At 44.8% G+C, this 213,885-nt stretch overlaps 2 protein-coding genes across 7 annotated transcripts; one reads left to right on the forward strand and one right to left on the reverse strand.

Moving 5' to 3' along the window:
• The first annotated feature begins 36,351 nt into the window (after positions 1 to 36,351).
• Positions 36,352 to 180,880, forward strand: PPP1R9A (protein phosphatase 1 regulatory subunit 9A). 5 transcript variants are annotated; one of them, XM_068157042.1, is made up of 20 exons: positions 36,352 to 36,425; positions 38,083 to 39,753; positions 119,265 to 119,397; positions 119,795 to 119,915; positions 124,916 to 125,020; positions 142,664 to 142,799; positions 147,467 to 147,622; positions 153,939 to 153,992; positions 156,349 to 156,578; positions 157,800 to 157,896; positions 158,032 to 158,203; positions 159,091 to 159,248; positions 159,815 to 160,115; positions 163,080 to 163,167; positions 163,277 to 163,354; positions 166,830 to 167,028; positions 169,744 to 169,863; positions 171,884 to 171,907; positions 173,066 to 173,248; positions 174,474 to 180,880. In XM_068157042.1, the coding sequence occupies exons 2-20, from the start codon at positions 38,287 to 38,289 to the stop codon at positions 174,684 to 174,686; spliced, it is 4,035 nt and encodes a 1,344-aa protein (XP_068013143.1). In that variant the 5' UTR covers positions 36,352 to 36,425; positions 38,083 to 38,286; the 3' UTR covers positions 174,687 to 180,880. The 5 variants fall into 5 exon arrangements, with proteins under 5 accessions (XP_068013143.1, XP_068013141.1, XP_068013144.1 ...); XM_068157040.1 differs by lacking the exon at positions 36,352 to 36,425 and adding an exon at positions 36,663 to 36,794; XM_068157043.1 differs by lacking the exons at positions 36,352 to 36,425; positions 171,884 to 171,907 and adding an exon at positions 36,663 to 36,794.
• Positions 180,684 to 203,499, reverse strand: LOC137450471 (serum paraoxonase/arylesterase 2). Of its 2 annotated transcripts, none has more exons than XM_068157048.1 (10): positions 203,323 to 203,499; positions 197,963 to 198,033; positions 191,658 to 191,713; positions 190,138 to 190,303; positions 188,832 to 188,958; positions 188,122 to 188,193; positions 187,505 to 187,586; positions 186,859 to 186,987; positions 185,346 to 185,514; positions 180,684 to 181,068 (listed from the first exon to the last, which is right to left on the reverse strand). In XM_068157048.1, the coding sequence occupies exons 1-9, from the start codon at positions 203,394 to 203,396 to the stop codon at positions 185,356 to 185,358; spliced, it is 936 nt and encodes a 311-aa protein (XP_068013149.1). In that variant the 5' UTR covers positions 203,397 to 203,499; the 3' UTR covers positions 180,684 to 181,068; positions 185,346 to 185,355. The 2 variants fall into 2 exon arrangements, with proteins under 2 accessions (XP_068013149.1, XP_068013147.1); XM_068157046.1 differs by having other exon boundaries at positions 188,122 to 188,322; positions 203,323 to 203,453.
• Between the last annotated feature and the right edge of the window lie 10,386 nt (positions 203,500 to 213,885).

Genomic DNA, 213,885 nt, shown 5'->3' on the forward strand with positions numbered 1-213,885 from the left:
AGACCAGGTTGGAAGAGACCTTCAAGATCATCGTGTCCAACCCATCAACCAATCCAACCCACCTAAACAACTAAACCATGGTACCAAGCACCCCATCAAGTCTCCTCCTGAACACCTCCAGTGATGGCAACTCCACCACCTCCCCAGGCAGCCCATTCCAGTGGGCAATCACTCTCTCTGTATAGAACTTCTTCCTAACCTCCAGCCTAAACCTCCCCTGGTGCAGCCTGAGACTGTGTCCTCTTGTTCTAGTTTTAAACACCTCGAAGGGTGATGGTCCCTGGGCAGCCTGTTCCAGTGTTTGAGAACCCTTTAAAGAAAATATTTTCCTAATGTCCAACCTAAACTCCCTTGGTGCAACCCTAGGCCATTTTCTATCACTTGCTACTAGGGATAAGAGACCATCTGCCACCTGGGTCCAACCTCCTTTCAGGGAATTGTAGAAAGCAAGAAGGTCTCCCTTCAGCTTCCTCTTCTCCAGACTAAACAACCCCAGTTTCCTCAGCTGCTCCTCACCAGCCCTGTTCTCCAGACCCTTCAGCAGTTTCCGTACCCCTTTCTGAACGTGCTCCAGCACCTCAATGACTGTCTTGTAGTGACGGCCACAAAACTGAACCCAGGACTCAAGGCATGGCCTCACCAGTGCCAAGTCCGGGGAGACAATCACTTTCCTGGTCCTGTTGGTCACACTATTGCTGATCCAGACCAGGATGCTGGTAGTCTTCTTGGCCACCTACACACACACTGGCCAATCTTCAGCCAGCTGTCAATCAACACCCCCAGGTCTTTCTCTGCTGAGCAGTTTCCAGCCACTCTGCCCCAAGCCAGGAGCCAGATCCTTCTGGAAATCGTCCCTATCATTGTAAGAGACTCCCATTTCAAACATACTTGCTGCTGGCTGCTCATTGATGGCTCATACTTCAAAGGGAAAAGATATTGACTGTGCTTTCTGTCACAACTTTTCCTGGTGTCAAGCTTTTAAGGATCATGTTAGGTCAAAGAATTAATATGTCTATCTCTGTTTGTAACTGTCATTCCAGAAAGACACAAAAGCCACCTAGACAGTGGCAGGTTTTTTTCTCTCCTTGCTGTGTATTGGGAAAGGCTACATCTTGTAGAATGACCCTGAGAAGAAATACTCTACTTCTGCTGCTTTATCACAAGGGGAAAACCAAGGCCAGAACATTGTCTCCCTGTACCAGTAGTAAGCTATTAATTATGAACTCACACTAGTAGGCTACTCACTCCAGTTCAGGTACCACTAAATCAACATTTCCCTTGTCTTTCTGTGATCTCTGCCATTGCTAAATCTCCACTTTTTAATTTGCCTTAATTGCTTGTAAATTCTCAGAGAAGTTAGTGTCTGAGGTAGTTAAAAATCTGAACTAATTCTTCTGTCTTGACTGTTCATCAACTTACCTACAAAAATTCCTTGTTTCACCTTTTTTTTTTTGTAATCCACATCAAGGCAAAGCTTCCTCACCTGAGAAGGGAAGAGTGGGTGTCTGTTCAAAAGCAATATGTGGGGGTTCAAAAGCACATGTGATATACAGTTATCAGAGTTAATGGCTGAAAAAGGAGAACTTCTAGGTTCTCCTAAGGTGGTTGCCTGAAGCCTCTGTACTTTGGAGATCCTGCTTGTGCAAACAAGAGAAATTTATACTTTGAATCCTCCCCCCTTTTGTCTTGTGTTTTTAGCAGTAGGCCCTGGAGTACAGCTGTATGATGATCAATCCCTGGATGCACAGAAGTATCTTCAAAGGAATTGCTAAAGAAAACAGGGGGTAGATAAGCACATTGGCAAGTCACAGAATCAGAATCACAGAATCAAGCAGTTTGGGAAAGACCTCAGAGATCCGACCTATTACCTAACACCTCCTGACAGCTAATCCACGGCTCCAAGTGCCACATCTAATCTTTTTTTTAACCCCTCCAAGGACAGTGACTCTACCACCTCCCTGGGCAGCACATTCCAATGGCCAATCACTCTTTCTGTGAAGAACTTTCTCCTCACCTCAAGCCTAAACCTCCCCTGGTGCAGTTTGCGACTGTGTTCTCTTGTTCTGGTGCTGGTTGCCTGGGATAACAGATCAGCCCCCACCTGGCTACAACCTCCTTTCAGGTAGTTGTAGAGAACAGTAAGATCTCCCCTGAGCCTCCTCTTCTCCAGGCTAAACAATCCCAGCTCCCTCAGCCTCTCCTCACAGGGCTTGTGCTCGAGACCTCTCCCCAGCCTTGTTGCCCTTCTCTGGACACGTTCAAGTATCTCAATGTCCTTCTTAAATTCCCATTGTCCTTTTTAATTACCCAGTGGTTTGGGTTGGAAGGGACCTTAAAGATCATCCAGTTCTAACTCCCTGCCATGGGCAGGGACACCTACTAGCCCAACATGCTCAAGGCCCCAGCCAACCTCCTTTTCAACACTGCCAGGCTTGGAGCCTCCACAGCTTCTCTGAGTAACCTGTTCCAGTGCCTCACCACACTCTTGGGGAAGAATTTCTTCCTAATGTCTCATCTCAGTCAAGCTTCTTCCAGTTTGAAGTCATTACCCCTCATCCTGTCTCTCCATGCCTTTGTCAAAAGTCCTTATCCAGCTCTCCTGAAGGTCCCTTTCAAATACTGAAAGGTCTTTCTCTTCTCCAGGCTGAACAGCCCCAACTCTCTCATCCTGTCTTAGTAGGATTGGTGCCCCAGCCCTCTGATGATGAGTGAGTAAATCCTCAGCTCTAGCAATAAGATGTTTAAATTTATTTTCCTGTGCATTAATGTCCATCTCTTCTCCCTTGACCAAATAATTGATTACAAAATTTACTGGGAAAGGCTGACATTATCCTAGAACCAGGATTTGTAACAAATGTGGCCTGTGAAGCGTGAACTAGACTGAATGCTCCACATTCTGTTTAGGTGTTTGATGTGTGTTGTCATACATGGATGAGACTGGGTGTGGCCAGGACCTTAAATACTTCATTCTGTTTGATCCAATGCATCCTTTGGAGAAATAGTTTCCATGTCATGATGAAACCTACAAATAAATTTGGGATAGAACCTGACTAGCAGGAACTGTTGCAGGTGCCAAGCTTTGGATGTCACTATCATGTTGACCAGTTTAATGAACACAGATCCAGCTCCACTGTGAAGAATGAAAGCCCAAGGAAGCAGAAACATGGGCTAGCATTGAAAAAGCTCCTGATATGGAGGTAGTCAACACCTAGAGCTTAAGGCAACAGTTTTGAAAACAGCCAGTTAACCATAGATCTGAGATGATGAATCAGGGAGGGTGTTAGATTTGTACCTGGAGTCAGGTCTTGTCAAGAGTGTGAGAGGTGCAGAAACACCTCAAAGAAGCCAAGCAAAAGCTCGTGGCAGATGGGAGTTTCATGAGCAGATTAAAAAAAACAGTTTGATGAAAAATGGAATGTCTTTAGCCTGAAAGCATATCTGAAAGTGTTGCTAGGAAGAAGGGCCAAGCTTTTCCCAGGACGAAGAACAAGTTTTCTTTCTGTTCCAGAACAAGGTTGCTTGGAGGCATAGTGAAGTGCTTGTCTATTTTCTCTTAAATAAAGATCATCTCTCTAGTGTGTTTGTGTGAGGTACAACCTGATATGGGGAGAGCCAGGTGGAAAGTGGCTGTTTAAGGGTAGCACTTAAGAAAGACTTAAAAAACTAAGAGCAAACCACAGAGCACAATAATCAGGCTTGCAGCAAGGAGAACATGGAGGCTGGGAGGGCAGAATGCAGTTGGAGTTTAGGATTGTTGAACATGGTTCTGTATAAACTAAGATCCTTAAGCTAACAGATGGAAAGTAGTTGTGAATAGTGTGGAGTTCAGATCAGGATCTTGGGCTAGCTTTGTGTCTCATATACATGAGGCTTTTTGAGATATATATTGACTGAGAGCAACAAACATGAATATTTTTTCCCTAGAGAGTAAGTACCAAGGGAGCCAGGTGTGTTTAGTTGTCAGGAGAAATGCTATGTCCAAGGAAGACTCTGCTTAGGGGTCTTCTGTTCATCTGCCACATCTTTGCAGGTGGAGTCTTTTGGCAAGCCATATTTTGTTTAGGAGAATCTACTCCTAAATGTGCTTTGTCACTGTGTTGTGATGTTGTCTGCCTGGCTAAGTAAATAACTAGCAGTTGCCAAGCCTCTCAGCTGATAAAATTGTCACAGATCATGAGGGGGAAAACGTAACATAAAGAGTTATTGAGATGCAGAGTTTCTTCTGGAGGGGTGGAGAACCAGCTGGCTAAAGGTAGGTGATCAGAGAAACTAGTCATGAATTTAGGAAGGAATAGCCTATGCTGAGTTTTGTCCTTTGCTGTGTTCATTGACTTCAGTAGGAATTGAGAATTTAGAATGCTAGGAAATTAGATAATTTCTAGTTTGGGAGCCCCAGGGTTACTGCACTGTTTTTCTCCTGGGCATTCATGTTTCAAGATTTTCACTTACCAGTCTTGGGCAGATTGTTTGCTTTCTCTGGGTGAGGTTCCACATCTGATGGTAGTAAATCAGGTGAATGCTAAAGGATCCATTCAAGGTAGATGAGAGAGACCATTATTGCAGTAGACTGCAAACAGTGCTTTTATCTCTTGAACGAAGGTGATCATGGCAACCACAAACTGGGAATGCTATTAAGTCTAGGCCTGGAATAATAGGGAGGTGGAGAAGGAAAGGATGATGTGGCAGTCCAAAGTCCTGTGGTCTTCACACTTAGAAGGGTTTTTGCAGGACTGAAAGTCTGGCAATAGTCAGATTCTTAATAGCCAGATTTTTAGATCTGCTCCTTTCCATACATGCTGCTGGCATGTTCTGCTTCAGATTTGCAGGACACAAAATGCATCTGCTCAGCTTTTTCTGCAATAGAAGTAGGAGTGTGTCTTCTGACTCTTCAAGATTTGCTCCTATAATTATCCCATGGAAATAAGCTGCAGCTTTCTGGCAGCCCAGTGGTGTTTTTTTTCCCTTTGATACACATGCAAAGATTTTGGATTCTGCAAAGCCATGTTCTCATCTCTCATTTTTCTGGGTATTTTTCTGCCAAAAGCTGAGCATTGTAAATTCTTACAACAACACCAGGTGAATAAATCTGACTATTAACCATCATTAGTACCTGGCAGTCCTAGTTTCACGAATGCAGTAATATAGCAGTTCCAAATCAGATCTCTAATGGATTCTGTAGGGGTTTATAAGACATGAATAGGAGTTCTTTCCAGCATTTTCGTATTGTTTTCCAGCAGACCCTAGCTGTCCTGTGATTTGAAGTCATTTACAAGAGACTGAACTTAAGCACAGCATTATTACAGACTTTTAACTCAATTTGTGGTCATGACCCGTCAATGTCAAAGTTTATGCGCTGTTGGCAAATCTGGATTTTAAATGGGGCTGAGTTTCATTGTTCTGAAGTGTTCTGCACAAGGAAAATCTTGATCTGTGCCATTTTCTCCTGCAAAACAAAAGCTTCTTCGTTTAATACTATGAGTTGGTTTTGCTGACATTCTGGATGGTTTGCATGTTTGAGCTGTAGAACAAGACTTCCATGTCCCCCAGCAACTTTGAATTATTTTGAAGCTTTGTTTTTAAATCTGTGTGTAGCACAGACATGCCCTCTTCTCCAATTTGATTTTTGTTTTTGAATCCCTCCATGGCTTCTTTTCAAATACTTAAAACTCAGCCTTAACCAATGTGTAACATTTCAGTACAGAGAGGTTCAAGATAATATTCCCATATTTAATGGCGGGGTCCTTGTCAATCTCCTCCTTCTTTTACTCTGCAAGGTAGTCTCTGTGCTACATTAAATGTACCTTGCTCTCTTCAACATGTCTGCAGAAATAGTTTTGCTTTTTCCTGCACAAAGTGGAGAACTATCTTTAGACCTCTCTGCTGCTTGCCTGTGTGCAATCTCTCATGCTCTTTCTTGCCACTAAGCTTTCATTTTAAAGGAAGATCTTTGGTTTGTCTGTGTTTCCCTGATTTGTGGTATGGCAGTGCTGAGCTCTGGGGGGAAACCAACACAGTGCTATACAACTGAACTCATTCCAGCTACATTCTGCCATGTGGTGAATTCTCACAGCATTTCTGAGTTTAAATCTTGCTTCTGTGCTGCTGCCTGAGTACCCAGCCTAGGGCAGGCAAGGCAACCAGTGTCTGCAGAATAAGCGGAGCAGGCAAGGCAACCAGGGTCTGCAGAATAAGCATCTCAGGGTAGAGTCTAGGCTGGACCATGCTGTCCACTTTCGGTATGCCCATGGACACAGGTCAGTGCTGCAGACATGCACATACCTGCTAGTATTTAACTCTTCACAGATACTTAGGTACTAAGGACATGATTTGGGCTCTCTCTCATCATGCATCACAGGTCAGCTCAGATGACTTCTCTCCTCTGCCTCTGGTTTGCAAAAATCCAAAAGCAGAGGAGAGAAGCAGGAGCTGCTTTTATTCCTCTGTAAAATGTTTCCCAGACCACAGTGACACCCCAGCCTGCCTTTCCTATCTGTGAGTGACTCTTCCCTCCAAGCTGCTTTTAAAAGCTTTGGGTTTTTTTCCCCCCTTGTTCTCCCTTCCTTCTTCTCTTAAGGGTAACCAAAGCATCTTGCCACATGAAGATTTCACAGCAAGATTGACATCTCTCAGGTTTGTGCTTGTGCTGTCATCTTGAGGAAAGACCTTTTGTCAGTACTGTGCTAGCTCTGACCTTTTAATGAATGCCTGCAGCAAATAGACAACTGCTGAAAGATTCTAGTAAGCAAAACAACAAGCTAACCTTGCATGGTTCTAGAAGCTTCAGGAGAATACAAGAAGGTAAATTTGTATTTTACTCAGTTTTATAAGGGGCTGACCACTTCAGATTGTCTATCTAAAGAACAAATCTGAATGTAGGAGCAGATGTTGGTCAGTTAGAGGGTAGAAAGGCTCTGCAGAGGGACCTCGACCGACTGGACAGATGGGCAGAATCCAATGGGATGGCATTCAACAAGTCCAAGTGCCGAGTGCTGCACTTTGGCCACGGCAATCCCATGCAGAGCTACAGGCTGGGGTCGGAGTGGCTGGAGAGCTCCCAAACAGAGAGGGACCTGGGGGTGCTGATCGACAGCCGCCTGACTATGAGCCAGCAGTGTGCCCAGGTGGCCAAGAGGGCCAATGGCATACTGGCCTGCATTAGGAATAGTGTGGCCAGCAGGAGCAGGGAGGTCATTGTGCCCCTGTACTCTGCTTTGGTTAGGCCACACCTTGAGTACTGTGTCCAGTTCTGGGCCCCTCAGTTTAAGAAGGACATCGAGACACTTGAACGTGTCCAGAGAAGGGCAACAAGGCTGGGGAGAGGCCTTGAGCACAAGCCCTATGAGGAGAGGCTGAGGGAGCTGGGATTGTTTAGCCTGGAGAAGAGGAGGCTCAGGGGTGACCTCATTGCCCTCTACAACTACCTGAAAGGTGGTTGTAGCCAGGAAGAGGTTGGTCTCTTCTCCCAGGCAACTAGCATCAGAACAAGAGGACACAGTCTCAAGCTTCACCAGGGGAGGTTTAGACTCGAGGTGAGGAGGAAGTTCTTCACCGAGCGAGTCATTCGTCATTGGAATGTGCTGCCCAGGGAGGTGGTGGAGTCACCGTCCCTGGAGGTGTTCAAGAGGGGATTGGACGTGGCACTTGGTGCCATGGTCTAGTCATGGGGTCTGTGTTGATAGGTTGGACTCGATGATCCTCGAGGTCATTTCCAACCTTAGTTATACTGTGATACTGTGATACTGTGTGATACTCTTTTCCTTGCCAAGGCAGCATTCTACTTTAAGCAGGTGCCATCCCCTGAGTTGTAGAATTATGGCCAGCAGCAAAGCTAACAATTTGTGTACTTCAGTATAACTAGCTTTTTTTTTGTGCTTTTTGAGGGGGAGAGAAGGGAGGATAGTTTGTATTTTTGGAAGGAAGGGAGAGGAAGGAGTCATTGTGCTTTTAGGAGGAATAAATATCCCATATTATATGAATTAAAGACGTGTAGGTTCTCGGCAAAGTGTCAGAACAAAGACAAAATCTCTGCACGAGAGAACTTGCTGTGTAGGAGGACCTTTCTGTAGCAGATCAGCTGCATTAAGCTAGAAATTACAGGATTTAATTCTCTGTGAAGTTCTAATGTGTGCCTGTCACCCAGGCTGTGCAGAAGTTCATGTTGGTTGATTCAGGAATACCCAAACTCAACTTTCCTTGGGCAAATAAAATATTCTTGGAGGGATGTATGTAGAATAATGACATGGATGGTAGTGATATGTCTTGATAAGGAAGTAGTGGGAGTTTGCTGCAGTGGGTAGGAAGTGACTTTGCATTGCCTGTGCCAAAATGGAGTTAGATTGGAGGTGCAAATGCATCTGAATGTAGTGTCAAAAGACAAATCAGGAATACTAGAAAGGATGGGATAAGCAAAACTGGAGATACTTGATTGCTAAGGTGGAGGAAGCTAGTGAGGTCAGTCTCTTCTCAGTAGCAAGTGACAGAATGAGAGGAAATGGCCTCAGGTTGTGCCAGAAGAAGTTTTGATTGGACATGAAATGGAACATCTTGACTGAAAGGGTTCTCAAAAGTCTGGAACAGGCTGCCCAGGGAGGTGGCTGAATCCCCATCCCTGGAGGTTCTTTCAGAGAGGCAGAGATGTGGTTAAAGCCCAGTCGTAGTAGAGTTAGAGAATGGTTGGACTGGATGATCTTAAAGGGCTTTTCCAACTGACATTATTCCATGGTTTGTAAGAGGGAATGCTTATGGGGAAAGGGATCTTAGCAACTGTGGCAGTATGAAGTGGGAGTTAGAGAAGGCAACAGAGGAGGTGGCAGTACCTGAGGAACTTCAGAAGAAAGATGATCAGAGCTCAAAGGTTTCAATCACAGGAAGTGAAAGGACTTGCTTGTTCTTCAAGGACATGTTGTAGAGGGAGAATCAACAGGCCTTGGCAAAATACTCCAAGTAGTGGGAGAGAAGAGAGAGTACAAAATGATAGACTTCTTGTTCTGACAAACAGGAGGATGTTGGGGCTGTAAAAGCACAGAAAAGTGCTTCTAAATGGGGACAACTGCTGTGAAATCATAAACACAGTCAGGTGGTAAGTATAGTAGAATAGAGCTGAATATTCCCATTGGAACTGCCAGACTGAAGATCCTGATATTTAAGTAGGTGTAACACAGCAAGTCATGGCTTTTAGTTGGCATTTCTGTGTCTTTTTCTTGTTTACACTTTAGAACTAGGTACAAAGAACCTTTAATGATCATGTAACAGAAGTGTTTGGCTTGCAGAGGGGTTTTGTGGAAGCACAAAGCTTAGGAAATTTGTCTAAGTGTGATAAGACAGAACCTAGAGTTCACACCATCAATTTAAAGCTCAGTACTAGTAACAGCTGACTTCAAGTATTGGTGGTGTGGCAGTCACTCTTGTCTTAAAGCTTTAAACCTTGGGATGGGAACAGTCACGGAATACAGTGGATTCTCTCTCTTAAAGGTCTCCCTGATTCATGGAAACAAAACCAAGGAAGGATCTTCAGTTTTACTCCAACTTCTTATTCTGAAGCAGCCATTTTTCATGAGACTATTCAGTCATTTTCCTAGAGCCCTTTCCTTTTTAATGACTCTAATTTGAACTCTGGCTTGAAACGTTTTAGCATAGCTTTGGCTTTATGAGATTGCATCAAGAACCTTGAATACTGTGTCCAGTTCTGATGTCCCCAGCATAAGAAGGACACAGAGCTGTTGGAGTGAGTTCAGAGGAAGGTCACAAAGATGATCCAAGGGCTAGAGCACCTCTGCTATGAAGATAGGCTCTCCCTCAGCTTAAAAACATTCCCCCTGGTCCTATTGCTGGACACCCTTATGAAAAATGCCTCTCCAGCCTTCCTGTAGGATCCCTTTCAGGTATTGGAAGGCAGTAGCCCCCACAAAGGAGATTTTTTTGCATCATTCCTGCTGACATTCAAATGCAACTTAAAATATTTCCAGCCTGTAACCAAGATTTTGCAGATGATTAAGTGAGCAAATGAGGCCTTCTTGGCAATCCTGACAGATGCTTCTTTTTTCTGAAAGAATAGTAAACACTTGTTCTCTCTGCCTGACTCAATTGCACAACAAAGAAACAAAAAGTTCTCCCTCTCAATCTCTTTTACTCAATATCAGCTGCAAGTCCTGTAGGACACTGCCCAGCCTTGGTCAGCTTGTTGGGGAAAACCCCTCCTTTTTCTCACTGTCACTGGGTAACAAGTTCTGGTGGAAAGCAGGATGTTAATGGCACAGCTGCATAAATTAATGATTAAGGCTGCTGGGGCTGAGTATTTTCTAATATTACAGCAGTCAGACAGTGTGACTTCTACAGGTTATTTCCTCACCCTAACATAAAAGTCAAAATACTCAAAGCCATTTACAGCAGCACTTAATTACCAGAACTGCTGGAGTTACTCTAGCAGTGCTTTTGGAGTCCTCACCAGGATGGGCACTGGTGAGGCTGCACCTTGAACGCTGGGTTCAGTTTTGTGGCACTCACTCCAAGAAAAACACTGAAGTGCTGGAGCATGTCTGGAGAGGGACAACAAAAAAACTGGTGAAGGGTCTGGAGAACAGGTCTGGTGAGGAGCAGCTCAGGGAACTGGGGTTGTTTAGTCTGGAGAAAAGGAGGCTGAGGGGAGACCTTCTGGGTCTCTAAAACTCCCTGAAAGGAGGTTGGAGTGAGGTGGGGGTTGGTCTCTTCTCCTTAGTATCAGTGATAGAAGGAGAGGAAATGGCCTGAAATTGTATCAGGGGAGGATTAGTTTGGATATTAGGAAAAATTTCTTTTCTGCAAGAGTGGCCAGGCCTTGAAACAGGCTGCCCAGGGAGGTGGCGGGGTCACTGTCACGGGAGGTGTTCAAGAAACGTGTGGACATGGCACCTGGGGGCATGGTTTAGTGGCCATGATGGTCTTTGGCTGATGGTTGGATTTGATGATCTTAGATGTATTTTCCAGCCAAAACAATCCTATGATTCTATGATGCTGTGATTTTCTTATTTCCACGTTAGGCACAAGCTGATATGGGATTCCTCACAGTGACCTGTAGAACCATGATTGAATTTGCCACAGTGATATAAGTACTGATGACAAGAAAAGCATGGGAATTTCTTCTGAAATCTGATGCTACTACTCATTAGAACACTCTGAGGTAAAGACTTTTTCTCAGTATATACAATTTATCTGATGCAAACTTTCATTCCCTAAGATGCTGCTGTTTCTTGACGTCATGAAGAGGCTCTGCGTGGGAGCTACACACTTCACATGCAGTTCCAAAAGGTGGCAACCTTAGGCTTCCAAACTGGGGACTCTGCTGAGCAGCTCTGAACAATTCACAGTAGTGAACGTTAGGAAATCCTGGGTTCTCCCAGACTGAGCTTATTTTTATCCATCCATTCTATGTTTCATATTTTTTTCTACACATAAACCAGAATTTATGTGACTCAGTGAAGAAATGGGCACTTTCCCAAATGTATTTCTGTGCCTGAAGGAAGCTGGGGATCAGAAACCTTAGATGTACTGTCTCCAGGCTTCAGTCTGTGACTTATCATAAAGAGTAAGGCTCTGGTATCAAGTCTGGGCTGAAATTATACTCCTGTGGCACAGTGATAAAGCAGAGACAGTTCAGCAGAAGTATGAGAAAGAAGCAGAGTTGATGAAGTGCAGTCTACTTGCTCTTGTCTTATTGAATTATTTAGGTTTTATATACACAGTCCGCTGGTCTTGTCCACAGCAGTGTACTTCAAATGGCCATTACTGCCACTTTGAACTGCTGTGCAGCCCTGCATGGGTCACTTGAGACATGATAGTGTACTCATCATCATACTATATTCATAGAATCATAGGTTGGATTGGGTTGGAATGGACCTCCAAAGGTCATCTAGTCCAACCCCCTGCAGTCAGCAGGGACATCCTTCACTAGAGCAGGCTGCTCAGAGCCTTGGCCAGTCTGACCTTGAATATCTCTAGGGATGGTGCCTCAGCCCTGGACAACCTGTTGCAGTGTTCCAGAACACTCATGGTGCAGAACTTGTTCCTAATATCCAATCTAAATCTGCTCTGCTCTCATTTCAAACCATTGCCCCTTGTCCTGTCCCTGCAGGCCTTTGCAAACAGTCCATCTGCAGCCGCCTTCTAGCCCCCTTCAAGTACAGGCAGGCTGCTATTAGGTGTCCCCAGAGCCTTCTCTTCTCCGAGCGGAACAACCCCAGCTCCTTCAGCCTGTCCTTGTAGCAGAGGTGCTCCAGCACCCTGAGCAGTTTTATGGCCCTGCTCTGGACCCTCTCCATCAGGTCCATCTCCTTCCTGTGTTGAGGGCTCAAGAGCTGGATGCATTACTCCAGAGCAAAGTGGCAGAATCTCCTCATTTCGTTCTCATCTCTTGAAAACTCCGGGGTTTTTTCCCTCCCCCCTGTGGTTTGTACTTATTTTTTATTTCATCTATGTCCAGTTCCTGTCTTTTTTGTGGGTTTGTTTTCATCATGAATTTTATATATGAGCAGGCAAGGACAGAAACTTTACACAGCATTTAATCAGAAGATGCAGTTATCTTAGAATGCTTTAGCAAATTGTGTAGATTTGGCCAAAATTGCAGTGGTAAAAATGATGCTAAAGACTGAATTCTGTGGTTTTATAACAAATGCTGCTTTTGTACTACATGATGGAAAATCAAGCATCTTGCTTATTTTCCAGAAGTCATGTTTGGAAACCATTAGCTTGGAAAATTCTGTCTGGGTTTGGCTTCAAGCCAGCTTTTGAAATCTCAGCTGTTGTCAAGCAGAACTGTCTTTCTCCGGGCTGCCCTAGCAGCAGGGTCAGAGTCTGAGCCCCACTCTGGTTTATGCCAAAGCTTTTCACTTCTGCAATTGTTCATCTGCTTCTTCCCCTCCCCAGTCCAGGGATAAAAAGTTAAGTGTTGTGGTTATGCCAGTTCCTTGTGATCCCTCCTTCCATAGCTGTGCTACAGCACTGCGGAGAGATGAGTACTGGCCAAGACTGTTATTGTCTTCCTCCATGAAGGCAGCAGAACTGGGAGAGAATGTTGAGGGTGGTTTTGCTGCTTTTGTGAAGATTTTGTGGTGACTTTAGTGTTGCCTCTAGGGATGTTTTCCTCCCACAGTGTTGGCTGGTCAGTCTTTTTTAACCAACTCAATATCCTAATGATTTGATAACACTTTATATTACTCTTCTCAGTTAGGTTTGTTCTCTTCATAAGTAAGATTTCAGATATGTATCTTATCTCTGTGAGGTCTATCCTGTGTCACAGCCCTAATTGCTGTAGTGTGTGACCATCCTAATCTTCAGTATGTTTATCTTGCCACCCCTGTGCAACAGCAAGCTTATTGTCTGTCTGCTCTTAAATGGAAATCAGTGGTCCACAGAGGCTGAAGGCTGGCTGAAACAGAGTGAAAAAAGGACAATAACTTCCTGTGCATCACTTCCAGGTGTTTGGCATCCCAGGCACCTCTGCTAAACAGCTGAGCTGATGGGTGCTGCATAGAGGAAAAAGTGACCTCAAAGTGTTGACATTCTCAGCAGGAAACTCTTCTGAGCCTACTAATGAGAATGGGGATGTCTCTGAAATCCTGCTTCCTTCTGCAGCTTTGGCATTCAGCTTTGTGTGGGCAACAGGCACCTCCTTGGCACACTGCCTCTCCTGACACTGCACACAAGGCTTGTTCTCTGAGGCCTGCTCTGTGCTTTCATTCTTCTATGGCCTTTATGTTAAAAAAAACAAACCAGCAAAACAAAGCCACCAAACCCAGTGGTTTCCCTCTTCCTTGCACCCCTCACACCTGAATCAGCTGCCTGAATCACCTGAATCAACTTTCCTGAGCTTGCTGATCCCTTGGTCATGAAGCTCCATCTCCCAGCCCTAGGAGAGTGCCCAGCCAAGCTCCATCTCCCAGTCCTGGGGGAAGTGCCCAACCAAATAGGCTGCCCAGGAGGCTGGAGCTGGGGTGGGAGCGGTGCTGCCAAGGCCATGTGAGTAGGCTGGGAGGAATGCAGGAGTCCTGGGGCTGGGAGGAGAATGACTCCCAGCCTGACTCTCCAGTCAGGGAGGGGTAATTCCTGGACTCCACTCCCAGCTTCCAGACTTGTTTCTGCATTTTAAACTGAACTCCAAAATGAGTTCCAAGGGGCACAATCTGTGTTTTTGTCATTGAGGTGACAGCCCTAACTACTCAGAGAGTAAACACACGCTCCTTGTCTTCTGCTCCCTTCCTCCTGCTCAGTCTACCTTCTGGCCTGGTATTTAAGTGTGTTTTTGAGGCAGGAGACAGGGAGAGGAGGCTAGAGAGAAAGCTCCTCTAGCTGAAAAGACCTTTAACTTAAGTGTCTCCTGTTTTTCACAGTGAGTGTTCTAAAAACCAGCAGGATGCTGTGTGGAAATGTATATTTTTAACAATTTGTTCTTCTCTGGATGTGTTGTAAGAGAAAATGTTCACTTCTTCACGCTGTGAAGTACTCTGGCCTCCTGCTGTGAGCTGGGTATGTTCTGAGCACAGGTATTGGGCTCCTCAGTGACACTTACATTTGGGAGCTTCAGTTAGAACAGGCAAGTGACAGCTGCCAGGATGCTTCATTTTCTGCTTGCACAGAAGCAGAATTTTTCAGATTTAAGTGGGAGCTGCACTTGCAGCTGCCTGGTTTGTGTTTTGGGAATTGCTGTACAGTAATGTGGATGTTCCAATTCTCTGCTGAATGTGTAGCCTTAACTGAGCAGGGCCCCAACTTAGTGCCCTTGCTCATTTTCTTGTCCTTTTGCCTATATGATTTCCAAGTCTGTAAAACAAAAGAGATTAAGTAATTACTAACCATAATTCCTGTAATACTTCACCTGAGAACAATGTCTCTGTAGTGTTTTGCCCACACTTAGATCCACTTCTGCCATTACAGAATCACAGAATGGTCTGGGTTAGAAGGGACCTCCAAAGCTCATCTAGTCCAACCTGCAGTGAGCAGCCGTGTCCTTTCCAAACCAAACCAGTCCATGATCCTATGATTTTTCTGTAGAGGATTCTGGATTAGTTCCAACTCTAATGTGTTACTTCTTGCTTCATTAAATTAATGTAGAGGTTCAGTGAAAGAGGCCTGTCAGTTTCAAGAGAGCAAACAGATGTAGCTCTGCTGGCAGAACTTTATGCATAAATTTAGATGCAAAATCTCCAAGCAAACATTCATCTGTTACTGGCCTAATGTCAGCCTAATGGCATACTCTTTATTTGATGCAGATTACATTGGGCACTTCTTCAGTCCAGTACCTTTTTGCCCTAAAAATCTTAGGAACTCAAAGTCAGTCTAGCAAAATACACATTTCTGCTTTTTTGTTTGGCAAAAAATAAAGCTTGCAGATGATTTGCCATCCAGCACCTGGCCAGTATTGGAAAATGACTTAATATTTTCCCCTGCAGAAACTTAATTCTCCCTATTATTATTGGCATTTCTGCTGCACACACAGCCCCTCTCAAACTTCACTGGGGATAGTTTCCATGGGAACCAGAGAATGAGAACTGATGAGTCTTGAAACAGTCAAACAATAATCTTGCTTTCTACCAGTGGGCAAAGATTTACTTCTCCAGTGTTTAATGGGAGGCACTAGAGATTATTATGTCTTGAAGGGGAGAGGGAGGAAAAAAAAGACACCTGGAAGGAGGCCAAGGTTGCTTTGTATACCTGTAGGGCTGGCACTAGCTGTGTTAAAAGAGAAACCCACTGTATCCTCCTGTGCTTTTAGACTTCCTGAGTGATAGAAAGGAAAGCTGTGTCAGATCCAAACAGTCATAGGCCAGGGAAGATGGGTAGGGAACAGTGGTGACTAGGAGGTGAGTTGATTGCATCTGTGGCAGGAGTACAGAGCCATCTCATGAGTGCAGTGTTCTGGAGGCTATTGAATGAGCTGGCAGCAAACAGCCCTGGGGACAGCTTTCCAGGTGCTAGCAGTCCACAGTTTTGCCAAGTGTGAAGTGCACCTTCACATGATGCATCTTACCTGACCTTTCCAGGGAGGCCTTAGAGCAGCCTTACAGTATTTGGAGGAGGCCTCTAGGGTAGGTGAAGAGGGACTTTTGATAAAGGTATGAGTGACAGGATGAGGGGCAATGTCTTCAAACTGGAAGAAGCTGGAGTGAGATGAGACATCAGGAAGCAATTCTTCCCCATGAGCATTGTGAGGTACTGGAGCAGGCTGCCCAGAGAAGTTGTGGACGCTCCAAGCCTGGCAGTGTTGAAAGGCGGGCTGGCTGGGGCCTTGAGCAAGTTGATCTAGTAGGAGATGTCTGTGCCCATAGCAGGGGGTTGGAACTAGATAATCTTGAAGGTCCCTTCCAACCCAAACCATTTTATGATTTCATGAATTACTGTATGTAAAAAATAGGATTCAAATTTTAAAATATTTGTTCTTAGCTTGTGGATGAAGTTAAAATACATTGAGATGCCTGCAGGAAAAAAAGAAATAACTGAGCCCACAAACCTGTAGAAAGGATTTTTCCACATGAGAGACCTATTTCAGACAGAAAACCCCAGTTGTATTGCTAACAGTATGAAGGAATACCTAAGGCAGGGGGAGGATGGGGTGCAGGTGAGGTGCAGTTAGGGAATACCTAGACTTGGCAAACTGCTAAGCACTGCCTTTGGGTCACTTTATCTGGGCCCTGCACAAAAAGACCCTGCAAGCAGAAGGTCTGCAGTTTAGAAGTGTAAAGTAGTGCCCATTTTATTCCTGAGTTCCAATCTTAGTTTTCCTAATTAATGTTTTAAAATCTCTTCATATTAAATGACTGCCCTGGACAGGTCTGGTGACCAAAGGAAAACAGGAGTGGAGAATGTTTCCCTGGGTTTTATTCACTTTGGTGAATACCTTTGGTACTAGCCCTGTGCAGTACACCCACCTTGACATCCGGGGGTGAAGGACATCACCATAAATCTTCATTCCTGTCACCAGTTTACCTAACTGAAGTTAATCTGAGAAGGATACTGCTCCTTCTCATTCCTACAGTCTGTAGGGCTGGAACATTTCTCCTGCAGGGACAGGATCTGGAGCTGTTCAGCCTGGAGAATCATAGAATCATAGAATCATAGAATCAGTAAGGTTGGAAAAGACCTCAAAGATCATCAGGTCCAACCTGTCACTCAAGACTTCATGCCTACTAAACCATGGCACCAAGTGCCACATCCAATCCCCTCCCGAACACCTCCAGGCATGGTGACTCCACCACCTCCCTGGGCAGCACATTCCTATTCAGAAGAAGACAAGAGAAGACAAGGCTGTGGGGAGATCTAAGAGCAGCCTTCCAGTACCTGAAGGGGGCCTACAGGAAAGCTGGCAAGGGACTTTATAGAGGCTTGTAACGATAGGATGAGGGACAATGGTTTGAAATTAGGGTGGGGTAGATTGAGATTGACAGTAGGAGGAAGTTCTTTCAATGAGGGTGGTGAGACACTGGAACAGGTTGCCCAGAGAAGTTGTGGACACCTCATTCCTGGAAGTGTTTAAGACCAGGCTGGATGAGGCCTTGAGCAACCTGGTCTACTGGGAGGTGTCCCTGCCTATGGCAGGGGGGTTGGAACTGGATAATCTTTAAGGTCCCTTCCAACTCAAACCATCCTATGATTCTGTAAACCAAGCTCATGGTAGATGTGGAATATAAGGAACCACCAGATGCTGGTAGGCTGCTTAACACTCTTCCTTGATGTTCTCTGAGCTAGATCCCTAACTGCTGACTGCAGATGTTAGGCAAGATGACAATTAGAGGGTAAACTGAAGACTGTTACTTCTGCTGAATCACAGATCTCAAGCACTTTTGGAGAAAAAGGCATCAGGGCTGCTGCTTACTGTGGTGGTCTGGGTGGTGCAGTGAGAGATAGTTCAATGATAATCACCTATGAACAGCAGAAATGGTGGTGGCTCCTGAACATCTGATAGGCGACAGTGGAACAAAGGACAGGGCTGATCCAACTGCCATTTCATCACAGCATGCCCGACTCAAACAGCATCGTTTCCTGGGAGATTGAACAATGCTGTGTGCTTATTAATCACCAAAGAATCTCTCTGCTGCTCTCACAAGTCCTCCAAAACCTGTCTAACTCAAGTGGGCGAGGAGCAGCCCACCCATGACAAACTGCTGCAGCTTGATCCTACATACTGTACCTTATCAAAAATGTTATGTCTGCTCTGAACAGAGTGTCCAAGTGTGATAAATGTGGGCAATGCTCCAAGAAAGTGGGCTTGTCCTCATGAGAAAATTGTACTTAAAATCAAACCTTAAGTTGGTGAATTCATTTTAATTAGACTAATCTGCAGAAGACCTGGGTGAGACACGCGTGTTTGGTAAATGTTGCTGTCACGCTGCCTGAGATGAATGTTTTGTGCTGCTGACTAAACTGGCCTGAAATCACCTCTGAATTTTGCAGTGACTTTCTCTTAGAAGTTATGGTCATGCTCTCTGGCCTTCTTTACACAGGACAGTCAGTTTCCACTGTTCCTTCTACAAATGTAGGTGTTTCCAGTGGTGCCCAGTGACAGGAGCAAACTTGAACATAGGAAGTTCCAACTAAACATGAGGAGGAACTTTACTTTGAGATTGGTAAAGTACTGGACCAGGCTGCCCAGACAGGTGGTAAAGTCTCCATCACTGGAGTCACTAAAAACCTGCCTGGATGTGATCCTGGGCAACGTGCTCTAGGTGAACTTCCTCTGGTAGGGGGGTTGAACTCAAGGATCTCCGGATGTCCCTTCCAACTCCTACCGTTCTGTGATTTTGTGAAACAGCAGGCATGTGTGCCCACCAAGGTTAGGGAAGGACTGAGGTGGTCTGGGCTGCTGAATGCCCATCCACACTCCTTTCAGGCTGTATGTGGTAGGTCCCACTGCTATGATTCATAGAATCATAGAATAATTCAGGTTGGAAAAGACCCTTGAGATCATCAGGTCCAACCATTAACCCTATTCTGCTAAGTTCACCACCTCCCTGGGCAGCCTGTTCCAATGCCTGACTACTCTTGCAGGCACAAAATGTTTCCTGATCTCCAATACAGCTCTTCTAATTGCTGAAAATCTTGGTAGAACAACACTCATAGGAATTAATTTTTTCAAGATCTACTATCCCAGTGCAAGGCAAAACTATCAGATACACATTTTCTTCTTCCCCACCCAAGGAAGGAATGTTTTCATAGAAGAATGGAATGGAATGGAATGGAATGGAATGGAATGGAATGGAATGGAATGGAATGGAATAGAATAGAATAGAATAGAATAGAATAGAATAGAATAGAATAGAATAGAATAGAATAGAATAGAATAGAATAGAATAGAATAGAATAGAATTAACCAGGTTGGAAAAGACCTTTGAGATTACCAAGTCCAACCTATCACCCAACACCATCTAATCAGCTGAACCGTGGCACCAAGTGCCTCATCCAGTCTCTTCTTAAACACCTCTAGTGATGGTGACTCCACCACCTCCCTGGGCAGCACATTTCAGTGGCCAATCACTCTTTCTGTGATGTAGTTTCTCCTCACCTCCAGCCTAAACCTCCCCTGGCTCAGCTTGCAACAGTGTCCTCTTGTTCTGGTGCTGGTTGCCTGAAATAACAGATGACGAACCCCCACCTGGCTACAACCTCCCTTCAGGTAGTTGTAGATAGCAACAAGGTGTCCCCTGAGCCTCCTCTTCTCCAGGCTAAACAATCCCAGCTCCTCAGCCTCTCCTCATAGGGCTTGTGCTCAAGACCTCTCCCCAGCCTTGTTGCCCTTCTCTGGACACGTTCAGGTATCTCAATGTCCTTCTTAAATTGAGGAGCAGTGAACTGGACACAGTACTCAAGGTGTGGCCTAACCAGTAATGAGTACAGGGGCTGAATGACTTCCCTGCTCCTGCTGGCCACACTATTCCTGATACAGTCCAGGATGTCATTGGCCGTCTTTGCCACCTGGGCACACTGCTGGCTCATGTTCAGCCTACTATCAGCCAGTACCCTCAGGTTCCTTTCTGCCTGGCCACTCTCCGGCCACTCTGACCCCAGCCTGTAGCACTGCATGAGGTTGTTGTGGCCAAAATCGAATCCTTTTGGTTGGAAAAGACTTTTAAGATACTGAGTCCAAACATTATTTTCTGTTTTCTCAGTAAGTAAACTATGAGCTAAGATTCTTTGAAGAAATACAAGCATCAACTAATTTAGAATCACTAAAAATCTGTTTACTGCCTGCTTACTCTCTGATATTATACTTGTTGCTCACCTTTGTTGTATTGTGTTTTCTTACTTGAGCATTATGAGATGAAACGCTTTAAGATGCTTTTGAAATGTAAACTAGGTTAGAAAAGAGACTGTGGAGAATGTTGTAAGAATCATGTAAAGGAAGCTTGTTGCTCTGACTGTCATGTCTAACATCAGGTTGCTGAGGCAAGGTTGTATCTGCAAGAATAACAGCAGTAGTAGGAAAGTCTGATTGCCAGTGAAGGGCGGAACCATGAAAGTAGAATTATTTTAATGACCCAGGCCAGTCTGTCAGCAGAGTCTTGGATACTTTTTAATGTAGCCTTGTGTAAGCCAATAATATTGTTTATTTAAGGGATGCAAATGGTTTGTATTCTCTCTTCTAATTGTATGTGCCAAGTGTTTTACCTCACAGACTGTTCAAGAATTTGGCAAGTAACTTAATGACACTAAGTAGTCCTTCACACAAGAAGTCTGTTTCTGTTCAGTCTATGAAATGTCAACCCAAAAGTGTCCAGCTCTGGAGCCCCCAACACAAGAAGGATATGGAACTGGTAGAGCAGATCCAGAGGAAGGCCACCAAGATAATCAGAGGGCTGGAGCACCTCTGCTGTGCAGACAGGCTGAGAGTTGGGATTGTTCAGCCTGGAGAAGAGAAGGCTCTGGGGATACCATGAAGCAGCCTTCCAGTATTTGAAAGGGGCCTCCAGGAGAGCTGGAGGACATTTGAGAGCAGTATGGAGTGACAGGATGAGGGGTAATGGCTTCAAACTGGAAGAAGCTTGATTGAGATGAGACATGAGGAAGCAATTCTTCCCCATGAGAGTGGTGAGGCCCTGGAACAAGTTGCCCAGAGAAGTTGTGTATGCTCCAAGCCTGGCAGTGTTGAAAGGCAGGTTGGCTGGGGCCTTGAGCAAGCTAGGCTAGTGGAAAGTATCCCTGCCCATGTCAAGGGGTTTGGAACTAGATGAGTTTTAAGGTTCCTTCCAACCCACCCCATTCTGTGATCCTGTGTAAAAGCAGCACCCAAGAAACAACTGCTGTTGGGTATGTTGGAAGCATAAGCTTCGCCAGGACTGAGCTATTCCTGATTTCCCTGAAATCAAAGCTGTCTCCTCTTCAGTTTCTGCAGCAGGGGAGTTAGACTCACAGGAACTGAGCAGATGCCCTAGTGCTGTGCTAGTTAAGCTATTGCAGAGTGACTCAAGCAAGTCTGAGTTAGGCTAAAGGAGGATCTAGTCTACTAAGTGGGGTTGCATTTTTGTCCCTGGTAACATGGCTGTGACACACAGCAGTCTGCCAAGGATTTGTACTGTACTGTTTTCAAGGGGCAAAATGTTCCCACAAGGCCTTCTGCACAAGCTGGAGGAGACTGAGTGAATCCACAACTGTGTTTTAGGAAGCTTGTACCACCCTGTGTCAGACTTCCTTGACTTTCCAAAAGAAAGGCCACAGGGAAAAACGCTTTGCTCATTTCCCCTCCTTGTCTGCTTTTCTCTCTGTGGCCCTGTGTACCTAACCCTTGTCTGTGTGCCTGGGTAGAGAGCAGAGGACAATACTGGGAGGTCTGGTCCCAGTTCTAGGGGCAAGCAAAGCTATAGGCTCTGTAGTCAAAGGGAATGGAGATGACCTCGTCCTTGTTTTCTCTGTGTAAACGTGACATCCCAATGTCATGTTGTCATGCCTTTCTCATGCTGTTCTCCACTCTGTAACCATGTAGAGGAAGACCACTGCCTGTGCAGCAGGATAAGGTTGTGCCACAGGGGGTGCTTAGTAGTTTGCTTTCCCCTGTGGGTTTACTGTGAGCTGTGATTAGCTCAACTAAGAAGTAGCAAGGAAAAAGGAGAATTCTTACACCCACCTACAGTGAAGAAGGTTATATGTCTATATTTTTTTTTCCTTTGAAATTTTTTTTAGCTATCTACATGAGCACAGCCCTCCAGCAGAACTCCTGATTTGAGTCTATATCCATTTTTCCATGCAGTGTTTGAAAAAGCTTTAAAAATTCATGTAGGATTCCGGTGTAGACTTCACTGAATTTGTACAGGCTTGGTTAAACAAAGAAATAAGCACATAAAAATTAGCACTGTGTAATTGCCTGCTGGTTTCCAGTGGTTAAATATACAAAATCAGCTTGCAAAGTGCACATAGAAGTAATTATGGCACAGTTCAGTAACTAAGAATTGTGGGGTAGTTTTTAGGTAACACTTAACTTCCATCCCCTTGTTATTATATCTACTTAATTTTGCACAGGTTTGAAAGAACAGAATCAATTCCACCTAAACAAGGTATGGAAAATAAATAAATAACAAATCAATTCCCTGCTCCAAAAGCAGCACTGAAGAAGCAAGTAGTGCATGAAATGTGAGCAGTGTTCTAATTAACCTGAATCTCTACTTTTGGAGTATTTTAGGGAGGTACAGTCTGCAGCAATGCTTTTAAAAGCAGCCTGTGTTTTGCAGTGAGTTTTGCTCTGCTCTCAGAAGGCAAAATGTTAAAGGAACATTCTCTTAATTGTGCCTGATATTAGCACAGTAATTAAAAAAATCAGTTTCTCCTCTGATCATCTCCTTTTCTTCTCCAGTTTTGAGCTTTCCATGAGGAACACAGAGTGTTCTGCATGTGTCTTCTTTAAAATCTCTTGTGTTACAGATGAATCAGCTGGGGAAGAATTCATGACTCATTCCTACACAAAAGTTTGGTGAGCTTCCCCACCTGTGTGCCCTGAGGATCATAGCCCTCCTGACTTATCTTTTTTCTCATTTTTTCAGTGTTAAGCTCTCCATTTTCTTGTTGATACTGCATCCACGAGGACCTTGTAACTGACTCATGAAGCATGGTTGAACTCAAGACTTGGAGCATTAGGTACCTAGCTCTGACTGCAAGGATGGCTGGTATGTATCAGATAGTCTGTGGTACACCTACCAGAGGTAGGTTTAATCTCAGAAACAGTGTGTAGCTCAGTATTTATATTAATTGCAGCTGGTTAGATGCTTGATTTCAAGTTGATGCTTTTCAAACTCACTGCAAATGAGAAGGCAAAAAGTTAAACATAGCTGCATGGTCAGTGATTCCCTGAATCAAATGGTTTACATTTACCACCAGGGTTTGATGGGGAGGGGAAGGAATGGAGATGGGAAGAAGGTTGAACTTCTCCAAGTCCAGTGTAGCAGAAGCCATTCCTTGCAATGAGATGCTTTAATTAAGCAAAAGTTTTAGTGAAAGGAGGCAGAAAAATAAAAAATGGAGGCCTCAGTCTTGAGATTCTGAATCCCTGAAGTTACTGCTAGCACTGGTTGCCAGACTGTGGACTACCGGGGCAGAAAGTGTCATGTGTAAGCATTGTGGGAAACAGCAGGAGCTTTATTTATGCCCCAAATAAGCAACTTTTCTAAAATACATCTGCAGGAACAGACCCATAGGAATCAAGGAAGGGAGGAGTGGGATGAGAAGTGGGAATTACTTGCCTTAAAGTCCCGAAGTGACTGGACCAGCTTGTCTTTTGCTCATCAGGATTTTTTCTCTTTTTGCTTCATAGTAAGATAAGGTGCAGGCTGTCCACTGAAGGATGCTTACATTAACTTAATTTACTCTTTTGTACTCCACTTTTATTCAGCATATGAAAAAAAATTGTGAAATGGTAGCATATACATTTGTATTGCCTTAAAATGTCTCCTTTTTGGTCTCTGCCCCCTGTCCCCCTCCACTACTCACCATTTTCCCCCACTCATTGTTCTATTGTTGGCTCTTTAGTGAGCCTGCTGTTCTAGCAGCTTTTAATGCAACCTTCAGAAAATCTAGTTAAAGAGAAAAATAAGAAGTGTTTGGGGCCTTTAAGTGCAATAGGAAATGCTCTGGGCAGCAGGCAGAAAGCTTGCCTAAAAAGAAATCATTTAGTCTTGTGCATTTATTAGCCATATTTCTGCCTTTACTGTATAGGTTCAGACTTCTAAACGTAACTTTCACATAATTCAGTGCTATTTGCAGTTGGGAGTTTTGCAGGCAATTCCATTTTGAGTGATCAGGATGCCTAGATCTAGTCAGGAAGACATTCCCCATTCTGTTTACCTGCCCACAATGTTACTGAAGCCTCCATAACTTTTGAACATCATGAATTCAAGGGAATTTTAGAGTAATTTGGTGACTTAATATTCATCCTGATAAACCCCTCAGAATTTAGTGCCTTGGTGCAATGGGCTGGTGAAGAACTGTTTAGAAAGGCTTGCAGCACTAGGATGAAGGTCAATGGTTTGAAACTGGAGCAGGGTAGATTTAGGTTGGGCATAAGGAGGAAGTTCTTTACAATAAGAGTGGTGAAATACTGGAACAGACTGCCCAGGGATGTGGTTGAGGCCCTGTCATGGAGACACTCAGGACCAGCTCTGAGGTAGTCCTGGGCAGCCTATTTTAGTTGGAAGTGTCCCTGCTGACTGCAGGGGGGGTTGGACAAGATGACCTTTGAGGGTCCCTTCCAGCTCAATGCAATCTGTGAATGTAAATTTACAGCAGTTAAGACAACAGAATTTAATTCAATGGGAAGTAATTATTTCCCTTGCCTTTTTTTTTTTTTTTTCCCCTGGTAAGCTCTCCTTTTACAATTACTACACTGGGACAACCTGGTGTGCCCTGTGTTCTGACACTCTGCTGATTTTTGATGCTGAGAAGTCAGGAGAAGATTCTCGTCAACAAATCACCCAACCATGATAATGCCACCATCTGCTGTCCGGGGAGGAGGGAGAGCAATGAAAACCAGAAAAAAAACCCAACCCCCCAAAAATCAACCTCCCTTCCTGGGTGCAGCCTCCCTCCAGCGATCCACAAATCTTATTCAGGCATCTGGCAGGGACTTGGCAGCCTTGCAGTTGTGGGAAGTGCAAAATGCTGGTAGTTAAACTTACGCCTAGCATTCTCTTCTTTTTCACAGAGATAGTAAAATAGTAACATGGTGCCTGTTTGCAGGCATGTGCCTATGTATAGCTTCAGATGGCCCCTCCAAAGCACTTCCAGAACACTTGGAACATCCTGCATGGGCGAACTGGAGCGCTGGGGAATTTAGGCTTGAGCTGAACTCCCACTCTCTCAGCTGTTTCTGAAGACTTGGTGCACTGTGTTCTTTTTCCTTCTCTCAATGGCACTGTGCATTACTAGTAGTAACACCACGAGTTACTACTACCTCATACTATATTAAATATCCATTTACTTTTGTCCTTGCAGTAAAGTAAGGAATTTCTTCACCTAATGAGATCAGTCTCTTCACTGCCTTTATGTGCTCTTGCAGGGCAGCTGTGCAAAGCTGACTGAGTTTGAGGCTCTGAAACACAGGAGACTAGGAAAATGCTCGTCTGCCCTGCCTTATCCCACCCCAGTTACTTGCCTGTTGGTTCTAGGGTTTTGTCCTTAGTCAGTCCTCTCTGCAGTCTGGGAGGAGCACTGCCATGAAAGCCAGTCATCCCCTTATTGCTCTCCCTGCGCTGCTTCCTTCCTTTTTCTTTTTAAAAACTTCTTTCTCTGCTCCAAGTAAGAGACAAGCTGGAGCTCTTGAAGTACAAAGCAAAACTCTACCTCCATCTAGCACTTTTTGTAACTGATTTGGTGGCATCTGTACCATACAAGCTATCCAAAGCAGAGCCAGTGTTTCATGCAAGGTAGGAAAGTAAGACACTGGAGAGAAGATTCATGTCCTAAATAGAGTTTCTGTCTAGAGCTATAAATATGTGTAGCTTTATTCTTTCTTTTGATTGGAGTCTACATCATATCAAGACACTAACCAGCTAGTACATGATGAATTCCAATATTTTACTGTCATGTGCCATTGCTTGCTAGCCTGGTTTTCCTCAGCATAGTCAAGGCATTGGTGGGGTTCTTGAAGCTGCCTGAACAGAGGCATGAACACATGAACCTTACCTTGTTTCAGTCATTTTATTCCCTCTCTGATAGTTCCATGACATCCAAAATGGACAAAGAAGGTCAAGTTCTTCTGCTCCTCATGCACTCCTTATAACTTCCCTCTTCTCAAATCTGACAGGTTGTTGGCAGTTTTGTACCCATCTGTATTTCCCTTCTGCCTCCACCTCCTCACCATCTATTCCTAAACACTGTTTTCTCTTTCACATGGCACAGCATGATACTAATGCAGACTGCTGGGTAGTGGGTCTGATCCAGCTTAGACCCCTGTAATCTTATTTTCCTTCCTTCACCCTTCAGTCCAGCCCTCTCTTCCCCACTTCTTTACAGCCATTCTTCTTAGATGACAAGATAGTGCTTGGAAGAGAGGTTGTTAATTTTTAATAGGTGTGTTACATAGGACAAAGCCAACACAATACAGAGGAAAAAATTTACAGTGACAACTGACTTTATGCAAAGCCCTTGGTAGAAGTTAAAATTCTGCATCCTGTTTCTTCTTGGTTCTGCATCACCTCCCATTCACTGTTTTTGGTATGTTTGCTTCTAGGAGGTATGAGGCAGCCTGCTTGCAGTACCTTCTTTTGCTGCCCAGACAGGAGCACATACACACGTTTAGTTCCAAGCCCTACTATCAGCTTATTCACTGAGCGATCAGTGCTAACTGTGCATGACCCCAAGCCTGAATGAATGGAAATGGTCACCCTTCACAGGGCACTTGAAGAATCAATGGCCCTCTCAGACCTGAGTACCATTCATCAGCTGCATCCTGGAGCTCTTCATTCTCTCTGTCATTTCACAGCGAAGTTACCAGTGGCTAGCTCAGACGAAACTTGCTTGGTGAAAATGGATGGGTGGCTTTTGTGTACAATGTAACTTTCCTTGGTAGCAGTTTACTTCAACTTACCCTGGAGAACCAAGGATCCACTGCCTGAAGCTGTTTTGCATGCCTGTTCTGAAACTTCCTGATTCAAGTTACAGCTTCTCCAGTTCTTCTAGAGATGGGTTGCTTTCCTTCTGGGAGCATACATTGACTTTGTTGTTGCCAGAAATGTTTATTGCAGCAGAGTGATCATAACTAGTGCAGCTTTCTAGAATCATAGTCACCATGGTTGGAAAGGACCTTTAAAAGCATCAAATCCAAACACTATCTAGCTCTACCAGGGCCACTACTACACCCTATTGTTGAGCACCATGTCTAGACTGCTTTTAAATACATCCAGGGATGGGGATTTAACCACTTTCATGGGGAGCATGTTGCAGTCTTGAGGACCCTTTTGGTGTAGATGTTTTTCCTAATATCTAACCTAAACCTTTCCTGGTGCACCTTGAGGCCATTTCCTCTTGTCCTATCAGTTGTTACTAGGGAGAAGAGACCAACCCCCAGCTATCTCCAGCCTCCTTTCAGGGAGTTGTGGAGAGCCAGAAGGTCTGCCCTTAGCCTCCTTTTCTTCAGGCTGATCATCCCCAGTTCCTCAGTTGCTCCTCACCAGCCCTCTTCTCCAGACCCTTCACCAGCTTCACTGCATTTTTCTGGACCTGCTCCAGCACCTGAGTGCCCAAATCTGAACTCAGTGCTTAAGATGAGGAAATACAACCCCTTTCTTGAAAGACAGGAAGTGGAGCTTCCAAATACTGGAGGTTTTCATTTTTAAACTACCTTATGTTCCTCTTTGCTTGCACCTACTCAGCACATCAACTGAACTTTTGTTAAAGAATAAAAGTCCTTCATCACTGGTCTTCCTTTGGGATTTAGCCACTGACTTAGTAGTGAAATCACAAGAGGTTCCCCTCATCCAATGATGCATCTTTTCATTTGTCCCTACAGAGGTAATGAAACACAACTCTTTAGAGCAATAAACTCAGTAGTTTGATCCACTCTAAACTGTGTCTCGGAAAGGCACTGAGACATCTGCCACAAGCAAGGTACTGCCCCTTTCTCCCAACAGGGAGAGCCAAAGAAATTCTCTTCACTCACCTCCACTGTCATATTCTCCTGGTTTTTGTATTCCTCACCTGAGAGTTCAATATCAGCCCCAGTATTTGGCATGCAGAGTTGCTATCTTTCTTTTCTGTTTTCTTGGCAGCTCCACGGTTGTGCTTGTGCAGAGCTGGCTAACTTAGAGCAGCTATTCCTGGGTATTTTTGTCCTGGGCAATGGCCTAGATCCTTCAAAAGCTTGGCTTTTCTGCCTCATGCAGTTGCTGGTTGTGTTTTATGCAAATATTAGTGTAATCCTATTCCTCTGCAATTCTATACTGATTAAATGGAAGAGTTCCAGCCCTTTCTTAAATAAGTCATGGTAAATTTCTGGACTTTGATTCCTTAATTCTTGATGTTTTGTGTTTCAACATGATGGCAGTGTTCTCTTTTTAATAGTGTGATAGAAGTGCTCACCCCCCTTGAAGTCTCTTGTGCCTTATGGTTGGCACAGCACTCTAATTTACAGACACCTCAAACTGGTAACTTGTATTTCTGCAGTAACTGTGGCACTGTGATGTGGTTCTGATGCTTTGCCAAAGATCACAGCTTTTCCAAAAACAAATTTTCCAAAATAATGCTGGGACACTGGAAGCCCAGGCTGCCACAATATGAGCCCAAACACAGGCACATGCAGCAGCTTCAGGGTGGAGCAATCCAGACAGCTATATTTCCCACTTGCCAATAGATTGCAGTCTGCAAGGCAGCAGTAGTGGGCTGTGTTTTGGGAACTCTATCCGGCCTCTGTTTCTCTGGGGGGTCATCTGTTGCTGTTTCCAGAATAGGAGTATAGGCTGCAAAGTGCCACTGAACTCAAATAGGCAGGCAGTTAGAAACATGGAATCATTTTGGTTGGGAAAGACCTTGAAGATCATCAGGTCCAACCATTCTCTAACTCTGCTGAGTCTGGTGCTAAACATGGCTCTCAGCAACCACATCTCTGCATCATTGGCAAAAGATAAAAGCCAAACTTGCTGTCTTCTCTTCTCCATGGCACCAAGCTTGATTTGTCAAGGTCATGATTACTAGACTCAGAAATCAGATTTGCGTGTGTGCTATGTACTGGCATTACCAAACATACTGGTAAGCTCTGAGCATTAAGTGTACCTCTTCTCCTTTTCCCAGTTTTCTTCTGGCTCACTAAGTGTTCTTTAAGAATAATCATGGCTATTTACTGCACAATAAATACTCTGAGATAATGCTTTTGCACAGAATGGCAAAAGCCATTATTTTCTGTATTCTACACTCTGTTAAGAAAGAAATACTTTCAGTGGAAAAAAATAGATATAAATTCTTTAATATATAATTAAAAAGGCTTTCCATTAATCATAGAACCATAGAATTGTTTTGATTGGGAAAGACCTTTAAGATCTTCCAGTCAAACCATTCCCTAACTCTACCAACCATGTCCCTCAGCACCACATCTCTGTGTTGAAATAACAATTATTCAATTATTATGAGGCTGCCAACTACCCCTTACTTCTGCTTTTCTGGTTTGGAATCACTGAATTAGTTCCAAGTCTGAATCTGTCCTGTTGATGTTGGAAAAGAGAGTTTTCTACACCATGTATCTACATGCTACTCATCTGATGAAGTATGTGACAGGTACCGTTCACCTTGGAGTATCTCACACATTTTATCAGCTAACAGATCACACAGATTCACAGGTTGTATTAGGTTGGAAGAAACCCTCAAAGGTCATCTTGTCCAACCCCATCTTGTTCAGCCTGGTTTCTAGAATGTTTCCTAGTAATTTCCCCACCTCAGCATCTTAGCATGAAATATGAGTGTGGCCAGGGTTTGCTTCTTAGTGAATCCCTAACAGACCAAGCCTTTAGTCTTTTCCTTTCTCAGGAGATGATATATTTTCTGCAACTAACTGACCTCATTCTAGCTAGGCTGGTAACTAATAGTTGTGTGTGGTGTGCTATAAATCCAGTGTTGTGTGCCCATGAGAGACAGCTGGCTGAAATACACAGCTTTTCTGACCATTCTTAGCATTTCTAGCTTTCAGCGTAGCTAAATGTGAGTAGCTGTATATAGTGAGTAATTCCTGTCCTTCCTTTCTGAAAAGTCTCCTTTATTCTAGCCATAACAGTGCATTTCTTGAATAATTTAAAAGCAGAATGTTTAAGAATGGATGTGATAGTCTCCTCACTGTTACAGAGAAGAGGCTATTGCCAGTCCGAACTGAGGCCTTCATAATGTTAATATTTGTCTTTCTGCTAAGCTGCACGAACATGCACTTTTGTTATCATTAGCAGAGAATTTCTGAGATCTTTCAGGACAAAGTTGTGGTTTGTTGTTTTTTGTTTTTTAAGGCTGTTCTTGAGCTTTCAAGTAATTTGACATGTTCTGTGTAAAAACATCACAGACTTCTGAAGTTGCCAAATTAGTGATATTAATGAGCTCCCACTTTTAACTGTTAACGGCTTCTGATATAAAAGAATTACACATACTGCAGCCACAGATTGCTGATGTTTGAAACCAAAGGTTATCAGCTGGTTGTGGTTAATGGAGTTTAATCTGGGTGGTGGCCAGTCACAAGTGGTGTTCCCCAGGACTCAGCACTGGGTCCAGTTCTTCTTAATGTCTTTATCAGGATCTGGACAAAGGGATCGAGGGCACGTTCAGTAAATTTGCAGGCAACACCAAGTTTGGTGGGAGTTTGTTCTCGTAAGGGCAGAAAGGCTCTACAGAGGAAGCTAAATAGGTTGGACTGATGGGATGAGGTTCAGCAAGGCCAAGTGCTGGGTCCTGCACGTGGGTCACAACAACCTCTTGCAACACTCTAGGCTTAGGGAAGAGTGGCTGGAAATCTGCCCAGAAGAGAAAGACCTCTGAGATGAGCCTGTAGTGTGCTCAGGTTGCCAAGAAGGCCACCAGGCCTGATCAGGAATAGTGTGGCCAGCAGGACCAGGGAAGGGATTATGCCCCTGGACTCAGCACTAGTGAGGCCTTACCTTGAGTCCTGGGCTCAGTTTTGGTGCACACAGAGGTGCTGGAGGGGGTGTAGAGAAGGGCAATGAAGCTGGTGAACGGTGTGGGGAACAGGTCTGGTGAGCAGCAGTTGAGGGAACTGTGGTTGTTTAATCTGGAGAAAAGGAGGCTGAGGGGACACCCCATCACTCTCCACAACTCTTTGGAAACAGATTCGTGTGTGTTGGTCTCTTCTCCCTAATAACAAGTGGTAGGATGAGAGGAAATAGCCTCAAGTTGCCCCAGGGGAGGTTTAGATTGGGTATTAGAAGAAACATCTTGACTGAGAGGATTCTCAAACCCTGGAACAGGCTGCCCAGAGAGGTAGCTGACGTGGTGCTAAGGGATGTGGTTTAGCAGCAGACTTGGTAGTGTTAGGTTAGTGGTTGGACTCAAAGATCTGAAAGATAATTTGCAGCATAAACAGTTCTATGATTCTGTGACTATTACAGTTGTTTGCTGTTTATTTAGTCTCCTGCTGTTTTGGTATAGGGGAAGCCCAACTGGAACACTCCTTGTCTGCCAAAATGTATGCATCTTGTTCAGACAAGATCTTTTTCTTTCAACTGGATTATATAATAAGAATTAATGATCTCACTTCTGTTTGCGTTGTGATAGGTGAGGAAGAAAAACTTTCTCCCCAGCAGCAGTTTGGCAGGACAGCAGGTGATAGCAAGTAGAGGCTTTCTTAGCCAAAGACAGAATAGGTAAATAGTTTCCATTTGTACGTGTACATAGAGATATTATCTTGCAAGACCTGAAAGACTCTGACAGGAGACATGATGGAATGGCATTTCTGCTTTTGCCTGAGCTGTGTGGAAAAACTTGCCCTGCTGCTCTGCTCTGCAAATAAATTGCTGTCTGAAACCTCAGAAGCACCAAAGTGACTCAGACCAACCCAGCACAGATCCATAGAATGGTTTAGGTTAGAAGGGATCTTAAAGATATCTAGTTCCAACCCCCCTGCAGTCATTGGGGGTACCTTCCACTAGCCCAGCTCGCTCAAGGGCTCATCCGCCTTGAACCCTCCAGGGAGCGGGCATCCACAGCCTCCCTGTGCAACCTGCTGCAGTCTCACCATCCTCACTGTAATGAATTTCTTTCTAATCTCCAGTCTCAATCTCCCCTTCTCAAGCTTCAATCCATCCCCCCTTGTCCTATCACTACAAGCCCTTGTAAAAAGTCCCTCCCCTGCTTTCTTGTAGCCCCCTTCAGGTACTGGAAGGCTGCTCTAAGGTCTCACCAAAGCCCTTCTCTTCTCCAGGCTGAACGATCCCACCAGTGAAATCCAAATAGTCATGTTTGTAAATAAATACAATTAATTAATTGATAGTAAGCAGAACATCAGCTATAGCCAGTGTTGGAGGAAGGTATCGAAACTGGTTTTAAAAGGCAGTGAGTGATGCTGTCAGGTTAAACAATTTGGGTCTCTCTCCCTGTCATATGTATGAATTCAGAGCATTTTGAATGGAGTTGCACCTCCAGTGCAAGTAAAATGACAGCCATACTCTATCATATGTAACTAGGAAGCTGAGAAGATGCAAATTTCCAATTGGTTGGGAAGCAGAGTAATTCCCTAACTTCAGTGAAGTTCCCTTGGTCTCTTATCTTCCCTAAAGTATGCTGTGCAGACTTTTAATGCTGCTGAGGAATTAACAGAAATGTCAATCACACTTTAGCAGAGCCTAAAAATACCTTCTAGTCAAAGGGATTGTCACAGAAATACTGAAAATATGAAAGGACATGCAATTCTCATCTTCATAGCTAGCTACATGGCCATGCTTAGCTATGAAGAGCCTGTCCTGAGAAGTGACACACCAACTGAAACAAAGCACAATTAATTAGCCCAGAGTCTATAATAATGTTCTTTAACATAAGCACTGGGGACATAAGGCTGGAGACTGAACTGGTTATGTAAGTGATTACTAAGTTTGAATATCTTGGATATTGGTGACCAGTGTTGAACCCCTCAATAAGGTCCAAGCATCTTTGGCTGAGCAGCCAAAATTGCCAGTAGTTTCATAGGATCATAGAATCATCATAGAATGGCTTAGGTTGGAAAGGACCTCAAAGATCATCTACTCCAACATCCCTGCCATGGGCAGGGACACTTCTCAACTAAACTTGGCTGCTCAAGGCCTCATCCAACTTGGCCTTGAACACCCCCAGGCAGGAGGCATCCACAGCCTCCCTGAGATCCTGTTCCAGAGTCTCACCACCCTTGCACTGAAGAACTTCTTCCTAAGATCCAGTCTAAACATACTCTCCCTCAGCTTCAAAGCATGCTCCCCTGTCTTATTGCTGGTTGTTGTGAACCTAAAGTGGTAGTGAAGGAGTGTGAAATTACTGAAAAGAATTTTGCATTAGGTTGTGTCAAAACTGAGTATTGTCTGCTTGAATGTCTGTGCTGTGTACTTAAAACACATTTAAGGAGAACACAGATGTAATATATCTCTCATTGTGGGGAACTTGCAATTTCTTTTGTGGTTCTATCAGCATCAGTGAGTCAGATCGTTTCCTTTCTTTCTACTAAAGTATAATATAGAGATCACTTGTTCTGCCACAAAGGAATCAGAGAATCCCTTGGATTGGAAAAGACCTTTAACATCATCCAGTCCAACCCTTCTCTAACTCTACCAAGTCTGGGGCTAAACCACGTCCCTCTGCCTCTTTGAAACATCTCCAGGGATGGGGATTCAACCACCTCCCTGGGCAGCCTGCACCAGGGTTTGAGAACCCTTTGACTGAAGAAGTTTCATCTAATCTCCAATCTGGTGCAACTGGAAGCTGTTTCCTCTTCTTTTATCACTTGTTACTAGGGAGAAAGAGACCGACATCCACTACACTCCCACCTCCTTTCAGGGAGCTGTAGAGAGCCATGTCTCCCCTCAGCCTCCTCTTCTCCACATTAGACAGCCCCAGTTTCTTCAGCCGCTCCTCACCACACCTGTTCTCCCAACCTTCACCAGCTTCTCTGGATCAGCTCCAGCACCTCAATATCTTTCTTGTAGTGAGGGCCCCAAAACTAAACCTAGGACTCAAGGTGTGTCCTCACCAGCACTGCTTCCAGGGGCACAACCACTTCCCTGGGCCTGCTGCTCACACTTTTCCTGATCCAGGCCAGGATGTTGGTGGCTGCCTTGGTCACGTGGGCACACACTGGCTCATCTTCAGGCAGCTGTTGATCAGCACCCCCAGGCCTTTGTCCATTTTCATACAAATGTTTCCATGAGTACCTTGTTTGAAATACGTATGATGGGTCAGAAATGGCCATTTTATTTGCAAAACTCCTGTTAAGTTAGCAAAAGGATTTGTTAATATTTATGGCTCTGGTTGTGTAGATAACATCGTGCATCCTTTCCTAATTGCCTTTACATAATGAGATGCAAATTAGTCTCTTAAAAATAGTTGTATTTGTTTCACAGATTGTTTCATGTTTGCTTGTGCCCTTTTCTTTTTTTTTGCATGTGAATTATAAAACTCTTCTAGACACATATCTGGTACATGTGAAGTTCTCCTACCACTCTGCATGCTTAGTCTGGGTTTACAAAGGAAATAATGAACATTTTCATTTCTGCGTTGTGCCTCTCCTCTTCCTCAATGACACTCAAAGTTCTGTTCGTCTACTTGTATCTTCAAAAGTCAAGCAGCTCTCTTAAATGTTCTTACAGCTTCAAGTCTACAAAATTACACCAATGGAAAGGTGCTACCAAGCAGGTGGGGCTCCAGACCTGGTGTGTTTAGAATGAAATAAACAATGTCCTGCTTAGCTGAAGTAGCTTTAATCCTTCTGCAGCGAATCACCTGTAGGACTTCTCACCGCGAGCAGCTGTGAAGCAGTTCCCACATTCCTCTTCTTTGGGAAATGGTCTTTCTCAGAAGGGGAGCTTTCTGCAGAAGCTCAGCTGCTGCCTGTATTCTTGCTCATTCCACCGCTCCCTGCTGTGCTGGTGTGCTTTGCCATGGCAATGCTCAGTGGCCTGCAGGCATCAGAGACCCTTTACCGCCTCCCGTGCCTCAAGTAGCCATAGATTGCATATGAGAAGAAACTTCTTCACTGGAAGGGTTCTAAAAGGCTGGCACAGGCTGCCAAGGGAGGTGGCTGAATCCCCAGTCCTGGAGGTGTTGAAAAGAGGACGAGATGTGGTGCCGAGGGACATAGTTTAGCACAAGACTTGGCAGAGTTAGAGAATGATTAGACTGGATGATGTTAAAGGTCTTTTCCAACCAAAACAATTCTGTGATTCTATCGCTGATGGTGGGAAAAGTACTGCTGAGGTGTCCTCATATCTGTTGCTAGCTTCTTGGGTATAGATCTATCAAGATGCTGGAGTTTTTGTCTGTTTGTCAAGATTTGTTGGTTGCCCATCGATGTGAGCGTGCTGGCTATTTAAACTTTTTTTTTGGCAAAGACCTAGAGCTGCACACCCTTGCTGTATATTAGATTAACTGGAGATTGACAGTTGTAAACACTCAGAAGGGCAGCTAGCACCCATGCTTCAGTCTCATTAACACTAATGAATTAAGCCTGTGAACCCGTGCACCTTATGTCTTCATTTCCACTCAGTGTTCTCTGGGTTCCCTAGGCTGAATAATTAGCTTTCAGAATTTACAACATACATCCCCAGGCCATTTTCTGGATATTTATGCAATTAGTTTAATGAACTTTGGTGAGGTACTGCTCTGTGATTAACAGTCATTACCTTCTTGGAATTGCCAGTTTGACAAATTACCTGGAGATTTCACCTTCTGCAGTTAAGTTTTTCTATTCACTGCGTAAAGCCCAAACATTTTTGTGGTGAACTGGCCCAGCCAAACAGCCAACGAAAGCATACTGGTGATCTAGTATCGTTCTCCGGAGCCGGTAGCGTTTGGAGCTGAGCGGTTTGCCCGTTACCCCCACGTTACTGCTGGGTCAAACGGTTCCATAGCAAGAGCAGGAAGGTGCTGGGGCTGCAGCTGCAGCGAGCTCTCGGTGTGCCCGGTGCTGGACGCGCCCCACAGGTTTCCTGCGGCGGGAGGGAGCTGGGAGAGGGGATTTCCCTGCCGCGGGACCCAGCACCCGGCCTCCTCCCAGCCGAGGGCGGGTGCCGTACCGGCCCGGTCCTCAGGGGTCAACTGGAAACCAGCGTTCCCAGGGGGAGGAAGGGCGGGCTCGGCTCTGGCACTCTGGAGGAGCAGCGCGGACTCGCCCGCCGCCCAGGCACGGAGGCGGCGTTGCCGCGGCCGGGCCCAACCTCCGCTGCTCAGCGGTAACCGCCCGGGGCTGGACTGCAGCGGGAGCTCGGCTCGCCGCCCCCCTCGCTCCCCCCTGCCGGAGCGAACCACTGCGGATCGCCGAGGAGGTGAGGCACCTGTCACCCGCCGGCAGCGGCGGCAGGCGGCCCCGCGGCGGGCTGTGGCGGCGGCGGCTCGGGGCGCGTCCGGCGGAGGGGGCGCGGCGGGCGCGCCGCGGCGGAGGGGCGGGCGGCTGCGGCGGGGCGCGGCGGTTCTCCTCCCCTGCGCTGTCGCCGCGGGTGTGTGCGCACGGAGCCGTGTCGGTGCCCCAGCCGCCGTCGCTGCCGTTGCCTGCAATGGCGTTGAGGCGCCGCGGCGGTTACTGCCTCCTGTCAGGCGGGCAGCGGCAGCGGCTGTTCTCCACAGAGGCGCCGGAGGAGGAGTGGGGGCAGCGCTGAGGCGGGAGGCTGGGGGAGCCCGCCGCGGTTCCTGGCTGGGTAAGGCGGCGTGCGCGCTTCGCGGGAGAGCCGCCGGGTTCGGCGGGGAAGCAGCCTTATCACCGGGCTTTTGTTTTACCGGGGCCCGGCCCCGCGGCAGGCAGCTGCCAGGGTTCTGCCCCGCCGCAAGGTGTTGCCGCCCGGAGCCTCAAGCCCGCTGGCGCGGCATGGCGCGGCCGCCCGAGGAGCCGCCGCCGCAGGGGCTCCGGCGCTGTCCTCTCGGGTGAAGTTTATTGCCTTCTGCCAACCCTGGAGGAATGGCGTGTCGCGGCGGGAGCCGCTGCCGTGTGGCCTTTTGAGATCGCCCGTGGCGATCGGCGTCCCCCGCTCGGGCAGGGCGGCGGGAGCGGGGCGCGGAGGGGCGCGGGGTTGGGTTCCCCGCCTGGGTTACGGACACCGCGTGTTGCAGCGCCCAAAAATGAGGCTTCCTCGCCACGGCGGGAGAGGAGGAACGGACGGGAAGGGAGAAGGATTTGGCTCTCGGGGAGCTGTGTGCTGCTATTCGCGGTACTGTGGGAGCCGGGGGCGGCCACCGAGGCTGGGGAGCTCCGGCACAGCGGCCGCAGCGAGGCCCCCGGGTCTGGCGGTGGGAACGGCTCCAGTTCTTTGCTTCTTCTGCAGCTGCTCCTTGGGCACCTCTAGGCTTTTTCAGGTGCTCAAACCGCTGCCCCCGGCAAGGGACAACTTTCTGTAACTGGATTTCACTTCCCCCCCCGCCCCATGTCAACCGAGGACTTTAAATTTGGGTGCAGGTTTTCCTATTCCCTTGAGCTACCGCTGCTTAATTTGCCTTTCTAAGAACATTCTGTGATGGTATTTCTAATGTTTGATGGTGTTTCTACTGTTACATTTCTCTGAGGGACCAAAGGTGGGCTTGCAGTACCTAAGGGAAGCAGAACCATCATGTTTGCATGAGTTGCTTTATCGTCAGCTGCAGCTCAGAGGTTTGATGTGGGGATTATTCTTCTTTATTGTGTTAAAAAAGTTAAGTTGTACCGGAATAATGTTATTTTCCTTGTCACGTGGCCTTTCCTTTGCATGCATTTTGTGGCATGGTTGCAGTAGTTTGTGAATAGTAAAATGGGATCATATGTAGCTATGGAACGATACAGAGATTGCAAATTCTGCAGTTTGAAAAAGTTTGTCATAGATTTCTACATGTCTGTGCAGTGGCAGATTGCATTATTTTTTTTTTACTCTGTGGTTAACGTTTCAAGTAAAGGGAAATTGTGGCTTAAAGAAGTGCAGGTACTTGGTGTGATTCAGAAAACCCTCCTTTCTGTTGCAGGTGAGATCAGCTGTTATTCTTCAGCACCCTCATTTGCACTGATTGGCCAGAATATTTGCCTCAGGATCTCCTGCTGAGTATGGCCCTGCTGAAAGGCAGTGTCCCCTGAGAAAACCGCTCCTCCAGCCCTGTCTGGGCTGTGGCAGGCTACAGAGAGTGGTGCTGCAGAAACTATGTAACTTGGTTTTGTGCTCTGGAGCAAACATGATGAAAACAGAGTCTTCAGGAGAAAGATCAACCCTCCGAAGTGCTTCTCCTCACAGGAACGCTTACAGAACTGAGTTCCAAGCGCTGAAAAGCACTTTTGATAAACCCAAATCAGAAGGAGACCAAAAAGTGAAAGAGGAAGGAGAGGGCTCGCAGAGCAGGGGAAGGAAATATGGCTCAAATGTCAATAGGATTAAGAACTTGTTTATGCAGATGGGCATGGAGCCCACTGAAGGTGCTGGAGTTACCCCGAAATCCAGGGGGAAGGGTGGCCCTCCCTCACCCAAGAGACGAGTTAGGCCCAAAGAATTTGTAGAAAAAGCAGATGGTTCCATCGTCAAGTTGGAGTCCTCTGTCTCGGAGAGAATCAGTAGGTTCGATACGCTCCACGATGGTCCTTCCTATTCCAAATTTACGGAAACCCGGAAGATGTTTGAGCGGAACGCTCATGAAATGGGACACTCCAATCGCTATTCCCCAAAGAAAGAGAAGGTGGTTTCCAATGAGCTTCCAGAAGGGTGGTGCAGCTCCAAGTCTCAGAGAGGCAGCATTGACTCACTGGACAGCCTCAGCCCCAGGACAGAGACTGTCTCGCCGACCGTCAGCCAGCTCAGCGCCGTGTTCGAGAATGCCGACGCGCACAATGCGGTTGCTGCAGACAAGTCGGAAAACAGTGAGGAGTACTCCGTAACTGGACACTACCCTCTGAACCTCTCCTCCACCGTCACAAACATCTCCTCCCCAGCTGCAAACCTTGAGGGCTTCAGCCCTGTGAAAGATGGCAGCACGTGGTCTCCCCCAGCCAAGCAGAGTGCAGGCATGGTGTCGCCTGAGAGCTGTCAGCAGAACAGCACGCTTTCGGCACCGAGGCAGAAGACGTCCACCGGCACTTTGGCAAGTTCAAAAACAGTTGAAGAAATAAAAAAGAGTGCAGAGGCCAGTGCTGATTCTCTTGAGAGCTCTGCAGCACATCACCAGGATTTGGTCAACGTGCTTGACAGTGAAAGATCTACGGACAGCTGTGTTAGGAGTAAGTCAAAAACTGAGACAGAAGTTTTGTTGCTGCAAAAGGAACAGTCAGAACACGCAGAGGGTGTCTTTGATAGCCCTGAAGCTGCAGAATTGCCAAGGAATGCATCTTCAGGTGGTGATTTTGCTACAAATGCTGTTTCAGATGCTACTGAGTCCCAGTATGATGAGGCAAGTGAAAAAGAAGTGCAAGAAGATGGAAATAACTTGCAGAGCTCTCATGTGTACATGCACTCTGACTACAGCGTCTATCGGGTACGCTCCAGATACAACTCTGACTGGGGAGAGACGGGGACAGAGCAGGATGATCAGGATGACAGTGATGACAATAACTGTTATGAACCTGATATGGAATATTCTGAAATTAATGGATTGCCAGATGAAGATGAAATCCCAGCCAACAGAAAAATCCAGTTTAGCCGTGCTCCAATTAAGGTAATTAAATTTTCTTCTGTTGCTCCTCTGCAGTTGGGGTTGTTTTGAAATGAGGCTTTATTTGAAATAGGTTTTGACTGATTGTGACTCTGGAAAGATTGCAGTGGGTCTTTCAGTATGTGGTTTTATGATGGTGAGCTAGAGAGTGTAACCCTAAATGAAATAAGGAAGCTGAGCTCTGATGAGCTTGTGTCATTTCCTAGACTCTTTGATGGCTAAAGCAGCAGAAATCGAGGTTGGCAGTTAGGTTGGTGAGGTTTGAGAGTTTTGATACATGTGTTTTTTGACTTCTGTGGCTGAGCTGCAATCAGGTGGTAAAATGTAGAAGTGGTTATTTGGTGGCTTTTGGGCTGGTTGGTGTTTTTATTTGAGTTTGTTTGGTTTTTTTCAGCTCTCCTTAGATGGTGTTTAAAGTCCCTGTATTTAAGCACTGTGTCATGAAACACAATGTGACTGTCTCATAGTAGAGGCCTGGTAATAATTCTGTGTCTGAATAGAGTTCAGTGTGCATTGGGAGTAACTCTGAAGGAACAGACTTGGGTGTATTGATTGATCAGAAGCTCACAATGAGCGCAGAAGGCAGCTGTGTGCTGGACTGCAGCATGAGTGTGGTCAGCAGGGCAAGAGAGAGGATTCTGCCCCTTGACTCTGCTTTGCTGTGACGCCACCTCCAATACTTTATCCAGTTCTGGTGTCCCCAGCATAAGGACACAGAACTGTTGGAGTGAGTCCAGAGGTGGACTCACAAAGGTGATCCGAGGGCTGGAGCACCTCTGCTGTGAACACAGGCTGAGGGAGCTGGGGTTGTTCAGCCTGGCGAAGGGGGCGCCCTTAGAGCTGCCTTCCAATACCCAAAGGGATTCTACAGGAAGGCTGGAGAGGGACTTTTCGTGAGGATGTCTAAAGACAGGGCAAGGGATAATGGTTTGAAGCTGAGGGGAGAATAGGTTTAGATTGGAGCTGAGGGAGAAGTTCTTCAGTATGAGGGTGGTGAGACTCTGGAATAGGTTGCCCAGGGACAGGGAAGTTGTGGCTGCCTCCTCCCTGGGGGTATTCAAGGCCAAGTCTAGTTGAGAGGCAGGGAGGTTGGAGCAGATGCTGTCTAAGAGCCCTTCCAATCTAAGCCATTCTATGAATTAGCATCTTCTTTTCTAGTAGCTTTGTCTCTTAGAAACTTCAGAACATTATTACGTCTATATTCAGCATATCTCCACAGAGAGGCAGAAGCCAGTTAATTAAAATACCTAATGAAGGATGGGTTTCTTGCAGAGCTTTTTGGTTTGCTTTTAAGTACCTTGAAATGAGAGCCGAGAATGTTGTTTTGGGTACTTCCACTTCAGAGAGGACCAACTCACTCTGTTTTGTACCAACTTGTCACTGCTGAGCCTCAGAATTAAGTCTGTATTTTACTCCAAGTTGGTAGTGCCCCTGGGCTCAAATAGACAATTCAAACACCTAGGTTTTTCCAGAAATGCCTCTTGAAACAGCTGTATCTGGTGGAATACTCAAAATTTAAACATTTTCCAGCTTAAGAGTCTGTAATTGAAATTGCCTGGATTCTTATTGTGTGAGGTTAGCAAGGAAAATTGCTAAATCAATGAACAGAAGTTTCACTGTCAAGCTTGAAGTGATGTGATGAACAAAATGGGTCTTCACACCACCTGTAGTTTTAATTGAGGCTAAGATGGATATTTGCACCAGGACATTTTCATCTGAATGAAGCAACAAGGCTTTCACATCTGTTTATTGAAGGGTGGAGGGAGAGGAAATGACCTTGTTTTCTTCATGCTTTGAGAAGAGCATTTTTAACACCGAAACAAACCCTTCCAAGCCAAGATAATGAGGGGTTTTGTTATTGTTATTGTGCTTTTTTTGTTAGCATTTTATTCAGGCTTGCGTCATGGACCAAAAATTCAGTGTTTGTGCTCCCTCTAGTTTATTCCCAGAATTTAACCAGTTGGGTTTCCTTATCTTTTTAAAAATGATTTGTATTTTTTTAATGAAGCAGAAAAAGGTTTTATGACAAAGGATTATGGAAATTGTTGTGTGTTTGTGTCCACCTTCTTCCTCACGTGGAAGGGCGATGGGTACAAGTTACTCCTGGGGAAATTCTTATTGGACTCCGGAAGAAATTTTTTCATACTGAGAACAGTGAGAAATTGGAATCATCTCCCAAGGGAAGCAGTGGATTCCCCTACATTTGTCAGATTTGAGATTCAGCTTGACAGGGTGCTGGGCCAGCTCACTTCAACTCCACTATCGCCAAGAGAGATTGGACCAGAGCATCCATGGGGTCCTTTCCAACCAGGCATTCTGTGACTATGATTCCTCAGGCTGCACTAAAAGAAAAGATGATCTCTCTTCTGAAAGATCCCCCAGTTATGCACAGAGGTTTGTTTTATCATATAAGAATCCAGAAAGGGTCTTCACTGATTTTATTCTTGAGAAGCTTGGATTTTTCTACTGTTTCTGTTTTGAAAGAGCTAAGTAGTGACATCCTTACTTGACTATATTGCTGTCATCTGTCTGAATTGTGCTGTCATGCCAAGAGCTGTTAGATTATTCTCTCAGTTATTTAGTCATGGAATTTTATCTTTTCTTCTCCAGTTTTTCATACTCTGTTCATTCCAGATTACATACTAGCAAGTAATAACAACAGTCCACCAGGAGAATGCTCTGAAAGTCATTTGTGTACATAATAAAAAGAGTACATTTGTCACGGTTTTAAGCATAAAGTACTCTGAATGAGCTTATCCAAATTGAAAGAATCACTGCTTTAATTATTTTATCATCTTTATTGTGGCATGGGAAGAAAACCGAATCAAAGCTGCCTTGAGAGAGAGCAGGGTGGGAGATCCCCTGCTCTTTGTCCTGGGTGCCTTCAGCCTATTACTCATGTGGGGAAACAGAAGTGAGAGCGTGTGGAAGGCTGGCAGGGGAGGAGAGTGGGCAGTGGAAGTTGTGGCTGATGAAAAGCTGCTTCTCAAGACTTCCTCCCTTCTCTCTGCCACCTTCCATATCTCACTTGGCAGCATCAAGCAGCGTAACCCCAGGCAGGCTGCCAGTAGCATCAGGTCACAGTGGGACCTTGAAGGCCCACGTTCAGATCCCAGCCCCCCCAGGCTCATTTCTCTGGGCTCCTGTGCTGTCTTTCTCACAGTGCTGCTGGTTTGGCTCTGGCAAGCAATTCCTGCCTGGCAGAGAGGTGTCGAGGGCAAAGGGACTTTTGGAGTTCATGAGGTTCTTGCTCATGGTCAGGAGATGTTGAGAGGTGATTCTGCCACTCTGCTCTGGTGAGACCTCATACAGAGTATTGTGTCCAGCTCTGGGGCCCTCAGACAAGAAGGACTTGGACCTGATGGAGCAGGTCTGGAGGAGGGTTGTGAAAATGATCAGGGGGTTGGAGCACCTCTGCTATGGGGACAGACTGGGAGAGTTGGGGTTGTTCAGCCTGGACAAGAGAAGGCTCTGGGGAGACCTTATACCTGCATTTCAATATCAGAAGGGGATCTACAGGAAGGCTGGGGAGGGACTCTTTAGAAGGGCTTGTAGTGATAGGATGAGGGGCAATGGTTTGAAATTGGAGCAGGGGAGATTCAAGTTGGACATAAAGAGGAAGTTCTTTACAAAGAGAGTGGTGAAATACTGGTTGCTGAGAGATGTGGTTGAGGCCACATCCCTTGAGACATTCAAGGTCAACACTGATGGGACGCTGAGCAGCCTGATTTAGTTGGAGATGTCCCTGCTGACTGCGGGGGGGCTGGACAAGATGACCTTCTGGGTGTCCTTTCCAACCCAGCTCATTCTGTGATTCTATGACCTGCATTCTGTCCCCTCACACAGCGCTAGTGGACAAACCTACCTGATTACTCCTGTAGCCATCTGTTAGGTGATAATGAAGCTTACTAACTGAACAGACAGCAACCAGCTAAGAATGTTTCTGTTCTAGGCAATTTTCTGGGCATAAATGGTTTCATTAATAGTTTCATGAGCATCACCTCATGCATTGCATAACTGAGAAAGCAAAAAGACAAAGCGGTACAGGAGCATCTTCTGAACTGTGCAAAACTGCTTTCTCTCGATTAAAATGGGGCAATTTGTACTTAACTACTTTGCTAGATAATAGTGTGAAAAGTCCAACCCAAACTCTTGATGTTCAGCATTGATTTCACAGCATTGCACCTCTGCTCTTCTACAGGTAAGCTCTGAAATAACAAAATTGCCATTTGAATGTGGAATCTGTGAAATGAGCATGTGGTTATTGCCATAAATTGTTACTTGGAAGGCTTCCAACAGGTTTAGACCAACCTCTTAAAACGGTTTTTTTTCCAAGGGATTTTTTAGGCAGAAGTGTGAGAAGTGAGTGATCAGGAGTGCTGAATCTGAAGAGCAAAGAGCTTTCAGTTATGACCACGGAGAATCTTTTCTGTCTCTTCAGGGGACATGCTGTGGTCCATGAAAAGTAATGAAGTATGAGCAGAAGGATGAATAAATAAACTATTACTAATCAAATTGATGAAGATTGAATTCTGCTCATCTTCCAAGCAAGGAAGAGGCCTAGTTACTGAGAAACTCAAAGACTCACATCAAGAGGTGAAGGAATCATAGAATCACTTCGATTGGATGAGATCTAATAGATAATCTGCTCTAACCTTTGTGCCATGGGCAGGGATGCTTCACAAGTAGACTTGGCTGGTCAAGGCCTCATCCCGCCTGGACTTGAACACCCCCACAGAGGAGACATCCACAACCTCCTGGGCAACCTATTCCAGAGCCTCACTACTCTTGTACTGCTTCCTAAGATCCAGTCTAACTCTACTCTCCTTCAGCTTCAAATCATTCCCCTTTGTCCTGTCACTAGACACCCTCATGAAACATCCCCCTCCAGCCTTCCTGTAGGATCCCTTCAGGTATTGGAAGGCAGCTCTAGGGTCCCCCCTGAGTCTCCAGGCTGAATAACCCCAGCTCCCTCAGCCTGTCTCATAGCAGAGGTGCTCCAGCCCTTGGATCATCTTTGTGGCCTCCTTTGGACCCACTCCAACAGCTCTGTGTCCTTCGTATGCTGGGGACACCAGAACTGGAAGCAGTGTTTGAAGCGGGGTCTCAGCAGAGCAGAGTCAAGGGGCAGAATTCCCTCTCTTGCCCTGCTGACCACACTCCCCTTGAGGAAATTCCTTTACAGTTTGTAATTCCAGTATCACATCTCCCATACTCCATGGGCCATTTACTGTGCTGTGGAATTATGGGGTATGTTTGCTATCTCATCTCTGTTGAAAGTTCCATTTGAGGAGCATGTGGCTGCCCAGGGCCCTTTGCAGGCATGGAGGGTTTCTAGGTATTTAGAGTGTGGCGTTGTTAAGGTGAGCAGTTGTCTGAGTCTGTGGGAATTCAGGTCAGCTTGGTGTTGTTCAGTGCTAAAAGGCCCAAGAATTTGTGCTGTTAGTAAAGGTAGACATGAGTGTGTTGATGGGCATGCTGATCTTTAGTTGATATTCGTGTTTATATCATGTTACAATGGCCTTTGTCAGGTCTGGCCAGCTCTTGTGTTATTGTCTTTCTGCTCAGGGATAGAACTGAAACTCTCTAAGGTGAGTGCAAGAAATGTTCAAGAAACGTGTGGACATGGCACAGTGGGATGTGGTTTAATGGTCATAGTGGTCTTAGGTTGATGATTGGACTCAGTGATCTTACAGGGTTTTCCAACCAAAACAATTTTATGATTCTGTGAAACAGTTTAGGTAAATATGATGAGGGAAAACTCCACCCTTTTTTTGCCCAAGGATACTTTTCTGCACAAAACCAAACCAAACCCCAGATACTCTGTGATTTATTGGCCTTTTGTTGAATTTTGCAGGGTCTCCTGAGGGTTGCACTACATGCTGCTTCCCAAAAATTGTGGTACAAAATTCATTAACTCATGGCTACCCACACTCTAGCAAATGGAAATATATTAATTGTCCAAATCACAGTTATTTTGGAACCATGCTTCCTCCGTTCTGGATAGATTGAGGACAGAAGAGTAACATTCATCTCTTCTCCTCTCTCCAAGTCTATGACGTCTGGTATCTTGATGGCTGATGGCTGCATCTTCAGTCAGTGCCATATCTCTGGCACCAGATACACATTGGAACATTTAAAGTTGTTAGCAGCAATTGGTGTCTCCTGCTGGGCCTCCTTTTGCAACCTTCTGCTTCACTGACTTGGCCCTACCTAGCAAAGGAGCTGGAGTGAACTGGGGAGTGTAATCAAACCGTATGGCGGACAGCAGGCAGCTCGTGGTACACTGAGAGGGTGTCTTGGTCTGGAGAGGGAAGGAGACTCAGTTCTTTCGACTATTCCTGTGTTATGAAATCAGCGGCACAAACGAGGCCAAAATACCAACAGCGAGGCTGTTTGTTAGCAGAATAAAGTGGACGGAACAGAAGAAGGGAGAGGGGGAGGGAGAAGAGGAAAGGGATTATATTACCACGCCCCCTACTTCCCAAGGCTATTTGGGTCTGTGGAGGAAGGGTGCTGCTGCTTTGGCTTGGAGGAGGTGTCATCCTTGTTGGCTGTGTTGTCCTCTGCTGGAGGAGAGGAGGGAGAGATCCCAAAGTCCAAGTCCTTCTCTGAGCAGCCTCTTCAGTTCCATGAGTTGCAGCAGGTGGAACTTAAGACATGGAGAGAGGTTCCTCCTAGTCTGCTGCTTGCCTTTTCTCCTGTGTCTGTCCTTTTCTCTCCTTGTATTTTCTTCTCCATTTTTCTTCTCTTGAGCAGGTATTACTCAGGTGTTTTATACATTTTTATTGGTCAAAATTATTTTTTTAGGTATGTGTCTAGGTGGTGAATCCTTTGTCCTCTTCACCATCCTCCCTTTCCAGGGTAACTGATGGGTTGAGATGATCTTGTCTCTGCACATTCCAGAGGGTCCTTATCCAGTGGCTCACCATCCCCTCCCTTGGCAGCTATTGTCTGGGTGAGGAGCAAAGGTGATTTTATCTTTGTTGATTCACATCAAGAGAGACAAGATTTAGTCTCTTACAGAGAGTTTAGCCCAAGCTGCTGCATTTTTCAAGGTTCCATGAGGCTTCCATGGGGTGCAGAGATGGTGAAGGCACCTCTATGCAGACCCCTCTGAGTTTTGGGGTGACATGATATAGCTAGTGGCTCTTCTGTGCTGCTGCTAGTTACGCTCACTAGTGATGGAGCCTCACATTCTTCCTTTCTTTTGCCATGCAGCTTGACTGAATCTTAGAGCCTGCAGCACTTCAATTCTCCAGATCATGTTTTCTTCAAGTGGTCTTCAGGAATTGGGATTTGTGCTGTCCTGGTTTGAGGCCAGGCAGGTCCTCTCTGGCCCCTAAGAGGGCAAAAGAATGACACTCACGCAAATGGATTGTGAAGTGATGGGAAATTTAAATGGAAAAGCAATTAGTGTTTTACAGAAACTACGAGCGCAGCGACAAAAGAATCCCAAAGCATAGAGAGTCCCTTGCAGCACACCAAAAGGTCTCCAACCTTTCCCATCTCTTCACCTTAGGGTACACCCAAACCCCCCAGGGCTCTTTCTTCCCTCCCCCACTGCTAGGCTAGTCTCAGGCTGGCCAGGTCTAAGACTGCCCCCCTCTTCCGCCCCCCCAGCTTTAGGCCTAGAGATACTCCCCCAGCATTACCTGATAGGGAGCATCTCCCACAGGGCAGAGAGGGAAGAAAGAGGAAGAGAATGACTTTGCAGATGGATTTATAGGGTGCAGGATATTATGGGTATGAAATAGGCTGTTTCCTTTGACGACATGCTGGGTTGGACACTTGGACACCGGAAGTGTATGTGGCAGGAGCAGGAGGCACCCAGCCTGAGCTACCACATGTGCTTCTCTCTCACTCTTTTTTTTTTTTCCCAAGTGACCCTTTGAAGAGGTTTTACAAGTAGTGTGGTGACCAGTGAAGTCTGGAATCTAAATGTCACCCGTATTTACCTGTTGTTTTGAAATTTGGTAGGACCCCTGTGGTGAGTTTTCTTGCTAAAAGACAGTTGAAGGAACAAGTCTTTCTTTGCGATGTTGCTTAATTCTCTTGGTAAAGTGTATTCAGGAACATAAATAGTGAGGAAAAAAGAATGTGAAAGAATCACGGAATTGTAAGGGTTGGAAAGGACCTCAAAGATCATCCAGTTCCAACCCTGCTGCCATGGGCAGGGACATCTCACACTACATCAGGTTGCTCAGAGCCCCATTCAGCCTGATCTTAAAAACCTCCAGGGATGGGGCCTCCACCACCTCCCTGGGCAACCTGTTCTAGTGCCTCACCACCCTCTTGGTGAAGAACTTTTTCCTAACATCCAATCTGTTGCTCCGTTCCCCCTAGTCATGTCACTACCTGACATCCTAAAAAGTCTCTCACCAGCTTTTCTGTGGGCCCCTATAAGATACTGGAAGGCCACAAAAAGGTCTCCTTGGAGCCTTCTCTTCTCCAGGCTGAATAACCCCAACTCTCTGTCTGTCTTCGTAGGAGAGGTGCTCCAGCCCTGTGATTATCCTCACAGCCCTCCTTTGGACACATTCCAGCACATCCTTATCTTTCCTGTAATAGGGCCTCCAGACCTGGACACAGTAATTTGCCACTGTGATTACTTTGGAAACTTCTGCCCTCTCAAACATAATTTTTTTAATCTGGTAAACGTCAAAATAAAGTACGCTGGAAACAATTGCAAGTTCCAGTGTTTGCCTGATTCAGTGCTTAGTTTGGTGTTTACCTGTTGTTAAAATGTTAGTGAACTGTTTTGGGTCATGTAAGTAATAATTGAAGGTTAAGCACTGTTGTGGCCACCTGTCTGGCACTGTGTGGTGGGATGAGAAGGAGAAAATACAGCCAAAGACTTGGGGGTCGAGACAAAAGCCAGGGAGGGTTCACTCAGCAGCTGTGGTCGTGGGCTGAAGAAACATTTGACTTGGGTAAAGAAAGTCAATTTAAACAACAAAGCCACCACCAGTTCAGTAGTTGAGTCACAGCAGGACAATGATAGATGCAGCTGTATCTTAACACTCTCCTTCCATCATTCTTCTCCTCCTGGAACCAGCTATGCTACCTTCTCCTCAGTGGTGCAAGGGGGTCATGGAATGGGAGTTGTGGTCAGTTCTGGTTCATTCTTTGTTTCTGTTGCTTCTCCCTCCTTGCACTTCCCTGCTGCAGTGTGGCTTTCTTTTCTTGCAAGATAGTTCTCCATGAAGTCCTATCAGTGTGAGTACCTTAAATGGGCTGCAGCCTGGTTGGAAAAGACCTGAGTCCAGTCATAACCTTGCATCTCCCTGTTAGACCATGTCCCTAAGCTTCTCAAAGGAGGTCCTCCAAGTGATGGACTACTCTAGTGTGACCTTCCCTCAGAGTCACAAGCTTGTATGGAGCAATCCTCTGCTCCATCATGGGGTCCTCCATGGGCTGTAGGTGGAACTCTTCTCCACTGTTGATTTCTAAGGGCTGCAAGGGCTCACCACAGACCAGAAGAGGATGGCTCTCTTGCATGCCTCCCTCCCTCCTTTCTTCCTGACTTTGGTGTCTTCATGGTTGTCTCTCTCCTGTTCAACTCCTCTCCCAAACCAAAGAAATTGCCCAACAGTTTTTCCCTCTCTTAAATATGTTACCACAGAGCTGTTGCTTCATAGCCTTGGTCAAAGGCAGGTCCAACTTGGAGCTGGAGGAGCTTCCTGAAGCTTCTTACAGGGGCTTCTCCACTAGCCCACTTCCCAAAGCCCTGGCATGCTCAAACCTAACACACCTCCCTCAAGCACTGTGCTGTCCCTGACTCTAAACTCACCACTGCTTCTATTTGTGTTTTACTGAAGTGAACATGGAGTTGGATTCAGGTGATCTCCAGATCTCCCTCCCAACCCCACTAAGCCTGTGATTCTATAAATGAAATCGCCCCAGTGGCTGTTAGGACACTTACTGAAGGCAGATCTGGAAGACAGGACTTGCAGGAAGATCCTGAGGGTGTATTACATTTGAAATTATTCCAGAATGTGAGGAATTTATCCACTTTTGGGTGGGTTAATTAAGGACCTTTACAGATAAAGGTCATAGAATTGTTTTGGTTGGAAAAGACCTCTGAAATTATTGAGTCCAGCCATCAACCTAAGAGGACATGGCCATTAAACCATGTCCTGAAGTGCTGTGTCCACACGTTTCTTGAACACTCCTGGGGATGGTGATTCCCCCATCTCTCTGGGTAACCTGTTCCAATGCCTGCCCAGGCTTCCAAAGTGTGACCAGGCAAAGCTTCCTTCTAAAATGACTGAAAGAATAGTTTTCTTCCCTTAAATTTGGGTCTCTACTCTGGCTCCTGTGTCCATGATTTGTTTTACAACATGGAGTAGGTGGCAGTTGTGGCTAAAGCATGAAACTATTATTAAGTAGGCTTAGACTCCATCTCCTTTAATGTTGAATAAATCCCTAAACCTTTATGCTGGTGTTTGACTTCTGTAAAATGGGCAGCAAGCTAGTTAATTAATTTCATTAATCTCAATATATGAAGTACTTTGACATACTGAGCCTCTGCATGGGTAGCTTGAAATATGGATTATTTTGCTACATAAAATCATCACCTACCTTTTTCAGGTATTGGGCAATATGGGAATTCTACAGACTTGAGGAGTAATAAAATATCTGCAAGGCTTGTGGTACTAACTTTATTTGTTCAAGTTAATGATGTAAAACTAGGGTCTTTGTTCTGGTGGTGGAGTCTGTGGGGCATTTTGGGAGCCTGGGCTTTTATTTGTTACATTTTTTTATGATGTTGGTCTCTTCTCCCTAGAAACAAGTGTTAGGAGGAGAGGAAATGGTCTCAAGTTGCACCAGGGGAGGTTAAGGTTGGCTATGTGAAGAAGCTTCTCGACTGAAAGGGCTCTCAAAGCCTGGCACAGGCTGCCCAGGGAGGTGGTTGACTCCCCATCCTGGAGGTGTTTCAAAGAGGCTGAGATGTGGTGCTGAAGGCTATAGCTTAACCCCAGCCTTGGCAGAGTTAGAGAATGATCAGACTGGATGATCTTAAAGGTTTTTTTCTAACAAAATGATTTTCTGGTTCTGCTCTGTGTTTCTGTGTTGAACCTGGGATCAGGATTAAGAGAGAAACAAATATGAAAAGTGGAAATTCTGATAGTGAAATAAAGATGAATCCTGGAAGTTCCCAGTGCTCAGGTTTCTAGGGTACTGGGTGAAAGAAGCTGTATTTGAGAAAGGCTTCTAGCAAACATCTCAAAGCAAACAGAACACTCTCAAAATACAATTGGTATGTAACTGCTGAAGAGCAAATAGCAGTCACTGTTGTTTCAGAAAATAAGAGGTGCTTCTGGCAGCTGGAAAATTATTAATATCTATTTTCAATAGCAGAACAATAGAAAAGAAACCTTTCACAAATAATCAGAGGCAGGGAGGCAAAGGGAAAAGTGGAATCCATGTGGATGGATGGATGAGACATAGCATATGTCAGATGGAATTAGTGTCTGCCTTTGATAGGACAGAAAACCTTGTTAAAAATTTCAGGAGCTTTGTCTCAGCAAGCTGGAGCACACTAATGTCATTGGTTGCTGCTGGGACATGGGGAAGCCTTCTCACTGCATAGGGTTGCAGTAAAATCTGTGTGACTGGGAGGACTGAAGTAGTGGGGATGGATTTATGAGCCAAGAAGTTTCACTCTAAGCCAGTGACTCACTTCTATGGGATGACAGAGGAGACAGCCACTCTGCCTTGTTCTTGCAGCATGGCAGCAGCAACCTGCAGTGCAGTGCAGCTGTGAGGAAGGAAAATGGCATTCTAGATGCATAAAGCTAAATATTTTGTTAGTAGCATTTTATAACTCACTGTGGAGGCTTCATCTAGAAGGTGCCTGGTGGCTTCTCCTTGAGGAGAGTCAGTTTGCAGGAGGAGCTGCTGTGACTTGGTGCTCTTACCTGTCTTTTGCTTGGTTAATTCTAGCATAAAAAAAAGAAGGGGCGGGGGGCTTAACACATTTATTTTGCTCACTGAGGGATGACAGTGCCTGAAAAAGAGCATAATTGCTCTCTTGGTATATTCATAAAGAAAAAGCACCTGAAGGCTAAGGGGCAGTGTTCCACTTTTAAGGTGGAATTGAGCATTTTCCACCTTAAAGAACTGTAGTAGCAGACACTCTCTCCCTATGCTCCTAACAGAGTGCTGTGTTATCTGACAGTCTCTGCTCAGCCTGTGAAGGAGTTTCCTTCAGTACTGTTGAACTTTCTGGCCACAATTAATCTATTAAAAAGAAACATGAGAGGGTACAAAGCTATAGATGTGCCTCTGTAGTCTCCTTTTTAATCCAGGAAGGATTCTAGTGAGAGCAGAATCTAATGGTACTTGCAAGAGTTGATTCAAGAGACCTGTTGGATCACTCAGATGTTTCCATATGCTAAAGTCAGTGGAAGGGGTAGAGGCAGCATTTCTGAGACCCATTTGCATTTTGTTATTGCACATCCAGCTGCACTTCTCAGTCTCTGCACATCTGTAACTTTTTAGGTCCCTCTTTGCAGTTTCCATCTGCCTTAGTATTCAGTGCATAACCTCGAGGGCATAAGATGCTGGTTCATACTACAAGAATATATTTTATTAGTCAGAATCTGCTGCATGTAGTCCTAGGGCCTTCTATTTTCTGAACTGCCTGTATTTCAAATTTACTGTTCACATGATTTGTTTAAAACCAATAAGCTCCGGAGGCTTTAAAAAGTCATGCTATCAAACTCCTGTCTAATTCCTCTGATTATGGCTTTTATGATGAAAAAGCATCCCAAGGTTTCAGCCAGCTTGCAGTCATGGTTTTATCTTTGTAAGCTTGCAGTCATTTTTAAGATGGACTCTGACATCCTTAAGTACTGACATGTTTAGATTCTGAAGATACGTGAATTCCATCGTATTCCATCCAAGAGGGCCAATGGCATCCTGGCCTGCATCAGGAACAGTGTGGCCAGCAGGAGCAGGGAGGTCATTCTGCCCCTGTACACTGCACTGGTTAGGCCACACCTCGAGTACTGTGTCCCGTTCTGGGCCCCTCAGTTTAGGAAGGATGTTGACTTGCTGGAACAAGTCCAGAGAAGGGCAACAAAGTTGGTGAGGGGTTTGGAACACAAGCCCTATGAGGAAAGACTGAGGGAGCTGGGGTTGCTTAGCCTGGAGAAGAGGAGACTCAGGGGTGACCTTATTGCTCTCTACAACTGCCTGAAGGGAAGTTGTAGACAGGCAGATGTTGGTCTCTTCTCCCAGGCAGCCAGTACCAGAACAAGAGGACACAGTCTTAGGCTGCGCCAGGGGAGGTTTAGGTTGGATGTTAGGAAGAAGTTCTTCACAGAAAGAGTGATTGCCCATTGGAATGGGCTGGCTAGGGAGGTGGTGGAGTCGCCGTCATTGGAGGTGTTCAGGAGGAGACTTGATGGGGTGCTTGGTGCCATGAGTTAGTTGTTTAGGTGGGTTGGATTGGTTGATGGGTTGGACATGATGATCTTGAAGGTCTCTTCCAACCTGGTTTGGTTTATTCTAAATATTTAAATGTTTACCTGTTAGCTCATCCTCCTTAGGAGCCCAGACATACCTGGTCATTGATGCTAACTGGGGTGATTGCCTCATAGCTGGTTTTGTGCATGGACTGCTTGAACAGAATCCTCACAAGAAATTTTTTCTTCTGTTTTTTTTTTTTTCCACAAGGAAAAATCAGAGAGAACTCAGGAATCTAGAGATAAAAGCAAAGTGCACTAATGTAAATGAGAGTGTTCCAGTGCGGTGTTTGGGAGCATGAGACTACAAAAGTTGTATAGTTCTTTTTTCCTTTAATGGTTGGACTTGATGATCTTTGAAGGTCTTTTCCAACCCAAACAATCCTGGTTTTTAACCCTTTTATTAGTCTAGTACGTTGCCTAAAAACTCCCAGCTTGATGTTTTGCCCATTTCTTTCATGTTGTTATTTAAGGTGGAGGGAAATAGCATTAAACAGAAGACTTTTTTTTTTTCCTTTCTGTCTGTAGGGCCAGTAAAGCAATTTCCAGCCTTAACAGCTATAAATCCAAATTAACTGCTGAGACTTACTGTGGTTTACTTACAAGTGCATGACCAGTCATTACCAGTAAGTCTTGGCTGTTAAAAAGGGGAAGGTATGCTTGACCAACCCATAACCTTCTCTAATGAAATGAGTGGCTTGGTTAATGAAGGGAGAGGAATGGATCTTGTCTACGTTCACTTTAGTAAGGCTTTGGACATAACATCCTCATAGAGAAGCCGATGAAGTAGAGGCTGGATGAGCAGTGAAGGGGTCTGAGAACTGGTTGAACAGAGATATCAGACAGGAATCTCATGAAGTCCAAACTGCTGTACTTGGGGAGTAGAAGACCTGTTTGTCTATGCTTGAGGCCTGCCTGTTTGTATAGAATGAACAACAAGAAGGTTGGAAAAGACCTCAAAGATCATCAAGTCCAACCCGTCACCCAAGACCTCCTGACTACTAAACCATGGCTTCAAGTGCCATGTCCAGTCACTTTCTGAATGGTTCCAGGGACAGTGACTCCACCACCTCCCTGGGCAGCCCATTCCAATGGCTAACAACTCTTTCTGTGAAGAACTTTATCATCTCCTTGAGCCTAAACCTCCCCTGGCACAGTTTGATACTGTGTCCTCTTGTGCTGGTTGCCTGGGATAAGAGACCAACCCCCACCTGGCTACAACCTCCCTTCAGGTAGCTGTAGACAGCAATAAGGTCTCCCCTGAGCCTCCTCTTCTCCAGGCTAAGCAACCCCAGCTCTCTCAGCCTTGCCTCATAGGGCTTGTGCTCGAGGTCTCTCACCAGCTTCTTTGCCCTTCTCTCAAGTGTCTCAATATCCTTCTTAAATTGAGGGGCCCAGAACTGGACACAGTACTCAAGGTGTGGCCTAACCAGTGATGAGTACAAGGGCAGAATGACTTCCCTGCTTCTGCTAGCCACACTATTCCTGATGCAGGCCAGGATGCCATTGGCCTTCTTGGCCAGCTGGGCACACTGCTGGCTCATGTTCAGCTGGCTGTCAACCAGTACCCCCAGGTCCCTTGCTGTTTGGCTCCTCCGACCCCAGCCTGTAGCACTGCATGGGGTTGTTGTGACCAAAGTGCAGCACCTGGCACTTGGACTTGTTAAATGCTATCATGTTGGACTCTGTCCATCTGTCCAGCCTGTCAAGGTCCCTCTGGAGAGCCCTTCTACCCTCTAAGAGATCAACACCTGCCCCCAGCTTGGTGTCGTCTGCAAATTTACTGATGATGGACTCAACCCCCTCATCCAGATCATCAGTAAAGATATTGAACAGGATGGGGCCCAGCACTGATCCATGGGGCACACCACTAGTGACTGGCTGCCAGCTGGATGTGGCACCATTCACCACCACTCTCTGGGCTCAGCCCTCCAGCCAGTTCCTAACCCAGCACAGAGTGCTGCTGTCCAAGCCATAAGCTGACAGCTTGGCCAGGAGTTTGCTGTGGGGGATGGTGTCAAAGGTCTTGCTGAAGTCCAGGTAGACTACATCCACAGCCTTCCCCACATCCACCAGGCAGTCACCTGATCATAGAAGAAGATCAGGTTGGTGAGGTAGGACCTGTCCTTCCTGAATCCATACTGGCTTGACCTGATCCCTTCAGGTGTGCTGTGATTGCCCCCAAGATGATCTGCTCCATAATCTTTCCTGGCACTGAGGTCAGGCTGACAGGCCTGAAGTTTGCAGGTTCCTCCATCTGGCCCTTCTTGTGGATGGGCATTGCATTGGCCAGTTTCCAGTCACCTGGGACCTCTCCAGTGAGCCAGGACTGGTGAAAAATGACAGAGAGCATCTTGGCCAGCTCCTCTGCCAGCTCTCTCAGCAGCCTAGGATGGATCCCATCCGGTCCCATGGACTTGTGAGTATCCAAGTGGCTCAGCAAGTCCCTGACTAATTCCTCATGGATTTCAGGGGTACTACACTGCTCCCTGACCCCATCTACCAGTTCAGGAGGCCAGTTGTCCTGAGTCCTTCTGCCTTAACTGTTGAAAATAGAGACAGAAGAGGACCTAGGGGTCTTGGTGATCACGAGGAGCTGGTAATGTGCCCTTGCAGCAAGGAAGGCTAATGGTACCCTGGGCTGTCTTAAGAGGAGTGTTGCCAGACTAGTTGAGAGAGTTGATCTTTCCCCTCTGCCTGACATTGGTGAGGCCACACTTGGAATTCTAGGTGGTGAGGTTTGGAACAGATTGTCCAGAGAAGTTGTGGAGACTCCAAGCCTCAAAGGCAGGTTGGCTGGGGCCTTGAGTAAGCTGGTCTAGTAGGAGGAGTCTCTGCTCATAACAGACAGGTTGTAGCTAGATGATCTTTAAAGTCCCTACCACCTCCAACCGTTCCATTGGTCTATAATTCTTTGTATTAAGTAGCTGATTGTGAAATGTGTGGCTTTGTATCCACAGCAGCTCTCAAAGTGCTGTTCATTTTCTGGTTGTTCTTACTCTCTCTACAGATCTTCTCTGATCTCACTCTTTGTCTTTGATAGCTTGCTTCTTCATTGCCTAAGACAACAAAACCTACATGTGCCATATGTTCCATGGCAGTTTTCCTTAGAACTGTCTGACACCTGAGAGGAGACAAAGCATCTTCTCTGGGACGTGTTGCGTGGAGTATCTCCTTCATTTGGCCAGCTTAGAAGCACATCTGCTGCCAGGGGAGGTTTAGGTTGGATGTTAGGAAAATGTCTTTGCTGCAATAGTGGTCAGGCATTGGAACAGGTTGCTCAGGGAGATTGTGGAGTCACCATCTCTGGAGGTGTTCCAGAAATGTGTGGACATGGTGCTTTAGAACATGGTTTAACGGCCATGATGGTGTTAGGTTGATGGTTGACTTGATGGTCTTAGAGGTATTTTCCAACCTTATGAATTCTGTCATTTTATTACCTACAAATGATTGTAGTGGTAATTCATCATAAAGCTTTGAAAGAGAAATTTGTTTCTCTAAAAAGTTCTGTAATTTATTCTTTCCTAATAAAGAGAATGCTTCCAAGGGTGTGGGGCATGCTTTAGCTGCAAGAAGTTTTGCAGCGCAAGGTAAACCTGGCAGGAGGCTGTGGCAGAAACGTCTGTTAAGGCTAAACACAGCATGACTTGTCTCTGGGATAAGGTATTTTTTGTTCTTTTCTGAACAAGAGTGGTACTATAACCATGAAATACTAGATCAAAGTCTTTGTCTTTTATGAGCGCTGCAATTCTAAGATACAGCATCACTTGGTGACTTGCTGAATAATAGCTGTCTTTTAGTGCCTGGCTTGGATTACTTGGAAAATGAAAGTCAAAATTTTATCTTTTGTCTCATGATGTGAAAAAAACCTCTAGGAATAGAAGGGGAAAAAACCAGGACTGTCCCTCATCCCCCTTTCAGACCTCAGATTTGATTAAGTTTCTGAAGTGAAGAAATGCCATTGTAGAATAAATCAAATCTAAAATGCTTTAAATCAGTTGCCTCTGCTAATATCCATGCCTGTGTGTTTGGTGTAGACAAATGCACCATGCAGTGCTGCCCTCAGAAATAAGATTTTCTGGGGGACTCCCAGCTCCACAGCCACTGTCACAACTCTGATCAGTAAATCAAGTTAGTTGTACTGATAGCAGATTTCTAGAAGTTGCAGCACCAGCTCTGATTCAGTTCACTGAGCCTGCATGCAAGAATTCCTGACAGGACATGATAGGAGTATCAAACCAAACTACACAGGACAGGATTAGCAGACAGCTGTGCTGGAAACCATCCTTACAGCATCACTGAGATAAATGTCATCTTCTGGACCATTTGGTCAGGCACATTGGGAATAGAAAATGAGGTGTCAGCATGCACAGGGCAACTGGACAGGCATAATGATGGCCATGACCTGAGGAAGTGCACATGTACTGATTTTTCTGCGCCTGCACTGCATTTGGCAATGCTGAACAGAGTAGGGGTCAGGAGAGCTGCAAAACTGACAGGCAGTGCTTCCTTTTGTCATGGCAGCAAGTAATGGTAGGAAGGCTACACAGAACATGGACAGGCTGGATCAATGGCCCAAGGCCAGTGGGATGAGATTCAACTAGGCCAAGTGCTGGGTCCTGCGTTTGGTTCACAACAACCCCACGAAGGTTCCAGGCTTGGGACAGAGTGGTTGGAAACTGCCTGGTGGAAAGATGCCAGGGGGTGGTGGTTGAGCCAGCAGTGTGCCCAGGTGTCCAAGGAGGTAAACAGCATCCTTACCTGGGTCAGAAATAGTGTGGCCAGCAGGACCAGGGAAGGGATTGTCCCCCTGGACTTGGCACTGGTGAAGTGTGGTGGGCTGAAATTTCCCCCCAGCATTAACTTGGGGTCAGAGACCAGGGAAGCTGCTCCACTGCCCTGCCTCGTCCCCTGTCCCAGGAGAGAAAAGGAGCAGAGAAAGCAGGGGTTAGACTTAACTAAAACAATGCAGCCAAGGTCAGCTGAAAAGCAGGTTAATCTCTCCTGAGCAGAGGAAGCAGAGAAGAGATCAGAAAAGAGAAAGGATTGTTGTGGTACAGCCCGTCTTAGACTAGATATTTCTCCAATGAATTTGTTTAGAATAATCCTTAGTTTTTGTTTATTACACCCAACAGTAATTTATTTGTTTCTACATTTCTGCTCAAAATCTGTAACTACATTTTAAAGGTATAGCCTAAAACCACCATATGAAGCCACAACTTGAGTGCTGGGTTCAGTTGTGGGGCCCTCACTACAAGAACAACATTGGGATGCTGGAGCAGGTCCAGAGAAAGGCAACAAAGCTGGGGAATGGTCTGGAGAACAGGTCTGGCGAGGAGCAGCTGAGGGAACTGGGGTTGTTTATTCTAGAGAAAAGGAGAGGAGACTGAGGGGCAACCTTCTGGCTCTCTACAACTCCTTGAAAGGAGGTTGGATTGAGGTAGGAGTTGGTCTCTTCTCCCTAGTGATGAGTGACAGGACAGGAGGAAATGGCCTCGAGTTGCACCATGGGAGGTTTAAGTTGGATGTTAAACTTCTGGACTGAAAAGATTCTCAAAGCCTGGCACAGGCTGTCCAGGGAGGTGGTTGAATCCACATCCTTGTAGGTGTTTCCAGGAGGCAGAGATGTGGTGCTGAGGGACATGTTTTATTTAGCATAAGACTTGGCAGAGTTAGAGTATGATTTGCCTTGATGATCTTAAAGGTCTTTTCCAATGAAAACAATTCTGATTGAAAAGAAGTAAATATGAATGGGAAAGTTTAGAACATACAAAACTGGAGCATGGTGTAGTACAGCTAAAGAAGGTGACAGTGTTTAAAAGCTTGTAAAACTGAGATGACTTAGGGAAGTTTTTTCTTAGATGGAGACATAATAATGGCCCTTGGAGAGCTGAGAGGGAGTCTCTGCAGGACCTGCTGATGCACTTAGCCACCTCTGCTAAAAGCCTAGCAGGGAGATTGCAGCACATTATTTAGCTAAAATCACAACAACCTCCATGTCATGGAACAGAGGGGTTTCAGCTGAAGGTTTTTCTGGTGTTCTCACAGCCCTGATGAAGTTTAATATGGACTTGGCAATATTTTACCTGTTTTACAGCCTCACCTCACTGATGTGTACCTGTGTGACCTGCCCTAAGTGATCCTGCTTTGGCAGGGGGATTGGACTCAGTGATTGCCAGAAATTCTATTATCTGCTCAATCACAGATTTTTAGTTAGTACAAAAATGTTGTGAGCTAACTTTCACCAACTGATAACACCATAAATATTGGCTTACAGCCCACACTTTGTGATCATAGAATCACAGAATGTTAGAGGTTGGAAGGGACCTCCAGAGATCATCCAGTCCAACCCCCATGCCAGAACAGGGTCACCTAGGGCAGGCCACACAGGAAAACATCCAGGTGGGTTTTGAATGTCTCCAGGGAAGACGACTCCACAACTTCTCCAGGCAGCCTGCTCCAGTGCTCCATCACCCTCACCATAAAGAAGTGTCTCCTCATGTTGAGGTGGAACCTCCAGTGTTCCAGCTTGTACCTGTTCCTTGTCCTATCACTGGGTACCACTGAAAAGACCCTGGCACCTGTATCTTGACTTCCACCCCTCAGATATTTATGGATGTTGATGAGATCTCTCAGCCTTCTTTCTTCCAGATTAAACAGCCTCAGGTCTGGCAGTCTGTTTTCACAGCAGAGATGTTCAAGTCCCCCAGTCAATCCTTGTAGCTTTGTTGAACTTTATCCAGTAGATCCCTTTCTCTCTTGAACTGAGGAACCCAAAACTGGATGCAGCATTCCAGGTGTGGTCTCAACAGGGCAGAGAGAGAGGACCTGCTGATAATAAATAATATTTGTTTCTCCAACCAGAGAAACATTTCTTGATGCTTTCCCATCCTGTTACAGCATCTGTTGAAACCTGACTCGTATTTGTTAGGTTGTCTCTGCCATTAGGCTGTTTGAAAGTGGTGGTCCAGCAGTGACAAAGTCTAACACTTCACTAACCTAAAACAATTTGAATATGAAGCATTCCTCAAGAGGGGTGTGGAAAGGCAGATAAACCATTCATGAGTAAAGAAGGTAGAATCATTTTAGAGCCAGGATAACCAGGCTTTCTTATTCATGTTGGGAAGCTGCCCTGGTTTTGCTACACAGTCAGGGCTTTATTGAGGTGTTCTCTTGATGGCTAGAATGTCACTTTGCATAATGGTTATAAATAAGTCCAGCAGATAACATAGTAGGAAGAGAAGCAGGCAGAGGAAGATGAAATAATGCTTGGTTATGCAACTGGAGTTAGTGGAAGAGAGAGGAGTCAAATGAGACCTTCAAATTGGGATGGTAAATAAAGCTTGTAAAATTTAGAGAACTGCTTTTGGGGAATCTTAGGTCCTTGATGAATTGATGTCATAACAGTACAGTTCAGAAGAAAAATGTTATTTGCTGTTTATGATGTGTACTCACTGAACTACAAGTGAAATTAACATGGGGACATGGCACTTTAGGACATGGTTTAGTGGCCACGGTGGTCTTAGATTGATGGTTGGACTTGATGATCTTGGAGGTCAAGATCTTTCTCAACCAAAACAATTCTGTAATGCTATGAAATCTGGAGAAAGAGCCAGGAGCTGCAGCTTCCAGTGTTGGAGCACTTGGCTTCCGCCTTCTCTACTGCTCTACCCTTCATCATTTTGGTTAAAGACAACCTCTCAGTGGTCTTCAGCATCTCCAGAACACACCTGCTGCATTGTCATAGATCTTTGCTAGCTGTGAAAGTAGGTTGCAGAAATTAAAAAGAATTATCACTCACATGTAACTCAGCCTGACACAAGTGAATTTTTCATAGAATCATAGAACATTAAGGATTGGAAGGAACCTCCAGAGATCATGAGTCCAACCCCTGTGCCAAAGCAAGGTCACCTAAGGTAGACCACACAGGAATGCATGCAGGATGGTTTTGTCTCCAGAGAGGGAGACTCTGAAAACTCTCTGGGCTGCCTGCTCCAGGTCTCCAGCACTCTCATAGTAAAGAAATTTTTCCTTATGTTGACATAGAACTTCCAGCTTGTAGCCATTGTTCCATGTCCTATCACTGGGCACCACCAAAAAGAACCTGGTACCTTCATCCTGACACCCACCCCTCAGAAATGTATAGACATTGATAAGATCCCCTCTCAGGCTTCTGTTCTCTAGACTGCACAGCCTCAGGTCTCTTGTTTTTCTGCATAGGAGAGATGTTCAAGTCTCCCAGTAATCCTTCTAGCCTTTGTTGGACTCTTTCCAAAAAGCCTTCCAAAAAACCTCCAAACTAAAGAAATGCAAAAAATATTCAGCAAAACCAAAACTGAAATTAATGTAGAGGAGGAAGTAAAAGATAGAGGCTTCAGCCTGTGATTTGAGTTGCTAGTGTTGACTTTCTTTTCTGCAGCAGACAATTGGGACTTGGTACTTGTTTGAAAATATTACCTGTCATGGATGTAATTATCTGCTGGGTCTATAGAAGTTGGAAGCTAATGAGCTCCCAGATTCTGTTCTCCTTTCCTTTGTATATCACTACCAAGCTATGCTCTGGGCACAAAAGAGATTTAAGAGTGGAGGGGCTGAGGTGTATGTATTGGTGCAGGCAGCAATATAAATCTGATCCACCTCAACGAAAATGAAACAAGATGACTGGGTACCAAAAGCAGTCCAGTTGTGGCTGTTTGGTGTGCAATAAAAAGCCTAATTTGCTTTGTAATGTAGCCATGTGATTTGTTTTAGTTTGTGTTACAGAAAAGAAGCCAAGCAAATTCTTCTTCCTGAGCCTGCCTGTTCAAATGCTAATTGCTGATGGATGGTTAGAGAATTTGCTAATAATTATATGCTCCTCACAACAAGAAATGGGGAAGTCAGTGATGCTTTGACAGAATGCTGTTTCTGCTAATACAAGGATGTAGTTTAGGAAGCTTCCAGTTTGAAGACAAAATTAATTTTGTGGTTGAACTGAGTGTGTAGGGTCCTGTGTGTACCTAAAGGAATGCTCTTCTCCATGTACCGGTTTTATGGTAAGCTTTTCTTCAGAATCTTAGACTGGTTTGTGTTGGAGGGGACCTTGAAGATCATCTAGTTCCAAGGCCCCTGCCATGGGCAGGGACACCTTTCCACTACACTGGGTTGTTCAAGGCCTCTTCCAGCCTAGCCTTGAACGCTTCCAGGAAGGGGGTGTCCACAACCTCCCAGGGCAGCAATTGAAGTAATTCAATTGAAGAGGTTTTTCTCTTGCCATTGGAGGGGCTCGCTGGTTCACCTTTATGTCATTCTGTAAAGGCAGCTGTATGTTGGTTTATGTCTTCTACAGCTGGGGGCATTTTTTCCTTTTTCCTGTGGTGGTTTCAAGCGTGGTTATGCAGCGAGTACAGTGACTATTCCTGTGCTGACCTATGACTGAAGGTGCTGGGAGCTTGATGCAGAGATCTTAAGCTAACAGAATTATTCCATCCCATTGAGAAGCTCTCTGGATTCCCAATCTTTTAAGTATCTTACAGGATGATAAGACCTAGCAGTTGGTTTTTTTGGTGTGTGCTACTGTATGCCACAGACTTTGATTTAGGTATTTCTTGTTTCTATTTTGCTAAGTTGTGGGCAGATGTAGGACAGCAGAATCCTGCTATTAGCGAGACACAAATTAGTGCCTCCCTCAGTGAATGAATTCTCTGTAGCCAAGCTAAGAATTTGAGGTTTGGTGTGATTTTTATTTTTCTTCCTCTCTGTGGGTATCTTAAGAGAATTCATTCCTTGTTGTCTTCTTTAAGTGGTTTGTAAGAGTCATTGTGTAATGTGGAGGGGTTTGTGTTTGAATCCACACAGGGTATTTTTCCATTATGTGGGGTTATCTTGCTGCTCTATCAAACCTTTTTTTTTTTTTTTTCTGCTGCAAATGAAGAAATGAGCCCACAAGAAACACATAACTGCAAATGAGAATTTAATGTGATATAAGGCTGTTTGCACTGAGGGCAAAGCTGTGCAGAGCCTTTTCAGTTTATATTCTTACAGAAGCCCCCCTGTTTTTTGCAGTTGGTGATGGGGTTTCTAGTTGAGGAGCAGCTTACAGGATTGACCTCTAAGAAGTATTTCAATTATGAGCTGGTCTTTACTCTTCCAAGTCTTTTCTAATGCTTTCAGAAAAGAAAAGGGGGAAAAAGGAAAAGGAAAAAAAAAAAGGAAAAAAAAAAAAGGTTGAGCACTGAAAAAGGAAACTAAGATAGTATCCCACAGTATAGAGTAACTGAAGGGACTCCATTGCAGATAATATGCAGTGGTGATGTATTAAAAATAGGGTTAGGTGGAAGGGATCTCAGAGATCATCTACTTCAACCTACTTGCCATGGGCTGGGATGCCTCTCAGCTATACTTGGATGCTCGAGACTTCATCCAACCTGGCCTTGAATACCTCCAGAAAGGAGGCATCCACAACCTCCCTGGGCAGCCTATTTCAGAGTCTTGTCCTGTCTCCAGACACCCTCATGAAAAGTCCCTCTCCAGCCTTCCTGTAGGTTCCCTTCAGGTATTGGAAGGCAGCTCTAAAATGAGCTACCCAGTTTAGACCCTGACACAAAGACAAATTCTGCCCCTCATGTGTCCCCTCTGTTGTGGCCTTGGGCCCTGGTTGCATGTCAGAGCTTCTGTCCCACATGGGAAACAGCCAAGCATCCCATTTTCCAGAAAACCCCTTTTCTACCTCCACAGAAGAAAATGGTCCTTTCCTCCCTGTGATAACCAGTGGCTGCAGCCTGGGAGGAACTTTCCTGGTTTGCATACTGTGTGTGTATTCACATGCCTTCAGTGAAAAACCTTGTTAGCAAGCCCATGTTGCTTGTGTTTTGCTTTGAATGCAAATTACAGTGTGGCCTGATGTTGCACATTGATAGATGTTGTGCAGTTAGTGCGAGAGGAAGAAGCAAGCCACACCTTGAAGGCACTATCTAAAGACAGCTGTTTTTATTTCTGGGTTATGTTTTCATTTGCTCTGAAGGACACCATTCTCTGTGGCTGAAACAGACTCATAGAGTGTTTTGGGTTGGAAGGAACCTTAAAGCTCATCTAGTTCCAGCCCCCCTGCTAGCTCATCTTCCTCAAGGCTTTGAACAGCCTGGCTTTAGATGCTTCCAGGGATGAGGCATCCACAACCTCCCTGGGCAGTCTGTTCCAGTGTCTCACCACCCTCACTGGAATGTCTCTTTCATCTCCAGTCTAAATCTGCCCTTCTCAAACTTCAGTCCATTCTCCCTCATCCTATCGCCACTAGCCCTTGTAAAAAGTCCCTACCCATCTTTCTCATAGGCCCCCTTCAGGTACTGGAAGGCCACTGTTAGGTCTCTGCAGAGTCTTTTCTTTTCCAGGCCGAACAACCGCAACTCTCTCATCCTGTCCACACATGGGAGGTTCTCCAGCCCTCTGATCATCTTCGTGGCTTGCACTGGACCTGCTCCAGCAGTTCTGTGTCCTTCTGTTGGGGGCACCAGAACTGTATACAGCACAGCAGAGGAGAGAGGGAGAATCACCTCACTTGTCCTGCTGAAACATTTGTACTCTCTAGTTTGTGCAGTCAGTCTAAATTTAAAAGTTTGCTGATTCATGGCATCCAGATACAAAATTGCAAATGTCAAGCACTGTATTTAATGATACTCAAGTCTGCATATGTGAATTAAGCATAAATAAGCACAATATTTTGTGCTGTTACCTAGCTGCTTCTAGAGATGGCATTGCCTGAAGCTCTAAAACCTGTGGAAAAAAAAACTCATCAGGCTTCAGAAGTTCAGTTTTACAGAATTATAGAAGTATTGAGGTTGAAAATACTTCTGAGATCAAGCCTAACTGTCAGCACAGCACCACTATGTCCACTAAACCATGTCCCAAAGTGCCATATCTATACATATTCTTTGGACACTGCCAGGGATGGTGACCATCAATATTGTTTAGCTCACCTATTTTCAGCAGCATTTGTGGTGGGACTTAAGAGAGCATTTGTGAAGGCCTAAAACTCACACTTTATCCATCTCTGGTTTTGTAACCTCTTCAAGTTTCCTGCTTATTCTGTGTTCCATGTCTCTGATTTGCTGAACCTGAGAGCAGTGGAGCAGCAACTCGGGGGCAGTTTGAGTTGCATCTGCACTGGAGGACTCAGTCTTCTGCTTGTGCTTGTGTTGAGTGCGAAGCAGCTGCTTCCCTGGCCTGGAGGCAGGCTTTTGGGCACCATTCAGGACTTTGCAGTTTAAACATTCAAAATACTGTTCTAAATAATCCTATTCTACTTTGTGCAAAATCAGTCAATCTGAGGCTTATCTGAATAGCTGCAGTTCAGCAACTTCTCTTTCAGCGTGGCACCTTCTAAATTTTCTGACTTTCTTATCACCCTGATGACTTCCCCATGGTTAGGCCAGTTACCTTGGAAACCAGTTTACCCACACATCTCCTGTCTGAACTGATGGAATAATACATACTGCTTGCAAAGCAGTGGGAAAGCCTTTTCCTGCCCTTAATTGAAGGATGTTAATCTTTGTTCCAACAGTATCAAAATTTCAAAGGGCTTTTTTAGGCTCAAGTAAAATGTTGTGCTCCTTTTTCACGTCAGTCCTTGAGAACCCAGCAAAGAGGATTTACCTTATTGCATGTTTTTAAGAGAGATGTGAATGTCTGTGGTGACCAGCTGCTTGCAAACAATTCAAAACACAGAGGCACAAAGTTGTTTCTGATGGCTGAGGCTGCGTGATCCAGCTGTTGAGTCAGTGCTCTGCAGGGTGGGGCTTCAGAAGTGTCTCCCTGTACAGTGATAGTGTAGCTTCTGCACAGTCACAGAGAGGTTTACTTCTGCCCCAGCACTGGTGAGGAGCACTGACTCCTCCGCTTCATTAGTTATTCCCTTCAGTTCAAGCCTCCTTGGAACAGACTCTCCTGAAAGTGGCATTTTTCTTGTCTTCAATGAGACAGGGAAAAAAAAAAGAAAAGGAATAAAAAGGTTCTACTTTTTTTTTTGCCTTTTAGCTTTTCCTTTAATTTTCAATTTGTACTCACTGATCTTGTGTTTGTCTTCACAATATCACAGTTTCATTTTTTAGCTTACAAATGAACACTACAAGTTGCATTCAGTTTTGTGGGCACCACACAGAAACACTGGTTTTTAATCTTCTGGAAGTTTTTTCTTACATTTATTAAACTATTTATGGAACTATTAAACCATGATTTCTTAAACTATTTTTTTCCAGGTTTTATATTGAGCATTGAAGTTTATAGAATGTTTTGGGTTGGAAGGGAGCTTAAAGGTCACCCAGTTCCAACCACTCTGCCATGAGCAGGGACACCTTCCACTAGCCCAGCTTGCTCATTCAACTGAGCCTTGGGCACCTCCAGGGAGGGGGCAGCCGTGATCTCCCCTGGGCAACCTGCTCCAGTGTCTCACCACCCTCACTGTAAAGGATTTCTTCCTAATACTCTGTCTAAATCTGTCCTCTTGCAGTTTAAGTTGAATACTGTTAAGGGGGACTTAAGTTCACCTTAAGTTGGATAATGTTATTCAGAAAAGCAGACTGGTTTTGCTTTTTGTTTTTATTTGTTTGTGTTTGGTTTTTAATGTACACTTAATTATTATTTCTGTGAACTCATCCTGAAAATGGTTTTACTGGGAAGAGAAACCTCTCTCTCCCACCAGACTTCACTGTGGAATCAGGCTTTCTAAGCACAGCTATCAATGCTTTTGTCTTCCAGTCTATTTGAGATGATGCTTTTTGACAGTTCATCTGGCAAAATCCTACACTGTGTGCCATGAATTAATTTTTTTTTTAAGTATTTAATCAGTTCTAAGCATATGCTGGATTGTGGTGAAAATACTTTATTTGCAGTGCTACAGTAAATAGTTGAGCTAATCTTTCCTCCTTCATGGTTTTTTTTTTACTGTCTGGTCATCTGCTTCTTCCTCTTTTTGACACATTCAGGTCATTGAAACATTTCCTGAGGGTGATTAAGTCTTTCAGATATTGTTAGATGTGTTTAGTGTGGAATTCAGGTAACAAAAGTTTCACCCTGACATTTTTACCTAGAGTTTCTATAGTTTGTAATAGGATTTATTTTTTTTTTCCCAAAAGCTTTATCAAGTTTACAAACTGCTTAATTGAGAGGGAAAAAAAAAACCCACACATTAGAGAGCAGGATTTATATACTCAGCTGGAAAAAAATGCAGTTTTTCTTGTTTGATTATTCTACTCATGGTTAATTCTGATAATTAGAGACCAAAGATTTGGGGGATAGGATTTAAGAAGGAATTTTGTTAGACTTCATAGAAAATCTCTAGAAAAATGAAGGTGTTGATGGGAAGTGTGTGTAGAATCTCCTGATGAATCACTTCTGTCACTCTTCGTGTGAATTGCATGACTTGTCCTTTGTTACTTGAACTGCAAACATGCAGTAGATTGCAATGATAGATTCTTAGTTGGTGCAGAGTTACATTAAAGAAGATGTAGCCACATTAATTTTTATCTTCTGATGATGGATATGATATTTTTTACAGGGTTTCAAAGCATTTAAAATAAACAAGGAGGTCAGCAGCAGTAGCTGGCATAGATTCACCAAGGGGAAGACGATCATGCTTGACCAACCTGATAGCACCTGTGATGCAGTGGCTGGCCTGGTAGATGAGGAGAGAGCAATGGAGCTTGTCTGCCTTCATTTCATTAAGGCTTTCAACACAGTCTCTCATGACATCTTCACAGAGAAGCTGATGAAGTGTGGGCTGGATGAGCAGACAGTGAGGTGGGTTGGATGAGCAGACAGTGAGGTGAGCTGAAAACTGACTGACTGAGCTTAGAGGCACAAAGTCTGGCTGGAGGAGAGTAACTTGCAGTGTAAACCTACTGGCTCTAGTCTTCTTCAACATCTTCATTAATTGTAAGGATGATGGGGCAGAGTGTACCCTCAGCAAGGTTGCTGATGGCTCAAATGTGGGAGGAATGATTTGTATGCCAGAGGATTGTGCTGCCATCCAGAGGGACCTTGACAGGAGAAACAGGTGGACAGGAGCCTCATGATGCTCAACAAAGAGAGCTACAAACTGCTGCAGCCAGGGAGGAACAGCCTCATGCGCCAGGGCTGCCTGGCTGGAAAGCAGGTTTGCAGAAGACCTCGGAGTCCTGGAGAACACCAAGTCAGCAATGTGCCATTTGCCTGTAAATAAGGAGAAACCATTTGACTTGAGGGTCACTGAGCACTGGTACAGATTGCCCAGAGAGATTGTGAAGTCGCTGTCTTTGGAGATACGCAGAAACTATCTGGACATGATCCTGGGCAGAGGCTCTAGGTGGCCTAGCTTGAGCAAGGAGGGTTGGACCAGATGGGCTCCAAAGGTTCCTACCAACATCAACTGTTCTGTGAATGTGTGAAACTTTTTTGGAGCATTGCTTCAGTCTAAACAGGTAATAGCAAGGTTTTTTTGCTGCCGCTGCTGTAGAAGTAATAGGTAGCAAAGTGAGCACACAGGTCACATCAGTGAGCGAGTTAAAAGCAGAACAGTCAGGCTAATGAGGAATTACTGGACAGACATTCTCAAGAGCTGAAGAATGTTTTGATGATAATGCTGACCAAAAAAAAGCAGTTATGGAGATAATTGACTGTGCAGAATTTGGAGATGTAAACTATATAGACAAAAGAAGAACCAATTGACCTTGAAGACTGGTGTAACAGAGGTGAGATTGCAGTCAGAAGGACAATGAAATCCTGCCCTTTTGGGGTCTATAGTTTAACACCTCCTGGAAATTCAGAAGAAAGGAGGAGGAAGTAGCTGGATTTGATGTTGATCACAAGACTAGTACGGTTGGTCTGTTGAGGCTGCGTAGCCATATGCCATGTGAGTGTGTGTTTGGAGAAATACCAGTTGGGTATTTCTGATGCAAGTAGTGGACCACTGGGAAATCCCACCCTGAGCAACTATTTGCAGTTCCAGTGTCAAGTTAAGAAACTTGGCTTTGCACTGGTATGAATGGGTGGACAGAGATGGCAATAGTGGGATCCAAGAGAGCCATAAGTAGATTTAGCATGGAAAGCAGAGGTCAGTATTAATACCAGACCAGCATGCCTTGAATTTTCATAGAATGCCTTAGGTTGGAAATGACCTCAGGGATCAGCTACTCTAACCTCCCTGCCATGTGCAGGGACACCTCTCAACTAGACTCGACTGCTCAAGGGCTCATCAAAAACCCGCAGGGAGGAGGCATCCACAGCCTCCCTGGGCAACCTATTCCAAAGTCCCACCACCTTTGTACTGAAGAATTTCTTGCTAAAGTCTAGTCTAAACCTACTCTCCCTCAGCTTCAAACTATTCCCCCTTGTCCTGTCTCTAGACACACTTATGGAAAGTCCCTCTCCAGCCTTCCTGTAGGATCCCTTCAGGTGTTGGAAGGCAGCTCTGGGGTCCCTCGATTCTTTGCCAGGCTGAACAGCCCCAGCTCTCTCAGCCTGTCCTCATAGCAGAGGGGTTCCAGCCCTTAGATCATCTTTGTGGTCTCCTCTGGACTTGCTCCAACAGCTGTGTCCTTCTTATGCTGGGGACAGCATGTTGAAGTAGAAGGCACAGAAATACTATTAAATTCATGAAGGAGATTATGAAGTACCCTACAGGAGCAGGGTTTGGTTTACATAATTAGAAGAGACCTCTTGGTTTCTTTTCATTTTACAATGTCCTAAATCACAGATTCACAGAATGCATTGGGTTGGAAGGGACCCTCAAAGGTCATCTTGTCCAATCCCCCTGCAGTGATCAGAGACATCTGTAACTAGATCAGGTTGCTCAGGGCCCCATCAAGTTTGACCTTGAATATCTCAAGGGATGGGGCCTTGACCACATCTCTGGCCACCTCTTGCAGTGTTTGACCTCTCTCATTGTGAAGAACTGATTGTGAAGCCTTAGCTTCTCACCATGTGCTGGAGCAAGCCAGTGACAGAAGAGATGGATGCTTGCAGCAGCATGCTTTGCCACTTCATTTTGGCAGGTTTAGCACACAAGAGCTATGGCTTTCTCTAACGCGTTAGAACTGACAAACTTGTCAGCTGGAAAATGCCACCGATAGCAAGTCTGCTTCTCTTTGTGTAGTGAAGCACATTCCCTATGAAAAAGCCCCAGCAGAGCTATCCTGCTTTCTGTCAGACTAATTAATTAAATTAAACAGAGAAACCTGGAACCTGAGCTTCTTGGTGGTGCTTCTTTGCTTGTAGTTTTTGTTGTAAGTTCTGAAGGCCTCTCTGTGCAGTGTACATCAGCATATTATGTGTCAGTGTTCGGTGCCTAAAATGCACTTTTCATTTAAGGAGATCTTCTTCAAATAATTTTCCTGATGCCTGGTTTTTCTCTGTTTAGCATACCTGTGGATGGATAGACTTGTGTCCCACACCATCTAGATTTCCTTCCTGTTCTAAGTGCTAGATTTATAAGGTTAAAGAGTTTTAATAATGTAGAGTTGAACATGGGAAGTTCCATCTAAACATGAAGAGGAACTTTTTTATTGTGAGGGTGGCAGAGCACTGGCACAGGCTGCCCAGAGAGGTGGTAGAGTCTCCATCTCTGGAGACACTGAAAACTGACCTGAATATGTTCCTGTGTGATCTACATTAGGTGATCCTGCTCTGGCAGGGAGATTGGACTGGATATCTCTGGAGGTCCCTTCCAAGCCCTGGCATTCTGTGATTCTCTGATTAGTCTGGGTTGGATTCTTTCTTAATTTTGGTGGGTACTTTCTATCACACTGACAACATGAAAGGATCAGTAGAGCTGATGGAAATGACCATGCTCTGTAAATCATAAAATGATAGAATGATTTAGGTTAGAAGGGAACTTTAAAGGTCATCTAGTCCAACCCCCTTGCAGTGAACAGGGACATCTTCAACTAGATCAGAGCCTTATCCAGCCTGATCTGACCGTAACTGCCTTGACTGTTTTCAGGGATGTGACTTCTAGCACCTCTCTGGGCAACCTCTTCCAGTGTTTCACTGTTCTCATCATAAAGAATTTCTTCCTTGTATTCAGTCTAAATTTCCCATGTTAAAATTTACATCCACTCCCCTCCCTTGTCCTATCACAACAGGTCCTGCTTAAAAGGCTTCCCTTCTTTCTGACAGGCTCCCTTTAAGTATTGGCAGGCTGCTATTAGATCTCCTTGGAGCCTTCTCCAGGCCTAACAACCCCAACTTTCTCAGCCTATCCTCATAGGAGAAATACTCCAGCCCTCAAATTGAGTGTATCATGTTCTTGCTGATGTTACTATAGTTGCAGCAATTCAAATATGAACTTTTCATTGCTCCAGGTATATTTCGTTTTGTCAATCTGTGGAGACAAAAATAGTCATCAGCAGTGGACCCAGCACTTGAATTCAGAGAACTAGCCTGAGGAGAGAGGGCTCAGTTTGTCTGGTTAACACTGCACGTCTGAACTGAATATAACCTGTGCTCTATAATTTTAGTTCATTCTTCGTTGAGGCATTTCACAATAACTTCTCCTAATAAATTATCTCATTAAATGTGGTAAATACGACCTGTGCCACTTGGCTGCGTGCACCAGCGCTTGTGTGCGGTAACTAGTTAGATGCACAAGCCATGGAATATAGAAGAAATAAATAATTACACTCTCTCCCAATTCCATAACCCGAACAAGCTGACAGTTTCTGTAGCAGCAGTGAAGTTTGCATCACCAGAAGACTCCACATTTGCTCTCCAGTAGATTCTAATGGATTCCAGTATTGTAATTGAATATTTTGAAGCTGGGGATCCACAAACGTGGAAACGCCTGCGTATTATTGTACCTCTCTGCAGCTGTTTGAAAGGCAGCCTCAGCTTTTCACTGCAGGAGATCTCTAGCCTCAACATTGGAATCCTTGACGTTTTGCTCGTTTAAGCTTTTGTTTATGTCATTTTCCTGATGGATTAAGCAAGCAGCTGCTCTTTGATCACAGCATCTGTGCCCCTGATTTTGACGTGAAGTTTCCAAATACACAGCTCATGAAAGGTCTGAGCAAATGGATCTCTTTTGTTTGTCATGTTTGAAAGGAAGCACTTTGAAGACTATTAAGGGTATTACTGTGCTACTGTCAGTGCTGGTGGAATTTAGGATGTTTCATTGTTTTCCTCCATCCATACATTCTTGGGTTCTTGGGAAATGACAAGAAGTATGACAACTTGAGAGGAATCATTATTTAGTTGTGCCTTAATGAAAGGGCTTCGGAGTAATCTTGCTAGCTGAAATGCCAGTATAGATTGGTCTGATAGCTGGCTGAGAGTGACAGAAAATACAGGTTCGTTGAGGTGATGCCATTGTTTTGGTACTGACAGAAGGAATAAGAGGCAAACCAGCAGCCATCAAGTCCAGAGGGTGGTGAAAATGAAGACTTTGTAGGCCAACCTTTAGGACCATGTGTGCCATTACTACTTCCTTATTGTTCTAGAATTAATGTTCTACATGGGTACAGTTTGTGGTTTGGCACATCAAATTGTACCCCAAAAAAGCCAGAAACAAGCAAATTTAGTTGCTGTTGCTTCAGTTGCACGGAACGTGTTTCACTAGCTTTTAGAAGAAATATTCTAGTTCTACCTACATTTTGGCACAGAACCGTAGAATTGTGTCAGTTGGAAAAGACCTTTAGGATCACCAAGCCACGCCATAATCTAACTCTACCAAGTCTGGTGCTAAACATCTAGTGGTTTAGATTTGCAGACTCCTGGGTTTGGATTTATTTGCTGTTATCCCTGAACGATTCTGAACATGGTCAGTGTTGGAGCCTTCACTTCTTTTCCCAAACTCTGTACCTCTAAGTACTTGCACCACACAGGTAAAGAAAGATTCCTGGTCCATCCACCAGTGACTGAATTCTGCTTGTCTGAAACAGCATCAAGATGGTGCTGTCAGTGATATCTTCATCCTTTTTTCCTCCAGGTTTGAAGAAAGCAACAATCAGAGATTTTCATTCCCTTTGCATACTTACAAACCATGTTTTTAGCAGGTTTTAGGCAGCCATCTGATAGCTACAGAGTGTAGAACTGGGGAAGACCCAGGGTACTTGGGTACTGAGCTGCCCCTGTGGGGAGAAAAGGGCAAGTAGAAGCAATTCTGGGTTTTGCTCTATACCTGTGGAACTTTCTGCTTGTATTCAGAGTTCATCTTGGTGGTCACTCCTCATAGATGTATGGAATGGCTTGGGTTGGAAAGGACCTTAAAGATCATTAGTTCCACCCCCCCTGCCATGGGCAAGGACATCTCCCAATAGACCAGGTTGCTCAAGGCCTCATCTAGCCTGGCCTTGAACACCTCCAGGGAGGGAGCATCCACAGCCTCCCTGGGCAAACTGTTCCAGTGTCTCACCCCCCTCATTGCAAAGAATTTCTTTCTAGTCTCCAGTCTAAATCTTCGCACCTCCAGCTTCAGTCCATTCCCTTTCATTCAATCACTGCAGGCCTTTGGAAATAGTTCCTCTCCTTGTACTCCAGGTACTGGCAGGCAGCTATAAGCCTTTTCTTCTCCAGGGTGAACCCCAATTCCCCTTTAGACTCTTTCCTAACTGTCCAGCACGTGCTGCTCCGCTGGCTTCATAATCACTGCATAGCACTCATTAAGCAGCTATTTTCAGGGGCAGGTAAAACACTCCTTTACACCTTTCTTTCCTTACATGCATCAGAGGTGACCCTGGAAGCATGGGGAGGAGATGGAGCAGGGAGCAGCGCTAACCATCCACAAAACAGGGCATTTACTCTCACAATGAGGATTCACATTCACCCTCTCCATCTCTAACCCCCGTGCCAGTTTGAGTCAAATCAAGCCTGCGTTTATTGACTCGCCGGAGTTTACTGATGGAAAACATCACTCTTGGCAAATTACAAGCTGTCGCAGAGTATCAGACGAAATAACTGACGCTTCAGTGCAGTAATAGAAATGACCTAAATACCCACTTCTCGGGGAGGCTTTTGCTGTGCTCAAATAGATCCTTTGCAGAGCACAGATCGCACACAGGGTGTAGAAATAGCCAGCGGCCTGTGAAGGAGCCCCTTGAATGGGAAATGGTCTCAAATAAACGTAAAGCTGTTGTAATTACTGGCTTGGTGATGGTTAGTAACATGTTGTCTGTGTGACCCCTTTGGAAGAATTCTATCTTTCATCTTTTCAACGTGCTGGCACATCCCCAAGGCTATGAAAAATCAAGAGTCTGGGGATACAGGAATTAAATGCCTTTCCAAATGCTGCTTTTCCCCTTGCCTTTTTCTTCTGAGTTAATTTATCTTTCTTTGTAAATTCCAATACCTTATTTTGTTTTTTAATATGGTTTCTAAAATTGGATAGCACCTCCTTATTGTAAGTGATTCAGTTTTAACAGGTTTCCTTTGCAAAAGCACTGCCGTGGCTTGCTGAGATGTTAAGCACCCACCTCACTTGCTAATTTCCATGGGAGCTGGAAATGTTCAGCTTTCATGGAAACAGCACTCAAGATGTCTCAAGCAGAGGACTTAAAAGCTGTTGCTCCAAAAATGGCAGGCAGCTTTTGAGAATAAAGTCCTATATTTGAAGTGGGCTGTGGTTGTTTTTTTTTCCTGCATTCATTTTCTCCATTTTAGTTTGATTCTGAATCAGCTTCACTGAGAGATTTGGGGTTGGGATGGAGGATGGGTTTCAAGCACAGATGCACCAAGAGAGATGTGGAGGATGGGTGGAAGATGAGAGCCCAGAGCTACTACCAGGGGCCATAACTGTTTGTTTCATTATCTCCCACTGTGAGTGTGCCCTCACAGTACTCTATGGCTGTGGCTGCTCAGTCTGATTCAACTCAGAGGGGTTTTTAACCCTGATCTTACATCCAGCAGAGATGGGTATAAAGAACCTCTGTTCAAGATCCCATATTTAGATTGGATATTAGAAAGAAATTCTTTACAGCGAGGGTGGTAAGGTGCTGGAAGAAGTTGCCCAGGGAGATTGTGGTGTTCAGGGCCAGGTTGGATGAGGCCTTGAGCAACCTTGTCTGTCAGAAGGTGTCTCTGTCCATGGCAGGGACTGTTGCAACTAGGCAATGTTTAAGGTGCTTTCCAACCCAAACTGTTCTATGATTTTATTATTTCAGTATGGTGATGGATGGAGATGAGAGGGCTTCAAATTCTAGGCAGGTAGGTAGGGAAGAAACTGTGTGTCCAGGTTGTTCTGATTTAATTTCTAACTTATTCAATAATTAATTGTACAGAAGAGCTACCGAGAAAGAGCAAACGTCTGCAAATGTGATTACTTCAGTGCTTAAATAATACATTTTGATGTCATTTGAATTAAAACACATTTTTAGTACTGAAAAGAGAAGAATCAGAGAGTACTGAATGTAGAACAGAGAAGCATGAGGTTAGGAAGAGCAAGTTGATGCCAGGGCCCTTGGGACAGTGTCCTACCCTTTCTTCTTGCTTCAAGGTGCATTGGAGAGGGGTGAATAGGATTAGAGCAGCGTCACCCTTAGAGCATTTCAGAGTCATAAACTGTAGTGCTCAACTTCTGTCAGTTTTGAAATAATGGGACAAGAATTTTTGCCACAAAGATTCCCTCCCCCCTCCCTGTCTTACTTCAAAATTCAGGTTTGTTCCTTCAAATTTTTTGTTCCTGGGATTAAGGCATAGCTTTTAACTGCTGTCTGTAACCCCGCTGGATGCTTATTTAGCCATGCATCTTACAGAAATTCCTCTAACTTATTACTTGTGTGCCACTCTGATGGAATTTTTAATTCATGTTTCCTCCTGCTCTGCTCAGCCAACCATAAGACCAGGGAGAAGTGTTCTGTCTTGAGGGCAGGAATAAAATTTATGGAAATAAAATTGATATCTGAGGTCTGTTCTTGAAGGTCATCTCCATTTCCATCTGCCCTGTGTTTTCAGCAGTGATGAGGATGTATGTGCATAAAAAGAAGGGTGAAGCTCCCTGAGTACATCCTTTCTTTTTTAGCAGAATGTGTCTGACCATTTTAAAGGCTTGCTGAGCTGCATTACTGCAACTACAGGTCACAACTAACAATTATGCAAGTTAATTACTCTTTCCTCAATTGTGAAAGGCTTATATAAGGGTTTCTTTTTTAAAACATATGTAATTGCCTTGAAGAAAAAAAACCCTCCTATTATTTGCAGGAGAACACATTGTATAATAGAAGTCAAAGCAAGAATCTACCCTGGAGCTTGCTCTCGGAGAGGTTGGCTTAGCCTAGATCCTCTAAAAATAAAGTTCCTGTCTACCTTGAAGCCAGCTGCATGACTGGGAGTTTGTGCAGTTTGAACCATGTGCATTTGCTCTCTTGTGAGACCCCACCTGGAGTACTATGTCCAGTTCTGGTGCCCCCCAGCATTAGAGGGACATTGAACTGCTGCACCAGGTCCAGAGGAGACCACAAAGGTGATCAGAGGGCTGGAGAACCTTCTCTGTGGGGACAGGATGAGAGAGATGGGGTCATTCAGCCTGGAGAAGGCTCCAGGGTGACCTAATAGAGGCCTTCCAATACCTGACGGGGACTACAAGAAAGCTGGGGAGAGACTTTTTATAGGGACTTGTAATGGTAAGATAAGAGGGAATGAATTGAAGCTTGAGGAGGGCAGATTCAGATTAGAGATTAGGGAGAATGGATATTAGGAAGAAATTCTTTACAGTAAGGGTGGTGAGACATTGGGACAGGTTGCCCAGGGAGGTTATGGACGCCTCTTCCCTGGGGCCTTGAGCAAGCTCATCTTGTGGAAGGTGTCGTTGCCCATGGCAGCGGGGTTAGAATTGGATGATTTTTAAGGTCCCTTTCAATCTAAACCATTCTGTGAATCTATGAATTTCAAGGGTCTATGACATTTGACATTAAAATCAATATAGGCTTTTCAGCTATCACAGTATCACCAAGGTTGGAAGAGACCTCAAAGATCATCGAGTTCAACCTGTCACCACAGACCTCATGACTAGACCATGGCACCAAGTGCCACGTCCAATCTCCTCTTGAACACCTTCAGGGATGGTGACTCCACCACCTCCCTGGGCAGCCCATTCCAATGACTAATGACTCTCTCCATGAAGAACTTTCTCCTCACATTGAGCCTAAACTTCCCCTGGCACAGCTTGAGACTGTGTCCCCTTGTTCTAGTGCTGGTTGCTAGAGAGACAAGACTAACCCCTTCGTGGCTACAACCACCCTTCAGGTAGTTGTAGAGAGCAATGAGGTCTCCCCTGAGCCTCCTCTTCTCCAGGCTAAACAATCCCAGCTCCCTCAGCCTCTCCTCATAGGGCTTGTGCTCAAGGCCTCTCCCCAGCCTTGCTGCCCTTCTCTGGACACGTTCAAGTGTCTTGATGTCCTTCCTAAACTGAGGGGCCCAGAACTGGACACAGTACTCAAGGTGTGGCCTAACCAGTGCAGAGTACAGGGGCACAATGACTTCCCTGCTCCTGCTGGCCACACTATTCCTGATGCAGGCCAGGATGCCATTTGCCTTCTTGGCCACCTGGGCACACTGCTGGCTCATGTTTAGGCAGCTGTCAACCAGCACCCCCAGGTCCCTTTCTGTTTGGCAGCTCTCCAGCCACTCTGACCCCAGCCTGTAGCTCTGCATGGGGTTGCCGTGGCCAAAGTGCAGCACTCGGCACTTAGACTTGTTAAATGCCACCATATTGGACTCTGCCCATCTGTCCAGTCTGTCAAGGTCCCTCTGCAGAGCCCTTCTTCCCTCTAACAGATCAACATCTGCTCCCAACTTGGTGTCATCTGCAAATCTGCTGATGACTGTCTCAATCCCCTCATCCAGGGGATTGATCCATCAAAGAAGGGCAATGAGGCTGGTGAGAGACCTCAAGCAAAAGCTTCCATGAGGCTTTGGGTGATCTTCACCCAAAGATAGTATTGCATTTGGAGAGCATTTGGGAATATTCAGGTTCCAGAGCAGCTGGGAAAACTCCAAACATGGGCTGCTGTGAAACATCTGCTTTGATAGAGCAGGAACAGTTTAAAACGCATTTGTTTCCAGGTTCAGTTTTGGCAACATGCAGCAGTTAAAAATAAAAAAGGAGGCACTAAATTGAGCACAAAAAGCAGTAATTCCATTCCCTCCAGAACCAAGCTGGTATCTAACACAGCTCCTTTTGACTTTTACTATCTGTGGGTTTTCATGTAGGCGGAAAACTTGCCACAAAATGATAATGGGATAGTACTCGACATTTCTCCAAAACGTGGTGCTGTGGTGGTTTTTTTTCCCCCACCAGATTTGCAGCCTACACAGTGAAGTTATGTACTTGTATCAGGAGAAAAATGTAATTTAGGAAAGGAGGAATTCAGTGAATATAAAGTCTCAAATGGCAGAAGGGAATACAGCTTTGGTATTAGGCTTTTAGAGAAGGAAAAAAATGTTCATCATGGCTTATTCATGCTGTTGGGGCTTGAATATTTACAAATTGGTATCAACCAGAATGTGCTGTGTGGATGGACCTGATGGTGCAGGTTCAGAGGAGGCCACAAAATTGCTCAGGGTGATGGAGCAGCTCTGCTACAAGGACAGGCTGAGGGAGCTGGGGTTGTTCAGCCTGGAGAAGAGAAGGCTTCAGGGAGACCTAACAGCAGCCTGGCAGTACCTGAAGGGGTATACAAGAAGGCTGCAGAGGGACTGTTTGCAAAGGCCTGCAGGGACAATGGTTTGAAACAAGAGAAGAGCAGATTGTGATTGGATGTTAGGCACAAGCTCTGAACCATGAGGGTTCTGTAACACTGTGACAGGTTGGCCAGGGTAGTAGCTGAGGCTGCATGCCTGGAGATATTCAAGGACAAGGCTCTGAGCAAGCTGCTCTTGTGGAGGATGTCTCTGCTGATTGTAGTGAGTGATGACTTTTGGAGGACCCTTCCAATCCAAACCATTCTATGATTCTGTGATGCATTTATTAGTATAAAGGAGCAAGTACTAAACTCCTAGGATGAAACAGTGTGGCATTATAAACTTTTCTGATCTACATAGACAAGATGCCTTTTTATGACCACTGATGATAAATAGGATCTGAAATAGGCAGCAGGGCAAAATTGGCATAACACCACCAGCAGGAGTGAAAGTGGTTTAACTCCCCTCCCTTTAACTGCAATGACTGCAGTGCTAGAGATATTTTTAACATCTAAACCAAAAAAAGAATATAATTTTTAAAATCCATGCAGGTTTCAATGTAAGGTCTTAAAATGGAAGCAGATTTTGGAGGGAGTGTTTTGGTTTTCTTTAATTCTAACCAAATTGCATTATTTCATAAAGCATCACGTTAAGACTTCTTATTTTGGAGTATTCAGGTGGTTTTATTCTGGTTTTGCTTGTGCTTTAGCTCAGATTCTTCACTGTGTATTGTCAAAATGCAATTCGTTTGTTAAACTTCATACTGGCTGTTGTGTTGATGGCCTTAAGCTTGTGCATGATAAATGCATTTATTGTGGACATTTTCTTAGGTATTATATATGAGGAATCTCTGATGATGGTTACTGAACCTGCATGCTTCTATAGCCTCCTTTACTGGTACTCCAGGCCTAGTTCCTGGTCTTAATAGGCCAGCATGCTTGCAGGCTGTGTCCATAGAAGAGTAAGCAATTCTTGCATTAAGAATACAGGTAAATATCCTGGCTCCAAAACATTGTTGTAGGTTGTTGTGGTTTCAGGGAATTGAAGAAACAAATGTTCTGTTGCAGGGACTTTGAGGAGTGGAGTGTGTGACTGCAGCTTGCTGCTGTTTCAGCCTTGTCTCAAGGGTAAAATGGAGCAAAAGTTCATTAAATTAATGATTGCTATAAAAATGTGAAGTTTAATTCATGTCTTGCTGGAGGAAATGCAGTAAGAAGGAAATATATAGCCTGAGGTGGTGTGAGCCTGTGATGATTATTTAGTATCCCATATACCATGTGAAATGCCTGCTCTCATAGCTACTAAGCACTTTTTTTCCAGTTGCAGGAGAGATACCATGGATTTATGGTAGCAGAATATTGTTAGTAATATATTCTAGTCAAGCTGAAGGAATTAAACTCCTGTATATAGCCAGGAAGAGCAGAATAGGAGCAAAGTTTTACAATATACTTTGAGTTTTTCTTGAGACCTTAATTTAAACTGCTTCTTTAAGAACCCTCTTAATAGGCCTGTTTGGATGTCTTGAGGTTTATTTTGCAATTCAGAGCCAGTCTTATGCCTTTAGCTTATTTGACAGTAAACTTTCTCTTTTATGGAGGATATTTTGATCTTTCTGGACATCTTGCTAGTATTATCTTGGACAACTGAATGCTTTTTGCTTCAGATTTGGACTGCCATGTGTGCCTAAGAGCTTTTCCAATTCTTTGTTTTGTTCAGAGCTGTGTTGTTATCAGCATCTTGATAAAAGCTGCATGCAAGAGCTGTAAGGCTGTGTTTTCTGTCTCAACCCCCCTCCAGACTTGAGATCCAGTAAAAGTTTTGAGATAGGTTGGTGACAACCCTTGATGTTAACAGTGCAGCTGTCATCTGCTAGGAATGATAGGAGACAAGCTCCTTGCACTTGCTCTTTTATCTCCCAGAGGTGTTAAAGCAAAGCAGGCCTCCAAGAGACAACTTCCTGGAAAATATGGAAAGAGTAACTAAGAAAAGGAGAAGCGGATTCAGTAAGTCCAGCTCAGGAGTTATTACCCCTTTCTGACAGCTTGGTGGGAGGAAGGAGCTGCTCATGCTAAAACCGGATCAGCTTCCCAGCCTGCAGTAGATTATAGAATCATAGAATGGTTTGGGTTGGAAGGGCCTCCACAGGTCATCTAGTCCATAGTCCAACCGCCCTGCAGTGAGCTGGGACATCCCCCACTAGAACAGGTTGTCCGTAGCCTTGTCCAGCCTGATCTTGATTATCCAGGGATGAGGCCTCAACTGCCTCCTTGGGCAGCCTGTTGCAGTGTCCCACCACCATCATGGTGCAGAACTTGTTCCTGACATCCAATCTAAATCTGCTCTGCTGTCATTTCAAACCATTGTCCAAAACTCATCTCAAAGAGCAGAGTGCAGCTAGTCATCATTTTTAAGATTTTACAGCTGGTTTTGTGTGTGGTAGTTCTGATAAATTAAATGAGATCTGCAGTCTTCTTTAACCATTTGATAACAACATCCTTTTCTTTCAGAATATTTCCTCTTCCAGTAACTGAAAAAGTAGATCTGACTACTGATTTTTGTCCAAAGAGGCTCTTTTATTTATTTGGCCCCTCACTACAAGAAAGACCTTGAGATGCTGGAGCGGGTCCACAGAAGGGCAACAAAGCTGGTGAAGGGTCTGGAGAGTGGGGCTGGTGAGGAGCAGCTCAGGGAACTGGGGTTGTTTAGTCTGGAGAAAATGAGGTTGAAGGAAGGTTGAAGTGAGGTGGGTTGGTCTCTTCTCCCTAGTATCAAGTGATAGAAGGAGAAGAAATGGCCTGAAACTATGCCAGGGGAGGTTTAGATTGGAGATGAGGAAAAATTTCTGTTCTGAAGGAGTGGTCAGGCATTGGGACAGGATACCCAGGGAGGTGGTGGAGTCACCATCTCTGAAGGTGTTCAAGAAATGTGTGGACATAGGACTTTGGGACACGGTTCAGTATCCATAGTGGTGTTAGTTTGACGGTTGGACTCAATGATCTTAGAGGTCTGTCCCAACCAAAACAGTTCTGTGGTAGTTCAGTGCTTGACAGCTTTGGCTTTTTGTCTGAGTTCTTAAAAATGTCTATCAAAAGAAGAAACAATTCTGAACTTTTCAATTCTCCAGAAGCATGCCCTGCCTATTTTAGAATACTAGAATGACTCTTGGTATGAATCAGATGTATTTTCCTGGCTTTTGCTATTTGGTTCTTAATAGATTCTGGTAGACACTCTAATGATGCACTGTTATCTTGATCTTGATATCTTAATTGCTTTAAAAGGAAAAAGACTTTAAATGCTGTGGATGGTGCATTGGGAAACAGAAGAAACTCTTTCCCTGACATTTTTCCAAATAAGGACTGACACAGCACCAGGTTTACCATAACCCCTACTGAAAAGTGTCTGACACTCTGCTAAACCTTCTGCTTGTCCAGCTCCTTCTGGATGACATCTTGGTCCTTTAGCATATTGACAGCACCACTCAGCTTGGTGTCTGCTGTGAGAGGACTGTATGCAGCTTGTACTTGAAAACAAGGGGGAAAAGTGGTAGCATGACTTTCAGAGTCTCTAGTGTGATAAACACTCTAAAAATGTCCTGAGGTTAGTTAAGAACTGCTGTCATATGTTGGTGACTGTGTAAAACTAGCACATGAAGGCTACAGAGTGGTTGGAAATCATTGGACATCCAGAATATGGTCAAACCTCTCGTGAACAGAAACTTTGCTGAAAGGCTCAGATGCTGTGAGAACTCAACCTTGATATTTATGCTGTAGGTCCTGTCAAATGTTTCAATTTTAAGCTCTGTCCAGCAGCTATTAATCCAGCTGTGAGAATTTGCTTCAAACTGCAGTTTTTAATACAGTATGTCAAGGTGGAAAATCAACAGAAGTTGGTTCATCAGGTTTTGAGTTCCAGGAGTCCTAAAAAAGCTGCTGAGATGAGGAATTTTGTAAAGACCTGGTTGAAACTGAGTAGAATCAGACATTAAATGGATTTCAATTCAGACCTGTTCCAAATGGACAGAGGAAGATTGTTTTAACTGAAATTTAGGTAATACATTTCTTAAGATTTCAGCAAAATCTTTGGAGCAGATGCCACAGTAAAAAAATGTCTGTTCTAAGGTCAAAGTATGAGGTGATCCACTGGTTCCTTAGCATGTTCAGGGAGGGAAAAGTAGTAGGAAAGAGTAATTACCTTGAAATTAATGTACAGAATACAAAATTAACCGGGTTGGAAAAGACCTTTGATATCCTTGAGTCCAACCTACCACCCAACACCATCTAATCAGCTAAACTATGGCACTAAGTTCCTCATCCAGTCTCTTTTTAAACACCTCCAGTGATGGTGACTCCACCACCTCCCTGGGCAGCCCATTCCAATGGCCAATCACTCTTTCTATGTAGACTTTCTTCCTAACATCCAGCCTAAGCCTCCCCAGGCACAGCTTGAGACTGTGTCCTCTTGTTCTGGTGCTGGTTGCCTGGGAGAAGAGACCAACCCCCACCTGGCTACAACCTCCCTTCAGGTAGTTGTAGACAGCAAGAAGGTCTCCCCTGAGCCTCCTCTTCTCCAGGCTAAACAACCCCAGCTCCCTCAGCCTCTCCTTGTAGGGCTTGTGCTTGAGGCCTCTCCCCAGCCTTGTTGCCCTTCTCTGGACACGTTCAAGCATCTCAATACCCTTCTGAAACTGAGGGGCCAGAACTGGACACAATACTCAAGGTGTGGCCTAACCAGTGATGAGTACAAGGGCACAATGACTTCCCTGCTCCTGCTGGCCACACTATTTCTGATGCAGGCCAGGATGCCATTGGCCTACTTGACCACCTGGGCACACTGCTGGCTCATGCTGAGCCAGCTGTCAACCAGTACCCCAATAGTAGGATGCAGGTAAACTCTTCAAGTGTGCTTTGGTGATGGTTGGGAAGAGTTTCAGTGGCTTGCTATGGACTAGGCTGAATATGAACTGGTTTTTTTTCTTGTGATTACTTCATTATTAAGACTTCAAAGCAGCCTTTTAACTGCTGACAGATCAGTTATCATACAGACCTGTGAGTCTCAGAGGAGCATGTGTTAATCAGAATGTTTTGGGGTTTTCTTTCCTCCTAAACAAAAAGAGAAGAATATGTTTTTTGGTCTAGTAGGAAGTGTCCCTGTCCATGGCAGCTGGAAGAGAGGAGATTTAGACTGGACATTAGGAAGAAATTCTTTACAGTGAGTGAGGTGAGACACTGGAACAGGTTGCCCAGAGAGGTTGTGGATGCCCCTTCCCTGGAGGTATTCGAGGCCAGGTTGGATGAAGAAGCAAGCTGGGCTAGTGGAAGGTGTCTTTGTCCATGGCAGGGGGGTTGGAACTCAATGATCTTTAATGTCCCTCCTAGCCCAAACCACTCTATGATTCTATGATACTCTGTCTGTTACTCTCATTCTGAGCAGATGTCTCCTTTCTGTAGCTGTGGTTGTGAGCAGCAATGCATGCTTAATCCTGCCTTGAATTATTGAGTGAAGAATTGGATTTCCTTTTCTGGAGGAGGAAATAGGAGCATGTTCAACATGGTGTCTGTGTCTACTTAGAAATCCCTCATCTTGGTTGCAGCTTCTGCCTGCAATATAGCCACCTGCAGCCCCAAACAGCCCCTTTCCCACTGGTAGACCCAAAGAATCACAAAATGCATCAGGTTGGAAGGGATCCTCGAAGGTCATCTTCTCCAAACCCCCTGGAGTGAGCAGGGACATCTTTAACTAGATCAGGTTGGCCAGAGCCACATCAAATTTGACTTTGAATGCCTCCAGGGATGGGGTCTCCACCACTGCTCCAGGTAACCTGTTCTGGTGTTTTGCCACTCTCATAGTAAAGAACTTCCTCCTAATGTCCAACCTAAATCTACCCTGCTCTAGTTTAAAACCATTGTTCCTTGTCCTAGTGTTACATGGCCTTGTAAATGGTCCCTCCCCACCTTGTAGTTCACCTTCAGATACTGACATGCTGCAACATGGTCTCCTCAAAGTCATCTTTCCTTGGTGTTGCATCAGGCTGACTTTCACCTGTATGTTTTAGGGTACCTGGTGGAGAGCAAACTTAATTTAACATCCTCCCTGTGTTAATTTGTAGACACTTCTCATGCTGCAAGAAAAGCAAGCACTTGCTCAGCCAGCCCCTGCTTCTGGGCAGTGGGAGAGATGATGAGACTGTTAAGTCCTTTGTTTGAAGGATTATATGGTGGCTGATAAAATTTATGCTTTTCAGTATTTCCCTTTTTAGGTTTTATTTGTTCAAGAAGATTTAAATCCTGCTCCAAGAGTAGGCTTGAAGTGTGGGTGGCTGCCTGCTTGCCTTCAGGAATCAGAGTGGGCTCGTCTGCTGCTGCATGACAGCCACCTCTGGGACGTGGGTTTCCATTTCTGGTCCTAATGAGGTTTGCTTGCTCAACTGTGGGGTGCAGATGCTGCTGCTATTGTTCAGATAGGAAAGCTAACTTCCTAGCCTGAAATTAGGTGGTGTGAACATTCTTCCCCTGTAATGTCACATAAGGAGAACAGGAAAATGTATTGCAAAGGAGGTATAAGGACTGCGGGGAGTGGGGGGGAGACTGGTGGAGGATTGCAGAGTCAGTACTGTAATGCAGAGGAAAGCAAATGAGGGAAGACAGTAGCAGAAGGGAAGCAAAGCAGTTTTCACAAAGGTCTCTCTCTCTGATACCACCACACTAACATCCAAAACCATCTCAGCAATCTTCGGTGCAACTTTGTCAAGAAGAATCAGTTATAGCAGTGGTACCCAGCAGGGCTTCTGGAAAGATCAGCAGGGTTGAATACTCAGTTGATTTGAACCCTCGTGGTTAAACAGCTGAGGGAATGAATCCCTTCCAAAGAGATTGCTATTTTGACTGAAGGTGAGGGGAATTATTAGGAAGAAATTCTTTGTGGTGAGGGTGGTGAGCCACTGCAACAGGTTGCCCAAGGACTTTGTGGATGCCCCCTCACTGGAGGTGTTCAAGGCCAGGCTGGATGAGACTTTGAGCAAGATGGTTCAGTGGAAGATGTCCCCTGCCATGGCAGGTTAGAACTGAATGATCCTCAAGGTCCTTTCCAGCCTAAACAATTCTTTGATTCTATGAATCTCCATGTTGCCATTTTCACTGTTTTTCAGAAATCAGGCACTCTGCTGACTGGTGAAGGCAGCCCCTGCCACAGCATGGTCTCCAAGGCTTAGTCTGGTCTAAGTAAAGCCTTCTGCCTAGCTCTCCAAGTGTGCTGGAGCCCACCCCACTACAGTCTCTGAAGCAGATAATGCAACTAATAGAGTGTTGTGTAAGACTTGGCTAAGTGTTCCAGAAATAGCAATTCTTTTAATGCAGATAGGTCTTCCCAATGGGAGCCTGGAGGCACTGCTTGGCTTGTTCTTGCAGACACCGTGCAGCTGGTGTGGTAAGAAGGAGCTTCTCCTTTCTCTCTTTTCACTCTGGCAAGTCATTTCAGTCCACCTTTTCTGGGCTTTAGCTGCTTTCTGTTACCTCCCAGCAGGGACCTGAATCCCAGGACTAATCTGGATAAAAACAGCTTGGCAAAAAAAAAAAAAAAGGAGGAGTGAGTTATTAGAGCTACTTTTAGAGATCAGTTTACCTGGCATGAAGAGGAAAATTCCTGATCTCTGAGGGTTTTGGGTGGTTCTTAAGATCTGGAGCGCGAGTGCAGAAATCAGGTGGTGGTTCTCCTCTATCTGCCGGAAACACGCAGGGATGGGATGCTGCCAATATTAAAATCCCAGTCCCTTTTCAGGAAATCTGACTCTGTATCTTTCGAGGCCACCAAATGCTATTTAAAGCACAAGCAGACAGGAAAGGGGAAAAAAAAAAAAAGTAAATAAAAAATACTACAGAAATGAAGGAAAATATCCTGAGTTAAAAGCAGAATTTGCAAACTTCTGGATTCTTCCCATGGAAGTAAAACAAGGATTTTTGAAAGCTGTGCTAGAATGCATTCTCTGAAGACATTTCTGTGGATTTCTTTCTGTAGATGATTTCTTCCCAGTAAGATTCTTCTGAGGGTTTATATTTTTGTGTATTTTCTGCAGCTTGCAATCTTCTGCAGCTTGCATATTTTTGTATATGTTGGTATTTTGGTTAGTGCCCTAAATGTAGAAGATATGTCAGTGGAACCAAGGATGTTAGGATAATTCCTCTGGACAATTTAGAATCATAGAACCAAAAAGGTTGGAAAAGACCTCAGAGATCATAAATTCCAACCTGTCACCCAGCACCTCATGACTAACTAAACCATGGCTTCAAGTGGCATGCCCAATCCTTTTTTGAACACCTCCAGGGACAGTGACTCCACCACCACCCAGTGCAGCACTCCAATTGTGTGAATCATCCCACCATGTTTCTGTAATGGCAACTACATCATAGTTTTCCTGCTGAACCAAGACTTCCAGTTCCTCTTGTTTGTTACCCATACTGTGTGTGTTGGTGTACATGCACTTCAGCTGGGCTGCTGATTTTGTTTTATGTCCCACTCTCTCCTCTCCAGAGAGACTGGTTTTATCACCCACCCCCTTCAGACCTAGTTTAAAGCCCTCCCAATGAGCCCTGCCAACTCTTGTGCTAGAATCCTCTTGCCTTTTCCAGATAGATAGATTCACCCCATCTATGTCCAGCAGGTCAGGTGCAGTAAAGTTGCCCCTTGATCAAAGAACCCAAAATTCTGCTGCTGACGCCATCCCTTGAGCCATTGTGGTGGGTTAATGCCCATCCTGAAAACAGGGTGGAGGGCTTGTGAGTGCTTTGCCCTCCCTGCAGGGTGTTTTTCCCCTGGGAAACTGAGTCTGTTCCGCTCTCCCCTCCCTGCCCAGCTAGGGTATAAAAGGGTGGTCATTGCAGTCATTAGTGCTCCGTTTTGGCTCCTGCCTCTCCTGGACAAGAGCTACTGCAGCTGCTTTTCCGCTCTTCTGCCACATGGTCGGGCCTGATCCTTCTCCCTGCTGCCTCCGTGCCTCTTCAGAGAGAGAGACTGGTTTCATGTTCTTTTCTATTTCTTCCCCCCTCCCATCCATCCTTGTTCCTTGCCCCAGTGAACCTTACCTGTTATTGTTTTATATATATATATATTGTTTAAAGAAAACTCTTTACCTCTCTACTTCCAGGCCGACTCCAAATTATTGCTTGGTGGATTTGCTCCTTCCCTTTCCATTTTTTTTCCTCTCTGTTGGAGGGAGGAGGGGGGAGCAGGGGAGAGATTCTCAGCCTTGCCCCCATCTGAGCTCTTAACTCCCAGTTAAGGCTCAAACCACTACAGCCATTTGTTTCTGTCTAACCAAATTTTCAGTCTCTGAAGATGGATGTTTTCTTCACAGCCTTTCCATAAGAGCTATGAATTTAACAAAGCTATCAGGGAGGAGGGGCGCTGAATATACCTATTTATCTGGTTTCTACATGCAGAGTCCTGTTTTGTTTTGCTTTTCTGCAAGAACTCCCACTTTTCGTAAGCATTGAAGCAGAAGCCAAAGATGGATAAGAAAAATAGTGATGCTTTTTTTTCTTTTGCTAGAATTTTGATTTCCTTCAGTAAATTGTCACAATAAGTTTTCCAGTTGCTTTTGCAATGAAATTTGACTGATCAGTAAGACACTTACACTTCAGAACATGAAATTTCAGTGCACTCTATGCCAATTAGCTTGTAAAAAAGCCCTTTCAAGACCAGCAGCAGAGGTCATGGCACATTGGTTTTCTGTCCGTGTTAAGGAGTAACAATGAAATATGTGTGAAATTAATTTAATCTGTTCAAATTGGGGAAAAAACCCAATCCAGTCTGCTTGAGGAAATACAGAGCTCACATGCATAGCCAAAGCCAGCTGCATAAGATCTTGAAGGGCCGTTGTATGGGGAATGAACTCCCCAAAACAGTTAAATCTATTTAGTGCTGGAAATTGATTTTCTAAATTGGCTTTCAAGTGTGGCCCTGTTATTTCATTGACATAATGAGAGGTATGAGATTTGCCTGCACTGAAGTACACGCAGCTCAGAATTGTAATTAATTTAGGGATGGACTTAAGCAGTACCCAAAACTGGTATGTTAATTAAAACACTGGAAAAAATACAGAGCATTTTGGTGACTGGTGTTTGTAGTTTTGGCTTCTGAGTAACTACAGCACTAATGTGATTGCTGTAATCTAGTGACAGCTGTCACAAAGAATTAATTATTATTTGTCTTTATTCAGTATTTACAGGCTGTAAGTTGCTTGTTAGTGTAATTACTCCTATTTATAGGTTCCAAAGGTTTGGTGTTGTGTTTTGTTTTGGCAATAATATCTCAGTCTTTCACTTTTTTCCATCTAAGTTTATACCAGATGGCTTGGTTGTGTTATTGTCTCCTTAAATACGAGTAGGGTTCCTTGTGAAACGTTTTGAGGTGTCTTTGCTGCTTTGCTTCCTTCTGTTGTGCATTATACTTCCTTGTTCTTTTTTTATCTGCCTTAGAAGACCAGTTACATCCCTCAGACTCCTCTGGCATGTATTGCTGTCTTTTTTTTTTTTTTTTAATATCTAACAATAGAAGGAAAGAAAATGTGGGGCGTGTAGCCTCAGTTCAAGAGGGACAGGGAACTGCTTGAAAGATTCCAGCACAGGGCCACAAAGATGCTGAAGGCAGTGGAACATCATCTCCTTGCTGAGGAAAGGCTGAGGGAACTGGGGCTCTTCAGCTTGGGGGAGCCTCATTCATGTTGATAAAGGTGTGTAGGTCAGTGTCAGGAGGATGGAGCCAGGCTCTGCTCAGGGATGCCAAATGACAGGACAAGGGGCAATGGGTACAAGCTGGAGCAGAGGGAAAAATTTCACTGTGAGGATGCCAGAGCCCTGAAGCAGGCTGCCCAGAGAGGTTGTAAATTTGTGATTTGGGTAGGTCTGGTCAGTATTAGAGAAACAATGGGAGGCTGAGGTCCATTCCCTGGGCATCCAGGTATTTCTCAGCCTCATCCCTGCATGGGAGCTGCTCTCCCTGGTCACCTTCCATTGCCCCATCTGTCACAACTAGAAGTTGACTTTTGAGCACCTGAACAGAATAAACCAGGTTGGAAGAGACCTTCAAGATCATCGCGTCCAACCTATCATCCAACACCACCTAATCAACTAACCCATGGAACCAAGCACCCTGTCAGGTCTCCTCCTGAACACCTCCAATGATGGTGACTCCACCACCTCCCCAGGCAGCCCATTCCAATGGGCAATCACTCTCTCCGTGTAAAACTTCCTCCTGACCTCCAGCCTGAACTTCCCCTGGTGCAGCCTGAGACTGTGTCCTCTTGTTCTGGTGCTGGCTGCCTGGGAGAAGAGACCAATCTCTGCCTGTCTACAACCCCCCTTCAGGTAGGTGTAGAGAGCAATAAGGTCACCCCTGAGTCTCCTCCTCTCCAGGCTAAGCAACCCCAGCTCCCTCAGCCTCTCCTCACAGGGCTGTGTTCCAAGACCCTCACCAACTTCGTTGCCCTTCTCTGGACTTGTTCCAGCAAGTCAACATCCTTCCTAAACTGAAGGGCCCAGAACTGGACACAGGACTCGAGGTGTGGCCTAACCAGTGCGGTGTACAGGGGCAGAATGACCTCCCTGTTCCTGCTGGCCACACTGTTCTTAATGCAGGCCAGGATGCCATTGGCCCTCCTGGCCACCTGGGCACACTGCAGGCTCATGTTCAGCCTACCGTCGACCAGCACCCCCAGGTCCCTCTCTGCCTGGCCGCTCTTCAGCCACTCTGACCCCAGCCTGTAGCACTGCATGGGGTTGTTGTGGCTGATGTGCAGAACCTGGCACTTGGATGTGTTAAATCTCATGCCGTTGGACTCTGCCTATCTGTCCAGCCTGTCAAGGTCTCTGTGCAGAGCCTCTCTACCCTCCAGCAGATCAACTCCTGCCCCCAGCTTGGTGTCATCAGCAAATTTACTGATGATGGACTCAATGCCCTCATCCAGATCATCAATAAAGATGTTAAAGAGGATGGGGCCCAGCACTGATCCCTGGGGGACTCCACTACTGACTGGCCGCCAGCTGGATGTGGCACCATTCACCACCACTCTCTGGGCTCGGCCGTCCAGCCAGTTCCTAACCCAGCACAGAGTGCTGCTGTCCAAGCCATGGGCTGACAGCTTGGCCAGGAGTTTGCTATGGGGGACGGTGTCAAAGGCCTTGCTGAAGTCCAGGTAGACTACATCCACAAGCCTCCCCACATCCACCAGGCAGTCACCTGGGCATAGAAGGTTGGTCAGGCAGGACCTGCCCTTCCTAAATCCATGCTGGCTGAGCCTGATCCCTTGGCCATCCTCTAAGTGCTGTGTGATTGCAGAGACAGAGGCAGGCACTGCAACTGTGAGCCTGCTGCCACTTGCTGCATCCCTTACTTTTGCTATGACAAAGTGTTTGGTGTGTTGCTTCAGGGTGGAGGAAAGCATTAAAAGAGAAAAGGTGTTAAGGGACTGGACTGTGGGAAGGGGGTGAAGAGAGGAGGGAGAGTAAAGCAAAAAAACCCAGGGAATGGGATCTGAAAGGGTTGTTATTCTGCATAAACTAGATTATTCTGCATAAAGAGAGTCATCTTATGCTGTAGTGAGAGATTTGCAGGATCTTCCCAGCCTGTGGTGTCATTTCCAGTTTGCAGGAGGCCACTTTGTTGTTCAGATAGCGAGTGAATTCTTGGTGAAGCACAGTTAATACATACGCCAAGAAAAGACGAGGTTTAGTGGCTCGATACATGAGAGAGGATTCCTTTAGCTGCGTAAACTATCTGGCATCACATCTCTGAGATGCAGTATCTTTTACTAGGTTTGAAGAGGAGTCGATGAACTTCCTTTATTTCTCCATGCTGAAGGGAGAGAAACATTCTGAAGCCAGGATCTAATTTAGAGTAAACAGATTAAAATCAAAAAGCAGAAATGAAGCAACCTTTCTGTTCCTGGGAGGTCTCCCATTGACTTGGAACGGAAGCTGTATTCATATTGGAGGAGAAAATGTCCTTTAGAGTGTTTTGTCTGTCTCAGGCTTCCCAAATTCTCTTTCATGAGGAGTTTTCTCTGTCCCTCCTCCTTCCACATCCCAGGAGTGCCAGCACTCCACTCCCTCGGCAGTTGGTAGGGGTAGGCTTCCTCCTACGTGGAAGGACTGGAAATGCCTGTGGGGAGTTTTCAGCCCAGTGCTGCTGGTGTTTCATGTACGCATTGTATAAAGAAAATCAGTGCCCTTATTTTTATTGCATGCTGCTCTAATTATGCTGGAAGTCACAACTGGCCATTGTCTTCCATTTGCTAGTGATGTGATTTAAAATACCTTGACCACTGTTTACATCCGGGCTTTGAGTGTTAATTGTGATGTGCAGAGATCATTATTGTCCCCTGAGAAGAGGAAATGAGCCGATGCAGGCTCTTCTTTTCATTCCAGATGTTCAAACCATCACAGAAGAGCTTGTGCTCAGCCTGACACCACAGTGTAGCACCTCTGACTGCTCTCCCTCTTCTCTGCCAGGAGGGATCTTTCTAACTGGACAAAACATCTTTGCAGTCCATATTAAATTATTTTTTCAGTTTTTGTTGCAAATAGCAACAATTTTTGGTCATGGCACAAACTGTACCTAGCAAGCTTATTACAGAAATGATGAAGAAATGCAAACCTCTGATAGGAGTCTACAGTGTTAGGCTTGCAGTTTTGCTTTCGCATTACTATACATGTTCCACAAATTGCATCAAGTTGGAAAGGTCATCTTGTCCAACCCCTCTGCAGTCAGCAGGGACACCTCCAACTAGATCAGGCTGCCCAGGCCCACATCAAGTCTGATCTTGAACGTCTCCAGGGATGGAGCCTCAACCACATCCCTGGGCAACCTGTTGTAGGAGTTTACCACTCTTGTTGTAAAGAACTTCATCCTTATATCCAACCTAAATCTATCCTGTTCCAGTTTCAATCCATTCCCTCTTGTCCTATCACTACAAGCCCTTCTAAACAGTCCCTCTCCAGCATTCTTGTAGTTCCCCTTTGGATACTGGAAGGCTGCTCTGAAGCCCACCTGGAGCCTTCTGCAGGCTGAACAGCACCAACTATCTCAGCCTGTCCCTTAGGAGAGGTTCTGCAGCCCTCTGATCATCTTCGTGGCCTCCTCTGGACCCTCTCTATATCAGGTCCATGCTCTTCTTGTGTTGGGGGCCCCATAGCTGGATACAGTATCCTGGGTGAGGGTATCAGTAGGATACTGTTATCAGTAGGATAGCTGCTTTTATTTTGCCATATGCAGTTCAGTTGCAGCCCAGCAAGATGTTGTATTTCTGGCCAGACTTCATTACAACTGTGTTCATTTTAGATGAATCTGTCATTTAGAAGGTACCTCCTGTTGTAAGAATTGAGCCAAGTCTTTAGCATGGTTGTGCTGATGTCAGTCAGGAATATTCTGCCAGGCTGATGTACGTGGTCTCTCTTTTGTTGTCTTGAATGAGGACTGTGGGAGAGATGAATTGAATAAAGGCCCAGATGGTATTCCACTGAAATTGGAAGCCACCAGTTTATAGTACTGGTTGTGCGTTTTTGGTGTTATTACCTTTTGATTACTTTTTAAGACTGGAAACTGTATTGTTTCATTTAAAAGAGTCATAGGCCTTTCCTAAATGTTATTTCTAGAAGGAAAATTAGAATATCAATACTACTGATACAGGAAGGGGGAAAAATTAATCCTGCATCTTGAGGTGTTAAAGCATCCCTAGGAAAACACAGCCTTAGGATGCCATTTCTCAAGCTTTTCTAATGCTACTGATCATTTATATGGGTTTGAATGTAGACTAAATAAATGCTAAAGAAATGTAACATCTTAAGAGCATTAAGGAAGCTCCAAAAAGTGTCTCTTTTTTTGTCTTTTTTTTTTCTTTAAGTATACAGAGAACAATTCAAATGTCCAGGTGCGTAGGCACTTTGCTTTCAATTAGGGATATTTATCTGCAGCCTCTGCATGACTCTTTATCATAAGAGATAAAATTCTATAGTGGAATAAATGCAAATGTATTATATTTGTTTCCTCTGGTAGGGTTTAAATGTGATCTTAAGTGTTTTATTTGCAAAACTTCATAAATGACATTTATAAACATAAAGCCAGCAAAGCATTTCTGTGTTGTTTTTAGTAACAACTAGTGGTAGGCATTTGGAGTGGCAGACACCTCCCATGGCAGGAGTTTGAAACTAGATGATCTTCAAGGTCTCTTCCAACCCAAACCATTCTATGATTCTGTGATGAGTAAGTACATCAACATGGTTTTAAGCACACTCTTGCTTACTTTCTTGCAGGTTCATAGAATCACAGAATGCCTTAGGTTGGAAGGCACCTCAGAGATGATCTACTGCAACCTCCCTGCTTAAGGCCTCATCCAACCTGGCTTTGAACACCTCCAGGCAGGGGGCATCCACAGCCTCTTTGGATAAGTTATTCCAGAGTCACACCTGCAGTTAGGTTACCTGTAGTTAGGTTGTATTCATGTAATACCATAAGATATTTACACACTTGTCTGTGGCAGAGATTTCTGTAATTTTTTTTTTTTTTATGGTAGCTAAGAATTTTTCTCAGCGCAGACTTGAAAACAGAATTATCAGATTTTGAAGTGGGGCAACTGGAGAAGCAATAATGCTGCCTGGGGAGGTGGTTGGGGCCCCATCCTTGGAAATATTCAAGGTGAGTCTCGACAGGGCTCTGGGCAGCCTGATCTAGTTGAGGATGCCCCTGCTTACTGCAGAGGGGGTTGGGCTGGATGACTTTTGGAGGTCCCTTCCAACCCAGACCATTCTGTGATTCTATAATTCTGTGATCATCATCTGATTCCTCTTGTATTATTACTGGGAATTTATTTGTATGCTTTTTCTGGTTTAATAATGAAGAGAATTGTGTTTGCTTGCTATTTTTTTAAATGTTTTTTTTTTTTTTTTCTGTTTAAATAATGAAGACAGCAATGTTTGCTCAGTAATTTGTTTTCAGTTAGGGTTCCTAGTAACATTATTCATCTAAGCTTGCATTTCTTCTCACAGGCAAGTTTCTGAAGCCCTTCTCTGCTGTCTTCCAGGCAGCACTGAGCTGGTACTCAGCACAGACGTGTGTGAAGAATAGAGAGGGTTCAAAGACCAGCTATTAATCTGCCTAATGAATAAAATCCTTTGTAAGCACCATAACATTTTGAAAGGGAGCGAGTTCCTGCATACTCAACAGATCTGATTACCATGTGACAGCTACAGTAGACTATTGTAGAAGCTGAAAAGGCCTTCAGAGACATTGAAGCATTTAATAATGGACTGGAAGTCGGCTTTAGTGTATTGGTAAGATTCAATTCAAGGTCAGGTTTTAATGGCACCTCTTCCATCTGCATATGTCCAGCTCTTGTCGTGTCTTATGGTGCTAGCTTTAATGAGTATTGATTGCATTTGATTTGACTTTTTGTCCCAGCCATCCCTTTTTGTTAGAACAAGTCTTAAGTATCATAGAATCATAGAGTGGTTTGGGTTGGAAGGGACCTTAAAGATCATCCAGTTCCAACCCCCCTGTCATGGCTGGGGACATCTTCCACTAGACCATGTGGCTCAGGGCCTCATCTTGACCCCCTCCAGGGAGAGGGCATCCACAGCCTCCCTGGGAAGCCTGTTCCACTTCTGCTCTTTGTTTTCTTTAAGTAGCCTCTGATGCCTGTGGGAACATTAGGATTGTATCTGCTTATGGAAGTGAGCAGGGTTGGCCTATAGCTATGAGCCCTGGCAGGCAGTCATCTGTAGTGTGAAATTGCTAGGGTTAGTTCTGGACTACTGTAGATACAGCCTGAGATTTCAGCCCTTGTGTGAGTACCAGCTCTAGAATGAAAGTGTCAATGAACACTGGCATGTCACTGAGTTGTTTTGGTTTTGGTTGGAAAAGGCGTTTAAGGTCATTGAGTCCAACCATTCTCTAACTGTACCAAGGCTGGTGCTAAACCATGCCCCTCAGCACCACATCTCTGCTTCTTTGAAACACCTCCAGGGACCCAACCACCCCTCTGAGGAGCCTGTTATAGGGTTTTAAAACCCTTTCAGTGAAGAATTTCTTCTAATCTCCAATTTAAACCTCTCCTGGTACAACTTGAGTCCATTTCCTCTCATCCTAAATTGTGATGACATTTGACAAGGCACAGTGTTTCCATGATCATGATAATGGAAAATGCAGAGTAGGAGGCTGCAGAAGGGTAAGAAAAAATGCTGCTATAACCCACAACCTCACATATCCCTGCTCTTCCAAACAGCCAGGGGTAAGGGAATAACCCACACTGGGTATTAAGAGTCATGAATTCTCATCTGCTGTGCTCCCTCCATGTAAAGACAAAAGACAAACTTTGTTCCATTTGTTGGCAAAACTTGATCTACAGCTTGGGTAACTTCTGGCTTTAAGTTGTCAGCACGAACTTGTGCTAATTAGTCATGAGCAGTGTAACACTGCCGTGTGTCTCGGGAAGGAAGGCAAAGCAGACAATGTCTTTAGTAGCTTAACTATCACTGAGCTTTCAATCTTCATATTTTTGCAATCTAGTCATCAGTTAATGGTTAGAGGAGCACCTCCCAAAGAGATTATCCACTTCTTTCTGTTTTTATCTGGATTACAGATCATTAGCAATCTTCAGATTCCTGTGTGTAAGGAAGTGCAATGAGAACTGCCTCCAGACAGGATATTTAATACTGCGCCTGTGGGAAGAGCTAAGTTGCTAAGCCACTTAGGTGCTCAACAGGTCAGGGGAGACTAGGTTAAGCCTTTCCTGATATATCATAGGCTTTCACTCAGCACATGGGCTTCACTTCAGCATAAGGACAGGCTGCTGTTTAGTGGGAGTCTGATTAGATCACAGGAATTTACAGGATGCAAACACCTTTTTTCCCCCCAGTGCTAATCTAGTCAGTTTTCTGATTTGGACAGTTGGATGTTCATTGCCTGAATCATGGACTGGCTTGAGTTGGAAGGGTGCTTAAAGGTAATCAGTTCCAAGCCCCTGCCATGGTCAGGGACATCTTCCACTAACCCATCTTGCTCAAAGTCCTACCCATTGATCAATTGTCTGAGGGCTTTGCTGTCCCTCATTTAAATTTCCCATGGCTGATGTAATCCTTTTGAGCAGGCAGGCGAGAAGACAAAAGTCTCTCCCACGCTTTTTCATAGCCCCCTTCAGGTACTGGGAGGCTGCTCTAATCTTTCCCTGGAGCTTTTTCTTCTCCAGGTTGAACAGCACCAGGATATCCTTTTATCCAGCACCAGGCTCAGAGCAGGTAGAGGCAGAACAGTTAGGTCAGGGCTCTGCCCCTTCCAATTGGGCATCTCCCTAAATCCAGGAGGACTCTACAGTCTTTCTGGACACCCTGTTCCCACATTTGAGCATCCTCATGGGCAGAAATCTTTCCTTATGTCTTAAGAGGAAAATTCCCACATGCAGGCTTGTGCCTATGGCCTCTCATCCTTCTGTTTGGGAGATCCAATCCCTCTTTAATCCCTCCCGTAAAGCAGCTGAAGATGGTGGTGAGGGCTGCCCTTGCCTGCTGTCGACCATCACATAGTTCAGCTGTAATCCTACATGTGGGAGGGATGGGATGCTGGGTGACACTAGCCAAGGCTCTTTCAGCATGGCTGGGAGTGCACCTTGCTGGATGGGGAAGATCAATGCCTTTTTATCTTGGAGTCTCCATGGACATTGATGGAACAGGGTGTCTAAAGAGGATGTGGAGCCTCTGTCTCTGGAGGCATTCCAAACCCACCTAGGTGTGTTCCTGTAGCATTTGCTCTGGGTGACCCTGATCTAGCAGGGGATTGGACTAGATGCCAGTCACGGAATCAGAATGACTTAGGTTCATAGATCCCTTCCAACCCCTGTTAGTCTGTGATTCTGGGAAACTCTTCAAATGATCCCTTTCTTAGTTAAAGACCCCAAACTGCAATAACTCAGGAAATCCACTGAGGAGTAGAATGTTTCAATGTTTTGTCCAAATTTTCCTTCACTTTGGAAATTAGTTGTTTTCTATGTGGCAGATTTCAAGCAGTGAATTATTTGAGTGGTAAATACCAATGTGCAAATGTTTCACATATACACACAATACACAAATATGTAAAATGTAAAAGCAGAAAAAGTAAACATTGTTATAAAATACTGAACTCTTCTGGAGATGAGTATTTACCTTGGTTCAGCATGCACATCATTTGTTGAGGAGGAAGGTGATACGTTGACCCGTCTGGTGGACATGGGGAGGCCTGTGGATGTGGTCTACCTGGACTTCAGCAAGGCCTTTGACACCGTCCCCCACAGCAAACTGCTGGCTAAGCTGTCAGCTCGTGGCTTGGACCACAACACTCTGTGCTGGGTTAGGAACTGGCTGGAGGGCCGAGCCCAGAGAGTGGTGGTGAATGGTGCCACATCCTCTTTAACATCTTCATTGATGATCTGGATGAGGGGGTTGCGTCAGTCATCAGCAAGTTTGCAGATGACACAAAGTTAGGGGCAGATGTTAGTCAGTTAGAGGGTGGAAAGGGCTCTGCAGAGGGACCTCGACCCATGGGACAGATGGGCAGAGTCCAATGGGATGGCATTCAACAAGTCCAAGTGCCGAGTGCTGCACTTTGGCTACAGCAACTCCATGCAGAGCTACAGGCTGGGGTCAGAGTGGCTGGAGAGCTCCCAAACAGAGAGGGACCTGGGGGTGCTGATTGACAGCCGCCTGAATATGAGCCAGCAGTGTGCCCAGGTGGCCAAGAGGGCCAATGGCATCCTGGCCTGCATCAGAAATAGTGTGGCCAGCAGGAACAGGGAAGTCACTCTGTCCCTGTACTCTGCATTGGTTAGGCCACACCTTGAGTACTGTGTCCAGTTCTGGGCCCCTCAGTTTAAGAAGGACATTGAGACACTTGAATGTGTCCAGAGAAAGGTAGCAAGGCTGGGGAGAGGCCTTGAGCACAAGCCCTATGAGGAGAGGCTGAGGGAGCTGGGATTGTCTAGCGTGGAGAAGAGGAGGCTCAGGGGTGACCTCATTGCCCTCTACAACTACCTCAAAGGTGGTTGTAGCCAGGAAGGGGTTGGTCTCTTCTCCCAGGCAACCAGCACCAAAACAAGGGGACACAGTCTCAAGCTGCGCCAGGGGAGGTTTAGACTTGAGGTGAGGAGAAAGTTCTTCATTGAGAGAGTCATTTGTCATTGGAATGTGCTGCCCAGGGAGGTGGTGGAGTCACCATCCCTGCAGGTGTTCAAGAGGAGATTGGACGTGGCACTTGGTGCCATGGTCTAGTCATGAGGTCTGTGGTTACAGGTTGGACTCGATGATCTTTGAGGTCTCTTCCAACCTTAGTGATACTGTGATTTTTAAATTTCAGCATCTTCCACCTCAGAAATGTACTCCATGATGAGTTGTAGTGTAAGTGAACTACCTGCTGAACATCAAATCACAGCCAAAAGTTGTGTAGTGCCATGAAACAGTGACACAGTTGGCCACAGGATCCTCCTTGGTGACTGAGGGGGGCAGGCATTTTTAACATAGCAAATAAATCAATCAGTGCATTAGGAAATAATGGGATTAGCTGATGTCTGATGCTTTAGGAAAGGACACAGACAGTGTAACTTTAACTTAATTCTACAGCCCTCTTCAATAAAAATGCGCCAGGGGAGGTTTACCCAGTGTTTTACTTCAGAGAGGCATGTTGGGGGATGGATACTAGAGCTCTAAATTATGTTTTCAGATGAAGGCTAAATAAATCTCTGCACAACAGGAAATGTTGGAGTTAGTTTTTCTCTAATGTAGAAAGGTGTAATTATGTCTTGAAAAAAAAAATTCCCCTGATAAAGTGGAGTGGTGTGATAGCTGCAGTGCTGAGTCCAGTTCTGGTGCCCACAGCATAAGAAGGACCTGCTGAAGTGGGTCCAGAGGAGGGCCAGAAGATGATCAGAGGGCTGGAGCATCGACCCTATGGGGACAGGTTGAGAGAGTTGGGGTTGTTCAGTCTGGAGAAGAGACCTTAGAACCGCCTTCCAGTACCTGAAGGGGGACTACAGGAAGGCTGGGGTGAGACTTTTTGCAAGGGCTTGTAGTGACAGGGTGAGAGGGAATGGATTGAAGCTTGAGGAGGGGAGATTGAGACGGAAGATTAGGAAGAAATTCTTTACAGTGAGGGTGGTGAGACACCGGAACAGATTTCCCAGGGAGGTCATGGATATCCCCTCCCTTGGATGTGTTCAAGGCCAGATGGGATGAGGCTTTGAGCAACCTGCTCTAGTGGAAGGTACCTGTGCTCACGGCAGGGGGGTTGGAAGTAGGTGACATTTAAGATTCCTTCCAACCCAAAGCATTCTAAGGATGCTTGTGGTGCTGAGGGACTTGGTTTAGTCCCAGCCTTGGTAGAGTTAGAGAATGCTTGGACTAGATGATGTTAAAAGTCTTTTCCAACCAAGATGATTCTGTGATTCCATGATTTTCGTTGTTCTTGAGAGTCAGAGTTGTTCATATTTTTAGTCATTTGGTTTCAAAGTCTATATTACAGCTTTAGCCACAGAGGTTTTTTTACAGCTGTGTGCAATATTGCCACACACCAGAGTAAATAGAAGCAAAACAAGAAAGTGGAGGAATATGTGATTAAAATATAAATCTGATTCCCAGGGTGCTGTATGCAGATATTTAATTAAGAGATTGTATAACTGAAGAACAGAAACAGTATCTGTTCCAAAGTGCATGAAACCAGTATTAACTTGTACTTCGTACATGTTTAAGAGAGAAGGGTTTTAAAAAGAAAGAAAAGGCATGGAGGTGTTTTTGTGTTGACTCTAGGTGAGGAGATGGCCATGGCGTTACAGGTCAGTGGTTGGACTCTATGTTCTTGGAGATATTTTCCAATCAGAACAATTCTGTGATTCTATTTTCCCAGCTCCTTCTGTCTATCAGGTTTTTTTTTATCTTCCCTGAGCATCAGTTACCTCTTACCTTTTCTTTCCCTTTCATAGATTACCAGTTGGGAAGTTTATAAGCAACCAAAGCCTGATAATACTCCATGGAAACCATTCCCTAAAAGGATTCATAGCTTTGGTTTAGCTTGGAAGGACATTAAAGATAATCCAGTTCCAACCTCCTGCCATGGGCAGGGACACCTCCCACCAGCCCACTTGCTCAAGGCCTCATCCAACCCAGCCTTGAACACCTCCAGGGAGGGGACATCCCTGACCTCCATGGACAACCTGTTCCAGTGTCTCACCACCCTCACTGTAAAGAATTTCTTCCTAGTCTCCAGTCTAAATTTGCCCTCCTGCAGCTTCAGTCCATTCCCTCCACCCTATCACTACAAGCCCTTGTAAAACATGACGTGTAAAGATGTCCAGCACTGCCTTACCTGGAGAACTTTGGGGTAACTTTGATATGTTAAAAGTTGATGAGGCTTTGGAAAAGCCTCAGAGTTTTCCAGTTCAGCATATACCCATGATTCCTGAGCAGGAACAATTTTTTATGTCAGGATAATAGGCACTCTCAGCCCCTGGGTACTGGCCTGATATTGATTGTGTGGAAATGAATTGGGGATGTCTCTGTGACTGGTTTGGAAAGCAGATCTGAGTGCCTTTCAACTTGGCATGATGTTAATGGGGACTGAGCTTGTTTCAGTGTGCTTGCATTAGCAGAAGGGTACAAGAGTAGTTTAGATAAGGAAAAAAGGGATGGTCTGAATCAGTCCTTACACTCTCATTACTATATTGGGACCAATTTCTTTATTTTACTGAGTTATTTAGAGACCTAAGGACTGTAAATAGCAACAATTCAGCAATACTCAGTCAAACACCTGATTCTCATTTAAGTTTCATATGGGCCTGGGATTGTCCTGATGGAAAATCCATATGGAGTGAAGAGGAATTTTTTTTTAATCAGTTGTGTGGTAGTGTCACATTTCTCCAGTCTGTTGCATCTTTTCCATTCACTTTGTTTCACAGAATCATGGAATGGTTTGGGTTAGAACCTCCAAAGGTCATCTAGTCCAACCCCCCTGCAAACGAGATAAATTGAGAGGAAATGGTCTTATGTTACCTCAGGGGAAGTTTAGACTGGATATGAGGAAACATTTCTTTACTGAAAGAGTGGTGAGGCATTAGAGCATGCTGCTCAGGGAGATGGTGGGGTCACCATCCCTGAAGGTGTTCAAGAAGTGTGTAGATGTGGTGCTTCAGGATGTAGTTCACTGGTTATGGCAGTTGGGTTACGGTTGGATTTGATGGTTTTAAGGGTCTTGCCCAGCCTTAGTGATTCTGTGATTTGATGATTTTTGTGTGAGTTTGTGTATAATTCAAGCAGTTTACACCCAAACATAGTAGATCATTGTCTCGAACCCAAGTATTTCAGTGTCTTCTGCTAGCCTACAAACTCCCTTCTTTCCATAACCTCTTTTTCTCCAATTGTCTTTCTGTTGAGTGAACTCTTTAGACAGTCATAGTTCACGCCTGCAGCAGGGCTGTCTGGCACTTCTGATTTTGTTTTGATCAAAGGTGAACTTACATCAACTATATTCTTTAAACTGTGCTGCATCCTTTCGAGGAGTTCTGATATCCTTTTACCTATTTCTGTCCTTTCAGCACCCTGGTCTAGTAGGAGGTGTCCTTGCTGCTGGCAGGGTCATTGGAACTAGATGGTGGATTTTGAGTATTGGCTGGTGTAATTAGTTTAATATTAAAAAAAAAATAATGTTTATAGATATTGCCTTCCTAAAACTCCCTACTCTCATTTGAGCTGTACTGTTTAGACCTAGAATGCAAAGCCCCATTGATAACTTTGCATTTTTGCACCAAGATATTTCTCTCTCTTTCACTCATTTTGATCTTAAATAATGCTCAACATTTCCATTTGCCAGACTAAAGTTAACTATACTTAGATACATTTCTCCTACTCTATTTCAGTTAGAAATACTTCTAAATCTCACCAAAAAGCCCCACTGGTGTTCCTTTGAAGTTGTGGTTTTGGCTTTTGTGCTGCAAATTGAGCTGCTTTATCACCTCTGGCCAAAAATGACTTCTACAGCTGCTGTCTTTACTTTCCTCTGGTACTGAGCAGTCATGCAAACTGTGCCCTCTGCAAACTCTCTGCCTTCAGTCTGGCTCATAGCTGATAACCCAAATACTTGCTGGACATAGGGGACACCTGAGAGCAGCCCTCCAGTAGCTGAAGGAGGCCTACGAGAAAGCTGGGGAGGGACTTTTTACGAGGGCTTGTTGTGATAGGGTGAGAGGGAATGGATTGAATTTTGAGGAGGAGAGATTTAGGTTTGAGATTTTGAAGAAATTCTTTTCAGTGAGGGTGATGAGACACTGGAACAGGTTGCCCAGGGAGGTTGTGGATTCCTCCTGCCCGGAGGTATTCAAGGCCATCCTGTCCCCATCTGCCACTGAATCCAGCCTGAACTTTGGGGGAGTTGGGTATTGATTTTCTATGTATTTCATGATTTTATTTTAATATTATTATCTTATACTGCTTTGTTAAAGCTGTTTAGGTGGTGTTTTTCTTCAGCCTGTAAGTCCTTCTCTTTTATTCCCTTTTCCTCTCCCTTCCAGGGGAGTTGGAAGTAGCTTCCATGAGGGAAGATTAACCTGGGTTCAATTATCTTGCAAGTGCACTGAAGGATTTTCATGAAGGGGATTGTACTGTTCTGGCAGTATCTTGCTGACTAATTTCTGCTTCCCTACCAAAGTCCCTAGTTTATCAAGCAGTTTTTGAAAGGCCAAGTGACAGCCTTTAAGTTGTTCTTACTATGCACTGAAATTAATTTTATCCTGATCAGCCTGGAGAAAAGAAGGCTCCAGAGGAACCTAAGAGCAGCCTTCCAGTGCTTGAAGTGGGCTACAAGAAGGCTGCAGAGAGACTGTTTGCAAAGGCCTGCAGTGACAGGATGAGGGACAATGGTTGAAATAAGAGCAGAGCAGATTTAGATTGGATGTTAGGAACAACTTCTGCACCATGAGGGTGATGGAACAGTGCAACAGGTTGCCCAAGGAGGTACTTGAAGCCCCATCCCTGGAGATATTCAAGGTCAGGCTTGATGGAGCTCTGAGCAAGCTGGAGGATGCCCCTGCTGACTGCAGCGGAGCTGGACTAGATGAACTTTGCAGATCCCTTCCAACTCAAGCCTTTCTATGAAATAAGACAATTAGATTTTGGTAGAAAAAAGGGAAAAAATCTGAGTATGAAGAACAAATCTTGTATCCAGAAGGCTTTTTATAGAAAAATGATGGAGTCCATTTTGTGCATCTGGTTTTCAAGCACCTATTCTGGAAAAAGCTCAGCAAAATCTGCTGGGCTAATGAAATACAAGTTCTTTCCTAAACAGAGGCATGATTGCTTTTCCACAAATCTGCCTCTTATTAGCTGCAAGTCATAACATTATGATACAACAGTTATAGCTTGCATTTTTCATTGTGCCTTTGTTACTGAGTTACATTATGACATTTGTCAGAAATAAATACAATTAAACTTGGGGCATGGAAGACAGTATATATTCACTATTTGGAATGTTGAATGGAAAGCAGATTATGGCAGTTGCCCCTTTGGCAAGACAGACAGGCTTTTAACATAAAGGCAAGTAAAGTAAGATTAGTTTAATACTGCTTTTATGAGGCCTTTTAAACTTGAGTTGAAGCAGCATCTCATAGCTTTCAGGATAAGTAGGCAAAACCAGGCATGGTATATTCAAGTTACCTTTAATGTGAAGTGCTGTCAGACAGTTTTTAGCTAACTGTCATCATAGTATCATAGTATCAGTCAGGGTTGGAAGGGACTACAAGGATCATCTAGTTCCAACCCCCCTACCATGGGCAGGGACACCCCACACTAGATCAGGCTGGACAGAGCCTCATCCAGCCTGGGCTTAAACACCTCCAGGGACGGGGCCTCGACCACCTCCCTGGACAACCCATTCCAGGGTCTCACCACTCTCATGGTGAAGAACTTCCTCCTCACATCCAGCCTGAATCTCCCCGCCTCCAGCTTCATTCCATTCCCCCTAGTCCTGTCACTACCTGATATCCTGAGGAGTCCTTCCCCAGCCTTCCTGTAGGCCCCCTTCAGATACTGGAAGGCCACAATTAGGTCACCTCGGAGCCTTCTCTTCTGCAGACTGAACAGCCCCAACTCCTTCAGTCTGTCCTCATAGGAGAGGTGCTCCAGCCCCCTGATCATCCTCGTGGCCCTTCTCTGGACACGTTCCAGCACCTCCACATCCCTCTTGGAATAGGGGCTCCAGAACTGGACACAGTACTCCAGGTGGGGTCTCACCAGAGCTGAGTAGAGGGGGAGAATCACCTCCCTTGACCTGCTGGCCACACTTCCCTTGATGCAGCCCAGGATCTGATTGGCTTTGCGGGCTGCAAGTGCACACTGAGAGCTCATGTTGAGCTTCTTGTCCACCAGCACCCCCAAGTCTCTCTCCTCAGGGCTGCTTTCCAGCCAGTCACTGCCCAGCCTGGATTTGTGCCTGGGATTGCCTTGACCCAGATACAGGACCCTGCACTTGGTCTTGTTGAACCTCCTGAGGTTGGCTTGTGCCCACCTCTCCAGCCTGTCAAGGTCCCTCTGGATGGCCTTCCTTCCCTCCAGCGTGTCTGCTGCACCACACAGCTTGGTGTCATCAGCAAACTTGCTGAGGGTGCACTCAATGCCACTGTCCATGGCACCCACAAAGATGTTGAACAAGACAGGTCCCAGGACTGATCCCTGAGGGACTCTGCTTGTCAGTGGCCTCCACTGGGACATGGACCCATTGACAGTCACCCTTTGGGTGCGGCCATCAAGCCAGTTCCTTATCCATCTAGTGGTCCACCCATCAAACCCATGTGTCACCAGTTTGGAGACCAGGATGTGGTGCGGGACAGTGTTGAAGGCTATCACATGATTATCAGTTCTGCCCATCATTTTCTGTGTCAGCTATCCTCTTGATGTTGTCTGTGGTATCGAAGGCATTTTGTGTGGTACCAAAAGCATGCAGCCATTTGGGTTTAAATGTCATATTCATAGATGCATAGAATGGTTTGAGTTAGAAGGGACCTTAAAGATCATCTCCCCACATCATGGGCAGGGACACCTTCCACGAGAACAGTTTGCTCAACGCCTCATCCAGCCTGGCCTTGAATACCTCCAGGGAAGGGGAATCCATGACCTCCATGGACAACCTCTTTCACTGTCTCACCACCCTCATTGTGAAGAATTTCTTCCTAATCTCCAGTCTAAATCTGCCCTCTTCCAGCTTCAATCCATTTCCTCTCATCCTATCAAATCCATGTAAAATGTCCTTCCCAGCCTTCTTGAAGGCCACTTTCAGGTACTGGAAGGTTGCTCTAAGGTCTCCCCAGAGCCTTCTCTTCTCCAGGCTAAACAGCCCCAATGTGGTTTAGCACCAGACTGGGTAGAGTTACAGAGCAGTTGGACTCAATGAGCTTAAAGGTCTTTTCAACACAAACAATTCTATGATTCTACGAATTGAAAGCTAAAACTTGAACTAACTTACAGACAGAACAGTGGTTGTGGTTGTTCAGTTCACCAGATCAATAGAAAAGGTTTTTTAGAGTTGTCATTTCATGCTATTTCATTTGCAAGCAGAAGGTGCTCTTTTGATAGTTACTGTTTTATTTAGAATTGCAGAGTGTTTAATGAATGACAGTATGGTTAAAGTTTTACCAGACTGACTGTTTTATATCCAACCATGTATTTATTTTCCCAAACTACCTGGATCTCAGGCTGCTCCAGGGGAGGTTTAGGCTGGAGGTTAGGAGGAAGTTTTACACAGAGAGAGTGATTGCCCATTGGAATGTGCTGCCGAGGGAGGTGGTGGAGTCACCATCACTGGAGGTGTTCAGGAGGAGACCTGACAGGGTGCTTGGTTACATGGTTTAGTTGGTTGGGTTGTGTTGGATGATAGGTTGATCATGATGATCTTGAAGGTCTCTTCCAACCTGGTCTGATCGGGTCTATCCTATCCTATCCTATCCTATCCTATCCTATCCTATCCTATCCTATCCTATCCTATCCTATCCTATCCTATCCTATCCTATCCTATCCTATCCTATCCTATCCTATCCTATCCTATCCTATAGGATAGTGTTATAGTGTTTTTATCAATTGTTGGGTTTTATTTCAAGGTAAAAAGCAGGCAGGAGTCACACATGCTTTGTACCAGTTGTATGTCATGCAGTTTCCCAGTAAGGTTATCATTATCCCTCTCCCTGGAGGTCTTCAAGGCCAGGTTGGATAAGGCCTTCAGCAACCTGTGCTAGTAGAAGGTGTCCTACCCATGGCAGGGGGTTTGGAACTAGATGATCTGTAAGGTCCCTTCCAACCCATATTATTCTATGATTATCACCTGTGGTTTCCTTGAGCTAGTGCTAACTTTTGTTACTAAAACTAAAGAAGGACTGGCAAAAATTGCTTCAAATTTGTCTCTGTTTGTCCTTATGTTTGATCTCTGGAGAACTGAACTATATTAACACCCCAAAAAAGAAGGCTTTCAGCATTGATGGGTATCCTTGAAGCCATAACTGTAAAATGGTATTTTAGAAAGCATGCTTCTAACAAACTTGAACATGCAGTGAGTTGGAAAGGACCCTCAAAGGTCATCTAGTTCAACCACCCTGCAGCATGGACATCTCCAACTATGTCTGGTTGCTCAGAGCTCCATCAAGTTTCATCCTAAATGCCTCCAGGAACAGGGCCTCCATGTCCCTGGGCAATCTATTCCAGAATTCCACCACTTAAGGATCTTCTACCTTATGTCCAACCTAAATCTCCCCTGCTCCAGTTTCAAACTATTGCCCTTCATCTTACTGCTACAGGCCCTTCTAAACAGTCCCTCCCCAGCCTCCCTGTATGGTCCCCTTCAGGTACTGCAAGGCTGCTCTAAGGTCTCCCTGGAGCCTTCTCTTCCCAGGTTGAAGAACCCCAACTCTCCCAGCCTGTCATCTCTTTTAATTAGAGATTCTTAAACACAGCTGAGGTTAGATGTGTAAATGTATTTTAGGAAAGTTTCCTAAGATCAGTTTGCTGTCTTACTCTGCTTGTTCTTTCACAGCTCTCCCTTTCAGCAACAGTCACAGCCTTGCCAATTTCTTCAGACACTGAACACTGACTGACTTAAAAATATTTGAATGTCAGGCATTTTTAGAAATATTTGGGAATATTCTCTTGATTCATTATATTAGACCGAGGTAAGCATTAAAATCATGGTAAGATGATTGAAGGGCTTTACTCTGTTAGGTTCCCAGCCTGTCATACACACGGATTATGCCCCGTGTAATTTGTTAGCTGGAATATCTCCAGCTTCCACTAAATGGTGCCTGTTTTCCTTTGAAAAGAGATGTGCAGCTGTTTGTAACCAGAATACAGTCACTGCCGCTGACAGCCATACCAGCTGTGTGCTGCACACTTCAGCTCGAGGAGCAAGTGAACAGCGCTCTCCTTCCTAGATGCCCCTGCTCTGGTTACACAACACACAGAGGAGGAGTTCGGTAGTTTTTACAGGCCTTCATCTCAGCACATGGCAGTCAGCACTTTCTTCTACTCCACTTGAGCAAATCTGCACAGAAAGCTAAGCCTCATCTTCTAAAAGTTTCCCTCACAAAGGTGGTCTTGAGCTTCAGTAATCTCCGAAGCAGGTCAAGATGTTGTATCTGGAAGTCAGAAAGATCAGAGGACTGAAGTCAGCAAAAGGTCCAGGAGTTTGTTAACTATGTGTCTGATTCCGTGGCCACCTCTGCTTCTGGTGTGTGGTGAGGACAACAGCAGATTCACACTGAACCCCATATCTGTCTTCGTGTCCACAATGGATGTGTTTGGATATGGTGTCCCACTTGCCACTCTATTCATATGTAGCCTTTCATGCTGGAACTGATAAAGACATGCAGCTCATTGCTCTCTACAACTCCCCGAAAGAAGGTTGGAGTGAGGTGGGGGCTGTTCTCTTCTACCCTAGTATCAGGTAATAGAATTAGAGAAGATGGCCTGAAATTGCACCAGGAGAGAATTAGGTTGGAGATTAGGGAAAATTTATTTGTTACAAGAATGGTCAGAGATTGGAACAGGCTGCCCAGGGAGGTGGAGGAGTAATCATCCCTGAAGGTGTTCAAGAAACGTGGGGACATGGCACTTTGGGACATGGCTTAATGACCATGGTGGTGTCAGGTTGATGCTTGGGCTTGATGGCCTTAGAGGTGTTTTCCAGCTGAAACAATTCTATGATTCAATGCACTGGGAGATGCTTGGTCAAACCCAGGAGAGTAGGGCATGGTGTTCCTGTGGGGGAAAAAATATCCACCAAAACTCTTTTAGGGAAAGAAAGAATAGCATATGCACAAAGGCATCTTCCCCAGTTCCCACAGCAGCCAGGTTGAAACCGTTTTCTTTCTAGGAGGGCGAGCGAACAAAAAGGCTGCATCTTCCCACTCTTCGTTGATTTCTCGCTTGCAGCTTCTCTAAGTAGCATTCCTGCATCTTGATTGACTCACTCAGGACTCTCCTATCAGGTATCAGTGCAGAAGTTTCACATTCACTCTTCAGCATAAGGAGATGGTATTGATGGGGCCAACAAATGTCTTTTGCTTTGCTTTTTTGAAGTGCAGCAGTAACAGCCCTGCAAGCAGCGCTGTTCAGCATTACCTCAGTGTCTTTGGTACCTTATGCCACAGACATGAGAAGTCTGGTGATGGAATAGGGAAGTCATACAAAAAACTGGGATGCCCACAGTCTGGGCTCCATGGAGCTCCATGAACACCACCTCAGAATGGAAAACACTGGGTGCTATGCTTTGCATTTGGTCCTCCAGAATTTCCAGTCCATCACAGAGTGGTGTACAGGAAACATCTATAAAATCTGAATGTGTGCAGTAAATGTGGACACAAAAAGTGGAAATGTGTAAGCAAAACTCCTTGTAGTTTGTGTGGTTTATAGTTTGTTTACAATTTGAAGGGTAGAGAGAAAAAGAATCATAATACAGACCTGTGCAGTAAATTTGGGCACACAAAAGTGGACAATACTCCTATTTTCTGTGCTTCTTAGTCTGTCTGCAGCTTGAAGGGTAGAGTGAAAAACAGTCATGGTACAGACTCCCACCTCTTGCTCTTGGGGGTTAATAAAGTCAATTTTGCTGTTGATTTCAAGTGAGTAATGTCAGGCTTTGTGCCTGATGTCATAGCAAATGTTGAAGTTGAAAAAAGTCCAAAAGCCAGTGTTGAATTGAGTCACTTGAAATGTATTTATCTTGAATCCCCACTTTGTGGCATTATTACTGTAGTCTCATCTCAAGCTAGCATTACTCATTAATGCCAGCTTATCACCCTGATCCTTCTTTCCCTTTGTTCATTCGGATATTCTGCCTGCACACAGCTGTAACCTTCTGTTTCTTGCTCCCTTAATACCATAGATTAAATTGCATTTAAAGCTGCTACATTTGAACCAGTTACGCAGTCAGATTTGCCCTCACTACAAGAAAGGCACTGAGGTGCTGGAGCAGGTCCAGAGAAGGGAAACAAAGCTGGTGAAGGCTCTGGAGAAAAGGGCTGGTGAGGAGCAGCTGAGGGAACTGGGGTTGTTCAGTCTGGAGAAGAGGAGGCTGAGAGGAGACCTCATTGCTCTCTACAACTCCCTGAAAGGAGACTGGAGTAAGGCAGGGGGTCTGTCTCTTTTTCCTAGTGATAGAATAATGCTTGATGAGGGCAGATTTAGAAGGGAGATTAGGAAGAAATTCTTTACAGTGTGGTTGGTGAGACACTGGAACAGGTTGCCCTGGGAGGTTGTGGATGCTCCCTCCCTGGAGGTGTTCAAGGCCAGGCTGGATGAGGCCTTGAACAACCTGGTCTAGTAGAAGGTGTTCCTGCCAATGGCAGGGGTGGGAACTAGATAATCTTGAAGGTCCCTTCCAACCCAAACCATTCTATGCATCTTTGAGGAAATGGCCTCAAATTGCACCCGTGAGGTTTAGATTGGGTATGAGAAGAAAATGCTTGACTGAAATGGTTCCCAAACCATGGAACAGGCTTCCCAGGGAGGGGCTTGAATCCCCATCCCTGGAGGTGTTCCAAAGAGCAGAGATGTGGTGCTGAAGGACATGGTTTAGCCCCAGCCTTGGTAGAGTTACAGAATGGTTGGACTGGTTGATCTTGAACGTTGTTTCCAACAAAGACAATCCTATGATTTTGTGAGCAGGGGACCCCTCTTCCTGGCTTGCGCTGAACTCTCTCTTAGCCCACATACCGTATTAGGAGGCATTAGGGAGCCGAAATTCCTCTGGAAACACAGAGTGTGTGATTCCTGAAGCACTGCTGTGATTAACTGTAATGCAATCCACTGGCTATGAATGCTTAATGGATCAACATTCTTCTGCTTATTCCAGGCACTTTGACATCTTACTAGGACGCAATTCATTGTGCTCCAGAGTGCGAATGTGAAACCATCATTAGGAGAAAGGCAGCCAGCCCAAATGAGTTCTGCCTGCAGGTGCAATTAAAGGATTGGGAGTTCTACAATATGAAGTAATTGAGTAGTGATCTGGCACTGGGAATGCTGCATTGCACTTTCTGTTTGGAAAAAGATGTTTACAAAACACAGCAGCCCTTTTGGTGTATTACAGAAGCTTTCCCCTTAATCCTCTTAGCCCCTGCTTGTTTGTCCATTTCTGTATACAAGCAGTGGCATTAATGGTTGGGCTTTGGTGGGAACGGGTGCAAGGCTCTGACTGAATTAATGCAACACCCCATTAATTGATCTCTTTGATATCAGCTGTGTGGTAATGTTCATGTGAGTGTAGCAATAGGGCTACCAGGGGCTTTGGATCCCCTAGAATCACAAGCATTTTAGTAGAGGTAGAAAAATACCTGCTTGAATTAGAAATTAAATAAACCCGCTTTGTGCCACCTTAAACTGGGGGATTGTGTTTCCCCTGTAGAGAAGGCTGGTTGAAGGGTTTGCTAATACCTAGTGTCATACTTCATCTACGCTTCAACACCTAAGCTGTGTGCTTAAGCAGCGAGTAGTCTGTGTGCTGACACTCTGCAAAGGAAGAGTTTAACACATGTATGAGTTTTTCTGAGCAGAATATAATGGGATTTCCCACGGTCATCTTAAAACATGGGACTGTCTTTATTTAGTAACCCAGTCTCAGTTAAAGAATTCATGAAGAATTTCATGTTAAACATTTAAACCCAAGCATTTCTTGATTTTTATATGAACATACTTATGAGAGGAGATGATGAGATGGCTTTAGAGATTCAGAAAGGCTCCCACTGAAGTCATGGCATGTAAGTTGCATTTGCTTGCTGTGCCATGGTCTGAGGCAAAACCATAAAGTCTGCTGGTTTCTGGTGCTGCAGATCCTTCTCCCTGGCTCAATCATTCTTTGCTGCATCTGCAGCAGCATCAGTAAGGTTGCCAGTTGGTACCGAATGCAGCAAGTGCTAGGAATGAGACATAGTGTGAGAGTGTCATAACAAACCTTTGGGGCAGTTGCATCTTAGCACCTCAAAAAAGGAGAACAGGATTTTGTATTGATGATGTGATGCTGAGAAAATTGGACACCAAATCAGACTGTCTGCACCTAACCCTTCCACCTCTGATGTCTTCTTTGGAGGATAGATGGTGATGTGTACTATTTAGAATGCAATAGGTCTGTAATAGCTCTATTTATGTATACAAAAACATACTACTTTTTGTTCAGTTTATAGCATAGGTCACAATCAAAGGAGAGTTGGATGAATTATTGCTGCATAATGATTTTTTTTTAAATGTCTTTCTAGAATAGCGTTGTTAAAGTTGGGAAAGACCTCTAAGGTCATCAAGTCCAGCTGTCAACCCAATGCCCTCTAAATCTTGTCCTCGACTGCCATGTCCACAGGTTTCTTGAACACCTCCAGGGATGGTGACTCCACCACCTCCCTGGGCAGCCTTTTCCAATGACTGAAGAAATAAATTTTTCATATTATTCAACCTAAACCTCCCCCTGGGGCAACTTGAAGCCTTTTCCTCTTGTCCCATCTTGTAACTGTACAGAGCATACAAAGAACCTGTGTTCACCCTTTCTATTTATCAGCAAATCTTCTAAATTAATGCCCATGATCAATTTCTGTGCCCTTTTCCCCCCTCTAAATTATTTTCCTAACAGTTCTGACATCTGTAAATGAACAGAAGGAATTGCTTCTGAAACTTTGGGTTCATAGATTCATTTTTAGTGAATGTGCAGAGGCTTGTAGTGGTAGAACAAGGGGCGATGGCTTGAAACTGGAGCAGGGCGGATTTAGGTTGGACATAAGGAGAAGGTTCTGCACAGTGAGAGTGCTGAAATACTGGAAATGTGGTTGAGGCCCCATCTCTGGAGACATACAAGATCAGACTTGATGTGACCCTGGGCAGCCTGATCTAGTTGGAGGTGTCTCTGCTGACTGCAGAGGAGGTTGGACAAGATTGCCTTTGAGGGTCCCTTCCTCTCCAATTGAATCTTGAATCTCTCCAGAGGCTTAACTGGTAATAAGAATGTTTGAAGAATAGTCAGTGTTTTGATCCAGGTGTTTGCTTCTGAGAAGCTTCTTGGCATTTTTAGGTTTGTGCCAGTAGATTTAGCTTGGGTGTCAGGAACAAGTTCTTTACCCTGGGGGTGCTGGAACACTGTAACAGGTTGCCCCGGGAGGTAGTTGAGGCCAAATCTTGGAGATACTCAAGTTGAGCCTCGACGGGGCTCTGGGCAACCTGCTCTGTTTGAGGATGCCCCTGCTTACTACAGAGGGGGTTGGGCTAGATGACCTTTGGAGATCACTTCGAACTCAAACCATTCTGTGATTCTATGATTTTCAATCTGTGTTTAGACATCTGTAGGCTGAGGAAGAGTGAGACAGCTGGGAGAAGAAACACTGACATGTTGATTAATGGTGACATTGCTACTGTATGGCAGTCTGTACTAATTGGTACCAGAAGCAGCATTTACTCTTGGCCAGCTCATGTGTCACAATCTTGAAGGCAGGAGAAAAATAGCACCCTCAGTTAGGATGTAAATTGGCAGTGATGCGAGGTTCTGGGAGAAGCACTGCAGCAGATCTGGGAAGAAATGGCTAGGCACTGGAGCTGCAATTCTGCTTCATGCTCTCCATTTCTGTTCAAACTTATTTAGACACCAGAGGTCCAGACTTGAGGCTGTGCTGTGTTATAATTGATTTGTCAAACTCAGCTCACTACAGATGTTCTGCTTTGCATGCTTATTTGCCTCTTCAAAGATACAATGAGTTCTTGAGCATGCCAGTTTGTTACCTTGGCAATAGAGGGGCTTGCCAAAAGAGTGGTAAAATATATTTGCTGTCACATTGGAAACAAATTTTCTCCTTAAATGTTCTTGTTGCTATTTTAATAATGTTTTGTTGTACAACATGGCTATCAACATGCTTTTGGTGCACCTGCTGCTTTGTTCTGCTGGATGGAGACACTCTCAAGGTGTAGATAGATGCTTTTGTGAAGTTCTAGTCACAGTCACAGAATGTCAGAGGTTGGAAGGGACCTCTGGAGATCATCTAGTCCAACCTCTCTGCTAGCGTCACCTCACAGCAGGTTGCCCAGCATTGCAGCATCCAGGTGGGTTTGGAATCTGTCTAGAGACAGAGACCTGTCTGGGCAGACTGCTCCAGGGCTTCCAGTCAGCCAAAGCCATTGAGGTTTAAGGGTCAGTACTGCACCGCTCTGTGCAGCGACACGTTCAATTGCTGCACCTAGACTGCTAACCTGTCTGGGATCTGGGAAAGAAGCCTGGCAGGAGAGAATTTTGAGGAAGCCTGAGGAATCCCATTTATGGGAATGTAGGACACTGGAGCTTGGTTCTTGGCTCTTTTCCCTGCAGATATCAAGCTACTGTCGAAATATACAAGGGGATTTTCCCCAAGTTTTTAGCCTCTGTTTCTAAATTGTGGATTTTTTACCAAAAATAGGCAATAGATGATTTAAACCCATTAAAAAGTATCTTTCTGTGTGTGTCAGTAAGTTCTAGTTAAATGGCAAAGGAATGAATTACATATGAAATGTACCTGTGAACTACTACATACAACTGAAAAATTCTCCCTTGGATTTGTATATGACCAATAAGAGTCAGGGGAGTCACCTCCCTGGTCCTTTATTCATCCATTACACCATTGCTTCCAACCTGCTCCGTTACAAAAATCAGCTCACTGCACAAGAAGATTTAGACCCAGGTCTGCAAAACTCATCAGATAGAATTCAATGAAAATCATTTGCCATGTGCCATTAATGCAAGAGAAAAAGAGGACAGTATTGGGAATTTCCCTTTTGCAATGATGGTCATGGGGGCAGAGTGGCTGGAGAGCAGCCAGGCAGAAAGGGACCTGGGGGTGCTGGTTGATCGTAGGCTGCATATGAGACAGCAGTGTGCCCAGGTGGCCAAGAAGGCCAATGGCTTCCTGGCCTGTATCAGGAACAGTGTGGCCAGCAGGAACAGGGAGGTCACTCTGCCCCTGTACTCAGCACTGGTTAGGCCACACCTCGAGTACTGTGACAAGTTCTGGGCCCCTCAGTTTAGGAAAGATGTTGAGATGCTGGAACATGTCCAGAGAAAGGCAACAGAGCTGGGGAGGGGTTTGGAGCGCAAGCCCTATGAGGAGAGGCTGAGGGAGTTGGGGTTGCTTAGCCTGGAGAAGAGGAGGCTCAGAGGAGACCTTATTGCTGTCTACAATTACCTGAAGGGAGGTTGTAGCCACGTGGGGGTTGGTCTCTTCTCCCTGGCAGCCAGCACTAGAACAAGAGGACACAGTCTCAAGCTGTGCCAGGGGAGGTTTAGGCTGGATGTTAGGAAGAAAGTCTACACAGAGAGAGTGATTGCCCATTGGAATGGGCTGCCTAGGGAGGTGGTGGAGTCACCATCCCTGGGTGTGTTTAGGAAGAGACTTGATGGGGTGCTTGGTGCCATGGTTTAGTTGATTAGATAGTGTTGGATGATAGATTGGACTCGATGATCTCAAAGGTCTCTTCCAACCTGGTTAGTTCTGTTCTGTTCTGTTAGAATTTGTTGGGAATTCCATGTGAGCTGTGTTTTGTTACCAGTCTGGCCAGGGTGACCCTTTCAGGATAATCAAGTCGAATGACTGAGATTCCCTTCCAGCACAACATAAGTCTGATAAATAAAGGGTTGCATGCTCAAAGCATGGGAAATGAGTTGAATAAACAAAAGGCACAGCAATATTCTTCAGCTTTTTTTTGTGTTGAAGTAGTTGATGGGGTGCTTGGTGCCATGGTTTAGTTGATTAGATAGTGTTGGATGATAGATTGGACTCGATGATCTCAAAGGTCTCTTCCAACCTGGTTAGTTCTGTTCTGTTCTGTTAGAATTTGTTGGGAATTCCATGTGAGCTGTGTTTTGTTACCAGTCTGGCCAGGGTGACCCTTTCAGGATAATCAAGTCGAATGACTGAGATTCCCTTCCAGCACAACATAAGTCTGATAAATAAAGGGTTGCATGCTCAAAGCATGGGAAATGAGTTGAATAAACAAAAGGCACAGCAATATTCTTCAGCTTTTTTTTGTGTTGAAGTAGTTTGGTATTTGACAATGAGTGAATTGCTTGGGATTGTAGGGTTGCCTTGGGAAAATAGCCAGAGCTTTTCCAGGATTGCTTCAGGGTCATGTTTGCCTTCAACAGCCTAGAGGCCATAATTTGTTGCCTGTATGGAAAAGATAGACATTATTTCTGTCATCTGTGCTTCTCAGGGCACAATATTCCTGAAGTTTCATATGAATAGGATTACTGCTCCAAGGGGCAAGCTTGCTCTGCAGAGACTCACACCCATGGGAGACTGCTCAGTCTTCACTTTGTGCTTCTTCCTGGTGCACTAGGTCAAGATTGTGAAGAAGGACACAAGATGCAAGACAGTTGGATTGTTCAGTCTGGAGAAAAAAGGGCTCCAGGCAGACCTTAGAGTAGCCTTCCAGTGCCTGAAGTGGGCTGCAGGAAAGCTGGTAAAGAACTTTTTACAAGGGCTTGTAGTGACAGGATGAGGGGGAATGGATTGAAGTTTGAGCAGGGCAGATTTAGACTGGAGATTAGGAAGAAATTCTTTCAAGTGAGGGTGATGAGACACTGGAACAGGTTGCCCAGGGAGGTTGTGGTTTCTTCATATCTGGAAGTGTTCAAGGCTAGAGTGGATGAAGCCAATATGGGCTTGTGGAAGGTGTCCCTGCCCATGGCTGGGGGGTTGGAACTAGATAATCTTCAAAACCCTTTCCAACCCAAACCATTCTATGAATCTATGAATCGATGCTGTGTAATAAAATGTCCTCAGTGTTTATGAGACCAGCATTGCATTTTTATAGCTTCTGAAGTGTATAAATGTTAATTTGCTTCCAAAGGAGCGTATCTTGTTCTCAGATCCCTTAAAAAGTATGAAGAGGTGGTGGACAGGGTTACAGTGCCACTTATTTCCAATGGGTTTTGGACACTAAATGGATGCAGCATGGGAAAGTTCACATCCTGCCACTACAGAGTTTATTTTGGTCAGAGTTACAGCCTACAAGAAATTCCCTCTCAGCAGGAGTTTGCTGTTACTTGGTGTATCTCATTCTTGAGCTGCAGGACACCCTCTCTCTCCCCTTGGTTTTGAGCTGTTGTTGGCAGTGGTGGTGAGGCAGGCTGCATCTCAAATGGTTTGCTTTTCTTAAATGCTTTATTGAAATGAGGTCCCAACGCCTGCGGAGATCTCGTATTCCAAAGTCTCTGGAAGAGGAGTGCTGCTTGGCAATGTCAACAGGAATCTCTAGAGTTGCTATTTTCTGTTACCAGCAAGTTGAACAGTTTGGTTGTGCGTGGCAGCAGTTGCTCCTTGCTCTCTGTATGTATGTCAGAAGAGGTCTCCCTGGGATGGAGAAGTCCAGAACACAGATACTTTTGGTATTTCAGAATCTAAACTCATCTGCACCGTTCCTTTAGCTGGAATTATGGTCTGCTTATGGTCTGCTTGAAACAGAGAAACCTGAGGGAAACCTCCAGGCTTGGGTTTGGTGTTAGACAATCAAATTCTTTCAACATTGCAACTGTCTTAATTCCCATCTGTGTCTCACCCCTGCTATTGCTTCTTGGGAAGATTTGTCTCCCTGGTGCTTCCCTACTGAAGCATGATGCCCACACAGGCTTTAGGGGAGCATGAAGCCAGGAAAGCTGGAGGAAGCCTGTGGTGGCTCCTCCTCGCTGACTCACTCCCTTTGACTCTGATGGAGACCACATCACAGAGAAAAGACTCTTTAAAATAGGTGTCACCTATTTCAGGCATTTTCAGAGCTTCCTCTCCTCCCTGAAGGTAGGCTGTAGAGAGACTTTCAAGCAGGAGACCTTTAAGGCCATGAAGTCCAGTCATTCTCCTGATCTACCAAGTGTGGTGCTAAACCAGTGTATTTTCTTTTGGAACTGGCAAATGTGGATGGTTAAATGAATCAGGTTGGCAAACTCTGTCCTCTAAAATAAGAAAGCATGCTTCTCCTAAAGGAAAATTCCTGAATGTTTAAATAGCCTCTGATTGAAGGCCATGTTCATGTTGGAAGTGTGATAGAAAGTAGCATAAATAATCAGATTAATGCAGTAGATGATAAACTGCAGCTTTAGAGTTGAGATGAACTGGTAAACCTGGGTAGTGTCAAATATACTCATGGCTATGTATACTGCCTTTTCAAACAGTCACCCTGCAGCCTTCTTGTGGCCCCTTCAGGTACTGGCAGGCTGCTATTTGGTCTCCCTGGAGCCTTCTCTTCTCCAGGCTGAACAACCCCAGCTGCCTCAGCCTGTTCTTGTAGCAGAGGTGCTCCAGCCTCCTGATCATTTTTGTGGCCCTCCTCTGGACCTGCTCCATCAGGTCCATGTCCTTCCTGTGTTGAGGGCTCCAGAGCTGGATGCAGTACTCCAGGTGAGGTCTCAGCAGAGCAGAGGGATAGAATCCCCTCTCTTCATCTCTGGCGACTTGGCTTTTGATGAAGCCCAGGCTGCCATTTTCCTTCTGGACTGGAAGTGCCCATTGCTGGCTCATGTCCAGCTCCAGCACCTTAAGTCCTTTTCTGCAGGGCTACTCTCAATCTCATCATCCCCCAGCCTATATTGATATCCAGGATTGCCCTGACCTGGGTGCAGGACCTTAAACTTTGCCTTACTGAACATCATGAGATTCTCCTCAGCCACTAATAAGTGCATTATTAATGAGTTAAGTTCTTTAAATACACATATAGGCCAACTTAGTCATTCAAGCTCCTCTTCTGCCTTTATAATGACAAACAACAAAAATCAATCATTTCTACTCAGTTGACTTTTGCAACTTGACTGAAAAGCACAAATTAAACACCCTATGATTTTCCTAAGTAGAAAGTCTCTTTTGGAGCGGGTAGTTGAGTGATTTTTGGTCTGTTTTCACAGGTTTTCAATACATATTCCAATGAAGACTATGACAGGAGAAACGATGAAGTTGACCCAGTGGCTGCATCAGCTGAGTATGAGCTTGAGAAGCGTGTGGAAAAACTGGAGCTGTTCCCAGTTGAACTAGAAAAAGGTATGGGGTCTGCACAGCTCTCTCCTTCCCTAAGAAAATGGTTTGGTGGCACTCCATTAAGATGTGGTTTTACACAGTGTTTGATGCAATGTGTTCATAGAATGATAGAACTGTTTCAGTTGGAAAAGACCTTTAAAGATAATCAAGTTCAACCATTGTAGAATAGAATAGACCAAGTTAAAACCCCTGATTGTAGTTCTAACCTCCTCATAAGGGTGCAGGTTTTATTTTTGGTGTGCAATTAAAATGGTAGTACAATAGATTGTTTTTTTAAAGGAAGCAAATCAATTGTACTGGCATAGAAAATCAAGAGGCACTAAAGCATAGATGTTTACTTAGCAGGTGACTGTACAAATCAAATGTAAGAAGTTTCTGCTTTCACTTGTCTTTTTCACAGATGAAGATGGACTTGGCATAAGCATTATTGGAATGGGAGTTGGAGCAGATGCAGGCCTGGAAAAACTGGGAATTTTTGTCAAAACAGTAACTGAAGGTGGGGCAGCAGAGAGAGATGGCAGGTAAACTAGACTCAGTATTTGCAGTTTTGCCCAGCAGTAGTTACTATGAAGGAAAATTTTCATCAGAAGGTGTTGTTTGCTTAATCACAGAATTACAGAAAACATCTGGTTGGAAGAGACCTCACAGATCATCCAGTCCAACCCTCCTAATGTGTGTCATGATAGCTCAAAGCTCTGCAATTCAGGAATTTGACTGATAAATTCCACATACCTGATGTGGTCAGGTATGACACCAGTTTGGTGCACAGAGTTTAACCTCTTCAGGGGGAGCAGATTTGCCAAAGGTGTGTGCTGGTTACTACTGAAAATCCAGATGCTTCAGTGTGAGTGAAGCTGGAGATTCCAAACAGAGTATCACTTTTAACAGTAGTTCAGCTTTTAGAGGTTCTTATGGCTTCAAACCAGCTTTAGTACTTCTGAAAAAGAGTTTTGCTCAACATTATATTGGGAAAATGGTGAGTGTATCCTCATGCTTAAACTCTTAGTAAATACACCTCCTTTGAAGTTTCCTGTTACAGGTTTCTGTTTCTTTCTGTGCTCAGCCTTCTGTTCCAGAGTTCGGTTTTCATCGCTACCACACTGAAAGCACATCAATCAGTTGGAATAGGAAAAGGCACTGTAAATCTTGCCCACTAAAGAAATGAATTGCTGTTTGTAGTCTTACAGGATGTTCACATCAAATCTGGTTCTTTCTCGAATTGCTTGCTTGGTATGTGCAGATTAAAGAATTCCTTTTCAACATACAATAAATATTTCCCATTGTATGGGACGGACTGATGTGTACCACACAGTGCCTGCCACGATCAGGCTGATGCTTCTCATTGAGAGTTAGAAAAACTTTATTATGAAACTCTTTCATAATGGAAAGTAATCTTAAACATCTTCCAACCTATATAATTTGCTGGTTTGTCCTAGTTCATACTCTCTGTGGATTTGGATGCAAATAAAATATTCCTCATCTGACACATTAACAATTAAGTCTACCTATATGCATCCTTTCCTTCTATCGCCCTTTAGCAGTTTGTTACAAGAGTTATAAATAGTGCCAAACACAGACACAGGGAGATAGAGTAGTTATCAACTCTAAAAAGTTGTTACTCTCTTCTGAAAACTGTATTGCAGTAACCTGTTCCTTATTGAAGAACACCTGGAAGTTTTCAGGCAGGCTAAATAAAAGGTTGTTCTGCTGCAGAAGACCACACAAATGAAATTAGAAGGCTCTGCATGGCAGGGGGCTGCAAAGTTTAATGACATTGTCTGAAACTACTGAAGGAAACTGTCTTGCAGAGTGGGCTCACAGGTAGCTTTACAGCTCTTTGGCAATGAGATACCAGATTAAAAGCCAAGTACTGATTTCTCACAGGCTTAAAAATGCTGAAGGAAAGTAAAGAAGCTGACACCTCAAGATGTCATGATTTTATCCATTGGTTTAAATTCAAGTGCAGGTTTTTCTGAAAGGTATGCTTGAGCTCAGCCAGAAGGCATTAAGCTCATGACTCAGGCCTTGGGCAACCAAGTCTAGCTGAGAGCTGTCCCTGCCCATGGCAGGGAGGTTGTAGATGGTCTCTTCCAGCCTAAGCCATTCCATGATTCTGAGACTAGCATTCTGTGTGAAATTGTCTGGTTGATAATCAGACACTCAGCATTGCTCTGTGATGATCTGTATTTCCTGTTTCTATCAATATTCACATCTTCAGGCTACAGATATTAATGTTCAACCATAAATCTCTTCCTTTATTTCCCTGTCTGGCATCTGAAAGGAGCTTGTCAGCTGAACAAAATTGCATCTTTCTTTGACCATTCAAATATTTGTGTTGGTTTTCAACTGCCTGTTCAGCCAGCTGAGAAATAGCCCTCTGATTTTCTCTTTGAGAACCTGATTGATCATTCACTTGGGAAAGGGATATGTCATCCTCTCAGTTAGGAGCAGTCAGTTCTGCAATAAAGTGCATCAACTGTAAAGGGTCCTATTAGCTTTGAAAAGCCTAGTTAATCATTAACATTGATAGCAAAACAGTCTCCTCACAGAAAATAAAGCTAGATTTCAGCAGTTGCATCAGATACTCTGAGTAATCTCACAGCAATCTTCAACCAGGCTTTTCTGAAACTACAATTTAAACCATGGCAGTATCTGTAGGATAACTCCCATCTTTCATTGAATGACTCATGTAACGGTGATAGAAAGTACTTGCCTCCCATGGGAACCCAAAATCTGTACAGAGGGGTTTCTCAGTGACTGAGCACCTCTGCTGTGGTGGGTTGAAAATTCCCCCAACATTAGATTGCCAGATCAGCCGAGCTGGAAGCAAATGAAGCTGTATTTACAAGCAAAACTGCAGTCTACAATGCAATGAATATGTACAAGATATACAGTATTTACAATATTTGCAGGTATTTACAATTTACAAACAGCACAAGAACCTCCCGTGGCCAAAACCCGGGGGAGCTTCTATAGCTTCCCACTTCTTGCCCTGCTCCTTACACCCCTGGACACAAAGGGACAAGAGAAAAGAACAGAGAGTTATTTTATTAGAATACACAGCCAAAACAAAGAACACATCCAAGGTCAAACAGAAGCAAGTTAGTCTCTCCCAGAGTGAGGAAGTCAAAAAAAGAAAGTTTACATTTCTAAGTTTTATGTCTGTTATCTGTCCAATGGGTTTGTTGAGAAGTTATCATTATTTTCCTTTTTACACCCAGTATTAATTTATTTACATTCTACCACTTTCTGTTCAAGATCTGTGGAAAACTTTAAAGGTACAGCCTAAAACTACCATACCTGGCTTACTCACAGAATGGTTTGAGTTGTAAAGGACCTTAGAGATCATCTAATCCAACCTCCCCACCGTGGGCAGGGACACCTCTCAACTTGGCTTGGCTGCTCAAGGCTTCATCCAGCCTGGCCTTCAACACCCCAGGCAGGCGGCAGCCACAACCTCCCTGGACAACCTGTTCCAGAGTCTCATCACCCTCGTACTGGAGAACTTCTTCCTAAGATTGGGTCTAAACCTACTCTCCCTCAGCTTAAAACCATTCCTCTCTTATCCTGTTACTAGACAACCTTATGATAAGTCCTTCTCCAGCCTTGCTGTAGGATCCCTTCAGGTATTGGTAGGCAGCTCTGGAGTCTTCTCCAGGCTAAACAACCCTAGCTCCCTTAGCCTATCCTCACAGCAGAGGTGTTCAGCCCTTGGATCATCTTTGTGGCCTCCTCTGGACTCATTCCAACAGCTCTGTGTCCTTCTTATTCTGGGGATACCAGAACTGGAAGCAGTGCTTGAGGTGTGGTCTCAGCAGAGCAGAGTCAAGGGGCAGTATCCCCTCTCTTGTCCTGCTGGCCACACTCCTCTGAATGCAGCCCAGTGCACAGCTGCCATCTGGGCTGCATGAGGGCGCTGCCAACTTGTGGTGAGCTGAGTGGATATGGAAACCAAAAATTTCTCCTGGGTGAATCTGTAGCTGCTGCTCTCAAGTTCTTGTGGTGATGAGTCATTCACAATTGAAACTATTTTGATAAGATAGAGAACAACAGTTTTGAAACATTGCACATCTCTTAACTTGAAAAATACTCTAAACATTGTCTCTGCACACATTCAGTTTATCAGTTCACAGCAGTAATGGCACAAGCGAGTTGCTCAACTTCAGTTGGTTCGCTTCCGTAGTTGCTACTGCATGGAAGTGCTGCTTCACACAGGCAAAGATTTGGGTCGTGAGCGTTAGAAAAGAGCTGTCAGAAGAATTGCCAGTTTTATTAATGATAAAAGGAGTTAAAACAGCTCTAATGCAGGCTTTGCCAACCTGAGCCTAATTTTTCATTCATGTTTGAAATTATGTTTGAGAGCCAGAGGAAGCTTAGAGCTCCTGATGGAGGGAAAGCTGCCCAGAGAGCATGGCTGTGAGAGTATTTTGGTCTAGATGGTGTCTGTGGTGGCTTGTTTTAAAGGTTAGGGGCAGGGTACAGGTACAGAGCTGCAGTGGGAGTGGGGCTGGAGAGGGGATGCTCAAGAAAGAGGAAAACAGCTAGGAGAGTATGTGAGAGTGGTATGGTCTGGGCAGTATAGAAGGTATGCAGCAACAGAGAGGAGACTTCTTTTTTAATTCTATGTAATTCTCTAACTTGAATGGCAATAATTGCAGATTGTTTGGGGTGGGTGTGTTTATGTATGATGAAAATATATGGACATAGAGAATTTTAGTTTTTGAAGTGATAGGACTTGCTGTGTTTCTAGAGGGCATTTTGGTATAACAGTCAGTCCTCCTTCCAAGCATTTGTCATCCAGATGAGTCCATTCTCTTCTCCAGGGATTTTGTAGCAGTGCTTGCTTCAGATAAAAGCAGCATTTTCTTTATTTTGCCTACCTTTTCCTGCATCAAACAGCTTATTAGCTGTAAATATGTGTTTGCTTTCAAAGAGACTCGTCATTAAAGCAGTGCAAACTCTTACTGTGAGCAGTAAGATCACACAGTGGGAACTGATCCTTTTGGAGCAAGTTTGATGAAATACTTTAAGAGAGTATGTCAGAACGAAGTCTGATGCACAAGCTCTTTTCTCCCCAGATGAGCAGGTTGTTTGAGTTAAATAGCACATTTTTATTCCATTAGCTTGAAATACCAGAGCTGTGTCTTATGCTGTTTTTCAAGATTGGCTTAGGAAAGAATGACACAAGAGCTGTTTGAGTATCTCTTTTAATTTAAGTCATATGACAGATTCAAGAGTTTGTGTTGCTGCATTTATAGGCAGGGAAAGCAACTGGCTGATCGATGCTATTAATTGTAATGGGAAGCTGAACGGATGAATGAATTTAATGTAATGAAGCTGGATTGATGAGCTGTCTGCATGCAAGGAATGGTGCATTTTTCATGTTTGCCTCAGTCATTTTATGCCTGAGTGTTTGTTTAAAGTCTTTGCTGAAAATCAAATGGAAAAGATCTCTCTGTGCTGGAAATTGACCAAGAATTCACACAATTATTTCTCTCTGTGTTTTTTTTCCCCCCCAAAGGATCCAAGTGAATGACCAAATTGTGGAAGTTGATGGCATCAGCCTGGTTGGTGTTACCCAAAATTTTGCTGCAACTGTTCTTAGAAACACAAAAGGCAAAGTCAGGTGAGTATTAAAGTGGTTGAATATTTCTTTCTCAGGTGTGTCAGTGAGCTCAGGTGGAATCAGAGAGGTTTGGCCTCTGTGTCCTCTCTGCTTTTATCCCAAGACAGGGATGAGCTGTAGTATTTGAGATTTCTATTTTGGCTTAGATTTTTAAAAGAAGACCACTCACTGTAGAGGCCTGTAGTGATAGCACAAGGGGCAAGATTTAGTTTGGATGTTACTAACAAGTCCTTTACCATGAGGGTGGTGGAACACTGCAACAGATTGCCTGAGCATGTAGTTGAGGCCCTATCAATGGAGATATTCAAGGTGAGGTTTGATAAGTCTCTGAGCAAGCTGTTCTAGTGGAGGATGTCCCTGCTGAGTGCAGGGGTGTTGACTAGATGACCTTTGGAGCTCCCAACTCAAACCTTTCTATGATTTTTATGAATCAAGCTGAAATTGCTCACAGAAGACAGCTTTTCACTGATTTAGACCTCCATGGACCTCAAATTGTTTGTATTAGTTGGAATGATGAAGGTCATGGGTGTTGGTCAGTTGGAAACTATGCTGCCACTGATCTTTCTGCTTCTGTATTGGGGAGACTGGCTACATTACTGACCCAGGGCTGGAGGAGTAAGGTAGTGAGCACTCTGGTGTTCTCAGATACCACCTTAGCACAGAGAAGAGAGTACTTGATGCAGTAGTGTTAACAGCTACTGAATTGGGAGAGTAATATCCCAGCATGAATTCATTGAGCAGCCTGAGTCCCCCCACCTTCTCTGAGTTTTTCTGTGTCCCTATGCTGTGGTTCACTAAAAGGCCATCCCTGTAAAAAACCATAAAATAATTTATAGGCTAGAGAATGTAACATAGACTGCAAGTGAAATTCTGAACTAATGTCAGAGCAATGCTGGAAACTTTATAAATTAATAAGAACAGTGTTTCCCTAGAAATTAACTGGTTTACCATTTAGAAACCTCTGCACTCACATAGTTTGTTGGTTTTTTTTTCTGTTTAATAGCTTATCAAACAGAATATAGTGTACAGTTTATTAATTTTGTTGAAGATTTAATCCCCAAATATCTTTGACATATTGCAAAGCAACAGCCATTCTGTAGTCAACCCTTTCGTTCTCTTTCAAGCCCCCCTCTTAGGGAATACAGCTGAATTCTTTAATTCATGAGTTGAGGGCTGACTTCTTTTGAACCATGACTAAACTAGCGGTGGTAATAATACACAGCCCCCCTCAGATGATGGTGCTAGATGCTGCTGTGCACAGTTCCACTCTAATTACATAGCTGTTCCCACACGACATTAAGGAATAATGTCGGGATGTGTATTCTGCAAAGACTCTTGGGGGTGGTTGATCAAGGTTTTGTTTGAAAGAGGTTATTTAGGAGAAAAGTTATTAGAAGTGGTGGTGTAATTACAGGTGGCTGTATTTTGGTGTAACATTTACAGTTTTAGTTACATCAGTGCTATTTCTGCCAAGGCTCACACATGCTGCGAGGGTTCCTGCTGAGTTCACTATAAAAATGAGAGGAGACTTCATTAGGATTTCTGGAGAATTGGGACCTTCAGTGATAAAATCTTTATGACAAAGAAAAATGTCTTCCTATGTTTCAGGACACCCAAAGAAAAAAAAGAAGCGCATTTTCTGTTTGATGTTTTAGACCACCAAAAAGGAAGCCCAAACCACTCACATAAAACACGTGCATTGCATACATTTGTAACTGGCTCAGTTCATGTAATTACCATTGCCTACATTAGAGAATGCAGTGCTTGCTTCCGTGCTAAAAATCATGGCTTTGGAGGAAGGAAGAATCACAGTATGGTAGGAGTGACCTCTGGAGATCGAGTCCAATCCCACTGCCAAGGCAGGTTCACCCTAGAGAAGGTCACCCAGGAACACATCCAGGTAGGTTTTGAATGTCTCCAGAGATGGAGACTCCACCACATCTCTGGGCAGCCTGCTCCAGTGCTCCACCACCCTCAAAGTAAAGTTCCTCCTCGTGTTTAGATGGAACTTCCTATGTTCAAGTTTGTGCCTGTTACCCCTTGTTCTGTCACTGAGTAGCACTGAGAAAAGCCTGATCCCATCTTCCTGACCCCTACCCCCTAAGTATTGATCAGCATTGATGAAATCCCCCCTCAGTCTGGTCTTTTCTAGGCTAAGAAGCCTAAATTCCCTCAGTCTTTCCTCACAAGAGAGATGTTCCAGTCCCCTAAGATCTTTGTAGCAAGAAACATAAATCAGTTTTCATGTGGAATGCTCACAGAATCTTCTCTCAGGGAGCAAATTACAGCCAGACTGGTTTCAATCTAAACCCTTTTGTCACAAAATAGTGGAATGTACAAAGTGTTTCTTCATTGTTGTCGAGGTCACATTGTCAAGTGTACCCTGTGCACTGGGATCATTGGCTTCTGACAGGTCTCATTTATCAAGGAGACATGTGTGAGCTTCTGCATTTTTCTTTGTAAGTAAGCTTAAAATACTGATCTTTCATGGAGAAATGTCCCAGTGCATTAGTGTCACAACTCGACTGAAAAACCCTCGTAAAATAATGTTAAATGAAAAATGCAAATTAGGATAGGAATTACAATGTAAAGAAATGTTAAATTGTTATTAAATAAAGCAGATCTGTAAGAATTTGTAGACACACTGTGTGGGCAGCAGCATCTTTAGACTAATGGTAATGTCTACTTGGAGGAAAAGAAGGGGTAGAACTTGGTGCAACTTCCCCTGCATTACTTTGGTTTAAAACTTCATGGAAAAGAAATCCCTCAGACTACTCTTCTGCTTTACACAGGCCAGCTGAGAAATGCATGATTTTTATCCTGATCTGTGCCAGCCTGGGAGAGGGACTTGATGAGATGGCTAAGAATTGCATGCCCCAAGCTCCTGCCTGGCTTCTGCTGAGATCCTGTACTGTCGAGTTGTCTGAGGCTCTGCTGGCACTGATGAACTGTATGGGTGTTAGCTAATCAAAATCAGAAATGCTCCCAGAAAGCTGGTTTTTAGAGCTAAAAGATTTCAGGATGCTTGGTGGTTTGACTTCAGAGTAGGTTTAAACATTTACTTGTAAAGGAAGTGAGAGCTGATGACTTGAAAGATGAGAGCACGCAGTGTGGTTTTGTCTTTCTGGCTGTTTTTCTTCTGCTGTGTGACAAGAGAGTCCTGCTTGCTGCTTGTCTTTTGGAGAGATCAAGTGTTTTCTGACAAATCCTTTTTCCCTCTTCAGACCTGTGTTATACCTGGCATGGAGAAATCCCTTGTCTCCACCCTCTTTGGGAGACAGTGCTCACCTCTGCACTTGAACTGCTCCAGAGCCATAGGGATAGCATAAGAGGATCTTCTAGCACAAAATCCCTCACTTGCCCTCAGCCATCAGCTCCTGCCTGTTGGCAAAGCAGGGAGTGGAGCTCCTGACCTTTGAGTGCACTGTTCCCTTGGTAGCTGCCATTAATGAGCTGTGGGAGGCAAGAGCAGTGGAAAAGGTTCTTGATAAATACCTTCTGCCTTTCCTGTGATGGGTGTTCCAGCTGAACTCCGAGTGTGTAGGCAATGCACAATCTCACACCTCATCTAATTCAAGACAAGGCAACTTCACAAGTCCTCCTTTCACAGGAGAAATTCCTGAAGGTGTTCAGACATGGCACTTCAGGACATGGTTTAGTGGGTGTGGTGGTGTTGGGTTGATGGTTGAATTTTATGGTCTTAGAGGTCTCTTCCAACCTTAATGATTCTTAGATGCCTGTGTCATGGTTTTACCCCACCTGGCAGCTCAGCCACACACAGCCCCTCACTTACTCCTCTCAGTGGGATAGGGGAGAGAATTGGAAGAGTAAAAATGAGAAAACCCATGGGTTTGATATAAAGACAGTTTAATAAGTGAAGCAGAAGCTGTGCACAAACAGAGCAAACCAAGGAATTCATTCACCACTACCCATGGGCAGGCAGGTGTTCAGCCACCTCCAGGAAAGCCGGGCTCCGTTCTGTGTTACAGGTTGCATTGGGTTGGAGGGGACATTTAAAGAACATCTAGTCCAACTCCCCTACATCTCCTTATTCCCTCCTCCTCCTTACATGGTAAGCATGGTCCATGACCTCCTTGTGCAACCTGTTCCAGCATCTTACCACCCTCACTGTAAAGAATTTCTTCCTAATCTCCAATTTAAATCTCCCCTCTTCTCTCTCAAAGCCATTGCATTCAACAAGTCCAAGTGCCGAGTGCTGCACTTTGGCTACGGCAATCCCATGCAGAGCTATAGGCTGGGGTCGGAGTGGCTGGAGAGCTCCCAAACAGAGAGGGACCTGGGGGTGCTGATCGACAGCCACCTGAATATGAGCCAGCAGTGTGCCCAGGTGGCCAGGAGGGCCAATAGCATCCTGGCCTGCATTAGGAATAGTGTGGCCAGCAGGAGCAGGGAGGTCATAGTGCCCCTGTACTCTGCTCTGGTTAGGCCGCACCTTGAGTGCTGTGTCCAGTTCTGGGCCCCTCAGTTTAAGAAGGACATCGAAACACTTGAACGTGTCCAGAGAAGGGCAACAAGGCTGGGGAGAGGCCTTGAACACAAGCCCTATGAGGAGAGGCTGAGGGAGCTGGGATTGTTTAGCCTGGAGAAGAGGAGGCTCAGGGGTGACCTCATTGCCCTCTACAACTACCTCAAAGGTGGTTGTAGCCAGGAAGGGGTTGGCCTCTTCTCCCAGGCAACCAGCACCAGAACAAGAGGACACAGTCTCAAGCTGCGCCAGGGGAGGTTTAGACTCGAGGTGAGGAGGAAGTTCTTCACCGAGCGAGTAATTCATCATTGGAACGGGTTGCCCAGGGAGGTGGTGGAGTCATCGACCCTGGAGGTGTTCAAGGGGAGATTGGGCGTGGCACTTGGTGCCATGGTCTAGTCATGGGGTCTGTGTTGATAGGTTGGACTCTATGATCCTCGAGGTCCTTTCCAACCTAAGTGATACTGTGATACTGTGATACTGTGATTGCCCCTCATCCTGTCACTACAAGCCCTTGTAAAAAGTCCTTCCCCAGCTTTCTTGTAGGTTCCCTTCAGCTACTGGAAGGCCTCTGTAAGTTCTTCCTGGAGCTGTCTCTTCTCCAGGCTTTGATCAGTTGGGGCCAGCTATCCCAGCTGTGTCTCCTCCCAACTTCTTGTGCATCCCCTCACTACACCCCTCTGGCCTGAGGAGCAGAAGAGGCCTTGACTGTGTCCAAGCACTGCTCAGCAGTAACTAAACCATCCCTGTGCTATCAGTGTTGTGTCTTGTCCCAGATCCAAACCCCAGCTCCATAGCATCTACTAGGAGGAAAATGAACTCTGTCCCAGCCCAAAGCAGTCCAGCATGTCTGCCATTTCATAGTTCAGTGAACGTTCTAGGACTGCCTCTGTGTGATGGCAGCATAAACCACGGGCAACTTTATTCTGCCTGGTGTCCTGTGTGGAGGTTTGGGTGGGTTTCACTGGCATTGCTTCACATTTATAACCCCCAGCATTACAGAGACAATCTTTTTGTCCTTAATCTAGCCAAAGTGCACCCTGGCTTTTGTAGCAGGGTTTATTGTGTGAGATCAGTTGCAAAGAAAGGACGTTCATGAACAGAATGACATTAAAGCTGCTGCTGAATTCTTTGCAATAAATGCAGTCAATACCTCTTCAGGCAGCTTGCTTAATACCAATACTTAGTGATTTATTTTCCTCCATTGAGCCTCCTGAACACTTTGAATGATCCTGACAGTGGAAGTCATTGACCTAGAATAGATTTTTGCAGTGTTTCAGCCAGAAAAATGTATCCAGACTGTCTGTAGCTGACACAATAAAGAATCAACAGAAATGAAGACATGGGTTTTACCTTTTGAACTGTTCTAGGTGAGGGTGGGAGGTGGGAAAGAAGAGCAAATAGAAACATCTGTGATTATTTTATCTGTTGTTTGAAGTGCTGGACTAGTCAGAAACTTGTCAGGCCATAATGGAAGGTCATTGACCCAACCCAATGCTAGTAAATTCAATTACTCTTTTTGATCATGTTTATAGAAGATAATCAGCACCCATCAGATGTACTCTGGTAGCCTAGGAGAGAAAGGAAGGAGAGGGAATTCTTTCATAATCCCAGCTGGCAATCAGTTTCTGTTTTTAGGGATGAGAATTAGTGTCCTTGTGACTGTAATCTGGCAAAAACAACTAGGAGTGCTATTTCACTTGATGTAATTATCAAGTCTTTATAATTTTGCTCACTGTCTCATGAGTGGATTTCTGAATTTGGTTATTTACAGGAGGGATTTTCCACTGAATTGTGTGCTGGGTTTCAATATTGTGGAGTGCTGCCCCTGCTCTGAGATTAATGGATCAGTCAGAGGGCAGCGCCAGACTAATATCACTAATTGTTCTGTGCGTCTTCTGACCCCATTTAGGATGTAATCCCTCAGCTTCAAGTTTGTGAGCCTACAATCATAAAAGATAAGGAAGCAGCTTGGCAGTGGGAATCCCATCCTGTCATGGAGCTTCTCCATTGTTGCTTTGCTTCCATTCTCCCTGTGTGGTGTGCTGCTGAATAGCAGATCTGAAGTTCATTGAAGATGCTTGTATGATGTTGAGCCTCTGTGACTCCACTCTTTCCCCCTGTTTTTCACCATAATAAAATGGTGCCAGGGAATCCTAATGTCCTTTCCAGAGAAGGCTCACTTGGAGAGCTGTACACCTCCAGGGAGCTTGATTTTTTCCTGAGCACACTCACAAGAGAGAAAATACAGTTCTTTTCCAGAGAAAACTTTGTCCTTTTAGCATACTTACTTAGTCTCTGTCCCTCAAAGGACAAATACAGAAGCTTTCAGTCAGGACTGCATTTCTCTGCCTCACAAATGTTCTTGTCCACACTGCTCTGAAAAAGGCAGGGTCTCAGGAAAGGAGGACATGGTCCTGGGAAGTCTTGCTGCATTGCTAAGTCAAAGGAGCCTTGCATGAGTGCCATCAGAAAATACCAGTTCTTCAAATGCTGCTTGCATCCTTTTGTCGGTCTTGCTTTCGTCTGCAAGGTTTCTTTTAAGGGAGTTAGCCAAACTCAGTGTTTCAGTAAAGAGGCCAATTTCAAATTCAGTGTCCTCCTTCCATATCCTGTCTCCTGAATGTGACTAAGCATTTTCTCAGCTTTCCAAACCGTTGCTAGGCACTGAGCGGATGCTCTCTCAGTGGTTTCTGAAGGAGTTCTTGAGTTTTCAGGGAACCACACAGAACCTGTGCAAAACTCATTTGGTTTCTCCTGATTTGCACCACCTTGAACATCATTCTTTGCATCCATTTTAACCTACCAATGAGTTGGCCATTTTTTTGTTTAATTAAAGTCTGCTGAAGTGCATCAAAGTCTTCCCATCCTAGTAAAGGATCTAAATAATTGGTTAGCAAATTTTGTCACGTTTAATTAATCTTCTAGATCAAAAGTAGATTCTAACAATAGCGGTGTAACCATCAATCCCTGGGGATTTCCACTGTTAACTATTCTCTGTTCTAATGAAGAATCATTTATTACTGTTTTTTGGGTTTTCTTAACTCTGGGACAATTTTAATTCAAAGGAGGGTTTTGTCTCAGCTCCCACTCCCAGTTCAGAGCCTAATTTCTTCATCTCATACTCTAGTGAGAATGCAACTTCAGAAAAAAGTGAAGTTTTAACTTTTCTTTTAGCTAGCTCTTGTACAAGGAGCAGCTAAAGGGAGAAAAGTGAAAATACTGCCTTTTTAATTAGCACCAACTTGATGAGTCATTTTATTTCTTCTTCAGCTAATTCCTCACTCCACCTTGAGCTGATTTTTTTAATGGAAAGTAGCAGTCTCAGAAAATATTATTTGCTTGCCTGCTATTAGTCTTGTTTGACATCGTAACATCTGGAAAGATAGGTCATACGGTTGTGTCTTTGCAAGTGCTGAGGCAGTGTGTAGCGGGCAGATGAAGTCAACCATTCCCGGCGGGGATGCTGCTTGCTCACAGACTTGCTTTGTTTTTGTGACTGCTTCCTCTAAATAATTGCCTTCTCTTCTTCTAGTGCACAGATTTTCTCCTGCTCCTTCTACTTACCCTACCTGGGATCTTTTCCTGGGAAACAGCTGTGTCATTCAAACATTCTAGGCATTCTCCATACAGATACACCTTGTGGAAGAGGCAGGAAAGGTTGCTTCGCAGTCTTGGGTAATGGGACAGGACCCAAATTACACATGGATGATACCATGCGCTATGTGTGAGTCAGAAAGCTGAACTGTGCTGTCTTTTTTCTGGATGGTTTTGTTCCTCCCTTCCTTCTGTGTTTCTTTTTACTTGAATCCAAGTGCTGGAAAAAAAGAAAAGGAAAGAAAAGCCTCCTGCTCTGTGATTGTTGAGCGCTGAGCTGGGACTTCATGAAGGGCTACCTAGGAAGCCATGTGTGCTTGGTGCACTTTCTCCTTTGATAAACATGAGTCATGGACCTGGCACAAACTAAATTCATGATGTCTTGTGCCAAAATAGTGTAGAGTTCTCCTGTTTATTCCACTAAAGATGCCATTTCCTTTCTGGTCTCTGCAAACAACTCCTACAAGCACTGGTGATTGTTCTAGAAGACTACCAGGAGTAGCATGCTGAACAGTGTGGCAGATTACTCACCAGTGCTGTGACCCTTTAGCACCAGTGAGGTAAGACTGCATTCATCACTGCTTTGCTGGTTTATATTCCTTGGCTGTGCCTGTTGTAGGACATGAACTGTGCCTTGGACTGGTCTTCAGCACAGAGGCCAGCTGGCAGTAGCATTGTCGGTGTTCCTGCTGTTAAACTTCCTTTACCTTTCAGAGCAGGGTGGCCAGATTCAAATGATGTGCTAGAAACATCTAAGCTAACTCCTAGCCTTTGCTAAATCACTGACTGTGAGTATTATTTGGTAGCATATTAGTTAACTTGGGGGTTCCAGAAACTGCCTCAGTGATTTCATAGTGTAGATGATCAATTATTAGTGCTTGGGAGCATTCCCTGGCACTGTTTAATTTACTGGCATAAACATAGACTCCCAGTTCTGAGATATTTCTAATTTGAATTTTATGGCAAGTTCTGTCTAGAAATATTTGCAGATTTGGATAGGAAATGGTATGTTTGAGTGTGAAATCTGTAGAGAAATCTTCATTTAAAAGATTTTGGGCATTTTTCTAGATATTCAATCTAGAGCATTGTTTTTAAAATTAATTGTAACGTGAATTAATAAGACACAGCAGGGCTGGATTTCATTAGGAATTGCTTTCCTTTTCCTGGAAAAAGGAGCAACTTGACACATCCTTGCAACTCCCTGTGGTAGTCCTGGAAGTGCCACAGGTCCCCAAGGTGGGAATAGAATAGAATAAACCAGGTTGGAAGAGACCTTCGAGATCATCATGTCCAACCTATCACCCAACACCACCTAATCAACTAAACCATGGCACCAAGCACCCCATCAACTTGACAGGTTGTGAATCACTACATCCTCAGGTTGGTTGGATCTAAACAGAAACTCCTACCCTTTCAACACAATATGTTTATTTAGCAATTTACTTATCTTTTTTTTATTGTTTCAAAGTCCAAGATACTGTGTCGTGGAAGATCTCACTCAGCACCCTGATTAATGTGTCCTACCATTCATTCTTGCTGGATAACTTACCAAGCCATGGGGATAGTGCTGTGGGAGCATTTAGCTACCCCTGGACTGTGCTCTGAGGGTGGTCCATCTTGGCTAGACTTAGGGTCTGGAACCACCTAATCATCCACATGAAGGACATAGTCTGAACTCAGTGCCTTACTGGTAACCCATATGTATTTTCTTTCTGGATTTCCTTCCCATGGATGCCAGCAAGAGTGGGAGTGAGGGAAAGCCCTTGTGGCCAAGAATGCCAGTTGTATCCTATTCTGTATTAGAAGGGATGTGACCAACAGGTAGATGAAGGTTCTCCTTCCCTTCTACTCTGCCCTTATGAGGCTACATCTGAGGAGGTTCCACAGGAACAGGAGGAAAAACTTTTTCACTGTGAAGGTGCAGAAGCCCTGGAGCAGACTGCCTGGAGAGGTTGTTGAGTCTCCTTCTCTGGAGTCATTCAAAAGCTGCCTGGATGCTTTCCTGTGTGACCTGCCTTAGGTGGTCCTGTTCTGGCAGGGGGGTTGGACTGGATGATCTTTTGAAGTACTTTCCAACCATTTTGTGATTCTGTGATCTCACCTTAAAATGCAGTTAGGTTTTGGAAGCATTCCCAGCTAGCACTTGTGTGCTTTTGAACAGAGCTGACTCAGGAGCTTCACTTGCATTCAGGTATGTTAAAGCACAGGTTTACAAATGCATTTCTTAGAGCTGACTATTCCCTTAAAAGCTGTGTGGTGCTGTAGGGAATGCTGATTAAGTGATCATCGTGTACTCATGGAAACCTTTATTGCAAGCACTGCATGGGTACTGTCAGGGAGAGATGAAAGAGATCCTCTACCTGTGCTCTCAGTAGAGCAGAGCAACCTAAGGACCAGAAGAACATGGAGAGGTGCCAAAATGTTGAATCCCTTGGCTAATTTTAAAGTACTCTTGAGTAAAGCTAATGTGTCAGTGAGGCCCTAGAGTCAAATTGATTTCTGTGGGATTAATTAATCTAAGTGCATTAACATTGATGTGTGGGTTTTTCTACATGACTTCCAAATCATCTGACTCAATATCCATTTAGTGATGATGGAAGTGTAGCTTCTCAGGGACTTGTATCCAAGATGCTGTGGAGGGACTGCAGAGGCTTTTCTGCTGCTTAATTTTTTCCTTGAATGCAAATGAGGAAGACCTTGAGTAAGTCTCTGAGAGTAGACGTGAGCAGGTTAAAGCTTATGGGTAAGAGTTAGAGACCAAGTCATCAAAGGGAATGCTGCTGGTGTCTACTTGTGACAGTTTCAGGCTGACAGACAGGACCTCGACTGGAGGCTGGAGAAGTGAGCTGGCAGAAACATTATGAAGCTCTGCAAGGGCAAATGCATGTTCTGCCTCTGGAGCAGCATAGCCCTGTGTGACACTGAGAGCTGTAGAGAAGCTGTGCAGGAAACACCATGGGAAGAGCTGGAAAGAACTTCTTCAACCTGAAGGAAAGAAGGATGCAATGGCAGAAATCCTCAGGATGTCCCAGCTACCTTCCAGGAGGTGGAAAGGGTGAACCCAGTTATTTTGTATGCTCTGTACAGTTACAAGACAAAAAGGCCTCAGGTTGCACCAGTGGGGGTTTAAATTGGATATTATGAAACATTTCTTTCCTGAAAGAGTGGTCAGGCATTGGGACAGGCTGCCCAGGGAGGTGGTGGAGTCACCATCTCTGGAGATGTTCCAAAATCACATAGACATGGTGCTTCAGGACATAGTTTAGTGGGCATGGTGGTGTTGGGTTGATGGTTACACTCGATGATATTAGAGGTCTTTTCCAACCTTAGTGATTCTGTTTGTATTAAAAAAAAAGATAATAGGGCATGACCAGAAACTGCAGTGAGGGAAATTCTGACTATACATTTTCACCAGAAAAAAACCATACTGTGAAGTTTCTCAACCATTGGAACAGGTCGCATCCCGTCATTAGAGAGATGACAATTTGAATCAAAGCCATAACAGAGCTGGCCCTGCTTTGGGCTGGGGGGGACTTGAGGTGGACCAAAGCTTCCAGCCTAAGTTATCAAATAATTAAAAGAATCTTTATGATTCTGAAGAAGTGTAATGGAAGCTGATATGCTGTGAATTCCTTACAGCCAGTCAGCATTTGAGGTTTCCATCCATCAGGAGAGCTTGATCTTGTTCATGGAAACCCAACATGATCCAACTTGCAGTGCTGTAACTAAATAAAACCTCCTTCTTACAGGGTTCACACCACTTTAGCACTCTGTGTTAATTATATGACTATTATCCTAATGGAAGCAGCCAGAGGAGGTAATTGAAGACATCTTGAAATAAATCAGATAAATGGTAACAGAAGCAGCTTTATGCCTGGAAACTCAAAGGAAAACCACTTTTTAAATCCATCTGTAAAACTCCCCCAAATACAACACCTCTGCTGTGAGGACAGGCTGAGGGAGCTGGTGGCGTTCAGCCTAGAGAAGAGAAGATGCTGGGGGAGGACCTTAGAACTGCTTTCCAATAACCGAAGGGAACCTCCCCAGGCTTGGCTGCTAAAGGCCTCATCCAGCCTGGCCTTGAACACCTCCAGGAAGGGGGCATCCACAACCTCACTGGGCAGCCTATTCCACCCTCATACTGAAGAACTTCTTCCTAAGAGCCAGTCTAATCCATCTCTCCCTCAGCTCCAAACCATCCTCACTTGTCCTGTCGCTACACACCCTTATGAAAAGTCCCTATGCACCCTTCCTGTGGGATCCCTTCAGGTACTGTAAGTCAGCTGTAAGGTCCCCCTGAAGTATTCTCTTCTCCAGGCTGAACAACCCCATCTCTCTCAGCCTGTCCTTATAGCAGAGGTGCTGCAGCCCATGGATTGTCTTTGTGACCTCCTCTGGACTCGCTCCAACAGCTCTGTGTCCTCACATCCTGGGGACACCAGAACTGGATGCAGTATTAGAGATGGGGTCTTAGCAGAGCAGAGTCAAGGGGCAGAATCCCCTCTCTTGCCCTGCTGGCCACACTCCTCTTGCTGCAGCCCAGCGCACAGCTGCATGAGGACACTGCTGGCTCATGGGAAGCTTCTCAGCAGCCAACACCCTCAAGTCTCTTTCTTCAAGGGTACTCTCAACCCACTCTGCGCTTGTGCCTGGGGTTGGCCCTACCCAGATGGAGGACCTTGCACTTTGACTTGTTGAAGGTCATGCAGTTGGCACTGATGCACTTCTCAAGCCTGTGAAGGTCCTTCTGGCTGACGTCCCTGCCCTCAAGTGAGCCCAGCACACCACACAGCTTGGTGTCATCAACAAACTTGCCGAGGGTGCACTTGATGCCACTGTCCATGTTTCTGACAAAGATGTTCAACAGCACTGGACCCAGTGCCATACCCTGAGGAACACCACTTGCCACTGGTCTCCACCTGGACATGGAGCCATTAATCACAGCTCTTTGAGTGCAGTCGTCTAGCCAGTTCCATACCCAGCCAGTGTCCATCCATCAAGTCCATGTCTCTCCGCTTTAGTCATCAAATGTGAATTAGATTCCTAGCTCCATCCCTGTTTATTTTTTAACAACAACCAAGGTGAATATTTCACAGCTGCTATTTCAGCCTGTCTAACTGAATATCAAGGTCAGTTCATGCTCTGCTTCTGTATGTTGTTCTCTCTCTTTCCTTTGTGTGGACATCAGAAATAATCAGCGCTGGCCAGAGAATTAGCACAGTGGTGGCTTGTAGTACAGCATCACAGACTCACTGGGGTTTGTTTTGCAGCTGCTGGCTTTTTGTGATGAGGTTTAAAGGCTTTTAAACCCTCGTTTGTCTCATATCCAGAAACATAACCAGCTTCTTAAATATATCATTGATGATAGAATTGACGATTCTTCGTAATAATCCTTTTGGCCCTTGAGACTAATTAATGAAGTCTGAAATTAATGTGCTTAATTTTCTTGAGCCAGAGTGATGAGAAATCTGTAATTACCCACTTGGTTGAAGTGTGCATGTTATGGCTCAGTGACTCATTTTCTGGTCAGTGAATCACAACCTTATGTCTCTTTTTCATATTTAAACACTTCAGATCATGATAGTTCTTGCATTCTAGGTGGAAAGATCTAACTCATGCTTAACATTTTAATAACTGCCTTTGCTTTGTGGCTTTCAGACAGAAATACTTGTTAATCTGTCTTTAAATTATCTATTTATAATTTACTAGACCAGGTTGGATGGGTCTTTGAGCAATGTGGGCTAGTGGAAAGTGTCTCTCCGCATGGCAGGGGGTTGAAACTAGATTATCTAAGCACATGGAAGAAATGGTTATCAGGAGTAGTCAGCATGGATTCACCAAGGGGAAATCATGCTTGACTAATCTATCCCTCTATGATGGGGTGACTAGTTGGTGAGATGAAGCAAGATTCATAGAACGGTGAGGGTTGGAAGGGACCTTAAAGATCATCTACTCCAACCTCCCCACATCATGGGCAGGGGCACCTTCCACTAGACCAGGTTGCTCAAGGCTCCAACAAACCTGACCTTGGAACACCTCCAAGGAGAGGGCATCCACAGCCTCCCTGGATAACCTCTTCCAGTGTCTCACCACCCTCACTGTAGCTGGAAGAAGGAAGATTTAGACTGGATATTAGGAAAAAGTTCTTCCCAGTGAGGATGGTGAGTAACTGGAACAGGTTTCCCAAGGAGGTTGTGGATGTCCTCTCCCTGCAGGTGTTGAAGGTCAGGTTAGCTGGGGCCTTGGGTAACCTGGTCTACTGGAAGGTGTCTCTGCCCATGGCAGAAGGGCTGGAACTAGATGATCTTTAAGGTTCCTTCCAACCCAAACCATTCTGTGATTTTTAGTTCTATGATCTTAGGGCTCATTTTAGTTAGAAGTAAACATATGCAGAGTAGTGTTGTGAAGATCCTGGAATATAAGGTGCCAAAATGTTTGCTTTAGTTTGTAACAACTGTCACTGTAGGCCACATTGTATTTCATTTTACAGATGTGCAATTCTTTGTCTGGAAGTGACATCAGTCATAGCTGGAATGTTTCTAAAGATTTATTTTCACACAGTGGAGATGTCTCACTTTAAAGCATAGGAAAATAAAACATTCTTTGCCTCTCTCTGGAAAGCATTTGCTTTAAACTTTGTCATTGCTTTGAGGCTTTCATTTGTGTATCATCTAACAGCTGTAGGTATCATTAAGGGACTTCATTCTGATGTATGATTTAAGCCTTGAAAATCACTTCATTATAAACTGTGAGTGGCTTTGGCATAAGGAGAAAAATTCATCTGATAAGGTTTTACTTTCTTAGCTAAACTTGGAAATGGCCCTGCCTCAACTTGTTTATCTGTATGAAAACCTTCATGCATTAGAGTCAAAGGTGTCAAGATCACTCCTAAGTAATCAGGAGTCACCAGGATTTACAAATTGTAACTCCTAGGTTTTCAGTGTACAAGAATGATTGTTTCAACTATTCCTGTTTCCCATGGGAGATGAATTACCAGCCAGAGGGCAGGAGGGAATAATGAGATTGGACATCAGGCAGAAGTGCTTTACTATGAGGGTGGTGCAACACTGCAGCAGGTTGCCGGGGAGGTGGTGGAGGCCTCATCCCTGGAGACATTCAAGGCCAGGCTTGATGGGGCTCTGAGCAACCTGATCTAGTTGGGGATGTCCCTGCTGACTGCAGGGGGGTTGGACTAAATGACCTTTAAAGGTCTCTTCCAACCCAGTTTGTTTTATGATTCTATGATATTTGCATCCCTTTGTGTGATTCCATAGTTTACTACACTGATTATCTCCCTCACATTTACAAACATGATGCTCTCCTTACTACCTATACATATTACACTGATGGATAATGTTGCTTAAAATGTTTGTTTGAAATAGAAGTTACTTTTCTATATTTTCTTTTAATTTGTTTTTACATTAGAGGAGACAAATGTGAAACAAATTTGGGTTGAATCCTTTTTTACTTTGTGTAGTAATATCAGAAGTTCATTGTCCCCCCCAGCTGAGACTGCAAACATGGCTGGGTTAATCTTTGCAATACTTGGCTCTGAAATTAAAATTCAGAGGAAACAGGATCCGAGTATGAGTCAGTCTTCAGAACAGATGAACTTCTGGGGCCATGAGGAAACATTCTTTTGCTTTCAGCCCAAGGTCTTTATCATGACTGAGGACCAATGTCACATTTTGTAATAGCAGGATCTGAGTGCCAGACTGTCATCTGTTTTGATCAGGATTAAAATGCTTGATGGTATTTCCTTGGCTTTGTTCTACTTTCTTCTGTGTTTTCTATCAATGCTTTTAAACTAAGATCCTTCCTTGCACATTATTTTCAGAGCATCTCGTGTCGTCATTTCAGATGGACTTGCTCATTTTCACCTTTCTTATCCTTTTGGAAGTGGTTACTGATATGGGTGTTTTGATACTGTTGAAATAAACTCCACCTTGTATTATTTTCTGTATTGCCTGACTTCATAGAGCCTGACAAACTGTTTGGCATAGGAAATGGACTCAGGGTCATCCACTCAGGGAAAGCTGGAATCCACATAGATGCCAAATCCCCAGGGACTTTAACAGTGATAGGCAGCACCAATGAAAATAATTTTCTTCCTTAGGATATAATGCACAATTCTACCTCTCATTCCAATAGTAAATTCATCATTTTCACTTAAACATGAGGAAAAATTTGCTTACTTTGGGAGTGGCAGAGCCCTGGAGCAGGTTGCCTAGAGAGGTTATGAAATCTCCTTCTCTGGAGACATTCCAAACTACCTGAATGTGATTCTGCTCTGGGTGACTGTGGGTTGGACTGGATGATCTCCAGAGGGGCCTTCCAACCCCCACCAAGCTGGGATTCTGAGACTCTGTGAACCAGGTGTTGTGGAAACAAATGATATGATACTATGATTTACTTTATGCAGTATCTCTGTCACCTGATCATGCTTTTCAGCTCTGCACAATACTTGTTTCACCTGTAATTACCTAATTGTCTTTCTGACCTGCTAGGAAAACATTCCTTCAGCTTGATGTCTTCAAATTGTGTTTTTCTCAGTAGTTTGCAGTGTGCTGATACTGGTTAATGGGTGCTTGTTGTAAGTACTATACATAGCAAAATATTTAATTTCTGTCATGCTACTGTGCTGAAGAAATTATTATCACCCAAGCCAATTTTGAACTGCTGAAAGCAAGACTGGGAGGCAGTCTTGTAAGTCTCTATCAAGAAAGGGGCACTTCCCTTGTCTTTTGTTAAGCCAGAGAAATGTGCTCCCAGTGTTCAGCAGTAGCTGATGCTGGAGGAAAATGCTCCTTAGCATCACATGAAATCAAAGAAGGATTTAAAGGTATCTTAAAATGAGGGGAAATGGTGTCTGTTAGACTGAAAAACCTGTAAGTGGATTCTCTATTCTAGAGAGGAGGAAGGCTGGTTTAAGGATAGCAGAGCACTGGACCAGACTGCCCAGGGAGGTTGTGGAGTCTCCTTCTCTGAAGGCATTCAAACCCCTCCTGGATGTGTTCCTGTGTGATTTATTCTGGGTGACCCTGCTCTAGAAGTGGGGTTGTACTCTATGATCTTCAGAAGCCCTTTCCAACCCCTACCAGTCTCTGATTCTGTGATCTTCTAGGTCAGGATGGAGAAGGAAGTTGCTCTGTGGCATATTGCTTTCATTACAAGCTGCCAGAAGTGTGTCTGTGCTTTTACTGTGCATCAGATCTTCCGTAGGCTTCTGTATCTTGCTCTTAAAGGGAATAGAAGTGATTACTAATCTTTTTAAGAAGTGGCCTGCTCTGTGTCTGTAAAGTTCAAACTCAGAGAAGCTTTTGTATTGAAATCTGGAGTGAAGGCTTCAGTCATCACTTCTCCTTACCCCACGCCCCTGTAAGTACTGTTGTGGTCCAAACCCTCCTAGGACTGCACAGATGCCATCCAGAGAGCACACCTGAAACAATCCCAACCTGGTGTCTTCGAAGACAAAGGCTACCCATCTCTACAAGGCACGTCTTAACATCTAGATCGTTAGTAAAACAAGAGGAGTAACCTTTGTTTTCCCTGCTGTTTAGGTTTGTCATTGGCCGAGAAAAACCAGGCCAGGTGAGTGAGGTGGCGCAGCTGATCAGCCAGACTCTGGAGCAGGAACGCCGCCAGAGAGAGCTGCTGGAGCAGCACTACGCACAGTATGATGCAGATGATGACGAGGTAAGGCTGTCCAGTGTCTCATTATTTGGTGTTTTTCAGTGTTCTGTTTTCTATTCCTAATTCCTTTCTTTTAATTCTCACTCAGAGGTCACCTTCTTGGAATCTCCCCAGCAGTAACTTGTACCCATCACCCCTTGTCTTTTTTGCCCCTTGGAGGGACTGATGTTTTTCTTCATTCAGATGATTCAGAAATTTTCTGGAAATTGCAGGACAGACCCCCTCCTTCCACACACTGTTTGCTTTTTGTGTGAACAGGTATTCCCCAGGATAAAGAGTGAATATGCCTTGTCTGTGTCACGTATTGATGTTTTCCAGTAGCACCCAATGTCCCAGTACAAAGGATTTGCAACCACCAACTCTATACAGTAATTTTTCCGTGAATTCTTTCCATTTGCTTAAAACTCCCAATATGCCTAAATACCAAGATGGAGGTGAAGCTGCTCTGGCAGGGGCTTGGACTAGATGATCTGCAGAGGTCCATTCCACCCCCTGCCATTCAATTCTGTGATATTTAGGAAGATTAATGATTTTTTTCAGATACCGCTGTCTGTGCTACTCCCTAAATTAGCTGCTGGGTGAAAGGCAGTTGTAGCAAACCAATTCCACATAGCCCAGGCATGCTGCCTTCAGTCACATTATCTAGGATAACACTATTTGAAATACCAGACTCCTGGGATTAGTCCTGAGCCAAGCTTTACATTTTATTAGTGGAAAGAGGTGACAGAGAAAGGGAGACAGAGAATTCCTGCTGTGTGTTTATTTCACTTTAGTTTTCCTTTAGGTACTGAGACGAGGCTTCTAAAAAGTGACACAGAGAAAAAACAACTCTGAGATAAAATTGGGATACAATTGGATTTTGAAACCTGCTTTAAACTAGCAATAGGTCAGAACAGTCAGAAGTGTCCCAAAAGACTGAGGAAAAAGTCCTGTCTAGCTCCACTTGCTTTGATGTCCACTGATACTAAAAATAAAAGTACTTTAATATGTTTCAGAATAAGTCCTATCATATGTGCATATTTAACTCATATAAATAAATAAAGTCTTACCTGCTGACCTATAAATCATAGACTCATAGAATGGTTTAGATTAGAAGGGACCTTCAAGAGCATCTAGTTCCAACCCCCTGCCATGGGCAAGGGCATCTCCTACCAGCTTGCTCAAGGCCTCAGCCACCCTTCATTTGAGCACTACCAGACTTGGAGCTTCCACATCTTCCCTGGGCAACCTGTTCCAGTGTCTCGCCACCCTCATGGGGAATGGTTGCTTCCTGATGTCTAATCTCAGTCCAGCTTCTAGTTCAACCCTCACCCCATAGCAGGGATGTTGGAATTATGTGGTCTTTAAGGTCCCTTACAACTCAAACCATTCTGTGATTCTATGATTGCAAATAAAAGTTATACTCACCTGTTTTGGGGGTGCGTGTGTGCGTGTTTGTGTGCAAGCATGAGGTGCTAAACCTTATTCTTAGACTAGATGACTGGGTTGTGGTTAATGAAGCATGTCCCTTTTCTTAAATGAACAGACTTACCAGCAGTAGATTTTATTGGGAACCTGCAACAGTTCTGAGTTTAGTTTTTTTGGTCACTCGATTATGCCATCCCTGTAAACTCGCATAACTTGCACCACTCCCAGACAGCTGACATGATGGAAGCTGTGATCTGATGCACATTAGATGTGGTTCAAAGATATTTTTGGTCACCACAAACACTTCTGCTCTACTTGCTGTCAAATATGAGCTTTGCTACTTTGAGCTCACCTTGCTCTCTGAGGACAAATGTGGCTGGGTTTACATTGCTGTGTGCCAGACCCCAGTGCTAGCCCTGCATTTTTTGACCTTGGTAAGTAGGGCATCTTTTGGGTAAGAAAATCTCATTTCATACTGTCTGAATGAATATCCACAAATAGACACACCACCCCCACCCCAAAAAAAGTCCTACCTTTTCGAGTCCATTTCCTCAAAAGTGATATTTCTGGCTTCATGAGGTTGAGGAATATTTGGATTGCCAGCCTAAGGAGTTTGGTGCTGAGGTAAATTATGCAGGAGTTGCTCAGTCTCAGAGCTGTCAAACTGCCCTGTTCATTTTCATGCAGTGCTTAAAATCTGGTAGCAGATCTTGAGCTGCAGTGTTGTATAAACATACAAGAAAATTCACTTTATTCAGCCCTGCATTGAGACCACCAAATTCTGAGCCTCAGAGAGCTTCCCACAAAGACAGCAATATCATGACAGGTTTCTGGATGTGTGTTTGAGTCCAGGAGTCACTGCAGATGGCTGTGTGTGGTAAAGCTGGTCAAACTCCAGGAAGAGAGTATGTGCCAGGCAAGTGCAGGTCCTGCTGGTTTATCTTGCTGTATTTCCTCAGTTTAGGACAGTCTTCATCATAGCTCAAGCAGCACCTTGCTTTTGCAGAAGGATCCAGGTTCTTTCACAGAGCAGCATTACTGAGGCAGTTTTGCCTTCTGCCAGCCAGTGTGCACTGGACTTGGGTCATGCCAAATTAAAGAGACACTTGGTGGCCTGCTCTGACTTCTCATTCCATTCCCTTGTGGGAATGTTCCATGACACTTATTTGGTGGGGAAGATAATTTACTACATGAGTAATCATGAAGGAAACCTCATTTACTGTACAAATGCTGTGCACTATCCTTGCTGCTCCTTCTTTCTGCTTGGGAGCAACAAACCTATTTCAAGACTCGAGAAGACAGTTAACCTGAGTAACATATTTTCCCTTTTGAAGTGGGAAATTGCAGTTGATGTTTATGAAGATCATTCTATGCTATTGGCTGTGATAGCAGAATGGGATGGCTGATTTCCAAAGCTGCTGCTGTGGAAGGGATAAGCTCAAACCCTAGGTGCTCCTGAAATGTGAAATAGGTCTTTTAAATGCATGAGTCTCGCTCACCAGTCCAGACTGAAGAATCCAAAGTTTTCCTTCAGGAGCATGGAAGTTTTTAGTGGTTACTGAGAATAAAAACATCTTTTTATTTTTATCAGCTAGGAAAAAATATACTGCAAGGAACCTCAGGCAGCTACTTCAAGTGTTACCTTACAAGGCAGTGTTATTTCCAAGCAAAATAACATTTGTCTGTACCTTGTAAAACATTGAATTCCTCAATCTAGCTTTGTGGCACTGGGTCTGAGCAACCTTCTCTTGGTTTCATGTGAAACAAAAGTCAGCAGAGACAATTTTTTTTCAGGTCAAATATGTTTCATGTAGCTTATGACATAGATCTCCTTAGAGCAGCACTCCTTGGTTCTTTTGAAGCTGTAATTTGTGTTTCATGCAGTGACAAGATCAGACCCCTTTCTTTGGAAGACAAAAGCAAAAGTCCTGTTTATTTCTGTATTCTGTAATGTGTTTGTGTCATCCTGCTGGCTTGGTTACTTGAGCAAACTGCACTGCTTGTCTTTGATGACTGCTTTCTGCAGTAATTGCAGCAGAAATGACTGCCCATCGACACTCACTATCTACAATTTCAAGCAACATTTTCCTTTGTGTTCATTGTAAGCTGCCTGATGTCTCTCTTCAAATATTCCAACTCCTGAGGCCAGTAGAATATTGCCTGTGTTTGAATATTTGCCTAATCTAACTCATATATGTGGGTGTTGGTCTCTTCTCCCTAGTGCCAGGATGAGAGGAAATGGCCTCAAGTTGCACCAGAGGAGATTTAGGTTGAATATGAGAAGAAACTTCTTGACTAGAAGAGTTCTTAAACACTGGAACAAGCTTCCCAGGGAGTTTGAATCCCCATCCGTGGAGGTCTTGAAAAGATGTAGATATGTGGTGCTGAGGGACATGGTTTAGCCCCAGACTTGGTGGAGTTATGGAATGGTTGGATTGAAGGATCTTAAGGTCTTTTCCAACCAAAACCATTTTATGATTAAATTCTATTATTTAATCCTTCGTATCTTTGGCGTTGGTCTCTTCTCCCTACTATAAAGTGACAGGAGGAGAGGAAGTGGCCTCAAATTGTACCAGGGAAGGGTTAGGTTGGATTCACAGCTTCACAGATTGCATTGGATTTTCAGTCTGAAAGGTCATCTTGTCCAACCCCTGTGCAGTGAGCAGGGACACCTTCAACTAGATCACGCTGCCCAGGTTTGCGTGTAAACCATTGTCTAGGCAGCTTGGGGTGGAACATTGCAGTCATTTTCTTTTCAGTACTGTAGTTCTGTTTAATCTTGAAATGCTGATTTACCTTAGGAATTTTTAAATTCTATTTTGTCAGATAGTTGCTCACATCCCACAAGTTACCAGCCCAAGAAACCACCTGCATTTTCTGTTTATAGCTTGAAGCATCTCCTTACTGAAGGTGCAAGTCACTGTTCTACCATGAAGTTGTTGATAAAGAGCAAAACCAATGGATTTTCAAATGCAATGTGGACTATCACTGGAGAATTACTTCCTTAAGTAAAATGTGTTACAAAAGACTAAAAGCACTAAATTCTTTGTGCTTAAGACAATATTTTCTCTGTTCTCTTAATGTTCTGAAATACTGCTGTGGAGTTGTAGGTTGTCTGGTAGAATTTATAAGTATTGAAGTTAAAGAGAAACTTCTCTGTCTGCAGGATTTTATGTTTGCAGAGTAGCTTCATTGCTCTTTTGAACAGTTTCTACCTAACAATAAGAGGATAACTGAAATGTTTTAAATGCTGTAAAATTAAGACAGGGGAATATGCTACAGATGAAGAAGATGAAGACATGGGACCTGTCCTTCCAGGAGGTGACATGGCTATTGAAGTGTTTGATCTCCCTGAAAACGATGACATGTTCTCCCCCAGTGATGTGGACACCAACAAGCTTGCTCACAAATTCAAAGAGGTAAGTGACAGATTAGAAAATAGTCCTGAAGTATCTCACCAGAGTTAGATTGTAAAGCTGATTTCTAGCTGTTTGTATACTCAGTACTTTTGAATTACTGAGAAAGTTCTGCTGAAAAGAAGTGGGGCTATTCTTCAGAGCTCTTTTAGCATCAGCTTTCAGGTGGAAGTTTTCAGCACTGAAGCTATTCTGCCTCAGCACTTAGTTTGTATTTTTAACCAGGAAGACAAAGTGCCCTTTTTTGTTGTTGTTTGGTTTTGTTTGATTGGTGGTTGGGTTTTGGGGTTTTTTTTTGTATCCTAAGATTTCAATCAAAACTGTTGAGGAAAACCCAACAGCAAATGCAGCAACTCCTCAGTGTACAGCAGTGTCATGTCTTTGGCTATGTGTTTAGAAAGACTAGGAAAGCTCTGCTGAGGAAGCAGGCATATTTCAAATGAGTGTTTTACCAAGCTCTGTGGGTACAGTGTTTGTATAGCATCCACCAGTACCAACTGGGGCTTGTGTCAATGGTGTTCATTGCAGTCATTAACTTCATATAACTTAACATACCAAAGTACTGAGAAACCTTTCTGCTGTATTTTAGGCTGTGCTTTTGATGCAGTTTAGTTCTAAGCTTTCCTGAAGGTTGCTGCAATTAAAAACATGGAACAGTTTGATAAATCTTAAGTCCACAGTAATGGGCTGAGTGATTCCAATAAAGAACAATTTTCTTTTTAAATACAGGGAGATAGGAGAGGTGAAGTAGCCTGAACCTCATAGGAGATAGGAGATTTGATAGAAGATAGGAGATTTGAGCAGCAGGATCTGGGTCCAGAAAGGAGTTTTTAAATACAGAGGCTCTGCTTTTATTACCCTTCTTTCCTTCTCCTCTTCCCTCCACTCAAACCAGATATGTTGTCTCTAATAAACACGTTGTTACTACTCTCTAGTGAGAGAGTAATGTATGGAAAGTAATCAATGAGCAACCAGTCCTTCTCTTTTCAGCCTTTGCATGGTTCCTGTTATTCATCATCATCTTCTGAAAGATTTTTACTGTATTTAAATGATTTTCTCACTCCATATTTCAAATTCAGGCTATCTTTTCATCATACATTGTGATGGTTTTTCAAAGCAATGGGAAGGTGCTGCCAGTCTGATTGTGCCAGCATACCAAGGCCATGCAAAGCAGTGATGCAGTGATGAGCAAGACACTGACCTGTGGATGAATTAACTGCCAAACTCTGCTTGAGTACATTGGGTTATTGCCATACTTAAGCTTGTCCAAACTGATTTGAAGCTATTGTTGTAATGCCCTCAAAACACTGGTGTAGAGGAGATGAGCTGAAGATCTCCTCTTGGGGATCCTTCACTTTAAGTGCAGATGAGTGCCTGAGAAGAAACATTCAGTGCTCCTGCACAAGAGTGGACTCTTTTTCTCCAGCCCACGCAGTACCACTGTTACAAGCACTCTACTTTTGTTTCCTTGGTTGTATTTAACAGCACACAGCTGCATTTTGTTGGCTGCCAGAGTGAGTACATGTATTTTTCTTGGTATTTGCCCTGAATTCCTTCAACACTGGAGGACTTGTTCACAATCACGCTGCACAAGCCCACACAGTGTTTTTCTGGCATTGTATTTAAAGAATAACTGTACTTTCTTGTTCTTACTCCAGAGATTATTGAAAGTATTAAACAAGTGGGTTGGACATAATCTTTAAGCATAATAGTTTGACCTAATTAGTTGAATTCACTCTTTGCCATGAAAAAATGTGCTCATGTACTTTAGAGAGCAGCCTTAGCTGAAGTGCCTTGCTTTTGGAATGAAAGTCAGGAGAGAGATGGGCAATGCTGGGGGAATCACTATCTTTCTGCAAATTTTCTTTCCCTGTCTCTAAAACAGGAAAAATGGGACTGAGTTTCCTGAACTGCTTTGAGAGAAAGAGCTAGAAGCTTTGTTTTAGCTGTGGTGATTGAAGAGGGACAAAATCTGTAGGGAGAAGGGACATCTTATGTAGGACTTAGGCATTATATTTAATGCCTTAATGAAATATGTGCAAAAATAGATTAGTGGTAGTAGTGTAGTACTTCAAAATGCCTATAAGCCTGCAAAATCTTCAGTTGCTTTCCCTCTCTCCTGTTGTGCTCACAGATCACTCCTGACCCTCATCTTGAAGATCTGATCAGTGATTACAAGTAGCTGAAGGGTGGATGTCAAGAAAAAGGGACCAGGCTATTTTCAGTGGTGTCCTGTGACAGGATGAGGGGAAATGGGGACAAACTGGAACCTAGGAGGTTCTAGCTCAAAATGAAGAGACACTTCTTTGGTGGTGGGAGGGTGCTGGAGCCCTAGACCAAGCTGCCCAAAGGGGTTGTGGAATCTCCTTCTGTGGAGAATTTAAAGACCCATCTGGATGTGTTCCTGTGACCTGCCCTAGATGACCCTGCTTTGGCAGGGCAGTGGGACTGGGTATCTCCAGAGGTCCCTTCCAACCCCTACCATTCCATGATTTCAGAATATAAATCATTACATAAACATGCAAAATATATATAATGACTGTACATTTTTCTATGGAGGTTATTAGATTCCACTGGGTACTTCCTTTCCTAGTGTGCTCTGGCTATTTTACCATTTGCTGGCTTTTCATCCCATTCTACCTTCTGCAGATGAATTCAGTGAATTCATTGAGAGATGAATTCAATCCATTTTCTATCTATATCTTTTGATAAAAAGTTTCATTGTTCTGGAGAAAATTAATCAGCTTTTCAAGACCTCATTGAAAAGGAAAAGTGCCAAAAATTGCTCAAAATGCTTTTGTTCAAATGAAGCCTTCACAGTTATATGTTGGCTTAGAAAACATAAAAATGCAAAATAGTATCTGCCAAGAATTTCTGGCATTGTATGGGACGTGGATTTTTTTTTCTCCCCTATTAGTAAATTGACTTAAAGGTTGTTAATTATGGAGTCCAAATTTGCTTGCCAAACGAGTGACCTTGCCTGTTGTTCAGTCTAACTGGTAAATGTGTTAGTATTTCTCATCTGTTCTGCAAGCAGAATTAGTTCTTTGTAAAAGAGAGGGGGGAAAAATGAAAAGAAATGAGATGTCCAGCTACATACCTTCAATAAAAAAGTCTCTTTTTATTTCTGCCTCAGTGAGATCTGCTGTACCATATAATGATTCAATGATCTGACTGGGTGCTCAGTACTCATTTTTAACTTAATAAAAGAGAGTATGAAAATAACTGTTCAAACCATCTGTACCTCAGCTGATTGTCATTTATCCAAAAAGTGGAGTCTGCCTGTGTGTAATAATGAGCTGATTAAGTACTGCTTGTGGGTTTTAGAAGAGCTAGGAAAGGTCTGTAAGGAGATAGCCTAAGACTTTGAGTCTTGGCTTTTTGATTTCATTATGATCTCTGCAAAGGAGCCAAGTTTAGCTCATCCATTCTTCCCCTGATTCTCATCTCACTCCAAAACAATGAGGTAGCAGAACTAAGCAAAGACCTGGGCACTTTCTAAGGACCACAGCATGCTGAGATGGTTCTTCTGAAATTTTTCACTACTAACAGAAATGGAATGATCTGAAAGTTGCAGATCAGAGGCTGGATTGAGTGAGCTCAGAAGTTGTAAGTAACCTCTTGCAAATGCTAGTTAAAGTATCTCCATAGTTTGCTCTACTATACATAGTTACAAAAAGATATATATCCTACTGGCCTTCCTGGTGGAATTCCTAGGTGGAATAGCACCACTGGCCACTTCTTCCTGTTAGCACCACCTCCAGGGCTGCTGAGATCCCTGCTCCCAGCTGCACTGGTGTCTCTCCAGCCTGGCCCAGTAGCCCTGCTCTCATGTGGCTCTTCTTCAGGAAGCCCATGTGGTCCATGGGTTAGCTGTATGTTCAGGGTAGGTGCAGTCTGACCCCATGTATGGTCCACCTGCTGGCGTGGTTGGTGAGCCTCCATGTTTTCGCCAGCTGGTACAGTCAGTGACTGCTTTCATTTGAAGGGAAATCTTAGAGCTGCTGTCACTGAGCACTGGAAGGTTCTTCACACTTGTCAGTGCAAAGTCAAACAGTGAGTGTGAGTGTAAGATGATCCTGGAGATGGTGACCAAGAAAGGCGTGAGAGAAGGAAGATCTTAGCGTTCCTCAGGTGGAACTGGCTGCATCGCTGTCTCCTTTATTCCTTCCTTCCTTCCTTCCTTCCATTATTTCTCTACCAGAAAGGACTGCAGTTATTCACTAGATCAGTTAAAGCTGATTTGCAAACCAAGCTGCATCTGAGAGCATGCCTTTATTTCCTGTGCTGCCACAAAAAGTGCATTCAGGAGGCCCCACAAAAAGGGGATTTCAAAAGAAGCTTTTCTCAAAACTGCTTGTGCCAAGCCACTCTCTGATGGTTCCTGGTGTTTTGAAAATTGCTCCTCTCTCCTCTTCTCCAGAACTTCTTTTTTGAGTTGTTTGTACATTTTTTTGCTAACAGCCTAGTCTTCAAGAATGTTGCCATTGCTTCACCAGAGGTGATAATTTCTGGTTGAGTGCAGCTCCCTCATGTACTCCATTAGCTCAACACAAACTGTTCCCAAAGGCTGTTGTTAGTCTTGTGAGGGAAAATAACCCCCCTGTAAAACATGTTTGTAGGTAACTATTCCTGGTCTTCATGAAAAATAGATGAAGGCTTTGTCCTGCTCCACTCCTCCAGCCCAAGCTGTAACTCAGGCTATGCCCTTGCCCTCAGCTACTACCCAGCACACTCAGGTCACTGATTCAGATTGAACAGTGCTTTAAGTGTAAGGTTGTGGGGCCTGTTAGAAGGTTGTCCATGCTTGCCTGCTTTACATAACGAAGCAGGATGGACTGGTGATGCAAACCACTATTGAATTTGTGTGCATGACCATTTCCATTTGGATCAGCTGTTGAAGCTGTGGTTTGATTGGTCCTTCAGAGTTTTGTGTCCAGTTCTGGACTCCCCAGTTCAGGAGAACCAGGGAACTACTGGGGAGAGTTCAACGGAGGACCATAAAGATGATGAGGGGACTGGAGCATCTCTCTTGCTAGGAGAAGCTGAGAGACCTGGAGCCTGGAAGAGAGCAGCCTCAGAGGGAATCTTCTCAATGCTGATCAATATTTAAAGGGTGGAGGCAAGAGGATGGGGCTGGGCTCTTTTCACCGGTGCCCAGTGATAGGACTAGGGGCAATGGGCACAAACTAGAGCCACTTGGACTTACCAAAAAATCCTTTAATGTGAGGGTGCTGGAGCCCTGGAGCAGGCTGCCTGGAGAGGTAGTGGAGTCTCATCTGGAGATTTTCAAAACCCACCTGGAATGTTTCTGCTCTAATTGAATCTGCTGTAGCCAGGGAGTTGAACTCTGATCTCCTGAGGTCCTTTCCAGCCCCCACCACTCTGTGATTTTGTGTTCTTGGAGCCTGCAAATTTACAGTGAAACTAAAGATGTTTCAGGACATTGCCTAACACGCTCCAAGAGCTAATGAGTATTCACTCCACTAATGACTATTCACTCCACAGGATCAGACTAATGTAGGTTAGTCCAAAAGAAATCCCTCCGGGAAGTGTGCAGGTGGATGCCAGGTCCTCACTCCAACCTTTTTTTCCTGCACAAACCTAATGTTAGTGTGAGATGCTGCTTGGTAATGTGACTCCAGCCTTCAAAACACTTCCTGGGCTGTTCATCTCTTTGCAATCATTTGGTCTGCTCCAGTGCCAGCTCTGTTGTTCAATTTCCCTGTGGAACTGCCCTCAATTGAGCTCAGCCAGCTTGAGCAGAATCACTCCAGCTAATGGTGGAGAAGGGTAGCATCAGTTTACCTTTTTTTTTTTGGGGGGGGGGGTTGAAATAAATGTGTGGAATCTTCCCTCAAGGTTTTCCTGACTTCTCAAGTTGTTAAATCGCTTATTTCCATATTTGCTTTTTGTAACACGCTTGCTTTAATCAGTGCAGTGGGACTTCCTGGCAGCACTGGGACATATCTCACGTTCAGATCAGAGCAGAGCCCAGCAGGATAACATCTTTTTCTTCTTATTTTTTTTTCTTTCTTTTTTTTTTTTTTTTTCTAAAGCATAAGACATTTGGTTTTGCTAAACAGATTGGATGTTCTGATTTGAAATTATGAGTGGTTAGACAGCATCCTATCTTTAATTAGGTTGCACAGACTGAGTCATTTTGCAAGCTAGACATTTTAATTTACAATCTACTGCACTGCAGCACTCTTCAAGGCCTTCTGCTGTGTAATAAGGTATTCAACTTGCAGCACAGGCTTTAAAAATGCTGGAGTTCTCTCTGTGACTTCACTTGTTTATTTTATATTTTCAATTTTAGTTGCAAATCAAACATGCAGTTACAGAAGCTGAAATTCAGAAGCTGAAGACAAAGGTAAGAATCAATATATGGTTAATACACGCTGGTTTTGTTCCTCTCCTGCAAAAATCAGAGCTGAAGACTTGTATCTGTGTGGGTGGAGAAGTCAACATCCTTATTAAAGGGTGATTGAGAAGCACAGTGGCTCAGCTAAATCTTGCCTTGGTGTATGTGCTCTATTCAGAGTTTCAAGTAAAATCTTAAGTGCTGCTATTAAGAGCAACTGCCAACTTGTGTAGTTTCAGTTGAACGTACATTTTAGGGGGTATCATAATGACTGAATGGCAGATTTCTAGTTTTACAATTCTAATGCAGTTTCTCAGGTTTGAAAATTCTACTTGGCTTGAGTATTTAAGTCTTAAGTTAGTAGGATTTCAGTTTACCAGGGATGGTAAAATAGCCTATTTAACACTAATTTCCTTTTATTGACATCATTTAGAAAACCCTGATTTATTGAAAGGTGTTGAAGATAAATTACTTTCTATATACAGAAGAAAATGTTCTGTTTCATATTGTTGCAGTTGTCTTAAAATTATATTCTAGAAAGGAAAAAGCTTACCAGCTTTAACAGAAAACATTCTCTCACAATCAGTTGCTAGTTAGGCTGAATTGGCAATAAAAAGGAATTGTGTTTTTTATACTGAGGTAAACTTTCTGGGAAGTCAACTGCTGCTCCAGTTGTTAAGTAATATCAGGTTTTATAATGACATCCTTCTCTCTGAGTACATGACAAAGGAAATCAGAAGAGAAGGAGAAAATTGTACCTCAGCCATGTTTGCACTCACCATGTGTTTTGTATAATGTTTATCAAATGTTGTTGTTAAAAACAAATGCAAAGCGCAAGTCTTCGATGCAAGGGCAATTTCAGTGGTACTGTTGCAGCTCAGAACATCAGAAATCTTTTCTTGCTCTGCTTTCCAGTTGCGTGCTAGCAATGAGAGGCGAAGGGTCACTCCCTTGGGATTGTGCCGAGCCCCACTGCCTTGATGGCAGCAGTGTGTGGGTGTGAGCAAATGCATTTGTAAGATGAGGGCTCACGTGCCTCGTCCTGATGGATTTTTTACCTAGTGTTTTCATCAGAGCTGAAGAAAATGTGCCTGGTTTAGGTGTATTACTAATAAATGTGCAAACAAGTCCTTGTCTTTGTGTGTGTATCAGCTAGCAGAACTGCCTAGGGCAAATTAAACAATCTTGATAAGTAAACAGGGATGTTAAGGCATTGTTTCTATTTGTTTTAATTCTTACTATGAATTCTGGGACCTAAAATAAACAAGCTGCTGAACAACCCTACCCTTATCCTCCACCAAACATTGAAGCCTGCAGCTAGCTCTGATTGGGAAGCAAGAAGCCTAACCCAAAAAAACCCAAATACAGCAAAGGAGCTAATTCTTACTACAAGCTCAGCAGTAAAATCCATGCTGCTTTGAGGAAGCCTGGATTGGAAGCCCTGGATTCCTTTAAGGAAGCCTTGGATTCCAAGCCCTGACTGAAAAAAGTCGTTGGGCTTCACTGGTGCCAAATAGTGGAACTCGCAGTGGAACCACGCTGGTTTTAGAGTTGAGCAATGCTGCTATATTGGACAGATTTCTTCTTTTTGGATCTTCAACAGCAAGGGCATATTTTCTTTTTCATGTTAACTCCTTACAAGCAAGTTTAAAGAAATCAAGAGTAATATATTTCTACCAGGTTCCCTCTGGCCTTGTCATAGCTCCGGCATAGTTTCAGTGTTGGATGCAAAAGTTTGTGCTTGCTTAAATGGGAAAAAAGAAAATCAGGTTGCAACCCAATGATAAGTTTGGAATTTTGCTCCAACCTCTTTTCTTTGGCTTTGTAGGTTAAGGAAGATTATGGCATAAAACAAAACATGGGGAGAATTCATTAGAGTTTCTAATTTGGGTTAAAAAAAAGTAGGTAGTTACATTAGATGCAGTTGTTGGGTTTTTTCGTAGCGTGTTCCAAGTTGCTCTTAAATCAAATATAGAACCTGGAAATCACATTGCTCCTAAAATAAGAAATTGCATCATTTTATGAACTTTCATAAATGCTTCACAATACCTGAGCAACATGCACAGAGCAAAAGCCATCCCCAGTGCTGACAGATTAACCCTGCAGTTTGCCTTGAGTACTCCACTATTGACATTTTCTTTAAACCAGGAACACAAAGTAAAGGCTCTGCTTTGTTTGATGAGGAAGAATCAGCCTGTATCAACCTGTTTTCATAGTCCTGGAATGCTCTTTTCACTGCTCACATATTACTACTCTAGTTATTAATTCACTGATTTTCACTGCTCACCTTGTTTGAATTAATCCTAAACTATTAGGAAGCACTTAGCAGCTTCTTTACTGAGTTCATCTCTGCTCTTTTGTTCAGCTGCAGGCTGCTGAGAATGAGAAGGTGAGGTGGGAATTAGAGAAGACCCAACTCCAGCAGAACATTGAGGAGAATAAGGAGAGGATGATGAAATTAGAGAGTTACTGGATTGAGGCACAAACCCTGTGTCACACGGTGAATGAGCACCTCAAGGAGACGCAAAGCCAGTATCAGGCTCTGGAGAAGAAATACAACAAGGCAAAGAAATTAATCAAGGATTTTCAGCAAAAGTAAGCAGCTACACAGGATCAGAAAATGACTTAGTGGCCAGATAGGAAACATGTCTGTCATGTGTTTTGAAATAGGAAACCCATTATTAAACACCAGTAGGGTGAACACTGCTTTTCTCTCTCTGTTTTCTTTTTTCCCCTGAAAAACACAGGCTCTTTATTATGGAAAGATGTTAGTAGTGTTTGAGTATTAGTGTATCACAGAATCACACAATGGTAGGGCTTGGAAGGGACCTCAAAATACCATCCAATCCAACACCCCTGCCAGAGCAGGATCACCGAGGACAGGTCACACAGGAAGGCATCCAGGCAGGTTTTGAATGTCTCCAGAGAAGGAAACTCCACAACCTCTCTGGGCAGCCTGCTCCAGGGCTCTGGCACCCTCAGAATGAAAAAGATTTTCCTTCTGTTCACGTGAAACCTCCTCTGCTCCAGCTTGCACCCATAGCCCCTTGTCCTGTCATTGGACATCCCTGAGCAGAGCCTGGCTCTGTCCTCCTGACACTGCTCTGCACATCTTTATCAACATGAATGAGGGCACCCCTCATGCTCCTCTGTTCCAAACTAAAGAGCCTCATCTCCCTCAGCCTGTCTTCTTGCCATTTTTACATCTTCACTTAGCACATTCACTTAGACTAAGCTTAGGGCTTTGACCTAATTGCAGTTTCATGCTTATTAGGCTGGCAATAAATTGTTAAGGACAGATTTTTCTGATGCATAGATTAAGATACATGAGGAACAACTGAAGAAGCTGGGGCTCTCTAGTTTGAAAAAGAGGAGGCTGAGGAGAGACCTCATTGCTGTTTACAATTACCTGAAAGGACATTGTAGAAAGGCTGGTGCTGGTCTCTTCTCCCAGGTAATTAGTGATAGAACAAGAGGGAATGACCTCAAGCTGTGACTGGGTAGGTTTAGACTGGACATTAGGAAAAAAAATTCAGGGAAAGAATGGTCAGGCATTGGAATGGGCTGCACAGGGAGGTGGTTGAGTCACCAACCTGAGATGTGTTTAAAGGTTGTTTGGAGGTGGTGCTTGGGGATATGGTTTAGGGGTGAACCTTGTAGAGAAGGGTTATCAATTGGACTTGGAGACCCTGTGAGGGTCTTTTCCAACCTGAATGTTTCAGTGATTCTGCGCTATATCAGAAGGTTTGATTTTCTGTTTGACCATCACTGCTTCGATGACAGCAAATACATCTTTGTTTTGTATTTTTCCCTAAGAGAGCTTGACTTCATCAAGCGCCAGGAAGCTGAACGAAAGAAACTAGAAGACTTGGAGAAAGCGCACCTTGTGGAGGTTCAAGGCTTACAGGCTCGTGTGAGTAGGATTTGCTTCCACACTGAGATAATTCTGTCTGATATTCTGGAAAAAATCTAGCTAACATACCTTAAAAAAAGTCTCTAATAGCTCTGTGCATGTGTTATGGGTGACACCGTGTTGTGTTTCTTTCAGATACAAGACTTGGAAGCAGAAGTTTTCAGGCTAATGAAGCAAAATGGGAGCCAGGTTAACAATAACAACAACATTTTTGAAAGGCAGACATCTTTTGGAGAAGTTTCTAGAGGAGATCCAGTGGAAAATCTAGATACTAAGCAAGTGTCCTGCCTGGATGGCTTAAGCCAAGGTTTGTTTCAACCAAATGTAGATGTAGGCTATAGCTAAATGGAAACACCTCATGAATATCTTGAACTTTCCATTTAGATACAGCTTTATCCAGCATGACTGTAGGTAAGGGTAGCAGCAAACAATCATTGAAGCTTTAAGACCAGTTCAAAAGTAAGTATCAAGGCCTCATATTTGTTCTGAAACTGGTTTATTTTCAGGGAATACTCTCTAATTTAATTGTATTGATTTGTGTTTATGTAAAAGATGTATGTTGATGTAAATAACATGGTTATTTTTTAGGATATGAGCTAAATAATAATACAGGGATGTTGTAACTTTTCCAAAGTTCAGTATCTAGTGCCAAGGTAGAGTCCCAGGAAAGCCAGAGAGGGACTTTTCGTAAGGGTGTCTAGCTACAGGACTAGGGGGAAGGGTTTTAAGCTGAGAGAGAATAGGTTTAGACTGGATCTTAGGCAGAAGTTCTTTAGTAGGAGGGTGGTAAGACTGAAACAGGTTGCCCAGAGTGGTTGGGGATACCCCCTCCTTGGAGGTGTTCAAGGCCATTTTGGATGAGGCCTTGAGCAGCCAAGTCTAGTTGAGAGGTGTCCCTGCCCATGGCAGGAGGGTTGGAGTTAGATGATCTCTCAGGTCCCTTCCAACCTAAGCCATTCTGTGATTCTATGAAATAGAAGTGAGTGAGTGTCATGGGTTATTACAGGTTATTAAACTTACTAATGGTTTATGCAAATATCTTTGTTCTTTTGCATGTCTACTTTTAGCAGCTCTGAAGATAGAGGAACAAGCAAAACATGCAAAGTGCAGCTACTTGCCATTGCAGGTCCTGTCTTAGGGAAAAGCAATGAAAGATTCTTCTTCTAAATAGCTTAAAATCCTGTGTCCATACAGATTTCAATGAAGCAGTGCCAGAAACAGAGAGGCTGGACTCCAAAGCTCTGAAGAATCGAGCTCAGCTTTCAGTGAAGAACAAGCGGCAGAGGCCTTCCAGAACAAGGCTGTATGATAGCATCAGTTCAACAGATGGAGAGGACAGCCTGGAACGAAAGGTGAGAAGGACTTTTCCCTCTCTTCCAGGCTTCCCATGGAGTGCTAGATTCTCCCTCTAAGTCATTTGCTCCTCTGTCTTTGTCCTGTCAGTGTAGCACAGGCAGTATTTATTCCTCTGTGGCCATTATGCTGTGAATGTCCTTGAGTGATGTGCGAGTCTGGTCTCCTTTGAGCCAGCAGACCCAGGCTTTTGGTTTTGTTGTGTTGTTTTTTTACCAGGTAACCTGGGCTTTCTGATCTAGGTGTGCTTTATAATGCAGAGTGGAGCCTTTCATTTGTGCAGGAGTCTAAAAGGAACTTGGATTGTGCATTTCTCTCTCTGTTAATTTGTTAATGAAAATGATGTGATAATCAGTTATTGTTTTGTCCTGTTCTGACTAAGGTCTGAACCCAAATACTGATAAACACCACAGCCTGTGGTGTCAGAAGGTAATGGCATGAGCTGCTAAAGCATTTCATACAAATAGAAGGCCTAATGAATAAAAGAATTGCATGTTCAGAGTACAACTTGCTCTGGTTGGTTACTAAATGGTATAACCTGCTTTATAATCTCTTGTGTCAACAGCCGTCAAACAATTACAGTAGTCCCATGCACATTTCAAAACCACCACTGCCCTTATGCATGAGACCATCCTCACCAGCATCAGATTCTGGTGCTTCCTCCCTCTCCCCCGTGGCTAGCAGTGCAGCAATCTCACTTGACAACTTAACTGAAAACCAGGAAGAAGGACAACAGCACAAAGGAGATGTCCTTTCCCTGCCCGCTCAGGGAGACACTCCACTTTCCTCTCCTTCCAAATCTGGGCACAGCTCCGAGGCATCTCCTTTGCATCACCCAGCTGGCAGGAATATTTTACAGGATAAAGGTATTAACTTATTTTTTGAACTAAATTGATGCATCATTTTGCTCCCTTATATCTACTTTATGACCTTTACTGTGTAGCAGGACCTTGCCGCCTAGGAAACCAGCACCTCATAGCTTCTTTTGTCTACCTGGCAGTCAAAAAATTCCTTGTGTGATGATATAAAAGAAGGACAAAGCTTAAAATGAGATCAGGAATTGCTTCCCCCCCCCCCCCCCCCCCATCCCCTTTTTATTTCTTAGAATTTACAGGAAAAGGTGAAGATTTGGTGGGTTCTTAGAACTCACCAAAAAGGGAGAAGCTGCTTTTAAGAGAATCTTTATTTTGTTTTAAAAAGCCCAAATGGGGCATTTCTGTATTAGAAACATGCTTAACACAGTGCCCTTACTTGAATTGTGTGATTTTGGCACTGCTAGATGCTTTTTTTGGAGGGTGAGGAGAGGAGTGTAAAGCAAGAAGAGCAGATTGTCGCTTTTAATTGCTGAGAGACTGCGTAGTCTAGATGAAACAAGAGGTTAGTGTCTGGGGACTCTACATTTGCCACAAAAACAAAAGAATCAAGTGATTTGTTGGAGACTTTGCCACATTGTTATGTCTTTAATTCTAATTCTTTAACTTCTGTTTAGTTAATTCAGATTCTTTACATTCTCTAGTTAATTCAGATTGTTTAAACTCTATTTAGTTAATTATGGTTCTTTAAATTCTGTTTAGTTAATTGTGATTCCTTAAATTCTGTGTAGTTAATTCAGATTCCTTAAATTCTGTTTAGGTAATTTACATTCTTCAAATCCTATTTAGTTAATTCAGATTCTTTAAGTTGTGCCTAGCTCAGGTCCATCTGAGTAGTTTGTTACATGAATTAAGAGTACAGTAATGGCACAGAACACCAAGTCCTTAGTTTTAGGTCCTTGTGAAGTCAGAATTTGCCTTTTACACAACTCCAGCATTCTTTTCCAGTCACTATTTTATGTTAAGATGTGCTTCAGTAAACTAAAATATATCATAACAGTTATTTGTAAGTGAGAACTGCAGGAATGGGTCTGGGGAGGTTCCTAACAAACTTTGGCTGTTTTAAATTGACTGCCAAGGACAATTTGTTGAGGATTTTTGTTTGTGTGGTTGAAAAAACTTGAAATTGATTTGGGGGGGGGGTTGTTCTTCATTTTCATGCAGGGCTTTCACACAACTTCCTAGAAAGCAGTTTCAGGAAGTTGTGTTGAATTTAGGAGAATTAATATATACTGGGGTTTTGATAGGGGTTCTGAAACGGCTGCTCTGTGTTGTTTTTAATTGTGTGGTTAATGAAGGTTTGAGTTCTGCCAGTAAAAATAAGGGTGTGAACATGGGAATGCTAGTGGTGCCTGTTTGTGGCCTTCACTTTTGTGAAGAACTCCCCAGGAAGCCCACCACTCGCCCCTAAGCCACACTTGCCTGTGACTAGCTGGTGTGAAAATAAACATTATGACTTTCATTCTTTAAAATGAGAAAATTGAGAATGGTTAAATGAGAAATATGTATTAAAGGTGAAAGAGGAAACAGGAGAGGAGTCTGCACAGTGAGGGTTGATGTGCATTGCCTGAAGTTCTCCTCAGCCTCCCTAGGGAACAGATTTCTTCTCAGGAGACTTCACCTTGCTTTTGTCACTCTTCCTAGCACTTGGGTTTTGTTTGCTTTTTTTGACACCAGGTTACTGGTCAGCTGTTCCTGAATGTTGTTTTTCTTTAAATCAGGACTTGTGTTGGTAGAAGTTGTGTGGCTTTAAGAGTGTGGGTGTTGCAGGAGCCTTCTTTTCCTGCTTTTCCCGGATTTATGAACCAGTTGAGCACTGAATTTTTTTTAGCTGAATGAAAACTTGCTCAATTACCCACAGAGCAGCGTACAAAGTGCCGTGCACAGGATTGACTGTCCTGGGATAGCTCTGGGGGATTTTGAGTTAATTCTGAGGGCTTCGTATGCCAGAAACTCACAAACCCAGCAGTGCTTTCAGTTAGAAGTCACTGTACATCTCAGGTCATGTTGCAAAAGCCATCAAACCACAAGTGACATGAATGACTGACCTTTATTTGCTGCCTCTACAGTATCTGGGGACACTTGCTACATTTAAGAATCACAGAAGCTGTGTCTGAATTTTTCAGCTGCTGTGTGCTTCCTCATCTTCCATCTGGACTTCACAGCATTTTGCAGACTCAGATTCATTGTTTTCACTTTATAGGTAGTGCAGGCTGTTTCCTCTTGAGGTTCTAACAGTGTTTGTGGAAGAGATCATAAACTGATTGGCATCTGAGGGCAAATTTATGAACTAAGCTACTTTAATTATTGCCTTTCTTTTTTTAAAATTCAGAATGAGTGGATTTCAAGTTAAATGTTTATGGTAACAAAGATGTTGAAGCTGAACAGATAGCTGTGACCTAGCATGTCTGTCATAAAAGGTAGTCTTGGGTCCAAAGATTAAGCAAGCACTTCAGGAGTAATTTAGAAGTGAAGCACATATACCAAATGAATTCCCTAACAGCAAACTGAAGTGGCTACTGCTGAATTTAAAACTGAATTCCCTGGAATGTTTACCTGGACATCTTTTGTGCCCTAGAACATTAAAACTCAGCCAAGGCGAACTTTCTGTTTCCTTCAGTTACACTTTCCTCAGGTGCATTTTCAGCAACCTTACCTAGTTGAGGATCCCCCTGCTTTCTGTAGAGGGGGTTGAACCAGATGACCTTTTGGAGGTCCTTTCCAATCCTGACCATTCTCCAATTCTATGATTGTGAAAGTAGTTCTTGATTTTTATTCCTCTTCACACCATCATCTTAAAAATGAGCAGAATTCAGGTGTGCTCACACAGGTGTACATGCATGCATGTCTGATCAGCAGAAGATACACAAACTATTCTGGCAAGTGGAATAGCAATCAGTACTAATTAAAATAATAATAATAATGATGTACATTCTTCCATGTACAAATATGTCCTAGATGGTGCCACATGTGCTCAGGCAGCAAGAACAACTGGCCCTGCTACAGGGCATACAGAAAAGCTAAAGCGAAAGCTTGCAGATCTTGGGTAAGCATTTTCTTCTTTCAAATATTTTTTTTTGATCTTTTTTGTCATTAAAAAGGGCTAAAAGTAACATTTCAAATATGTTTCCTGATGTTTTCTAATATTCTTATAGGGCTCCCTTGAGAAGGAGTTCAAACAAGGGCAAGAAGCGGAAAGAGAAAGAAGCTGTTAGGGTGACCTGTGGCAGTAGGTATGGGAAAAAAAATGGAGGGTGCAAGAAATGATTTGTCCAAAACAGTGGGAAAACCTGATCCTCCTAGCAGATGGGAGCACTATCAGAGCCACTGACTTCACTTAAAGAAGTGTTAAGCTTTGGGATAACCTTCTGAGCTTACAAACTGCGGGTTTGGGACACATTTGAGAACAGCAAGTTTGGTTGCCAAGTTTGTCCCTGGAAGTCTTCAAGAAAATGTGTGGACATGATGGCTCTTTGGGACATGGTTTAATGGCCATGGTGGTCTTAGGTTAGTGGTTGGACTCAATGATCTTAGAGGTCTTTTCCAGCCAGAACAATTCTGTGTTTCTGTGATAATGAAGGACTAACATGTAACCTACAAATACTTGGAGGCTTATAATACCATGACATCATTACTGCTCTTGTATCCACTAATGGAATTTGCAGAAGTAGGTTATCAGAGCCAGCCTAAAAGATGCACACACAGCCAGTTAATAATCCCCATGAACCAGAAATCCTGACACAATTTTTAAAAAGCCCCTAGAGCAAGGCTGGGCAGCAGCTGTTCACTGCAGCTTCACAGCAGACACATCAGGAAAGCTTTCAGGAGGGTTTGTTTCTGAAGATGAGCATCATGAGCTGAAAACAGACAGGAAAAATGCTGACTGCATTTGTCAAAGACAGATAGGGAAAATGCTGACTGCATTTGTCACAGTACCATCTCTCAGGGAAGGAATTATGAGACCCTTGTGTGATCTGAGGAAACTACATCACCAGCATCTGGACTCTGAATAGATAAATGAATGTTCAGAATGGCAGGAAGCAATCTTCTCTGCAAAAGCCAATGTAGAGTTTTCCTGAAGGGCTCTCCTCACATACTGAAGAGTCTGACAGGATCACAGCTACAGGCAGTGATACCTGGATCCAGATAGGAAAAGACAACTTCATGTCAGGAGCACTAAGCAAACTTAATATCGTTCAGAAGGCTAAAGAGGACATAGCAACTCAGAAACTCTCTGGACATAAAACAAAGCAAAAGAAAACCCCAAAGATAAAAGAGCTGTAGGAAGAAAGCAAAATTTGAGTGCTACTCAGTCACAGTGGTGGACATCTATGGGGTTTGCTGACAATCTAATATAGACAAGTCTGTTTTGTAGCTCCATAAAATCAGCAAAAGAAACATTAGATTTCTGACTTACTCCCTCAGGCAGACTGTACTGAAGTGTAAAGCTCTGTCTCAGCATCCCTGTGTACATTTGTACCCCACAAATGTCTGGTAGGACACAAATGCCTCTTCAGTGAGCTTAGGCATCACCTCTCTGCTGGTGACAGAAACTAACTGCTCCAGCTGGTTCCTGCTTGCAGTGTGACCTGCAGTTAGTGAAGGCTCTGGGGAGACCTAATAGCAGCCTTCCAGTACCTGAATGGAGCTACAAGAAGGCTGCAGAGGGACTGTTTGCAAAGACCTGCAGTGACAGGACGAGGTGCAATGGTTTGAAGTGAGAGCAGAGCAGAGTTGTATTGGATGTGAGGAACAAGTTCTGTACGAGGGTGCTGAAACACTGCAACAGGCTGCCCAGGGACCTCTAGAGGTCATCTAGTCCAACCCTCCTGCAGTCAGCAGGGACATCCCCAATTACATCAGGTTGCTCAGAGCCCCATCAAGCCTGACCTTGAATGTCTCCAGGGATGGGGCCTCCACCACCTCCCTAAACAGCCTGTTGCAGTGTTCCACCACCCACAATAGCAAAGAACTTCTACCTAATGTCCAAAGAACTTCTTCCTTGTGTCCAAGGACAGATGTAGTATTAACCCTGCTGGTGTAGAATTAATCATACTGTCAGATGGATGTTGCCATTGCCAGAAAAATAGCTCTGAGGACATGTAAATAAAATCCTGAATTATTTCCTAAGTCTACCATAAATGTTAGCTATATAAAAAGTCCCAGTTTAAGAAGCATATATCCCACTGCCTGGAGCTAAGTGGTTCAGGCAGCAGCATTTTGTTTTTCTTCCTGATTTCAAACAAGATTAGAGCATGAGGGAGGAGTAAGGACTGGGTCAGATATCTCTATCTACCTTTCTTGATGTAGCTAAAGGGGGGGAGAATTATTCTTCTGCTTCCATGGATGGGGGTCCTTTGACAACCTCAATTGTGTCCACACAGAGAAGAGGCTTATAAAGCTCTAGTTATTATCTTAGTCATTATTTAGAAGCTGTCCAGAAGGAAGAAGTGGAGGGAAGATTTACATATGTGCAGTTTACTGGTGGCTGCTAAGAGCAGTAGAAGTTTAATGCTCTGAAACAGTAATATATATATATAGGTATAAATAATATCAGAGATGCAGCACTGATCTGAGGCAGATACCTTTTATAGTTGGTTTTGATTTACATCCTGTGCCATTGAGAGGAGATATTAATGAATAATTTAGGCCTTTCTAACTGCTGCCTTTGCCTTGATAACATTATTCAGTGCTGTTTCTGTTACTACAAAGAGAGAAGCTGATAGTATCTCATAGGTGTTTATTTCATTTAAATATATTAACATTTTTAATATCTAATACCTTAAAATCAGCATAATGAGACCTCTATCAGTGTTTAGCTATTGTACCAAAGAAAGATCTCCATAGATGGATACAGATGCACCTGATTCATTCTGCATGTCATGGTTGGACTCCATGATCTTAAGAGATCTTCTCCAACCAGAATAATTCTATGATCCTATAAAACCCTAAGCCAGACCTTCTCTGGGAACCAAAGTCCACTTGGGCCAGCGCTGAGCCTGATCTGTTTAGTTATGCTGAGAAATGCACCAGCACAGTGTACAGCTTCTTGCCTGGAGCTGGTTCACATCTGAACATCAGAAGTACAGGCTTCTGCCTCCATTTGCTGGGGTGTGTTGTCTAAGAGAGCCTGAGTTAGAAAAAGGATAAAAAGAACCCACTTTTTCCTTCTTTTGCCGAGAGAGATTTCAAGCATGACCCTACCAGCTGCATGCCACTCAGTTATTTAGGCACAGTTACAGGGAATGTCACTCTGCTTAGGATGAACTGGAGAAGAGAAGGGTCTGGAGTGACCTTAGAGCAGCCTTCTAGTACCTTAAGGGGCCCTACAGGAGAGCTTTGGAGGGACTTTTTACTACATCCTGTAGTGATAAGATGAGGGGGAAATGGAGTGAAGCTTGAGAAAAACAGGTTCATACTGGAGATTCAGAAGAAATCCTTTCCAGTGGGAAAAAACTGGAACAGGTTGCCCAGGGAGGTTGTGGGTGCCCCCTTCCTGGAGATGCTCAAGGCCAGGTTGGAAGAGGCCTTGATCAAGCTGGGCTAGTGGGAGGTGTCCCTGCCAGTGGCTGGGAGGCTGTAACTGGATGTTCTTTAAGGTCCCTTCCAACCCAGACCATTCTATGAATCTATGAACTGCCTCTGTAGCATTTTGTTTTCTCCCGTCTTGCAACCTAACAGATGTTCCTGCTCCTTTCTATTATACAGGATGGCCAAGGATGTGCTGCAGAAGCCAGCCAGCCCTAAACCTTTATCAGAGAGATCCTCCTCTCTCCCACACTGTGTACCATTCACATGGTATGGAGAGAGTGGCAAGGGATCCAATTCTTCTAGCAACCTGCCGTCGCCCACCAGCTCAACTGAACCTTCCTCTGAAAATATAAGTCCAGCTAAAAAAGGGTCAAAGGTAGAACATCAAAGCTACCTTCTTCCCACCCTGCTGAGTGGCATAATTGGCTTCCTGTTTCTGGAAAGAAAGAACAGGCCAATCTATGACTACTACAATAAACAGTGCATGGTGTTCATTGTATGGGAGCAGCTCATCCAAACAGAACATCTCTGTCCTTGTACCATTTGCATTCTACCCTTTTGACTCTGTCTCAGTGGCCATGAATTCAGTGACCTAACCCTGGTGTGCTGCACTATAACAGAAAGCAAACTGGTGCCAGTGGAAATGAGCATTTGGATCCACTGAGCAAATGCTGGGTTTGTGTGTTCAGTGCTGGGTATTTTCTGCATTCTTCAGGACTGATGAGGGGAGAACCTGCCTGCATTCAGCAGAGGTGTTTTCAAGTGAGGAAATGCTGTATGCTGTCAGCCATCTGCCTTCTTCCCCCTCCCAGTAATGAAATCTGTTTGTCATGCATGCTGGATGTTGGATTTAATTCTTTATTTGAAGTGGAAATCTGAACTGTTGCAATTTAATAGCTCTGTGTGATTCCTTTCTATGTGCATGAATGTTGCAGCATGATGACTCCTCCAATAACCCTTAGTTACAGCAAAGTGCTTTGTTTTCACTTCTGGGAAGTATTTCTCTGCCTCATTCTACTTCTGACTTGCAGCAGCTGACTTTTTGTTTTGGTCTGGTAAAAAGAAGCAGGTGTGGTTCCCAACTTCATGTACAGGAGTATGAATGAGAAAGCTGATTTCTCTGTCCTCTACAAACACCTGTGTGTAATAGCAGTGGCCATGGGCTTTTCTTACTCTCTTGGTGCCAAGAGCTTGTGATACTCTACTGCTGAGCACCAACCTCATAGCTGTGTTCGGCCTGGTAGGGAGAGCAAGACAAGGTTGACAAGGCCAGAGCAGATTGAACAAGAAGACCATAGATGAAATCTCTGAAGATTAAAGGAAAGCTAATTGGTTACCTCATTTCTTTAGAGGTGAGACACTGGAACAGGCTGCCCCAGGGGTGTCATGGATGCCCCCTCCCTGGAGGTGTTCAGGGCTAGGTTGGGTGAGGCCCTGAGCAGCCTGCTGTAGTGGAAGGTGTCTCTGCCTATGGCAGAGGGGCTGGAACTATGTAATCTTTAAGGTCCCTTCCAACCCAAACCATTCTATGAACCTATGATTCTTCTAAAAAGGGAAGGTAAGGATGAGACTTGCAAATCCGGTTTGCAGCGCCAAACAAAGATGGTGTAAAAGTGATGTCCGAATGGCAGGGAAAGGGACACCTCCTTGTGCAGAGAGTGTGAGTATGAGGCTTGGGGGAGGAGGTTTATCCTGCTCTTGCAATTATTAGCCAGCATTGGCTGCCTTGTGTTTATCCCTAAATTCATCATAAAGCTGAAGCTTGGCACAAAATAGAGGTAAAAGAAAAATCAGAGTGCTTTAAAAAAGCAAAAAGGTGTTCTTCACACAACAGGAGGTAGAGCTGTTGAACTCCTGCTCTAACAACACTGTGGGGGCTACAAGCTTGCATATTAAGGAAGCTGCTCAGATTTGCTTCTCCTCTCTAAAGAGCTGCGAGAGGCAGAACAGGAATTCTGAACGTAGGTGTGAGAAAGTGGTCACAAAGCCATTTTGATGTTCCCTGTAAAGTTTACAGGCTCTTAAATTAACAATTCCTGTACTGCTCTTCAGATTTTCAAGGCATGGTTACCACTTTTGGTTGCAGCAAATCTTGGAGGATGAACACTCTATATATTTTTTGAAGGCTTCTTGTTTTCAGGAGAGAGAGGTCAGATATCTTTGGGGAGGATAAAAGGATAACCTTCCTAATGTTGTTTTTAGTTATGATGTTTGGTTCTATTTTTAACTGAATGTCAAAAGTGAATTTCATTTGGTCTTCATTTAGATGTTAGGCTAGAGATGAAAGGGCTCTACATCATCAGCTGTATATTCAAGGTAAATCGAATATCCTGGTCTCCTTGATTGTTTATAGATCCTGGGGTTTTATGGCTCTCACTCTAATGTGAAATATTAGTGGGGTTTTTTGCTGTTTTCTGATGGTAATTTTGCTGTATTCCTGGAGAAAAAAAATCTGTGCATGCTTCTGCTGCCCTGTGCTGTTTGGTGTGATGTCTGCCATGGCATCGTTACCAGAAACCAGGGGTTGCTCTGTTGTTAGCTCAGTAAATAATGTTCACTATCCAAAGATCTTTTACCTGCAGTTTCTTTTAAAGGTATGGGCAAAGAGGGAGGATCTTTCTCCTAGCAGATGATTTGGGACTCAGAAATGGATTCACAGAACCTTCTCCTTGCTCTTTCAATAGCAGTTTTCACTTCTCTCTGCTAATTAATCTTCTGTCCTGTTCTCTGTGCTACTGCCTGTGCTACGCTTGTCCTAAATACTTGGAGGACAGTAAAATGCTAGTGATTAACCCATGGAAGCAGTAATTTAGCTCCAGGATGACAGCCAGCATCTTAAGAGGGAGTCTGGAAATTGCTTCCAGACCCTACTGAGGCATTAAACTGGCAAAGGCGTCTCTTGAAGTACGCAGTGGTAAAAATACTGCATCCTAGGAATATTAATACCAAAACCCAGGCTCCTTCCATGTGTGTTGTGTCTGCTGGAAATCACTCCTGAACTGTGCCAGCCTGGAGGACAGAAAGCAAATGTCCCTTGTAGAAGTATATATGAGTTTGTTTATTCATCCAGACTCATTTGTTTTCTCCACAGAATTTCACGTTCAACGATGATTTCAGTCCCAGCAGCACGAGCTCGGCTGATCTGAGTGGCTTAGGAGCAGAACCTAAACCCCCAGGTTTCTCACACTCCTTGGCACTGTCTTCAGATGAGGTATGCTGGTGGAATTGGTTTAAGATGGGAGACAGTTTTTTTTTTTTCCTTTGATAAATACTCAAATAATGATGGGACATTTTTTTAGGGAGTAAAATGGGAAAAGAAAATTAATCTTGGTTTCCAGAGGATGATTTTCTTGTTCATTTAATAATGAGTCGAAGGAAGGCTTCTGTGGCATTATCATGGGAAAACAGTGAAATTGGTCTCCTAAGAGATGCTGTCTCCTCATACACTCTCCCCACATTGTAAATATGTACCTGTGGACCCATAGGTGTAGATATACCTACACTGAACTGGACAGAATTGAGACAGTTAAGAGAAAACAAAGATACAGGGTGATCAGGTCCATCTAGTTGAGCTGCAATGCACCTTCCCCGGGACTGATTTCCCCCTGATAAAACAATGCCAAGCTGCAGTAATTGTGTGTTACTGTACCTGAGTGTATGTACCCTGATTAGAATGTCTATGTGTCAATCCACTCTGCATGCTTTCTGCTTGCTTTGCACAGTGGATTTGAATTCAGTTACTTCAAACCAGAGGTTTTCCAAACAGTGACAATGTGAAAAAGCATTCCAGACTTTGGGAATTGGTGACAGCCTGTGCCTGTGTTCATCACAGGCAATCCAGAAGAATTTCACAGGTCCCCTATGAAGACAGGCTGAGAGAGTTGGGATTCTTCAGCTGGCAGAAGTGATGGCTACAGGGAGACTTAGAGCAGCCTATCAGGATTTGAAAGGGACCTCCAAGAGAGCTAGAGGGGGACTTTTTACAGAGGAATGGAGTGAACAGCACAAAGGGTAATGCCTTCAGACTGGAAGAAGGTGGATTGAGGTTAGACATGAGGAAGCAATTCTTCCTCATGAGGGTGGTGAGGCACTGGAACAGGTTGCCTAGAGAAGTTGTGGAGGCTGCAGCCCTGGCAGCATTCAAGGGCAGGTTGGCTGGGGTCTTGATCCAGCTGGTTTAGTAGGAGGCGTCCCTGCCAATGGCAGAGGGTTGGAACTGGATGATCTTTGAGATCCCTTCCAACCAAAACCATTCCATGATTTTCTATGTGACATCTGAGCCAGGCTTTTTTTCTAGAGAGGAGCAACTTGAAGTATCTATGTCCTCTTTGTTTTTAATGAGAGTTAGGTTTGGTCTCTTTCCTGCCTGCATACTTTGCATGGATTTAAAGAATGAGAGCTGTTCTATGCAACACCACTGACCAAAGTGCAAGGCTCTAAATCTAACCATTCCATGGAGGTTACTGACTGCAGGTGATAAAGGACAAACATTACAACAAGTATTTCCATCTCTTACCACATTTCTTTCCCCTCACTTTGTGTATTTTATCGTGACAATGCCTCGTTCCCAGCAGCACTGAATTAAGAGCCTGAGAATGTTTTCATTTTGCTTGTTCACCTGTCTGCTTTATCACTTCTACAATAATCAAGCCTCAACAGGTCTAAAAAAAAAGAATTTTCTCCATCCTCTGCTGTCTGCCAAACTGCAGCCTCCAAATCAGGCAGTGTGTTCAGCAAGAGGTGTGGTCAAAACCTTCACAGCCCCCCTGGCAGGGGACTAGGCCAGTGTTGCCTTCAGCCTCCTATAACTGCCAGCACTCCCTCTCTGGTGTCTCCAGCAGATTTGACCTGAGCATTTGAAGGGATGAAAAAATGGAGAGGATGGGGAGGGAGCGCAGCTCTTCAGGTGCTCCTCTAAGGAGCTTCTGCTCTTGGAGTCATCAGGAAGGACCCCACCAGTTCTAGGGTGTCCAGATCAGAAACTCAAGGAGGGTTTGGTTGACAGTCTTAGAGGTTTAGCTGCTAAGTTGTGTGTGTGCTGAGCTTTCAGCACAGCCTCTCTGCTTCTGGAAAGACTTTTAATTTAAAGAGATCCCTTTGGTTTTGAGTGGCCCTCTCTGTTTGCAAATCTCGGTGCTGCCCTTGCCTGAACTTTGACATGCTGTTATGTGTTCTGTACTTTGTTTCTATAATGCTTTTCTTTCCCATTTCTTTGTTGCTCCCTCACTCAGAGCCTGGATATGATTGATGATGAGGTGAGATACTAGTGTGCTATTGTGGTGAATTGCGTGACCGTGGCGTGCCGACGTGGCGTCCCTGTTCCCAGAGTCACGTTCCTCGTGTCATGGCTGTGGTGTGGCAAACCCTCTTGTTCCAGCGCAGCACACAGATGTCACCACTTCCTCTCTCCTTCTCTGCAGTTCCCCTCTCCTCTCTGCTAGGAGATTTGAAAGCTGTAGCAAATTGCAGTTCTTACAGCATGCTGGAAGGGGGAGGAGGATGGTGTCAGAGCAAATCCAGCAGGCCACACATCAGCTGCACTGAGCTGGTGATAGGAGAAGGAAAAGATGGTGCTTAAACTGTCTTCTCCTTAGTCCTGAGAACTGGGCAGAGGGAAGCTGAGAGCTCCCAGCATCATCTCACTCCTCTGTAAAAGCTGCTCAAACAGCAGACAGCTGCTGCTGGCTTTAGCAGCTGCTTTGCTGACCACAGCTGGGATAGAGTAGCTTCTGTTTCAGGCCTCACTGGCATACTTCAGGGTGGAATAAACTGGCAGAGCAGGGACATGGGACTTCACCTGCAGCTGACACCCCACCTACCCCTCTTGGTGCTGTGTTTGTGCTCTCTGCAGCAGCAGCACAAGGTGAGGAGAGCAGGGCCAGGGCTGTGGGACAGCTGTGTGTTCCTTACTGCTCCTCTGTGCCATCTCATAGTCTTCCATAGACAGCATAACTCTCACTGGCTGTTTGATGTCATCACTTTGATCTTCAGAGTGGTTTCCTGAGGGGTTTTTCCCTGCTGAATTTTCTTCGTTCATAGCTTAAACATGTCTGTGAATGAGCCTGTGAAGTGGGATGCAGTGTTCATTGCATCCCTCAGAAATGTTCCAATTTGAAGGAGAGGAAGTGGGAACATACCTGGTTGGAATGGTGCCAGCTTGGCATTTTAGCCCCTCTTTGGGTTCAAAGGAATGCCAACTCCTTTTTCTTCTTCTGTGTGTAGATAGAATACTTCTTGGGTACCTTGTACCAACCCTTAGATATGGGTTAGATACAGATGGGGTAGAGTGGTGTGAAACTGTTATGACTGCAGTGTAAAGCTAGCTCTGCTCTGATGCTGGTGGCTTGTACAGAAGAATGCTGTTTATCACCCACCTTACCTACCAGTAACAAGAGAGCATGGCTTTGTCACAGATCCTGGATGAGGGGCAGTCTCCCAAGCACAGCCAGTGCCAGAGCCGTGCCGTTCAGGAGTGGAGCGTGCAGCAGGTGTCCCACTGGCTGATGAGCCTCAACCTGGAGCAGTATGTGTCTGAATTCAGCGCCCAGAACGTTAATGGGGAGTATCTCCTTCAGCTGGATGGCAGCAAGCTCAAGGTAATTGGCTGGACTTCAAGAATAACTAATCTTTGTTGTCACTTAGACTGGCCAGCAGCAGTGACTCCCTGTCTGTGGGATGGTGCTGGACTAGAATAGCAAACACAGAGCAGAAAGCCACAGCCAGCAACTTGAGGAATTCCCATGTGCACCTGGATTCAGAAGCTTCAGAAGCAGTGATGAAAAGTTGAAGGAAAGTCTTCCCTTTGCCTCCTGAAGGCTCTAGGTGTATAAAATGTGTCCTTACTTGCATAAATCACACAGCAGGACATTAGGTGCTGTTTGCATGCACAGATTTCTCATCCAGCTCTGGCTGGTGATCCAAAGACAGTAAAAAGATGTAAATCAAAAGTAGCAACTGGAAAATGGATTAGTGCAGTACTGGAGGCATGAGTTGATAACAGTAGAGCTAAATGGAATGGGTTGCCCTGGGAAGTTGAGGACACCTGATCCCTGGAAGTGTTTTAAGACCAGGCTGGATGGAGCTATGAGCAGCCTGGTCGAGTGGAAGGTGTCCCTGCCCATGGCAAGGGGGATGGAACTAGACGATGTCTAAAGTCTCTTCCAACCCAAACCATTCCATGATTCTGTGATAAATCCAGTTTGGATGGTTGAAGTATGCCTTGGTTCTTGTAGTGAAAATACGAGCCTGCTTTTGTCAAAAATAGTTACAGGAAGGAGTTGTGGGAAGCTCAGCAGATCTGCAAGTCCAAGTTTGGTGTTTCCTTCCTGAAATGTTTTGCTAGTGTATCACTAACTCTGGGGGTTTTAGAACAGTGAACTTTTGCCTAAGGCATAGCAGTGAGAATTGGGGAAGTCTTAGAATCACAGAATCCTTTCAGTTGGAAAAGATTATCAGGTCCAACCATCTTGTTCTATGTCAACTTAGATGACTTCAGGCAACTAGTTCATTTAATCAATGAAATTTGCATTGGTGTGGCAATGAGATGTAATTCTTTGATATTCCAGAAGTGGAAGGCATGGCAGGTAGTACGGAGGTGTGCTCCTTTCGTACATTTGTGTATCTGAGTCTGTCTCATATTGTTAGAGTCTTCTTTGGCCATGGAGGTGTTAGGTTGCTGGTTGGACTGGATGATCTTAGAAGTCTCTTCCAACCAAAACTATTCTATGATTCTACCTGAGAAAAGTTATTACTGGAATAGAAAAAAAGATGGAGATAAAAGGTATGAAATTGTCTTTTATACTTTTGCTTTCCCCACCTCAGGCTCTCGGTATGACATCTTCCCAGGACAGAGCAGTCATTAAAAAAAAGCTAAAGGAGATGAAAGCATCCTTGGAGAAAGCTCGCAAAGCTCAAGAGAAGATGGAGAAGCAAAGGGAAAAGCTGCGGAGGAAGGAACAAGAGCAGCTGCAGAGGAAATCGAAGAAGCCAGACAAGTGTTCGTCAGACGCGACAGAGGGCGCCAACGAGCAGTGACCGGCGGCTGCCCTGTGGGCAGGCAGAGGCACCTCAGGGGAAGAGAAGCTCAGATCACTCTGGTGCCCCTGCAGCTTCCTTGTGCTGCTTCCAGAAGGGTGTGCACAGCGAAGCGGGGCTGTACATAGAGTGCCCGGGCAGGTCTCCATTGTGTAGGTTCCTTTTCCCTCATACCCAGCTCCCACACCTTGCGGTGCAGTGTGGCACGAGCCCAGCCCCTTGGTTTGTTTCGTTGTTGTTGACAGCTGACAGATTTCATGTTTGTGTGGCAATGTTTCCTTCCAAACTTCTCTGTTGAGCTTGGTGTGTTTGGTCACATCAGTAACCAGCATGATGCTGAGGAGCACGGTCCACTGCTTCACCTCTTCTGAACAGGGTGGCCAGTCAGAAGGACTGGGGGACCTTTCTTCAGCTGGATAGGAGTTGTGCTCTGTCTGGTAAGAGTTGACTTCACTTTCTAACTGGAAGTTCAGATTCTTCCCAGTGTTTGGATACTCAACTCTGTCAACCAGAGTAAGTTTCATCTTGGTCAGTACCTTGAAGCAACACTGCTCTGGAAACAACTGTTCAGTGACATCTGATCATACACTGGAGATCAAGTCAGGAAAGTTGATATCCACCCTGGGTCAGAGACAGGAGGTGGAACTCTTTCTGTTAACTGCACAATAACTAACCCAGGAAGGAGGCAAAGCCTTAACTGATTCTGTGGGTTTACACAGAGATCTGAGGATAACATTTATCCTGCAGGTATCTGAGCAAGGAGGAATCTCTCTCACTAGAGCACAGCCTGTAGATCTGTACAAATCTCCTTGTGCTCCCGGTGTGTAGGCAACTTTCTTATAGCACACTCTGCTTTCTTTTTCATGTGTTTTGAACAGGAAACTGGGCTTATTTTCTTTCAGGGTTTGGGTGGTCTTTTTCCCCTCCCCAAGAAAAGCACCACATCTTCAGAGTCCTTCTCCAGGAAGCACTGTGGAGAATAAAAGCTTTGTGCTGCGCTGTTATGAAGCTGTTGTTGGAAATGGCTGTCAAACTTGAGTGTGCTGAAGAGGTGCAGTTCTTACAGAAGTGCACTTTAAGAAGAGGAAGAGGAGGGATTCTGGTTGAATTGTCTCCAATGTTTTTAAAATCAGCGCTGCCATGGTGGTGATGGTTACAAACTAATTCAGAGCTGCCATCTGCTAACTGGTTGGATTGATGTGTTTAAAGAATATCCCCATAAACCCCAGAATTTTGGGGCCTAGGCTCTAGAATGTTTTGATGGCTTAGCAGTGGTCATGTTCCATCCTTCAGATTTCTCACTTCCTGGTCCATGAGGCCATTGGCAAAGCCTGCAGTGTAGTTCTGGCTGTGTCAGCAGCAGTGTAGAGCTGGCACTGCAAGGTGTTACTGCCTCTTAAAAGCAGTGTTAAAGTATGCAGTATTTCTTCAGAAGAATGGAGAGACACCAGGCAAACACCCACAATGAGAAGCCAGAGGTGTCAGCTTCCTGCTTTGTAGTCGAACTCAACCACACAGCAGCATTTATGGTGTAGAAACCTCACTGCCTTTTCACAGCATCACAGAATGGTAGGGGTTGGAAGGGACCTTGTAAGATCATCAAGTCCAGTCCCCCTGCCAGAGCAGTCTTCATGTAGCCAGGCCAACCCAGAAGTCATTTAAGATCAGGTTGGAATGCTGAACTTAAAACTTTGCCAGCCTAAAAAATGCAAATGCTGGGATTCTGCTGAAGAAAGTCTTTGGTTTAATTAGGCTTGGCTTGTATGGCTCTGTACTTGATGGCATTCAGATTTGTTTCTGAAGCTCAGATGTGGAACAGTTGGGGTGCAGTGTTTACAGCTCAATTGCTTTTGATCCTGAGAATTAATTTATTTGACAAGTAAAAGGGTTTGTGGACTGAGCGAGCCTCGTTCCTTCAAAATGAACACACACCAGATCTACTTAGCCTTAGCTTGCTTTTTCCTTCCAATGCCAGTTCCTACACCTTTATGATGTGTATTTTCTTCAGGTCTACAAATGAAATTGCCCTCGAAAATAGTTCCTCCCGTTTCTAAAGGCTTGGGATATTTTTTGTTGAGATAGGGAAAATAAACCAAAACAACAACAACCACTTGCTAACAGGAACTCCACATTGCAGCCAACCCTTCTGTGCTCTTTGTCGGAGAAAACAATGCCAGAAATGGGGTTTTTTAACATGTTTGTAAAATGAGCATTCTGCTCTTTTAGGAGGTCATCCATTCATATGTGAGTAAGAGAGAAATGATCTGGGGAAACTGGAAACTTACCTATTTGAAATACAATGTTGATAAATGCATTCAGTGCTTGGGTTTGGTTTAAATGACGTTTACACTGTAGCCACGTTGTAAGTGGTTTCTATATGATTACCCAAAGTGTTGTGTCCCTGGTTGATGTTGGGTTTGTGGAAAGCTGAGGAGACTTGCTTGGCAGTTCCAGGTTGAGTTTTCATCCTTGCTGCTTAGAACTGTGTCTGCTTAATCCCTTGGGAAAGCAGCTTCTTATTCTGCTAGAGTAATTGGTTGGACTTGATGATCTTGGAGGTCTCTTCCAATCTGATTGATTCTGTGATTGGGCTTCAATCCTTCAGGTCTTCAGGGAGGATGTGTTGCTTTGTGCTAAGGTTGTTTTGTTTTTCACAGAATGCTAGGGGTGAGACCTTGAAAGATTTGAGTCCAAGCCCCCTGCATGAGCAGGCTAAAAAAAACCAAGAAAGCACCACCAAAAACCTAACTTAAAAAAACCCCAACAACCCCAAACCAAACAGAAAACCACCCTAAACCTAAGTTGAAAAAAAACCAAACACCACACCAAAACCTAACTTGACCAAAAATCCAACAACAAAAAGTTTAAAAAAATCAAATGAAAAACTAACTTCCAAAAATCCTACCTTTAAAAACAAATCCAACATAATCCTAACTTGGATAAACCTCTCACAGCTTGCATTTCAATGAACACCCCAATTGCATTTTGATCAGCCAATGAAAACTGAGCAAGCAGAGCACTGCCAAGAGTTTGGGTGCTGTGTCTGTGACTGCATTCAGCGTGCTCGCTCCTGGCTGGAGTGCTACCAGCAGGGATAAAGCACAGATTGAAATGTTGGTTCCTGTTCTCCAAGACCTTCGAAGTTGTCTTATATTTGTTCCCCTTGTGTTGTGTCACAGCACACATGAAACAGAAAATGTGGATTTCTTGTCTTCTCAAACTCCCTGTGAATCAGTGGCAGTTCAGAGTAATGTGGGGTTTGATGTCACAACAGAAACAAGTCACTGGAAACCCTTTGTCTTTTGGCTCACCTGCAGCTACAGCTCTCACCTGTTTCTCCATATTTATTCACGGGGTTAAAGCTCTGACCTGCCTGCCCACCTGTAAATTGCTGTGCTGGCAGTGTGGGGTTTCCAGGCCTCCAGCCATGTTTCTGTGTCATCTTTAAACCCAGATGACCAGAGCAAAGGTCACTTCCTCCTGGTTCTGTAACCTCTAACTCTGCTCATTGCTGTGGTGCTGCCAGGTTGTGAATAATTTGGAGCCTCTGAAAGGGTGAAGAACAGAGAGGTAGCAAAAAATGGAACTCTGAAACATAGAAGAAATAGGAGTCCACAGGTTGTTTCAGTCCTAACAAATCCTAGTGTTTGTACTGGAATTGTGGAGTGGTGGCTCCTTGCTCTGTCCAAACCAGCCAAGCATTCTTTGCTTTCAGCTCATATTTGTTGTGGTACTGCACCCCTGTGAGTTCTGTGTTAAAATCCCAGCTTGGGGTTGATCTGTCCAGGCAGATCAGGACCAAGGTGTGAGGAAGGTGCAGTACAGAATGTTGTCCACTGCTGTTTGCATTTCACTCCCCTCCCTGAGCAGGCGTGGTGGGGGTCACTGTAAGTGGAGTCTGTTCTAGATCACAGGTTAGAATTGCACAGTGGGACAGAGGCCAGTGGTAAAAACTGAGCAGAGTTAGGTGATGTTTGCATCTCAGTGTTGCTGTGCCATGACTGTAGTCTGCTGCAGGCCTTTCACATGAATCAAGTTTCTGCTGGAATTACTGAGCAGCTTTCTCCTGAAGCCTGCCGCTCCTCAGCTCTCATCGACATTCAGAGGTGCTTGAAACTGAGCACCAGGGTTCCTGGCACTCATCACTCCCATCAAAGTCCTCCTGACCAGCTCCACCTTCGCCTCCTGGCACATGTGCTGGTGAGTAAGAGGTGGGCAGTATTGTGTGGTTTCGGGGAATGAATTGTGTCCCACTTTTCCATCAAGGAAAGAAACACCACTCCTGTCAGTGGTGCAGAATCCAGTTCTGCAGTAGGAAGAAAAAGGATCCTCCTTTAGTTGGGTGTGGCCATGAATTACCATTCTGGGCACTAGCACAGCACTGCAAATCCAAAGGCAAGGTTTGCACAGCTTGAGCTGCAGCTCTCTATAACATCTGCACTGCAGGCTGCTCTGGTTTTCAGTGCTGAAATTTAGGGGCAGTCTGCAGGAATTAAGGGCTTGTGTTGATTTCCTAGCTGTGTGTTTGCAGAGAGAAAATATTGGCGAGGCAACAGCAACACCTGATCAAACCCTGTGCAACAGCAAAACCTGAGCAAAACCCTGTGCTTTATAGGTGTGGCCTTGTCCCTGCACTATCATCAAAGTATGTGATAGAGGAGCTGGACCCTTCTAATAGCACTTTCCTCACTCTCTTCTCTCTCTCACTTGAAAACCTCAGGTGTTAGGGCCCAAAGCACTTGAAAACCAGACATTTGAACAAAGCAACACCTCTTTAATTAACCTGTGAGTCTGTACTGGTCAAAATGAGCTGCAGAGTGCACAGGGCAGGTGGATGGGTTTGGTTTAGTTTTGGTAAATTAGTGATTGAAAAGAATTCAAATCAGTCTTTCTAGAAACGTTCTAAGGGGCAGGAGGTTGGCAGGATTGGTTTATTGGAGTGGCACTATTCTAGGAAGGAAATCTTTTTGTGTATTTTTAACTCTAACTTTTGATTTTGTTGGAGCACTTTCAGCAGCTTCCTTCCGAGCAGGATTATGAGTGACATCCAAGGTGGCCTACCCACTCAGCTTGGTGGAGTGCACAGTCCCTTTGGTTGACCTCCTGCATGGATTGTGCTGTACTTTTCCATGTATAAAATTGATTTTTGCAAAGCTGTGATACCTTAGTCATGATATTGAGCCCTCCAATCCCTCACAAACAGCTTTCTGTGACTAACTGGCAGTACTAACTGGTACTTATGCTGTTGTCCCTGTCTTACTGGAAAGCTAGGCAGCAGTGCCTTGAGCTGCCTGTTTCTTTGGGAAGTTTGGGCTGTGCTAGGAATGAGCTGGAGAGTTTGTGAAACCTGCTCTGCTGACTTTGGTAGAGTGAGGAAAGATGAGGAGCACTCACAGCTCATGAGATGGGGTCCAGCTTCCTATAACCCAGGGTCTTGAGCCTCCTGCTGGGAGCTGTGTCACTGGCACCAGCAGAAGTGGGCTTGGAGCCTGGTACAGAAATGTGTGAAGGAAAGGGGGATGCAGAGCAAGCAGCCCCTCTGGAAGTGGGGCGTGCACAGTGAATCCCTTAGACTTTGCTATAATGGTTTCCTCTTTCCCAGACCCTTTGCAGAGGTATCTCACTGGCCACTGACAGGTGCCAGCCATTGCTAGAAGACCTGGCAGCTAAAAGACTAAACTGCACTGTGCTCACTGTACAAATTGGCTACTCATATGGTTTCTTTTTCTATGGTGGAAGAGAGGTGGTTGAGCTTCCAAGATTTTCCTTTTTCCTTTTCTTTCTTTTTCCAAGAGGTCAAATGTATATGAAGTGCATGTTTCCCTGAACTTTTCATTTGTACATCTCGGTGTCTGATCATCTGCATGAATGACACAGTAGTGCCATGTCTGAGCTTGTTCTCTTGTGCTTGGTTGATATGAACTTCTCTAGATTGTTGAGTTCTACCCCCTTCCCACCCACCCCCACCCTCCCCCAAAAAACCCAACAACCTCCAGCTTTGGTTAATATTTAGTTATTGGGAGACATCAAAACAAAAATCCATCATGGTGGCCCTTTGTTTTCTTACAGTTCAAATACAAACAGCAAAGCCTCGTGGTTTCAAGTTGATTTGTTAGTGTAAATAACTTTCTTGCCAATGAGTATTCTTGTTGTTAGACAACGAATGCAATAAACTGAGAAACCCTGAACCTTTAGTACAATTTGTATCGAGTCCTCACTTTTCCTGCCCATTTCTTGGTCATTCCAGAGGAAATAATGGAGAGCACGACTGGACAGCTGTTGCTGCACAGGGCAGACTTCTGCTCAGTGGAGATTATTTTAATCCCAGCTCTTGGCCCAGTTGCCGTGATTCACAGGCCTCCACGTGGACCTCAGTTACAATCTGTAATTATGTAAGAAAGCAAGAGGGAAAAAAAAGGGTGAGGAAAGAGAATGGCCATTTGTTGTTGTTGTTGTTGATATGCAAGTGAAATGTAGCCTGCAGAGTGATGTGAAAGTAGGCTGCTGATGCTGTTGAAAAGCCTCGGGTTAGTTTTGGTATAGAAAACATTTCAACTCTGCTCTGCCCTAGTGAGGCCTTACCTGGAATATCACATCCAGTTCTGGGCTCCCCAGTTCAGGAAGGACAGGGATCTACTTGAGAGACTCGCTCTACTTGAGAGAGTCTCAAGTCTCAATGGAGGGCTACAAGGATGATTAAGGGACTGGAGCACTGCCTTGTCAGGAAAGGCTGAGAGACCTGGGGCTGTTTAGTCTGGAGAGGAGACTGAGGGGATCTAATAAATGTCTGTAAATATCTGAGGGCTGGGAAGGGACAGCATCTGCTTACTTGTGCCCTGGGATTGGACAAGGGGCGATGGATGTAAACAGCAGCACAGGAAGTGCCACCTCAACATGAGGAAGAACTTCTTTACTGTGAGGGTCACAGAGCACTGGAACAGGCTCCCCAGAGAGGTTGTGGAGTTTCCTTCTCTGGAGACTTTCAAGACCCATCTGGATGCATTCCTGTGCAACCTGCCCTAGATTCTATGGTCCTGTTCTGGTGGGGGGGTTGGACTGGAAGATCTCCAGGGATCCCTTCCAACACCTAATGTCCTGTGATCCTGTGGTTTTACACTCAAGTGTTAGGTTGGTGGTAACAGGCACTTCAGCCAGCATAGCAGTTCTGAACATGCCTCAGATGTTTGTATTTATTTGAACTTTAGTAAAGCATTCAGTGAGGGAGAAGCAGAAGGGGACAGGCTGTCTAATTTGTGTTGTCATTCCACTGGATTTACATCTGGCAGAATCTAGGCCAAACACAGCACTTAATCTGTCTTAACCCAGTCTGTGCTTCCCTGCAGCTGACTCAGAAATCTTCCTTGCTGCTAATATGGCCTCCAGCTACAAGAAGATAAAAGAATCCTCTACCCAGACAATTATTATCTTAATTAAAATAGGTATGGTAAGAAGCTCTCAGCCCTCTACTGACACTGTCTGCTCAGCAGCTTCCTAAGCTTGGAGCAGTCATTATAGAATAGTTTTGGTTGGAAAAACACTTTCAGATCATTCAGTCCAACCATTCTCTACCTCTACCATGTCCTTGTTGTTTGTGCAAGTTTTCTCAGATGTCTGCACTTTGGTTTCTGCAATGCCCAAGAACTGCTCCAAAGACTACAGCCTGTGAAAGGTGATGGCTGATGCCCTCCTTGGGGTTGCAAGCCCAGGCTGTGAGAATATTGTTTGACTCTTTTTTCCTTTTCTTTTTTGGTTTTTTTAATCTTTTAAGGTCTTGAGAATAAATCTTGAGGAGCAGCTGAGGGAACTGGGGTTCTTTAGTCTGGAGAAAAGACCATGAGGGGAGACCTTCTGGCTCTCTACAATTCCCTGAAAGGAAGTTGGAGCCAGGTGGGAGTTGGTCTGCTCTCCCTACTAACAAGCCATAGGAAGGACAAGAGGAAATGGCCTCAAGTTGCACCTGGGGAGGTTTAGGTTGAACTAAAAAGCCAGTGGCAAGTGAACACATTGTTTATTTTCCAAAAGGCCAAAGCCAGCTAAGAAGTAGAGGTTTGAGAAGATCCAACAACGTGTAGATTTGTTCATCTGAAGATGTTCTGAGCTACTGGAAAATTGAAATGAATGCTTTGGTAAGTGACTTCTAGCAATGCATGGAGAGAAGTTGCTAAGGAAGGAGTGGCAAAGCCAGAGTTACAGTAAATTGTGTTCTCCAGTGCTTGGTGCATTCAGCTGGTGCCAAAGGCAAGGGCAGTAAAGGGATGAGACAAAAGCCACCCTTGTACAGGGCCAGCTCTGCTCTGTGGAAGGGCAGTCTGCAGACTGTGGATAGCAAAAGACTTGAAACCAGGATGCAAACCAGATGAGTCCTTGCCATCAAAGCCTTTGTGGGTTGGGCAGCAAACCTTGAGGCAGTGCTGAAATCCCCAGATCAGCTGAGGGCATTTTGCAGAAGAGCTCTATGCACAGACCTGTCATGCTGGGCCGTGCCCAAGAGAGAAGGGCAGTTAGTAATCCTAACGCTCAGGCTCTCCCCTCCAGCTGTCTCTGGAGCCCTGCAGCCTGTGCTCTTTGTGTACAAAATGTCAAAAATGCCAGCAACCACTCTTGCTACGTGAGGGCAAAAGACTTGGCTGGCATGGCAGCATGGTGGGAAACTGGGTGCAGCAACTGGGCAGACGTGCTGCTGGTTCAGCTTTCCAACCTCACACAACTTGTGCCCAGGGACATGCCTCACACCACAGTGTCTGTGCCAACAAGATGGTGGTGGCAACACAGGGGTTGAGGTGGAGCAGATGATTGCTAGGGACAGGTGCTGATGTGGCAAGACCCACAGCACACTGCAGCTGTGCAGAGGAAGGAGAATGGCACCATCCCTCGCATATAGAAATGAAGCCACAGGCCCTGGCATGGACTCCTTGCTGTCCCCTTCCCTTGGAGAAGGAGCAGTCACTCCTTTATAACAGGGGATGGAAGCCATCAGGGTTGTTTGTGTTAAAAACCAAAGGTGCAGGAGCCAAGAGATGTGCTGGTTAGGGCTGCTGCTCCCCAAACCTTACCCTACAAGAACACCTCCTGGAAAAACCCAAAGCCAGATGAAGGTCTGCACACACTCTGGCTCCTGTCTCCATGCTCAGGCTGCTACAGAGCAGGTTATTTGTTCTGCCTTGTAGGCAGAAGTGCTCCTGTGCTTTCAAAGTACTGGACTCCCCATGGTTAGAGGGGACTGTGGCTGGTGGTGAAGCAGATAGCAGGGGAGAGCAGCAAGGCTGAAACAGCAACTAACACCCAGGGGCTGGCTCTTCTCAGCTGCTGCTTCGTGGGCAGACAGCCACCTTGGTCCACACAGTGGTGGGAGAACAGCAGCAAGGAAATGCTATTGCATCAGCTAAAGGATGCAGAAGAGTGGTGGCCCCCAGGCAGGTCTGTCTGGTGACACTGTTTGGAGAGGCAGCTAAGCTGCTGAGAAGTGGCACTGCAGGTAACACAGAGCCTTCTGTGTTACCACATGGCAGCATCTCCCACAAAACCAGTGGTGAGTGATCAGAGATGGGAACTCTGAAGATGAAAGAGCTGAGCTGGGGGTAAGGACATCTAAACTAATGAAAAAAAGAGCTTACTCCAGGGGCAGGAAGCTGGTGGCTCAAAGGGGCTTCTACCAGACTGGCATCTTGCTGTGCAAACTGGAAAGCACAAAGCTGGTTTCCAGCTTGAAGGGACACTCAGTTTGGTTTATGACAAGTGACTGCTAGCTAACACCACTCTAAAACCACCAGCTGATGGGAACCTGGACAGGTCTGTCAGCAGTGCACATCCTTACCCATAACTGGCACTGCATGTAAGTGAAGCAGGTGCCTGCTGCAGAGCAGCACAGCAGGAATCAGCTTGGTATGGACTGGAGTTGGGTGACCAACACTCAGGGGAGGTCACTGTGGCAAAGAGCCCAGAAATGTTCCCTTTGCTGTGACAGGCAGCAGTTGTTAATGCACTTTTCACTGAAGGGGCACAGCAGTTGTTTCCCACTCTTTAAATAACAAAAAAAAAGGCTTTAAAAAAAACTCCCTTTGGAAGACTTAATAAGAAACCACCCAAAGTGATGCCCTCCTCTTTCCTCAGGAGGATTAAGGTAAATTATGAAACAAGTCAGGTTAGGAGATGGCTTTAAGGGGAATGAGGGAAGAAAAGACTGAAATAACATTTATTCTCCATTCTTCTCCCAGTTATTTTAGGAGCATTAGGGAAAGCTAAGAGGAAGGTCTGGAAGGAGAACCCTTAGCACAGTAGTCCCTGGGAAGGCCATGGGGTCAGTGACAAGCAGCACAGTGGTTGTTAACAGCTCTCATTTATAAAATCAGTGTTCTCTGGGGGGAAAAACCAAAACCCAGAAATCCAATCACAACAGGTAAGTTAGTCTGACAGTTCAGTCATTTGTCATCTAAATTTCAACTTCAAAGTTACCCTTTGTTAACAACAGTTTGACACAAACTGATTCCTCACCTTCAATTCCTTTACCATGGTGCAACACTCTCATTGCAGAGAGGAAGGCAAAAAGCTGCTCCATTTCCATGGCTCTGGTTAACCTTTCCTGACACAGTCTCATTAGCAAAATCTAGCAGAAGCTAAGTTCTCAAGGAATTCAATGCATTCCAGTGCAGCAGACCTTACCCTCTCCGAGCTACAGCTCACAGTAGAGAGCTTTGTGGAAGATGGTGCCAACGAGCAGCTTGCCCTCGTAGACAGCTGCCACGGAGCTGCCCTGCAACACGGAGCCGTCGTCGGCGTAGATGCGCGTCACCACCGGCTGCTCCCCCAGCACGTCCTGGATGCGCAGCACCTGCCCCAGGGGGAGAGGGACACAGCTGCTGAAATGGCCACGGGTGGAAGGCCTCCACCCACCGAGGGAACAAGATGTTAGATGGAAACAAGTGAGTTAGGTTGAGCAGCTGCTGGTGATTGCAGCCGAGTGACTCCTGTGGTAGGGCCTCACATTTTGCGGCAGTGAAGCACTGCCCATGATGACTGCATCCAAAGCAGTGTGACTGGCAGGGCAAAGGAGGCGATTCTGCCCCTCTGCTCTGCTCTGGTGAGACCCCACCTGCAGCACTGCAGCCAGCACGGGAGGGACATGGAACTGCTGGAGCAGGTCAGAGGTGACCACAAAGATGATCAGAGGGCTGGAGCACCTCCTGTATACAGGACAGGCTGAGAAAGCTGAGGTTGTTCAGCCTGGAGAGAAGGTGGCTACAGGGAGACCTTAGTGCAGCCTTCCAGTACCTGAAGGGGCTACTAGAAAGCTGGGAAGGGACTTATGACAAAGGCTTGGTAGTGACAGGGTGAGAGAGAATCGATTGAAGCTTGAGGAGGGCAGATTTAGACTGGAGACTAGGGAGAAATTCTTCACAGTGAGGGTGGTGAGACACTGGAACAAGTTGCCCAGGGAGGTTGTGGATGCCTCTCCCTGGAATGTTCAAGGCCAGATTGGATGAAGCCTTAAGCAATTTGGTTTAGTGGAAGGTGTCCCTGCCCATGGCAGAGGTGTTTGGAACTGGATGATCTTTAAGGACCCTTCCAACCCAAACCAAACCATTCTATGATTCTGTGATGGTAAATCTCCTGCTACTGAAGATGTTCTTTTTGAGAACTGTCTTATGAAGAGCTTCAGACAAGGCTGAAGTCAGACACTGACCAGACCCCTGCAGTTCCAGCTGCTAGTGTGCTGATGCTGGTACCTCATAGATTTCAGAAGGAAAGAAGAATGCCAGTGTCACCTACTGAGGAACCACACTGGCTCAGATAAATCATTCCAGTGCCAACGTTTCTGGTCATGCTTTGCACTCAATTACTTTTTGTTTGGTGCTGGCTCAGTCATTAACACAGTTCATCAAAGTCTGATTGCACAGCCACAGCTGCACAGAAAGTAGCCTGAGGAGTCCAGAATGACTGAGCTGAGCTACTGGGTGGAAATGATTCAGTTGCCTGCTAAATAGGTGTTTGTTAGTGAGTATGCACTGTGCAGGCTTTCCTCTTGAGAGCAGAAGCTACAAGCTGGAAGCCAGCTGAGCCTTTGCTTCCACAAAGGCTGGTCAGGCACTTCTCTGTGTAATGCAGAGCAAAGTTAGAGCAGGGGGATTTGAACAACTTTCTGGCACAGAGCCCAGAGACTTCTCCCACAAGGTACCTCAGATGCAGGCGGATTGTCAGGATCATCGAAGAACAGCTTCATGCCATTGGGATGACATCCTGTCCAGATGTCTCCAGTCTGAGGGTCAATATACAAGTTATCGACCAGCGTGTCCAGCTGCAGGGTCTGTCCAACACAGAGGGGAAAAGTGAGGAAAAGAGAGAAGTTAAGCCAGCAGAAGTGTTAGAAGCAAGCCAGAACATAACCAGCAGCCTTGTCCAGTGCTCCCAGCTGTCAGAATTTTTGATTTTTTAAGAAGTCTTTTCTCCTCCAGTGCTCTTACACTTTGCCCCTGGTGTGATCCATACCCTCCTCTGTGCCATGACAAACCTGCTTGCTGCTCCAAGCCCCCCCACCTACACTTGTGCTGATTGTTGGCTTCAGTGCTTGGTTCACCCAGACTGACTGAGACAGATGTTCAGTGTGGCTCTACAGCACACCCAAGGATCCTCCTCTTCTTGCTGGTGTGAGAATGGAAGACCTGAAGCTGTGTAAGGGGCACACTGCCCCTCTGCAAACCCACACCAGGAGCCATCCAGCCCAGCACTTTACACATGGTCAGGCTGAAATCTCAAGCATTCCTGGGGACTAATCTGTCCAACATTCAGGCAGACCTCTTTTCCATGGAATAGCAGCACCTTACCTTCACATGGGTTAGACTCCAGTTGGCATGTTTCTCCATAACATGGACATTGTGGTCAAATACATCTGCAACATAGATGTACCTTCAAAAGAAAGCAGCTTTTAGAGATATAGATGAGTAAGCAGACACTGAAACCAGCCAGTTCCTCCTGTGCAAGCCCAGCTCTTCCCATGAGGAAATCCAGCTCACAGTTCTCACACAGCAACAGACACTGCAGGCAGGCCACAGGGCACTGAACCGAAGCCAACCTGCTGAGACACCTCTGTAGCTTCACACCATGCCAGGTCTTCTCAGTGCCATTGTGACACCGACACAGACCTTGGATTCTGAGGCCCACAAATACACTTTACTTCAAATTAAAGATGATTTATGTACACCTCCAGGCTGGTTAACTCAGTCATGCACTTTCCACCTGTGGAGCATTCATTGCCTCTAGTTACAACCAGACACGAGAGTTCTGCTCTACAAGCCCTCCACATCAGTGGCACTGTGCAGGTAGCACCTTGCCTCACATGAGCCAGCTTAGACACTTGGTCACAGGGGGACCACAGCTACAAGTCAGAATTTGGGGATTCTCTTGTGTGAGCAAACAAAATCTAAGGCAACAAGGAACTTACTTTCTGTCTGGTGAGGTGTTAATTCCATTGGCTGAATAAAACCCAGCTGCTACTTCTTTAACTCCTTTTGGACTGTAGTAAACAACATTTGACCAAGTTAAACCCAAGAACATCTCCAAGGTAATCAAGATGAAGTCAGTGAAGTAGTGGTCATTGGTGGCATAAAAACTGTCTGGTCCCATAGCTACTATATCGTTCACACTAACAAAATAAAAAGAGAGGGAGAGAAACAATGCAATGAAAGCATTGCAGGACTGCCCAGAATCCAGCCAGGATGGTGTCTTCCCATACACATCCATGGGTTGCAATTACAGATGGTATTTCAGACAGACACTGAGTTAGATCCTTTTTCACTTCTGTTTGCTTTTACATGAAGCAGGACTCTACAGTGCTGAGACCTGAACAGGAGCATAAGGTATCAGTGAGAGTTCTGGTTATGTGCCTGTAAGTCCATGGGGAGGGAAGAGGGAGGAAAAGGGGGAGGGGGGAATGTGGGGGAAGGGAAGGAAAGTGGGAAAAGGAGAGGAAAGAGACCCATGAGGGAGTTATATGAGAAAAGGAGGAAGCTTTGATTACACAGATAAGCAGCAACCAGTAAGAGAAATGGCAAAGCTGATAAAGAGAAAATCTCTCAATAAGACCCTACAGCTCCCACTCTGGATTTTAGCAAGGCAGCCTGTTCCTGGGAGGCCAGTACTGAGCTCCAATACCTTGTCAGAAGGTCATGTCGAATGGTTTTCAGGTGCAGGAGAGAGTTGTCATCTTCCATAAACTTAAACAATTCTACTGTGCTCTTGTGCTGGGGATGGTTCACAACAAAGAGGTACACAGTGTCATCTTGAAAGAAGAGATGGAAACAGCTGAATTTTCTGCATGGCTAAGCACCCAGAGCTCTGAATCAGCCCCCAGTATATAATACATTGGATTTGGTGCATTTGTCTCTCAGCCCCTCAGGACAAGCACCAAAGTAATGCAGGACGCCACTGCAACTGGCTCCAGAGCTCCAGCTGCTCTTCTCCCAGGCTCTCTACAGGGAACTGCTGTGTAAACTACATCTTTGCTAGTTCCACCAAGGAAGAAAGAAATCATGTCTTCATCACAGAACCACAGAATGACAGGGGTTAGATCACCTCTGGAGTCCAACACCCTTCCCTGAGCAGGCTCACCTGGAGCAAGATGGCATCCAGGCAGGTCTCCAGAGATGGAGACTCTACAACCTCTCTGGGCAACCTGTTGCAGTCTTTCACTACCCTCATTGTGAAGAATGTTCCTAATGTCCAGCCTAAGTCTACCCTACTCTAAAACCATTACCATGTTCTCCTCTCCAAGCTCTGGCTACCAATAAAATACCCTTCATGCTCTCCTTCCTTTCCTTATTCTTTCCCTAGGGATTTTAACAAAGCAAATAAGAGTTTGCAAATAGCTGGAGAAAGACATCCATTGCTGCAGCTTGACCTAAGTCCCCACACGGTCACAGTATGGGACAGTGGTGGAGGCCCCATCCCTGGAGACATTCAAGGTAAAACTTGATGAGGCCCTGAGCAACCTGATCTAGTTGGACATGTCCCTGCTGATTGCAGGGTGGGTTAGACAAGATGACCTTTGAGGGTCCCTTCCAGCATTCTAATGGCTGGCCACAGAGTACCAGAGATTTTGGTAGCTTGCAGTGATTTAATAATTTGCTGTTTAGCCACAGAAGTCTCCATTCTGGTCATTCTTATAGCCTTCTCCTTTTTGAGGTCCCTGCTCCTCAAAACCCTTGAGTAAAATGGTAAAATAAACTTTGTGTGGTTTTCACCTTCTCAGACATTTCCCTTATTTTCTTTCCTATAGGACACCTCTCTGTCTCAGCCATCCTGAGATACTGAGCAAAGATGCTTGATTTAGCAGCTGGCATTTAGAGCCTGAAAAGCTTTCTCTCTCCCAGCAAGAGCAGGCTATTGGAGGTGCAGTGCAAGGCTACAGAGGGATTCTGTTCGTGCTCTTGAGGCTGAGATCTGCCTCAGATGGCTTTACCTTTATCTATGTAGGTGCTGATTCCATGAGGGTTAAATGATGCCAGGTCAAACCCTCGGCTGATTCTCAGTGCCACTGCTCTGGGGTTATTTTCATTCAAATCCATCAAAAATATTTCACCTGGCTTGTCTGGTGCAAAGCTTTTTAGTCCTGGATATTTCAAGCCCTGTAAAATGGAAACATACAAAAATCATTCCTGGATCAAAGGTAAAGGGAAGCATCACAGGGCTGAGAATGCTGGAGCCTTATTCAGGCTTGCAAGGACACATCAGGATGTCATGGAATCATAGAATGGTTTTGGTTGGAAAAGACCTTTAAGATCATTGAGTCCAACCATCCTCTAACTGTACCAAGGCTGGTGCTAAACCATATTCCTCAGCACCACATCTCTGCCTCTCTGAAACACCTCCAGGCACAGGGATTCAACCACCTCTCTGGGGAGCCTGTTCCAGGCTTTGAGAAGCGTTTAGATAGAATCATAAAATCATAGAAAGGTCATCTAGTCCAACCTCCCTGCAGTCAGCAGGGACATCCCCAACTAGATCAGGCTGCCCAGCACACCATCAAGTCTCACCTTGAATATCTCCAGGGTAGGAGCCTCAACCACCTCCCTGGGCAGCACCCTCTGGATGCAACCATCCAGCTAATTCCTTATCCACTGAAGACTCCACCCATCAAATCCATATCTCTCCAACTTGGCAAGCAGGATGTTGTGGGGGACTGTGTCAAAGATGTCCCTCTGCTTCAGCCCACCATGCCAGGATGGACAGAGAGGGACCAGTTCTGCTTTCCCTGGTGAGCCCCAGATTGCAGTGCAGAGGGAGCAGGCTGCATGGAGGACACCGCCAAGGCACCACCTGGGCTGGTGCTCCCCGTATGTCAAAGCACTCTGCAAATAAAGCCCACAGTGGGGAAGGACAAACTGGAAGTACAGCACCACTGACAGTACCCAACATGGTAAAGCCACAGGGAACAGTAGTGGTGTGACAGGTCACAATTTCTGGCATGAATTTTGCAACCTTGTCATTCCCTGGGTGTCCTTGGAGCATGTGGATGAGAACATCAGCTTCTGCTTTGGAAAATAATCACTAGCCATCCTGCAAAGAAAAGTGTGAAAATCTATGCCCTAAAGGCTAAAAAACACCCAGGAGCAATACAACCAACACATAAAATCTGCGGTGTTTTTTATAAAGTCAGGGAATTAACACACCTTCTTAATAAGGGAGAGGCTTGACCTGTCAGCACATCTAGGAAGCAGTGTGAAAGAAAGGAAGGATTCTGTGGGCAGATAAGCCAGTGCACTAGGACATGCATGTCAGCCAGCACTGCCACTTCAGTCTCGAGGAGTACACTTGCTCAAGTAGAAGAAAAAACTAGCTAAGCTGATACAAGTCTGGTCTGTTCCTGTGGAGCCAGTCAGCCTTGGAGGAGAAAAGTCCGTCCTGCAATTTTCACCTTTGGCTTCTGCAGATAAGGAAGCAGGGAGGGCCCCTGCAGGGGAAGGGGGCACGGGCACTTACGGAGCTAATGAAAGCCAGGCCATTGGGAAGTATGTCGATGTCTTCTGAGCCTGCTTCTGCAAGACAGAGATAAAGAGGCTTTTTCAGATGATATTAAATATTTCCCCTCAAAAAAACAACATCTTTTTAGTGCAAATCCAGCTCTCGGGAATGTCCCTCTCTAATATGAATGCACAAGTGCAGCAGAGAAGTTTGCATCGCACTAGAAGTGGTAGCAGAAGGCAGTGGCAGGCCAGGGTAGGAAATCACTTGGGTTCCTCTCTTTCCGGGGGCTTAGAGGTGCCCCTGTGGTGGCCAAGCAGTCTCCTGGTCAGGCATTGGAACAGGCTGCCCAGGGAGGTGGTGGAGTCACTGTCCCTGGAGGTGTCCAAAAAACATGTGGCCATGGCACCTGGGGACATGGTTTAGTGGCCATGGTGGGCTTAGCTTGAAGGTTGAACTCTTAAAGGTCTCTTCTAACCAAACCAGTCCTATGATTCCTTCCTAGCTCCATGTGCCCTGGGATGGCAGGGGATGAATCACCCACTTTGGATGATAATGTTCTGCTGCAAGCAGTTAGTGCTGGGATTTTCAGGGCAGGACTGTACCCATCACTCAGCCCCAGCACTGGCAGAAGGCAGCTCTGGGAACTGCACACACTAATTCTGACTGAGCTGGGACACTGCACGAGGGTGCATTGCCAAATATTTAAAGTTCTCAAGTGTCAGAGAACCTGCTCTGTCCTGAACAGCTAAGGGCTTTAATAGTTAGACCACACTTTTAACTCTGGGTAATCATTTCCAATATTGCCAGTTCCTGCAGTTCCTGTAATATTTTTTCCTGCTAGGAAAATAAAGTTTAAAAAAAAAAGAATAAAATCCCTTTAGTAAAAGCACAATTTTAGGCTTTGATCAAGCACTCTGCACAGAGCTTTAGTCTGATGCTGAAGCCTGTTTGCCATTCCACATTTTCACTGCTGCCTTGAGAAGCCTTCCCTCAGCTCCAAGTTACCAGCACAACCAGCACTCCCCACCAGCCACTTCCCAAGGGATGGCTGGATTAATTGCTCTGCAGGTTTTCTTTAACAGAGCTTCCCCCAAAGCTTGCCCACCTCTCCACAACCCCTCCTGCTTGGCTACAGAAAACCCTACAAAGGTCACACCACTCTTGGCATCTCCTTCCAGGGAAGTGCCTGCAAATCTGAGCTGTGTCTTTTGTTTGCTTTTATGTAACTCCTGTTTATTCCAGCACTACCTCAGCTGGGCTGCAATTCCCCTGAAGCCACCAAACAGCTCTGTGGGGAGGAATCTGATCCTTAAATTCCCCCACGCAGGCAAGTTCCTCCCCAGCTCAGCCCTGGGGAGATCTGGTGACACAACTTCTTCCAGAGGGACAGGGGAGAGGGACACAGCCACCTTCTGCTCAGCCTCGGCAAGCAAGCCCCATGCCATATCTAACAGCTGGAGCATCCCTGCCTTCTGAAGCGCAAAATGTATCAAGAAGCATTTTTGGGAGCCAGTCCATTACCCACCTCCTAGGTTTTGGTTCTGAATGCCAGCTGGGCTGCAGGCAGGAGGCAGACATCTACACTGATGTGCCCAGAGACACTCAGAACCTGCACTTTCCAACTAAAGCTTTGGATTTGTGTTTCAGCTTGGTTCATGCTCTGGTTTAAGCAGCAAGCTCCTTCTCTTTGTCCCACTCTCGGTCTCTCCAAGCCTAGGTTCATTTCTAGGATGGGGTTAGCAGTGGGTCCCCACTTCCCAGGACTGCTGCAATGTTAACAACATCATAAATGCTGAAAGGCTCAATTACCACAGTGACAGGAGCTGGACAGACAACCTTCACTGGCAGAGCGTGCTGGTGAGTGAATGAACAGAGATACTGTCACTTACTACTGCTGAATTAGTGAGGCAAGTCAAGCAGACAGATAAGCAGGCTAACTGGGAGCAGATAATGAACAAGTGCAAGTTTCTGTACTAAAGAAATACAGGAAGGACATGGACCTGATGGAGAGGGTCCAGAAGAGGGACATGAAAATGATCAGGAGCCTGGATCACCTCTGCTACAAGAACAGGCTGAAGGAGCTGAGGTTGTTCAGCCTAGAGAAGAGAAGGCTCAAGGGAGACCTAATAGCAGCCTGCCAGTATCTGAAGGGGGCTACAAGAAGGCTGCAGAGGGACTGTTTGCAGGACAGGACGAGGCACAGTGGTTTGAAATGAGAGAAGAGCAGATTTAGATTGGATGTGAGGAACAAGTTCTGCATCATGAGGGTGACGGAATGGTGGAACAGGTTGCCCAGGGAGGTGGTTGAGGCCCTATCCCTGGATATCCCTGGATATGGCTGGGGTCAGAGTGGCTGGAGAGTGGCCAGGTAGAGAGGGACCTGGTGGTACTGGTCAATGGTAGGCTGAACATGAGCCTGCAGTGTGCCCAGGCAGCCAAGAGGGCCAATGGCATCCTGGCCTGCATCAAGAACAGTGTGGCCAGCAGGAGCAGGGAGGTCATTCTGCCCCTGTACACTGCACTGGTTAGGCCACACCTCGAGTACTGTGTCCAGTTCTGGGCCTCTCAGTTTAGGAAGGAGTTTGACTTGCTGGAACGAGTCCAGAGAAGAGCAACAAAGTTGGTGAGGGGCTTGGAATACAAGCCCTATGAGGAGAGACTGAGGGAGCTGGGGTTGCTTAGCCTGGAGAAGAAGAGACTCAGGGGTGACCTTATTGCTCTCTACAACTGCCTGAAGGGAAGTTGTAGACAGGCAGATGTTTGTATCTTCTCCCAGGCAGCCAGCACCAGAACAAGAGGACACAGTCTCAAGCTGCACCAGGGGAGGTTTAGGCTGGAGGTTAGGAAGATGTTCTATACAGAGAGAGTGATTGCCCATTGGAATGGGCTGGCTAGGGAGGTGGTGGAGTCACCATCCCTGGAGGTGTTCAGGAGGAGACTTGATTGGGTGCCTGGTGCCATGGGTTAGTTGTTTAGGTGGGTTGGATTGGTTGATGGGTTGGACACGATGATCTTGAAGGTCTCTTCCAACCTGGTTGTTTATTATTATTATTGTTAATTATTATTATTATTATATATTCAAGGTGAAGCTGGAGAATCTGCTCTAGTGGAGGATGTCCCTGCTGACTGCAGAGGGGCTGGACTAGGTGACCTTTGGAGGTCCCTTCCAATCCAAAGGGTTCTATGATTCTGCTATAAACAGTACCATCAGCTGACTACCATAATTCAGAAGACCCTGTTTATTCCACAGCTGCAGCTTGCTCTGCCTACCTGTGAATGAGGTTTAGGACAAGCTGCAGGTTTTTAATTTTTTTCAGTATTTGCATCTGTCTGTACATTGCACAGTGTTAAAAAATAGAATACATCAAAGTCTGAAAAATGAGAGAGAAAAAAATATGCAGAAAGAAAAGTTTTGACTAGAAATTTTGTTCCATTTACTCTGGGTTTGCTTCCCTTTATACAGATGCATCACTTCTAAGTTAATTATGGAAACCCACACCAGATGTTTGCTCTTCCATGGACAAGATGGATAGCTTAAGATAATTTTGTTCAGAGCTGATCCAGCTCATTACCTGTGTCCCATTTAAGAGGGCAGAAGGACTATTTTAAATACTAAAATAAAGACAGACTGTTTATGCAAATTTGACACAGCATTTTAAAATCATAATGGTTAGAGAGGGAAAGAACTTTAAAGATCCTCTAGTTCCAACCCCCTGCCATGGAGGTTCTACTAGGCCACCCTGTTCAAGGCTGCAACCAGCCTGCCTTTGAACACTTCCAGGCTTGCAGCCTCCACAAATTCTCTGGGCAGCCAGTGCCTCACCACCCTCATGGGAAAGAATTGCTTCCTAGTGTCTTCCAATTTGAAGCCATTACCCCTTGTCCTGTCAATTCATAGTGTTGTTAAAAGTCACTCTGCGGGGCGAGAGCCCCTTCAAATACTGGGAGGCTGCTCTAAGGTTTCCCTGCAGCCATCTCCAGGCTGTGCAGCCCCAACTCTCTGAGCCTGTTGAGAAAGCAGCAGACAGCAGCACAAAGGCAAGACATGGTGCAGAGCTCTATGTGAGGGGACAGTGTTAGAGGAGCAGAGTGAGCAGAAGAAATAAATCTCCTCAAATTGATCTTCCACCGCCTCTGAGGAGAGCCAAGTCTTCAGAATCTCCATGTAAAAGTCAGGCATCCAAAATGAGGTAACTGCTCATTAATCAAGCACCTCTGTATTTGCAATTTCCAGTTTTCCTTCTTTCCTCAACAGAGACAGCACGATGCAAAAAGTCTCATAGAGAATGCAATAGTGATGTGCTTCACAGAGTTACTCAGCAATTGGTTTTCTGTTAATCACCATAAATAAGCATTATTCAGAGTCCTCTATGAGTAAATTTCAGCTCAATGTAGAAGGCTCTGAAAATGTTTAAAGTGAAATTCCTCCTGCAGATAACCTCAGGCAAAGGAACTCTGCAGACAGCAGTAATTTGACTTTACAAAGATGTTTGATTCCTGACACAAGGAAGAAGCAAGATTTATGAAACCAACTCAGTGACTCAGCAAGCCCCAAAGGCAAAGCTCTTAAAGCTCATTCAGTGACTACTTTATTTTTGTACCCAAGCAAGATCTAGGCAAAAATTCAACAGAATTTCAGACATTCCCCAAAATACTGAGGAGAACAAACCCCAGCCATTAAGCCTGTATGAAGTTCCAAAGTGACAGTTTTGGGGGAAAGGAGACACAAGAAAAAGCTATGACATGTAAAGCTATCCATTTTATACCCTGCTTATCCTAAAGGAAGAGAAACAAAACAAGACAGAAACGTTGCCGTGTGCTAAATACATGATCCAAAGGACAAAGTCAACATTTTGGGCACCCTGTCAAACCTCTCTGCAAACCAAACTAAGATGACAAATATGACCCTTTGCTCTTTGAAACCACACAGCTGAATTGTGCAACCACACCAAGCTCCTGCCTGCTGTTGGCACCACATGAGACCATCCTGCTCCTAAATCTCTGCCAAATGAGGCACAAAGGTGAGCAATCCCTGCTGGCATTTAGTAGCCACTCCTTCACCACACGCCTCTGGCCTTCTTGCAAAGCTTCCACCCTGGCAGCATGGCTTCTCTTCAACATGCCATCAGCTAACAACCACCTGTAGCCACCTGCCAGAAGAGTCTGCACACCCTGGTCTAAAAGCCAAATGACTTCCTAAGTGGCTTAGCAACACAGAAGTGTTTGCAAGGTATTCATTTTCAAGAAAGGGATCAGAATCACAGAATGGTAGAGGTTGGAAGGGACCTCTGGAGATTGTCTAATCCAACCCCTGTGCCAAAGCAGGATCACCCAGGGCAGGCAACACAATAATGCATTCAGACAGGTGTGGAAAGTCTCCAGAGAAGGAGACTCCACAACAGCAAAACAAACCTTGTGCATCACTGCTGCTTCATTTTATTTGATGATCAGACATCGATAAATAATCTATCTTCCTTGACTGTTTTGCTCCTTCTCAATAATGAGTGAAAGTTGAAGTTTCTGCAGTGGGACTATATGTATGCCAGCAAAGACATATCAGTTCTGCCAGAACATCCAAGGAAGGAGTTGCTGCTTCCCCTCCCTAGCACTAGCCAGCTTTGTCTAATAGATCTGAAACAATAGGCTGAAAGAGTTGGGGCTGTTCAGCCTGAAAAAAAGAAGTCTCCAGGGAGATCTTATTACTACATTTTAATATCTCAAGGAGACCTACAGGAAGGCCAGGGAAGGACTGTTTAGAAGGGCCTGTAGTGACAGAACAAGAGGCAAAGGTTTGAAACTGGAGCAGAGTAGATTTTGGTTGGACATTAGGACAAAGACCTTTACCATGAGAGTGGTGAAATATTGAAACAGGTTGCCCAGGGATGTGGTTGAGGCCCCCTCCCTGGAGACATGCAGGATCAGACTTGATGTGGCCCTGGGCAGCCTAACCTAGCTGGAGGTGTCACTGCTGACTGCCAGCAGGATTGAACAAGATGACCTTTGAGGGTCCCTTCCAACCTGATGCAATCTGTGAATCTGCAACCAAGCTGGCAAAGGGCTGAGCAGCTGTCTGAACAGCTGCACTGATGCCAGACTTGATCCTGCATCAGGAAGATCAAACACCAAAAGCAAAAAGTATTAAACCAAACTAGTTTGATTTTCAGTATAATTTCTTCCCACAGCTTCTCCCTACCTCAGAGTCCAAGCAGCGAATGAAAGTAACATTGTTTTCAGGATGAGGCTTGGGAAGCTGGCTTTGAGAAGCAGCTGCAAAAGCAAGCTGGACAAAAGCAACGCCCTGGGTCATGTGGAGCACGTACCGATGCCTTTAACGAGCCGGCAGTTCGGGAGGGTTACCGGGGCTACTTCCCGGGAAGCGTTGAGCCTGTTCCTGCAGGAGGGAAGAGCAGGGTTAACAGCACACGGCCAGCTTTGCACAGGTAACAATCCTAGCCTAGCTTGATCCTCGGTTTATTGTCTGGCATATCACTGCAACAAATCAGCTGTAAAACACTGAATAAGCAACAACCAGAACTGACAACAGCAATTGCTCCAAATCGCTGTGATGGCTCCACACAGGCAGGGATTAAGCAATTCTCCTGCACTGAATAACTTCACGAACCTGACTTAGTTCATGAGCTTCAGGAACAAGCTTTCATGACCCCACTGCAGCTCAAATGGTAACATATCATAGCCACACTTTCTTCGGGTTTCAGCCACCTAAATATAGCAGCACCCCACAGTTAGGATCAGCATTTGAAATGAGGAGAGGGCAACCTTCTACCCCAACCCATTGGCTATTTTTGGTGGACAGGTTTATCAGCAGTGCACTTTCTACATTCAAAGGTAGCAACAGTGTTGTGGCAAAGGTAGGAATATCTATTTCCAAAGAGCTGGTAGGACTTGGTACTACAGTTTTCAGCAATCAGCTTGCCCTTTCCTCTTTTCTGCTGGTGCCTACCCAGAGCATTACCCTTCAGCGGTGCTTATTTCATTCCTCAATGCCCACAAAAACTCAGTCTCTGGCTCATGATTTACTGGGCAAGCAGGCAGAGGCAAGTAACTACTTGAGTTCCTATTTCTCCATCTCCTGCATTCCAAGTTGTCTACAAATCTGTATGAAAGGCGCCTCACTAGGAGGTGCTTGTCACATAAATTTGTGTAGGGATGCAATTGTCCCCCTCCCTTCGGCAGCGGTGAGGCCACACCACACCTCAAGTACTGCATTCAGTTTTGGGGCCCTTGCTACAAGAAAGGTAGCAAGGTGCTGGAGCAGGTCCAGAGAAGGGCAACAAAGCTGGTGAAGGGCCTGGAACACAAGTCTTATGAGGAGCAGCTGAAGGGACTGGGGTTGTTTAGTCTTCAGAAGAGGAGGCTGAAGGAAGACCTCATCACCCTTTACAACTCTACGAAAGTGGGTGTCAGTCTCTTCTCACATGCAGCAATTAACAGGACATGAGGAAAGCACCTCAACTTGTGCCAGGGGAGGTTCATGTTGGATAACAAGAAAAATTTCTTCACAGAAAGGGTTATCAATAATGGGAACAGACTGCCCAGGGTGGTGGTGGAGTCACCATCCCAGGAGGTACTAAAACAACACGTGGATGTGGTGCTTAGGGCCATGGTTTAGTGGTAGTAGCTTAGCAGTAGTGGTGGGATTGTGACTTCTAGGTGATAATTTGAACTTGATGCTCTCAAAGGTCTCTTCCAGCCTCAGCAGCTCTATGATTCTCTGACTCACTAGCAGGGCTGAAGTGTTTGACCACTCTGGTCCACAGTGCCATAAGAAGTATGTCGTGCCTCTGTGTAAGAATGCTCAAGCTAGCACCCTGGAATATTGTTTTTTGTTTTTCCTAAGAGAAAGCACTTAAACTAACCCAGTCACTCCTTTGCATGGCTGTAATATGTGCTGAGGCTGCACTTGCTCCAACCCCAGGCAATTCAGAATGCACAGATCCCATAGCTAAACCCCACCATGTTTATATTATAGTTTCAGGCACAAACATAAACTAAACAGCACTGTTGGTCTATGGTATGAAAAATATGTGATATGGCTGAGAGCACCATATGGTATGTCAGTCCTGCAGCTTTTCAATCACTTAATTAAGAATTCTGAGTTGCTTTAATGCTATATAATTGGCACAGATTGTTAACATAAGGCCAGAGGAAGGAGAAAAAAAAAAAGACAAAGAAAAAGGGTAAATAGCACAGAGGACAGCAAGGGAAAGGAGTCAAAGTTAAATTCTCCCAAGCCCTCTCCCCCAGGTCAGGAGCACTGACAGGGAATTACGCTGGTTCTCAGCCCACAAGCTGCACAGGAGAGATGTCAGGTCTCCCTTTGCCCCATGGCATCTCAGCAGAACTGAATCAATAGGGGTGGCTTAGGGCAATCACACCCCAAGTCCACAGTGCTGCCTGTTGAGGGATACTCTCTCTCTTATTTGCATCAGCCTTTCCTGGGCAGACTGTGCCAAAAGCACAGCAGGAACTCAGCCAGCAGCCAGCAAGGGATGATGATATCCCGACAGCATTCCCAGGGAAACACTTCATGGGCTGGAATGAGAATAATTCAAAAGGACACTGGTCACAAGCCTGCAGTACATAGAGAGGCTTTTCCAAAATGTGTCAGTTTATCTAGTGCAGACAGCCTTAACTGCTAAGCCAGATGGCCCAGATAACTAACTGCCCATACTGAAAACACAGCAGACCTGCAAACTGTGGGAGATGCAACTTCCAAAACAGGAGGAATTTTGCTGCTTGGTGCAATCCCTGTGCACAATGTCTTTTCCCACCCAGTCTTCTCTTTCCAGTTTCAATTGTCCACCCACTGTGTCACTTTGCAGGACACAAATGACAGTCATCCCCTTTCCTTCAGCAGCAACTTGCTGCATATTCAAAGACCTATTGCAGTTTTCCTCTTCTCTAAGCTAACCAGTCCCAGATCTTTCTTACTGGTAGGACTGAAAATCATCTGTTATTCTGGGGTTTGTTTCCAGTTCTTTCCAAATCATAGAATGGCTTAGGCTGAAAGAGACCTTAGGGATCATCTAATCCAACCTCCCTGCCATGGGCAGGGACAGCTCTCATCTAGACCAGGTTACTCAAGGTCCCATCCAACCTGGCCTTGAACATATCCAGGGAGGGGGCAGCCACAACCTCTCCAGACAATCCATTCCAGAGTCTTGCCACCTTCATATTGAAGAATTTCTTCCTAAGATCCAATCTAAACCTATTCTCCTTCACTTTAAATCCATTTCCCCTTGTCCTATCAGAGAAGACTCTTGTAAAAAGTCCCTCTCCAGCCTTCCTGTAGGTTTCTTTCAGGCACTGGAAGGTAGTTACAAGGTGTCCCCCAGAGTCTTCTCTTCTTCAGGCTGAACAATTCCAGTTCCCTCACTCTCTACTCATAGCAGACGTGTTCCCAGATCATCTTTGGGGCCCTCCTCTGGACTTATTACAACAGATCTATGTGTGGTCAGGATCTTTCTGGGAGCCCACTTCTGCTTTAAAGAGTGTGCAAGCTGAGCACCGTATTGGAGCAGAGTGTTATGAAATGATAACACCATGTCTGCATGTAAATGTACCTGTACATGAACAATAGTATCATATGCATATTGTTTTGAGGAAAAAACAGCATCATTCACAATCAGGTTTTGCAAATTTGCTGAGACCTTTCTTCAGAGAAGAATTAGCAATTTAAAACAACGTTGGAAACAGTGTAATTTCAATTGGTAACACACAAGGACTTCACCAGTTTTCTGCTGCACAAGCCCTACTCAAGTCCATTTGGTAGCTATCAAGTGTGTAACAGATACATAAACAAACCAGGCTGAAGAAGAATTGAGTTTCTGTGAGATTTGTAACAATTCTTTAAGCCTTATCTTTTAAGCATTTCATGGATTCTTGTGTCATACTGTCTGAACACCAGGAGGAGATTGGATGTGGCACTTGGTGCCATGGTCCAGTCATGAGGTCTGTGGTGACAGGTTGGACTCGATGATCCTCGAGGTCTCTTCCAACCTTAGTTATACTGTGATACTATATCAAATTCAGAAGAAACAGCAAATACTGTGCTGGATTCCTGCCTTCTGGGTGGGGGATGGATAACAGAGAGGCCTGGGAGGTGTTAACATCCCCCCGCCCCCAGTTTCTCTTCTCAAGGCTGTCTTAAATTTTTCAAGAGCACTTTGTTATCTAAAGTTGTATTTCCAAACTCTGCAACCATCTTAAGACTGCTGCTAGACTGCAGCTTGCTGAAAACACAGCACACAGGAAAAGCCCACAGAGAGCTATAAAGATGGCAGGGATCCTGTTTCTACCAGGAGATTAATCTTGCCAGATCCCAAATGCTGTATTTGTCCCTTCAGTTCGGAGGGGACATGGGTCCCTTGCTTTTCATAGTGCATTGAAATGGCTCACCATACTAAAGCCTGCAAGTGTTTTCCAGCTCTGCCATTCCAACTTCGAGCAACCCCAGGGTAGGTGGGTCCCACTACAACCCTAGTTATTAGTAATGCTTGTGGTGGATTAGTGCAAGATGTAAAAAGTACGTGAGGTACCTGGGTTCAGGCAGCACAGCCCTCCTTCTGTAATGAGCTACAATTGCTATCTACCCAGAGATCAGTTAGCTGGATGTCACTGCTTTGAAGTCAGGTGTTTGGAGTCCTTGTTGACTGAAGCTGCTCTAAGAATGTTCACATTCACACCTCATGACATGAGGTGTATGATATGAAGCATGATGTAGCTGGGTACTTTAGCTCACAGTGACTGAGGCTACAATTTACCATACAGAAGTCTGTGCTCCTTCAGAGGAAACCTCATGTACACAGGGATTATTGTTACCCACATGCCAGCTTCAGCAGAAAACACCACAAGTTTCTGGCAACCTGATTTTGACTTATTGTTTATGCTATAGGCAGGAAATGAGAGACATTCACAGATCCCAATTTTGGCACAACCCCCTTAACTGCAGCCTCTGCAAAAACAGAGGTACCAGGCACCCTGCCCCAAGACATCCTCTCCCCTTTTGGGCACCCTTGACCCCAAAGAGAGGGGGGAATCCTGGGGAGGATTTCACATCCCCCCTATTGCAAAGGGCATTTCTGCTGGACAAATGCTCCTGCAGTGAGTTTATGCCTAAAAGAGGATGCAAATGACACTGCCGGGCAGGCCACTGAATAGTTTTTGTCCAGGGAAAACTGTTTCCTTTGATAGTGAAGAAGATAGCAATGATGATTATGACAAGAGTCATGATGGGCCTTCACTGCATGAAAGACGTTGAGGTGCTGGAGCAGGTCCAGAGAAGGGCAACAAAGCTGGTGAAAGGTCTGGACAACAGGGCTGATGAGTAGCAGCTGAGGGAACTGCGGTTGTATAGCCTGAAGGCGGCTGAGAGGAGACTTCGCTCTCTACAACTCCCTGAAAGGAGACTGGAGCCAAGTGTGTGTTCCCTGAAGTCAGGCCCAGAGAAGGGGCTGAAGTGCCTTCAAGCTGGGAGGCGTGCACCCGTCACCCCCTGCCCAGCTCGGCACCGACCCTGACGGGTCAGTTCAGTCTCCCCTGCACCATCCGAGGCCTGGAGGTCCGAGCCCCTACAGCCCGTCCCCACACCTCCGTTCCCCACCGGGACCTTGGCTCCCCTCCCCTGCTGCGGGCCGTGCGGCGACCCCTGACAACTCACCGGAACGCCAGCAGCCGCTCCGCCACCAAAGCTGCCGCTATCCCCACGAGAGCCACCGCCAGCAGCTTCCCCATGCTCGCTCCCACTCCCGGCTCCGCCGCGTCCCGCCACGGCGCTGCACTCACCGCCGGCTGCCGGCCCGCCCCTAGCGACCTGCCCTGCAAAAGCGGCTCTGCCCACCCGCGGCGGCAGCCAGCGGGCTGCAGGACCGGGGACGAGGGGGAGGAGGGCAGAAGGAGCCCGAATGAGTGCAGCTCCGGAGGCATCACGCTGCAGCACCCAGGCAGGGGGACAAAGTTCTGGATTCTGTAAAGTGCGGTTCTTGTTCCGATGCAAAAGAGACCAACCCCCACCTGGCTACAGCCTCCTTTCAGGGAGTTGTTGAGAGCCAGGAGGTTTCCCCGTAGCCTCCTTTTCTTCAGATCACACAACTGTAATTCCTCAGCTGCTCCTCACCAGCCCTGTTCTCCAGACCTTTCTCCAGCTTTGTTGACCTTCTCCGGACCTGCTCTGGCACTTCAATGCCTTTCTTGGAGTGAGTGGCCCAAAACTGAACCTATGACTCAAGGTGTGGCCTGGCCTCACTAGTTCTGAGTCCATGGGGACAATCCCTTCTCTGGTCCTGCTCATTACAGTATTCCTACTACAGGCCTGGATGCTAGTGGCCTTCTTGGCCACCTGGGCACACCCTGGGTCATCTTCAGAGGGCAGCCTATCAGTGCTCCCAGGTCTTTCTCTACTGGAAAGTGCTTCAGCTGCACTCCAAGTTGTGCATTTGGCAACACCAGTGAGTTCAGTTTAAGATCTTGGACTGTCCTTGAAACTCCACACTGTGTCGACACCTTGTGCTTGTTTCTAAACTACAGCAACACCAAGGTTGGTTTCTACCAGCTTCCTCATGTTTGCCTTGTCTTCATGCCCACACTTCTGAGTCAACAAGAACTGACTCCTCACTAGCTGATCAGATTTGCCCTCAGTGCCCTCAGTCGCTTAGAATCCTCAACGCCTTTCATAGTCTGAAGGGTCTAGTCAATAATATCATGCCTCTGCATTTAGTCAGATCAGCCAACCAAAAGCGCTCCAGAATAATATTCTCACCTTTGAACTTCAGTGTAAATCCATCATAAACACTTTGCCAATGCAGTTTTGAGTGAATTTACTTTAGATCAACATCAGCAGAAGAGAGAGCAAAATCTAGATAAAAAGACAACTTTCTCATTGTTAAAGTGGGTTTGGTAAAGCATCTGGTGTTTCACCACTGACTCAAGCACAATGCATTTCAAAACAGTTTATTGTGAAATCCAGATCTGTCTGCTGTATCTTACTTCTTAAAATAGATCATTCTGGGCTGCATCGAAAGAATTGTGTCCAGCAGATTGAGAGAGGTGATTCTGCCACTCTGCTCTGATGATACCTCACCTGCAGAGCTATGTCCAGCTCTGGAGCCCTCAACACAAGAAGGACATAGACCTGATGGAGTGGGTCCAGAAGAGGCCACAAAAAAAAGATCAAGAGGACTGGAGCAGCTCTTCTATAAAGACAGGCTGAGAGCTGGGGTTGTATGACATGGAGAGGATAAGGCTGTGGGGAGACCTCAGAGCAGCCTTCCAATACCTGATGAGGGCTACAAGAAAGCTGGGAAGGGACTGTTTACAAAGGCCTGTAGCAACAGGACAAGGGACAATGTTTTTAAACTAGAGAAGGGTAGATTTAGATTAAACATTAAGAAGTTCTTTACTATGAGGGTGATGCTCTGAGCAACCTGATCTGGTTAAGCCTGTGCCTGCTTTCTGCAGGGGGGGTTAGACTAGATGACCTTTAAAGATCCCTTCCAAGCCAATGCATTCTATGATTCTCTGTTCCTATGATGATACATGATAGAGAAGATTTAAGGCTTCCAAAGTATTTGGTAGAAGTTATTCCCTTTGTTTTTAGCCATGTAAACACTGCCTTTTATTTTCATAGCAAGTTATCTTAACTTGTGAGTGGAGTGGAGAGTGAGGCCAGGCATCTACAGAGCACTATTTGTCCTACTTCACCCATGCATTCCCCCATGGAATGAATCCACCCTTGGACATGTTTACTGCAGTATGTGCTCTTGCAAATTAAACTGTGGTATAAATAAATAAATGAAACATAGTAAATGGAGTTCTATCCAGTTGTGGCCAGTCACAAGCAGGGTTCTCCAGGACACAGCATTAGGGTCTGTTCTTCATCAATTATCTGGGTGAAGGGATCAAGGGCACCTTCAGTAAGCTTGCAGATGACACCAAGCTAGGTGGGAATGTTGATCTGCTTGAGAGTAGGCAGGCCTCACAGAGGGACCTGAACAGTCTGGATTGATGAGCCAAGGCAGTTCAACAAGGCTGTGTGCCAGGTCCTGCACCTGGGTCACAACAACCTCAAGAACACTTCAGGCTTGGGGAAGAGTGGCTGGAAATTGCCCAGTGAAGAGAGACCTAGGAGCACTGATTGATAGCTGGCTGAACATGTGCCAGTATGTGCCCAGGTGGCCAAGAAGGCCACCAACATCCTGGCATGGATCAGCAATGGTGTGGCCAGCAGGACTGGGGGAGTGATTATGCTCCTGGACTGAGCACTGCAGAGGCCACACCTTGAGTCCTGGGTTCAGTTTTGGGGCCCTCACTCCAAGAAAGACATTGAGGTGCTGGAGCAGGTCCACAGAAGGGCAACAAAGCTGGGGAAGGGTCTGGAGAACAGGGCTGGTGAGGCACAGTTGAGGGAACTGGGATTGTTTAGTCTGGTAAAATGAGGCTGAGAGGAGACCTCCTGGCTCTCTGCAACTGCCTGAAAGGATGTTGGAGCCAGGTGGGTGTTAGTCTCTTGTCCCTAGTAACAAGTAATAGGGTGAGAGGAAATGGCTTCAAGTTGCCCCAGGGAAGGCTTACATTGGATAGCAGGAAAAAAGATCTTGACTGGAAGAGGATCCTCGGGGAGGTGGTTGAATCCCCATCCCTGGAGATGTTTAAAAGATGCAGAGATGTGCTGAGGGACAGGGTTTAGCACCAGAGTTAGAGAATGGTTGGCGTGGATGATCTTAAAGGTCTTTTCCAACCAAAATGATTCTGTTATTCCTTGACTGGGTAAACAAGAAGGACACACTCATCAGATTGCTCCTGACATGTTGGTGCTGTACCAGCTTCAGTTGAAAATAAAAAGTGGTAGGAAAGAAAGGTGCTTAACACAACTCTAGGCAGAAATCACAAGCAAGGGGGGAAATCTGCTGATCATACAAATGACAAGATTCTTTTCAAAGGCTGTGGCCTAGACCCATTTGAATCCTGTCAGCTGATCAAAGGGAAATTGTAGATGGCTTGCTCAAAGACCTCAGCATTTTCCTAAGCCCTGTGTTTTTCAGCTCTGCTAGAGTTAAAAACCACTTATCAGCTCCCTGTTCAAAGGCAGAGAATCCTACAGCTGCTGGGCAGCTGCCACAGGGCAAGGGAAGCTAAAGTCCCTGCTTATACCCTACTACTCTAGCTAAATACAGTGTCAACAACTGGCTAGAAAACTGGCGGTCACCACATTCTGCTTCTAGAGAGGCGGGACCTCAAAGGGTTCACGACTACAGATGCACAGTGCCTTTTACAAAGCTAAAATCGTTCCTGCAGCAACACCAAGATATATTGATTTTCTCAGCTGCTGAGAATAATCCATGTCAAAATGACATCAATGGATTTGTTTGTGAGGCTGTTGAAAAGGCTCTTGCAGAAACAGTCTGCCTTTCAGCCTTGTCCTACTTCAAAGTGAGCAAAGGCCTCTGCCTGGCCTTTGTGGAGCTAACTTAAGACTCCAGCATTGTCAGCCATGAGCACCCCAGAGGCATCTGCATAAATTTGGATGCCCAGATAAGTTTGTGAGCATATTTTGGTTATTTCATGATGGTGTGAGGTAATGCAAAGGTTCTCAGTGATGACAAGATGTCAGAACATGTCACTGTCAATAACAGCCCCAAGCAAGGCTATGTCCTAGACCAGCTTTTGCAAACTCTCTTTTATGAAGCAGTGCTTCCTGCTGCATCTGGAAGCTTCAGTGAAGGGAGCTGCTTTAACTAATTCATAGGTGACAGAATTGCTAAGCTGGAGAGATGCCAGGCTAAACCCAAAGTCAGAGAGGTCCTCCCAGGCAGTCTGCCCTTTGCTGCTGATGGTGTGCTTGGTGTGCAGAATATTACTGATAGCTTTGATTGCACTGCTGTGGCTCAGCCTTGTCACAAGCATAAAGCAAATAATGCTGTCTTTTTCCCCAGGCAGAAGCATGCTGAGCCAGTAGTGTGCCTTGGCAATACAATGCTTGAGTCTGGCAGGTGAAATTCTGCTAACTAGCAGCTCCTCAAGCACCATGACTGATAGTGGTTGTTCAAAGGAGGGACAGTGTAGCTTTTGAAAAATAAAAGCTGTGTGTGAAGTGAAGGAGGTTCCTGACTTCACAAGTAAAAGACAGCTGCCTTCTTGTTGTCATCATCCCTCTCTGCACAGCAAAACTCTGGGGCAACGTACAACAGTGGGTCTGAGCCTCAGCCCAGACTGTGTGCACTATTTTCACACTCTTCCACACTTCTTGCACTTACAAAGACAGAACAACATCCTGAACACTGAGATTTGAATCCCTGTCAACTACTAGCCACTGCCAAAGATTCTTGCAGGCTTAGCTACACTGGTGTGAGCATTGGTGCATGCATCAGGCAAGGCATTACACATAGCATCCCTGGAGGTGTTTAAGAAATGTGTGGACATGGCACTTTGGGATGTGGTTTAATGGCCATGATGGTCTTAGGTCGACAGTTGGACTTGATGATCTTAGAGGTCTTTCCCAACCAAAACAATTCTGTGATTCTGTGATTCAGTGATTCTGATTCTATGATTCAATGATTCTCTTCTAGGGTAGAAGGGGAAGTAGAGCCCAGTGCAACCTTACAGGCAGGCATCTAGCACTGATTTCCAGTTGTGGCATCAGTTTCCTAACACAGGAGGCTCTACCACTGCTGTCTGCTGTGGTAGGGTTGATACCCTGATGCCATCCATACTCTCACCAAAGCGGAACAACACAATGACATAGAAAATGTCTCTGAGGAAAATGCCCAATTAAGCATTACTCAGTGCTACCCTTATTTATTTATGCAAGTATCAGGGAAGTTTCTCAGGAAAGAACAACAAAATCTGAATTTTCAGGATGCAATGTCTTTGTAAAAAGACACAAACTGAGATTTAGAAATTCAACAGCTTTTCAACTACTTCAACAGAAAGAAAGGGAGGAAATAGCCTTGACTTATAAATATAGTAACAAACAAGAAACACACTATGCTATGATGTTTTGTGCTGCAGCAAAACACAAGCATTGAGTAAAGTGCCATAAAGCTACAACTTACAAAAATACTATTACCTTAACAGCACCATTTCTCAGAAGGAGGTACATTGTTGACAAGATTTGGGCTGCAACAGAGCTATAAGTGGATTGATTTTTGTTCTTTTTAAGGTTTGGTTGTAAAGAATCTTCTTGACATATCAAAGCTTTTCTCCAAATGCTTTTCAGTTTTAGACGCAATTCACCGTACATTTGACACGACTATTATGTTGAAACTGAAGGATATCAGACTCCCAGGGCTTTTGATACTTCCAAGACTACTCCTTTTATTAGGTCTGGGTGGTCTGTTGATGATAAGGAAAGCCCACAGTGTGCAGCATTGTGGTTTTTTTTCTGTTTCTTACATAATTATTTAAAAGGAAGACGAGCCCAAGCCATGATCTTTAGTTTGAATTCAGTCAGAACTCTTACTGGCTTAATTGAGAATATGGCTGGGAAAGGACAGCCTATAAAAAGAATAAAAACGAGTTAAATGAGGACTTGGCCCAGAGAATGCAAGATGAAAAATACAACAGAGCAAAAATAAAACCTCCATCCAATTCCTAGACAAAGCTACTGAGAAAGTTGTGATCGGTCACTATGGCAACAGATATTTAAATGGAATCAAAAGCTTTTAATACTGCGAGCACATTTTTCTATACAGCTCTAGTAAATTAACTCAGAGCTCATTAAAGCAAATATAATTTTACAATAGGTATTCTATATAATGCTAGGAACACCAATAAGCAGAGAATCACAATATAAATAGCTATCAGATGTTGATGTTTTTACCATATGACTGGTTCTGTCTCTCGGAGGCTCAGGAGGTAAACAGCAATACTACTTATTTTCTTTCCCCATGAAGTCTTTTAATAACTGGTGTGAATCGAGGTAACTGTAAGCTTAAATGAGAGCTATTTGTTTTTGTTTCATTGGCTTTTACACTAACGGGCTCCAGCTGGTGAGTCACCATATTGAGCTCCATCCCATGACGTAAGAGTTTGTTTGCACGGCCTGAACTCTGACGGAGCCGATTCACTTCTCACCCTCTTTTACTCTGCACCCCTTGCAAAAAGGCATCAAGGCTAGGCCAACCTTGGATCGTTCATACTAACTCTGGATGTGTCAGTAAGAGCTGGAATTCAAGAAACTGAAGCAAAATTACCCAGTATTGTACCAGTATTGTCCCAATTTACTATGCATGTTCTGAATTAGCCTAACTCCATTGTCACTTCTGCACCTGAGGACTCACTCTGTCTGTCCAGGGAAGGGAGATGGCAATACTATGAAAGAGCAAGCTTTGATAGCTTATGTGGCTATCACTTTGTATCAGTGACTGATTTATCAGGAAAGGGTGGGAAGCATAGGCAGCAGGGAAGATTAAAAACATTCATCAAACCCGCTGGCACGATTCACCGCAGCCCTGCACTGTCCCTGGCTGCCTCACCGCTGCATTCAGCCTTGTCTGTGGTGCGCTGTTTATTCTGTGCTATCTCCTCTTCTCTCTCCACACCTCTCATGCTTCCAGCAAGATTCTTTCACATGCTTTGTTTTGGTGTTGCTTCAAATTCAGTCCTTCCAAGAAGAAATAGTCTTATTCATAGAATCATAGGATTGATTTGGTTGAAAATTACCTCTAAGATCATCAAGTCCAACTGTTGACCCAATGGCCATTAAACTATGTCCCAAAGTGCCCCATACAATTTTTTAACACATCCAGAGACGGTGACTCCACCACCTCCCTGGGCAGCCTGTTCCACTGCCTAACCAGTCTTTCAGTAAAGAAATTTTTCCTAATATCCAACCTAAACCTTCCCTGGTGCAACTTGAGGGCATTTCCTCTCTTTCTAGTACTTGATACCAACCCCCTCGCCAGCAAGCAGCCAGCTGCTTGTTCAAAGAACACCCCTACAGCTTCTGCTGTGTGTGTTCCTTCCTGCATTTAGAGCAGTTGCAGAACTGGTGATCCTCTCACACTTTGGTTGTTTGCCTATCCTAAATCTCCTGTCATTTTATTTGATATCCCAGAAACTATTTAATATATAGGAATCATCTCACATATATCATCTCGGCTCTACACAGATTTCTCTCAGAAAGGCAAGACAAAAGTTGCTGAGAAGAGCCTGATGAGACTGTCTCATTTTTGACCAGCCACTACAAGACTTGCAGCTCTGCCAGAGAGCACAGCCAAGCAGCAGGGATCCAAGCATGAGAGAGGGTAAGAGAGACACAATCACCTGCAGGGCTTTTTCTGTGGGCAGTGAATTATTTTAGTCCCAACATTGTGAAGGAGCACTTGTCTTTAAAGAACTGCTTCCACAGGCTTCATTTAAACCCATAGTCCATGCCTCACTTCTTCAGGAGGAAGAGATTCAGAGTTTAAACCTGGTTGCAATGTCTCACTGTTTAAAGACTGTCAGATACTGTGACACCAAGCTGCAAAAATTACAAGAAGAATTTTCCACTGGGCCTAGATAGGCAAGCTTTGGGTTCTTTATCCATGCTTTGGAAATACTGTCCACCTGACTTCAATTTCACTCTGTGTCCATCCATCACACCTCTTCAATGAAAGAGAATTAAAAAACATGTTGTGCTTGGGTAAAGATGGCTTTTGCTCTAACCATTTTGCAAAATCAGGGCATCTTGTGTGTACTTTTTACGGGATGACAAGCTACTAATTATGTCAGGAGTAAGTTTTGAGAGATCGTTCCTCATTTTAAAACATCCCGAGTTCAACAGCTAACACCCTCACAGCAATAACTGCTCCAACCATGAGCTTCTGCACATCCTAACAAACACACTGATAGCAGGAGTCACAACAATGTGAAGAAGCACAAAACAGCCCACAGATCCCTGGGGCTGAAGCTGGAAATAAAACAGGCATGAAAGCCAAAAGGAAAACCATGGAAGGATGGATTAAGCTTTTGCCATGAAGTCTTCGGACCTGAAGTTCAATGAGAACAAAAACTCAGTGTTGTTGGCATCAGCCTTTGGTTTCATAACATGTACATAGCAAAGAACAAGAGGAGGATTCTGATCTATTGTTGTTAAGACGTTTTCAGTTAACCAGTCATAGGGATGAATTTACACAGAGGACTTTCCTCAGAAGATGATTTGCAGTTGAGCACCTGGACAAAATAGTTTGTATCTGGCAGTGATGAAGAGCTTTTTTTCTACTAAGAAATAAAGCAAGAAGCTTGAAGAAGATTTATGTGATCGTCTCACTTAGAGTCAGCATCCTGGAAGAAGAAAATCAGATAAAATATAGCAGTGGCTAGAGATGTACAGCAGCGGGAGGGGGGAAATCAATATGAATATTAGCAAAAGAATGTGTGATATGAATAAGCAAGAGGGCTGTGCCTAATCCAGCTTGGGAACTGAGCACTGTCAAGAAGGAACAAGGCATATTCTTGGCAACACAAGGGATAGACAAGGCAACACTGCCCACAGGGTGTGCAGCAGCCTGGCGGACTTTGGCTTGCTGCTGCAGACGCTGCAAGGGCTGCAGTGAAGCGAGGGGATTGCAGTCACTGCTGCAACGGGGTTTTTACAAGCATGCACTGCTCAGAAGAGATGAAAGTGTGGGATCAACTCAAGGATTTGGTTGTTACTTCAGGCCCACAGATCTGATGTTCAGCACATTTCCCTCCTTAACATGTAAGGTTTCTGAGCAGGACAGACTGCTTCATGTGGAGGCTGTGGCACTGCTTCAGTGACCTGCTTATGGAAGGAAAGGGCAGAGCTGAATCCTCCTGAGCCAAGTGTGCCAATACGCTGCTGCAAGGAGCAGCAGGAGGCTGAAAGCAGCACTTCAAGGTCCTCTCTGTATGTGGGAGCAGGGAGAACATTTGTCACACCCCTGCAAAAGCTGCAGGTAGGTGACCCTGCCTCTACTAATGCTCTCCCCAGCCACCCCCACCAGTGCTGCCTTTGGGACAGAGTTGCTGCAGAGCAGGCTGGCAGCAGCCAGGAATAGCTCCACTGCTCTGGCTGCACCACCACCATTCTTCTGGAGCATTTTCTCTTGCTGGCTTTCTGTCTGCCCCAGCAGAGAGTTCAGGATGTTGTTTTCACCTCCAAAACTCTGCTCAAGCTATTCCCAGCACTGCTGTGAGTTATGTAGCTGCCAATAGATCACTGCTCTGCAGCAGCATGTGCCAATGGAGGGGCCCTAGCTCCTCGGGAGACACATTCTGCACAGCCTGCCAGTACATTTTTTCTCATTTTCTCCTCTTTATGTTCTGTGAGCAGTCACAACTCTGATTTTCATACACACTCCTGTGCCACTGATCACCCTTCTCATAATACCAACCCAATGTGTTCACCCACTCACCTCAAGCAGCTTTTCCCAGCTTACCTCTGCTGCTTGGTGTCCAACCCAATACAGGACATAGAATCATTGAAAGGAAGGGTTGGAAGGGATCTCCAGAGGTCAGGTCCAACCTCCCTGCCAAAGCAGGATCACCTAGGGCAGATCATCCAGGAACACTTCCAGACAAGCCTTGAAAGTCTCTAGAGAAGGAGATTCCACATCCTTTCTGTACATGGCCCACTGAAATCAATGGAAATACTTCTCTTGACCTAAGTGGGCTTTGGAACAAGCCTGGTGTAACTTTGAAGGAGAGGGTCTTCAGCAGCCATTTGAAGCCAGTCATGACAGTCCCATCACCATAAGGGGAAAGTAGTGTGCACTCTAAGAGGGCTGTCTGCTCTTCTCTTACTCATTGTGCCCCTTCACACCTGGTTCTTTTGACTTGCTGTAACCACTTATGAGGGGCAGAACCTGCAGAATCAGCCATGAGATGCAGATGTGTGCCTGCAGCTTGTTCTGGAAACAGGAGGGTGTGGTGTGGTACTGTGTGGAGCAGAAGGAAAACTTGGAAGCAGGACTGGTAAAAATGTGCCTTTACATGAGCTGTGTAATTTAGACACTTGATCCTAGATGTGGAAACCAGGTTATCTGAGTGGATGCAGCATGGGAGTGCACAGTGCCCATCATGGTAGCCTCAAATCTAACTTAGAGGTAAATGCTGGTACTGCTCTTGAGATTAAACAAAGGATGAGCTATTGTTTCACAGTGAGATGCTGAGAATATTTGGCAGCTCTGGGGCTTGGATGACATCAATTTTGACTTTCAAAATCAAACTGCCACCTCGTGGTACAGTGAAGGAGATGCCTGTAGGAAATCATAATCAAAAA

This window comes from Melanerpes formicivorus, unplaced genomic scaffold (assembly GCF_026170545.1).
Source record: "Melanerpes formicivorus ecotype bairdi unplaced genomic scaffold, bMelFor1.0.p_v2 SCAF_35, whole genome shotgun sequence".
Classification (NCBI taxonomy): domain Eukaryota; kingdom Metazoa; phylum Chordata; class Aves; order Piciformes; family Picidae; genus Melanerpes; species Melanerpes formicivorus.

Excerpts from the sequence above, each read along its gene's own strand:
- PPP1R9A (XM_068157042.1), top strand. The coding sequence starts at position 38,287 with ATGATGAAAACAGAGTCTTCAGGAGAAAGATCAACCCTCCGAAGTGCT. Across the intron at positions 147,623-153,938 it reads TTGCTCACAAATTCAAAGAG|TTGCAAATCAAACATGCAGT; the intron begins GTAAGTGACAGA and ends TTTCAATTTTAG. Across the intron at positions 153,993-156,348 it reads TTCAGAAGCTGAAGACAAAG|CTGCAGGCTGCTGAGAATGA; the intron begins GTAAGAATCAAT and ends TCTTTTGTTCAG.
- LOC137450471 (XM_068157046.1), bottom strand. The coding sequence starts at position 203,396 with ATGGGGAAGCTGCTGGCGGTGGCTCTCGTGGGGATAGCGGCAGCTTTG. Across the intron at positions 198,034-203,322 it reads GAGCGGCTGCTGGCGTTCCG|GAACAGGCTCAACGCTTCCC; the intron begins GTGAGTTGTCAG and ends TCCCTCCTGCAG. Across the intron at positions 185,515-186,858 it reads ACAATCCGCCTGCATCTGAG|GTGCTGCGCATCCAGGACGT; the intron begins GTACCTTGTGGG and ends CCCCTGGGGCAG.